Source organism: Meles meles, chromosome 4 (genome assembly GCF_922984935.1).
Source record: "Meles meles chromosome 4, mMelMel3.1 paternal haplotype, whole genome shotgun sequence".
Taxonomy (NCBI): Eukaryota; Metazoa; Chordata; class Mammalia; order Carnivora; family Mustelidae; genus Meles; species Meles meles.
In genome coordinates, this window is record NC_060069.1 from 77015068 (window position 1) to 77303425 (window position 288358).

Below are 288358 nucleotides of genomic sequence, written 5' to 3' on the forward strand. Positions count from 1 at the left end.
AGCAACAGCGTGAGAGAGCTAGAGAGCTCACACGAGAGAGCACGCGAGCACACAAGTAGGGGGAATGGAAGAGGGAGAAGCAGGCTTCCAGCTGAGCAGGGAGCCCCATGCAGTGCTCAATTCCAGAACCCCAGGATTAATCCCAGACCCCAGAATCATGACCTGAGCCAAAGGCAGATGCTTAACGCTTAACGACTGAGGCTCGCAGGGGCCCCCAAGGCTCAGTTTTATCTAGCACAGCGTTAATTGACTTTTCAGTATAGTTAAGAGATGGAAACTGTGGTTAAGAAATCTTGAAATACAGGGTCAGTGGGTTAAAGCCTCTGCCTTCGGCTGAGGTCATGATCCCAGAGTCCTGGGATCGAGCCCCACATCGGGCTCTCTGCTCGGCAGGGAGCCTGCTTCTCTTCCTCTCTCTGCCTGGCTCTCTGCCTGGTTGTGATCTCTCTGTGTGTCAAATAAGTAAATAAAATCTTAAAAAAAAAAAAAAGAAATCTTGAAATACAGCTAGATAAAGCTTCTCAAGAAAAAAGGGAACCCTGACTAGTAAACTGCATGTTTTCTGATTCTAGGGGTTTAAGAAGGTGAAATAGGGCGAAGAGATTGAATCAGAAATCAGGTATTCTGAGCAACAGTGGTCATCTCTCGGCGATAATTGCACGAGGTTGGGAAACGGAGGGGGTGGGGAAGAGGAGAGAGACAGTTATAAAGGAGTCCTAAGGTGCCACTGGCTGTCACACAGTAAGTTCTCTTTAAGATAACTGTAATCAGAGGCCCCCTCCCCCTACACTGAGTTAGGTATTCAGATAGGTCCAGATGTTCAGATTTCGTGAACCAAAGGAAACTCGGAGTCGGAGGAGGACGGAGCTTGCCCGCTGGGTCGCGTGTGCCCTCGGGCCGGTGATCTCCAGCTGCAGAAAACCTGTGAAGTAACAATGGGAGACGCCGCACTTTAAAGTCTAGAATCAGAACGTGCCAGATTGGCTCCAAATGAAAAACAGTGTTAGTCAGCTGCCGCCAGGCTCCACCTCTCCCGGGGCGGTGGACCACGTCCCACTTCCTCAGGAGGTGGGCCAGCCTACCACCGCGCTTCCAGAAGCACCCGCACACACTGAAGCGCCTCCTGCCGCGTGCCTCGGAAGCTTCCGAGAGGCGGGCCGGCGCCTAGTGCGCAGGTGCGGGGAGCTGGCCCGGGGCTTCGAGCCAGGCCCTAGCAGTTACGCGCCCGCCTCCGCAAGCGCTGCCGGCCGTTTACTTTTGAAAGGCTGCCCCGCGCTCTTTCCCATTGGCGGACGCTACGCAGTTGAACGTTGCGGGGAGACTGCGCTTGCGTTCTGAGGCTCCGCGAGGCCCCGCCCCGTCTGGGCACCTCAAATCCCTCAGGGCGGAGGAGGGCGGGGACGCCAAGCATCTCGGGGACGCGGAGCGTGGAGGCCGTGGAGCAGGTTGGTCTCAAACTTCCCGCGGTGAGTCTAAGAAGTGTCTTGGAGGGGTCCGTCTTCTTTGTCTGTAAGCACAGGCTGGTGTACTGGGTGTGTTTGGGGAAAGTCTAGGGGCTTGGTGATGGAGAGCGTCGGCACGGGTTCCTGCATTTACTCTCTCGCCCCAGAAGAGGAGGTTGCAGAGCCTCGTTTTCCTCCCTCGGGTGCGGAGCTGAGTTTCTGTGAGGGAGCAGGCCGCGTGTGGTGGTGGGGGTGAGAAGAGCGGGACTCCACAGACCTGGTCTGCCTCGCGTGGTTTCGGGCGGGGGGCGCGAAGGCGGTGGAAGTGCATTGGGAGGGAGGCTCGGGAAGATTTGCCCTAAACCTTGGAGAAAGGGAGGGTACGGTTATGTTGCGGCCCTTTGTGAGAGGTTCTCATGAGACTTAATAGTGGGTGTAATTATGCCCATTTTACAGGTGTGAAACCTCATTTCTGAGAGGCATTAGGAAAAACTGACCCAGGGCGCCACAACATTTAAATGGCAGAACTGAGACATGTACAGACAGACGTAATGATGGGGATAACCTAAATCAGTATTTATAATATTAGGCTGGCAAGATCTTTCGTTCCCATGGATCTTTCTTGTTTTCAAGTTGACTTGAAGAAGTCTCAAATGCGCATGAATGTTTGCTCCGTCATCATCATTGTTGGCTAACATTTTCAAGTGCTCATAAGATACTTGACGCTACAAAAAGAGGTCCTTTGTGACCATTTATTTGGTCACAGGATTGTTGAAATTTTCAGTGTACAAGTGATACCTCTCCTGCACCACCAACTGTTGATATTTCTCACATTTTTATAAAAACACAATGAGGCTTAGGGGAGATAAACTTCGAGGAGTGAAAGGAGTGAAATAACCTTTCCTGTTCTTTGAGAATGCAAACCTAAAATATTAAGGTAAAATTATTTTAATTTTAGAACACGAATAAAAGAAACTGAGTAAGTTGGAGAAGATAAAGTATATTCAGTCGCTAATCCAGAAGATCAGCAAAGTAGGTAAGCTCTGAAAGATTAAGTGAATACAAAATTCTCAGTAAATTTTTTTGCGTGTATGATTTAAAGTGGAAGTTGAGATTTTTAAATCTTCTGAAAAAGACATGTTGGTGTATAAAATTCAAGCCATCTAGGAGGAGCATAAAGTGAAAACAGCTCCCTCATCTGACCTGTACCTTAAAGTTAGTCACTTTTGTGTACCCTTTCAGAAGTTTTACAGGGATTTGTGTACATCTAAACAAACAAATGGTATCATTTTATACGTACAGATCTGCAGGTTGCATTTATTCCTTACCTGGATATAAAAGCTATGCATTAACATACTGATTTGTCTTTTTTTTTTTTTTTTTTTTTTTTTGATGACTACGTAGCTAACCTTTGAAGTAACGTACAATAATTTAGTTGGGGAAGGTGAAAATTTTGATTTTAGGTCATGTTAATTTTAACATTGCCTTTCAGCAAACATTGCTGAATATACTTTCACTGTGAAAAGTGCTGCGGAAAAAGCAATGAAAATCCGAATTTCTCATTTCAGTTCTTGGTTAAATCCCATAAGTAGTTTCTTTTTTAGTTTGGGAAAATAGGTTGATGTCAAATGCAAGAACAGTGCAAATGGGCAGAGTTAAAGTCATATCTGACCATAGGATTTTTTTTTTTTTTAAATTTGAAAGGGTTATGGTGACCCATTATTTTTGTATATTTAGATGTACAAATGTATTTTTAAAATTTTGCCCTATGTATATAGATGACACAAATGTAGTATTTCTGAAGTAATCGTGAATTGCATAAAATGTGCCTTGTATCAGTTAGGGCCACAAAGATGTGAGACCCAATCAGAATTTTCCCAGACTTATAGCTGACTCACACTATAAGTTCTGGAGCAAGTCACTTAAACTCTATAATGTGGTAAACATAATTTTCTTCAGAGGTTGTTAAATATAATGGAATTTTTATTACTATTCATGTTTAGAGATGAAAGAGGCATTGTTAGTGAATTAAAACTTAAAAAATCATTTACACATACTGTGTAAGAGAATGGATACTATTTTTTTGTACTGTTTAATTCTCCATAATCTCTTTCTACTGACCATTCACACATCATGGAGGCTCTGTAGGAAATCCACTTTTTGGAGAATGCATTAAAAGTTTAGAAATTCAGAAGTGTTTTTGACACTTAAACACAAGAATTTTGTGAAATAATTTATAAGTAGATGGTTTAGCCTCAATTTCTTTCTTTCTTTTTTTTTTTTCCAAAGATTTTATGTGTTTATTTGACAGGCAGAGATCAGAAGTAGGCAGAGAGGCAGGCAGAGAGAGGGGAAAGCAGGCTCCCTGCAGAGCAGAGAGCCCAGTGTGTGGCTCAATCCCAGGACCCTGGGATCATGACCTGAGCTGAAGGCAGAGGCTTTAACCTACTGAGCCACCCAGGTGCCCTAAGCCTCAATTTCTGAAAAGATTTATTTTTATATTCATTTCTTGGTGACTTTTATTTTTTAATTTTTTAGAAAAGATTTTATTTATTTGAGAGAGAGAGAAAAAATTTACCATTATAAGCAGTAAGTGTACAGTGGAGTGTCATTAAGTTCATTCACGTTGTGCAACTGTCAGCACCCATCTGTCTCCAGAACTTTTTCCATCTTCCCAGACTAGAACTAAACGATAACTCTCCATCTCCTCTTCCTTTAGCCCCATTTCACTTTGTCTTTGTGGAGTGCTTACTAGTTTTTATATTATGTGCACTTACCACATCTATTGCAATTAAAGTTTTTCCTCCATTGACCTGAGTAATTTTCAGTTATTAAATGAACTTACATTTCTGGGAAGAATCTCATTTTGATCATTGTACTCTGGATTTGGTTTTGCTAATAGTATGTTCAGGATTTTTATATCGGTATCCATTTTTGAAATTAGTCTATTTTAGTTTTTACTAGGTTTTGGAATCATGTTATACTATTTTCAAAATAATTTGCAAACTCTTTATCTTTGTATTCTAGAACAGTTGAACAAGAAATTGCCTCCTAAAAATTTGAAAGAACTCCCCCAGAGAAGCTTGTCCCTTCTTTTTTTCAGAATAGTGCTTTTCCAATTTGTGAATTTCTCTCATATTTTGCTTTATATATTCTCTGGTCGGTTTGGTATTTGAACTGATATAGAGAATAATTCATTTTTGAATGAATATAGTATATATTCCAAATATAGTAGCATAGAATTATGCAAGGTATTCTGATTTTGGATTTTTCTATATTTGGTTTATTTCCTTTTTCCAATGCTGACTTTGTATATTTGTTGTTTCTTCCTTTCGTCTCTTGATGGGTTAGGGTATTAATTGCTGCATAATAAATTATCCCAATATTTAGCAGCTTAAAAGAACAAATACTAAAATACAATTTCTGTGGGCCAGGAATTTAGAAGCAGCTTAGCTGAGTGCCTCCAGCCCAGCGTCTCTCTCATGAGGTTGCAGTCAAGTTGTTGACTGAGGCTGCAGTCATTGCAGGATTTCACTGGACCTCAAGTATCTTGCTAGTAAGCCCACTTATGTAGCCATCAGCAGACTTCCAGTTTTTAGGGGGCTATTAGACTGAGGGCTGTAGTCCTAGGTCATAATAAGTGGACCTTGGTCTGCTCACAACATGGCATCTCCCCTCCCTCAGTGACAGTGATCTAAGAGAGATGAAGAGAGCCAGGTCATTCCTGATGGAAACCATGGTCTTATTACAAAACCTTGAAAGTATTATCTTGTCGCTTCTGCTGTATTCTCTTAGAAGGGGGTCCCCTGGGTGGCTCAGTCCATTAAACATCTTCCCTCGGCTCAGGTCATGATCCCCGGGTCCTGGGATTGAGCCCCGCATTGGGACCCTGCTGAGTGGGGAGTCTCCTTCTCCCTCTCCTGGTCCCTTTGCTTGTGCTCTCTCCCTCTCTCAAATAAATAAATAAATAAATAAATCAGATCTTAAAAAGAAGAGAGTCACTAGGTCCAATCTACACTCAAGGGAAAGGGATTACAAAAGGACATGAGTACTAGAAGTGGAGGTCATTGGGGGGCCATCTTGGAGGCTGCCTATTCCAGATAGCTAGTGGCTTATTTATTTAAAGAGACAGCTCTTGGGTTTATCAATACCAGCAATTTTGTTAATTCATTGTTTTCTTCATTTATTTTATTTTTCTTCTGCTTTTCCTAGGTCGGTTTTCCTTTTTTTCTCTTTCCCTTTAGATGAATCCATTTTATATTCCTTTTGTTTGGTAATAAAAGTATATAGCTTCAGCTCTGCCCTGTACAATTCTTTTTTTAAACCCTATAGATTTTCCTAAGTATTTTTGTCTCACATGAATAAAGTACATCTTGGCTGGGTACAGAATTCCTGGGTCATATCCTTTTCCTTCTAGACCCTGTGGACCTTGCTATATGATCTCTTAGCTTTCCTTGTTGCTTTGGAGATGTTCTGGTTATGTGTTGCCCTGTAACAAATACCTGAAGGCTTGGCTGGCTGCGTGTTCATGATGACTTTTTCACTCACATGTCTGGTACTTCATTGCTTCTCTACTTTTCCTCTCTTGCCAGCCAAGTAGCCTGGACTTTGTTTTACATAGTGATTCATGGTTCTGGGACAGTAACTTGCTAGGCTAATTAAGGACTGTACCCAGAACGGTCATAGCATCACTTGTACTTTATATCCTGTTGATCAAAGCAGTCACGTGGCCTGCCCAGGTTTTTTGTGGGGAGAAGAGATTTCATCTTTTGTTGGGGGAGTACCACTGAAGCCACATTGTGGGGAGTGTGCGTGGGAGATAATGGTTGTGGCCATTTTTGGAAATTATAATTTACCAAAATTCTCTTCTTAACAACTGAGCCGCCAGCCTAGTGCCCCTAAGATTTCGTTCTTAAACACTGTTTCCTTCCTTTATTCCCTCCAGCCAGTATAATTGTAATTTTCTTAGTTTGGGCTGTTATAACAAAAATACCATGAACTTAAGTGGCTTAAACAACAGATTTCTCGTAGTTCTGGAGGCTGGGAAGTCCAAGATCAGGATGCCAGCATGGCTGGGTTCTGGTAAGAGTTCCCTTCCTGGGGCACCTGGGTGGCTCAGTTGTTAAGTGTCTGCCTTCAGCTCACGTCATGATTCCAGGGTCCTGGGACTGAGCCCTGAGCCCTGCATCGGGCTCCCTGCTCTGCAGGAAGCCTGCTTCTCCCTCTCCCACTTCCCCCAACCCTGGCTTGTGTTCCCTCTATTGCTATCTGTTAAATAAATCTTTAAAAACAAACAAATGCTCCCTTCCTGGGTTGCAGATGGCCCTCTTAATGCTGCATTCCTTATGTGGTGGAGAGGTGAAGAGAGGGAGCGAGCCATCCTGTCTCCTCTAAGGGCACTAATTGGTTCGTGAGGGCTCTGCCCTTATGACCTCATCTCCTAAAGGCTCTACTTACTAATACCATCTCATTAACAGCTAGGATCTCAACATGAATTTTAGGGGGACACAGGCATTCAGTCCATAAGTCATGTTTTTTGGTAAAGTCAATATTTAATATTACACTAATATGATAAGAGAGCCATATATTTCCTCTCATTTCATCGTTCTATCACTTTTCCCGAACTTTAGTTTTGTCATCATCTCTTAATATGTTCAGACACTTCTTGAAATATTGTCAGTTCTATTTCTCAAAGACATTCCTTTCAGATCTTCTTTTCCCAGACTACTTGTTCTCTAGGCTTGCTGCACAGTTGTCCTGGATTTAATTTCACCATTAACCCGGTGAGAATTCTTGCTTTTCTTTTCCAAAATTTATTCTTGGTATAGAATTTTAGGTTGGAAGTCATTTTTTCCTGGAACATTGAGGGCATTGCTTCAGTGCCTTCTGTTTTCTAGTGTTGTTATGTACATACAACATGGCTAAATCCAAGATACTCATCCTTGAAAATAAACATAGGTAAAGTTTTGCCCTTTTTTGTCCCCCTCAAATGTCTGACCTGGATGTAGAAAACTTCTGGGGCATGAAATTTCATGCTGGTTTCTGAAGAACTAGCTTCTAAGCATGATAGCGACCTATACTTTCTGATTCTCAGGCAATAACCAGAGTCAGAAAGTTGCTGGCCTTACAGAGTTTTCGGCTAGGCTTGCTTCTGTTAAACAGTTCTGACTGGTCATAAATGTATTGCCTAAAATCAGTCTTGAATAGCTCAGCAAGAAGAGGGTCGTCCAAGAGTAGGATTTTATTTCTGTATCTTTAGGTTATCTACAAATTTCTTTTTTAAAGATTTATTTATTTATTTGTCAGAGAGAGAGAAAGAGAGCATAAGCAGGCAGAGTGGCAGGCAGAGGCAGAAAGAGAAGCAGGCTTCCCGTTGAGCAAGGAGCCCAATGCGGGACTTGATCCCAACACCCTGGGATTATGACCTGAGCCAAAGGCAGCGACTTAACTGACTGAGCCACCCAGCCATCCCAGTTATCTGCAAACTTCTAATTACATTTTATTAAAAATGTTTATATACTTTGAAAGTTAACTTTTGAGACCATATTTGCTTTTTACTTTATATGAGCCCAAGAGATGGCATTTTCTTTCAATATTGTTGTAAATATCTTCGTTGTAAATATCTTCTTTGTAAACAAAGTTGAGCTCTTGGGGGGGTCCCTAAATGGATTCTCAGGGAAAAATGTTTTCTAGAGTTTTGTCAAATATGACTTTCTAGAGGGAAAGGTTTGATTCTGTTTTAGGCCAATTTTGGCACTTTTAAACATTAAATAGCTCTAATATTAAGTCTAAGTTGAATATATGTCCACTGCTCAAAGTTATTTTTTCACGGCAAAGTGCTGTGTTTTTTTTTTTTTTTTTTTTTTTTTTAAGATTTTATTTATTTGACAGAGGTCACAAGTAGGCAGAGAGGCAGGCAGAGAGAAAGGAGAAAGCAGGCTCCCTGCTGAGCAGAGAGCCTGATGCGGGGCTCGATCCCAGGACCCTGGGATCAGGACCTGAGCTGAAGGCAGAGGCTTAACCCACTGAGCCACCCAGGTGCCCCATAAAGTGCTGTTTTGTTTTTTCCTTCCTTATGAATTCTGACATCACTAAAATCCTCTGAGAAACATGTTTGTTTTTCATGGGTGGCTTTGTGTGATTATAGAGCTCTCTGTATAGGGGAAAGTCAAGAAATCTTCCCAGCATGCATTCTCTTGCACATATCTGCAGTGAATGTCATCATCTGAACTGTTGCCCAGTTACTTTAGTTTCCTGGAATGCTTCACAGTTCAAGCTTAGTATCTGTTTGATGTCTTGCCTCATTAGGGTTCTGAATATTGTCAATCTGGTGCTCGCTTTGGCAGCACATATACTGAATATTGTCAATCTGAATGGAATATTTTTTGATAGATTCTCCTGTTACAGCTTTTCTGAAACAAAAGTAGAGATTTTGCTGTTTAAAAAACAAAAAACTAAGATCTGATATTAATGTTGTTTTTTTTTTTTTTTTTTTAAGATTTTATTTATTCATTTGACAGAGATCACAGGTAGGCAGAGAGGTAGGTAGAGAGAGAGGAGGAAGCAGGCTCCCCACGGAGCAGAGAGCCCAGTGCAGGACTCGATCCCATGGTCCCGGGATCATGACCTGAGCCGAAGGCAGAGGCTTTAACCCACTGAGCCACCCAGGCACCTCTTAACATTGGTTTCTTAAGGGGTAGTGTTTATTCAATCAGTGAGTGAATCCCTACTGTGTGTTTAGTGAATACATGTAGTGAATGCTTAAAGTTCTGTTTAGACACAACTCCTGCCCTTACTATAGGCTTACATCCTCTAATATATAGGGAAATTTTACAAAATTCTCTTAACTTCAGTTAAGTGCTGTAAATTGGCAGTACAGCATTCAGTGAGATAAGAGACCTTATCTGGGGAGGAGGCAGAGCCCAATTTGAGACTTGAATAAGAGTTTGATTTTGAAAATGTGAAGGAGCATAGAGCCAGAAAGTCTAAAGAGGTTTTTAATAGTTAATAAAAGTACACAATTATTTGTAGATATCTTCTCAAACTTTTCATGTTAAAAGTTAGTTTTATAGAGGATGATTTGGTAACCTTTATATTTTACATGAATGGGACTTGGGTTTTTTGTTTTGTTCTCTGTTTCTCTAAGTGATGGTGTAATTTGATTTTTCTCTACCAGGGCTAAGTAATTCTTGAAGATTGTGGCTTGCATTGAGGATAGGTACAAACTAAGACCATAAGATGAGGTAGGGTACAAAACTGTCAGGTTTTTATTGTTGGAAATGTCAAAAATATTTGCCAAGAGGTCAAATTATTATTGCTGGGTTTCTTTCATTAAGGAAAAGAGGACTAATGATGTTCTTTACCACTAACGCTCTACTGGTCAGTAATTCATAGTTAAGCCCAATTAATAGTTCATCTTTAAAACTGGTTTTTATTGGAAGGACTAATTAAAAAATGTTTTTCCCTTCCAAATTAAAAGTATTGCTTTGCAGTAGTAAACTCTGCTGATTCTGGACTTTAAGCATACTAGTATTTCAATTAAAAAAGCTAAGAAATTTATAGTAACTGTTCGTAGAGAAATTTAATACCTTGCCTTAGGAACTATGGTTGAGCCAATTGGGAATATGAATTCTTTTTTTTTATTTTAAAGATTTTATTTATTTATTTGACAGACGGAGATCACAAGTAGGCAGAGAGGCAGGCAGAGAGAGAGAAGGAAGCAGGCTCCCTGCTGAGCAGAGAGCCCGATGTCGGGCTTAATCCCAGGGCCCCGGGATCATGACCTGAGCCGAAGGCAGAGGCTTTAACCTTCTGAGCCACCCAGGTGCCCTGGGAATATGAATTCTTTTGAATTAATAATATAACTTTGCTAATCACAGTTTGTTATTTAGTAGGAATGTTTGATCTTGCCTATTTTTGCATAATTAAAAAAAATTCATGGGACACCTGGGTGCTTCAGTCAGTTGAGCGTGTGTATTCAACTCAGGTCATGATCCTGAGGTCCTGGGATCGAGTCCCACATCGGGCTCCTTGACCAGTAGGGAGCCTGCTTCTCCCTCTGCCTGCCTTTCCTCCTGCTTGTGCATGTGCATGCTCTCTCTCTGGCGAGTAAATAAAATCTTAAAAAAAAAAAAAAATCCCAACTTATTTTTAACTACAAATGATGTATATTCATTAGTTACATGTGCACAGCAGTTTCAGCAACACTATTTATGTTATGCTCACAGAATTTTAGCTACCATGTCACTATACTGAGCTGTTAAAATACCACTGACTGTATTTCCCAATCGTTGTGCCTTATCCCATAACTGGAAGCCGGAACCTTCCTATCCCCTTTACCCGTTTCACCATCCCCACCCACCCTCTGCCCCACAACCACTTTTGTTCTCTGTATTTATGGTCTGTTTTGGTGTTTTTGTTTGCACATTTATTTTTTTAAAGACTTAATTTATTTAGAATGGGAGCGAGAGCACGAGCTGGGAGAGGGGCAAAAGAAGAGGGAGAGAATCTTAAGCAAACTCTGCACAGAGCAAGGAGCCCCATATGGGACTCAGTCCCACAACCCTGAGATCATGACCTGAGCTGAAACCAAGAGTTGGACACTCAACCAACCGAGACAGCTAGGTGCCTCTGCTCATTTGTTTAGATTCCACATATACGGTATTAGTCTTTCTTCTGCTTAGCATAGTACCCTCCAGGTCCATCCATGTTATTGGAGATGACAAGATCTCATTTTTCTATGGCTGATTACTCCATTGTGTCTGTATATTTATCATACACACACACATACACATACACACCAGATCTCATCTGTTCATTTTTGAAGGATACTTGTTACTGCCTCCATATCTTGGCTATTGCAGTGAACACAGGGTGCATACCTCTTTTGGAATTAGTGTTATCTTTATTGGATAAATATCTAGTAGTGCAATTACTGGGTTATATGGTATTTCGATTTTTAGTTTTTTTGAGGAACCTCCATACTGTTTTCCAGTGTTTGCACCAATTCACACTCCACCAACAGTGCAGGGTTCCCTTTTTTCCCACATCCTTGCCAACACTTATTTTTCTTGTCTGATACTATCCATTCTGACAAACCTAAGGTGGTGTCTCATGGTTTTGATGTGCATTTCCCTGATGATCAATGATGAGCATTGTGTCATGTCTGTTGGTCATCTGTATGTCTTTGGAAAACTGTTTATTCAGGTCCTCTGCCCATTTTTGGGTGTTAGGTTGTATAGGTTCCTTATATATTTTGGATATTAACCCCTTATCAGGTATCATTTACAAATAACCACTCATTGCCTTTTCATTTGCTGGGCAGAAACTTTCAATTTTGGTGTAGTTCTAATTTACTTTTGCTTGTTTTCCTTGCTTAAGGAGACATATCTAGAAAAATGTTGCTAAGGCCAATGCCCCAGAGATTATTTTCTATGTTTTCTTTATGGAGTTCTCAGGTTTTACATTTTGGACTTTAATCCAGTTTGAATTTATTTTTAAGTATGGTGTAAAGAAATTGGTCCAGCTTGTCTTTAACATAGAGCTGTTAATTTTTCCCAGCATCATTAAAGTGATTATCTTTTCCTCATTGTATATTCTTGTCTTTGTCAGAGATTGCCCATGTACATGAGTTTATTTCTGAGCTATCCTGTTCATTGATCTATGTTTTTGTACTAGTACCATACTGGTTTTTTTTTTTTTTTTTTTTTTTTTAAAGATTTTATTTATTTATTTGACAGAGAGAGAGATCACAAGTAGGCAGAGAGGCAGGCAGAGAGAGAGGAGGAAGTAGGCTCCCCGCCGAGCAGAGAGCCCCATGCGGGGCTCAATCCCAGGACCCTGAGATCATGACCTGAGCCGAAGGCAGAGGCTTAACCCACTGAGCCACCCAGGCGCCCCAGTACCATACTGTTTTGATGACTGCAGCTTTGTAGTGTAGTTTGAAATCTGGGATTGTGGTACCTCCCACTTTGTTGTTCTTTATCAAGATTTGTTTTGGCTATTCAGTGTCTTTTAGGCATATTCCAGTTCTATGAGAAATACTTCCTGGTATTTTGATAAGAGATTACTGTGAATCTATAGATTGCTTTAGGTAGTATAGACATTTTGACAGTGTTCTTCCAATCCAGACTATGGCATATTTTTCAACCTGTTTATGTTGTCTTCAGTTTCTTCCATCAGTGTTGAATAGTTTTCAGAGTACAGGTCTTTCACCTTCTTGATTTCTTCCTAGGTATTTTATTTTGGTAAATGTAGTTGTTAATTTCTCCCTGCTACTGTTGAATGTATAGAGATGCAACAGATTAATTTGTATACTGCAACTTGATTGACTCATTTACTCTAACAGTTTGTTGGTGGTTTTTAGGGTTTTCTGTATAAAGTTTCTTGTCATCTGCGAATAGTGACAGTTTTACCTTTTCTTTTTTTTAACCAACATAGATGCCTTTTCTTTTTTCTTGTCTGCTGTGGCTAGAACTTCCAGTTCTTGTGCATAGTTTAGATTTTAGTGCTTAGAATGTAAGAAGTTGCACAGGTTATCAGTGAGTAGACTTCAACAGAACACTGAATTTTACTTTTGCATAGAAGCAAACTTAAATAACTTTAATTTGAAATATTTACTACAAATTAGAATTGTTTAGCGTGATTTTAGTCCCAAAGTAAGATCTTAAAAATGACGTCTATATATTAGGAATTGTATTACTTAGAACACTGCATTTAAAAATCTTAAACATATTAATTTTTTTAAAAATGACAAGCACAGTATATTAATAGTTTTGAGGTTAACACCTAAAACTTTATATGGTATGTACAACTGTTTTGTTACATGGAGGCTTAAAATTTTTTTTTCTTGACAGGAAATGCACAATTTTGAGGACGAGTTAACTTGTCCCATTTGTTATAGTATTTTTGAAGATCCTCGTGTACTACCGTGCTCTCATACATTTTGTAGAAATTGCTTGGAAAACGTTCTTCAGGCATCTGGGAACTTTTATATATGGAGACCTTTACGAATTCCACTCAAGTGCCCCAATTGCAGAAGTATTATTGAAATTGCTCCAACTGGTATTGAATCTTTACCTGTTAATTTTGCATTAAGGGCTATTATTGAAAAGTATCAACAAGAAGACCATCCAGATATTGTCACCTGTCCTGAACATTACAGACAACCATTAAATGTTTACTGTCTCCTAGATAAAAAACTAGTGTGTGGTCATTGCCTTACCATAGGTCAACATCATGGTCATCCCATAGATGATCTTCAAAGTGCTTATCTGAAAGAAAAGGACACACCTCAAAAACTACTTGAACAGTTAACCGACACACACTGGACAGATCTTACTCATCTTATTGAAAAGCTGGAAGAACAGAAATCTCATTCAGAAAAAATGGTCCAAAGTGATAAGGAAGTTGTTCTCCAGTATTTTAAGGAGCTTAGTGATGTATTAGAACAGAAAAAAAAAATGTTCCTAGCTGCTCTCTGTGATGTTAGCAATCTGATTAATCAAGAATATACTCCACAAATTGAAAGAATGAAAGAAATAAGAGAGCAGCAACTTGAATTGATGACACTGACAACATCTTTACAGGAGGAGTCTCCACTTAAATTTCTTGAAAAAGTTGATGATATCCGCCAACATGTGCAGATTTTGAAACAAAGACCACTTCCTGAGGTCCAACCTGTTGAAATTTATCCTCGAGTAAGCCAAATACTGAAAGAAGATTGGAGCAGAACAGAAATTGGACAAATTAAGAAACTTCTCATTCCTGAAATGAAAATTTCTTCAAAGAGGATGCCATGTTCCTGGCCTGATAAAGATGAGAAAGAAGTTGAATTTTTTAAGATTTTAAACATTGTTATAGTTACTTTAATTTCAGTGATACTGATGTTGATCCTCTTTTTTAACCAACACATAATAACCTTCTTAAATGAAATCACTTCAATATGTTTTTCTGAAGTTTCTTTATCTCTTTACCAAAGTTTATCTAACAATCTGCATGATTTAAAGAATATGCTGTGTCACACTTTATATTTACTGAAGGAATTCATGTGGAAAATAGTTTCTCGTTGAAAATTCAAATCTGAATTGTTTAAATAGGCTTACTCTGTACAGCAGACTAATAGCCATTGCTAAAGGGAGATATAGGGTAGGATGGACAAATAGCAAAGTAAACTATCAGATTTACAGCAAATATCGAAATATGTTAAACCATCCATGCTGCTTAGATGGAAATTTGTCAGTTAGAAGTGATACATAAGGTGTCTTAACCAGAACATCTAGTTTACTTGATTTAATATATTATCCCATTTTATTTGCTTGAGGTTGACTTTATCGTTGTGGCATTGAAATACTCCTGTACCAATACTGTCTTTTAGCTTTTTTTTTTTGTCTCTTAGCATTCTATTACTGCAGTGGATAGTGTTGCAGTTATGTATAAATAGTTTTTAGATCAAAAGATAGCAAAATCCTTAAAGCGTATAGGCCTTTATTTTGATGTGGCTTAAAGCCTTTGGCCAAATAAGGATGTTGAGTAGAGGTATAAAATTCAAGTAGCAAAGTCTAAAAGTGATAAGGGATTGTTTACATTAAGGGTATTTTTGATCAAATATATCTGATTACCTGATAACATTAATGTATTTTAAGATAGACTTAAGAGCCCTAGAATGTTTATCAACACTCATTCCTGACAAAGCTATGGCTTTTGGAAATACATTGTTAGGGAACAAGCAGGGACCTTTTTCAAATAATGGTCTTATTTTATTCTGTGGTTTGTGTAAATTAACGTTTTGGTTAGTGCTTTAGTCTTGCCAGTCAAATCTGTTCTTGGATTAAAAACTCAAAACATGTTATTAGCATTGTATATTGTTGATAACTTCCATCATTAGATTTAGGTGGGATCATGTTAACTCTGTCTTAAAAAAATGGTCTTTTCTGCTATTTGCTAATGCTATTATTGAAGTACCAATAATTTAACTTTCTTAAATTTTGTTTAAATGGGAGCCCGTGTGGCTATTTAGTCAAATCCCTTTGATTTAGTTCCCTTGTTAACAGGGACTGGGAATTGTGGCGCTTGTGGTAGGACTTTTGGCTTGCCCCTTTTGTTCATGGAAACGTTAAGTAAAAGGTCATTTTCCAGAAATTCCAAATTGGCTGTTGCTCTTAGATCCATTCCCTAGGAGCCCTATCTAGTTCAGACTTTCAGGTCATTTTGGGGAATGCTCCTGGTCCTATACTACATATAAATTTTAATGAGTTAATATGGCTGTAGTTCTAAAATGTTCCTAATGTCTTATCTGCTGAGAATATCAACACAAAGATGGCTGGCTATATTAAGTCAAATATATGACCAGAATCAGAATATATATGTAGCACAATTAACAGTCATGTAGGCAAAGAACACTTGGAGGTTATTAATAGTGGTGGTGGTGGGGAGCTAAATATTAAGGTATTGAAATATAAATACAACATAGTAACTTAGATTGAAGTTGGTTGGTCACAATACAAAAATGCCTCACTTTTTGAATACACGTATTAGTAAGCACTGAAATTTCTAGCTGTTTGTGTCAAGCACTTCATGTCAGGTTTCTGAAGTGTAGGTATTATCTTCTGACTTTTTGTAGATAAGGAAACACAACCAGAAGTGATTTGCCTAAGGCCATAAAGCCAGCATAAGGGAGACAGTATATTTTTAGTTTCTGCTGTTATGCTACCAAAACCTTAAGCCAAGATTTTTATTCAGTTAGGACTAATTTATGTCTAAGAATCTATTTATATAGCTGAAGATTGGAACCATCGACTTATTAACACATTTTAGGTTTGACATTACGCTTTGTTAAGTTGCTGGTTCTTAAACAAAACTATGAATTTTATGTAGTGTGCGTGAATATAGTCAATACAAATAACTGATTAATACATGCTGTTCTGTTTTGTAATTCTTACCAGGAGGATGAAACTGTAAAAGTATATAATCTTGAAATATTTCTAAGTTTTATGTATAACAAAATATATTTTAATAAACTTATTTTGCTATTTTATGTGCATTGAGTGGCTTTATAAGGCGCTCAAACTCTGGGGTAGTAGCTTTGGAATTTTCATATGGGTAATGGGAATTATCTAAACTGTTTTTTTAAGACAAAATGTTGTAGAGCTTCATACTAGAGTATTACGTTCCATTAATCACTATTTTCACCAATGAAAACACTTGATTATATTCTTTTTACTTTTCCCTTATATCCAGATTTAAAACAAATGACCACATTAGAGTTTCACATCTTGCTTTATTTAAGTCCATGCTCATGTATTTACATTTTTAATGACACAAACCATCTTTGTTGGATCTTTTTAGTACCTAAACAATGGCTGATTATTGAGCTAATAACTTTTAAATTCCTTAGCATCAATATCCCAAAATCAAATAGCTAGGGCAAAGACTGGACTCAATACCAGAATTCCTCTTGAAAACCAAGTGGTTGCCAACTTCAGTTACAGTGTAACACCAAGCTAATGCAGAAAGAAAAAGCCCTGGCAGATGGATAGGCAAACAATTTCCATTTATACTAAGAAAGTTAATCCCTACATCATTTTTTTTTTAAAAAGATTTTATTTGACAGAGACAGATCACAGGTAGGCAGACAGAGAGAGGAGGAAGCAGGCTCTCCGAGGAGCAGAGAGCCAGATGTGGGGCTCGATCCCAGGACCCTGGGATCATGACCTGAGCCAAAGGCAGAGGCTTTAACCTACTGAGCCACCCAGGCACCCCCATCATTTTTTTTTTAAATGAAGCAATAATGGGTATTTATTTCTTTTTCACTGATGAGTAACTTATTCATGTTCAGATACTGCCTGTTTGCTGGCTGGCCCTCTTTCAAGTTTTAAACACACTGAGTTAGAAAAGCATATAAAATATTTAATTTTCATCTTGCAGAATTCAGAACTGTTTAAAAAAAATGTTCCCATTGTTCGAGTAATAAATACAGTGACTGTCTAAACTGTTATAGTAAATTAAATAGAATACCTTAAGAATTTATTCGTTAGTAGTTGGCAGGCTTTTCCACTGTAGATTAGAGATCCATGATGGTATGCTGCATCTTAACATGATGTAGTTTAGAACTTACTGTTCATGAACTAACATACTTTTAAACTCTGTTGGTAGTAACTTTGGACTAAGGGCAAATCATCTAGCACTCCCAAGCACCTCATTTTCTCCAAAGCCTGCTACTTACAAAACTGTCAGATTCTTAGTCTCCTAGAAGCAGGTATATAGAATATTTTTTTAAATATTTTATTTATTTGACAGAGAGAGAGGTCACAAGTAGGCAGAGAGGCAGGCAGAGAGAGAGGGAGAAACAGGCTCCCCACTGAGCAGAGAGCCTGATGCGGGGCTCGATCCCAGGACCCTGAGATCATGATCCGAGCCGAAGGCAGAGACTTAAAACCACCGAGCCACCCAGGCGCCCCAGGTATATAGAATATTTTTTAAAAGATTTTGAGAGACCGAGAACACAAGCAGGGGAGAGGCAGAGGGAGAAGCAGACTCCTTGCTGAGTGAGCAGAACCTGATACAGGGCTCAATCCTAGGGTCCTGGGATAATGATCCAAGCCAAAGGCAGATACTTAACCAAGTGAGCCACTCAGGTGTCCCTAGAATACTTTATTAGACTATTTAACCTATCTCTTAGTAGCATAAAATAGAAACCAGTTAGTTATATGATCCAGTTCAGGAATATGTATTTTACATAATTTATAGTCCTTTACAAATAGAAAATCAATACAATATGCTGAATCTACTGATTCAATTTAAGGAATCCTGGCTATAAATAAATTCAACAAAGTCCTTTAGATGCGATTTGTTTTGGGTTTACTGCAACACTTTTTGTTATATTGTATGTCTTGTAAATTCCAATAAGTCGGTCTGAAATCTCAAACATGTTATTTCGAAGAGAAATTATTATGAACTGAGCATTTTTTGTTTGTTCCTAAAGAGAGAAAAAAAAATAGAATTATTAGTAACAAGTAAATCATAACAAACATCTAACTTGAAATGCTTTTGCTGGGCAATAAATTCATTAGTTTGATAATTAAGATGAGCAGAAATGATAGCATGGGTAATTTATGACACAGCATTTGAGAGGAATTTGGGTATTTTGGGATGCATGGTTGCCTAGAAGCTTCTAGTGGAGGGGAAAAAAAAAATCTAAGGAAACCAGGGATTCTCGTTGGGTTTCTGCTACTAATTTACATTACTTGTCCAAATTAGAAATATTTAGTTCAAATAAAGGACTTGGTCTCTCAGATACCACAGGACACAGTGTTAAGAGTATAGGGGAGGGGCGCCTGCGTGGCTCAGTGGGTTAAGTCTCTGCCTTCAGATCAGGTCATGATCCCAGGGTCCTGGGATCGAGCCCCACATTGTGCTCTCTGCTCAGCAGGGAGCCTGTTTCCCTTCCTCTCTCTGCCTGCCTCTCTGCCTACTTGTGATCTCTCTCTCTGTCAAATAAATAAAAAAAATCTTAAAAAAAAAAAAAAGTACAGGGGAAAAGCTCAAAAGAAGTCAGTCAATAGAAAACCTCTAACTGATTACTTACATATATATAAAATGCGACAATGGACACATTTTTAAAATCAAGGGCCGCATCAATCTCATCCATGAAGTACAGAGGAGTAGGTTTGTAGTGGTGAAGAGCAAATACTAAAGCCAATGAACTAAGTGTTTTCTCTCCTCCTGAAAGATTGAAGATCTTCTTCCAACTTTTCTTAGGTGGTCGAACACTGTATTAAGAAAATCTCTTATTAGATAACTTGCAAAGCTAAAGAATTCATGATTTGTTTTAAAACTGGCTTCTACTATCTTTCTGGGGATCTCTAATTTGCTTTTCACAGACTTAAACTTTTTTGAGGTTATTTTGTAAAAACATTATTGGAGAACGAACACATAAGAATACCTACCAAAACTGTAAGATTTAAACAGCAAGACAGTAAACTAACTTCTTGCTGTTCTTCTGTTTCCAGTGCATTTTTTTGCTTTGCAATTTTAAATCCTAATGTTAAAGTGAAATGGCTCAAAAATTTAAAAGATGAACTAGACAAATATTGTGTAAAATTAAGTATTTGCTGCTTGCCCAGAATTTATGTTGTAAGTTGCCAATATGTAAACAAATTAGTGCTCACCATCTAACAAAACAAGCTGGAGATCTAAACGACACATCCCACCCTTAAAAAATACTGACAGTGTGGAGAATATGTAGAGATATGTAACAAGAGGATCCAAAACTCAGTATAATTACAAACCTGAACATGATTCCTTCAGAGAAAGGATCCAAGCTATCTACAAGCTCCAGTTCAGCATCACCTCCCAAAGTTAGCATTTGGTAATTTTCCTTTAATTTATTTGTTATTATATAAAAACCTGCCATGAATTCATTAAGTCTTTGTTTCCGAAGATCTTCATATGCCTGTCTAAACTGATCTCTTTCACAAGTAATTTTGTCCAATTCTGCTACCCGCTGTAAATATAATTCTTCCTATGAAAAAAATATCATGAGAAAAACATCTATTCAGTTACTCTTCTGAAATGAGAGTTAAAACTGCTAATTATACAAATTAAAATTCACAATTTAGGCTAAGGACTAAGGAATTTCTGACTAAGTCATTAACAGTTTATTTATACCTTCTTTTTATACTCTGCAATGGCACCAAGGTTTGGTTTCATTTCATGACACTGGGCTTCTAAAAGTGCAATTTGATTTGTTATAGAATCTGGGTTCTTGATTGCTTCAAGATCCTCTGGGGTTAAAACTGCAATCTCTTCAAGAGGACTGTCTTCTATGGGATGCAATGATATTTTTGAAATCTAAAAGTTCAATTTAGATGAGTGTTAGCGAAGGCACAGAACTGTAATTGTTTTAAAAAAAATCACTATATGACAAATTACTTATCTACTAAATATATACTAAGGATTTATGGCTAATTTCTGTAGCAATTATTTTTCAAAGGACAAGAAGAAAAATATTACAGTGTTCCAAAATGTTCATGTAGCCTTTTGTTAAATCTCTGAATCAGCCCCAGGGTGAAAATAATGACTAGTGGAACCATTACACAGATTTTTCTATATATAGAAATTACTATATATTGTTCATTACATGCCCTGTAAACCTAAGAAATTATCATCTCTGGGGATTAAGAATCACAACATCCCAAAAATACAAAATAGAAATAAGAAACACAACTCTTCCATAAAGGATCTTTTAAAGTGACATTTAACTAAATGGTAACCATCTTACCTCTTTTTGCCAATATTTTATTTTCGAATTATGTTCAGCAATGTGACCATCTATTTGTTCAAGTTTCAATTTAATACTAAGTGCATCTTTTTGAAGAGCATGTTCATTTTCTTGAATTATTTTTAGTTCTTGAAGTAGATTACGATGTTCTTTTTGGATCTCTGGTAAGGACCCCTAAAAAATAAGAATAACTACTATGGATAATGACCTTCCCAAATGGAAGGAAAGAACAGGTATTTTTACATTACAGAGATGAAGAAATTAGCATTAGCAATCTCTCCCTATACCCCTTCCATTTTAAAAGTTTATTTATGGAAAAGTTATAATACTCCTCTATTTTTTATTGTACAAATGTTAATTATAGCTACAGAAGTTTTAAGCTATTGAGTCTTTACTACGTCAAGGTACTGATGTCATATTGCCAAATCTTTAAATTGCTTCCAATACCATTCACTCCCATCTCCAAGTCTTACCTCTGCAGCATCTGTGTTCTTTACGACCTCTGCTGCTTTGTCCTCAAGACTTTTTAGTTCTGCTGTTAAATCATCTACTTCTTTCTCAGTGTCTTTTATTTCTTTCTCTGTGCGAAAGACGGAGTCTTGTGCTTTTTTAAGATTTCTAAACAAGCAAAATGATGCATTAAAAATGTGCTAACAGGGGATTTGTTATCCTGCTTTTGAGAGTTTACCAGAAAACTTCATGACACTGAGAGATTTTACTATCACAGATTTTAAAATTTATGATTTCTGGACCATCCTTGATATGGTTTTTATGTTATACATACACTTCTGGGATAGTGTATGTTTTATTAAACTGAGTATAAATTAATGAAACCTAAATGATGAAGCAAAGTTGTCCATTGTATTATTATATTCCTGTCATTTTCTTATCTGATTGGAGATCCTTAAATCTCTACACCCATGAAGTTATACCTTCAAATAGATAATACCTTCCAGTTAGGGCAACGTGTGTTTCCCAAGGAGGGGAACAGGACATTTTTCCCCCTTAATAAAAGTTACTTCTACTTTGACCAAGTTTAGACAAACTTCTGCTCCTAAGAAACAAATGGTTTATTAGTGCTTTATCTACCTTTGAGCCAAAGACACTGGAGTAATTTAACGAGGTAAAATTGTAACAAATTGATTATTAAGATAAAAAAGTTATTTACATTTTAACATTTTATAAACATATTTAAGCTTTAGTTATCTAGAAACACCAATACTCTAAAAATTGATTTAAAAACAAGACCTATGACTGGTTAAGACAGTGGAGTAATGCAATTAACTAAAAACTAAGTTACCAAGACAATTTTGCTAATTCTCCTAGATCTGGATCTATTTAATAACAACCTAGCTACTCCATGCCAGAGAAATAAAATAGATTTTTAGGTTCACACAAGTGGGGAGTTACAGAACTGTACTTTGCCAAGGCATATACCTGTTCACCACTTAAAAGACACACACACACCTCCAATGGTCATCATAAGTGTTTATAGGTTTCCCTTTACTAAAATCCTATTAGATAAAAACATGTTATATAGGGTTAATAAGTAATAGCATGCTTTCCATGCTTTTCCAACATGGAAGCAGGAAGAAGACTGGTTAGGGTTAACATACATACTCTACCTGTCAGCAGTCTTGATTGCTACTTGGGCTTTAGTAATAGCAGAAGCACATTCATCTAATTGCTTATTTATTTTATCAAGTTTGTCTTGTTGGGCCTTGAGTTTATGGTTATTGATTTCTACGATAATATTGTGTAATCTTTTAACCTCAGCTTCTACTTTTCCAGCTCTCTCAGCCACGTCGTCATATTCTGAAATAAAAAGAAGAGCTCAATTCATGTTTCTAGGTTCACACACTATCACTTACTAGATGTAAATTTCATCAGTCATATGACTTAACCTGATGCATGCAAAATAAATTTTAGACATTTGGGGAAAAGTGTATCTCAAATAAATCAGAACACACTATGTCAACAAATGGTATTGTAACCACACATGGTTAAATTCTCTGGCTTAGCCATAGCATAAGCCACTCATTTCTTTCTTACTTTTTATTTATTTATTTAATTTAACAGAGATCACAAGTAGGCAGGGAGGCGGGGGGGGGGGGGGGTGAGCAGGCTTTCCGCTGAGCAGAGAGCCGGACGCGGGGCTCGATCCCAGGACCCTGGGATTACGACCTGAGCCGAAGGCACAGGCTTTAACCCACTGAGCCACCCAGGCACCCCAAGCCACTCATTTCTTAATGGCTTCATGCACTCAGGCTCTTTTCAAAAATCTTTGCAAGTTTTTCTTAGGTACTTCCTTGATTATTGTTCTCAATGATTTCTACCCTCGGACTATGTGCCTATTAACTTGCCTGTGGTAAAACCACCACCACCACCACCACAAAAAACTATGGTTATTTTATTTTGTTAACTTAAAGTTCTCCCTCACATGTTACAACAAAGTAAAGGAGACAGGGTAACTGGCACTTTTCTCTGTGGCACAGAAAACTAAAAGTTACATTTCCCAGATTCCCTCCTATCTAGGTTTCAGACATAATTTGGAAGGCATACATGATGAACAGGACGTGTTTCTACTGGCAAGCAGGCATAGAGAAATTTGCATTTTCTCGGTGGCATTAGAAGTTCTGGTATGCAGTCGAAAGCTCTGTGAGTATTGTCAGGCAGTAGCACTAACGTGGACAGTGGAAATTACAGTAAGCACAACGGGCTTCTGTTGTTGGTAGTTGCAGGATCACCATAGTTTGAGAGCAGACTTTCTGTGTAAGAGGCAGTATAGATCATTTGATGGTTCTTTAGAATAGCTCTAGAAATGATTCTTCATTGTTCAACCTAAAATTTCCTTTAGTTATCCCAATGATTCTGTAAACAATCTAATGCTCTCTTAAACAAATGCATGCACTATATAAATTCCAATTACACTAGCCAAAGTTGATTCTATTCTCCATTTTTTTTTTCTAAGAGAGCATGCTCATATATATGGTGGGGTTGGAGGAAGGCCACAGGGCAACAGTAGAGCAGTGGCAGAGGGACAGAATCTCAAGCAGTTTCCACACCCAGCACAGAGCCTGACGCAGGGCTCAACCCTAACATCATGACTTGAGCCAAAATCAAGAGTTGGATGTTTAACTAACTGAGCCACTCCAGCGCCCATCATACATGAATTCTAATCACTATACAATATAAGAAGAATGAAAGGTGACAAAAAGGTGAAGAGTTCAAGCTACTAAGAATACTTACAGAGGCGCCTGGGTGGCTCAGTTGGTTGAGCTTCTACCTTCAGCTCAGGTCATGATCCCAGGGTGTGGGGATCCAGCCCAGTGTTGGGCTCCCTACTCAGCAGGGAGCTGGCTTCTCCCACTCCCTTTGCCCACAGCCCCCCTACTTGTGCTTGCTCTCTCGCAAATAAAATCTTAAAAAAAAACCCCCAAAAACTTGCATCTAGAAAGGCAAACAGTGAGCTAACTTATAGAAAGAGAGTCCCATAAAGCTTCTACAGGAGGTATATATGGGCATTTGGCAGAGGAGGAAGTAGGATTTACTGAGAACAGGATTGGATGAGGATTTAATGACTGCTTCTCCTTCACTGTCTCTTCTCTGCTCGATACGTTGGAATTCCAACAAGTCTCCAAATCTTACAATTTTACCATTTCCATGTTTTTGTTCTACATTGCCAGAGAATTCTTTCAATCTATTTTTTTAAGCTTGAAAGCAAGCAAGTGGGGGAGGGGCAAAGGGACAAGTAGAGAGAGAATCCTGAGCAGACTCCATGTCCAGCAGGGAGCTTGATCTCATGACCTGAGCCAAAATCAAGAGTTGGATGCTTAAGTGAGCCATCCAGGTACCCCTCAGCCCATCTATTGAATTTAATTCCAACACTCATTTTTTTACATTTCTGAAGTCACCAGTTGGCTCCTAAAACAGTAACTTCTGCCTTTTTTGGTCTTCTGTATCCCCCTTTTATCCTAAGGATATTAAATATACACATTTAAAAGTTCTATATTGCCAACACTAGTAATCCCCCTAGTACTCTATTGAATTATTTTGCTTACAGTGTCAATATTCTCTTAAGTCAAAATTCCATTAGGCTGTCAGTGTGCTCTGCTCACTAGCTTCAATGGGGGCTGGCACCATAATTTATACTTGGGGGATGGGTCAGTATGTCCCTGCAAAGGTTCCAAATTTTAAAACATTTTCTTCCTAGTTTTCAAGTTATCTACTATGCACTTCTTTCTTCTTCTTTTTTTTAAAAAAGAAGTGTGGTAGTAGTGGGGCACCTGGGTGGCTCAATGGGTTAAAGCCTCTGCCTTTGGCTCAGGTTGTGATCTCAGGGTCCTGGGATCAAGCCCCGCATTGGGCTCTCTGCTCAGCAGGGAGCCTGCTTCTCCCTCTCTCCGCTTGCCTCTCTGCCTACTTGGGATCTCTCTGTCAAATAAATAAATAAAATCTTAAAAAAAAAAAAAATCTACAGTAGCATGTCTATTAGAAGTAGGAGGAAAAAAACTGGCATATATAATCCATAATTTTGAAGTCATTATTCTATAACCACCTTGCTCTCTTTATTCTCTAGACATTACTTTTAAAATTTTAAATTAATGTAAAATGAAATATTTAATTTTAAAGATATGCTTGCAGAAATGGGTCCTTTAGAATAAACATTAACACAATCTATTGATAATATCCAGGATTTCCATGAGAAGAGCTATATATGTATATAAGGCCCTTAATAAAGTCAAGGCTTCCTTTTCAAATAAGAATGAAATACAGATTCTCTGTGAAAGTGTTGTTATAAATGACACATATACATTTTTGGTCTTTCAACTGACAATTACGTACCAAGAAAGCAATAAAAAAATACTGTGGTATTTGTGGGGAAAGAAGAGCGTGGGTTAAGTTAACGTGTCCACAATAAGAAAATATAGATCCAAAAGAAATGCAAGGAAAAAAACAAACCCTGGTCACATAATGCCACTTCCCTGTCCATCACTCTCCAGTGGCTATTTTTCTTGGAGACCTGGCCTATAATGCCCTATATTATCTGGATTCTTCCTTTACTTTAGCCACTCTGGCTTCCTTGTGTTCCAAGATACTCCCCATACTTTTGCCTCAGGACCATTGTACTTACTCCTCTATGATCTTAGAATGCTTTTTCCAAGTATCACATGGTTAGCACTCATACTTCTGTTCGGTCTCTGCTCAAGTATCTCTAATAGAGGTCCATCTAACCATTGTGTCTGATTCCCATCCCCTGTCCTGTTAACTCCTGTTTTTTTTTTAATATTTTATTTATTTATTTGACAGATCACAAGTAGGCAGAGAGGCAGGCAGAGAGAAAGGAGGAAGCAGACTCCCTGCAGAGCAGAGAGCCCGATGCGGGGCTCGATCCCAGGACCCTGAGATCATGACCTGAGCCGAAGGCAGCAGCTTAATCCACTGAGCCACCCAGGCGCCTTAACTCCTATTTTATTATCACTTAGCACCACCCAATATAAAATGTAGTATGTTTAGCTTCCTCTCTGATGTGTGAGGTTCTTAAATAGAAGGGCTTCATTTTGTTCAATGCTCAATCACCAGCACCTTAAACAAACCTGGCCATGTCCAGTACCAGATGCTGAGTGAATATCTTAATATTAAAAATTCACACAAAAATAAAAAAGTTAATATGAGTAACTGCTGAATATTCAATGTGCACGTGCATAGTGGACATGTCTACTTAACATATTTTACTTCTTTTTCTTTTGGAAGAAAATTGTCATATTTGGAAGAAAACTGTCACTATTTGTCCTCCTGGGCTCACAAACGGAACCATAACAGGGGTCTTTCTTGAAGATGTGACAAAAGGCTTACAGTGTTTGCTAGAGACGCTAGCTAAAATATTTTAAGTCAGGAAGGGGTCTGTCATCATAACCCATCATGCTTTCCTCCCATAAGATGCACATCTATGTTTGATTGAAGCAAATATGGAAAGGGAAGCAGGGCTGCTGAAGTACATAATCAGTGAATTTCAATTTCAAAGACAATTCTGGCTGTAAGCCCATGAATTCCCTTTCGTAATTTATGAGATTGGTGGTACACTTACAGGTACACAAGAAAAAAACATGTTTTCTAAGTTTTCAAAGACTATTTTTCTTCATGTGTGTACCACTTATTTCCTGCATGCTTTTGTTTAAATGATACCGTTTCCTAAATCTATAAAATAACTATCTTGGAGGGTAATTGTTAGAGATCATGAAAGATTATAAATAAAGAAGGGAGAGAGTACTTTAGGTCTGGTAATCAACTAGAATTTCTATGTGAGGCCTTTAGGGGAGACAATCCAATTGGAGGAGAGGATTGGAGGCTATTCTGAGGCTGCTTTTAGAAACCATATGAAGCCAAGAAAAAGGGGCATCTGGGTGGCTCAGTGGGTTAAAGCCTCTGCCTTCGGCTCAGGTCATGATCCCAGGGTTCTGGGATCGAGCCCCACATCGGGCTCTCTGCTTGGCAGGGAGCCTGCCTGCTTCCTTCCTCTTTCTCTGCCTGCCTCTATGCCTACTTGTGACCTCTGTCAAATAAATAAATAAAATCTTAAAAAAAAAAAAAAAAAAAAAAAAAGGGTATATCATCTCTATTAAAGAATGCCATGGGGCAGGGCACCTGGGTGAATGACCAGCTCTTGGTTTCCACTTAGGCCTCTGGCTCCAAACTCAGAGAGGAGTTTGCTTACAGATTCTCTCTCCATCTCCCTCCCGCCCTCAGCCCCTGCTCGCGCTCTCTCTAAAATAAATTAATCTTAAAAAAAAAAAAAAAAAAAAAAAAAAAAGAATGCCATGGGGTTTAGTAGGAACACAGAAGTCTCCCAAAGCCATCTCATTGTACTCCCTTGGAAATCTAGAAGAACTGCTTGCAGGAAAAGGCACTAGGAAAACGTAGAGGTGCTAAGCAGAGGGGCATCTTGATCCAAGATACAGAGACCATGAGAGGAGAGTAATAACCTGGAAATGGGAATGATAGGAAAGAGGCAGTTAAAAGTCAGCTTTGGGGACACCTGGGTGTCTCAGTGGGTTAAGCGTTTGCCTTCAGCTCAGGTCATGATCCCAGGGTTCTGGCTTTGAATCCCGCATGGGGCTCTTTGCTCAGCAGGGAGAGCCTGCTTCTCCCTACCCTCACCCCTCACCCTCCGGCTCATGCTCGCTCTCTTTCTCTCTCTGGGCCAAATATATTAAGATTAAGAGCATGGGTTCTGGAATCAGACTGCCTTGGTCCTCAATTCCTCTATCACCACATGCTGTATGACCTTAGGCAAATTATATAAATGATTCTGGGGTGCCTAGGTGGGTCACTTGGTTAAGTGACTGCCGTCAGCTCAGGTTATGATCCTGGAGTCCCACATCAGGCTCCCTGCTTGGCAGGGAGTCTGCTTCTCCCTCTGACCCTCCCTCTTCTCACGCTTGCGTGCTCTCTCAAATAAATAAACCAACCATAAGCCATTCTGTGCTTAAGTTTTCTTATCAAATGAAGTGCTTAATAGTACTTAGTTTATAACCTTTTAAGAACAAAATAACAGAAACCATGAAACAGAGATGTAACTTGCACAGAAGTATGTGACTGCTATTTTTAGTCTATAAACTGCTACATTAAACACTTCAAACATTAAAAGCTTATTTTTAACAATCTCAAAAAAAAAAAAAAAAAAAAAGCACGTATGAGCAAGCATATATCTTTAAACATACCTGTTTTGAAAACACTAACATTTTCTTCTAGTAATTTCTGCTTTTTTTTGTCAGGGGCTGTAGCAAGTACATTAGCTTCAAGTTCCTTAACTTGGACATTCAAATATTCTTCTTGCTCTGATAAACGCTACAGAAACGTTTTAACATTATGTCAATATTTTAACTAATAACATTTGCCTTAAACACTTTAAAAGAAATAAAGACACTTAAAATCTTTAAGAAAATACTATCAGTAAAAGGGCAGAAAACATGAACAATTAGTATAAAACATGAAAATGGCAAACAGAAAATTTGTAATTCATCGCAAAAATGAGTTAAAATGCCATTTTTTGGGGTGCAGATTAGCAAATTTAAAATATACTGAAGACTACACCTAGTGTTCAGACTTGGAAAAACAATTACCTGCACGTTACTAAAAGTAAAGGAATCAGAACCATCTTTTTGAGAACAATTTTACATTATACAATAATGCCTGAAACACTGTACCCATAGTGGGTAATAATTTTAGGAATCTAACCTAATAATTGGATGACTGTATAAAGATATACCTAAAAAGGGTTATTTATTTATTTTGAAGATTTTAAGTAATCTCTAGATCCAACCTGGGGCTTGAACTCACAACCCTGAGATCAAGAGTCGCAGGCTCCGGGGTGCCTGGGTGGCTCAGTGGGTTAAGCCGCTGCCTTCGGCTCAGGTCATGATCTCAGGGTCTTGAGATCGAGTCCCGCATCCGGCTCTCTGCTCAGTGGCGAGCCTGCTTCCCCCCCCCCCCCCCCCGCCTGCCTCTCTGTCTACTTGTGATCTCTGTCAAATAAAAAAATTAATTAAAAAAAATACCTAAAAAAAAAAAAAGAGTCTCAGGCTCCACTGACCAAACCAGCCAGGTGCACCTGACAAGGGCATTTTAACCAAAGCAATATTCATGACATGGAAAAGCATTTATCAAATTGTGATACAAACAAAAAGTTCAAATGCAGCTGTAAACAAAGTAAATTTACACTGGTTTGGAAAGAAAACCACAGTTTACTATGAAAAGTTAGTATGACTCATTAAAAATCTATGCATATATCCATATCTACCATAAACAAACACAAACACAAAGACTAAACATTTATATTAAAAAGTTGAAGGATATACATAAAAATTAAGGGTGATAATCTGGTTATTTTCTGCAAACCATTTTTTTTTTTTTTTTAAATAGTGGGTATGCACTGCTTTTCATAATTAAGAAGCACTCTTCTTTGAAAAGAGAATGAACATAAAGGCTCACATAGATGTTAAAGGAAGACTCCATTAAGTATAAATGGAAGTCAAGAATAGCTGTGGTTAGAGCAAAACTGCAACAGGGCATTTATCCATTAGTACTAAGGGAAATGAAATCAAGACACAAGATTTCCATCTAGAGACCCAATCTCCTCCCTTATATTCTAAAATTATAAGCAAACAACGAAATGCTTCTGCCAAATGTTACTGAATTCCAACAGTTTTAGCTAATACTGACAAAAGAGTACCTGGATGCTTGCAGTAAATTTTTCTAGTGTATTCCTCATTTCTTGTTCATTATGCCTTAACTTAACTACTGCTTCTTCCAGTTGCACTTTTTGCTCCTGGATTTGCACTGCTTTTTGAGAGTCTCTCTGCAACTGTGATTCCATCCTATTTACCTACAAAGAATACCAGAGAATAAGTTAACTCCAAGAGTCATTTCAGATTAGCAGCCAAATCAACCAACGAATGAAGAAAACTGAAACTTGTGATTTTTAAAGACGAGAATAAAACCAAAAATCCAGTTCCATTTCACAATCCTAAAGCTTAGGAGATGGTCAAACTGATTTCTGCATCACATTTTAAGTGCTATATAGTTACCTATTACACCAAGAAAATTTTTAAGTGGAAGCATAGCAACTATTTCAAAATATGAAAAAAAACAAAAACCAAACAAATAAAACACACAGAAAACCCAAGATACACATTTTTGGAAAAAGTTCGGTATCTAGGACATTGAAGTATATGTTTTTAAGGAATAGAAAGTATAGTGTTCCCAGGGGATGATGGAACATGGAAGTTTTTTCTAGACATTTTAACATTCTCATATACTTCTGGTCATGTTAAAATATTCTGAAATAAAATTTGAAAATATGTATCAGAAGTCTTTGCTATACTTAAATTTTTTTGAAATAGAAAAAACAATTACATACTGCAACAATAATTATATGTGGAAAAACATTAAATGTCAAATGATGAGTGGTTAAATTATGAAATATCCATATGATCCAAATGTAATACTAGGAAGATACATATGTGGAGCATATATTTTCTAATTAACATGTTTTATTTTTAGAGCTTTAGAGGGTTTTACATTTTAAAAAATTCCCACAGCTTATGTCATTTATACAAAATTCAATCTGTTAATTTAAAATTTGAGTACGCTTAGGCTGAATTTTTTATAGTATGTATACTACATATCAAGCTTAAAAGGTCTGACTATAATTTTATATATGCTGACCTCTTCTTCTGAGATTTCAACAACAACTGATGAACCCATCCTTCCTTTCATCACTTTGCTTCCACCACCAGTCATTGTACCTATAGAACAGAAGTCAGACTTAGTTGTCTCCCCCAATGAGATTAAATAAACTCAATGCCAGGAAAAAAATGATTATTACCTGACTGTTCTATGATTTGCCCCTGTAATGTCACCACTCTCCATCTTCTATCTTTTTGATATGCTACTCTTGTGGCTTGGTCTAAATTGTCAGCAACTAAGGTATCCCGTAAAGCAAAGTAAAAAGCCTGGCGAATTTTCTCATCTTTTACTTTTACTAAATCAAATAACCGAGGAGTATTTTCAGGAGTTTGAATTTTGGTCATTTTATTTGCCCACACTGTCATCTAAAAGTTAAAAAAAAAAAAAAAAAGTATTATTTCAGGTATCATTTCAGTAAATAATATACATACATGTGTATCAGGTAAGATCATGTACACAAGGTTCTGAATATCTGCATAACTGAGTATTATTCTACTATTATTGGAAAAGAGTTACTGTAAAATTCTATTCACAGATGATATATATAAAATCCTATGGAATACACATACATGAAACTATTAAACCTAGTACTTCAGCAAATCAATATACAAGTTAATTGTATTTCTATAACCAGTAATGAATAACCTAAAAATGAGATTAAAAAATTCCATTTATAAGGTCATATTAAACAAGAGAGAAAACCTCCAAAACAGGAATTTAACAAAAGAAACAAAGAAAAACTGTATAGTAAAGGCTATAAAGTATTATGGTGTAGATTCAGACCTAAAAAAATAGAAGACACCCCCAGTTTCTAGACTGTTAAGGTTTAAAATTAAGACGGCAATACTACACAAATTGATCTACAGATTCAATGCAACCTGCATCAAAATCCCAGTTACCTTCTCCTCCCCCACCCTGAAACTGACCAGCTGATCTTAAAATTCATATGGAAATTACAGGGACTCAGAATAGCCAAAATAATCTTGATATCAAAGAACAAAATTCGGGGTGCCTGGGAGGCTCAGTCGGTTAAGCATCCGACTCTTGATCTCAGGGTTGTGAATTCCAGCCTCGCACTGGGCTCCACGCTGGAGGTGGAGCCTACTTAAGAAAGAAACAAAGGAACAAAATTAGAGGACTCCTGATTTCAAACTTTTTTACAAAACTATAGTAATTAAGACACAGTGTGGTCCTAATGCAAGGACAGATATACAGATAAATGAAGAGTCCAAAAATAAACCCTTACATTTATGGTCAGTAGATTTTTGACAAGGATGTCAATGGGGAAAGAATAGTCTTTCCAGCAAATGGTGCTGGAACAACCGGACATCCACATACAAAAGTAGAGTTAGACCCTTGAACACGTATTATAAAATTAACATGGATTAAAAACCTAAATGTAAAAACTAAAGCTACAAAACTCACAGAAGAAAACAGAAGGTCAATCACCATGCCCTTGGATTATGACACACAAAACACAAGAAACCATATTAAAAATTTATCAAAATTTAAAAAAATTATGCTGCAGAGGAAACCATCAAGAAAGTAAAAACAACCTACAGAATGGGAGAAAACCTTTGCAAATCATACATCTGACAAGAGATTTGGACCCAAAATACAGAAAAAAGACTTACAACTTGGTAAGACAAATATACCAGTGAACAAATGAGCAAAGGATTTGAATAGTTCTCCAAAGACGATAAATAAGCAAATGAAAAAATATTCAACATTAAGCAATCAGGAAATGCAAATCAAAACCACAAAGAGAGGGGTGACTGGGTGGCGCAGTCAGTTAAGTGTTCAATTCTTGATCTTAGTTCAGGTTTTGATCTCTGAGTTGGGAGTTCAAGCCCCATGTTTGGGTTTCACACAGGGTATGGAGACTATTAAATAAACTGAAAGCTTTTTACATTATGGGTAGGACATGGTACAGCAGCAGTGGGAAAATTTGTCAGTTCCCCAAATAGTTAAAACAGTTAACAAATAACCCAGCAATTCTAATCCTAGGTATTAACCAAAGAGAGCTAAAAACATGGGTCTGCACAAAAATCTGCATATGAATGTTCATTGCAGCATTATCCATACAGCCAAAACATGAAAAAAAAACCACAAATGTTCATCACTGATGAATGGATAAACAAAAGGTGGCAAGTCACAGAACAGAACAGCTTGGCAATAAAAAGGAATGAATGTTGATGTATCCTACAACATGGATAAATTTTGAAAACCTAAACTAAACCACACACAAAAACCTATATATTGAATGATTCCATTTATACAAAACGCCCAGAACAGGTAAATAAAAAAGCAGATTGTAAGTTGTGGGGGGTAGGTAACTATGAATGAGTAGATTTTTTTTTGGAGAGAGGAAAATATTCTGGAATTAGTGGTCATGGTTTAACAACCTTATAAGTACACGAAAACCCACTGAACTCTATACTTTAAAATGGTAAATTTTATGATATGTGAATTTTATCTCCATAAAAAGTTTTTGGTTTTGTTTTTCTTTAAAGTAGTTATTGACAATGGAAGTTAAAAAGAGCTTCCAGTCACTCTAATATTGGAATATATATTCCTTTAGGGGAGGCATTACAAGGTTTTTTCCTATAACCATATGTCCCTAGGACCTAAAATAATCCTCAAAACACATCAGGTGTTCACTAAATAACTATAAAGAAGAAAACTAGGGTTCAAAAATCAAAAAGTAGTTTTCACTTTAAAATTATATTAAGGTAATTATAGGTAGCTTATTAGAATACCCACCTTATCCAAACCTATAAAGGTTGCAACTCCAATATTTTGTCTTTTAAGGAAGTTCACACAGTCCTGGGCTGTATCAATAGAATCAACAACAATGTAGTCTAATGCATGACAACAGGAGGAAATAGCAACATCGTATTTTTCATCAATTGCTCCTAAATCCCCCTAATAATTAAGAGGAAGAGAAAAAAAATCAATGCATAATCAGTAAGAAAGGCACAGGATCATTTCATTACAATTTCTACAGACCTTTCATTACTTTTACTTGAAAAACTACTTATGCATGGTATAAATAATATAAAAAGGGCATGCAATGAAAAATGTGTTCTTCTCAACCTTCTCCTTCTGCAAAACCAATTATGACTAGTTTTTAATATATCTTCAAAAAAATTTAGATATGCAGAATTTGAATTTTTAATGAACACAAATGCAAAAAACTTTGTTGCATGAAAATAATGTGAAGATTTAAAAATCTTTCAACCTTAAAAAAAGTACTACGGCATAAGCAAAATAAATTCTAAAATAACAAAATTTTTAATTATTGAAGGCCAGCTAAGGTTATTTAAGTCCTAATGAAACACATTTGCCTACATATCTATTAATCAGCCATTAAGCAGCATCCACAGACTAGATTTTTCCATGAGAGCAAAATAGAATCACATTATCTCCCAAGAAAATAAGGTGGAAGTCACCTGACATAAAGATATGGAAGTAACCATGCTGGGTAATTTTCATTTGCCCTTATGAATCATTCTTTTTCTGCTTCCTTCTCTGGAAGGTTGACTCAGAAACTGTACTAATTGGTACCCTTAGTTCTCCAGCTTTAGAGAATGTGAGGTATCAGCTCGAGATGGCATGGTAGAGATGAATGGGGCTGAAATATTTCCCCATTTCCCTCCTGCCAGCCTCTAGCTATGACTATAGTTCCCTTTCCTCTTCAAGTTCGGGGGCAGTAATGGTCTCCACTACTGCTAGTCTTGGGTTTCTATATTACCCCTCGTTGATTTCCCTACATTCTAGCCACCAACAACCTTCAGTATAATGGTATAAAACACAAAATTTATTAAATTCTTGTTTTTATAAAAAGAATGAAGTGTTTTTGTTAAATTTCCTTATCACAACCACCTAGTTTTTTTCTTGGTAAGAAAATGATAGTTATCTGAAACTAAAAAAGAAAACTTACTTTTAATCCATACCCATAACCCATACCACAAAGAATTTTATCAAGCCTGAAGAGCAAAGTGTTTGAAAATCAATGTCTTTTAAAACTAAAATAAATGTTATTTCATGTACAATAAGTTAGTATTACAGTTCTTTAAGTCAAAGGAAGAAAATTATTTACAATGTCTTTCTTAAGAAAAATGTATAGTCATTTCCAAAAAAATCTACTTTACCAATCTTCCATATATTCCTGGAATCCTGCCAGATTTTTTTTCTTGAATTATTGCGTCAAGGACTTTCCCCCTACTTCGATTCATTGCTAAGGAACTCTTTGCTTCTTCAACTTTTTGAAAAAGATCACGAACCAAACTTTTTAATTTTATTTCTTCTTGTGTAAGTTTTTGAAGTTCTTTTTCTTTCTAAAAGTGTAAAGTGAAGAAAATGAATTCTAGAAGCATATGCCTAACCATAACATAGAATCAGTTGCAATGCCTCATAAAAAAAAGGAAAAGACCAATAATAAACACTTGAACCAGAACTAAACTTCCATCTTGCAACCATTGAGTCTAGGTTTGAAAATATGGATCAGTTTTCTATTTTAAAGGAACATAAAATTATTTGAGTCAATAATAAGGAACGTAAGTGTAATATGGTTCTGGTAGTACACTGACTGATGAGTTGAGCTATGGCTGTGGAAATCCGTTTGGCACCACATAGTTATACAAAAGTGTGTCTTACTTCTTTAACATTTTAAAAATTATTTTATATATTTGAGAGTGAAACCATGAGAAAGGGGAGGGTCAGAGGGAGAGGTAGACTCCCCACTGAGCAGACAGCCCAATGTAGCACTCAGTCCTGGAATTCCAGGATCCATGACCTGAGCTGAAGGCATACACTTAACCGACTGAGCCACCCAGGTGCCCCAGTGTATCTTAATTCTTAATGTCCACACTAATTAAAAATGGACCTTGGTACAGGACCCAGAATACAGGTTACTGGACAGGATTATGGTTATACTGTGCTTTGCATTCTAAATAATGACAGATATTTATATTTATTATACATGTATTTTTTTTTTTTTTTTAAAAACCATAGCGCTTTAAAAAAAGATTATTTTAGAGAAGGAGAACATGTCGCCATGAATGGTTGGGGGGGGAGGACAGAGGGAGAGAATCTTCAAGCAGACTGCCTGCTGAGTGCGGATCTCCCCTCCCACTTGGGGTTCTATGCCATGATCCATGAGATCACAACTGAGCTGAAACCAAGAGCTGGATGCCCAACTGACTGAGCCCACCCAACTGCCCCCAAAATGCAGTTTTGAAAGGGAACATGGGAAATGAATAGTACTACTGCTATACAAAAATGTCAGGCTGCCAACAAGAGGAACCATACACATGGATACAAAACCCCAAACTCTCAGTTTTTCAATCTCTTAAGTTAGAGCAGCCACTTTTTTCCTGACATTCTCCCTATCTCCTGGCATTAAAATATTACCTCTATTATTAGTCATGGTATCAAGTAAAAGCTCAAGTTACAAATATAATTTATCCCCAAATAAAATGAACCACCAACAAGACAGAAGTGGTCACTAGATAAAATTTTACATTTAAATTCTAGTTGGCTATGAAATTCCCTGATGACCAAATGGTGTACATTTACTAAAATAAAAAGGTTTTCAGTATAATTTCTCTTCAAACAGCATTTTCTATTGCCATCTTACCCAATGAGGGTCTTCAAATTAAAGCTGTGAAATTCCTTAGAGACCTAATTCATTCAAGATAAGGACGGGAACCTAATAAAGAGCTAAGTTAGATATTTTAATTTGTTTAAAACAGTATGCAGTCCCAACAACAACAAAACTATATCCTTAAGTTAAAAATCAGAAAAAATATACTAAGATATATGTAAGAATGAATATAGAAACCATCTATTTAGGTTTTTCATTTATCCCTGCATAAGTTGCTTACATTTAGATTTAGGGAAACACAAACTTCCTTTTATTTCTATGGGAAATAATGGTGGCAGTGGCAGTGTTATCTACTGTTTGACACTTCTGGGGAGAATATAGTTCCTTGATAGACTCAATTCACAACAACTCCATTCTTTTGGGGAAAATTACAGTAAATGAAAAAAGTAAATCTAAATGTATCAGTCACTTCAGATGTTTAAATTAGAAAAAATATATATAATGTATGAATTGATAACAAGGGTTGATAAATAATATTTCAGATGAAATACAGAAGCGAAGATTTACCTCCTTTAATTCCAGTTCAGACTGAGGGAGTCTTGCTTCTATTTCTCTGATTGCAGCTTTCCTCTCTTTGAGAGTCTCAGAAGCTGTAATTAGAGCTTCCTTGGCCTTACTTAATTGAGACACTGCAGTATTATAACGACTAAGATAGATATCAAGTTCTGATTGGGCAACATCCATCTTTGAACGTGCTTCATTTACCAATTTGCTGAAACCCATAAGTTCTTTCTCTCGACTCTGTTAAAATATGATGGACTCCATTAAATCTGAAATACACTTTCAAAGTTAAGCTGAAATGGAAACCATACATGTTGACTTCACCTTTAGAGATTCTATAAACATAACACATAAAAATAATTTTTACAAAAAAAAAATAATAATTTTTACACTTGGAATTGGACTAGTAGTTTTTGCCTAGTGGCCAATGTTCACTATACATAAAGTCTCTTCCCAACTAATTTCACAAGGGCTTAATGGACTGACGTAAATATGCTCATTTTGGAGATTAAAACAAAAAAAGAGTGGTCCAAAGAAAAACCCGAGTCTAAACTCTAGATCCATGGTCTTTCTACACTACTTTATCTGAAATGGTAAGGTATAAGGACTATTGAGCAGAAAGTTTCCTCAAGTATATTTATATTAAGAATATTTGTAAATTTTAGAGCATAGGCCAGGTAACCCTCAATACCAGTTATTATTTGACAAGTGAGCAGAAATTATGGGCTACTATAATTGACTGTGTAGATAGGAGGGATCTATATATTAGAATAATGGCAAATGAAAGGCCCTTACAAAAGCTCAATCCTTCCCTTTCACACATAAGGAAATAGATCCAGGACCAGGGGTTATGCGCAAAGTCATCAGATCATCAGTTTAAATGTCTGATGGTAAAAATCATCAACAGTAACATATACACACACTGCTCACTAACATATACATACACTGCTCATGATATTCTGAATGTTACGTATGAATTCTTTAACATAACGATTTCATGAGGTACTATCAATGCTCATTTTGAGGAAAATGTCAGTTTAAATACTTTACTCCAAGTTGTACAATCAGTCTTAAATGGCAGACACTCTGTTTTCAGCTACTATATTATGTTGAGGAATGAAGACACTTGGATGTATATCCTGGCTTTATCATTAACCCAGGATGCCAAGACACAGAGAAATACTCAATATGCATTAGATGAGCAAATGTGAAAATTTGTATCTATAAAGTATTATATCATAAAAGCTACTGCATTATCTATTGCCATTTTAACACTTGGGCATCCTACTTGTAAAAAGTTTGTAGTGCAGCATTAGAAGAACACGCCTCTATTCCAAAACAGAATCTACTAAATCTGTAATTAAAAAAAACACAAAACCCAAGAAAACTTTACAGAGATATACAAAGTTTGTACAGAAGTCTATAACTTATGTATGTAAGCCTTACATATCTATATGAATTTACTTATATAACATAAACCAATTCAACTCAATTACTAATTTCTACTCAGTTTTGTCAAAGGCTGTGAATATAAACAAAGATAGCTAAACTCTGTGCTTTATACTCTTATTGGGCAGATAAGACATCAATATGACCACTTCACTCTCATTAATAAGGTGCAAAATAGCTAACGTTTATTATTTCTAGGTACTTTATGTGAGAATACGTAATTTTATTTTCATGAAGATTCACAAGATGGTTAATATTTTCTTCCATTCTGAGAAGAGCACTTGAAGACATTACCCATGCAAGATTAGAGATAATAAATGACTGAAGTAGGATTTCAACCAAGAACTGACTCAAGAGCCATGGTTTTAATTATGCAAGTGCTATAGGAAAAAAGAAAGGTAAGTATCAACCTGTGGTTAGTGTGTTTCCATGTTTTTATAGGTATTAACCAATTAAATTATTTTCTTGGTACCTTAAAAGAAGAAAAAGATGATTTGACGAAATTAACAAACTTAAAAGACACATATAACAAAGTATTTGACATGGCACATTTCTTGCCATCACCGTAAATTCTCAGTTAACTTTTTAAAAAATGGGAAAGTAGAAAACAAAAAGGGAAAAGAGTCTAGGCTGTTTTTAGAAACATTAGATATTAGAAGTCCAAAATTATTCCAGCAGTTCAGTTTTTATTATTATTATGCTAAAACATTAAGTTAAAAAAAAAGAAAGTCACTAAAATAAATACCAACTGATAAAGAATCTTACCTCTTTTTCCTTCTGAAGCCCCTGTGTTTCCTGTTTAAGGCTATCCATAACTTCTTTTAATTTGTCTTCTTCTTTCTCTTTTTCCTTCTCTAGAGCACTGTTTCGAGCTGTTGTTTCAGTTATGATCTTCTCACTCTTGGCAGGTATACTTTTAAATTCTTCAACCTAAGATGGTAAAATAAACTTATTGGAGCATATGCCTTTAGAATAATATCATCAATATTTGACTTATTTAAAACTACTTCTCAGGGTCCTCTAAGTCTTCGTGGTTTCCTCTGTAAATCAGACTTGAATTAGCTAGCTTTAGCAAATACTTTAACCATTTATTGCATTTCTGTGCTCTCAGTTTAATAGAAAAGCTAATTCTATGAATTCCTCATTTGTTAAGGAAAAAAATCCTCCCCAGCTGGCCATCAGGTCTTTCTTCCTTCTGCTCCATTTTTAGGCTGTAACCACCCCTTTTCACCAATTAATACACTCAGACTATATGAAATTCCCAGACTGTCCCTCACAGAATATTGCAATTTACCACAGATTACTTTTATACCCCCCTGGCCTCCCTGAAATCTTAAATCTTTCACGATACCCTTCCAAAGTTACCATGTAGGACTAATACCTTATTCCATTAATACCTTTTGATAATAACCATTTACTAACATATGATGACTAAAAGCTAATACTTCTCTAAGTTACAACTGGCTTAGTCTTTCCAATTTAAGGGTTACTCTCAAATCCATATTTTTGTTTATCCTGATTACCCAGTAGCAGTTCAGTATTTCCTAAAATGATGACCCTCAAACACTGATTCACACAAAAGTTATTCTCATGCTGAGCATAAAATATTTTGTAAACAAATGTATTTGGAAAAATACAATGAAAGACTCCCAACTGATTATTAGGGATTCCTAGGAAACTGCTTCAAACTTCATTGTTTTTAGTCTTGTAACAGCTACTCAGCTCCTTGTAGATTTTGAGCTTTCCCTTCTCTTCTTTTCAAGAGGGAACTCCTACTCTGATATTCTTAACTTGAATTTTGTTGGAGGCAGGTAATATTTTTAGAAGTCCAAAATATATAACAAAAACATCTCTTTAAACCATTACATTACCCTAAGAAAACTATTTTGTGATCAAATAGAATGCTATTTTGGTAACCATTTCCCTAATAGTGTATGCCACAGAAAAATAAGCTCTAAAACTCAAAGCCAATGAATGCTATGATTTACTTTTAGAGAAAAAAAATCCTGAAAGTTACTATTCAGAATGCCAACCCATTTTCTTAAAAATAAGGACTGGTACATCTATGAAAAATATTGAAAATTAGATCTGATATTCAGATTCTTTGAAAACCTACCTTTTCTTTGTCTTTCTGAAGTTGTTTCTCCAGTTTCTTGGCTTTACTTGAAGCATGTTTTAATTTTTCCTGAACTTGAACATCTTCCAAATCCAGCTGTGTAAATTTTTCTTTGTTCTCCTCAATAAATTTTGTTATTTTATTCAGTTTCCTAGCAAGGAAAGAGAATTATGTCACTATTTTTGATATTCATTTAAAGCCATGTTATATGCCCTGCTGGGACACTGCTACTGTAAACATGTCCAGACTCATACGATGTGGAAAATCCTACAGCAATCCATTTTCAAACTGCACCTCCCACTAAATTTGAAGGAGCCATTAAGATGTGATTATGAGAGCTGCTTTGCCCTTCTAAGCTAGATAGGAAATACATTTTCCAGTGACTATAATGTCAAGGTATAGAAAGAGTTAACCATAAACTTAGGTGAAGTTCATTTTAAAGGAAAAAAAAAATCACATGGGAAGAGATACTGGTGTTACCAAATACCGACAGAGAAAGATCATGATAAAATTAAAAAAAAAAAAAAAATCTATCTAGAGTAACCTAATTCTCCCTCAGCTAGATTAGTGGACGGTTTATTCTTCAGACAACTAACTTGTCAGATTAAATGCTTATTTTTGCTGTGATGGTTTGAGTTGTGTTCTGCCACTAGGGGGCAGCATCCTCTGCTATTTTAATACCAGTGTTGGACATTCAATTTGTAATAATCAACTGGATGCAGGGCAATTAAGTTTATTTTCTGTTTGGAAAAGGAATCCATTTTATATGCTGGCAAAAGCATTACACTTATGTGCTGGCAGGAAGATTATGTAAAAACACACACACAACAAGAACTCAACCTAAATACTTTTAACACTTTTCAAAAGATTATTACTTCTCTACATCTTTTACAGCTTTATTCTTAGCTTTCATTTCATTTGACAGTATACTGCTCTTCTCATTAATTTCTCTGGTATCTTCATGAATTTTTTCCTTTTGAGTTTCCATTTCAGCAATTCGTTTCTGCAGATCGTAACTAGAAAGAAAAAAGAAAAAAAATCAGAGAACCTAAAATGCCATTTCTAAAATTGTGTAACTACTTCTGGTAAAACTGTTGTTTTTAAAGTATTCTTTTTTTTAAAAGATTTTATTTGAAGGAGAGAGAGAGAGAAAAAAAAATGAGCAGGGGGGAGGGGCAGACTCCCTACTGTGCACGGAGCCTAACATGGGCCTCCATCCCAGGACCCTGGGATCAGGACATGAGCTGAAGGCAGACGCTTATTTATCTGACTGAGCCACTCAAGCACCCTGTGTCTAAAGTATTCTTAGCTGCAGTCAATTTATCATTACTTAGGGCTGAGGGAGGGGGAGAGACAGGGAGCAACTGGAACATAGACCTCAGGGTCCAAGCTAGAATTAAGGACAAAATAGGTTCCATATAGACACAATTAGGTTGGCTATTACATGAATTATAGAGAATACATATGTAGAATTATTAAGTATATTAACAAACACTGGTGAACCCACCTCCCAGCTAAAGGTAGGATTCTTAAAAGTCAACTTTGAGGACTTCAGGGAAAGGAAGGACAGTAGGAAGGCCCCAAGTTCACCTCATCCCAAGGATACAAAAGGTAACACCCACATCAGTTTAAACCCAGAAAATGATGAAGACTGGCAGAAAGAACACTCTCCAGAGCTACATGTAAAGAGGCCAGCCACACTGAAAATGGTAGGAAAGGTGGAGACAGGCTTGGGACTACAGAGACCCAGGGTACTGTTCTTGGGAGGGAGGGGTGCCATGAGCATAAAAAAAGGGAGGGAAACAGATACATCAAGAATCCCAGGCATGGGGAAGAAGAATCCCTTTAACATAGGCATTGGTTGTTATAGGCTTTGAAAACTAGGGGGGCCTAATTATGACAGTTCTGATAATTAATGGAGTGTCACATCTGAACTTCAAATATCATCAGGCAGAGAGGAGAGGGTGAGAGGATACAGAAATCTGACCCTTAAAAGAGACAGCACAAAAAGCCAGAATGAGACAGAGCATAGAAGCAGCAGTATGAAAAACTGGGGTTTATGTGAAAGAAATTTATTTACTAATCTCAGAGCAAGTGCTGGACTGAAAGGTCAGACACCTTTAGAAGACTCTTCCAGAAACAAAGGAGCTGGCAGGAGCCATTTCCTTCCTCTATCTCCCAGCCTAGATACAGGGATAGCTGCATGAACAAATGCAATGCCAATACTCTCCACTTATCTTGCTAAGAGCTTGCACCCTTCCCCAATTCTCCTGAAGTCCTCCCCCTCTAATAAAATGCCCTTGGCGAGAGCCCACCCAAAGTGGTGCCATAAGCCTGGCAATGTGCAAGCAGCACAGACAGGAACCAGGACTGCTCCAAAGTGACACCTGCCCTGGGGAGAGGGGGAGACTGACTAAACACCAGCAGTGGGCTGGGAGTAGACACCTGGTCTGGCTGCAGACCCTGCTTACCAATGGAAGCTTCTCAAGGGACAAAAGGGAAAGTGTCCTACAGTTCGGTGCTATTGTATCCCTGGCAAATGCCTAGTCTGATTAAACTCAAGCTCAAAGTGGCCCCAAACCAGCTCACTAACAGAGGGAACAAACTTGCCCAAAAGGCAGAGAGACTATTGCAGACAACACTGAAGGCAAATGCAGCTTAGCCACATCAGTGGGGCACATGCAACACACACATAACAGATATCCCTGCAGTGGCAAGTTCTGGTGAACAGGAAATACTGCAATGCAGGACACTACAGCACCTCTTCATGAAGCCACTACTTTCAAGAGCAAGAGACGGACTTTCCTAACACACAGAAAACCACTGGACAAAATGAGAAAACACAGGAATATGTACCAAATGAAAGAGCAGGACAAAAATCGTTAAGACACCTAACAAAATAGAGATGAGCAATATGCCTGATAGATAAAGTAATGGTCATAAAGATCCTAACTGGACTTAAGAGTGGAGGACCTCAACAAAGAAACAAAAAACATAGAAAAGCACCAACCAGAAATGAACTCAACAACTCATATTAAAATACACTAGAAGGAATAAAAAGAACAGAAGGAAACAGAAAAATGGATCAGTGACCTGGAGGACAGGGTAATGGAAAGCAATCAAGTTGAAAAGGAGAAAAAAAAATAAAATAAAAATGCAGAGTGGGAACTCAGCAACACCATCAAGTGTAATAACATTCGTATTACAGGGATCTCAGGAGAAGAAAGAAATGGGGGCAGAAATTTTATCTGAAGAAATAATGCTGAAAACTCCCCAAATATGGGGAAAGAAAGTGAAAAATATAATTACTACATGATTCAGTTATTCCATTACTTGAATTTATCCAAAGTATAGGAAAACACTAATTTGAAAAGAAATAGGCACCCCCATGTTTACTGCAGCATTTACAATAGCCAGACTATGAAAATAGCCCAAATGTCCATCAAAAGGTGAATGGATAAAGATGTGGTATGGGATGCCTGGGTGGTACAGCTGGTTAAACGTCTGCCTTGGGCTCAGGTCAAAATCCTAGGTCCTGGGATTGAGACTGTGCTGGGCTCCCTGAAGTGGAGGGGAAGGAAGGGGAAGTCTGCTTCTCCCTCTCCCTCTGCCCCCCTGCATATACTCTCTCTCAAACTCTTAAAAAAAAAAAGATGTGTCATATAAACACACAACCATAAGAAAAGAATGAAATCTTAACATTTGTAGCATGGATGGATATGGATGGATCTAGAGAGTATAATATTAAGTGAAATAAGTCAGAGAAAGACAAACACCATAGGATTTCACGAGTATGTGGAATTCAAAAAATAAAACAAAAGGAACAAAGAACGAAAGACAAACCAAGAAAAGAGATTCTTAACTACAGAGAACAAACTGATGGTTACCCAGAGGGAAGGTAGGGGACAGGATGAGCCAAAGAGGCTAAGGGGATTAAAAGTATACTTATGAGTACTAAATATAAAATTGTTGAATCACTACAGTGTATACCTGAAACTAATATATAACAGTATTAGAATTAAAATGAAATAATCAACTTTAATAATATGGCAAAAGACCCTAATTTAATGAATTACATGAAAGTTTTTAGAATTTTTTTTCTATATCAGTCTCTTTTTCTCTACTATAGGAAAGACAGAGCTTAATGTTAGAAATAAGAACTGATAAATTAATGTACTTACATGTAATACTGACAGACATGATTCTTTTTTCTAAATATTTCATTTTCCAAGGTAAGAAATTCAATGGCAATGTTTTTCTCTCCTTCTAAGGTATCCTTTTCCTTTTCCACCAGCTTAACTCTGTTTAACTATGAAAATTTAATGTGTACAGATTATTCAAGTATGCTTTATATGTATAGCTTGAGTTTCAAATATACCCACATTGGTCAAAAACATCAACTATATTAATAAAACACTGAATTCTGTATTTCTTATTGGCATTTAAATGAGCAACCTAAAACAGTAGATTTCTTCAATAATTCTAATTTTAGTATTTGACTCAACAAAATCTGTTCAATAAAGTCTGATTTGCAAGAAAAGTCTACAGAAGACTCACCTTCTCTCCTCTGTGTTCATTTAATATTTCAACTCGCCGACACAAGATTTTAATAGGCTCATTTAGCCGTACGCAACCAATGATATCTTCTAAGTATTCAAGCATACCCTCATCATGTTCAGTCTGGCCTTTTGGTTTCATCATAGCGATTTGTTCAACTTCACCCTTAAAAAAAAAAGTTGTATTACACACTTACTGTGTATGTTTAGCCACATCATCTTAAGCGAGGATAGGAAACAATCAAACCCAACAGTAACCAACAACTAAATGATGTCCATCAGTAGTTTAATGAGATTTAATAAGATATAAATAAAAAAATGTTTTCTCCACTGGTATTAGGAGTTTTTACTTTCATAGGTGGTAATATATATTTGTACTCCCTTATACACTCTTACAAAATTATAATATACAATCACATACACGTATTAGAGCCAAAGAAAGATTCCCAATCTAAACAGTTCATTCAATATAATAAATAAAAGTATTAACTTTTCTAAGAAGCAAAACTCAGCAAGAAATTCACATAACCTACAATTACTTTGGCAACATTATCAATTGTTAATAACATAATTAGAGCTCCTGTTCTCAATGAATTTTCAAAAAGATCCTTCATGGCTCAACTGTAGTAGGAATCCGTCCCAAGATGGTGTATTATTAAACTTTCTCTATAAATCTGGTGTTGAGTTCCTCAAGAAGCACTAAACTTTATAAGGACATTTCAAACTTAATGCCCTAACTTCTTAAAATCAAGACCATTAAAGAAAAAAGGAAATTACCTACTTATGACCGAAAACTAAAGGTCATGGTACATATGAATTTGGAAAAATTAATTGCAATCATTAATATAATCACTTTAAAGTATAATTAAAATTCTTAGATTAACATTATTTGTATTTATGTAATTTAATTACAAAGGAAAAAAGAAAAATGCACAATCAGTAACCTTCAAGGCTGATTGCCAGGCAGCGATTTAGTTTATGGTGGAGAAAATTTTGTCTAAACATGCTGAGGCAAATGCTGCTGCTTTACTTCACAGCACAAGCCTGCTTGTGCTATTACAACAGAAGATGAGGCAAGTAGAAAAAATATACACTACAACTTTATTTCAGCAAAATAACAAGGGTGAAAAAAATCAAAAAGATATACCCATAAAAAGCATATCACTTCCTCAGTTTAAATATTCTATAAGTATTTATGAATAAATCTCAAAAATCTGGGGTAAATTTTGCTAATGTAATGACAAAGTCATATTTACTAAAAGCTCCCACATAAATATAAAAAAAAAACAACGCAAAACAAAAACATAAAAAAACAAGTTGGGGCATTTGGCTGGCTTCATCAGTAGAGCATGCCACTCTTAATCTCAGGGCTGTGAGTTCAAGCCCCACATTGGGCATGGAGTCTACTTAAAAACAAAATAACAAACAACAAACACCAAAAAAACCCCCGACAAACTTAAAAAAAAAAAAGTTCATTTTAAATCTGATCATTGAAAAATGTAACTTTTAACATTTTGTACACTCTCACCTTTCTATAGTTTAACTCAACAGAACATAATTATCAAACACAAAGTAAAATGTTATCCAGAGAGCTCATTATTTTTCATTTCTCTGTAACCTTTAGTAATGTATAGTGTTTTAACTAACACTAAGTTTTAACTTAGTTTAACACTAAGTTTTAACTAACACTAAGTTTTAACTTAGTTTAACACTAAGTTTTAACTAAAACTAAGTTAAAACTTAGTTTTAACTAAGTTAGTGTTTAAAGTATGTAGATATTTATAAAAAAACCTTTTATTCTGCTTTCAATCATCAGGTCCTTCCATATGTTTGCAGTATTAGCTTTAAGTTTTAGGATTAAACCTGGAATAACATCCAAAGTTTGGGATTACAACAGGCAAACGTCAGCCCTTGAAGAAGCAGAGAGTCTTACTCAAAGTTTTTAAGGAGGCAGGGTTTATCAACAGCAACACTACTGACATTTTGGGCTGGATATTCTTTGTTATGGGGAGTTTTGCTGGGCATCACAGGATGCTTTGTAGTATCTCTGACCTCTACACACTAGATGCCAGTAGCATAGCCCCCCACCCTCAGCTGTAACAACCCACAGTGTCTCCAGACAATGCTCAATATCCCGGGGACAGGGATGTAAAACTACACCCAGCTAAGAATGACTAATTTGAGATAGTACTCTTTTGGGGTTTCTAATACAAACAAAAAATATCTGACATCTGATAATCTAATATACTGCCTAATTCAATTTGAGTATCTGAACACCTGTTTTAAATGACTGAAAAACTAGGCCAAGAGAACTTACATCTTAGTCAAAGGGGCATACTCGAGTAGCTATTTTTTGGATAGCCAGAAGTTAGGACTCAGTGTAGCAGTTTACACTGACAAAAATATTCCTAAAAGCATCACACTTTTCCTGGCCAAATTACTCAAGAGATGGAATAAAGCTATTAGGAGACTGACTAGCTTTGAGCAGAACATAGTGGTAGCTTCTTTTGGGTTACTTGTTCTTCCCTCCCCAGTTAAAATGATGGCTATACAGCTAGAATATTTTAATTCTAACAAGGTTGCAGTCTGGTGAAAATAAAAACACTAAAGTTAAGACAAGGACATTTATGAATCAAAATAGTTCCATTACAAGTGCCACATAACATTCAGTTTTAGATTGTTACATGGCACTCTTTTTTCCCCTAGCCAGTAATGCTACTATTCACTTTCTTCTTTTTCCATTTTGCATCATTTCATATATACTCTGTGAGTTCACAATCTGTGCCTGGAAAACCATTCCCCACCCCCACTGCTGAAAACATACCTATGCCATGTGAAATTATACAATAACTTTAACTTAGGGCATAAGTTATATGCCCATACATTTCAGAAATGATTTTAAAGCACCAACCTAAATTTAAAGTCACCCATCCATATCAAGGCCCTAAATCACAAATAATGATAGCATGAAAATATTAAAAAATTTCAAGTTGCTCTCATACTAGCATCTGAAGCCAGACAAGTCCTACAGGCCTCCAGGTATCTCTAGCTTCTATACCTTCAGTAGACGGAGTAAGATTTCAAGCTTTTTTTTTTTTTTTTTTTTTTTGCTGTTCTTTACTACAAACTTTATTTAAATTATATCAGAGACATTAAGCAACTATGTAAAATACCAACTATAGTTTTTCAGAGTAACACAGAAATTGCAAACATATTTCAAAAAAATACTTATAATAACCAAGGGCTTAAACCTTAACTCACTAAAGTAGGTGGCAAATCAGGGTATTGTGATTCAGCTGCACCATTCTTTGATAATCTATTTTATAGAAATACAGTTTAAAAATCAAAGAATTAGGTATGATGCTCTTTATTCTTAATTCATATAGAATCCAAATCTTAGCAAAGCATAAACCACAAGAAACACAAGTCCAGAGCTTTATTAAAACTTTTTTTCCTAAAAAGGCTTGAAGGATTCTTATGATAAATATGGGTGTTTGTGTCAAAACTAAATGACCCCGATTTACTGGGCTCTAGAATTTTTAAAGAAGATTTTATTTTTTATTTATTTGAGAGATTACAAGCGCCCACACACTGGCACACGGGGAAGGGACAAAGCGGGAGAGGGACAAGCACAATCCCTGCTGAGCACAGAGCTAGATGCAGGGCTGAAGTTCTCCATCTTGAGATCATGACCTGAGGAGAAACCAACAGTGAAATGCTCAACCAAATGAGCCACCCAGACACTCCTGGCTTTGAATTTTTATATTGTCTTGATAATCTTTTTATTTTCTCTACTTTCCCCTGTACCATAAATTATTGTCCTTTTTATTCTGCTAGTAAATTTTTATTCTAATTTGCTCTTTGTCAGCATCAGAGGACAACAGACTAAATCACCAAGGTTAGTATCAGCCTAAAATACATACATAAATAGAAAGGATAATGCTTTAGTAGGTAGACTGCGTGATGTCTATTCTGGTTGCTTAGGAGAAGCTTTCAGTCACAGCTGAGGCTGTTGAATCAGATACTTTTTGGGTAACTGATAAAGCTAAAAAACTCTTTTGAAATAGCACAGACTAATTTCTACAGCTAAGACTATAACCAAAATAGTTTGTATGACATGCCAGGCTTGGGAAAAGTAAACTGGAAAGAAAAAGGAACAAGAGAGAAACTGGATTAACAAAGGTCTGAGTTACCTAGTTTCCAAATTACTACACAATAAGAAAAAAATCTTGGTTCTTATTTTAAAGTTCTAACTCAGATTTTATAAAAATGAAGACAAGAAGTATAGGAAATTAAAAACTTTGACAAAACTAAAATTGCCTTAATAGTTGTAGCTTTTAGGAGTTTACAAAACTATTCCGGAGACAGCAATCATTAGTGTAATTTTGAACTATTATAAAAGCATTAAGGTTATCATTCCTTTAACTTTGGAACAAGGTTCCAAAACCAATTGAATCTCATTTATAAGTCAGTTACCACGAAATGCTATGGAGACCTAACAAAACCCTACTTATTTGCACCAACAGTTATTACAATGGGACAAAGGCTTTGAAATTAAGGTAAATATAAATGGGGACATGTACAAACATGAGAATTACAATGGCGAACTATAATCTAACACTTTTTGAAGGCATGTGATGTGCGCATCCCTCTAAGGACAAGAAACAGGGCTTAACCACTTCTGTATCTTTTATATCATTTTAGTACATAGCCTCATCATGTACTCATTTGAATCAACTGATGCAATTTTAAATGGATTCAAATACTAGAAATGCCAACTTCAAAAAACTACTAAATCAATATAAACACTGTAAAAGTTTTTTTTTTTTACTGTTATGGAATTCTAAAATTTAATGGTGTTTAATCTTAAAAATCAATATTCACTTTACCTAATTCAGATTACTTAGCACAATCACTGGCCAGTCTACATGTTTTATTCAAACTAAGCACTGATATTATGCTGTCTCAAGTTCCCAGCCTCCCAAATCGCATTAAAAGAAATCTTCAATGGGAGAGAAGATAATTAAAAAACCACATTTTTACTTACCTTCAACTGCTTTAAAGTTAGTGCAGGAGTCTAAACTTTTGAAAAGGAATTAAACATCCATAGAAACCACTATCACTCTCCCTCAAGCTTTTAAATAGGGCATCATTAGTTCTACCTAGTCCAATCTCTATTTCTTCTTCCTAACAAGTGCATTCCCAAGGTTCCTATCTGTCAATTTAATCAAATCTGTTTGGAAACAAATCTGTTTGGAAAATCTGTTACTTAAGAAGTTTACCTTGATATTAAAAATGTTTTAAATAATTTGTTATAAGGACACAAAAAGGTTGTGATTATAGGAGGACAAATGGCATAAGCTTAGGTACTTCATTAGTACATGTTTAACGAAATTGACAGTTAAAAAATTAGTTATTTACTTCTTTGGGAAGTTATGATTTATTTAGCTTCCTTTATTATGGAATTATATAGAGAGGATGCACCAAAGGAAAAAAAAATTACCCTTATAGGGGTTAAAATGAAGTCCACTTTATTTTGAGGAACCTTGGCACAGATGTAAAATTTTAACCAATTATCCCAGGATGACAGTAAACAGCAAATAATAAACAAAAAATAAACAGGAGAATAGGTTCCTGCAAAATGCTATTATATAGTATTATAGAGTAAAATAACATAATCCATAATTAACCAAACCAATCCTAGAATATAAAAGTCCATATAACAGTTAAATTTGATTAAAGACACACATACATACACAAATACACATAGCTTTTTTTTAATTTATGGAAATACGAATTCTGTTAAGAAATATATCTGCAGCTGATTTCCCCCAATATTCATTTTTAAATAAGTCTGGGTTACACAAGTATTACAAATGTACCATGCCTGGTAACAAAAGATAGTAATAGAAGTCATTCTAGAACTATGGGAACTGACTGAGAACACTCAGGCATCCTAATGAAACTTTCAGTACCAAATCAAAATCCCAACTTAGTTTAAAATCAGTAGCATAAGACATTAAAGAATACCCAGCAGCTATTTTACATCACAATATAGTTTTAGTAATTATGCTCTTGGGAGGGTCTGGATAGAACACAGGAAAAGAAAGGAGCTTCAAATCAAAAAGGAATTAATGTATCTGACAAAGCCATGTTTTACACTAATAACTTTTTGAAGGTAAGTCAAAAGAAATTAGGTATTTTTCTTACCAAACAAAGCTGGTAAAACATATCTTTACTCAGAGAACACAGGGTTTCTAATAAAATTCAACTTAACACCAGGTATTAGTTTTATACCCCTCTAAAAAAGACTTTTAAGAGTTGTGATACTTCAGAATGACATAGGAGTTATTTTCTTGTCTTCCAATATTTAGTAGTTCAAGTAGGCCATTCTAACCAAAACAAAAACCAGCTTGGTAAGCTTTTAGTTAACCATGCTAAGGTTTAAAAAAAAAAAAAAAAAAATTAGTAAGGCACTGAAGTAAAATCGTCAAACACCAAGTGTACAGAGTTCATTTTTGTGCTATTTAAAATTACTACAGATAAGAATAAGAATAAAAGTAAACGACTATTAAAAGATAATGAATCTCATTTAAAACATTGTCTTAAAGGAAAATACAAGCAATAACAATAAATAGCTGTTATAATCCCTGTCACGCTAAAGCAGCACAATAATATTGGTGTTTAATATTTATTTCACTACGCCAATATTTACGTGCTGCTAGAGCGGAACAAGTATGTCAGTCCATCCAACAAAACAAGCATCTTATGGTGAAAATAGTTTTGAATGAATTTCCTTAAATTTCTAGAGCAGCAAATAATGATTCGCATCTTGACTGTAGTATGTAAACCATGATGTGCTGCTACAGTACTTTAAGGCCTCAATAATACAGGATTCATTCAACAGGGGGACACCCCTCTAAACTTTATTGAGAAAAAAAAAAAGAAAGAAAGAAAGAAAAAGAAGAGAATCTCTTAAGTCTTTAACTTACCTGCAAGATTAAAAATCTGTTATGGTCCAGGTCAATTCCATGGCTTCGAAGAAGATTTCCAACATCCTTAAACGTTGTCTTTTTCCCACTTATGTGATAGACAGAAGTATTATCTCTATAGGCAGTTCTGGATACATAGAAGTTACTGTTAGGAATGACTTCATAATCATCCCCTTCCTGTTTTGCGTAAAAACAAAACCAGAAAACAATTGTTGGTATTAAGTCACAGGTCTGCACCAAATTTCACTCTCTTCATATTCAAACCAATTCTATGGATTAAAAACTTCAAAATGCATATAAACTGGCAATAGTTCTAAGACATAACCCTCTGAGCAAAGAATAGTTTTCAAGTTTTGATCTCTTACTCGATCACAAAAAGCAAAAAGCCAAACAGAAACAGAAAAAAAACCCCACCTCCAAACAAGTCAAAATATATTTGACTGAGAAAAAGAACATTTGAAGTGGGACAAGAATCTCACTATATCTGAAACAAACTCACCTAAATTATCAAGCCATGTTGACAGATTAAAATTACTAGTCCCATTTTTAAAAAGCTGCAAGAAATGATCCAAGGAAAGGAAGATAATAATGGCATAACATGGCTTAATCCCCCCCTTTTTGGTAAACAATATTCTATTAAAGGTATAAAGAACTGCAAAGAATTCACTACATTTCCCCAATTTCTAGAAAAATCAGATTTTTAAAAATGAAGTATAAATCTACTTTAGTATTAAAAAGTTGCTTTCCCTTAAAGGCTTTCCCATTTTGAAATTATGGCTTTTAAAATTTACACAAACAATTATAATACGCAAAGAAATCAAACCTGATTTACTGGCAATCATTTTCTAACCTAAGCTGTACAATAGAAAAGCACTAAGGAACAAAACAGATACCATCATGTAAATTTTATTAAAGTCCGTTATATTAAAAAAAAAAAAAAATCTAAAAAACAAAACTCAGAAGCCAAGCCACATCCTCGCTTCACTATAAAGTTTTCTATATTTTAAGGTTCCAACCGGTCATTTTTAAGCCATGAATTTCCAACGTTAGCTATTCAACATACAAGAAAAAAACAAAACAAACGAGTACTAGCAGAACCATGTAAATAAGCTAAATATTTTACCTAAAATTGTTTTTCTAGAAAACATATTAACTTTGCCTTTTCCCTGTTTTAAAAGGGTAGTTTTATTTAAAAAGGATAGTTTAAACTGAAGCAGTTTTTTTCATATTAGACAACTAATAACACTAATGTGAATTAAAATAATGGAGATGGTAAAATTAGGCATGTTACATTTTCAAATTTAAGAAATTTATCTGAAAGCAATAAAAACAACTGTAAAAACAAACCCAAAATTTATAGTGAAAGAATGCCTCGATGGCACTCGGGATTATACTCAATGTTTTATTCTAAAAAGGTAAGTACTACGATGTAAATTCATTCCCCTGGCTAAAAATTTTAATATTTTAAGTGTAACAGCTGCCACCACCACTATTCAAAAAGAAAATATGGTCTGGAGGTAATGAAATCAGTATTTAGGGGGTAAAAAAATAATTATCTGTTCTGCTTTAAACATACACTGATTTTTTAAAAGCCAATTTAAGCCAAAAATAATAAATGCACAATGTATGGAAATCTTATGTTCTGTACTTGAAATTGCAAATAACTAAATACTCCAAAGTCCCTTACCTTATCAATTATCTTCTGAAAATGAACCTCTACAGTACAACTCTGAATGTCCTTGTGTTCATCAGAATTGTGTATTAGTACTGAAAGTTTCTTAGATCTTATTTTTTGTGCTCGATAGCCAAACACAAAAAGCATAGAATCAATAACATTGGATTTGCCACTGCCATTTGGCCCAATAATACAGGAAAAGCGCTGCATAAAAAGAACAGAAAAAAAATTAAAGTTAAAAAAGTCAAATCATACAACTGCTTTTAATTTAAACTGCTTGCCTTTTTTACTTGCAGCAAAACTATTAAGTATTTAAAAGGTTTCATTTCAACTTACTTTCTTTCTTTCATCATGTTCTCCTTTACCACAAACTTCAACACTTTTAATAAGACCATATTCTCATTCTAACTTACTTTTTACAAAATTCATTCTATTACTTCCTTCAAACAAAAAAACTCACCAATTCTACTGTGAGGGGAGACTTAACAGCTAAAGTCGTACCAAAGATAACCAGTATAAACAAAAATTAATTTCAGTTGTTAAAAACACAGGAAACATACCATGTGTTATCAATCAGGATGAACATGATAAAATTGATTTATCTTGTAATAAAAACACATGACCCTAAAATAGTTACTTAAAACGGTCAAATACCTTATGAAAAGGTCCCAGAATTTTTTCCCCAGCATATGACTTGAAGTTCTGGTTTACAATATGAGTTATCATAAGCCGAGGAGCTCCAGCTTCATTGGCCATTGCTGGAGGTGGGGGAGGAGGGATGCTATTCAAAATTTCTTCTAAACTTCTATTATCAATTTCCTCACTCGGTGTCTCTAGGTCAGTCAAAGGAAAGGGAAAGCAAGGGGGGGGGGAAAGCCTATATTAGTGCAATTAGTTCGGAGAACTACTGCTTGCTAATCTTTGAACAAATGTTAATTATGAAACCTAGGAATCTGTATTTTCCACTAAATTCCACTAAATTCAGGAGAAATGAAAATCTTTCAGCTTGGTTTTATAAAGAAAGAAATTCTTAAAAGAAATAACCATCAGAAATAACCTACAAAAATACATCTCTTAGGAGTCAAAATGCTACAACATAAAGCAGGTCTGGGAAAACCAGAACAACATGATTTTCTGCTCCTCACCCAAACAGGTGGTTAAATCCTAAGGCTCTATTCCCCTTATCTCTGAGCACAGGGAACCTTAACTTTGCACACTCAAGAGCTCCAGCGACCCTGTCACAGGGGCTTTCTAATGTCACCCAATTCCTGTACTCACAAAATCTACAGTAGTTTCGAGTAAATTATTACCTCTTTAAACGCAATTTAAGACCAGGGAAGTTAAGTTATGGCCAAGCAACTTTTAAGATGCAATCATGTTAATTCTGTCCTAGAAAACTGTATACTAGCTATTGGCTTACCATGCTGACTTCCGTGGAAATACAAGGCCACAAATTCATAACTGTAGCCCCGTACTTGCCCCAATCCCCTCCAGTACCGTTACATCGAAATTGCACGAAGACTCTGATCTCTGAAAATTGCCAAATCGCTTTCTTGAGCTGCTCTATGGGACCGACACGCGACCTAAAGACATCAACTCCGCAGTCCCTCACCTCCGCGCCTCCAAACACCAGTCAGTACCGGGTTAGGCGCGGACCCACGCTGGTCTCCCAGCGCTTTTTCCGAAGGAGTCGCGGTGGGGTACTCACCTGCGGTAGCAGGGGCCGGACTGCCCGCGCGGCCGGGCGGGGGTTCCGGCTCCGCGTCGCTGCTGGCGCCGTCCGGGGACTGCGGCGGCTCTTCCCTTCTGCGCCGGGCGGTGGAAGGTTGGGTGCCTTTGCGGGGCATGGTCGCTGGGGCCGGGGGAGAGCCAGGGGCAAGTCAGCCCGCCGAGCCGCAGGACAGTACCGGTACATTCCCCGCTGGAGCCCGCGTCGGATGGGTTCAGCCCCCACCCCGTCCCACTCGGGGGAAAAACTGCCCGTTTCCGAGAGCCCAGTGTAAAACACGCCGCTCGACGACAGCGGGTGCTCGGCAAATAAGGCACGAAAAACCCAAGGGCCCAAAAGGCGGGATTCGTTTTAAGTCCGAAGCAAGTGGGAAAACCTAGACGTGCCTGGTTGTCAAGCAAGGATAGAACTACCTAAGTTCTTTTTATTTTCTTAATGCCCCCTACTCCCGTCCCCCCACAGTTGTAAGAATCTTATCCTTTAACTTCCTGACGAAATAATTCCTATACGTCGGCATTTCCTGACATTCCCACGCTGCGGGGGTTAGAGAAGCAAGCGCACAGACTCTGCGAGAAGAGTTGTATTAGCTTCAGGTTCGGGGGGACTATCAACTCTTCCTAGAGTAGCTAACAAGACTAACGGATGACCCGCCGCCTACTTTCCCCGCCATTTAGCTCTCGGCGCCGTTGACGGCCAGGGGCTTCCAGGTCTCCTCGACACCGTCCGACCCGGAAAGGCGTTAGGAGACAGAGGTCGACCACTCTCGACTTCCAAATCAGACATAAGCAGCGCCTGCTCCAGCTCAGTCACCTTGGGGTGGCGGGGTTTGTCCCTCCGGGGCCCGTTGCGGAATCTCGTTGGACAATAAGCTACAAAAGGTCACCACCAAGGGTTCAGACCCGGTGATTAGTCCCTTGAGAGAAGAGAGAAGGTCAGGGGGCCGGGGCAGGGGAGACGCCCTTTCCCCGACAGAGACCAGGATTTCTGAGAAAAGATCCGTGAGGCTTAGAGTCTGCGTCCCCCGCACCCCCGCCGAGAGACGCTTAAGTAGCTCAGAGAAGTGGCGCCCGCGAGAAGCGCGCGGGAGTCCCGACTGCCGGGAGGCGGCCGAGGGGGGAGGGGTGACAGCGAAAGAAATTTCCCGGCGGCAGCCTCAGCCCAGAGCGGACTTCGGCTGCTCCAGCTCAAGGCCTCTACTTTCCAGGCGCCGGCAGACGGGGCAGGAAGTAAGAGTGTGACAACCTGATCAGGAAAAGAAGTACTTTACCTGCGGGGTAGTCCACGCACACCGAAGCTGGAAACCGTTGTATAGCACCCCCGCTCCTACCGGTGTTTCGGCTCCGGGTCCTTCACTCGAAAATGGCGCCTAAAATACAAACTCGAACGGAAATTCGTTACAAATGCGCGCAATGCTTTCTGGGAACCACTAATTTGAAAAAAATGCGGCGATTACCACCGCCATCTTCTGGTCGCTTACACGCATGCGCGAACTCCTGGCGGGACCCTTGTGCCAGGGCACTTTTATAATAAGTTAAAAGGTAGAGCGAAACACTGTTTTGTCTGAGGCCTACGGCAACAGTATTTTTATAAAAACATTTTTCTAAAAACACCAATCTGGAGAGTGGTGAACGAGAGGAAAAAAACCAGCAGGGCTCCACCCACAGCTGGAAGAGGACTCAGTCGTCCACTAACGTCCCTTAAGAAGAGGGCGGGATCGGGTGACCCGCGATGGGGAAGTATCGCGAGAAGAAGGAATGTGCGTAGCTAGTAGAAGTCACTATGGTGACGGGGAGGTCGGGAGGCTTCTTGGTAACTGGTCCTAGCTCTGTGGGAGCAATCGCCACTGCTTTCCTGGAACTTAAGGTAAATCTCTTCACCTCTGGATGTGGTGAGGAAGGGGTTTGGAAATTGTGGCCATCAATGAACCCCACCTTACCTGCTTTAATAGTGTATGTGACATAGAGCATCAGTTATTTTTCCATCTCCGTGGAGGCAGTGGGGCTCTGGACGTAGCTTTTGGGACGCGAAGCAGGAAGCCCTGAGTTTGGAAGGAGTAGAAAGACAAAAAGAACAAAAATCCGGAATTGGTGAATGATTGTATGGTTTACATGTGATTAGCAAAATAATTTCGAATTCATTGGTGTTAGGTCGTTAGTGTCACTAGTGAAAGGGGATTTCGGGCTTTTGAAATCATTTGATTGAAAGATTCCGTAATGGAAGAAATGATTTGTTGATGTCATCTGGTTATCTTCATGAGAAAATTATCGATCGAAAATATTTCTTAAGTAACTTGAATACGTTGCACTGTGCAAGGCATAATCAGCATTATTAAGCAAGTATTCCTGTTCCAAGAGAATTTAGTTTTGTTAGTCGTTTTTTAACCTGTAGTCTGTGATCCTGGTAGTAAGGTGATTGAGATTCAGTGGAATTTTAATTAACCCTTCCTCTCCCTCCACCCCCCGTCCCCCCACCCCTTCCGCTGCTGAAACTGTAAACAGAATTCTGTGTGTTTGTGCTTTTTCCCTGGGGAGTTAGTTTTCCCGGAACTTTGATTACTTTCTCAAATGTGGTCCTAATCTCGTATTATGTTAACCACTGGTTGATTTGACTACCTCCAATAAGTATTTATTCACCGACACTTAGTTAATTGACTATGAAAACTGGGAGCCTTCTTTTCCCCCTTTAACCTTTGCTTACCTAGGGCCCGTCACAGTAAAGCTCCCATAAATCTGCTTTATAAATGACTTTATGTTACCATTCTAAGTAAGTAGTATGAGTCTTGCCGCAGGACCGTAAAGTCAGGTTCAGTGATTCTCAAGTGGGGTGTGGAGCACACCCCTTGCGAACTGTAAGAATTTGGTGAGGTTCAGAGACTGGTGTGGTTAGCAGGAACATTGACTCGGTACTAGAATACACATTTATTTATTTATTTTTATTTTTAATTTATTTTTTATCTTTTTTTAAAAAGATTTTTATTTATTTGTCAGAGAGAGCACAAGCAGGGGGAATGGCAGGTAGAGGGAGAAGCAGGTTTCCCGCTGAACCAGAAGCCGGATGCCAGAGTCAGTCTGAGGACTCTGAGATCACGACCTGGGCCTCAGCTCAGGCAGACACTTAACTGACCGAGCCACCCAGGTGTCCCTATTTATTTTTATATTTACTTAACATATAGTGTATTATTAGTTTCAGGGGCAGAATCTAGTGATTCATCTATTTCATATAACATCCAGTGCTCATTACAATCAAGTACCCTCCTTAATGCCCATCACCCAATAATATACCTTTATTTTTAAAGTTGAAAAAATTACTGTTTTCATAAGACAAATTACAGACAGTAAAACTCAATGAAAAAAATTTTTTGGCTGGTAGGCATATCAAGAAAATGTAGTGATTCTGTTTGAAAGCTTCTGGAGTCTTGAATTTTCAAAGTTTATAAAACACTACAAAACCTGAGTCAGAGAGATATCAATCGTGGAAAAAGCAAAGACTAGACCAAACTGAGTGGTGTAAAAGAGTCATGGAGATGATGTAGTAGAAAGATGTAACATAACAAAATCCCAAGTCCCATCATTTTTTTAGCTACGTGCCTAGACAGTTTACTCAATTTATCCATCTCTTTGAGAATATTTATTATAAGAATCAGTATATAATGTCTGCCTCATAGGATTGTTTATAGTTGTCTAGCACACATGTGAAGCATTTGATATTACTGTGTTTATGACATTGACCTTATTAGGGCATGTGCTAAGCATGAATAATGGGATGTCAAGTTAGAAAATCAGCTTATGAAGGGTCTTGAAAGCCAGATTGAGCATGTTAGATATGATACAGAGAAAACACTTATTAGAAAAATTTTGAGCTAAGGAATGATTTGGTTAAAAAAGAAAAAAAATAACAGTAGTTAAGTGGGATGTGTTAAAGAGGAGAAAGACTTACATTAGGCATAGCTGTATTGAATTATTAGTATACAGTCTTCAATGTGGAGGGAGAAGTGCCTACACAGTAGAATGGAAAAAAATCCAGGAACATTTGGGAGGAAAAATCTATAGCTTCTGAAGATTTTAAGGTTTAAGAGTCTAAACACCTAAAGTCAGTCAGATAATATTCTTTGTTGGTGAATCCTGAACTAGTGATGAGGAGAAAGAAAGAAAAGTTATGGATAATTCCTAGTTTTACTGCCTTTGATGATTGCTATAAACAGCAGTAGGTCTTAATGACAGATGAGAAAGAAATGCAATTTCAATAAATCACTTAAGTAACCTATTGATTTAGATTTAGTTCAACCTAACCATGCTCCACTCAGAACAAATATTTTCAAAATAGCTTAAACCAGGTTGTATAATGTGGAAAAGATATTTATAACAAACAGCTACAGAGTAGACCTAAATCTAAAGTGAAAGTAGGACGCTTAGAATAAGTGAAGTGATTTGAGAAGAGATTAGAATCATAAGAACAAGGCTTGATTGATCCCTTCCAATATTTTGGATACTTCTCATGAAAATAACAGAGTTTAATTTTAAAAAGAATCTGGTCAGATTGGGATGGACTAACTTAACAGTCATTTGGTAAAGTATAATCAAGTCTCATCTTTCTGATCCAAAATCATCTACTAACAACCGTTATGTGTAATTTCAGGCAGTCTGAGAAAAGAACCCTCATTTTTTACATTTTAAAAGTGAAATTGTACCACATAGGAAGAAATAAAAATAAATTTAAAGAGAATAATAGAGTTAGAATTCAAATCCACATTTGCAGTTCTTTAAGTGCATACTTAAGTTTTGTCATCATCATAATATATTTTTTTTGTCTGTCTTCTAATGAGTTTCAGCATTTCATAAAGTCCGATATTAGATTTGTGGATAAATGTTTAAAAATATGACTCAAATTTTTAGTTAATTGTGAGTATTTGGATTAATTGGATATTAACAAATAAATATGAATTTATGTAAGTAATGAATAAATACTTAGAGAATGTTCAAAATTAATAAATTGGTTGGGGTGCCAACCCTAGGAGTCATGACCTGAGACAATGGCAGCTGCTTAACCCACTGAGCCACTCAGGTGCTCCCATCTATTTTCTAGATCATTGCACAGCACTCTGGCATATTGTTGAATATGATTATTTTTTTATGCTAGTTGATGAATTAAAAGGATGAATTAAAGATGACTACGTATTTGAGATTTTCTGGTAGAATTTATTAGGCCATACTGTAAAAGGATTATAAATACAGCAATATAAACAATTATAAAAGGCTGGCTCGGTTGGTGGAACATGCAACTCTTGATTTCAGGTTGTGGGTTCGAGCCTCACACTGGGTGTAGAGATTACTTAAAAATAAAGTCTTACAAAAAAGATTAATAAATTGGTTATAGAACAGGACAGATAGTAATGACTGTTCCTCTTGATAATATAATATTATTATACATTTATATATTATACATTTTATTTGTTATACATACACATAATATATATGCATTTATGTAATATGTACATAAATACATTATACATTATATATTAGTACATGAATGTTATTGAAATTCTCACTTTTTTTTTTTTAAGATTTTATTTATCTGACACAGAGAGAAAGTATAAGCAGGGGGAGCAGCAGAGGGAGAGAGAGAGAAACAGGCTCCCTGCTGAGCAGGGAGTCTGAAGTGGGGCTCTGTCTCAGGACCCTGGGATCTGACCTGAGCTGAAGGCAGATGCTTAATCAACTGAGCTAGCCAGGCTCCCTGAAATTCTCACCTATCTTAACAGAAGAAATAGGAAGTGAGGAAGTGGAATAGTGTTTTGGGGGAAGGACTGTTTTGAAAAATAAGTTCGCTTTTATTCATGTCAGTCTGGATTAGGAAAGACATATCCAGTGGGAGCAGAGGCAGAGATATAGCATAGGAAAGAATATAGGATGAGGCAGTGCTATATGAATGCATGAAACATACAAATAAATTAGTTTTTTAAGGTCGTAAAGTGAGGATAGCACCAGAAAATGTCCATTCTTAGACTCTAGGAAGGAGAAATAATTATAGTAAGGCCTCAGGATGGATTCTAGATTATAGGTGATAGAAAACCTAATCTAAATTGTCTTGAGAAAAAGGGAAGTTTTTCTTCCCCATCATTTATATGAGTAAAAGTCATGGGCCACCTGTGAAACAGTCTCTGCAAAGGGAATGGAATGTTCTAATTGGCTTAAGTCTGTCTCCTGCTGGCTTCATTGAAGCCACATGGGCTAAAAGTGGGGAAGTGGGTGTTCCAAAGAGAAAAATTCTTTGTAGCTAGGAAGAGTGACAAAAAACACCAATTTTCAATTATGAATAGCTAACACTTATGTAATTTTTACTATGTTTCAGTCACTTCATTGGACATTTTACATACATTTAATTACCATAACCAACCTGTGAAGTAGATATTATTAGACACATTTTATACAAGGAAGAAAACGATACAGTATCTGGAAGATCAATAGGTGAAAAACTTTCAATAAAAGGGGGTGAAGTGCAGTAGAGAGAATGAGAATGGTGATCCTATGAGAAAAATAACGTTAGTTTTTTTTCAAATGCAGAAATGCATAAAGAAGACAACAAAACTGGGCCATAGTCTTATCACTCAGATAATCCTGTACTAAACATACAAATGTATAGATAAGCAAAATACTATGAACATAGTAAAAACTTCAGATGTACAGAAACCTAAAACGATAATTAAAACCTTCCCTTCTCATCCCAGTGCACCTATCCTCACAATGTCTCCATTGTCTTGCATATCTTCCCAGAAAAATGTTTTAGAATCTTCTAGCTTAAATATAGTCCTTTTTATTTACACAAAAAGGATTGTGTTATATTATACTGCCATGAACTTTGCTTTTGTCATTTAGCATTATATACCTCTTTCTATATGAGTACATACAGATTCAACATGCACAGATTCACCTCATTTTAAATTTTTATTTGTTTTAAAAAATATTTGTTTATTTGACAGAGCACAAGCAGGGTTAACGGCAAGCAGAGGGAAGCGAAGCAGGTACCCTGCTGAGCAGCGAGCCCAAGGCCAGACTTTATCCCAGGACCCTGGCAATCATGACCTGAGGCAAAGGCAGCTGCTTAACCCACTGACCCACCCAGGTACTCCCATCTCATTTTCTAGATAGTTGCACAGCACTCTGGCATATTGTTGAATGTGATTCTTTTATGATAGTTGATGAATTAAAAGGATGAATTAAACATGACTACGTATTTGAGATTTGAGAATCTCATGGTTTACTGGCTAGAATTTATTAGGCCATACTCTAAAATGTTTATAAATACAGCAAACAAGAATAATATTAAAAGTCTGGTTGGCAATATCTAGATATATTCATGGCTAGAACTGCAGGGAAATGTAAATACCACAGTATATACATATACTTTAGCAAATGCATAGAGGCATTGGAATGGGATGGGGGTTAATGATCTTCAGTAATTGAACTGTATGGCCATTTGCAACCCTGTTTTCTTTGCTTATTATGTCTCTGAATCCTCTGGAAATGGTGCGCCTGCCTCGCTCTTCTCTGACATGCAAGAGATCCTCCCTCTAGTCTGCAAGTGATTTTATGACAGGGCAACCTGAGTAAAAAGATCTGCCTTCCTCTCTCTCCCTCCGTGCTCTCCTGGGAAAGAATCAAAGGAATCTTATCAGAACTATCAGTTTAGAAAACTGTACATAAAATTTGTACTTTTAAAAATAGGGCCTTGGATAGTCATAAGCAAACCATTAATTTTAATATCAATATCCAAGGGCTAGCCTGTATGCAAATGACCCAGAACTTGGTATAAATGTACTTATGATTTAGCTCTTGTGATTTATCTATTCTTCACATTCTTGTTCACTCCTGAGGCTTATCTGCTATTTCTTATCTATTAATTGATGTTATGCCTTCCCTCTTTCCTGCCTAAAATTTTTCTCATCTTGTTAGTGCTTCTACCTCTTAATTTTAATTCTTTTTCTAAATAAGATTATTTTGGTTATGTATTTATTTATTTGAGAGAGAGAAAGAGTGCGAGCAGGGGGAGGAGCAAAAGGAGATGGAGAGGGAGATAATATCAAGCAGACACTGCTCTAATCCCAGAAACTAGCTCCGGCCCCCATTTCACGACCCTAAGATCATGACTTGAGTCGAAATCAAGAGTTAGATGCTCAACTGACTGAGCCAACTAGGTGTCCCTCTTAGTTTTAATTCTTAAATCTAATTCTTTTTTTTTCTTTTTTTGTAAACCATTTAACCATTTTTAAATGTATAGTTCAGTGACATTAAGTACATTTATATTGTTACACTATCATCTCCATCTATCCACAGAACTCTTTTCATCTTGTAGAACTGAAACTCTGTAGCCATTAGAGAATAACTCCCTCTTCTTCCTCCTCCCTGCCCCCAGCCCCTGCAACCACCACTCTACTTTCTGTCTCTATGAATTTGACTACTGTAGTACTTCATATAAGTTGAATATACAGTATTTGTCCTTTGGGATGCTAACTGGATTATTTCAGTTAGCATAATCGTAAGTTGAATTCTCAAAATTAGTTCTGAATTCCAGTTTCTTGGTTCTAATTCATTTCCACATTATAAACACACATATCCATAAGCTGAGTAATCATGTAATCTGTGATGAACATTTAAACTTAGTTTTTGATAGAAGTATACAGAGTTCTGTAATAAACAGGCATATGTAGTTGCATGTATATCTTGATGTACATTTATATGTATGTGATAAATTCCTATGACTAGCGATTCTTCCCAGGCTAGGTTTCTTATACAATACTTCCATTGAATCATAGCTTCTAACTCAAAGTTTAGCACAGATGTGTCAGATTGGCAGAGCCTAGGGTACTTAACCTCTGTCTAGCTATAAGGAAGGCTAGAGAGGAAATAATGTTTCTTATAATGAGAAAAGGACTCATAAGATAGGGGATTACCCAAGTATAGGAAAACCAGTCAGGTCTGGGGTGAAGAACAAGAATAAATGACCATTAGCAGTAATTTACCTGCTCTTCAGTAATGTATGCATTTCTGTTTCTCCATATGCCAGCATTGGGTTCTGAGTATTTTGCGTTTAACCACTCTGATAACAGAAAAATGGTATCTAGTTGTTTTAGTTTTCATTTCTTTAATTATAATTGAGGCTAAGCATTGTTTCATGTTTTTGATTGCCTACCTACCATTTGTACTTATGTTTCCGTGAACTGTTAATTTCTATGTTTAACAGTGCCCTTGATCAAGTGACTTCATGGATGACTATGTTGTCTTAGTTATTTTCTGCTTCTATAGTATGGCCAATCTATCCCTCTCCACTGATTCCTTCTCTTTTGTCCCCAAACATACTGGAGTTTACCTGAGTTAAAAAGGCCTTTATAGCTACTATTCTATTTCATCCTTTAACCTCTACACTTAAATAGCTTAATATGTACAGTTATATAACTTTAACTTCTACACTTATGACCTATGCTGCTGATTCCATTTTCGAGCATGTAAGGATGGTTCTAGATGCAGAGAATATAAGAATGAACAAAATAGACAAAAGTTCTTGCACTTAGGAAGCTTATATTTTAGAAAGGGAACAGTAAGTAAAATGCATAGTATGGCAGTTGGCCTTTAATAGGGTGTACAGGGAAGGCTTCACTGAGAAGGTGATTTGGGGGGAGAGATATAAAGGAGGGAAGAGGAATAAGCCATGCAGCTACCTGGGGGCAGGGACTTCAGTCAAAGAATACAAGTTCAAAGGCCCTGAGGCAGGAGCATTCTTAGTATGTTAGAAAAAGAAGAGGTTTGTGTGTTTGGAGCAGTTTGAGGAAGAGAGAGAGAGGAATCAGGTAGGGTCAGAGAATATTAGGATATATTAGGGCTCTCCAGAGAAAGAAGAATTGATGTTGTAGTCTTGAGTCCAAAAAATAGAAACTTGGGCAAATTTTCTGTGTTGCAGTCTGGAGGCAGAATTCCTACTTGAGGAAATAGTGGTCTTTCCTCATAAGGCCTTCAGCTGATTAGATGGAGGCCACTCAAATTATGCAAGGAAATCTGCTTTACTCTAAGTTAACTGATTATAAATGTTAATCACTTCTAAAAAATACATTTATAGCAACAGTTAGACTAGCCCAAATAACTGGGCACTGTTGTGTAGCCAGGTTGACACATAAAATTAACCATTATAGTAGAGGAGTCCAGATTAAGAAAAGCTTTGAACACTGTTGCAAGAATTTTGTTTTAACTCTGAGATAGGAAGTCACTGTAGTGTTTTGAGCAGAGAAGTGCCATGATCTATTTTATTTTTTTTTAAAGATTTTATTTATTTATTTGATCGATCACAAATAGGCAGAGAGGCAGGCAGAGAGAGAGGAAGAAGCAGGCTCCCCACTAAGCAGAGAGCCCGATGTGGGGCTTGATCCCAGAACCCTGGGATCATGACCTGAGCCGAAGGCAGAGACTTAACCCACTGAGCCACCCAGGTGCCCCTGCCATGATCTATTTTAAAACAGTCACTTTGGCTGCTGTGGTAAGTATAGATGATGAGAGGTTAGAGGCCAGTTAAGAGACTATTATATCCAAGTCAACAAATGATAGCACCTTAAACTGGGGTCATAACAGTGGGGGTGGCAAAAATCAGATATTCTGAAGATAGAGTGTAAAAGTTTTGATTTTTAAAAAGTTGGAGTTGGGATGTGAGAGAAGAGTGAGTGATAATTCTAATTCTAATTCTAGGCCTGTGCAACCACAAGAAGGGAATTGCCATTTACTGAGATTGGTAAGGCCGTAAGAGGAGCGAAGTTAGAGGAATGATCAGCGGTTTCATCTGGATCTCAAGTTTGAGATGTCTGTTAGACATTCAGATAAGTTGTCAAATAATCAGTTAGATATAAAATCAGGTTCAGTGGAGAGGTCTGAACTGGAGATATGAAATTGGAACTTGTCACTATGCAATCAATATGTTTGAATTTATATTAAGCCATGAAACTGGGTGATACCACCATGGCAGTAGTGTAAATATAGAGGAGGTACAGGAACGGAGCCCACAGTTTAAGGCTGGGAAAATTAGGACAAGAAGTTGGTGAAATTTATTCCCTCTATAACTCTGCAGTTCCTTTCCCTTCCTAAACTGCCCATTGAAGTAAAGCCTAACACCCCAGTAGATTGAAAAGGAATCCTGCAGAGTTCCATGTACTCTTAGGAAGATTGCCTCTTCCTCCCTTACAAAACTGCATCAACACTGCAAACTACCTTAGAGACCAGTTTCAGGAAGATGGCTGCAATTTAAATTGATTATCCACCCTCCCTTGTGAGATCACTGGGACTATTCCAGCATGTGTTATATCTATGTTTACCTCAATCTCCACATTCAAGACTCTTAATTCCCTATGTTAGTTTGTTACTGGGCTTAGCTGTTGATGATGGTAATTTACACATGATAAAACTTTATTTTCTGTCACAGAAAAGGTGGTTAAAAACTGGTATGTCTCTCCACAAGGTCAAGAATCTTGGCTCTTTCTATCTTGTTACTGTTGTATACATGGCATTGATGACAGAGCATGGAGAGTGTTACTCTTCTTTTTCAAGTTTTTATTTGTCAATTATGTTGTGATTTATAAAACTTTTGTAAGAGTTAATAAAATGGCTTCCTTAGGAAACTCATTTACTTTTCGTATTGCTGTTGTGGTTAACCACAGAATGTAAATCCCAGATTGGGCCACTAGGTTGATGATGTCGTACTGTCTCCACATGGGTTTCAGAATTTTTAACACCCTGTGTGGCCACATCTAGTTTTGAGGGCAGCTGGGAAACACAGTTTTATTCTAGGTGGCCAGGTGTACAGCAAAAATTCAGATTTTTCTATCACAGAAGGAGGGATGAATGAATATTGGAGGACAACCCGCCATTTCTACCATCTGTCCCAAACTCTTAACTCCTCCCCATAAATCCTACCATTCTACCTTTCGGAACTCACAATATGTTATTGGCCAAATCTGCATTCTCAGCCTTTACTCTGAATGATCCCTTTACCTTGGTAGTCTAACTTAATTCTTGTTGTTTCCTAAGGAAATTGCTTTCCCCCTGGCCCCTTCAAGTGGAGACCATTTGCCTCCCAGGATCCCATGTGTCAAAAGGCCTTATTTCTCACTGACGTATCTGGACAATGGATTCTTTTTCTCTTTCTCCTTATAATTCCCTAGTCCCTTTAAACAAGTCCTACCAGATTAAACCATTCTCTATTCTTTTTGTAGTCAGTTGCAGATCTCTGCAATTTGTCCTCATTCAATGAGTATTTGACCACCTAGCTAGCTATCTTTATCCTCTACTACTATTATTGTCATTATTCTCAGTGATTTAATATCCACAAATCATTCCACTCCATTCCCTGGCCTCTTAGCTCCTTGGCCTCATATACCCACTTTCACAGTCTTTTTTTTTTTTTCCCCCTTTTAATTAAAGATTTTATTTATTTATTTGACAGAGAGAGAGACTGAGACCTCAAGTAGGCAGAGAGGCAGGCAGAGAGAGACTGGGGGAAGCAGGCTCCCTGCTGAGCAGAGAGCCCAATGTGGGGCTTCATCCCAGGACCCTGAGATCATGACCTGAGCCGAAGGCAGATGCTTAACCCACTGAGCCACCCAGGTGCCCTGCACTTTCACAATCTTAACCTACCTTATCATTACCAATGTCTACATTCTTTCTCAAAATCTGATATAATTGACACATAGTAAAATAAATATTAAAAACTCCAATCTTTTTCTTCTTAAGCCCCACAAATGTTGACCTATACTGGACCAAAAACAATTTATCAGTGATTTTTAGGGGTAAAGGCATAGTTGCTCCCATCATTTTCTCATATAAAATTGCAGAATAGATCAAGTTAGCTATACTGTAGAGATTTTCTTACTATTATCTCCCCTACCCCAGCCACTCCTTCTCCCCAAATACTCCTGACTGGTCAGCCTTGGTGACCATGGCTTTGGGTGGAAAAAAAAACTCAATGAGTCCTCAGGAAGCTTTGTACTTCCTCAAATTGGCAATGCTCTAATACTTCTTTTCCCTTATTCTACTATCCAGTCTCATATTAGAATGCACATATCCTTCATGCAGATGATCTCAGCTAAATAGGATAGAAAATCTTTCTGAGCAAGGGAGAATCTTCCCAGTGTTGGAATGCCTTGCTCTGATTCCTTGGCACCAGGTTTCTGAATGGTTGCATTACCATTGGTTTTACATTGCATTACAATGGTTTCTTACCAAAACCATACTGCCTTTACTATTTACATGGGATTATAATTTCTTTGGTGAGGAATTATTCCTAATTGTCATGGTTTTCAGCAATTTGAGGTATTTTGGTGTAAGATACATCATGCCTTTGCCAAAGATCTTTTAAGTTTCTGATTGCAATTGTGTATTCAGATTTTACATGTATTTTCTTATCTATTGTGTTGTCATTTCCAGAAGCACCAATTTGTCTGCCTTTATTGTTTTAAAATCCTTATAAGCTTGGTGAATTTGAATCATTGTGGAAAAAAAGCAGGATTTTGTAAGTACTTTTGCTCTTTTTCCTCCCCTATAGTTAGGAGAAGTTCTGATGGAAAGGAGGAAGGAGTTTTGAGAAAGGTGCTGAAGGTGCTCCCAAAGACCAAAAAGTAAGCCCTGGAAGGTGTGCCTCAGAGAGAGCATATTCTTGCTCTGGCTACTATACATAGATTCATACTTTTGAAGAAGAACAGAAATCTCCCTAAGTGAACTAACTGGAAAAGAAGTGTTTCTGACCCTAGCTGTATGTTGGTTGACCATAAATCTTAAGATTTTTTCCTGTGGTTTTAACAGTCCCCACCTGGACCCAATCTAACAAATTAATGAGCAGAATAAGTGAAAAAGGCGCTTTGAAATACAGCTGTATTTAACACTTTGCTGTTCTAAAAGTCTTCTTGGAATTGGGAGAATAAGAAATTATCTAAGGGAGGTCCACTGAATACTTATCTGTACTCAGCAGCTCCTTTGATGTAGTTAGCAGTAATTTTCTACTGGGCAAAGAGGTATTTTTTCCTTTAATTACACTTTCATTTACTTTTTTTTGTTTGTTTGTTTTTTAAAGATTTTATATATTTGACAGAGAGAAATCACAAGAGAGGCAGGCAGAGAGAGAGGAAGGGAAGCAGGCTCTCCGCTGAGCAGAGAGCCCGATGCGGGACTCGATCCCAGGATCCTGAGATCATGACCTGAGCCGAAGGCAGCGGCTTAACCCACTGAGCCACCCAGGCGCCCCTACTTTTTTCTTTTTAAGTTAGTGATATTACTCAGAAAGAATTCTGTAACTATAAATTAGGTTTAGACAATTTAGCAATTTTCTTGTTTATATAAATAAATATGAGTTATAGATATATGAGTTATAAATATACATATGAATAACTTATTTTTAAAAAAACTTTTAAAAGATTTCTTTATTTACTTGCGAGAGAGTGAGCAGAGGGAGGGGAGACAAGCAGAATTCCACTGAGTGGGGAGCCTGACCCTGGGCTCAATCCCAGGACCCTGAGATCATGATCTGAACCAAAATCAAGAATCGGGTGCTAACCAACTGAACCCCCTGGTGCCTAAGAGTAATTTAAAAATTTTTATTTATTTATTTATTTGAGAGAGAGAGAGGGTGCATGCATGATTGGTGGGGGAGTTTCAGAGGGGGGAAGGGGCAGAGGACAAAGGAGAGACTCTCAAGCAGATTCCCCACTGAGCTTGGAGATCCACCTGGAGCTGGATCTCAGGACTCTGAGATCATTACCTGAGCTGAAATCAAGAGTCAGATTCTGGGGCACCTGGGTGGTTCAGTTGGTTAAGCAACAGCCTTAGGCTCAGGTCATGATCCTGGAGTCCTGGAATCAAGTCCCACATTGGGCTCCCTGCTCAGTGGAGAGTGCTTCTCTCTGACTCTTCCCCTTCTTGTGCTTTCTCTCGCTCTCAAATGCATAAAGTCTTTAAAAAAAAAAAAAAAGAGGTGCTTAACTGACTGAATCACCAGGTGTTCCAATTTATGTATATATTTTTAAGTTTCTTATTTTCATTCCAGTATAGTTAACATACAGGGTTATGTTAATTTCAGGTATACAATACAGTGATTCAACAATTCTGTACATTACTCATTGGTCATCACGGTAAGTGTACTCTTTAATCCTCATCACCTGTTTCACACACAACCCCGCCCCTCATAATCATCAGTTTGTTCTTTATAATTAAGAATCTGTTTCTTGGTTTGTCTCTCTGTCTCTTTTTCCCCCTTTGTTTGCTTCGTTTCTGAAGTTCCACATATGAATGAGATCATATGGTACTTGTCTTTCTCTGACTTACTTCACTTAGCATAATACTGTGTAGTTCCATCCATGTTTTTGCAAATGGCAAGTATTCATTCTTTTTTATGGATGATTAATACTTCATTATACACACACATATACACATACACCACCTCTTCTTTATCCATCTGCCAATTTACACTTGGGCTGCTTCCATAATTTGGCTATTGTAAATAAGTGTACAATGAACATAGTGGCACATATTTCCTTTTGAATTAGTGTTTTTGTATTCTTTGGGTAAATACCCAGTAGGGTGCTTCTGGATTATAGGGTAGTTCCATTTTTAATTTTTTGAGGAAACTCCATTTGATTTTTTTCTTGTGATAACAAGATTATTTGGGGGAGTATTAATCTTTTTCTATATTTTTATTTGGCAAATTATCATTGCGACTTTTATATAACTTTTATAAGAGATTTATTACCTCTTTCTTAAATAACTCACTTATTTTTCTCATTGCCACTGTGACAACCATAACTGTTGGTCAGTGTATCTGTCTCCAACAGAATGTAAACCTCAGATTGATGATGTCATAATAGTCACATGTGGGCTCCAGAATTGAAGCCATTAAAATTAAGGCCTTGATCGCTTGATTAGACCTTAGGAGTTTATTCTAATGTACCATTCAATAGGACCAATAATGATCTGCTATTAAGGGGTTCCCAGTTTACAGAGTCTTTTGATTTGGCCCTAGGACAGCCTTTGGAAATTATTTATCCACTAAGAATTAGTGGTGGTCTGTCCTTGTATACTGTTCAGGCAGGTTGTAGAGGACCATTGGAGTCCCACCCAAGGCTTCCAGTCACTCCTTGGCAGGATTAGCATACTGACTAGTTTTCTTCTTCTTTCCATGTATTTGATGCCAACAGTATTAAAGGTGTTTTGGTGTCCTTAGAGTGCTAAAATGTTTTGTTTGCTTTTATTTTTTGTGTACATGTGTTTGTTTTTAATACAGATTTTATATTTTCCCCCAACTTTTATTTTTACAGTGAATACAATCAAATTGCATTTTAAAATTTTGCTGAAAGTAGAGACATGAGACTGAAGATATCTCTTTTAAAAGAACCAAAACATATCCTTTTGATACTTATAAACCTTATTGTGATCATCTATTGTTAAAAGTTTCCTATTTTGTATTCTAGTTACAGAGTGGATTTTTTTTTCATTCTTTTAATGGTAATTTAGCTAAATTGTTTTTGAAATATTTGAGATCATGTGTTGCAGGTAATTTTCCAAAGCAAACTATTTGCTCTAAACCTTACTTTCAAATTCTTATTGACATTTTTCTTACTCTATTTAAGTACTGTGCTTAAGTACATAAAACACAGTTTTTGTTTAGTCTAGTAGGATCCTAAAGATCCAAGTTAACCAAGTAACTTCTTTGCTAGTGTGATTTAGTATGTTTTCACTGAGTTTTGCTGTATTTCTTCATACTCATGATAAAGTAGAGGATAAGCCTAGTAGGATCTAGTAGATAAGTCTAGTAGGATCCTAAAGATCCTAAAGTTAACCAAGTAACTTCTTTGCTAGTGTGATTTAGTATGTTTTCACTGAGTTTTGCTGTATTTCTTCATACTCATGATAAAGTAGAGGATAAGCCAGGGAAATCTGAGCAGTCAGACCTTTATTATTTCATGTGGGAAGGTAGTGATTATAAATATTTTCTCAAATGCATGACCCTATGTTGTGTTAGCAGGAATACCCAATTATGTATCAGGAGGATATGACAGGTCTCTCTACCTTCTTTCTTAGTTATTTAGATTAGTGCTTCCATAAGAATCAACTGTAGACTATTACAGGTCTGTGAAAGGATAAGTACAGAAATGAGAAAGTAAGAGGTAAATTCTTATAGCAATTTGACATTGTCATAACACCCAAATATAAGAATTTTTCTAATAATTTTTATTTTATCTTATAAGATATAGATTTGAAATAGAGAAAAATGTGGCCCTTCATCAGAGATAGCAAAGCACTGTTTAGATATTTGATCAAATTTTTAAAATTTATACTATCCTGCTTATTTAACCTGTTGAGTGAAAATAGAATTCCTTTGATTTCTCCTTAAATCCTTTTTACTGTCTTTTCAAAGTGTTCTCTCAAGAGTTCATGCCATATACAGTCTTACAGATTTTGACTGTGTCTGTTGTCTGCTTATACCTTTTCAAGTTCAAGTATAACAATTTTTTAAACTTTCTGAATCTGTCAGTCCCCTTATTTCTCCCATATTCTTAGTTGACCTGTTAGGCTGAAGATCTATCACACACATCTGATGTGCACTTATAGCAATTTATACAAGGATAAACTTAATGTTTTTGTTCTGGAATGGTGTGCTATTTTTGTGTATTTTCTTCCTTTCTTGGTTTTATATAACATTCTCCTTTCCTAATGTTACGTTTTACCTAACATTATTTAGACCATAGCAATTATATTGGAACAGTTTTTTCAGTAATGGTCTCGTAATATCCAGGTCCTTTTGTTTAGATTATATGTTGACTATTCCAATGCTACTTTGTTATCTATTTTTGAAGACTCTTAAGATCTTCCTATAATTTCTCTTTTACCTTTTTGGTTATTTGCTTAATCTATCATTTTGAAGTATTAAATCTTAGAACATTCCAGAGTAATTATAGCACATTGTTTCTTTTTCCTTGGAGTTTATTGATTGTTCAGATAAGCCAATAAAAAGCACTAGTGAGAAGAGGATTATACAAAAATAGCAAGAGAACAAACAACCCAACTACCAGAATGATCTGGTAGTACAGATACCCAGATATATAAAAGAGAAAGGTTTCTCTTAAATGACAAACTGAAATGCCTTCTCTATATACACAGTTCTGCTAGGGTAAGCAGCCTGTTCTGATGGAGGAACAGAGGGCTACTTGAACACTTCAATTTACAGAAATCCTGCTGATAAATCAGAGGCTGAAAAAAATGGGTTAAATAAAGTAGGAATTTTAGGGTTCATTATCTTATCCAGTGCTATGCATCGTGTAGGTGCAGTAAATTATAATTGAATTGTTTCCTGGGTTTAATGTCAAAAAGTTTGGTAAGATTTTATTTTGGCAGGTAGGCTGTAGGTTTTTTTCTAGGTAAATTGTTATTATAATATGTAATTTAAGCAGGTATTTTACTGTTAGATTTCAGTCTTTTAACACTTGATTTTTTTTAACTTATCAAAATAATACATATTTCTTCTAACATGATATAGATCTATATAGATTTAAAAATTATAGTTCATTATTCTTACCTATCCCCCAACAGTTTAGTGTATATCCTTTCATACCTTTTGATCTGTTAAATGTTTTTGTGTATCTTTTGGCCTTATTTATGGAATCTTTTGTAACACAATTCAAAATTTTTCATGTTGTCAGATCTTTCTTTTTTTCCTCTTTTGGCATGTGGATTCTTGCTTTCCATTCTTCTTGCAGTTGTCTTGATAGATGCTTATTTTCCTTTATATGGAAAAAATATGAAAGTCATGAAATGAAAATGGATTTAGAAACTTGAAACATTTGACTCTGTTTTATCTTTTTCCTGTAATCTGCATCTGCAAATTATTTTATTATGATTTAAGGTTTTTGTGTGTCTCTTTAACATGATGACACATCAAGAATTAGTAAGCTGTGTGGGCTGGACTACTGCTGAAGAACTGTATTCATGTAGTGATGATCACCAGATAGTGAAGTGGAACTTGTTAACCAGTGAAACAAGTCAAATAGTAAAGCTTCCTGATGATATTTACCCGATAGATCTTCACTGGTTTCCAAAAAGTTTAGGCATAAAGAAACAAACTCAAGCAGAAAGCTTTGTCCTCACAAGTTCCGATGGTAAGTTTTTAATAAATGTTATATGCTCATCTTTGTATTTAAAAGACATATTAGTGTGACTTATGCTTTTAGTTGTTTTACAGAGCTGATGTTTATAGATCTGCATACCTCTGTCTACACATTTAATCCATATTCTTTGTAGTCATTTGCTCTGTGTATAGGTTATAAAACTGTTATGGGAGAAAGTAAAGCTGGCATATCATGGGATTTGATCTGAACTTTCAGCTTTACTTTTTCTGTGATCTCGCTGAAAATAGTTGCTAAGCTGTTATCAGTTTTGGTTTTGAATTTAACTTTATAACATAACCACACTAAAAAAAATATGGACACACACAAAAAATATGGGCACAATGCAACATTTAATAAGCTATTTAATATTATCTTTCTTTTCTTTTTTTTAAAGATTTTATTTATTTATTTGAGAGAGAGAGTTAGAGATCATGAGCAGAGGGGGAAGGGCAGAGGGAGAAGCAGACTCCACGGTAAGCAGGGAGCCTGATGTGGGACTCAATCCCAGGACCCCAGGATCACGACCTAAGCCCAAGGCAAACGCTTAACCGACTGAGCCACCCAGGCGCCCCTAATATTGTCTTTATTTTCTGTTACATGTTAATTTCCACTCAACAGAGTTGGAGTTTTTTTTAATTTGACTGTAGCTTTATTACCGGTGAGTAAAAAGCATGATTTTTCTACTTTTTGAGGAAATGTTTTGATTTTCATTGAAATAACTTGAACTGCTTTTGTCGGTATTACACTTTACCTACTTTGTCAATTAAAAATACATTCATCAAAAGTAATGGAAACTTACTTGATTAACTTATGCACAGATGGAGCTTTTTGGTTCACCTGACTCTAGGGGTGGACCTTCAAGCACAGCTGCATTTTTAGGCCCCTGTTCTCAACATCTCTTAGATGGGTTCTCCCCACAAGGTGAGCATGATGGCAGCCAGTAGCTCAAGGCTCATCCTAGAGAAGAAATGTCAGCAGAAAGTGCTTCCTCAGTATCTCTTGCAGACAAGTTGCAGGAGAGTCCTGGGGAAACTTGTGTCCTGTGCATCAGCACAGGAATCACTTTAGTCATGGGAATAGGACACTGATTGAACACAACTGGCCTCAGGCCACCATGGAAAAGGAAAGAGAAAGAGGAGGGATTTTGTAATAAGAACAGGAAGGGATGTTATGGCAAAGTATCCAATCAGATTTCACTTTTTTTACAGACAGAACTTAGGATGGTTTTTTTTTTTTTTAAAGATTTTATTTATTTATTTGACAGACAGAGATCACAAGCAGGAGAGAGGCAGGCAGAGAGAGAGGAGGAAGCAAGCTCCCCGCTGAGCAGAGCGCCCAATGCGGGGCTCGATCCCAGAACCCTGGGATCATGACCTGAGCTGAAGGCAGAGGCTTTAACCCACTGGGCCACCCAGGCGCCCCAGGATGGGTTTTTTTTTTAAACCTTATTTTTCTGAATCTTGATTAAATGACATATTGTGTGAAAATAATTGGACTTAGAAGATTGACTCTGAACCACTGCTAGAATTTGGCTTTCCTCAGATATTAAAATGAAGGGTTGACTTAAAAAACAAACAAACAAACTTTTAATTTTGATATAATTTAACATTTGCAGAAAGGTTGTAAGAATTGTAGAAATAACTCCTGTGTATCCTTTATCCAAATTCATTTCCTGTTAACATTTTGTCCCATATACTTTATCATTGGCTTTCTCCCTCTCTCTCTCCCACTTCACTACACATATACACACACATACACACATACACATACTTTTTTCCCCCTAAGTATTTAAGGATCATTCATAGACATGCAACATGCCCCTTTATCATAAATACTTCAGTGCACTTCTCAAGAGTGAAGATTTTCTGTTATATAATCACAGTACATTGGTCAAAATCAGGAAATTTAACATTGATGTTGAATTGAATACACAGTTAATATTCAAATTTTAACAAGGGCCCTAATAACATCTTTTATAGATATTTGGTTTTTCTGGCATAGAATAATGTACTGCTTTTGTCATATCTCTCTAACCTCCTTTAATATAGTTTCCTTGGTCTTTCTTTTATGATCTTAATAGGTTTGAAGAATACAGATCTGTTTTTTCTTTATAGAATGTCCCTCAATTTGTGTTTGTATGATATTTTTTTTTTTTTTTTAAGATTTTATTTATTTATTTGACAGAGAGAGAGATCACAAGTAGGCAGAGAGGCAGGCAGAGAGAGAGGAAAGGAAGCAGGCTCCCTGCTGAGCAGAGAGCCCGATGCGGGGCTCGATCCCAGGACCCTGAGATCATGACCTGAGCCGAAGGCAGCGGCTTAATCCACTGAGCCACCAAGGCGCCCCTGTATGATATTTTCTTTTAATTAGATTCAGTGTACACAGTTTTTAGCAGCAGTAATTAGAGCATCAGATTGCGAGGTTCATGATGCTGGTTTGATCCATTATTGGTGATGTTAACTTTGATTACTTTGAAAGATTGTATTCACTAAAGTAATCCACTGTGAAGTTACTATTTTTACCTTTTAATAAATAATTTGTGAACAGATACTTTCAGGCTATGTAAAAATATTCTCTTCCTCCTTAAAATTCCACCTACTGTTTTAGCATCTATTGTTGATATTCAGCTGAATCATTTATTATTCACATGGTTGTCAAATGGTGATTTTTTTTTTTAAATTCCATAATTCCTTCCATATTGATTAGTTGGTATTCTGCTGCAAGGAAGAGCCTCTCTTTTCCTACCCATTTATTTGTTTACTTATGTTAGATTAGACTCATAGATTCTTTATTTTATTTCTGTAATTTTTTTATTTTGTTGTGAAAATTGTCCCAGATTTGTCTAGTGGAGCCCCATTAAACCAGCTCCTATGAATTTTTGGGGGTGGGTGGGAGGGATAATGTTTCCTCATCATTTTTTGAGCACTGCTTTGCTGGCACAAGATGTTTCAGTCTTATCTTGTACTTTCCCAATCTAGCCCCCCAAAATTATCCATTTCTCCAAGGAGACCTATTCTTTTCTTGGTGCTTTCTAGTATTTTAAAAACAATATGAGAATGCTAGCAAGCTCATTTCAATGAGGTATATTTGCTTCAAGGTCCTTTTAGAGAGCTAAGAAATGGAATATAAATGTGTATTAAAGAACATACATACCTACAGCTATTTCTTTTTCTCTTTCTCCTGTCCTTCCCTCTGTTTTCTTTCCTTCCCTTTTCTTTCTTCCACTTCTCCTTCCTTCCTTTCCATACTAAAAATCATGAGCTCATTCTGATGCCACCAATTCAATGTTATAGGGTTAATTCCAGTCTTTCTTTTTTCCATATTTGGAAACTGAGTGAGCCTGGCTCCCATTATTCTCAAATATATTTGCTCACTTGCTCAATTCTGCAATACAAAGTAGGTTGTTTCAGAATGGCTAATCTATACTACTGCAAAAAACTAGAGTTTAATATTTGTTTACTTTTGTTTTGATCTTTATACTGAATATATGAAGTTAAAGTCCTGTGTTCAAAAGTTACTTGCATTTCCCCTTCCTTAGCTGTTATGTTATTCACTTAGAATACCGTTAAATGTATTATTTGTGTTTTCTACTTAAGGTTTCCATTGTCCCCCATCCTTGTTGATTTGATTATCTTTTGAATATGTATAACAGTAACATGACAAAACTATATTAAAGACAAAAACTATATTAAAGACAAAACTATATTAAAAACTATAGACAAAATACAAAGACAAAACTATATTTAAAAAGCATACTCAGAGGCACCTGGCTGGCTCAGATGGTTAAGCTTCTGCCTTAGGCTTGGATCGTGATCCCAAGATTCTGGGATCAAGCCCCACACTGGGCTCCCAGCTCAGCAGGGAGTCTGCTTCTCCCTCAACCTCTGCCTGTCTCCACTGCTCATACTCTCTCTCTCAAATGAATAAATAAAATCTTAAAAAAAAAAAAGCATACTCAGAGCAATGTCACTATTCCTACCCACCCAATCCCATACACCTTTTCTGTTTACTCCCTGTAGATAAACAATCTCTTTGGTTCTGGTTTATCCTTCCTGTGTTTCTTTTGGCAAAGTAAACAGATACATGCATATTTTCTCATTTCACCTTTTGTATTACACAGGAGGTGATATACCATATATTTTATTTGCATTTTCCTTTTTAAACTCAGTAGTATATAAGAATTAATTTTCTATCTGATGAATATGGACAATAAATATAATTAGTCTTGATAATTTTTGTTGTCTGAGTGCTTCTCTGAAATAAGATCACTTAATTACACTCAACTAAAGAATAATTGCTTGAGTCTCTATTTCAAATTGGTTTTAGAGAAAACACTTTCTGTGAGGGAAAACATTTTAATATGAAAATGTAACTTAAAAGATAAATTTGTGAGATTTATATAAATCTATAAGTATAAATATATTATGACTCTTCAGAAACTATAATGTTCAATTTTATTTTTAGGTTCACTCTATAGTAAAACAAATAACATTACATGCCACACCTAGATGTGCGAAGATGTGAGAACCAAAGCAGAATAGTTAAGTATTTTCTTTTAAGCTAGGATGAGGAGTATTGGGGCTTGTAAAAGAGGAAAGTATGATAGATCGAAAAAAAGAAATGGAAGGATAAGATAGAAAAAAGCATCCAGAAATGAAAAAGAAATGTTCAAGAAAGAAGAAAGTAGCTGTCAATGGGAGGTGGTCAAGGGCTTTTCTGTCAGATAAACATTTGAAGTTATTTTATGTATCATCAGAGCTATACTATTTGTTAACCCAATACTTAATACTATTCTGGTTAAAAAAATACATGAGATCTGCCCTGTTAACAAGTTTTTAAATATACAGTGTGGTATTGTTAACTATAAGCACAATATTTGTACAGCAGATCTCTAGGACTTTCTCATTTTGTATGATGTTAACCCAATTAAAAAAATTTTTTTTTCTTCAAAATTTAATTTACTGCTTAGGAGTTTCTCTTTTCTAGTTGCCACCAACTTTCTCCTCTTGATTTTTCTCCCCCAGTGTTGGTAGAGAAGGGTTGCAGTTTTGGAGTTCTTCTTTCTCTTCCAGTATTTCTTCATCATACTCCCTCCCTCTCCTGTGTGGTGGTAACATTCCAAAAGAGATCCCTGAGATCTGGTGGCAGGTCCTTAAATATATAAGGCAGACTTTTGCCAAGTGTTTTGTCTTACCAATAATTCTCTCCAATACTACTACTATTTGAATATTTCATGCAGTTGTATACTACTTTTTAGAAGAGATATTTGACAATGTATTAAAATATTTACATTTAAAAAATAATTGAATTATGTAAAATGCATTAGGGCACTTCTGGTATAAAATCTTCTGTAAAACTGTTAAATACTATTTAAATTATATTTACTGAAAGATGATTTTTTAAATACATTGTATTAGATATCTTAAAATAATTCCCTTATTTTTTTAATATGTCTATTTTAAAATCCCACTTTAAAAAGAATTTGTGTGTTCATTTTTTAATCATAAGTTGGTGGTTGGTTATAGATCTCTGGCTTTTTGCAACCATCTGCCAAATCATTTCTGCTATTAAGCAGTCTGCAAAAGTGCTTGTGTGTCCTTTTTCCCAACACCCTATTCCAAGCCCTTTCATGTTTCCACGGACATCTGCTAAGGCATTTCTAACTTTAAGAAATGTGTTTTATATAATTTTAATGTTTCCTCTGTTCTTTTTCTCTTTTATAACATATCCGTCTTTTTTTTTTTTTTTTTTTAGATTTTTTTTATTTATTTGACAGAGAGAGAGATCACAAGTAGGCAGAGAGGCAGGCAGAGAGAGGGGAAGGAAGCAGGCTCCCTGCTGAGCAGAGAGCCCGATGCGGGGCTGGATCCCAGGACCCTGAGATCATGACCTGAGCCGAAGGCAGTGGCTTAACCACTGAGCCACCCAGGCGCCCCAACATATGCCTCTTTTTAAAAAGTTTTTTTTTAAAAGAACAAAAGGTTAATTTTCCACCTTAGGATTTAAATATCCAAATCCACTTTTTTGTTCAATAAATTAATAATTAATATAACCGTATTGATTATATTCTCTTCTCTACACCAGCCCTAGCAAATAATTAGAAATAAATTGATCTGTATTTGGTTTGCATTTTTAAAAGATTATAGAAAATTTGGAGAGAAGAAAGAAAATAGTTAAATGGATAATTATGGGCTTAAAAATATTTGTGATGTTGGGGGCACCTGGCTGGCTCAGTCAGTAGAGCTTGGGACTCTTGATCTCAGGGTCCTGGGTTCAAGCCCTGCATTGGGTGTGGATCCTACTTAAAAAAATTTTTTTTAAATAAAAAAATAAAAATATTTGATATATATATATAGTTTTATATTTTTGGTTTATTCTGGGTGTGCTATTCTTATAATCTGTAATCAGACAAAATACAAAGGCCAAAGATTTATTGAGTGACAAATCTATGCAAAGAGCTGACCCTAGTTGTCCCAGTATATATCTTCCTATGTGAGGTCATAGGAAGGGAATAATTTTAGCACTTGTCAGAAAATCAGCCTGCTTCCTCCTCTCTCTCTGTCTGCTGCCTACTTGTGATCTCTCTCTCTGTCAAATAAATAAATAAAATCTTAAAAAAAAAATATCAGTAATCTAAACATAAAATTTCTCAAATATGGAATAGATTAAAAGGAAATTTCTGGATCCTTCATTTCTGGTTTAAGAGATATTTGGTTAATCTCTTTGGTGATGGATTCATGCATTATATGCAACAGTTGTTTATTACGTGGATATTCTGTGTTAGGCAATGTGCTAACATTTAGTGAGAACAGACCTCAATAAAGTAAACAATGACCACAGGATTAGCTTTCCACTTACTGTGTGTCATCTTTACAGTTTCCTCTTTTGAGATTTTTCCCCCTTACATTTTCTCTGTAAAGCAACTGATTAAAAAAAGCATATCCCGGTTAATTTCAAGTTAGTTCAATGAAGAGAATAATAACAGTTGAATTTAAAGTAATTTTATTACATTCAAAAATGACCTAGCAATAAATATAAAGTTAAAAGGAAAGGTATGGGGGAAAGTAGTTGCTGCTAGTGGGTAGTTAGATGAAGGAAAAGGGTAGCTTATTTTAAGCCTAAAAAATGAATGGTGAGAAAAGAAAGCTATTAGATGGAATGAGAAAAAAAAAGAAAAAAGAATGTCAGCGTAGTCTTTTTTTTTTTTTTTTTAAGTTAGGAGATGGTTACCCAGTTGGTCAAATTTAACAAGTGCTGATTATGTAAAAGCACTACTGCAAATAAAAATATGACTAAGACATGGCCCTCTGCCCTGATACAGATCACAGCCCAGTAAAAAAAAAATGCTATAACAGAGCTGCAAATAATGCTCACAGTGTAAAAAAGACGGAATTACTTTGTTGGTAAGAATGGGTAGATGGTTAGTGAAGTAACCACAGGGTGCTAGGTGTTAAATGTTTCAAAGCCATCTGTATTAGAGTTTCCCAGAGAAATGTCTTAAAGCCATCTCAAGCATCTGACTTCGATATATAGATATATAGTTATTTATTTTAAGATTTTATTCATTTATTTGAGAGAGAGAGCAGGAGCAGAGGGAGGCAGAGCCAGAAGCATACGCCCCGACACTGAGCAGAGAGCCTGACACGGGCCTTGATCACAGGATCCTGGGATCATCCCCTGAGATGGAGGCAAACACTTAACCTACTGAGCTTAACCACCCAGGTGCCCCTGACTTAGATATATTTTTATGAATCGTTAATATTAAGACAGTTTGGAAAAGCCTTCAGTTAAAAGTGTATTCAAAGTAAATTCTCTGATGCCAAAATTTGATTAGCCACGTGATTTTTTTTTACTGCAAGATAGATAGATGATTGATGATAGATTGATTTGCAGGAAATTTCTAATTTTACTGTACTTAATTATTATGAGCTATGAGCTATGTATTACTAAATTTCATGATTATTCAAACCCACATTATTTCATGATCTTCTCTCAGCTTTTTTTAAAAAAAGATACTTTTTTTTTTTTATTTTTTTTTTATTTGTCAGCAAGAGAGAGCACAGGCAGGGGGAATGTCAGGCAGAGGGAGAAGCAGGCTCCCCCCACTGAGCAGGGAGCCCCATGCGGGGCTCAAGATCCTGAGATCATGACCCAAGTTGAAGGCACTGATGGAGCCACATAGGCACCCCTTTTTCTCAGCTTTCTGTAGCACTTTATTCTTTGCACAGTTGATTTGTCCCCTTGATATCTCTTAGGTCTTCAAAGTTGTAAGTTTAAAAAGTTGTGCTGTTTACCTATATATGTGTGAACTTTTTGAGAATAGCAATCAGGTAGCCTGCTCCTTTTTGTCTAGCTAGCGCCTGGCACAGTGTATGAGGCAAGTATTTTAAAATTTGGAATTATCAGTTGTTAAATTAAGTAAACAACAAGGCCATTAAACAGAGGTGGCCCTATGCCTTTGGCCAGCATGAGTAAACCAAAATCTGTCTGTAAACACATCAAGGTTTTGAAATTAAAACCTAAGGATAACCAGTCATAAACAGCCAGCTAAGCCATAGGCTATAGCCAATCAATAATTTTCTCACTTTGTTTTTACCTTTGCTCTGTAAAAGTCTCTGCCTCAGCTCCTGTTGGTGAAACATTCTTTACCACTTTTGGCTTAGTACAACCCATTTGGAAGATTTTTGCTCAAACTCTTAAAATTTTTTGTCAGGCCTCAGTTTATTTTTTTTATTTTTTATTTTTAGAGAGAGAAGAGGGGAGGGGCAGAGGGAAGGAGAAAAAAAATATTTTTTTAATGAGAGGTGGGAGGAGGGAAAGAGAGAGAAAATCTTAACAGACTCCATGCCCAACATGGAGCCCTATCTTATTGCCCTGAGATCATGACCTGAGCTGAAATCAAGAGTCAGATACTTAACAGACTGAGCCACACCAGTGCCCCTGCTTCAGTTTATTTTTTAACACCTTTGACTGTCCTGGTTCCTGTCTTCTATACCTTTTCCAGCTTTTCTATAGCCTGCAAAAAGGAAAAAAAAAAAGAAGCAAGACCACAAAACTCTGCTTAATTAGAAGGTTTTCTTGGCATTTCTCTTGTCCCCCTTTGACCATATCCCAGTGGAGTTCTATTATCCCTCTCATCTATCATAGCATCATATAATACTTCTATTACATCACTTGTTTCAGTGTTTTATAATTTCGTTTTTGTGCCTATTTTCTAATAGATTTGTTTTTTCTTTGGGAGCAGGAATAATTATTTGAGGAGAAATATTATTTGTCCTTATGTCTCCAGTGCCTAGCACTGTGCTAACTAGTCTAGGAGAAGGTACCTGTTTAAGAGATATTTATTGATTGAGTAAATTCAAATAGATTTCTCAAGTTTAATTTCTTTTAGGTAAATTTCATCTGATTTCTAAGTTAGGAAGAGTGGAAAAAAGTGTAGAAGCTCACTGTGGAGCAGTTCTTGCAGGAAGATGGAATTATGAAGGAACAGCATTAGTTACAGGTACGTTGTCTGCAAAAATGATGTTTTAAATGAACTGTTTAAAGAAAAATTTTCACAGAATCATAATATTTTCTTTAGTGATAGTGTCTTTCATTGTCCAAGAGCAAATAATTGGCATAACATTGAACTAGGCTGCTAGATAATGTTATAATTCAGAATGTCATATTATTAGATTTCATATATGACTTACAGACAATATTTTTGTCAAGGCTTTTGAAATGGTCACTTATGGGGTAAATAAAAGTTGTAATTCTTTAACATTTAAAAATTCAAAATATTTAATTGACCTTTACCCCCATTCCTTCACTCTCCCATCTCCTGCCCTATTCTCATAAGCATTCTCATCTTCATCTATGCTATTAGTCATCTAATGATGTCTAACAATTACCCCAAAAGGTAATGGCTTAAGATAATAAACATGTATTATCTTATAGTTTCTGTAGATCAGGGAACAATTTAATTTAGCTGGGTGGTTCTGTCTCATACTCAAATGTTGGATAGGGCTGCAGTCGTGTGAAGACTTGATTGGGGTTGGAGGTTCTGCTTCCAAGATGGCTCACTCTTGGAAAGAGATCTTAGTTCCTCTCTGACTGTTGGCAGGATCCTTGGTTCTTACAAGGGCTTCTCCATAGGGCTGCTTGAATGGCCTAACAACGTAATTGCAGGCTTCATAAGGGAGTGATCCAAGAGAGAAAAATGGTAGGTACAATATATTTTATGACCCACCCTTGAAAGTCATACTCTATCATTTTTACCATATCCTATTAGAAGCAAGTCACTAAATATAGCCCAAAGAAGAGAAATTAAGCTCCACCTATCAAAAGGAGGAATAACAAAAAGTTTACGGATATGTAATCAAACCACCAACCTATCCTCTGGACTTTCTTTAGGGTTTTGTTCAGTGAATGGATTCCTCTCCTGCCTATTTTTTTAACTTGTCCTTTTCCAGTGGTTTCTTTTTCAGCATATAAATATGTCCAGATGTCATCCATCTTGAAAATTGAGAAAAAAAGAAATAAAAATCCTGCCTTTAACAAATGATTCTCTCCAGAGAATTCTTTTCTTTTCTTTTCTTTTCTTTTCTTTTCTTTTCTTTCTTTCTTTCTTTCTTTCTTATTTTAAGCAAGTTGTTCAAAAGAAAAGTCTACTACTTTACTCCATTCAGTCCCCAACTCACTGGAATTTGCTTGCAACTCTTCTTATTGCAATGAAAGCACTTCTTTTAGAATTCTAGGATGGAGATTTCAGTGAAAATGAAAGCATTAGTTGAATAATATACTCACAAATCTCCTAAGATTAAAGGAAAAAATAAAAATTCTTGACATGGAAGTTAGGAATATCTGATAAAATTTTTTCAAAGTAACTTCAACAGTTATGAATCACTGTTATTTAATGAATAAATGGTGTCTGAATTTTAAATATGTATTAATATAGATATACTGATTTTTCTATGCAAATTTAATGTTTAAATTTATTTCCTATAGATAAAAATATCAAATATTTTTCTCTTTATAGTTGGAGAAGATGGACAAATAAAAATCTGGTCAAAGACTGGGATGCTGAGGTCAACTTTAGCTCAGCAAGGTACGTATATTAATCAATTAAGATATCTTAATAGTTCCCTTTGAAAAATATTATAGTTCCTAAGACTGATTTAGGTAAGGTTCAAAGCCTGAAATCTCTCTTTTTTTTTTTTTTAAGATTTTATTTATTTATTTGAGAGGGAGTGAGAGAATGAGTGGTGGCGGTGCGGGGGGAAGGGAGGTTCTCAAGCAGACTCCACTGAGTGGGGAACTCATTGTGGGACTTGATCTCACGTCCTGGAGATCATGACCTAAGCTGAAATCAAGAGTTGAATGCTTAACCAACTGAGGCACCCAGGCACCCTGAAGTCTCTTTATTTCTTTTTCTTTTTCTTTCTTTCTTTTTCTTTTTTTTTTTTTAAGATTTTATTTATTTATTTGACAGAAAGAGACATAGCGAAAGAGGGAACGCAAGCAGGGTAAGTGGGAGTGGGAGAGGGAGAAGCAGAGTTCCACCAAGCAGGGAGCCCAATGCGGGGCTGGAGCCCAGGACACTGGGATCATGACCTGACCCGAATGTAGACTCTTAACAACTGAGCCTGAGCCACTCAGGCGCACCTCTTATTTCTATTTATACTTTTCCCTCTTACTTTCCATGTTGCCTGATACACCATGGTAACTGTATTATTTGAGCCAAGAAATATAAGAAACACTCAAGGCCTTTTTCTATTTTAGTGAGTCTCTATAAGTGCAGTTAAAGGCTGATGATTCTTTTTAAAATAATTCTGAATCCTTTTGAGCATATACTATCTGGAATAGGATTGAGTGTCTAGTTAAGTAAATAATAGTAATAGAAACATTAGGAGTAACTCCCTACTTAAAAAGTCCTAATAACTTCATAATATTACCATCCTTTCTAAACTGTACTACACCAAAAACTAATGATGTACTGTATGGTGACTAACAAAATAAAAAAAATAAATTGTATTGTACGTTTGGTATCTAAACTACTGGAGGGGAGCAGATACCCTGATGGTCCAAAACATGGTAAACTGCAACTGCTTAGAGAAGCATCTCAGTTTTCCATGTTAATTGGAAAGAAGTGCCCATAAAGTCAATTCAGTGGTCATTCCTGTTGAGATTTAGGTTGCATACAATTTTTTTTGTGTGTATAGCAGATCTATTTTACTAATTAGATTTTTATGTAGGAATAGTAAAGCAGTTTTTAATGTTTAACTGAACATATACCAGCTGGTCTTCAAAGATGGCAGACTATTCTTGAGAATTATATAATTAAGTTATATTGTGAAGCATCTCTGGTAACTGACTTCCAAAAATTTCTAGATTTCATTTAAAAAAATTTTTTTAATGATTTTTAAAAAATTTATTTGACAGAGCGAGCACAAATAGGGGGAACTACATAAAAAGGGAGAGGGAGAAGCAGGCTCCCCACAGAGCAGGGAGCCCAGTATGGGGCTCCATCCCAGGACCCTGGGATCATGACCTGAGCTGAAGGCAGACACTAACCGACTGAACCACCTAGGCACCCCCAGATTTCATTTTTTAAGTCACGTTTACTCTTAAGATAGTGTTAAAATAGTTCCATTTCTTTAGCTACCCATTAACCAAATTTTAGCAAAGGGTAACCATAAATACTGGGTAGTACTTATCTAGGTAACCATAAATACCTGGTAGTAGCAAAAATGTTGACGAGATTCAGTTTATCCATTTTTTTCTCTGATTGCTTCTGCTTTTGGTGTCATATCTAAGAAATCATTGCCTAATCCAAAGTCACGAAGATTTAGACCTTTATTTTCTTCCAAGAGTTTTATAGTTTCAGTGTTTACATTTAGGTCTACAATCCATTTTGAGTTAGTTTTTGTGTATGATGTTTATTTTAGAAAGGGGTGGGTGGTACTCTTTTTTATTTTTTTCCCCTTCCTTCCAAATAGATGGGTAAATAAATTCCCTTAGAAAGCTAAAATACTGATTAGGTCATATGATAAATGTAATTTTATTATGTCTTCATCACATCATGTAATGATATTTTCCATTGACATTTCAAATAGTTGTAATCTTCTTAAATCAAATGACTGTGAAAGGGCTTATCATTTTTATCTCATTTAAATCTTATTTATTCTCCTCACTTGAGGTTTATATTAAGTATGAGATTAATGAGCAAAATTAAATTATATAGATTTTCATATTTTAGTTAACCTGTTGATATTTCAAGATAATCAGATATCTTTGGATTAAGAATTACAGATATACTATAGAACTGTGCATCTGATTTTTAGGTTTTTGATTGTTGGTGCCACCCACGCTTTCCTAATAAGGCATAGACTTTTCCTGTTTCATCTCTGGGGAAGAGCATTGGAAAAATTAAGTTATGATGATATTAACACTGAAGGAAAAATCTCTGGTTATTTATAAGGTTTATTTGATTTATTACAATTTTTGATGGTGATTATGAACTACTGAGAGCTGGATGCTAAAGGCTCAAATATGGAGGCCAAAATAGGTGGGGAAGGGGACTTCTGCCTCTTTTCGGGGGAAAAACTGTAAATTTTGGCAAAAAAATGAAATAACATAAGCCTGAGTTTTTTTAACACTTGGAATTCAGTAAACGATGTTGAGAGCATCCTGGTGATTTTTACTACATGTTTATATTAGTTGCATTTATTTTTGATGAATAAAAGAAATTTCCTGAATTTCTTTTTTTTTTTTTTTTTTTTTTTAAGAAATAGATGTTTTATTTATTTATTTTTAAAGATTTATTTATTTATTTTAGAGAGCGCACATTCACATGGCGGGGGGCAGAGGGAGAGAATCTTTAAGCTGACTCTGCTGAGGGTGGAGCCTGTCATAGAACTCTCTCTCACATCCCATGAGATCATGACCTCAGTTGAAACCAAGAGTTGGACACTTAGTTGACTGAACCACCCAGGCACACCCTTAATTCATTTCTTAGTGATTGGAGATGGATATATAGACAGAAGTCATGGTCATCACCTTCTCCTCTAATATAGAAAAAGCATTAATCCCAAGTTTTTAAATTTTTTTTTAATTTGACTTAGTTTAAAAACAATTCCTACTGGTACTTATGAGGAGGTATTTTTCCTTATTAGAGAAAAATAATGTCTGGGCCAGGGATAATTATAATTAAGCTTTGTGTATTTTAATTATAGGCTAAAATTGGAATAGAGTAATACTGCAAACCTATGAGGACATTTCCCCCACATTATATTCAAATGGAAGAATGGAATGACAAAAATGGAACCTGTCTAAATAACTAAATAATGAATTTAGTATAGGAGGTGAACTGGAAATATAAATAACTGTAGCATAGGCAGGGTGTTTTTGTTATTACAAGGTGCTGTGAGAGGATAGGAAAGCAGAGATTATCGCTTTGGAGGGAAAGGAAGTATCATAAAGGCTTCCTGGCAAATATTGGAATATCTTTTTTTTTTTTTTTTAAGAGAGGGGTATGGGAAAGGAGAGAATGAATCTTAAGTGAACTACATGTCTAGTGCAGAGCCTGATAATGGGGGACTTGATCTCACAACTCTGAGATCATGACCTGAGCTGAAACCAAGGAGTCAGATACTCAACTGACTGAGCCACCCAGGTGCTCTTGGAATATCTTTTGATTGACCTTTAAAAATAAAGAAAGTAGGGAAGGAAATGGGCTTGTTAGCAATGGAGTGGAGCTGTGGAGGAAGTTAGGTGGTCAAAGGCATAGAGGCAGAACAGCATAAGATAGGGAAATCAGGTGTATAGGAGCAGACTCCTTGGGCTAGAGGGCAGGCTGTATGAGGCTGTTTATCCAGAGGGACCAAGACATTGATGACACTGGATACTAAATGAGGGGTTTTGATTTTGTTCTATGAGCATACCAAACCTTAAAAAAATAAACAGAAGAATAAGAGATAAAAACTATCTCTTAGGAACATAAACTTAGCAGTAATATGTAGGATAAATCAGAAGAAATAGAGATTAAATGGGGTGGCCAGCAATAGACACATGAAAAGATCTGAACATCACTGACTATCAGGGAAATGCAATTCAAAACCACAATAGGATAGCACCTTGTATCTGTCAAAATGGCTAAAATAAAAAAAGACAAAAAACAACAAGTGTTGGTGAAGATGTAGTGAACAAGGAATCCTCATACACTGATGGTGGTCTAAGTTAATACAGCCACTGTAGAAAATAGTATGGAGGTTCCTCTTAAAAACAGAAACCCTGTATGATCCAGTAATTCTACTACTGGATATTTTCCCAAAGAAAATGAAAACACTAATTCAGAAAGATATATGCACCCCTGTTTACTGCAGCATTGTTTACAATAGTCAAGATACAGAAGCAACCTAAGTGTCCGTCAATAGATGAATGGATAAAGAAAATGTGGTAAAAATGTATAATGGAATATTACACAGCCATTAAAAAGGATGAGGCCATCTCACTTGAGACAACATGGATGGACCCAGAGGGTATTATGTTAAGTGAGGTAAGTCAGGCAGAAAAAGACAAATACCATATGATTTCACTTATATGTGGGATCTAAAAACAAAACAAATGAGTAAACAAAAAGCAGAATCTGACCTATAAATATACAGAAGAAACTGATGATTGGTAGACAAAAGAGGGTGGAGGGGTGAGCAGAATGGTTGAAGGGGAGTGGGAAATATAGACTTCCAGTTATGAATGAATAAGCACAAGAGTATAAGGCATAGCATAGGGAATATAGTTAATGATACTATAATAGTGTTGTATGATGATACATGGCAGCTACACTTGGGGTGAACATAGCATAATATATAGAGAAATTGAATTACTGTGTTGTACACCTGAAACTAATGTAATATTGTGTGTCAGCTACAGTCAAAAAATTAAAAATAATAACAACAAAAAATAAAATGAAAAAATGGGGATGACTAGTAAGGAGGTTATTGGAATGTTCTATGCTAGTGTGCATTGAGGCTTGAACAGAGACAGTAATGATGGTTGAAAAAAATGAATAGTTCTTAGTAGTTGACAGGAATGGATATCCTATAAGAGGTAAAGAATTCAGAAAGAAGAATTAGCTAGGGGTTCTGTGTAGAGGGATGATAGTTTTGAGTGTATAGAGTCTGAAGTCTTTGGTGCAAGTACTGTGTTAGGGCTCAGAAGTAAAGCTAAAATAATGTGAGAGTCAATTATAGAAAGGTGAAAGGTGAAGCTGTAGGGGAAGTTGTGATCACCAAGGGATAAGTGGCTGAGGATAGAAACTGGAGATACAAATGCATTCATTTAAGCCTTTTCTCTTTACTAATCCAGGAACATATATAACCCAAAAGTTGCTTTTTTGTGGAATAAATCCTACTTGATTGGTTACTGTTAATATATGTCCCTACAAATAGAATGAAAGGGAAATAATTCTTGGTTTTTAAATTCTTGATGATTTGGCAACCAAAAAAAAAGTTGAGTTCCTACTATCATGAGCAACACAATAAACAGCTAGTTGCTTATTGCATTACAAAGTGATTTCTAGTAGTGGTAGGTAATAGATAGTGCTTATATAGTATCAGATTCTGCTCTAGGTACTTTACCTATATTCCCCCAATATAGACTTATATTGCATTCAAGGCAAAGATCGCTTATGCTTCATTGTGATAGTGAAGAGTTTGTTTCAAAAGCATTCTTAAAAACATGCAAAAACATTTTTAGGGGCTACTTTTTAGTATGAGTGTGAAAAACATGGTATATTTGACCATGTACTTCCTTAAAACAATTGAAATACATTTTTGTCTCCTCTTCTGTGGTTTAAAATGCCTTCAACAGGTTGAAAGAATTTAGATAATTTGTTTTACAGAGAGATAAGGGTCTGACATTTAACACAACCCCAGGTGCATGTGGTTTCTTAAAAAATGTCAAAAAGGTCACATGATCTTAGTGTACAGAGTCAGAAAAACAAGATATTTTTGAGTGTCTTAACTGAAATGGAACATAAATAAAAATTCCCAATATAAAAAGCAAGAAATTCTTTAATTATTATGAAACTACTTTTGTTTTTTTGTCCATTTTTTTGGTAACTATTGGAATTAATAACATTACATAATTTGCTAAACTTTTTGTTGAAAACTTATTTAACCTGAAGGCTATAGTTGTGATTTTTATACTGAGTTTGCAAAATGAAGTGTAACACTGAGAGTAATTCAATGCTTTAATAAGCATGTTTTCAGAAAAAATATTTTAAATATTGCAGGTTTTTGAAATGCAAGTGGGATAGAAAATATTGCAGGTTTTTGAAATGCAAGTGGGATAGATTTCATTATAATAAAAATCATTATTTTCTTTATAAAGCTAATTTTTCCACTTTCGATAATGATGTTCATCAGAACTGCCCAAATTAGAAGTTGTATAGTATATCTCCTTTTGGAAAAGAGAGCATTTGTATATACAATGGTTTCACACTTAACATTTTATTATAAATATAAGAGATGAATATAATGAAAACTTCTCTTAGTTCTTGATATTATATCCACTTTAAATATTAGTGGTTAGGAAGATTGGACTAATGAGACTTAACTTATTAATCTTATCTCTCATAACCCCGTATTTGTTTTTTTGTTTGTTTTCTTGTTTGGTTGTTTTTTAAAGATTTTATTTATTTATTCGACAGAGAGAGAGAGCACAAGTAGGCAGAGCGGCAGATGGAGGCAGAGGGAGAAGCAGGCTCTCTGCTGAGCTGGGAGCCCAAAGCGGGGCTGGGTTCCAGGACCCTGGGACATGACCTGAGCTGAAGGCAGCCCCTTAACCAACTGAGCCACCCAGTCGTCCCCCGTATTTGTTTTTTGATAAACAAATGTGGTTAAAAGCCACATGTTATAACAAAGGAATTGCTTAACTTTTCCTCTCTAATCTTATTTTGTTTTATACTATAAGTTCTTATATCTGTTTTTTTAATATTATTATTATTTAAAAAATATTTTATAATCAGGATATGAATAAACTCCCAAGTCCCAACAGGGAAGATAAGTATTCTGAAGATTTATAAGGTTAATAAGCAAGGAAATGGTGACACAGCTGACTTAATGAGGCCACAAATTCAATGCTAAAGAGGACAAAAGCGTCCCTAGCTCCTCATCCTATACCCTAACTGTGCCTTTTACCACAACTAAAGGGCTAGAGTCACATCCTGTATAACTCAATGGGAGTTGTATTTACTGAATTATTTCCTTGGGGGTAGATGTTTGTCATCGTTTAATGTATACCCCAGAAAAGTGTAATTCTACTGATTGTATTCAGGATGATTTGATAGTCCTTAATTAAAATATATTAATTTACTTTTTGCACAATAATTACAACTATAATAATGGAAATAAAGAAGGTACCTATAACTCTACCACCCTATCAAATAAGCATTCAGCCTCTATGCCCTTCCAGTACTCATCAAGAACCACATTTGAAATATCTGGAATTTTGATTTACATGTTCTAAGGAGTTTATTAGAGTTGAATTCTATTTGGCAATTTACTTGTGAAATCCAGGTCAGCTTCTGGCTACTTCCAGAGAATATTCCAAGAGAATGTACTTACCAAGTGCAGAAGAAGTGCCTTCTGGCCATTTGTGGGTTCTTCAGATACGGAAAAATCCTAGATGTAATTGACTGAATAGGCATATTTAGACCCAATATACTATCTAACCTAAATCATGAAAGGCATGCTTCAGAGTTTTTTTTCTTTTTCTTTTTTTTGCACTAAGTCTGTTGTAAACTAGACTTTCTAAAGTCCTTAAACCACTGAGACTTGCTCACAACTGAATTATATTCTGATTGGGAATAAAATGGCATGAAAAAAGTAGGGTGCCATTTGAGCACAAGCCATTACTGAAATTTACTCCCTGTTGATTACTGATTAATCCCTGTTGATTAGCATCAGTTGGGTTTCCCATTTAAATGAACAATTAAATCTTATTGTTTACCCATAAATCCTCAGACTCAGATTTCATTTTACTAAGAATGTCTTATTCATTCACAGAAAGTCAACTGCTACAGTAGTCTGATTTACAAGCGGCTTTAGAAATATAAATGGATTAATATTTCATAGATTAATTGTATAAGCTTGATTCACTTTCCTAATGGATGATAACTGGGTCAGACAGTGGAATACAGCTTATTTAATGCTTTTGCCAGGTATAATACTCATTTTTTAAAAAACTAAGTTCAAATAAAGTACAGCCTTCCAGAAGATATTAATGTGAAAGTCATTGAGTTAAAAAAATACCTTCTCCAAATTCCTATCCTAAGAAATTGAAAACAGTAAGAAGTTTAAAGTAGTTTAAAGAATGGTACATTGAGGGCGCCTGGGTGGCTCAGTGGGTTAACCCTTTGCCTTCAGCTCAAGTCAGGATCTCAGGGTGCTGGGATTGAGCCCCTCATGGGGCTCTCTGGTCAGTGGGGAGCCTGCTTCCCCCTCTCTATCTCTCCCTCTGCCTACCTCACTGCCTACTTGTGATCTCTGTCTGTCACATAAATAAATAAAACCTTAAAAAAAATGATACATTGAGTCAAACATGTACTTTTCCCCTAAAAGTATAAGTCAGCTTCATCCTGGTTATGGGATATCTGAACCCTTCTTAGCCTAGCTTTCAGGCCAAAGCCCCGCTTGATAGATAGCAAAACTTTCTCCAATCTAATATTTAATTTGTCATTTATAAATTCATAGATAGGAGGGGGTAGATCATTTTAGGGTAGAATGGTTTCTGTCCATTAGAGAACTGCTTAAGCAGCAGATGAGTGGTAGGTCTATTTCCTGAAGTATCCTCAGGAATGGGAATCAATCAATAAAGTAAATATACCATTTATATTTTTGTATGGAAAATTTAAGTCAACTTAAGTATTGAGTCAATTTAAGCACTGATGGCTGTTGGTGGGAAATGATAAATCATGACTTTTCTGATATTTCTTTATATCTTAAAATAATGAAGTGTATTCATTTTATGTTCTATATTTCAGTAGCACACTGTATTGAATTCCTAAGAACTCCCATCCTATTTTTCTCAGCAAGATCAAAATTAGTTAAAAACATAGTTTTTCAGTTGCTTACAGTAGATCTTTAATGGTCAATATTAACTCAGTTTGTTTCAGTATCAGGCTATCCTTCAGTTTTAAAGGGCCATTGAATATGAGATGAAATGGCACCCCATATTGCTTTTTTGATGCTCTTAACTAGCTGTCTTATTATAAGGCATAATAATGAAAATCTCTCTCTCTTTTTTTTTTTTTTAATTTTCTTTTCCTTTTTACAGGAACACCAGTATATTCAGTAGCATGGGGCCCTGATTCAGAAAAAGTTCTTTACACAGCAGGCAAGCAGCTGATCATTAAACCTCTTCAACCAAATGCTAAAGTTTTACAGGTATTTCTCAGGCATTTGTAAGCTGTTATCAGGATCTGTTGGACTGCTAAGTGAGAGGTCACTTTCTTAGGAGTCCCTTTCTTCTGGGTGGTCTTTTGTCTGAAGCTTTTAAGTGTGTGTTTTTACTAGCCTTTATTACAGAATAGGGGATATCTAGTTATGTTTCTAACAAGGTTCACTTCCTCCTTATTCCAACTTACATTATACCAGTAAATCATAAATGTGTTTTGAGTTACTAAATTGTCACATGATTTGGCATGATAGGTATCTTTAAATATAGCAGAGTCAGCCTCACATTTATAGATTTGAAACAAAACAGGACAAAATCATAAAACTTTAAAAGCTTATTTAGACTGTGTTTCTTATCATTATAACTAGCATCCTCCTCCTCTTAAATATCATTTATTCAATACACTTAAGCTTTCTCTAAAACCATAGCATTCTTTTAGTATTTTTAGAAGGGTCATCATTGTAGTGTTTAGAACAAGTTAGGTGTATATACTTTTACTAAATATATAGAAGCAAAACTATGGTGACAGTTAAGACAGGTCAGAGGAGGACAAATTAATGAAAAATTTTAAGCCTATATTCAGGGTTTTGATGTTTGATTTCAATGTTAAAAGGCAGAATCATTTTCTTCATATTTTGATAATGACACAATGTAGTATGGATAATGAAAATACAGGCTTCAGACTTAGTCACCTGGTTTCAGATGTTCACTTACTTACCTAAATGTAACTTTAGGCAAGTTAAAAAATATCTTTGGGGGCGCCTGGGTGGCTCATGGGTTAAGCCGCTGCCTTCGGCTCAGGTCATGATCTCAGGGTCCTGGGATTGAGTCCCGCATCGGGCTCTCTGCTTGGCGGGGAGCCTGCTTCCCTCTCTCTCTCTCTCTGCCTGCCTCTCTGCCTACTTGTGATCTCTCTCTCGCGCGCGCTGTCAAATAAATAAATAAAATCTTAAAAAAAAAAAAAAATCTTTGATTCTCAGCTTTCTCATCTCTTAGTTGTGATGCTAGTACCTACTTATAGGACTATTGTGAGGATTAAATGAGTTAAATTACAAAGTGCATATGACAGTCTATACAATAAGCATATTGAGTACATACAGTAAGCACTCATATAGAGTAGTTGTTACTATAGATGTTACTGGTGAGTTATGTCATCTCTACCTTTTAGTCAACCCCTAATAAATTAGAGCCAGGGAGGCTGGAAAAAAGATGTAGAATGACTGGGTCCTGAGTAAGGGATTTGGTGCTGGAGAATGAGCAGCTACAATGGGTATAAAAGTGTTTTAAGAAGAACTGTCAGATTTAATAGTTCAGTACGTATAGATTTTGGGGAGTAAGGAAATAGAAATGACATTGAGTTTCTATAATTTTAACTTCTATGTAGATTATGCTATACATATTTCATAAAGTCAACATGCATTTACATTTCTACTATATGCAGAACACTTTGCTAAGAACTATGGTACAAACAAGAAATAGAAGATACAAGTCCTTGCTTGCTCTTAGGCAGCTAAGGTAAAGAATTTGGGCAAATGGAAGAAGCTGTGAAAGAACTAGTTCCGCCTGCCTTTAGTCAAAGTTCCTCCATACCACTTAAACTCCAAAAATCTGCTTTAAAATTATACAGCAAAAACAGGCAAGGTGAATCTTTTGGTTTATAGTTATGTGATTTATTGAGATACCTGTAATTAGGCTTATATTAACACAACTCAAACAGATACTATATATTACCATTGGTAAATTATAATTTAGTGGTTTAGTAGAATCTTTGGGCCAGCACGTAGTAGAGGGCAAGAAAAGCACCCACTGCCAAAATTCAGCTATTGTGGAAGAGGAGTTAAAGTATACTTCGTAACTTCATGCAAATTTTCTTTTTTTTTTTCTTTTGGGTAAACTAAAGCTGTGGTAGTTTTCCTTAGGTATAAACACGTATTCAAATTTGGGTTGTCCGCAAAAAGGAACACTTACTCTTGCTTGTAGAATATAGTTTAAAAGTATATACCTGATTTCCGTTAAAAGCTTTAGGGACTCTTCTTGAGACCCAGAGCTTGGTTTTATAGTGAGGAGACTTTTGTTTATTTATTCATTCAGTGAAAATGTAGTACATACATACTATATATCAGATACTGTGCCTTATGTGAGATAACTCAGAGTGAAACAGAACATAGTTTCTGCCCTCAAGAAGCTTGTTGTCACAGGAATTTCACAAAATGTCTGGCTAATTGAGAAATAATTGAAAACTGTCTATGCCTTATGTGTAGTATATAAATATGTATAATATAAACTGATAATTCTAAGTCATAGTATATGGAAGGTTTAAATCATATTTTGTTCCTAACTTTTGAATATATAAAAATTTATTTTTATAGCTTAGAAAGGAGACTCTTGAGAATCTGTGTATGTGTATCAATATATACCCAAATCTGTGTGTGTGCATTGTTTTGTTTTTTTTTTAAGGTTTTATTTATTTATTTATTTGACAGAGAGAGAGACACAGTGAGAGAGGGAACACAAGCAGGGGGAGCGGGAGAGGGAGAAGCAGGCTCCCACAGAGCAGGGAACCTGATGTGGGGCTCGATCCCAGGACCCTGGGATCATGACCTGATCCGAAGGCAGACACTTAATGACTGAGCCACCCAGGTGCCCCTGTGCATTGTTATTTTTATCCTTGTAGTCTGTTTCAGGACATTGTATTAATTTGATGGTAAATTGTGTGAATTAATTCTTTTTAAAGTATATTATCAAAACATTTGTTTTTGAAAGTAGCTATTTTTATATATCCTGAGTAAAGCAAGCTATGAATTACTATTTATTCTTAAAGCTTATTTGACTCTAATTTAATATTTTACTCTGTTTGCATTAAGAACAATAGGATGGTCTGTTGTTCAACTTAGTACTGGAAGTCCTAGCCTCAGATACTGACAACAAAAAGAAATAAAAGGCATCCAAATCAGCAAAGAAGTCAAACTTCTACTCTTTGTAGATGACATGATAGTCTGTGTAGAAAACCGAAAAGAACTCCACTAAAAAATGGCTAGAACTGCTACAGGAATTCAGAAAAGTCACAGGATATAAAATCAAAGCACAAAAGTGTGTTGCATTTCTATACACCAATAATGAAGCAGCAGAAAGAGAAATCAAGGAATCAATCCCATTTACAATTACACCAAAAACCATAAGATACCTAGGAATAAATCTAACTAAAGAGGTAAAAAAGTACAGAATACTTACGAAAGAAATTGAGGAAGACACAAGAAATAGAAAAACATTCCATGCTCATGGATTGCAATAATAAATATTGTTAAAATGTCTATACTACCCAAAGCAATCTACACATTCAGTGAAATTCCTATCAAAATAACACCAGCAACCCCCAGGGGGAGGTGGGATTGGGAGAGGGGGAGCGGGCTATGGACATTGGGGAGGGGAGGCGAACCATAAGAGACTATGGACTCTGAAAAACAACCTGAGGGTTTTGAAGGGTCAGGGGTGGGAGGTTGGGGGAACAGGTGGTGGGTGATGGGGAGGGCACGTTTTGCATGGAGCACTGGGTGTTGTGCAAAAAGAATGAATACTGTTACGCTGAAAAAATTAATAAAAAGGGAAAAAAAAAATAACACCAGCATTTTTCACAGAGCTAGAACAAACAATTCTAAAATTTGTAGGGAACCATAAAAAACCCTGAATAGCCAAAATAATGTTGAAAAAGAAAACCAAAGCTGGGGGCATTACAATCTCAGACTTCAAGCTGTATTATAAAGCTGTAGTCATCAAGAGAGTATAGTACTGGCACAAAAACAGACACATAGATCAATGGAACAGAATAGAGAACCCAGAAATGGACCCTCAACTCTGGTCAACTAATCTTCGACAAAGCAGGAAAGAATATCCAATGGAAAAAAGACAGTCTCTTCAAAAATAGTGTTGGGGAAATGGGCAGCAACCTCTTGACTTTGGCCACAACAGCTTCTTACTAGACTTGTCCCTGGATGCAAGGGAAACAAAAGCAAAAATGAACTATTGGGACTTCATCAAGATAAAAAGCTTTTGCACAGCAAAGGAAACGGTTGACAAAACCAAAAGACAACCAACAGAATGGGAGAATATATTTGCAAATGACATGTCAGATAAAGAGCTAGTAGCCAAAGTCTATAAAGAACTTAACAAACTCAACACCCAAAGAACAAATAATCCAATAAAGAAATGGGCAGAAGACATAAACAGACATTTCTCCAAAGAAGCTATCCGAATGGCGAACAGGCACATGAAAAGATGCTCAACATCACTAGGCATTAAGGAAATACGAATCAAAACCACAATACGATACCACCTCACACAGGTCAGAATGGCTAAAATAAATAACTCAGGAGACAACAGATATTGATGGGGATGTAGAGAAAGGAGAACCCTCTTACACTGTTGGTGGGAATGTAAACTGATGCAGCACTCTGGAAACCAGTATGGGGGTTTCAAAAAAAGTTTAAAATTGGGGCACCTGGTTGGCTCAGTGGGTTAAAGCCTCTGCCTTTGGCTCTGGTCATGATCCCAGGGTCCTGGGATCGAGGCCCACACCAGGCTCACTACTCAGTGGGGAGTCTGCTTCCCACCCCCTCTCTCTGCCTGCCTCTCTGCCTACTTGTGATATCTCTCTGCCAAATAAAAAAATAAAAAATAAATTAAAAAAATTTTTTTAAAAAGTTAAAAATGCAACTACCTTACATCCCAGCAATTATACTACTAGGTATTTATTCCAAAGGATACAAACATAGTGATTCAAAGGGGCACATGCACCCCAGTGTTTATAGCAGCAATGTCCACAATAGCCAAAATATGGGAAGAGCCCAAATGTTCACCAACTGATGAAAAAAAGATATATATATATATATATATGTACACACACACACACACACACACACTGGAATATTACTCACCATTGCAAATCTTGCCATTTGCAATGACATGGATGGAACTAGAAGGTATTATGCCAAGTGAAATAAGTCAGTCAGAAAAAGACAAATACCCTATGATTTCACTCATATGTGGTATTTGAGAAACAACATAGATGAACATAAAAGAAAGGAAGGAAAAATAAGATAAAAACAGAGAAGGAGGTAAACCATAAGAGACTCTTAACTACAGAGAACAAACTGAAGTTTGCTGGAGGGGTGGTGGGTGGGAAGATGGGGTAAATGGGTGATGGATATTAAGGAGGGCACTTGTTTTAATGAGCCCTGAGTGGTATATGCAACTGATGAATCACTAAATTCTACCCCTGAAACTAATACTACACTAAAAGTTAACTAACTTGAATTTAAATAAAATCTTGAAAGAAAAAAAGAAGAAAAAGTAGGTTGGGAATGGTCTATAGAAAGAGAGCCCTTAACATCAGTTACTCTTTGATGTGAAGATAATTGGCTCAGACATTAAAATGTACCTGTGATCTTCAAGGAAAATTAGTTCTTTTTCAGTTATATAATTCTGCCTAAACATGGAAAAATGCATGTGCTAAATGGGCACATGAATTTATTGTATTGAAGAGCAAGAGGGGATCCATGCTTACTTATTATTAGATTTACTATTATTAGATTATCAATTTCTGGGTGACATATATGTAATGCATTGTATATATATGTATAGAATATATACATATCTGTGGAAAACTCTTTTTGTTATGTGGTAACAAAGGTTATATACAGGTTTCTTATGTAGTTCAGTGACCAGAGACATGAAGGTAAAAAGAATGAGGCTTAGGAAAATATGCAGAAGAGAATGAACAAACTAGTAAAGAAGATGGTCATATAATAAGTTTTTTAAAAAGAAAAGAATTAGTAAATAAGAATGAAGACAAGGGGCGCCTGGATGGCTCAGTGGGTTAAAGCCTCTGCCTTCAGATCAGGTCATGATCCCAGGGTCCTGGATCGAGTCCCGCATGGGGCTCTCTGCTCAGCAGGGAACCTGGTCCCCCCCACCTGCCTCTCTGCCTACTTGTGATCTCTCTCTGTCAAATAAATAAATAAAATCTTTTAAAAAAAAATGAATGAAGACAAAAAAAAATTGAAGACATTATCTTTAACTGAATCAACTGTATAAAAAAGTAAGATTTGGATTCAGTCCAGTGTTACCACACACATGTCAAGCTTGGAATACTTTAATAGCAAGAGATTTTCCATCTGTAGTCCAGGCAATTGAGATTTATAAGGAAGTAAGCTGTATAGTGGATGTCATAATCCTAAGTGTTTTCATTACTTTAAATTAGAAATGAAGCAAGCAAATGAGGTTATGCGTAACAGCTATCAAAGAAAGATGGGAATCTCCAAAGACAGGATAGAGAATCATTAGAGAGGCAAACTGTCTTTTCTTAAAAAAAAAAAAAGCAAAACAAAACAAAACTTCCTAGTGTTCTTAAAGGTATAATTAAATCTTTTTTTTTTTTTTTCCTCATAGTGGAAAGCTCATGATGGCATTATTCTAAAAGTAGATTGGAACTCTGTCAATGATCTGATTTTGTCTGCTGGTGAGGACTGTAAATATAAGGTATATGATTTTTGAATTTATCATCTGGTTGAAAGAATTAAATGTAGGTGAAAAGTATTTAGCAAATAATATTCTTTTAGTCTTTTACTTTAGCTGTATCTTTTAACTCAAATGATTTGGCAAATGGTTATTTTATAATTTTAAGTGGTATTTTAAAGTGTTGACTTTCTCATTGACCTATCTTACTGACCTATAGAATTTGATTTAATGAGCAGGAACATAAATAAAACTCCTGGTTTTACTGGTTATTTAAATTAACTCAAGTGAAGTTTTAAAAATCAATCTTACTGGTTTATTAAACATTGTTCAGCTTCAGACCAAAATAATCTATACTATAAATAAGATTTAATGTAACTGGAGTTAGAGGAAATTTAACTGAAATAAATACTTTTAGGTAAAGTTGATAGAGCACTTACTGACCAAAAATTTTAAGCAAAAAATTGAATATTTTAAAACTTTGTTGTTAAATTTAAAAGGACTCAAAATGTATAGGTTGTATGATTAACCAAAGATTTAGTGAAATTGGAAAATTATTACAATGTTAAAAATTTTTTTTTGAGATATTTAGGTTTTAAAGAATACAGCTTCCCCCCTTATGTGATAGTAAAGACATTTAATTAGTACTATTATAAAGTGTTGATTTCTAAATCTCTAATTGATACCTACTGTTAGGACAAACTTTTTTGTAATAATATGGTGACTGTTATAAAAGATTTTTAAAACTTTGTTTTTTTAGGTATGGGATAGTTATGGCCGTCCTTTGTACAATTCACAACCTCACGAGCATCCTATTACCTCAGTTGCCTGGGCTCCAGATGGAGAGTTATTTGCTGTCGGATCGTTTCATACTTTACGCTTGTGTGATAAAACTGGGGTAAGTTATAATGGTGAACAATCACAGATGTACTGTCATAAATGTGATTATGCATAACACACCTGGTTCTCAATCTTTAAAAAAAAATTTCAGTGAATGTGTTTGACTGCATCTTTCTGATTTGCCTTCTGAATATGCTAGTTCAATCAATTCCAGATTTATGGGACCATATAAACTCTAAGTTGAATTTGAAGAATGAGTACATTCTCTATTATTTGTCTTTCTGGAAATACTGATTTTAAGCATGATTATAGAAGATGGTGAAGTAGCTAAAGTATTAAAATTTATACCCAATCAACATGGAGAGTTCAGTTTTTGAGCTTTTTTTTTTAAACTGTCAATATGTTTCATATAGAAATTTCAGTTGCATGTTTTGGCATGGAATTAATAGTAAGTTTTAAAAATGATTATTTTTAAACCAAAGGAGTTGGGTTTTTGTCAAGAATTCATGTTTGCATACATGGAGGACCTTTTCCTCACAAGAGAGTATACATACCCTTCTTTGTACAAATTCTATTTAGAACCTAAACAAACAGCCAAGCTCAACAACATTCACCCATTGAACTTGAATAATGAGAGAGTGTTCCAGAAGCAGCCGAGTGATGAGTGGGGTTATTCTGTACTATTCCTAACTAAGAGGAAATCACATAATTGTTCTGTGGCTTATTTTCCTTGAGTGTAAACCAGGACCATTAAGTTAGAATTATTGAAGTTTTATAAATGATCTGCTTTATAAGTTTTCTATCACATGAAATATGAAGTCTGGCTTCATATGGCTTCAAAATATGCCTGGCTTTAGAAGCTCTCTGAACTGTAATACCATAAAATCCATTCAGTCTTTCCCTTACAACTCCCTAATTTGTATCTGTGCTCAAATTAGGCTCATGAATCTTCTCTGACCATCCTTACTCATCTTTTCCTTTCTGTGGAATGCTCTCACCACTGTCTTATACTTGCTGAATTCTACCCATTCTTTAAGGCCCATCTTGTGTTTAATTTCATTTCTTCATACCTTCCACAGGTATTTATCTGCTTTTCTACTTTCCTCTCATATAAAGTCTCTCTTTTTTTAGTTATAAATTAGGATGTTGTATCAGATAATCTCATTTTCATCCAATATTTCAGTGGTGATTCTAAGTCTATAGAATATGTACTCATTCTCACAATGTATTATGCTTTTATATTTTCCATTTTCATTTTATGTATGTTATTGTTGGCTCCCTAGATAGTTTATAAGATTCCATAGGTCAATGGTTCTCTATTATCTATATAACACAGTAGATACTCAATAATTCACTTATAAGTCGATTTAAGCATGATAATTTTAAATTGCCATTTTGGGGTACTTGGGTGGTTTAGTTGGTTGAATATCTGACTGTTGGTTTCAGCTCAGGGCATGATCTCAGGGTCCTGAGATCCAGCCCTGTGTTAGGGTCTATGCTCAGTGGGGAGTCTGCTTGATGATTCTCCCTCTTCACCCTGCTTCTGCTTGCTCTCTCTCTCTCTTCTTTTAAAATAAATAGATAAGGGTGCCTGTGTGGCTCAGTCTGTTAAACATTTGCCTTCTGCTTAGGTCATGATTCCAGGGTCTTCGGATCCACTTCTATGTCAAACTCCCTGTTTAGTGGGAGTCTGTTGCTCCCTCTCTCTCTACCCCTTCCTTCTGCTCATGCTCTCTCTCTGTGTAGCTCTCTCTCTCTCAAATAAATAAATAAAATCTTGAAAAAATAGACAAATCTTTAAATTGCCATTTTGATGAAAATATTTAAAAATTTAAAAGTGTGGGGTGTTGAGTTGATTTGAATGACTGAATTAAAGATTTACTTTATTAAACACCAGGCCTGTTTTTAGAATGTTAACTATTCTGGAAAAGTAAACTTTCTAAAAGGATTTTTCTTTTACCTTATTCAGACTGAAGAATTGTAACAGTTTTTTAAGGATTTGAGATTAGCACTTATCTATATTTTCTTTTATTCAATAGACATCGCATGTATACTGCTCATCAGAGTATTTTAGAAACTGGTAATAGATGTAGAGATTTTCACTCAAGTTGTTGACAGTCTAGTATAGAATCAGGCTATAAGATTCATAGTACAATGTGACAAATGCTATATAGGAGGATTATTTTGTGCAAGCGCTATGAAGGTGTGGAAGAGCTTAGTTCTGCCTGTGAATATTGATTGGAGAGCTGAGGCTTGAAGAATTAGTAGTTCTTCAAGGAGACAAGTTGGGAGATGAGAGTTGCAGTCAGAAGGAGCCTTTGGGTATCCAAGTGTGGTGCCTTTTATGCAAGATTTTGCATGGGATAGTACCAGGAGATAATACCGAAAAGATATTCTTGGACCAGATCTATGTTTGCCATGTAAAAGAGTCTAGCGTTTAAAAATCAAGTTATTTTCTGTGAAGCACTCTTAGGAGTTGCTGTAGGGTAGAAAGGAGGTGAGGAGGCTGAGGTCCTGGTCATCCTTTCCAGCTGCAACCAGAAATGCTCTACATTAATCAGTTTTTCTATTTGAGCATCCAATATAAGACTTCCTTTGAACAGCTAAAATAATGAAGTTGAAAAACTGGTATGTGAGTTAGTAGAAAGCCACAGATGGTGGCTAGTGACATGATAATATTCAAATATTGGAAATATTGCTTTGGTATCAAAGGAACAGTGGTATAGGAGAGGAAACAACATACAAAGACAAGGAATTATAGTCTGTTAGAAAAATTAAAAGTAGATTGGATTTTATTTTCAGGCAGTAGTGAGCCACTGATACATTTTAAGTAGTAACCTTATTAGATTTAGCATTTTTAGGGAAATGTATTCTGAGATCAGCAGGGAGATTTCTAATTGGATAATTTTTGTTGACGTATCTTCAAGTTACTAATCCTTTCATTGGTTATCTTCAATCCTTTCATAAGCCTGTCTGGTGAATTTTAATTTCTGATACTGTATTTTGTACTTCTAGAACTTCAATTTGGTTATTCTTTCATAGTTCTTATTTCTCTGCTGAGATTTTCTCTGTTGTTACAATGTCCAAAATGATATTTTCTAGTAAGGTCTTGGTTATAATATCTTCTTTAAAATCATTATCTGCTAATTCTAGCATTTTGTCATCAATTGACTTTTTTCTTGTGTCATTTTTCTTGTGTGTTTATATAATTTTGAATTGTATTCTGAACATTGTGGACTATTGTTCACGTAGTAAAGATTCTAGATTCTGTTAGGTTTCTCTAAAGAGCACTGACTTCTGTGTGTGTGTTAACAGGTAGTTACCTTGACAAAACTCAAACTTTAGTCTCTGTCTTTCTTCTGGTGGAAAGATGAAGTCCCTGTGGCCTTTTTCTTTCTGGAGTTTTCCCGTCTGTTTCCATCTGCATGGTCACTGAGCTTTATCCTCTGATTTCTTGGCCAGTGACAGCAAGTTTCTATCTGAGATTTAGCCACAACTCCTGGCATCAATTAGGGTCTGTTCTTAGATAAAAGGATGTAAAAAAATGGAAATTTACTCAATACTGTTTCCTTTTGTCAACCATTGACTCCGCTCAAGTTTCTGCCTGCTTTTTTTTAAAGCAGCTTTATTGAGACATAATTTATATACTATAATTTTACCCATTTAAAGTATACAGTTCCGTGTTTTTAAGTGTATTCATAAGGCAGCCACCACACTCTAATTTTAGAACATGTTCGTCTCCTCTAAAAGGAGTCTCATGGGGCACCTTGGTGGCTCAGTGGGTTAAAGCCTCTGCCTTCGGCTCAGGTCATGATCCCAGCGTCCTGGGATCGAGCCCCGCATTGTGCTCTCTGCTCAGTGGAGAGCCTTCTTCCCTTCCTCTCTCTCTCTGCCTGCCTCTCTGCCTACTTGTGATCTCTGTCTGTCAAATAAATAAAATCTTAAAAAAAAAAAAAAAAAAAGGGAGTCTCATACTCATTTACTATCAATCCCTATTTCTCCCTATCCAACTCCCAGCCTCTGACAACTACTACTCACCTTTCTTTTTCTATGGATTTCCCTATTCAGGCCATTTCACATAAATGGATTAATATAGTATGTGGTTTTCTGTGACTGGCTTCTTTCACTTAGTATAATGTTTTCAAGGTTCATCCACATTGTTTCATTCATCAGTAATTTATTCCTTCTTTATGAACAAATAGTATTCCATTATATGAATATAACATTATGTTTATCCATTCCAAATGTATCAAATTTTGATTATTATGAATAATGCTGCTAAGAATGTATATAAGTCTGTACAAACATGTTTTCATTTCTTTGGGTTTACTTAGGAATGAAATTACTAGGTTAAATAGTAACTTTATAGCTTTGTGAGGAACTGCCAAACTGCTTTCCAGAGTAGCTGTCTGTCTGCTTTTGATTGCTCTCCAGTTTTCAAGTAGTTGTTTTATTTCTTGTCTGGAGTGACTAGGTGTTATTTGTGAGAAGGCTAATCTGATAGTAGCTGTTCTACCACTATCATTCCTTACATATCAAGTTTATTTAAAATAATTGATCACGAATTTTAAAACATTAGGTCTGCATACTTGAGGGTTATGCTGACTACTGCAATGATTCTCAAAGTAGAGGGGAGGAGGAGAGCTATCTGCTAGAGATTCTCTGTTCAAGAGATTGCGAAAATGACATGGAAAATAGTGAAATGACATGACCAGCCAGTTCACAAAACAAATGCCAAGTGACCAGTAAAAACGTGAAAGGAAGTTCAATTTAACTCATGGATAGTATAAAAAAATCATGTGTTTTATCTAATAGATTGAAAAGATTAATAATGACCTAAAACCTCCGATTCACTCAAGTAGAAGGAAATGAGCTATCTCATTTCTCACTGTTGGTGGGAATGTGGGCTGATTCAACCTTTTTAAAGGGTAGTTTTAAAATATATATCCAATGTCAGATGTATATATCCCTTGACCTAGTAATCTCACCTCTAGGAATTTTCTCTAAAGAGATCATTGTACAAGTACACAAAGATGTATGCGTAACAATTTAATCACATAATTGTTATAATAATAAAAATTAGAAATGAATGTCCATAGGACTGATTAGGTTATTATTTGATCATACCTAAACTGGAATACCCTTAATTCATTAAAAATGGGAAAAGGAGATTATGTTTAATAATCTGGAAAGATAGCCATTGGTTAAGTTATTTAATGAAAAGACCAGGTTATAGGAGAACATGTCGTTCTGTAATTCCACTTGTGTAAAATTGTATACTCATATCTTTAACTATGTGGATAAAGTTGTACCCAGAACTGTATTTGGGTCATCTTTTCCTTCTTCATGTGATTTTTTTTTTTAGTGTGAACTTTAACTTAATGACCATGTATCAATTGTACAGATGCAGTAAAGGTTTTTAAAAAGTTCTTCAGGGGGGCACTTGAGTGGCTCAGTCATTAAGTGTCTGCCTTTGGCTCAGGTCATGATCCTGGGGTCCTGAGATTGAGCCCCGCATCAGGCTCCCTGCTCAGCAGGGAGTCTGCTTCTCCCTCTCCCTCTGCTCCTTCCCTCCCTTATGTGCTCGCATACACTCTCTCTCTCTCTCTCTCTCTCTAAAATAAATAAATAAAATCTTTAAAAAACAAGACAAATGACTGTAGCCCAAAAAAAGCAACAATAGCAAACCCTGGGGAGGGAGGAGAATCTAATTTCCAGAATTACCACATTATAATATTCAAAATGTCCATTTTATTTCTTTTTTTTTTTTTAAGATTATTTATTTATTTATTTGACACAGAGAGATCACGAGTAGGCAGAGAGGCAGGCAGAGAGAGAGGGGGAAGCAGGCTCCCTGCTGAGCAAAAAGCCCGATGCGGGGCTTGATCCCAGCTTGATCCCTGAGACCATGACCTGAGCCGAAGGCAGAGGCTTTAACCCACTGAGCCACCCAGGTGCCTCCAAAATGTCAATTTTCAACAAAAAATTACAAGGCATACAAAAGAGGCAGGGAAGTTTGGTCCATTCACAAGAAAGAAAAAAAAAAAAATAGAAACCATCCCTGAGAAAGCCCAGCATTGGATTTATTAGACAAAGAATTTAAGTATACTTGAAGTGCTAAATAAAACCACAGATAAAGAATTACCGAAACCAGGGGCTCTGGCTGGTGCAGTCAGTTAAGCATCTGATTCTTGGTTTTGGTTCAGGTCATGAACCAAATGTTGTGAGATCAAGCCCCACATCCTGCTCTATGTTTAGTGGGGAGTCTAGTCTGCTTGGGATTCTCTCTCTCCCTCTCCTTTGTCCCTCTCAACCCCTCTCCGAGCGTACTTGCTCTCTAAAATAATAGAAATAAATTTTTTAAAGAAAAAAACCAGAAGAACAAAGTCTAAAAAGAAAATATCAATAGAGAAATTATAAAAAGGAATCAAATAGATTATCTTGAACTGAAAAAAATGAGCAAAGAATAAAAAGTATATTGTAAATGCCTGCAGAACCCAAAAATATGATCAGTCTCTTCATGATACAAATAAAAATCACAGTGTAATGCCACTTTCACTCTTCAGAAAATGGGAAAATGGGCCTCCTCACAAAGCGGTGAAGGGAGCATTAAGTGGTACAACTTTTCTCAAGTATAATTTGGCAAAATCTATCTAGATCCTTGAATCTTTGACACAGCTATTATCCTTTCAAGGAAGTTTAAAGATGCATTGCATATTCATTTGTTCAAATATTTTCATATTCATTTATTCCTTCATGAATATTTATTGTGTCTATTACATGCCAGGCACGTGCCCTAGGTGTTAAAGAAACAGCAATAAACAAAATAAATTCCCTGTTCTCTAGAGTTTTCATTCCAGCAGATGAAAAGTTATACACAAACAAATAAACAGAATCAATATATAATATGTTAAGTGATAATAAATGACATTAAAAAATAAGGCTGGGTAAGAAAGATGGCATTATTTTAGGTGAGGTGGTCAGGGAATTTAATAAACTATACAGTATTGAGTTGTTAGTAAAATAAATTATGGTACAAGTATATTACTTATGAAATAAAAATTAAAATCCATAGTACCATAATTTTTCTCTTCATTTGATAATAAAATTTTTTTACCTTTGATTTTTAATAAACACATGATTCAAATATGTGAAATAGAAACTTTCAAGTTAAATTAGTATTAATAAATATACAGAATATATTATTAAATGGAACAGAATTCAAGGTAAAAGATACCTTTGGCCAGATTTTTAAATTAACCTACGTTATTGCTTTTATTAATCAGCAGGTGGTGCTATTGCTTGTGTAAGACTTCTGCCATTTTTTTTTCAGTGTTCTTGAATATTCTGTTAGTTATTGTAATAAAAAGACTTCCCTCTGTTCATTCATTCTTCCATTCAATTAAAATAATTGCAGTGATTCCTCACCTGCAGTAACTGGTCTTACTGCTGTATGTAACTTTTCCTTGTCAGTTACGGATGTCAACACATGTATTTTAAGATAGCCTGCAATTTCCTAATTCCTGGGATATGAGAAAGAGTATTGATTTTAAAAATCATTAGTGTAACACAGAAATGAAAGAAACTTTGCATCTATCATCTCTTCCCCCTAAACTTAATCTGTAAACACACACTTTTATGAACTGAATTCATCCGACTTGGCTAAAGATATATGCTTTTTTGAGAATCCTTTTAATCTAGTATATTTATATAGCAGTAGTAAAGAGAAAGGTGAGATTGGCATTTGGGAGGTGCTTTTGTAAGTTTTTACAGTTAAATCTTGTTTTTTAGTATAAATATTTCTTGTTGTGTTGGTGGGGAACTCTGTGCCTAAGCAGTTTGACAGAATACAGGGTAAAAAGGGTCTCTTCTCTTTCAAGGATGTAAAATCCTTTAATGAATAAGTCAACACTTTATAAATGCATTCTCAATTGTTCTCTGTATTGGCTGTGCAGTATGATGGCATATTAAATTTATTTTTTTAAAGATTTTATTTATTTATTAGATAGAGAGTATGTGAGCAGTGGGAGGGGCAGAGGGAAAGAGAGACTGTCAAGGAGATTCTGTACTGAGTGCGAGGCCGGGCTGTGGGGCTCAATCCCACAACCCTCAGTTCGTGACCTAAGCCAAAATCAAGAGTCAGATGCTTAATCCACTAAACCACCCAGGCACCCCATCTTGTAATGTACTTTAATGTAGGAGTAGTAATGACATGGTTATAGAGCCCTGGAGTCAAGATCAAGACTCCAGTGGTTAATTTACAGAGTTAAATGGACTGAGCTAAGTGATTACTTTTTTCAACTCCACCATTCTGTAATACATCTTGCATGGCCATTGGAAATACCTGCTTGCTTCTTCTTGTAAGTAGTAGTAGGGTGTTGTTTCTTTGTTTTATAGGAAGATTGTTACAAGGAAGAGGCAGCACTGCACATGGTATACTAGAAATGGGAAAAACTCAAGCAGTGCAAGAGAATTGTGGCTGATCCTATAACTTCAGACTTATTCTATATTTTATTATACTTGGATATAAGTAGCAGAAACCATTAAGCAAAAAGAAGAACTGGCTACAGGGTTACAGGGATATCTTCCAGAGGCCAGGTCAAGGAACTGTGCTTTCTTTGCAGTATGAGACCCTACTATCCGAAATTGGGAAATTCACCAAGCATAACAAAATCAGAGTTCTATTACAGAATTAATTTTTAATCTTCTTAAAATCAGTACGTAACACATAGCAGGTGTTCCATAAATGTTGCATTTTAATGGATCATTGTACAGACAAAAGACATTGTTTTGGTTTCTGATGGCTTACATTTATTTAACAGTATAACTCAATGACTTACATTGCAGCATTTTGACTAGATTATTCCTAGAATTGATCCATTTAATCAGTTTGGTTGATGTTTTTGAGAAAGCTACTTTAAGATTTCTAAATCTCTGGCTTTTAATTTGTTCCTTGGATTTTTCTATTTTAAAAAGGTTGAAGTCATGGTTGAACTCTGGGAAAGAATTCTTTGCTAAGGACACAGGCATATTCATTCATTCATTCATTTAACAAATATTGATGTGTGCTAAGCTCTCTGTGATACTCTAGCTAGTCAAAGAATAATATTCATATATGTCCTCTAGGAGTAACACCCTCTATTGAGAGTACTGATATATAAACAGATAATTAAATAACATGATTATTTAATGGCAAAGATTATAATTGTGGGAGACTAGAAAAGGGACAGAGTATTGGCAAGTTTTTAGGTATGTCTGTACTTAGGATGAGACTAAATTTGGTTAAAGTAAGATTTCTCTCTGGTCAAATACCTTAAAAACATTAAAATGTGGGGTTTTTTTTTTTAATAACTAGAGATTCTTTTTTTAACCAATAAGCACAAATTTGATATTGCTTTTTTCTGATTTTGGTACCTAAAAATCTAAATTTAATTATCTATGTCTAGAAGCACAGAACTTCACTTCTGTTGACAAATGTTCTTTAAGTGTACATATGCTAAAATCATGCAAAAGCTTTTGTTGCACATGGACCAGTCCACTAACTCCTTCTACACAGTATGTCATTGTTCCTCCACTCTCCATTTGGAGAAGTGGTGTAATTTCCTCTTCTACAATCTCTCTCATAGTATCTTCTGCATAAAAAAATACCTCATAAACTAAACTCCAATATCCACATATTCTGATTAGTTAGTGCTAGAAATCAGTCATGTAAAAATTTTAAATCCTTTATTTTGATTTAAGGAAAGATGTTATTTCTTTTTATTTCATCATTTTAAGTTAAATTATCTTTCCCTTCTGAACCTCTTTCCTTTTTATTTTTTTTTTTTAAGATTTTATTTATTTGAGAGGGAGAGCATGAGGAGAGAGAGGGTCAGAAGGAGAAGCAGACTCCCTGCTGAGCAGGAAGTCCAATGAGGGGCTCCATCCCAGGACTCCAGGATCATGACCTGAGCCAAGGCAGCTGCTTAACCAACTGAGCCACCCAGGTGCCCCCCTCTTCCCTTTTTAAAGAAATTCTATAGATTTTTTTTTTCCCAGACCATTAGGCCATATCAGTATCATCTGTTTAAATTTTAATAATCTAAAATTGGTCCTTAAGGAATTTCCCCTCAGGATTCTAAGATGTTCATATTTTCTCTGAGGAATATTCTGTTTCAGAGTCTAATTTTTTCATACTATCAGGAAGTATTCATGAAAAAAATAGCTTGTTTTTTCTTAAAGATGTGCCTCAGAGATTTTGTAGGCTTGGTTCCAGACCACTGCAATAAAGCGAATATCAGAATACAGCAAGCAAAATGAAACTTTTTATTTCCCAATGCATGTAAAAGTTATGTTTGCACTACATTATAGTCTATTAAGTGTGCAATAGCATTATGCCTAAAAAAGATATTTATATACCTTAATTAAAAAATACTTCATGCTAAAAAAGGCTAACCATCATCTGAGCTTTCAGTGAGTCATAATCTTTGCTGGTGGAGGGTCTTGCTTTAGTGTGGATGGCTGCTGATTGATTAGGATTGTGGTTGCTGTCTTATATGGACTTGGTTCATGGTGCCCCAAAACAATTACAATGATAACATCACTGATCAAAGTTCACTATAACACATATAATAATATTGAGAAAGTTTGAAATATTGTAGAATTGCCAGATTGTTACACAGAGACACAAAGTGAGCAGATATGTTAGAAAAAACAGCGTCAATAGACTGGCTTGTTACAGGTTTCCACAAACCCTCAATTTATAAAAAATGCAGTATCTTCAAAAGCCAATAAAGTGTAATAAAATAAGGTGTGCCTGTATAATTTCAATGCTTTCTGTGTAACTTAATGGTAGACTATGAAATGCATATTTTGCTTGATGTTGTAAAGCCATTTTGATTTTTTTCTTTCTAAAAACAACTTGTTCAGTAATTTTTAAATCATTTCTTTTGGATATCCTTGAGAATTTGATACCATGTGAATAATACCAAGATTCTACTACCGCTTGGCGGCAACATGATCAAATTATTATTAAGTTTCTTTTTAACTGTGAATGAACCTTTTGAAAGCCAAAACCACAAACCCCAAACTACTTGAAAAAGTGGCAAAAGTACCGGTTAATATGTTTATGCTTATATTTGACTCTGAATCTTTAGAGAAAAAAAACTTAAAATCTCCAAATTGGGGCACCTGGGTGGCTCAGTCTATTAAGTGTCTGCCTTCTGCTCCCAGGACCCTGGCATGGAGCCCCAAGTTGGACTCCCTGCTCAGTGGGGAGTCTGGTTCTCCCTTTCTCTCTGCCCTTCCCCCCTCCTTCGTGCTCTCTCATGTGTGCTCTCTCAAATAAATAAAATCTTGAAAAAAAAGATAAATAATAAAATCCCTAAATTGACTGCTATAATTTCACAGTAGGTCAAATAATGGGCCCCCAAAGATATCCATGCCCTCATCCCCAGAACCTGTGATTATGTCACCTTAAAAGGTAGAAGGAACTTTGACGATATGATTAAAGGTATGGACCTTTAGATGGTAAGACTATCCTGGATTATTCAGATTGGCCCAGTCTAATTGTAAATCCTTAAAAGCAGAGACTCTTTCCCAGCTGGGTTAAAGGATGAAGGAGGAGGAGATTCAAAGTAAGAGCAACTCATTCTGCTGTTGCTGGCTTTAAAGATGGCGAAAAGGCTCCGCAGCAGACGAATGCAGGTGCCTCTAGAAGCTACCAGTGGCCTGCACAGAAATGAGTACTTCCATCCTACAGCTGTAAGAAACTGAATTCTGCTAAGACCCTGAATGAGCAAGGAAATGGATCCTCTCCTACAGCCTCTAAGAAGAAATGTAGACTTACCAACAACACCTTGTTTTAGCTCAGTGAAAACAGTGCTGGATTTATGATCTATGAACTTTTCTAAGTTTGTGGTAATTTGTTACAATAGTAATAGAAGATTGTGTCTTTGTAACTGAAGTTCAGGGCCATGAGTATGTGGCAATGAGTATGTGGGTGGAAATACCCTGGGGAAGGCTTTCACCACCTTATCGTTAACAAAATTTCTAATAATTTTATTGCTTTGACTTAAGAAATTATTCTTTTCAGGTCCTTTTCCAAGTATTTGGCTAGTTGAGAGCAGATTTCAAATGAGAGAGTAAGGAGAGAGCTATAAAATACTATTACACAGGGAGATGGCCCTTTATGGGGAGAATTTGGGTTGGCCATAGAATACCATCAACGTTCTGGGTATTTGGGGAGGTGCCAGAGTCAAAACCAAACTGGCCAGCCTTAAAATTTTTCAAGATAGCTTTAGAAAAAAATATTGCTAAATCTCTCAAAAGCATGCCCACCAACAACTGCTGTGCTCTTGCTCAGTGACATAGTGCTTCTTTATAGACAGCTCAAAGTAACATTGATGTTTTACTTGAATAACATATTGTAAATACAGATCACATTTGTGTTTTATAAACTTATCTTATAATTACTGCTTTTTCTATTGCTTTTTTTCTGTTCTTTGCTTATCTTGTTTTTAGAAATTATTTGTTCTTAACCAAGCCAAAATTAGTATTTGTTTACCTTTTCATACTCTGTATCCTAAGAAAACTGTGGTTGCTGCAATCAATTTATTGCTTTGAGTTAGGGGGGAAAGATGGACTACTTCACCAGTATTGTGAAGGCACAAATAGTGATTAATATTAAACAGTTTAATTAGATAAACAGAAAAGCTGATATTTTGAGGAAATTAGCAGCAAAAAATCAATATAACAAAAATAATGAAAACAAAAAACAAAATATAATGTGATAATCATAACATACCCCCAAATTAATATTTTCATATTTGTATGAACCTGTGTACCTTTCAAGTCTTCAGACACTTTTTTTTTTTTAACTTTTTTTCATTAGGTAATCTCTACACCCAACATGGGGCTTATACTTAAAACCCTGAGATCAAGAGTCACATGCTGTATTGACTAAGCCAGCCAGGTGCCTCTGAACAGACATATTTTTACATGGTTATGATTACTGCAAATATATTTGTATGTGTCTTTTTACTTTTTAGTATTGATGTTGTATATTTACTTTAGTTCAATATTATGTTATGTCTCAAAACACTCAAACTATGAAAGCAAAGCACAATTTCAATAAAAATAGGTTAAGGGGGAAAGATAATGGCAGAGGCAGCATTTTTTTAAAATTAAGATATAACATATACAGTATCTTATGTGTAAGCTCAGTAAATTTTTACATATGTAAATACCCAAGAAACCACCACTCACTGATATGAAAAATATTAAACACCCAGAAACTTTCACTGGGTTTCCTCCCAGCTAGTTACTCCTCTATTGTAACTGCTATTCTATGTCATCATAGTTTAGTTTTGCCTGCTTGTGACTTTTATATAAATGGAATCATACAGTATTTTTACTTTTGTCTATTTTTTTTCATTCAACCATATGTCTGTGAGATTTATCTATGTTTTTGGGTATAGTGTCATAATTTTGAGTCTTTTCAAATCTCCCCATAAAACAGAAAGTAAGAGTATAACCAACATTCCACAGACAGCCACTACAACAAAACTTAGATGATAACATATTCCTACAAACTCCCAAATCCAAGTAGTTTTCCAAAATACTGTTGACACGCAAACATAGTCTCAGCATCTGTGTGTGAAGAAGCAGAGGAAAGGCAGCTAGATTTCTCAGATCATGAGAAAAGAACTCCCAAATTGCCAATAAATGCCTGAAAGTGAGACAGGCCAATCAGTTCAAATAGAAGTTGAAACTAGACAGAAATCTGTAGGATCATAGTCGCAGAACAGGATCTTAGTCCAATTACATAATGTTGCCAAAGATAATGAAGGCATGCCATAAATAGACAAGTCCTGCCAAATAATTCAAAACAAGTTGAAGGATATTAAAAACATGCAAAAGCTATGAAATAACCATATAAATCAAAACTAGGAAAATTAAGAAATGATGTGACTAGAGAAAGGGAGGTTTTTAAGGAGAGATGGCAGAACTCAGAAGGGAATTATAAAAAAGGGAAAAATTATTACAGAAGTGAAGATGAAACTAGAAGGAATCTAAGGCAAATAAACAATGGATATTGCCCTAAGGGATAATAGGAAGTAAAATGGAAGCAAGGAAAGGGCAAAAGAGATACAAAGTTTTTAATAGAAAAGATACAGAAGGTAAAGATGCGAAGTATATGTAATAGTAGTCTTCAAAGGAGAAGCCCAAAGTTATGAACAAAACAAATACTAAAAGCTACCACTCAAGAAAGATTTCCTCAAACATAAGGGATTTAAAATTGATATTGAAAAGGCATACCAGATACCTAGGAGAATTGACCCAGATAGCCAACACTCAGATATATGCTAAAACAAAACAAAACAAAGCTATAGGAGTTTAAAGAAAAAGAAGAGAATTCTGTGGACATCCAAGGAGAAGACTAAGTCACTCATACAGGGGAGAAAATGAAAATGTCTCTAGACTTTGATAACAACACTTTATGCTAGACTATAGGTAAACATAGGATGCTCAAAGAATAGGTGAGCCAAACATTTTATATCTGGCCATTCTGAACTTTAAAGGTCAGAAGCAAACTGGTATAAACATACAAGGACTCAAGGAATGTGGTTCCCATTAGTATTTCAAGGAGTCTACTGGAGAATTAGCTTCAGATTAATAATATGACTGGGGTTATAGCAAAATAAGTACTGATTGTGAGCACAAGATACATATTTACTGAGAACTAAGACAAAATGTCTGTGAAGGATACAGTATAGTAGGTATCAGCTATAGGTACACATTGCAAAAATGAGAGTAGAATGGAAGTGTATGAGAAGTAGAATAAGGTTGCTTGCAGATATTAACTGGGTGTAAAAAGATACTACTTAAAATCAGATACAGGAAAAAGGGAAGGGGGAGGATATCTCTTAATTTTCATGTTGCTTATAGTGGACAACCACCTAAAACAATTAAAAATTCCTAATATTAGCAAATATTCAATCACTGTTCAAATTTTTCAACTCTTTTCTTTTTCAGTTTGTTGAAATTAAGATGCAAATAAGGTACAGTCATTGTGATTGATCTGTAAGTTCCCCTTCCAAATTTTTTTCCCTTTGTAATTTTCTGTAGTTAAAGAAACTGGGTCATGTCCTGTAGTTTCCCACAGTCTGGATCTTGCCATCTGCAGTCTCATGGTGTCATCTAACCCGTTTTGGCCGTACCCACCCTACATCTACTGTATCAGAGAAACTGGAGTGGGTCCAGTAATCTATTTTAACAATCTCTCTAGGTAATTCTAATGCACACTAAAGTTTGAAAACCAGTGCTTTCTATTACTCTTCCTACTTTAGTTTGTTGGAAGTCTAATAATAAAAAGTGAAAGAGGAAAAATTAGGTTGATGAATGTGTAACAAGGAGAAACTTAGCATGTCTGACTCCATATTGCCTTGATTTCCCTTGCTTAGAAAGTTCTACTTAGCTCTGCACTCAGGCATGTTACAGATAAGTTTTGCAAAAACTGCTTTTTACCCAAAATCTAACTCACTCGAGGAGATGAGGAAGGATATACAGAAACTACATTACTAGATTCCTGTACTCAAAGATCAACTGATCAAAGACAAAGAGGTTACATGGTCTTTCTTTCCAACCAAAGTCACTCTCCTTGCCCCAACATCTAGCCTATCAACTTAATTGCCCTGTCATGTGGTGAGCAGAGCAAGCTTGGACTTGGTAACAAATGTAAAAAAACAAGTTTACGCATAAATATGAGAAGCTGGATTAGAGGCCAAGACATGGGTCATGTAATTTTCTCAAGAGCTGGGAGATGAATTGGCAGGGTATTAACAGTGAGCCAGTTGTTAATGATAGTCTTAGACCAAATTACAGATTTTGCTTTTCTCGTAGAACAGTGGCTGTATGTTAAAATCACATAGAGAACTTGAAAAAATGTACCCAGATCCCATCCCAAGAATTTCCAGACTTAATTGATTGGGTCCCTGGGTTTTGTTATCTTTTTTATAAAAGCACCCCAGGTGATTCTAATGTGCCACCAGAGTTAAGAACCAGTGTCCTAACTTTGCTATGCTTAAGAATCCCCAAAAGAACTCTTATTAAAAGTTTCCTGGCCCTCAGAGGAGTTGGGTCCATTAATTTACATTTCTAACAAGATCACAGGGAATATAGATGCTCCTGGCCTGGGCATGTCCTAAAGTAAGGAATAGTTACGTTAAAGCAAAAGATAAGTGTTAAATGTTAAGTGAGAGGGATATTTAAAAATTCATCTTCACGGTTCTTACTACTACTATCACAAAATTACATCTAGGGAGGCTGCCTTATTTCTTTCTAGAGTTTGAAACAAAAACGTGAATATTCCATGGCATATTTGGGGAAGAGAAGAGGTTTAGAGTATTAAAAGTCTCTCTATTTACTTTTAAAAATTTACTTATTTATTTGAGAGAGTACAGCAGCAGGGTTGGGACAGAGGGAGAAGGAGAGAGAGAATCTCAAGCTGGACTCCCTGCTGAGTGTGGAGCCCGAATGGGGGCTCAATCCCATGATCCTGAGACCAGGACCCAAGCTGAAAGCAAGAGTAGGACACTTAACGACACTTAACTGACTGAGCCACTCAGGCGCCCCTAGAAGTCTGTTTAAAGCACAGATGATAAATAGATCCTTTTGACTTAACCAATAATTATTAAATTTACTGACTGGACAAAATCACCTTATCTCCCAACCCCACCCCCCAAATTTCATAACTATTAAAGACCCATTCTTTGATGATTTGCTTGTGCTTGTATTTTTTTTTTTTAGAAACTAATAGAGTCATCTAAAAGAAAACACTTCTTAATTTTAAATAAAAATATAAATATTTAATATAACTTTAATATCATGGTACTGTTATATTCTTTGAAGTTTGTTTTTAGGGAAAGTTGCGTGTTGCAGACATCATTGTTGATGAACCTTACAGACTGAAAGAAGTTAGAGAAATATAGGGTGATGATAGTATTATCTACACATTTCTTTCCAGTTTCTCCTTTTAGTTAGGATCAGTCATCCAAGGGTTCTTAGATAATTTTTCATGTTTAATTTTAGTAAAATGTATCTTTCTGGCTGATTTCGTTCTTTGGGTATCTTAAGACCATACTTTAGGGGGCGCCTGGGTGGCTCAGTGGGTTAAGCCGCTGCCTTCGGCTCAGGTCATGATCTCAGGGTCCTGGGATCGAGTCCCACATCCGGCTCTCTGCTCAGCGGCGAGCCTGCTTCCCTCTCTCTCTCTCTGCCTGCTTCTCTGTCTACTTGTGATCTCTCTCTGTCAAATAAATAAATTAAAAAAAAAAAAACAAAAAACAAACAAACAAACAAAAAAAGACCATACTTTAGAGTACATAGGTTTAAGGGGCACCTGGATGGCTCAGTCAGTTAAGCATCTGACTCTTGATTTTGGCTCAGGTCATGATCTCAGGATTGTGAGGTCGAGTCCTGTGTCAGGCACCACGCTGGGCATAGAGCCTGCTTAAGATTCTTTCTCTCCCTCTGCTCCTTTCTGCCACCCCCAGTCCCTGCTCTCACACGCTCTCTCTCAAAAAAAGTAATATTTTAAAATATGAATCTGTGGTTTTAAAATAAGATCTTTGTTGCATCTACACCATGAGAATAGACTAGTTTTAGAATGACAGATGTGCCATAAGCCTAGTCCAATCTGTTTTGTATGTTAACAATCAAGTCTCATTTGCCTATACCAACCACTTAATTTTTATGTAAAACAGTAATCATGCAGGATTTCATAATACTGTTTGTCAAACACAAATGAGTTGATTTCATTTTATTGCCAGAAGTATATTGTTGGTATCCTTAATGTTCTTTGTCTTATTTTTAAAAAGATGATTTCAACTATTATATATATTCTTTTCTTGAACTTGCTCTTCTTAATTTCAGAAAAGGAAGTTTCTAACATTTTCATACTGCTGATGAAGTGAGAGTTCGTTCATTATCTTCTCCTTGATAACTTTTTTTATAGGCATTTTATTATTATTTTTGTAAGATTTTATTTATTTGAGAGGGTGGGGTCAGAGGGAGAAACAACAGGAGAAGGATGGTAGAAGGGAGTTGAAAAAAAGTGTCAGTAGTGGAAAGAGTCATTCAGCATATTTATTGTATATATGAACATTATAGAGAATTTAAAGTCTTTTTTGATAATAGTGTGAATTAATGAATCTTTTTCTAGATCTTTCCCATTTTCTCCACATTTTTTGGTCAGTGAGCCCATAGCTAATATATGAATATATTTGAAGCAGCAATCAAAATAAATACCCACCTAAGAGCAACCAAAAAATCAACAACAAAGAAAATCAAGACTTAATTTGACTTTGGGCTGTAAGGTTGGAAGAATGGGAAGAGAATGTATATCAATTTAGTCAAATAAATCATCCTTTTAGCAAATATGTATGTTGCATCTGAAAAAATGAAAGAAAATGCTTGTAATAGCACTTTTAAAAGTCTTTTTCTTACTGTCTTATTCACACACACATGCACACACACACACAGTCTCTTTCATCCCAGTTGATTCTTATTAATTATATAACTTTCTCAGAAAGGTCGTAGACTCTAGAAGAGGTTATATTTGACTACATTATGAAAAAAAAAAACAAGAAGAAAAGATCCATTAACCTATCTTTCATGATTTAAAATGTATATCAGAGATGTCTTTGTTATATTGTGTGTTTAGTTTCAATTTTTTAGTGACACTATAGGAATATTAAAACCAATCTTTTAGAGATAAGGACTATAGAGATCCTTAAGAATTAATAGTAAGGAATCTTTTTTTTCTTCTGTAGAATCTTTGTATTTACCCGTTCAGTATTATTACTTAAAACTAATGATGTGTGAGAGAAATTGGAAGGGGAGGTGAACCATAAGAGACTATGGACTCTGAAAAACAACCTGAGGGTTTTGAAGGGGCAGGGGTGGGAGGTTGGGGGAACCAGGTGGTGGGTAATAGGGAGGGCACGTATTGCATGGAGCACTGGGTGTTGTGCAAAAACAATGAATACTGTTATGCTGAAAAAATATAAATAAATTTAAAAAAAATTAAAAAAAATAATGATGTGAATGGAAATGGTATGGGTGTTTTTCAGTGCTTGAGAGATTTTACATACTTATATTCTACTATGTACTTTAAAAATTACATCCATGTCTTCTGTTTAGTACACATTTTAGTATGAAAAATATTCTAGGATAAAGACAGTCTTTTAAAAATCATTTAAAATGTTAATGTATGCTCAATTTAAAACTTCTTTAAGATTTTTTTTTTTTAGTATATTGATTTTTCTCTCATTCTTTCTTCTCCAGTGGTCATATGCTTTAGAAAAGCCCAACACTGGCAGCATATTTAACATCGCATGGTCAATTGATGGCACTCAGATTGCTGGAGCCTGTGGAAATGGGCATGTTGTTTTTGCACACGTGGTGGAGCAACGTTGGGAGTGGAAAAATTTTCAAGTAACATTAACTAAACGAAGAACCATGCAGGTATGATTATGTTCCATGGCTGATTAACCCTGCTTCTTCTCTCATCAGCTCACTATACAGAATATGGAATTATCTTCACTAAGTATATTTAAATCAAGTTTATAAAAATTCAGGCATATCAGAAATATTTTAACTATGCCATTAATGACTTTTTCATGACCTAAGGTTAAGAACCTCTCACCATTATAGAACCCAAGTGCCCACAGCTACTGTGGTGGTAGGGTTGAGGCAGGGATGGTGAAACTCGAAGTGTTTAGGGAATGTATGGATTCAGTTGAGGAAGGGGGGAAGAAGCTGTGACAAGTTTGATCTAACCACTCCAGTTAGGGGCTGACCCCATGGCAGGCCTAACCTGCTAGTCACTGTCAGGGTTATATTATTTTATTTATAATTGTAGAAGCTTATTTAACCTGGTTTTTTAAAAAATTTTTTTCCTTCTAAGAATTACTTAAGGCAAGTCAAATTGGGAAAATGGTAAGAAGTTTTTACTGGGAATTAGGGAGAGGAAAAACAAGTACTTTTGGAGTAAAATAAGACAGGAAGGTTAGAATGTGGCAATGGGAGGTAGGTGGAAATGTTCAGGACTGAGAAGTCCAGTGGGAGGGGTTATCAATGCAATTGTAAGCTTCTTAAAGGCACAGTACTGTGTTTCATTCAAGCCCAGTGTCTTACGTATGATAAATGCTCAACAAATATTTTTTAAAAGTTGGTTGGCAAAAGGTAGGAGGAAGAGGCCAAAGACAATGTACCAATGGCAAACCCTCTGCCAGAGAAAGGTGAACCTGTACCTTCTAAGTTTTCTTCCTCCTCTCTGTAACAGTTGCCTCTGTCTTCATATTCAGAATTCAGAGTATTGTAATTATTTGGAAGCATATGTCTTGTAATTTCTAGGTCTACTCAAATATTCTTTAGTTTAAGTATCCAGATTTTTAAATTTGGATAATATCACTAGATTAATAATAATTAGCTCTACATTATAGTTTTTCTTTGTTCTGTTCACTTATTTTTAAATTTTTAAACTTTTTATTATGGAGAATTTAATACCTACAAAGAAGTAGACAGAACAGTGTAATGAATCTCTAGGTACTCATCACCCATCCTTAACAACCATCAACCCGTGATCAAGCCTGCGCCATCCATGTCCGTATCTTCCTCCTTCCCCATTATTTTGAAGCCAATTCAGATATGTTTTATCTGTAAAATTTTCAGTATATGACTAAAAGATAAGAACTCCTTTTTTTTTTTTTTAAGCTTTTATTTATTTATTTGATAGACAGATCACAAGAAGGCAGAGAGGCAGGCAGAGAGAGAGGAAGGAAGCAGGCTACCTGCTGAGCAGAGAGCCCAATGCGGGGCTCGATCCCAGGACTGGGATCATGACCCAAGCCGAAGGCAGAGGCTTTAACCCACTGAGCCACCCAGGTGCCCCAGGACTCTTTTAACATAACCAAAATACCATTATTGTACCTTAAAAATAATAATTCCTTAATATTATCAAATATCCAGGAAGTGTTCAAATTTTCGGTCGTTTCCTACATGTCACATTTTTAAAGTTAGTTTGTTTGAATCAAGATCCAAAGTGGTTTGCAAGTTGTAATTGGTTGACATGTCTTTAAGTCTCTTAATTTATAGATTCCCCTTCAATCTCTGTTTTTATTCCCTGCATTTTATTTGTTGAAGAAACCAAATTGTTTGTCCAACAGAGTTTCCCACAGTCTGGACTTTACTGATTGTATCACTATGGTGTCGTTTGACATACTCCTCTGTCTTCTGTGTTTCCTGTAAATTAGTTTTTGGATCCAGATGATGTTATGTATGAATAGATATTTCTGTTAATTAACCTGGAAACCAAAACATTATTTATAGTATTGTATCTGTGACAAAGAATGCATTGTGAGTTCTTTTTTTTTTAATAAGATTTTTTGTATTAATTTGAGAGAGAGAGAGTGCATGAGAGAGCACAAGCCAGGGAGAAGGGCAAAGGGGGAGGGAAGCAGACTCCCTGCTGAACAGGGAGCCTAATGCAGGGCTTATATTCAGGACCCCACGACCTGAGCTAAAGGCTGACGCTTAACCGACTGAGCTTCCCAGGTGTCCTGCATTGGGTGTTCTAATCAGTTGATTTGGGAACATGATTATTTTATTCACATATTGCATGGGGAGCTAGCTAATATAGTATTGCTAAAATAAATTCTAACCTTAATTTCAAAAATGTCCCAAGATGAGAATATATCTAGAAAGAGGAGTTTTTCTTACATAATAAAAAGGAGTCATCCTAGAGATTAGAGGATTTTTACATGAGATAAAATGAACAGTGGAGGTGCTAAAATGACTTTTGTAATCCAAATTCCCTTTATACTTAAAATAATGTTTCTAAATAATCTTTCAAAGTTTTGTAACTGGAGCACTATTTTAATTTTTTTAAAGGTGTTTTGTTTTACTCTTTCAGTGATTATAAAACATTTATGTTACACTTTTGCTAAGTTGGGCCTATTCAGTGTTTTTCTTAGAATACCTTCATTCACACATTCAACAGATATTTATGGAGTGATCCCTACTTGCCAGGCCTTGGGGTAGGCAATGGGAAATGAAGTTGTGATGAAAATAAATTTGGTCCCTGTTCTCACGGAACCTCCTAGATTAGTATGTTGAAAAATCTCTCTTTTTTTTCCCCCATAAATTCATGTCAAATTGATTTAAGGTAAACAGTGAAGAAAGAAGCTTATTTCTTCACATGAAGTTGAGAAATAGACAAGGCATTGTTGGATTCATAGGCTTAAATGTCAACAAGATGTCATCATTTTCTCTTTCTTGACTTTCCTTTTCTCTGTATTGGCTTTATTTTTTACAAAACCTCTCCCTTGTTTATGACCTTGATAGTTCCAGGCTTACCTCTCTCAACTTCAACAAGAAGAGTGCTTTACTCCCCACAGTGATTGCAACAGAAGTCTCAGCATCAGGTCTCATGTGTCAAGATTAGGTTGAGTGTATTTAGTTTGTGGGGGAAGATGAGTCAACCTCATCTAAACCTCTTGGTTACTGAGAATAATGGAGAGAATGGTCCCCAAAGGAGAACCAGGGTATGTTTACCAGAGATGAGGATTTGATTCTGAGGAGACAAAAACCAACACATATCCACTATGGTTTATCCTTTGGCTGTTTACTACCATACTGTACTAGTTATCTTTTTTTGTTGCATAATAAATCACCCTAAAACTTAATGGATTAAAATAGCAACATTTGTTATTTCTCAGTTTCTGTGGGTCAGGAATCCAGGCATGGTTTAGAGAGGTTTTCTGGCTTAGAGTCTTTCGTAAGGCTACAATCAAGGTGTTGGCTAGGGCTTTAGTCACATCTGAAGGCTCCACTAGGGGAAGATTTGCTTCTAAGCTCACTGACCATGGTTGTTGGCAGAATTCTGTTTACGATGATCTGTTGAACTGAAGGATTCAGTTTCTTGTTGACTGGAGGCCACTTTCAGTTCCTTATATGTAGCCTTTCCAAAGGGCAGCTGAAAACTTGGCAGCTTGCTTTATCAGAGCAAGCAAGTGAAAAGGGCCAGAGTGAGTGTAAGCAAGACATAAGTCACAGAGCCACAGTTTTTTATGCCCTGAACTGAGAAGTGACACCTCATCATTTTTACCATATTCTATTTACTGAAAGCAGACTGCTAGATCCAATCCACACACAAGTGGAGAGACATATCCACGGGCGTGAATAACAGAAGGTGAAGAGTACCGAGAGAAGCACCACTTCACCAGCCAGTTTCTATAACTAATGCAGCTATTCTGTATGCAGTTGAAACCAAGCCCATCCCTCCCTAAAAGAAAAAACTTAGACTCATCCACTTATTCCATCTAGTCTAAATCTCTGGTCTGGAAAACTATAACTAAATGTGAATTTTATTTATTCTTCTTCCTCTCCACCTCCCCTTCCCCCCATATTGCAAACCTGCAGTGATGGGAAAACAGGATGACTGTGATGAAAACAATTTGGAAAAGAGGAGAGGGAAAACAACACATTGTTATTACCAGGTCCATAGCTAAAATCCAGCTGGCCAGGAATATACTGAGAACTCTTTTTCTTTGCAGTAGAGTTAGTTGCTTGGTTAATTTGGCAACCCTGGTGAGCTTTTCTGGGAAGATTTCCCACTTGGGAGCATTCCCTTTCTGGGGACTGTACATTGAGCAGCACTTAGTTTTGTTGTAAGGTGGGAGGCGGGGGCATGGATTGTCATAGAGACTGAACAATCACATTTTTTTGTGTGTGTTTGCCTGGCTTGGAGTTTCACAATTTCCTTAGAAACTTAGTAGACTGTTGGTTGGTTTGTTTTTTATTAATACAGAAACCAGGGATCATGTTGAGTCCAAATTGTTAAATATAGAGCTGGACCTGGCAGTTGCTACCTGGCAATAGGCTTCATTTTTACCTGTCTCCCTGGACCTCGGCTTTTCTGTGTATGGTAACTTGGAGTGAGAAGTTTTCTTCCTCTGTCCTTTGCCTTCAGGCTGAATCTTGGTGGATGATGCTTTCTGAAAGAAATAGCTGATGTCTTTGTTAGAAGAAATGCCTAGAAGGGAGAGAGTACTGGTGAAGGAGATGAAGCATTTCTCAGGTCTCCTCTTTACCTTTTTTTTCTCTCCTTCTACTGTCAATTTAGCAAGGGGCACAGTTTTGGCTTTTCATAGTTGCCATAATTCAAGATTGAGTTTTAGTCACTCTGTCTTTTGTAAAGATAAGAATTAATAATAGAGCGATTTTGAGGATTAAATGAGATGGTATATGTAAAACAAAAATAAATGGTAAGTATTGCTATGATTATATCTATGTATAGGATTAAATGAATATTCTGGAAATGTAGAAACAGAATTTTGGGGTTTATGTCAATCTGAGTAATCTAAATATTGTGGTCAGGTAGAAGTATTAGGTGATACAAGTATCAAGAGGCTAATCTTGGAAATGCCCTAAATTGAACAGAGTAAATGGGTGCATTTAAAAAATCTCTCCCTCTTCCTCTGCCCCTCCCCCCCAATAAGTAAATATAAAGTAAGTAAATAAATCTTTAAAAATAAAAATAAGTAAGTAAATAAATCTTTAAATCTTTAAAATAAATATTCAGCACAGTACATTTCTGATGTGGGATTTAACATAGTTTTGAAATTATAACCACAATTGTCAGGATGTTTTGTTATTATGGCTGAGGTGTTGTATTCCTTTTTAGTTCTAGTGTTCTAGATTCACAAAAAAGCGAGTCCCCCCATTGGATGCTTTAGGCAAATATAAATTTTTTTTTTAAAGATTTTATTTATTTATTTGACAGAGCGAGATCACAAGTAGGCAGAGAGGCAGGCAGAGAGAGAGGTGTGGAGGCAGGCTCCCTGTAAAGCAGAGAGCCCGATGCGGGACTTGATCCCAGGACCCTGAGATCATGACCTGAGCCGAAGGCAGAGGCCCAACCCACTGAGCCACCCAGGCACCCTAGGCAAATATGAATTTTAAGAAACCTATTTGTAGTTGAATAATGGCAGAGGCTTATACAATTGTACTGTTAAATATTGAATTTCCGGGGCGCCTGGGTGGCTCAGTGGGTTAAGCCGCTGCCTTCAGCTCAGGTCATGATCTCAGGGTCCTGGGATCGAGTCCCGCATCGGGCTCTCCACTCAGTGGGGAGCCTGCTTCCCTCTCTCTCTCTCTCTCTCTGCCTGCCTCTCTGTCTACTTGTGATCTCTCTGTCAAATAAATAAATAAAATCTTAAAAAAAAAAAAAAAATATTGAATTTCCCCAAACTGGTATTGACAGATAGTTTGTTTTCACTGTGTATCATGTTGATACATGTTGAAACTACCATATAACTTCCTTTAAAAACTTTCATTCCATTCCGTTAGCTTTAAAATGTTTTTAAGAGAGGATGGTATTATGGGCTTTTAAAAAAGTTTGTAGATTTCTGTGAATATGGTATCATTAGGTTCACACTTGGGAGAGAGACTTACCTGTGATTCCAAAGAGATTAATAATATATGAAATACATGTATTTTTAAAAAGACTTATCTCAGGACACCTGGGTGGCTCAGTCGGTTAAGCCTTCTACTTTTGACTCAGGTCATGATCCTAGGGCCCTGGGATCAAGTCCCGCATTGGGCTCCTTTTGGTGGGGAGCTTGCCTTTCCCCCTGCTTGTGCTCTCGCTGTCTCTCTCTCTCTCTCTCTGGCAAATAAATAAATAAAATATTAAAAAATAAAATAAAAATAAAAAGACTTTTCTGGACTCAAAAACAAGGTAAACATCTCTGTGCAGCAGAAATGGAACAAAAATGGAGAGTGTGGAGTGAAGTCTCTGACCTGCTGCACTCCTGGTCCAGAAGCAGAGCAGGAAAGGCAGGGAGGAGAGTGGCTCTGCTAGGTAATGGAAATAAAAGGACTTGAAGTAACAAGTGGCCTGATTTAGGTCTCTTTAAAATCAGAGCATGGGGATCTGCAAGGTAGTTATCTTCTCCTCTTCATGAAAGACCTCAAAAAGCCTTGGATTTAAAGAGAGACTTGCAGAGATGCCTCCTGCAGTCGTGGCCTGCTTGGTTCTAGGGGACCCATTCTCTTAGCCCTGGAGTTATGTAGTATGCAACCTGCGGTATACATCCGTGGCTTTGCAGACACAACTCAGCCTTCTCACTGAAAGCCCTCTTTGCATTTTTGTTGCAAGTCAAAATTGGCTGATTCCTGTGAGCAATGTTTCTTCTATAGACTTCTCAAGTAGAAGTGTTTTTCCTCTTTATGCCAGGTATTACTGGGTCTAGAGAGTGAGTGGATGTCTTCCTTATCCTTCATTGCTGATTTCAGGCCACAATAATTTCTTCTTCCCTGAACAACACCAATCCTTTGAAGCACCTACTATCAGAGTACTCCCCCTTTTGCAGTCATTTCCCCTACTCACTGAAGAGTGAAGCAAATGTATCAGTGTCTTCTTCTTTAATATAGTCCAACATTGCTGTTTTGTATTAAGACTTTTATAAAAAATGTCCAAAAGATTAAACTGTTTATTTTATCACAACCATAGTAGCATTTCACATTTCTCTAGTTGTTTCCTCAATATATCTTTCTATGATAGCAGGTCCCACTTCTCCAGTTATTTTCTGAATACATACTTACATAGTTGGTTTGTTAATGTCAGGAAACAAAGTCTCACATTGCATTTAGTTGATTTGTGTCTTCAGTCTTTTTAAATCTGAAACAATTTCTTCTCTTTCTTATTTGCTTAAGAAGCCAGGTGGTTTATTCTGCTGAATTTTTCACATTTTCCCATTTGCATTCCTATGGTGTGATTCCATTTAACGTGTTCATCTAACCCCTATATTTCTGGTAGACTGGTTATTAGATTTAGAGCCTTGATAAGGATAAAGAACACTTTGTAATCAGTGCTGTGGACTTCCTGTTGCATCACATCAAGAGACAACATATGTCAGCTTCGCTCTCTTTTAGTGATGTTATGGTTAATATGTTCAGGTATTGTAAGTCTTGATTCATCAATCATTAAAAAAAAGTGTGAAGAGCTCGTTAGGCTTTTACTTTAATATTTTTAGCAGCCATTGATAATACTTGTCTAGAACCATATTTCACTGGGATTTGCAAAATGGTAATCTTGTAATTCTACCATTCCTAACACATTTATTAGCTAAAGTTCTTCCATGAGACACTGCCTTTTCAACCATTTGGTTACTCTGAGGTGAAATAGTTATGAAGTTATTTTCTGTATTTACCAATTTTCAAATAAGGAGTTGATTTTCCCATTAATGTTGTTGTTGATGATGTCATTATAAACTTGCAGATTTTAACATTTTAGAGAACCATTATTCTCTTTAATGCTCAAATGGTCCCATCTTTGGCCTATCTATCTTACATTATATATATATATACACACACATACATATATATTAAACTATATCCCAAAATACAGTTTAAAATAACATCAATTAATATGTTATGAATTGTGTTTTGTGTTTCTTGCTTTGTTTCTGTAAGATAAACAAATCCATATATCATAGACAGGGCCCATCCCCAGCTCTCAGGGTTCCTATTATTCCTGAGCCTCGCAAGCGCCCCAGAAGCAGCCCCATCGCAGGATGATGGACAGCAAGATGGCATCTGCTGGCAGGGTCATTCCAGTAGTCAAGCTACGTACTCCATTAATATGGTACTCTGACAGAAGAGACAATCGTAAACCCAGTATATCAGAAATTTCAGATCAGCAGGACTACCATCTCACTCTTCTTCAATTTCACAGCATTCTAAAGGGAGTAAATCACCAGGTTTGCATGCATCAGGGTCCACCAGACACTGCAGAAATAATGAAAATATTGCCTCAGAAATACAGAAAGAAACTTGTATCTCAAGAAGAAATTGAATTTATCCAATGTGGAGGCCCAGAATAATCACTAACAGTATGGCTGCTCTTTGTCATCAGACAAAAGAATGGTCTTTACAATAAAGGACTTCTAATGTGGCATGTAATACATGTAATGAAATACATGTAATGAAAATTTATACAATAAACAACTTGAATAAATAGTGTGTAAAAAAATGAAATATAGGAAATTTAGATACTTACATCTCCAAGTGTAGGTATCGTGGTCAGCTTCTCCATAAGCTTACCTAATTGTTTATATACTGATTAAAGTATTCATTTAAGAAAAATCCATATATCTTCATATCCTTCCCTTCATTAGATGAAAGGTTTTATACTGTACACATTGTTTTGCATCTTGCATTTTTCACCTTACACTATGTCCTAGAGATCACTCTATAGATCTTTCTTTTTGGAGCTGTGTAGTATTCCACTTTGCAAGTATGGCATAGTTTTTTTTCAGTCTATATCTTACTGATGGACATTTGGGCTGTTTCCAGTCTTTTGCTATTACCAATAGAGCTGTAGATAGTTACAGCATTTCATGCGTGTGTTATTTCATGATTTTGCTTATTTGTCTTTGCAATAGAATTCTAGAAGTAAGATTGCTGGGTCAGGGAATATATGTATATGTAATTTTGCTATCTATCATGGTGGTAGTTTTGTGGGGATGGGAGTTGAAGAGCAGATAATAAAAATATAATATGCCTTATAGGTATAGTGCTTTGAAGAAGTACTTAAAAGAAGTTTGACTTTATCTTTTTATCTTTTTTCCATACCCTTTCTATAGTTGTCACATTTTATTTAGAAAGATGGTAAAATTTTGAGGGGAATTTAAAAAAATTCTAACTTCTAGGTAAAATTAATCTCTTTTTCTCTACTTTCACCTTTTACTACAATGTCCGACCAGTTCTGGTATTGACAAGAGATAAGATAAATTTAGCTTGCTCGAAGTTTTTCTTAATTTGTTGCAGATTGTCCATCAACTTCAGGGTTGTAAGCAGATACTGCCAAAGGTTAAAATCCTTGCTAACTTTATTCTATTACTTTTATAATGGTTTGACTATCATAAGTAAAATTTTTATTTGTTTGTTGGTACTTAGCTTCCTTATATATTATCTCTATGTTTTAACATATGGAAATACTTGTGCCCCTCTGTGCAGCTTTACTAATACCTACCACTCCATTTTGATTTTTTAAAAATTATTATATCGCTTTTTATAAGAACTTAAATTTTAAAGTAAGACCTAGCCCTAAAAAGAGATATTCTTACTGTTTGGATAGAAATCATATAGTCTCTTTCCAACTCCATATGCCATATATATTATTCACTATATCTCAGTGTTACAGCATTTTTCACCATATTTCTCCATTGCTACATTGACATTCAGATTGGCTTTCAGGTTAGAAATCTACATTTCTAAAAAGTTTTTTTTATGTCTTTCTTTTGTTAGTTGACTTTTATACAAGCCAAGTATGTTGTCTTATGGCTAGTTCCTACTGAACTCTTTCTTATATGATTAGGTAATCTAGAGTGCATTGAATTTTATGCTTCAAAATCTTGCTAACTTACCTAATTAAAATGCTGATGTATTTTAATGTTGTTTGTTGGTATTTCATTTTTCCTTGTTTAGGTTCGCAATGTTCTTAATGATGCAGTGGATTTACTGGAATTCCGTGATAGAGTCATTAAAGCATCTTTGAACTATGCACACTTAGTTGTTTCAACGTCTCTTCAATGTTATGTGTTCTCGTAAGCATCTTGCATTTCTTAAAAATTCAGAGTTTTGTCTGTGATGAGGAAATTTATTTTCAGCCTTTCCTATCAACATGGTTTGGTTCTAAATTTAATTTTCTTAAAACCTCGCTTATCCTAACTTACTCCCAATCAAGAAGTGATTTTAAAATGAGCTATAACCAATGAAAATAAATCTAATAAAGTTGTGCATCAGAGGTTAATAATCATTTTTATAATAGAAAATACTTTCTCTGAGAGTGTTTACTCTTTCTTTACTCACAATCCTAAGAAATTTAGTATAACTTGATTTCAGAGTCCGGAGGAACAGCTGATAAAGGAGGAAAAGGACCCACCTAGCCACTGGAAGAGAGGGGATAGCTAGCAGCCCGACAATAGGCTGAAAGTTGTTCAGTAGACACACAAGGAGGTATTCATGCTTAGTGTTATAGCCTAGGGTAATCATGGATGTTCATACTGAAGATACAGAGTTGCCCAGAGATGATGAAAGAAAATATATTCAATCTGCTTTTTAGAAAGCAGGGAATAATTTCAGTACACCCAAGAAACTTGTGCCTAAAACAAATATACTTGGTATTTTTTTAACTGTAACTCAGTATGTGCTGATGAATGTTGAACTAGCTTTCTGGAAACAAACAAACCTGATTTTCAGTGTTTGCCTGTTCTGTAATGTAAATACTTCTACCAAGGCTCATTTCAAGATAGCAGTATGATGTCACTGAAAGCAGAATTGAAAAGGGATGCACAGTAGCAAGCCATTATATAGAATTGCCACCATATAGATACAACAGATGTAAATAATCTCAAGTGCATAGATAATAGTAAAATATAGTAAGATCATCTGGAAGTAATAAGTTTGGAGCACTTATCTTTGTTTTGAATATAATTTGCTTAATTATAAGTTTATGTAATTTATTCTTAAATAATAGCTCTGTTAAACAGTTGCCTTGCAGAATTCCTGAAAATATACCAGTTGGTACAAGCTGGCTCTAAGCATGCCCCCAACTGACTTCTCAATTATCCAGGAAACTCAAGTCACCACTATGTTACTATCCTAAGTTGTGAATAGTTAAGGATTGTTTTTTACATTCTGTGCTTATATTTATAACATCATGTGATTATAGTTTAATCATTGAATATAAAATTGAAGATAAGGACTATATGTGTCTTATTCACAACTGTATACCCAGTATCCTGCACTGTACTGTGTTCAACATGTATAGGTACTTAATAAAAAAAAGTCTTATATGAATAAATGAATCAAAAAACAAAGTATAGTGGTATCTTGGATTCCTAAGCCCAGTAATACACAACACAAAGGTATCCAATATGATTAACAGTAACACTTACTACAACTATATATTAAAAATTCTCACTCACTATATGTAAATCTGCTACTAATCAGAATCTGCAACTTAGGACAGCAGTCAAGAATTAAATGGAAGAAAGAGAGAAGAGAGGGGATAAAGAAACAGGTGGCTCAATTTAAGTTATAATATAACTTAAGCTAATATAATTTAAATTAATATAAGGAATTTTTTCCTCATATGAATGAGAAGGAGCAACAGTAAGACTTGGGAAAGTCAAGAAAGATACTAAGTTAAATAGTTGCTGTATAGGGGAGAGATTATAGAATGTGAAGAAATTTCACAATCACTTAGTGCACATAGTCATTAGAATAATTAATTTTCACGGAGTTGAGGAAAAATAGAGAAGACCTCTTCAATTTAGGGTTTCTTTGAAGGAAGGTAGGGCTTTTAACCACCCCAAATGATGGGTTTATTCTGCTAGTTTTAGTGGCAATGTTTGAATCCATAGGATTAGTATCATGTGTTACTTGTATTAGAAAAATTGCTTTTTAAAATACTTAAGAAAAGTTTGGCAGTTATGATTTATTTTTTTTGTCACTCTACTTTTCATATATTAGTTAATATGTGGCAAAATATAAGACTGCTTTTCTTCTTTTCTGACTTAGACATGCCTTCCCACTCTTGTCAAGACATTTACTAAGGTACAAAATTATTTATTAAAGTGAAATACCAGGTAGTGGGAATGAGGTAGTGCTGAGATCTATCATCACCAAAATATATTTCATTAAATTAAAAAAACCTACTAGTATTTTTATTTAATTTATTTATGTATTAAAGATTTTATTTTTAAGTAAACTCTAAACCCAATGTGGGGTTCAGCCTCACAACTCTGAGATCAAGAATCATATCCTCTACTGACTGAGCCAGCCAGGGGCCCCAGAACACCTACTAGTATTTTAGATAACAACTGTCGTTTATTGAGCACTATTATACTGCCTTTATGGTCATGGTCTAATTTACCCTGTGTGTTGAGTATTATTATTATTTCCGTTTTACAAGATGAAGAAACTAAAGGATATACAGAGTATTTAAGTAACTTACTCTAGGTCAAATTACTAAACTTCCTTACAAAAGGAAGAGCTGGGGTTTGACCCCTAGGTCTTGATAACTGTTACCCCTTTTTAGTAATAAAAATATAATTTTTAAAATAAGCATAAGCAATATAGTGTTTTATATGAAAAGAAGTTCCAGAAAAAGTAAATAATACATAAATGTTCTATGTTAAATTTTCATTTGATTTTTCAAATAATTTTTTAGAATTTAGAATTCAAATAATTTTTAGAAAATTGCTCTATTCATCAGTGTGGCTTAGGGCAGACATATATATCCCAGTTATCATAAATACCAGATATTTTGCAGGGGGACATTTGAAAAACCTCACAATCAGGCACCTGGGTGGCTCAGTCGGTTAAGCAGCTGCCTTTGGCGCAGGTCATTATCCCAGGGCCCTGGGATGGAGCCCTACATGGGGCTCCCTGCTCAATGGAGAGCCTTCATCTCCCTCTCCCTCTGCCTGCCACTCTGCCTTCTTGTGCTCTCTACCTCTCTGTCAAATAAATAAATAAAATCTTAAAAAAAAAACAACTCACAATCACTATTATCAAAGACTGAAGGTTAATTCTAATGGCTGCGTAAATGAAAGATGCTATGATATCTTTTCTAAAGTACAAAGCACATATCTTTATCATACCTGTGAACACCAGACTTACTAATTATTTGTAGTTTATTCATTGTTTTGCTTTGTGCATGCATTTACTTATTGAAATGCATTTACTTACTGGCATTAGCCAGTATTAATTTCCCATCAGTGTGCCCACTTACTGCAGCCTTCCCCTTCCCACACTTTCTGGATCTGAATATGAGGTTTAATCTGATTTTAAGAATTAGTTTCATGAAAATAATTGAGAGGAATTCAAAATATATAGGAGTAATAAAACATTTTAAACTGTGAAATTTTGATGACTTGGGGTGGGTTTTCAGTTTGTACATGTTCTCTCCCTCTTGCCTATCTTCGAATCATATTACACTATAGAAACCAAAGGAGTTATTTGTTCACTTATTTATCCATTCATTCAATAAGCATGGTCATATCTTACATTTATACAGTATTTATACAGTATTTTAGTTTACAGAATGCTTCACAGAAATCTTCATTCGGACCAACAGTAACATTGGGAGACCTGCAGGAAAAATGCTCATATTCATTATTGTTATTATAGTTTCTGTTCTGTTACTATATAACAGGCAGTTAGCTAGGCACTTTAGATGAGTCACCATTATCTTCATTTTACAAATAAGGAAACTGATTCTTAGAGATTAAGCTTATTAAGATCATATAGCTGACAGGTGGTGCAACCAGATCGCTAATTCTGAACTGGCTAGCCAAAAATGTGTCCTTTCTTCCTGGAGCCATACCATTACTGTTTATCAGATGAGAAACGTAAGATGACTCGCCCAAATCACAGAGCTAATAAATGACAGAGTATGTACTTAGGATTCCTCAATTCACCTATTGTGATACCTAGAATAAACATTTGTTGAACATTTACTATTGAATACTTATTACTTACCCAGAGTTTGATTTTTCTGGTCAGGGATACAGACATGTAAGTGAATGATTTCAGAACAGTGTGCCTAGTGCTACAATAGAAATATATACAGTTATGGTGAAACTGATTACACTTTTAAAGTGAATACTTACCTTTTTATTAAAGAGTATTTGGTTTTTTAAAAAGTTAATAGATATCCATTTTGTTTATCTTTTAGTACGAAGAACTGGAATACGCCACTTATATTTGATCTTAAAGAAGGAACTGTTAGTTTAATTCTGCAGGCAGAAAGGTATTTGTTTATCATGTTTGACTCTTGAATATGGGGTTAAAATATTTCAGATTGCTGTAAAGTACTCTTTAAAGCATGCACTTACAGAATGGTATGTTAGTCATTTGGGATCAATCTGTTTCTATTTATTTTAAAGAAAAAAAGTAAGAATAAGCTATTAGGTCAGTGGTTCTGAAACTTGTTGGTCTCAGAATTTCTCTACCTTTTCTTTTTTTTAAAGTGTAGAGCCCAGTATGGAGCTTGAACTCATGAGCTTTAGATCAAGACCTGAGCTGAGATCCAGAGTCGGATGTTTAACCGACTGAGCCACCCAGGCACCCCTCTCTACACTCTTAAAAAATGTTCTTGGAGGTTATATATAGGTTATATGTCTCATCATTTACTATACTAAAAATTTAAATTGAGAAATATAAAAGGAATTAATTTATTAAGAATGCTGAGACTAAATTTATTACAAGTAAATATCAAAATAGTGATGTGAGAGAATGAGAGGGAAATGGGTGAGTTGGGGCACCTGGGTGACTCAGTTGGTTAAACTTCTGACTTTAGCTCATGTCATGATCTCGGTCCTGGGACCAAGCTCCAAGTTGAGCTCTGCACTCAGTGGGGAGTCTGCTTTTCCCTCTCCTTCTGTCCCTTCCCCCTCTTATGTCCCCTTCTCTTTCTCAAATAAATAAATAACATCTTTTAAAAAATAAAGAAAGAAAGAAATGGAATTACTATAAGGTCGTTTTGACCTCAGGACCCTTATTTTTATAATGTTCAGTTCTTACTTTTGGTTTTAAATATTTGAAAGACATTGATTTTATTAGCCACTACATGACTGTGATCTGAAGTTTGAAAAATAATATTCTTTACCCACACCTTTGGTGTATGCAGGACCATGAAACTCCAGGCCAACAAACTGGAGTAAATTGGGAATAGCTATTCCACACTTTTCCATGAAAACTATCATCAATCAGTCTATCAAGTACAGTGATATCCAATTGAATCAAAGGTCAGTCTTAGGAAGCTACAACCCAACAAAACCAGAAATAAAGTTTGAAAATAGAATCAGCAATTGCCTAAAATAGCTATCCATGAAATCTTTGCACTAAAATCATATACTTTATTCCTCATTCCTTTACTCACACCTAGGCAATCTCTTAATAGTGTTGTTACCAGGTTTTCTAACCCCCAGCTTTTATAAATAGCAAACCAGAAGAGGAATGCTGGTGGACTGTGAGAGGCTGGCATAAGGATAAGAAGAAAAGTGACTGCCTGGTAAGGCAGCATAGAGAAAACAAAAAGCACAGAACTGTATTGCTGAATAGCTTAATTATTCTGATGCACCAAGAGATTCTCATGAGGGGTGCCTGGGTGGCTCAGCGGGTTAAAGCCTCTGCCTTCGGCTCAGGTCATGATCCCAGGGTCCTAGGATCGAGCCCCGCATCCGGCTCTCTGCTTGGCTGGGAGCCTGCTTCCTCCTCTCTCTCTCTCTGCCTGCCTCTCTGCCTACTTGTAATCTCTATCTGTCAAAAAAAAAAAATAAATCTTTAAAAAAAAAAAAAAAAAAAGAGATTCTCATGAGTACCAAAACTGTCAGTTAAACAGTTACTGAAGAAGATGATCATCATATTGATGACCTTGAGTGGTTGAAAAATTGTATCAAATTTTGTCTCATCTGTTTAGTGAAATTGAAATATATTTTCTTGTAATATCATACATTTTTAATACAAAAAGACATCTTTTCCACTTAAAAGATAAGGTGTCAGCTATCTAAAAAACCATATTTCTGAGATTCTTTTTACTTGAACAGTGCCAAATAAATTTTATTTATACATTACTTATTAGTGTATTGAATATGCTCTTAGTAAAGGCATATGTTAATGGCATAACTGATTAGGCAATTAAAGAATAATTTACTTACTGCCTAATGTTTGTCCTATTTCTACATTTAGAAATGTTTGCCCTTTGAAACACAGTGTTACTCACAAGAAGGTTAAAAGCTTACACAGTGTCTTGTTCAGGAGAGAAAAAGATTTTAGTATTGAAACAAAGAAAAAATATATACTAATATGATGTGTCACTTTGTCAACATTAGCAAATACTGTTTTCATACATTAATGTGTAAGGGCCAAACCCTTCAATTAAACTACATACCAATACTCAAGTATTAGTTTAATCAAAACGTATGTATTCATTTCCATGGCAAGAAAGAGCACTTAGCAATTCCTAAATCAAGAAATAGTTCTGAATCAAGGGTATTACAGTTTTGAACATAAGATTTTAAAAAGTAATACTGCGTTCAGCATCGAGGAATCAGGCACTCCAGTATGGCAGTAATATAAGTGTAAATTATTAAAACCTTTTAAAGGGCAGTTTAAAAATACATATTAAAATTTTATAAGTATATGCCCTTTGAGCCAATTATTATATTTCTAGAAGTTATACTAAGGAAATAAGTAAGGTAGACATACAGAGATATGTATATACATTCTTTAAAACATGTGTATAGACATTCTTTAAAACAATGTTTATAGACATTCTTTAAAACAATGAATAATTTGAAATAAATGTCCATCAGGAATGAGTTTAATGAAATAAAATTATAATATGTACTTTGTCCTAAATTATCTCTATGGAGAGAGGATTTCTAGAGATCTTTTGCTTTTGCTTTATTGTTTGAATTGTTTTTTGCAATGCCATAAATTTTCAAAGGAAAAAAAATTAGATTTTTCCAAAGAATAAGCTTTTCTCCAGTATAAAAATGAAAATATAGTAAGCTTCTATTTGAGAATGTTTTTTTTTTTAAGATTATTTATTTATTTATTTGACAGACAGAGATCAGAAGCAGGCAGAGAGGCAGGCAGAGAGAGAGAGAGAGGAGGGAGCAGGCTCCCTGCTGAGCAGAGAGCCTGATTCAGGGCTCGATCCCAGGACCCTGGGATCATGACCTGAGCCAAAGGCAGAGGCCTTAACTCACTGAGCCACCCAGGCGCCCCTGAGAATGTATTTTTATTCTTTTTTTTTTTTTTTAGACATTTTCTTCTTGTAGATGGTGGTGGTATCTATTTATATTCTTATGAAGGCCGCTTCATTTCTTCTCCAAAATTTCCTGGAATGAGAACAGATATTCTGAATGCACAGACTGTGTCTCTGAGTAATGATACCATTGCAATAAAAGACAAAGCTGATGAAAAAAGTAAGTGCATTTTTATAATTTTCCATGAAATTTGTTAACAGTGTAAAATTTCCTCAAATTAGCTTTCATTTTCTCATCTACTAATATGTTAACTTTGTATGAAAGAATTATGAGCTTCCTAATTTGCCCTAAGTGTGAACTAATTAAAGAACTAGAGTCATATTATACCCAGTTGATTGATAGACATTGTGACGACATCAAAGCTTACTGGTAAGGAATAAATCTTTATATATTTAGTAGCTGTTTGTAGAGAGATTGAGTTCAAATTTTTGAGTCCTAAAAATGTTTGTTAATTTTTAAATTTAGTGATTTTTAAAAAATGTTCCCTTTTTCTTCATTAGGTATTATAGTAAATACCGTGCTTCATTGTACTGTGTATTTTACTTAAGTATACTTATATTTTTAGAAATATTTTTATATTTATTTTAAATTAATGAATTAGAAGATAGTTATGAATAATTTAAAATTTTCATATAAAAATAAAGACTACATATTTGTAAATTGATATAAGTATGTAAGGTGTTTTGGAATTCCATCATACAGAGACACATTTTATTGGGACATTGCTATATCAGAGCAACAATCATCCAATACTGAGTACTTGCCACATACCAAGTATTTTCCTAGAGGTTGAGGATATAACAGTGAATAAGACACACAAATAAACATACAAATATATAATAGGTTGTCAGCTAATGATATGTGTTGTGGAGAAAATGCAGGATGAGGGAATAGAGTATGCTGGAACTGGGACAGGACGGGGGAATGACTATAGGACAAGTAAGTGCAAGGGTTCTGAGATGGGAATAACTGACATGTAAAAGGAACTGCTAGAAGTCCATGAGGCTAGGTCAAGGTAGAGTGTGGGAGGAGAGGACAAAGAGAAATAAGCAGAAGCCAGATCATGTAAAAATCTGGCCGTGGTAAGGATGTTGGCATGAGAGAGAGAGAAAGAGGAGGAAAGCATAGTATCCTACATTTTTATCCTGGATGAATAAGATGGAAGATGGGGAAGGAGGAAGGTTAAAGGAAGTCCACATACGGAGTTCTATTTTGGTCACAGTAAGTTTAAATGCTGCTTGCACATTCAAGCAGGAATGGAGAGTAAACAATAGGATAGACAAGGCCAGGGCTCAGGAGAGAGTTGGGGACTAGAAATAAAAATTGGGAGTCACAGGTGTATAGATGCTGCCATGGCACTGAATGAAATCGCCTAGGAAATGAATATAGGCAGAGAAAAGGAAAGCCCGAGCACATCAATATTTAGAGATGGGTGAGAGGAAGTAGAGCCAATGAGATAAAAGAGTGAGTGAGTTATCCCTAAATCTTAGTGGAAAAATATTAAATAATTATTTTTCCCTGTTGATACATATTGCTAAACATTTGTTTGTCACTGTGATGTGTTATTAAAAGAAAAAAAACTGACCTGAAGTTTAATTTTGTTAGTCCATTCTATGAAAGACCTAATTCAGGAGCTACTGTCCCACTTTTTAATTTTCAGTATTTTCATGTAACGTCATGTCTCATGCTGGTAGAAATAAATCCTCCTAAATAGAGCTTTTATCTCTTCATGCCTTAGACCTTCTCTGACAGGACATTTGGTGATTGCTTTGTTTTCTGAAGGACTTCCTTTCTGGCTAAAAAAGAGAATCAAATAAGTATCTGGTTAGCAGACACATTTAAGATGGCTAACTAATTGTTGATAATAATAATTTGGAAGTCAGAGTTTTGTCTTCAGTAAACTTAAATTTAAAAATCCTAGTGATCATTATGAGTTAGTTGTCTTTACTTCTCTTGTTCAATACCACAGATTTCAAATAGAAGCTATAATAAAGTGTATGTTTCCTACTGAATATCCCTTATTCTGAATTTTTCTATATTTAATTCACATCTGAAACATTATTTTTTAATTCTTTGATAATTCCTAGAATTTTAGAGCTAGAAAGAATTATCAACATTTTCAGAAAGATGGGTTTATCTGCCAGTAAATTATGTTTACTTAAATTTTGATTGTTGAGCAAGATGATCATGCAATTCTGTTTTGCTGTAAACAGAAAATCAAAAAGACCTGAATAAAATTATTGTTGTCAACTGATATAAAATGAGCAGGAACATATTTTTCATATGTTCCTTTTAAAAGAAACTAGTATTCATTGATGGCTAAATAGAGGTTTATGCTAACAGTAGAAAACAAATTGAAGTACACAGAATCATTAACCTATGAAATTTTCCTTCAAGGGGCGGGGGGACCATTCCATATGAAACCAGTGGTTCCTTCCTAATTTGGGAGCTCCTTTATAAGTAGGATTCTTGCACTGAGTACAGTATTCTACCACATGGGTGACCAGTTAAGTATAGAGGTAATAGTGCTTTTGGCTTCCTTCTCCTTAAACACTTGCACAGATACGCTAAGATATTAGTGTGGGTGGCTATTTGAAACAAATATCTGGGTATGGGGAGAGAAGTTAGCAGTTTCTTGTGTTTAGAAGCAGCTCTTTTAGGCCGGCAGCTCCTTGGTTGTTCTTTCTACCAGTTTTTGCTACATACTAACACTAAAATACAGATCCAGCCTCCCATAGTTCATGGCCACTTACAGTTAGTTATAGAAAGAAGTAGACAAATCAGTCCCTATACCTCCATCTCTTTATAATATGTGCAACCAGCAACAGGATGGAATGCTTTTATCTTTAAAAAAGCTTCTGGTTTGGGGGCTCCTGTGACTCAGTTGCTTAAGCGACTGACTCTTGATTTCAGCTCAGGTCATGATCTCAGGGTTGTCAGATTGAGCCCTGCCTCAGGCTCTGTGCTCAGCACGAAGTCGGCTTGAGATTCTCTCTCACTCCCTCTGCCCCTGCACACTCAGCATGCTCTCTCTCTAAAATAAGTAATGTTAGCCAGGGTTTTTTTCCTATGTGGCCTTTATTATGTTGAGTTATTTTCCTTCTAAACTCACTTCATTGAGAGCTTATTATGAATGGATGTTGTAGTTTGTCAAATGCTTTTTCTGCATCTATTGAAATGATCATAGGGTTTTTATTCTCTCTCTTGTTAATGTGGTTTACATTGATTGATTTTGCAAATATTGAGCCACCCTGACATCTCTGGAATACATCCCACTTGATTGTGGTGAATAATTTTTTTAATGTATTGTTGGATTCAGTTTGCCAATATTTTGTTGAGGAATTTTGCATCTATGTTCATCAGAGATATTGGCCTGTACTCGTTTTTTGGTAGTGTCTTTGTCTGGTTTTGGTATCCAGATAATGCTGAACTCATAGACTCAATTTGGAATCTTTTCTTCCTCTTCTATTTTTTATTAATTGTTCGAGAAGAATGGTATTAACAACCTTTAAATGTTTGGTAGAATTTACCTGTGAAGCCATCTGGTCCTGGACTTTTGGTTTGGGGGAGTTTTTTGATTACTGATTCAAGTTCATGGCTATTAATCAGTTTATTCAAGTTTTCTCTTTCTTCCAGCTTTAGTTTTGGGAGGTTATATGTTTCTAGGAATTAATCCATTTCTTCTAGGTTGTCCAATCTTTGACATATATTTTTTCATAATGTTCTCTAATAATCTTTGTATTACTGTAGTGTCACTTGTTATTTCTCTTTCATTTCTGATTTATTTCAATCTTCTCTCTCTCTCTTTCTTTTTTTTTTTTTTTTTAATGAGTCTGGCTAAAGGTTTATCAATTTTGTTGATCTTTTTAAAGAACCAGTTTCTGGTTTCATTGGTCTGTTCTATTGTTTTGGTTTTTGGTTTTGGTTTTTTTTTTTTTTAAGACTCTATTTCATATATTTATTCTCTAATCTTTATTATTTCTTTCCTTCTACAGTCTTTGGGCTTTGCTCATTTATTTTTTTCATAGCTCCTTTCCAAGTCAGGTTAGGTTGTTTGAGATTTTTCTTGCTTCTTGAGGTAGGCCTATATTGTTATAATCTTACCCCTTAGGACAGTTTTTCTTGCATCCCAAAGATTTTGACCATTGTATTTTCATTTGCCTCTATGTATTTTTTTATTTTCTCTTTGACTTCTTGGTTGACTCATTCATTATTTAGTCACATACTATTTAACCTCCATTTCTTTGTGTTCTTTCCAGATTTTTTTCTTCTGATTAATTTTGAGTTTTATATCATTGTCATTGGAAAAGATGCATGATGTGATTTCAGTCCTGTTTAATTTGTTGAGACTTGTTTTGTGGCTTAACATATGATCTCTTCTGGAGAATGTTCCATGAGCACTTGAAAAGAATGTGTATTCTGCTGTTTTTTGGATGGAATCTTCTGAATATATCTGTTATATTCATTAGGTTCAATATGCTGTTCAAAGCTACTGTTAACTTGTTGATTTTCTGTCTGGATGATCTATCCATTAATATAAGTGGGGTTTTAAAGTCCCCCACTATTATTGTATTACTATCAGTTTTTTCCTTTGTGTCTGTTAATGACTGCTTTATGTATTTGGGTGCTCCCAGGTTGGGTGCATAAATATTTACAATTTTTTAAAATATTTACAATTGTTATATCTTCTTGTTGGATTGTTCCCTTTATCATTATGTAATAATGTAGCATATGTAGTAATGTATGTAGTAATGTCTGTCTCTTGTTACAGTCTTTTTTTAGAAAAGTCTATTTTGTTTGATATAAGTGTTGCTACCCCAGCTTTCTTTTCACTTCCTTTTTCATCATAAATGTTTTTCCATCTCTTCACTTTCAATGTGCATGTGTCTTTAGGTCTGAAGTGAGTGTCTTGTTGGCTTCGCCTTTCTATTTATTTCATTTAAAAAAAATTTTTAAAGGTTTATTGATTTTTTTTTTTTTTAAGAGAGAGAGAGAGAGCACATTTTGGAGGGGCAGAGGGAGAAGGAGAGAGAATCCCAAGCAGACCCTACACTGAGTGCAGAGACCAAAGCAGGGCTCAGTCTCATGAACCATGAGAGCAGAACCTGTGCCATATGCTTTACCACCTGCACCGCCCAGGTGCTCCTTGACTTCTTCACCTTTTTAGGTATCTCTATAGCACTGTATGCTAACTATACTTGATAAACAAATAATATCAGCTTTTGCTTGGAGACTCTTTTGAAGCATTAATGAAATATTGGTTTTCCTCCATTGCATACCCATTTAGTCATTCTTTTATTCTCAGATACTATTTCTCCTCTCCATTTGTAAAGAAGTAGCAGACTGTGTCTATTACTGGGCAGGATAGCTGCATTCACATTTAACCTCATATTTACCAGCTGGAATGGAAGCACAACCTATTTCATCAGGTCCTTAGAAATTCTGACCTCGAAAGTATAGATAGCTTCTTGCCTAGGAATCATCTCTGCTCCTGATAATTGTAGTTGTAATCTTGGTACTGAGACCATTGTATCTAGTAAAAAGAAGAAATTTGAGGTGATATGGGAAAGAAAGGAAAAAGTACAGCCATCATACCAGCATTCTCTTTTTGTGGGAATAACTGCATAGTCATGCTAGCATCTTCCTCACCCCCTATTCCTTATTTCCACTGAAACTGCAGAGGAATTTATCTAGTGTGAACACACCCTTTGCTCCCTTCATGTTGAGTGTCAGTACCCACTCATGAAGTCTTGTAAGCTAGTTCTTCATGCCTATATTACCTTTCTCCCCATTTTAAATAACAGTTGTTTTCATTGCCCATTCTAATTCTTTACCAGACTATTACTCTCAAAAAGAATCTCTCTGCCCATTGTTGAACATGATGGGCTGTAGAGTATGTTCCTTGGTCTGAAGAAATGTGACCCAGTGGTCCGGATCAGTGCAATACCTTCTACTCCAGTTCTTCCTTAGTACTCTGAACCTTTGCTTCCACCACCGGGTAAGCAAAGAAAGCCCAGAGTCAGTGTCCATTTCTGTCAGGACCCACTTGTAGCCCCCAGTGCTCCAGGCATCAGTCGGACTTGCCACTGTGCACAAGACTCCCTGCAGAGCATCTTCCCCATAGCCATCTGCAGTCCCTAAATCTCTCTTGTTGGCAGACAGAACAGTTCCTGTTGGCATTTTGTGCCACCACGGATGCAAAAGGAATATGTCTAGAGTCAACCCCTCTCTGCATTGTTTCAGTCCCCTCACTTCATTAACCCAGTGGCTACCTCAAGTGAGCACACTTGGGTGTCTGCTCATGATTTGTAAAACATCTTCTGATGCTGGAAGAGGGTTCTTCTGATGGGCATTGACATGGCCTGTTTGAATGCACCCTTCAGATTTCCACGGTGATTTCCATATGGCCATGCCCCGGAAGAGCACCCCGTTTGTAGTCCAGTCTTCCACTGCCCATCCGCCTCACCATATGGCCAGGCCATTCCAGTGCCTGTGAGTAGGTCAAAATCCAGACATAAGGGTAAACAGCATGCAGTGCAGCTCGCTGAGCCAATTTGTTTTTACCTTTTTCGATCCGAGTGGTGGCCTTCCAAACCCAGTGTCTTGTGTTCATGTTGAAACTGCCGTCCATAAGCCAAGCAGCTGTTTGTTGGTCTGTTGAGAGCCGTTAAAAGGCTCTCTGTGTAAGTGATGCTAGAATCCTGCAGGTCCTCACATGGTTCCAGAGTCAATCCTGGGGAAGACAGGCTACCTGCTCATGAACATGCTGTGGAACTCCGTGCATTGCCCTGATGGTGTATTCCTGCTCAGACCATTTCTGTTCTATGACAGAATCTCCTGGGCACTGCCTTCCTCTTAGAGCATTTCTCTGACATCACCCAAGATACCCTTATTTTATGTGTTTCAGTCAGAGGCAGTTTCAATTAGTGTCTGGTAGCAAGCTAGTCATTGTCCCTCCAAATGGAAATTGTCTTGTATAGATTTCCAGTAGTTGTCCCTGGGAGGTGCTCCCACACCCCCCAGTCTACGCTCCACACAAGACTGCTGAACAGAGAATGTATCTTTATTAGCCCTACAGCTTCTGTTTGGTACCATTTGGTATAAGGCCTCTATGTTCAGGCAGTCTCATTGGTTCCCATTTTATATGTCTAGTTAATATTGTTGGAGAGGTGGATTTTTCATGCCTTTTGTTTTGCAATATTTGATAGGGGAAACATTCCCCAGCTAGGCACAATATCCACCCTTATAGTACATACAGGTAAAAGAGACACAACTGCTTCATATGAAGCTTCTTCAAGTGTACTTTCATTTAAATGTTCATCTTAATCCAGTTAGTTCTTGTATTCTCTTATCTCTCAATCTAATTGACCTCCAGTAGGACTTTGCCAACAGGTTTTAGTTTTAAAGCACTAGGTAGTGGAAGGATTCCTCAGTCAGACATAATATCCAATCCCATTAAACATTCAAGTAACGGAGACACAGCCTCTTCACGTGAAGCCCATTTAAACACTCCAATTTTCATCCAAGCTTCACTTTCCTCATATTAACCCTTGCTTTTCTCTGTTCTCTCAATTTAATTTTAGTCCTCACTAGAACTTCACCAATGGGTTTTGGTACCACAGTGCATGGGACTCTCATCATATCAAGAGGTCCTAGAAACTTCTCTATTCTGCTCCCTGACCATTTTACCATACTCCTGTGCATAAGGCCTTGTGTCCCTAGTAGAGTGTTGAGCCAAGAAACCCTTTCATCAATCCGTCTCTTAATTAAGTTGGGGAACCATAGCCCCAGGCAATTGGAGGTGACGTTTCTTTTTGCTCTCTGCCATATAGCTTTCCAAATTCCTCCAAACTAGGATGAATAGAGCAGATTTGTTTAAAGGCCTTCAATGTTAGGTGACCAGCAGAGATTTCCCATTGGTTCATCCAACATCTGGGTTTTTTTGTTTGTTTGTTTGTTTGTTTGTTTGTTTTAAACCCCATCAATGTTTGCTTTATTCATCCCGTTTCTTAGATTTTCACCTAGCTGGGATGAGGCTCTTGATGCTCCTCTCTGTCTATCTCTAATTGTTTTAGCCTTTTTCATGATTTTTTTTAGCATAACTTTTTCCTTGGGAAGTCTTAAGGATAGTAACTATACCTTAGGCTAACCAGAATCAGGATTTTCTCCAACATACTCTTTCAGTGGGAGCCTTGGGACCAGAGGCTGTAATTGAGACTGTCCAGAATCTATATTAGGCCCATCTCTTACTTTCATTTTATCTATTACAGATTATAATAACCATGGGATTGTATATTTTCTCTTTTTCATATTATTTTGCATTTTCTTATGCATCTAGTGAGCCAGCTTCCCAGGAGATGGATCGATCATCTCAAAATTCCATAGGTAACTTTTACCTCTCACAGCTGATTGCAGCTTAGCTGCTATTTCACACCGTGGGTGATCCTGCTGCCTTTAAGAGTCAGAGGTTCCTCATCCCCTGTTCTTTCATCCTTTCTCTTCCCAGACCGCATGTTTCAATGAGTTAGGGTTGTTGCTGTGATTCTCACCCTTCCTGACACCTACTATTCCATTTTTACCTTAACTGGTATATTGCAGTCATTTCTAATACTAACAACCTGGAGTTAGGACAGACCCCAGGGCTTAAAGGCAAAGTTCTCAAGACTTCCGTCATTTCAGCCACTAGCCACAAGCTTCAGGGAGCCCCAGACTAACCCACTTTTGCTTGCTGACTGGCTACAAATTTGGGGACTCCGGTGGCCCCCTCCAGTTGGATAATTTGCTAAAATTGACTCACAGATCTCAGGAAGATGCTATACTTAGAATTATAGTTTTATTATAAAGGATACAGATAAGGCGAGGCCTGGGAAGGAACACAGAACTTCTATGCCTTCTCATGAAATCAGGGCACACCACCCTCCCAGTATATCAGTATGTTCACCAATGAGGAAGCAATCCTGAGTTTTTATGGGATTTTTATTACATGGGCATGATTAATTAAATTATTGGCCACATGATTGAACTCAATTTCCAACCCCCTAATCTCCAGATTCCCCAGAACCAATCTCCAGAAGCCCCCTTCCCAGAGGTCGGGGAACTGACTATGCTTGGGTTTTCTGATGACCATCTCCTATTCTGAAGCTATGTAGGGGCTCACCAAGAGTCTCCCCACCAGTATAACTAAGACATTCCTAATCATTCAGGAAATTCCAAGGGTTGTTGAAGGTCCCTGTAAGGAACCCAGGACAAAAACCAGACAAACTACTAATTATACCATAGGGAACAGTGCACTGACCCCAGGGAATTAAACAGTACATGGCACATTGCCTGGTATTATAGTAGACACTTGGCACATTTTTCTTTCGTGAAATATGATTGTCTGATGTTATATTCATCCAAATCAGAGTTCTGAAAATTATAAATTACATCTAGATTTGGACTTGCCATTGTAGATCTTATGGAGGAGTGAAGCCATACCATTACATTAATTACTATTAATAACATATTCTAATATGTTTTAGGAAAAAGTATTCAGTTCCACTGGTTTTTTAAGAAATATAACGCCATTGATATGTAGGAATTTCATGCTGCTGCTCTTCTGTGCTGATAGATACTCTGTGGTCCAAAGGGTTAAATAATTTCTCATCAGGATATAATAATCCAATGAAGTTTACCAATAAAAATTCTAATTTAATACTTAACTAATGCTTAATTTTGTTTTCAAGTAATCTTCCTTTTTGAGGCATCAACTGGAAAACCATTAGGCGATGGGAAGCTTCTTTCTCATAAGGTAATGGACATTAGCTACTTCTAATATAAATAGCCGTGTTTATTTACTTCCTTTTTAAAATTAATGTTTTCATTTTAAGTCAAAAACATAGAAATTAATTTTTTAAGAGTTATCTGTAATAATTGCTTCATCCTCCATTTTACTTTTATTTTTTAAGTTTTAATTTATTTATTCATTTTTAAGTAATCTTTATAACCCTACATGGGGCTTGAATTCATGACCCCAAGATCAAGAGTTGCAAGCTCTTCTGAATGAACCAGCAAGGCACCCCTAGAAATTAGTTTTATATTTAAACCCAGTTGCTTTCTACTAGAGTATTTTGCCTAAAAATGTCACAAAGACTGAACACTAGTAAACTCTGTAATGGAAAGCTATATATACAAATTAAATGGATAAAATAATCTGATTTATATGTCTTATTAAGGCTGTTTACTGCTTTTTAGTAAAATGTTCTATTTTGATTAAACTTTTAGTACTTATCAGTAAATAAAAATGTTTTGTTTTTCTAAACAACTTGCAGTTTTCTCACTGACCAGTCCTTAGCCAAAATTTGCTTTTAGGTTTTAACACTGTAGTTAAACTGAAAAAAAAAAAAAAAAAATTCTATAGAAGGACAAAAAGATCTTGAAGTTGCTTGTTGGTTTTTGATTTTTAGCATTAAAATAAAGAAGCACATTTTATTTATTCTAATAAGAGATATATTCAGGTTTAGATATGTTTTTAACTATTATTCAATGCCACTAGTGAAGCATTAGTCTATATTTTATTTTCCTCTTTTTGTAATTGTTAGTTTGAGTTTGAATAACAAGTAAATTCATAAGGTTCAGAAATGAAAAAGCATAAAAAATATACAGGGAAAAAGTCTCCCTACTACACCTTTTTCTTATCAGTACAATTCTATTCCACCAAATAAGTAACAAGCATTATTTTTTTTGGTAAGATTTTATTTATTTATTTGACAGAGAGATATCACATGTAGGCAGAGAGGCGGGCAGAGAGAGAGGAGGAAGCAGGCTCCCTGCCAAGCAGAGAGCCCAGTGTAGGACTCGATCCCAGGACCCTGAGATCATGACCTGAGCTGAAGGCAGGGGCTTAACCCATTGAGCCACCCAGGCACACAGTTTAACAACCATTATTAAACTCCATTTTCCTTCCAGAGATTTTTTTAGTGCATATATATAAACAAAACTGATATATGTTCTTTTCCCCCTCTTTTACAAAAATGTGACATACAACTCTGTACGTTGCTTTTCTCACATAAACTGTTCCTGAAGATCTTTCTGTATCAGAACATAAAGTACTTTCCCAATCCTTTTCCCTTCACCATATGGTTTAACATTTTATGGGTGTATCAATTTATTTGACCTGTGTCCAAATGATGCGACATTTAATATACTATTATACCTTCAAAAAAAACCAAAACAAATCCTAGCAAGTCTAAAAAAATTAAAAAGTCTTAGCAAGTCTCAAGACAGTAAGCAGTAAATAAATCCCTCTTGGATTCAGTTGAAACGAATCCACACTGAACCATATAAGGAAAGTACTTTCACTAGCTAGTGTAATAGTGTAAGATAATGCAGTATGCCAGAAATACTTTGTTATATGGACAGAACACTAATCTTAAAGTCAGAAATCTGAATTTTAAATTCTGGATATGGGGGGCACCTGAGTGGCTCAGTGGGTTAAGCCTCTGCCTTCAGCTCAGGTCAATATCTCAGGATCCTGGGATCGAGCCCCACATCGGACTCTCTGCTTAGCAGGGAGCCTGCTTCCCCCTCTCTCTGCCTGCTTCTCTGCCTACTTGTTAACTCTCTCTGTCAAATAAATAAATAAAATATTAAATTCTGGATATGCTTGTCACTAGTTTTTCTGAGCAAAATCACTTCATGGCTATATATCTCAGTCTTCTCGTCTATAGAGTAAGTATAGGAATACTTACTTTACAAGGTAAAGTACCTTGTACCTTGTATAGTATAGTTCCTTGTATCTACAATACAAGGTAGTTTCCTGTTTCACAGGAAATAGGAAAGAATGTATAAAATCTAAAACCCTAAAAACATAAGATATTTTCATAAATTTACTCTTAAAAATCTCTTAAAATATAGGCTTTTTATTTAGAGTAAATTTTGTTATGGAATGTATTAATTAAAGTAGATCTCTCTTGTGATATTCAGACTTGCCTCACCCTTTCACTCCATCTACTAAAGGTAGAACAGGAGGAGAGATAGAAATGCTTCTCAGCATGGGGCATCTGGGTGGCTAGTTGGTTGAGCTGAGCATCTGACTGGGTTTTGGCTCAGGTCATTATCTCTTGGGTCATAGGATTGAGCCCCAGCTCCTCACTGAATGAAGTTGGGCTCCAGGCTCAACGGGGAATCTGCCTGATGATTCCTTCCCTTTCCCCCTTCCCCCACTGGTGCACACACTCTTTCTCTCAAATAAATAAACAAATCTTAAAGAAGCTTATGAAGTTTCAAAAAAATACACATTATTTATAGTGTTTTAAGGGGCATCTTTCCCTTGTAAATTAAAAAAAAAAAAGTAACTGTGCTTTAGCTTTTGAGTTATATCAGTAGTTTAAAATTACTTAACAGGGATGTTTTATCATTCCAAGTAGGGAGTGATATTTAATTGATCTTTAAATAACAGATGTTCTTGTAATTAAATAATTTAAATGATCTGATGTCAAGCACTAAAACTAATCCAGTATTTTCATTTTTCTAAATTTTAGAATGAAATTTTGGAAATTGCTCTGGATCAAAAGGGACTTACCAATGATAGAAAAATTGCCTTCATTGATAAAAATAGAGATCTCTATATCACTTCAGTGAAACGTTTTGGGAAGGAAGAACAAATTATCAAACTTGGTAAAATAATTATAATACACTTAAAATTTGATTACTTTGAATTTTCTTGGATCTACTCTGTCATATTTATACTAAGTAGCATACTTGCTTGAATTAATCTGTGAATAATGCTTTAGTATAACCTTTCTTAACTATTTAACACCACTTAAATAGTAAGTCTTTAGCTGCTACAGCCACATTAGCATTGAAAGAAATACTTACAAATTGAAACATAATGGTTCTAAATAAAATACTCAAATATTTCCATACATTTTTAAATGAGTTTTTTTGCACATTTTCACTATTAAATGATCGGAAAATATAGTCATATCTACCGAAATTAGAAGGGGTCCTGTATGTCAGTTTATTTTTAAAGTATTTTTAATACTTACTGTAGTGGAACTAATAGTACCTTAACATTCTTTTTAAAATAAGGAACAATGGTGCATACTTTGGCCTGGAGTGATACATGTAATATCCTTTGTGGACTTCAAGATACTCGATTTACAGTGTGGTATTACCCCAATACAGTTTATGTGGACAGAGACATTTTGCCTAAAACATTATTTGAAAGGGATGCAAGGTAACATTTTACTGCTGGAATTGTTTATTGTGATAAATAACTCTTAAGTGTCATGTTTTTGCCCCTAATTTCAATCCCACAAGCTACCTTTCAATCTACTCAGTCAATGAAATTGCTTAGCTAATGCTAGTTTAATAAGTTTTTAAGTATTGGGGTCAATTTGAAAGTATTGTATAATACTATTATATTTATTTGTTCCTTCTATAGATATAGTTTTCCTTATATAATTTTCAAGCTTGAGGTTGTTTAATGTAACTCAGGTAGTTTCTATCAATGTGTTTGTGGTTTTAATATGGACATTGTTAAGATTTTTCAGTGATATAAAACATGTGTCAACCTTTATTCTTTCTCAGGTTATCATAAATTATAAATTATTATCATACTTACAGGACTGTATGTGTTTCTAGAATTGAATTTTTAAATTAATATTAAAGATAGAAAAACTATATAAGGCTACTGAAGAGTTTTTTTCAATTTTACAGGCTTCAGAAAATACATGTATATTCCTAAATTCTCTAAGAAATAACAAGATCTCTCACTCTTGACAAAATAAGAATACAAAGCTTCTTAGCTCCAAACCTTAGCTTAACTTTCAAATCTATTCTGAGTTCATTTTAATATTCAGTTCATAACTTTAGCAAAACCAGAGAGGATCATTTTAAAAGTATTTAAACTAATGAAGAAAAGTTAGTCTCTTAAAGTTCATCTCTTTTTGTTAAGAGAAATAACCTTGGAATCATCTTAATTTTTTATTGGTTTATACTTTCAAAAGTGAATGCCGAGAGTTTTAGACATTTGTGTAATTTACCTTAAGACTTAGGCGGGGAAAAGGTTATTTCAAATACTTTTAGGCATAGCTCTCAAATACGTAATAATTTTTTTTTAACGAATTCTTCGCGTTTCACCAGTATTACATTGTATTACATCATATTACATCACATTACAATCTGTGAAAATGAGGATAGAAATAAGAAAACAAAACAAAAATTAGGAAGGATTTTGAAACTCTTCATTTTCCGTGACCAACAAATGAGGGGAAAATGATGTACTAATGAGTTTGAGAGGGATTCCTGAGATTTTTTTCCCCCAATCTACCTCCACTTTCAATGATAATTCACAGTAATCTTTTACTGTTTATCAGGTTGACGCAGGTTGACATTAAAACACTTCTGGGGATAGAGGTTCCAGAACTCCCTAGATAAACCATTGGCTATTTTATCCCTGTTAGTTAGTAGTCATGACGCACTGCTTAAAAATTCCTCCTAACTCATTTGCAAATTGCCATTTATTTTTATTTTTTTAATTTAATTTTATTTTTTCAGTGTTCCAAGATTCATTGTTTACGCACCACACCCAGTGCTCCATGCAATACGTGCCCTCCTTATTACCCACCACCAGGCTCACCCAACCCCCCACCGACTCCCCTCCAAAACCCTCAGTTTGTTTCTCAGAGTCCACAGTCTCTCATGGTTCGTCTCCCCCTCCGATTTCCCCCAGCTCACTTGTCCTCTCCATGTCCCAATATCCTCCGTGTTATTCCTTATGCTCCACAAGTAAGTGAAACCACAAGTAAGTGACTCATCTGCTTGACTTATTTCACTCAGCATAATCTCCTCCAGTCCCGTCCTTGTTGATACAAAAGTTGGGTATTCGTCCTTTCTGATGGAGGCATAATACTCCATTATATATATGGATCATATCTTTTCTATCCATTCGTCTGTTGAAGGGCATCTTGGTGCTTTCCACAGTTTGGCAACTGTGGCCATTGCCACTATGAACATTGGGGTACAGATGGCCCTTCTTTTCACTACATCTGTATCTTTGGGGTAAATACCCAGTAGTGCAATTGTAGGATCATAGGGTAGCTCTGTTTTTTGATTTTTTAAGAAACCTCCACACTGTTCTCCAAAGTGGCTGCACCAACTCGCATTCCCACCAACAGTGTAAGAGTATTCCCCTTTATCCATATTTTCTCCAACACTTGTTTACTGTCTTGTTAATTTTGGCAATTCTAACTGGTATAAGGTCGTATCAATGTGGTTTTGACGCATCTCCCTGATGGCTAATAATGATGAACATTTTTTCATGTGTCTATTAGCCATTTGTATGTGTTCTTTGGAGAAGTGTTTGTTCATGTCTTCTGCCCATTTTTTGATGTAATTATCTATTTTTTGGGTGTTGAGTTTGAGGAGTTCTTTATAGATCTTGGATATAAGCCCTTTGTCTGTAGTGTCATTTGCAAATATTTTCTCCCATTCTGTGGGTTACCTCTTTGTTTTGTTGACTGTTTCCTTTGCTGTGCAGAAGCTTTTGATCTTGATGAAGTCCCAAAGGTTCATTTTTGCTTTTGTTTCCTTTTGCCTTTGGAGAAATGTCTTGAAAGAAGTTGCTGTGGCTGATGTCGAAGAGGTTACTACCTATGTTCTCCTCTAGCATTTTGATAGATTTCTGCCTCACATTGAGGTCTTTTATCCACTTTGAGTTCATCTTTGTATATAGTGTAAGAAAATGGTCGAGTTTCCATCTTCTATACATAGCTGTCCAATTTCCCAGCACCATTTATTGAAGAGACTGTCTTTTTTCCACTGGATATTTTGTTCTGCTTTGTTAAAGATTATTTGACCATAGAGTTGCGGGTCTATATTGGGCTTTCTACTCTGTTCCACTAATCTGCGTGTCTTATTTTTGTGCCAGTATCTCAAATATGTAATAATTTTTGCCAAATTAAACTTCTATATTTTACTCCAAGTGTATGGCAAGTTAGATTCGAATGTTTATTTAAATATATACATTCTACCTACAGTTAACATTTTTGGGGGTGAATTTTGGAGATTTGGAGACTTTATATCTGTATCAAGGGTTAACTCCCCAAATTTAGTGTATATGAAAGATTTGCTCAGAACATAAATTTTACTTTGCTTTTTTCCAACAGTGAATTTAGTAAAAATCCCCATATTGTGAGTTTTGTTGGAAATCAAGTAACTATAAGAAGAGCTGATGGCTCACTGGTTCACATCAGCATATCACCATATCCTGCTATTCTCCATGAATATGTAAGCAGTTCAAAATGGGAAGATGCTGTAAGACTTTGTCGCTTCGTTAAGGTACTTTACATTTTAGATCCCTAATTGTGTATATGTTGCATATTTACATATGTCTTTGTGCAAGATAAGAAATGATAACAGCTAAGGGCTGGAAAAATTGCAAATGAGATCATGGGTCTTTTAATAAGTAAAAACTTAAGCAATACAAGGGGATAGATACTGCTGAGTTATTTTGGAAGAAGCTGTAATTTAAATGAGTAGTTTCTCTGTACTGGCACATATAAAAATCTTCTCTGGAACTCTTTCTAAAAAGTCAGATTCCCAAGTTTTACCCCCACAGAGATTTTTAATTTATTCGATCTGGGATGAATCCTAGGCATATTTTTTAACTCCTCAGATGTTTTGTACACCTAAGGTTAAGAACCTCTACTTTAGATCAGCAGTTCCCAGCTTGGTTGAATCCAGTTTTTTCAAGCATATTTGACCACAGAACTTTTTAATTTTACACAGCTTAGGAGCCCTTAGAATATGCTTTTAAAATGACTTTTAGATGCTTTCCCTTACAATGAGTTGTTGATGGCAATCTGCGATAATAGCATCGTCTGAGAACCTATTTCTCTGGTTCCTTGTAAGTTAAATTCTTTGACCTCATCAAAAAGACTGGAGGCTTTATAACCCTTAATTATCTTAAAAGTATGTCAGAAGTTCAAAAATAAATCTTTGATAATTAGAAATGAAAATTTGCAGAAATTTTATTCAAAAGAAGTTCTTTATGTATTATTAACATATTTCAACAAAGTAGTCAGATGAAATTTCCACATCATTAATTAAATTAGTAGTTTTTTCGTGCCATGCTCAGCAAAGTTTAATTTTTTAATTAAAAACCAACTTTAATGTATTTTAAATCATTGCTTATTTTAAGGCAGTTCTGCTCATCGTTGAAATAATTGTTCTCCTATTTCACTTTAGGAGCAAACCATGTGGGCTTGCCTAGCTGCTATGGCAGTTGCTAACAGAGATATGACCACTGCAGAAATAGCCTACGCAGCAATTGGTGAAGTAAATAATGTTTACTTATCTGTATGTTTGTGGTTTTTCTTACCATAATTTGTTATATTGCTGTCACTACCCACTTTGTATATTGTTTTCTTTTTTTAGATTGATAAGGTTCAGTACATTAATTCTATAAAAGAGCTTCCATCTAAAGAATCAAAAATGGCTCACATATTAATGCTTAGTGGGAACATACAGGAGGCTGAAATGGTACTTCTTCAGGCTGGCCTTGTTTATCAAGCAATCCAGATCAATATCAATCTCTATAACTGGGAAAGGTAATAAAAATGTTTTTCATCAATTCTAAAACCCAACTGATCTTAATATATTCTTCTATCTACCACTTGGAAAAATTACATTTTCCACTGTACTTAATAGTTTTCTAACATCACAAAAGAATTTATTCACATTTCTATTTGTGAGGAGTTTGCCATTGAAGATTTATGCCTTCTCTAAACTTGTGATTGATTAGAAGTTAAAGTGTGAAGAAGAAAAGAGAGGCTAGGATGTCTCCCGAATTTCTGATTGCAATAACTGGATAGATGATGGTATTATTAGTGGATTTGGAAGGGAATATAGTGAATTCAGTGTTAGGCATGTTGGATTTGAAATATTTGTGAGGAGATAGAGATGTGATAATCGTTGATTAATGAACCCGGAGCTCAGGAGATAGATTTGAACTGGGGATGTAGATTTAGGAGTCATCAGCAAATGGATAGCAATTAAAGGTAGAAGAATGGACGCAATTGCTTGGGAAATGTGTGGAGTGAGAAGACATCAACTACGTTTATGGGATGGGCGAAAGAGGAGAAATCTGCTGAAAAACTGGGATGAAGCAGTCATACTGGCAGGGAGAAGTACAGCCATGAGAGATTTGTGATGCTAAGGAAGAAATGCAGTAGGATTTGAAATGAGGAGTGCACAGTGGTAGCCTTCTCTGTGTTAGGCTTCAACACAGATTGCTTTCAAAACAAAGTGGCATGCTTCTTCTCTCTGACATATTAGGTCATTCTCCCAGGTATGTGTCTCTCAGTAAAAAAAAACAAACAAAACTGTAGGGCTTATATACACCTGAAATTACATTATAAAATTGGCATGCTGATTTTTCCAGGTTTGAAATGTCTTTCATCATCTTTGTCTTTCTCAACCCCTACCCTACTATTTTTTTAAAAGCAGATCCCAGTCATCAGATCACTTTATCTGTAAATATTTCAGGAAGTATCTCAAGGTTTTCAAATATCTAGCCACAGTACCATGGTCACATTTTAAAGAATTAACAATAATTCTATTCAGTGTTCTTATTTCTTTGATTGTCTTGTGAATGTTTTGATTTATTTTATGGTTTGTTTTGTTCAGGATCCAGAAAAGGTCCATACCTTATGATTGATTGATGTGTTCTCAGGTTTCTTTTCATCTTAATAGGTTTTTCTCGTAATTTTCCCACTACAGAAACTGGGCCAATAGAGTTTTCCCATAGTCTGGATTCTGTTGATTACATCTTTGTGGTGTCATTTGACATGTTCCTTTGCTCCTTCAATTAGCCATATTGGTGTTGAATCTAGAAACTCGATTAGATTCGAGTTTAACTTTTTTTTTTCCTTTTGGTAAGGCTCAGTCAGAGGTGGTATTCAATATATTTTCACAGTGACTGGTTGCTTGTCTTTTTCTGTTGATCATTACCTAGATCCATTAATTAATTAGAATGAATTAATTAATGATGATCATTACCCAGATCCATTAATTAATTAGAATTCTAGAAGGATAGAATTTAAGTATTGGATGAAAAATATATTACATTGCTCTTGCGATCCCTGAATTTCTATATTTTTATTTAAGTCCTTTAGAAGGGAACAGATTTCATTTTGTTAATATATGTTATTCCATTTGAGAAGTACAGTACTGCTGGTTTGTACTTCTGTTATTCCCATTTGAATTTGAAAATTACCTGCAACCAGGATGGCTCAGATGGTTAAGCATCTGCCTTTTGGCTCAGGTCATGATCCTGGGGTCCTGGGATCAAGCCCCACATCAGGTTCCCGGCTCAGTGGGGATTCTGCCTCTCCCTTTCCCTCTGCCTCTCCCCTGCTCATGCTCTTTCACTCTCTGTATCTCTCTGTCTCAAAATAATAAATAAAATCTTAAAAAAAAAAAAAGGAAAAAGAAAATTACCTGCAACCTAATAGGTTACAGCCCTTAATGAGTTGTAGGTAAGCAAGTCATCTATTTGATGTTCACTTTGGACATTTAATGGTAGTCTGTTCTCAAAAATTGAAGTTAAGAGAGGTAGAAATTTATGTAAGTATTAGTAAAAAATAATTTTTCTACTTCTACCAGTTATATAAAGTGATTTTGCTTCATTCAAGTTATGTAAAAGATCATATTTTGAAGTTATAAAATCTTTTTATATAACTTCCTTCTATTTAAAATCAGAGAGGATACATGGATTTATTCCAGCCCCATAATCTAATGTCACATTTGTTTGGTTGCCAAATAACCATTTTAAAACTAGGGACAGGCTGTTCCCATAACCCTTATATAATTTGGAGTGAATTCCTTCCTCTGTGTGATAAAGAAACACTTTTTTACCCAGTGTATGCTTTTAGAGAACATTTAAAATAGCACGTATAATTTGAATGTTTACCATTAGCTCTTGCTCTTCAATCAGATAATACATATTTTATACTAATGACTATCATATAGATAATACTTAACATCTAGTATCTAAATGCAGTATTAGACCTCATATTCTATCTTTTCTACATAATTAAATGTACTGATGTTCCATAACAAATTACCTCTTCGGAGATAATTTTCTTTCTGAAAAGCCCCAACCCAGAATAGATGCTTACGTATTCCCCACTTGGAATACTTCCGGTTTGGCACAACAAAAATTCCTTCCCCAGTTGTGTTCAGTCATAAAAAAGGAGCAGGAAATGGCAATATTTCAGGTGCCAAAGGGCTGGTTCACCAGAGTCTCCACTCACACATCCACACTGGAGACAGAGCCTTAGGGATATATAGAGGGTGATGGGGACAGGATTAGAAGGATTAAAACATCTTTACTTCTACTGCTCATTTTTTGAGACTTTGTGAATTGGTTTTTGCCTTCTTGCATTTCACTTCCGTTCCTCTATGTTGCAGTACTTCTACATTCTTTTCTGTGCATTCTCTTTTTCTCTGAAAGACTTAAAAGTCACCGAGGAATGAGGGAACTTTGTGAGGAGTTTGTGATGGGTAGGTAGCAAATACTGATCCTTGGAGTTAGTCACATGGTTTATGGAAATATATTTTTTAAGAAATCATTGTGCTGAATATTAGCATTATTGTTTGTATTACAGTGCTCGCTTCGGCAGCACATATACTAAAATTGGAACGATATTGTTTGTATTACATATTACTTATATTTGTAATTTTTATGTTAAGTCTTAAATGTTTCTCTCAGTTGTCTACCAATTGTCAATTAATGCACAGGGCATATCTAAAATACTTCTACGAACCATAAGAGACTATGGACTCTGAAAAACAATCTGAGGGTTTTGAAGGGTCAGGGGTGGGAGGTTGGGGGAACAGGTGGTGGGTAATGGGGAGGGCACGTTTTGCATGGAGCACTGGGTGTTGTGCAAAAAGAATGAATACTGTTACGCTGAAAAAATAAATAAAATGGTAAAATACTTCTAAAGTGACTATTTAGGCCAAACCAAAGCATGCTAAAAATGAAACACGTTTTCCTACTGAAGGGTCACATGTTGCAAAAAATCTAGTCAGTAGTTACTATTGTCTAAAAGAACAGATTTATAATATTTGCGTCTGATAAATAAATCATGACTGGCTTATTCAGAAGTAATATGTCATATTAAGAGACAAGAGAACTTGAAAAAGAAGGTGCTTTAACATCATACTTAGAAACAAGATTACAGGTTACCTGGGTGGCTCAGTTGGTTGAGATCGGCTTTCAGCTCAGGTCATGATCCTGGAACCCAAGGATCGAGCCCTACATCGGGCTCCCTGCTCCATGGGAGTCTGCTTCTCCCTCTGACCCTCCTCCCTTTCATGCTCTCACTCACTTGCTCTCTCTCTAATAAATAAAATCCTTAAAAAAACACACACACACAAGAAGATTACAGTGAGCAGTATAGTATTGATACATATTAATTGGATTATAAATTTTAAATGGCTATTAACTTTCTCTAAGAACCAAATGGCAAAAGGCATTTGTCAGATTTTTATTATCCACAAATTTTAGTTTTATATTTTAAATTTGCTGTATTATAACATAAAGGATATCAGTATTTAATTGAATATTGAGCAGAATAAATTCTAGACTTTAGGTAAATTCTAGAACAGAATAAATTACAGAATTAAAAAATGGTTAAGAGAGTTAAGCCACTTACATTGGGGGGACGTTCATTCACTTGAATTTTATTATGATTTCAATGAATTTTTCAGTGAACATTGATCATACATATACTCTGGAGTACTCACCAAAGAGAAATAAAACTCAGATTTCCCTTCAATAAATGTATAGGTTATGGAAAAGACAAACTCATAAATAATAATAATATACTGTAAGCAGTGCTGTAGAAATAATAGTATGTGTAAAATGTTATGGAACACAGATAAGAAAATGGTCATTTATTTCTGCAAAAGAAGTTGGTCAGGGAGAAAAGATCATGTTTGATCTGAACCTGGAAGTATAAGTAGTGTAAGTAGGAATTTGAAGTATAAGTAGGAATTTGCAAGATGGGTGAGATAGGGAATGGTGTGTTCCATATTGAGGAATGAGTGGGGAGGGACCAACATAGACCATTTGTCCCATTGTCTTGTTCCAAAACTCTACTGTGTACTGATGCTAATACAGGCAATGCTGGTAATCTGTTTTGTTTCTCATTATAGGGCACTTGAATTGGCTGTAAAATACAAAACCCATGTTGATACAGTTCTTGCTTACCGTCAAAAGTTTTTGGAGACATTTGGTAAACAGGAAACTAATAAACGATATTTGCAGTATGCAGAAGGTGTAAGTATTATACAGTATTTTATGATAATGTATATGCTTTATAAATATATATACTATATATCTCAATAAGACAAAATTAGAATAATTCATACCAAATCTCTAAAAAATAGCTTTGCCTTATGATATTATAGTCTTATTTTAACTCTGTAATTTTAGTACTGATTTTTTTCCGGAATCCTAAAGCCATATGTTTTGTTTTGTTTTTCAAGATTTTATTTATTTGAGAGTGAGAGAGACAAAGCACAAGCAGGGGGAGGGGCAGAGGGAGAAGCAGACTCCCTGCTGAGCAGGGAGCCAGCTACAGGGCTTGATCCTGGGACTCCAGGATTAGGACCTGAGCTGAAGGCAGGTGCTTAACCAACTGAGCCACCCAGGCGCATTGTAAAGCCATGTTTTGATTAACTCAGGTCTGTTTTCATTTTATTTAATTTGTGTTAAAGTTGGGTGCTAATTGATATTTTTATATAAACAATATAAATGGCTGGGATAAAGGTTTCTGACTCCTGAATTTTGTCTTCCACTAGCTGCCCCTCTGCTCCAGGGGAAATACATAAACACACAGGGCATTGGCCAGAAAATGGATACTTTGTCACTTTGCAAAATTCTAGGGAGCTGGTTCATACCTGGAGAAGGGCCTAGCCCAGGGAGACCTCACTGCCTAGAACTAAAGAAGGCTAAATTTTTGCCTTTTGAATCCCTGCCAGAATCTGAGGTTTCATTGCTATAACTAGAAGAAAGTCAGTCCAGTATATATCAGCCCACAAGGAGAGGTGGAGCAGTTTGCCCAGGTAACTGGAGCAGGACTGTTGTTCGCCACCGGCTTAGATCCACCTAGGCTCAGACTACAGAATAAATGGTTCACCTCTAGCTATACAGACCCAGGAGCCTTGTAATCCCAAGACAGGGGCAGCCTTGCTCCCAGCTCTGTGAACAGGTTGATTTTCTTAGCCTTTTATTCATTCGTTTATTCAAAAAATCTGTATGAGTGTTCACTCTGGCCAGGTACTATGCTGGATGCTGAGTCAGATAGGACTTCTGTTTTTGTGGAGCTTGTAGATGATGTGGGAGTGCTGCTCCTTGGAGACAGAATAAAATGGAATGTTCTGACCTGTCCTAAAGGGCAGGGTAAATTAGATGGATCCTGGGAAGAGCCAAGAAGGTAGGGAGAAGGTACCTATGATGTCCACTAAAGCCAACATCATCTATTTGCCATATGACTTGAGAAACTATCTTTCTCCTCTTGTATAGATTAAAACACATTTCTTTCGTACTGTGAGTCTTTCACATGTGAGTCTCCTTTACTATTTATTCACACAGAACACTTCACTTCTGGTCACCTGATGTGCGGCTTTGTCCCCCATGCCAACAAACAATTCTCCAACACCAGCTGGGTGTCCTATAATTTAACTCAACTCTGACACTGTCTACCTGGAGATAGCATCAGATTCCACAGGTAAAGGGTTCAGTCCCACAGGATTGCACCCTACCCCCATCAGATGCTGGTTGCAAGCCCAGGTTATCACCTGTGCTTCTAAGACTAACCAGTTATAGGTCAGAGATTCCAGTAACCCCTGCTTTAGGTTTCAGATGCCAGTCACAAGTCCAGGTCGCTAGCTGCACTTCCAGCTCACAGCCTATAAATCAGAGGTCCCATGTCTCTTTTGTTTGATTAATGTGCTCACAGAACTAAGGGAAACATTTACTTATGTTTATTTAAAACATAAGTTTAAGGATGCCTGGTGGTTCATTTGTTAAGCATCTGCGTTTGGCTCAGGTCCTGATCCCAGGGTCCTGAGATCAAGCCCCACGTGGGGCTCCCTGCTGGCACTGCTTCTCTCTCTCCCAGTCCCCCTGCCTGTGTTCCCTCTCTTGCTGTGTTTCTGTCAAATCAATAAGTAAAAAATCTTGAAAAAGAAAAAAAAGTTTATTAAAGGATATGATAAAGGCTATGGATGACAACCAGATGAAAAGAGACTCAGGACAAGGCTTGGGAAGGCCCTAACTTCAGAAGCTTCTGTCTCTTCGAAGTTGAGGTGTGTCGTCCTCCCAGTGTAGATGTGTTCACCAACCCAGAAGCCCTTTGAACCCTGTACTTTGGAATTTTATGGCAGCTTCATCCCATAGATGTGATAGATCATTAACTCTATTTTTAGCACTTCTCTCTGCTCAAGAGGATGGGGATCAGGATAGAAAATTCCTAGCTTCTAATCATGGCTTGGTCTTTCTGGTGACCAGCCCTCATGTAGGAGCCATCCAAGAACTCATCTGGAGTTGTCTCTCCTTTTTTTTTTTTTTTTTAAATTTTATTCATTTATTTGAGGGAAAGAGAGAGTACAAGCAGGGAGTGGGGGGGGGGGAAGGCAGTGGGAGAAGCAGACTCTCAAGGATCAGGGAGCCCAATGTGGGGCTCCATCCCAGGATTCCGGAATCATGACCCAAGCTGAAGAGAGGCATTTAACTGACTGAGCCACCCGGTCACCCTGGAGTTGTCTCTTTAAAAGAAAAAAATGCTCCTTGGGGCACCTGGGTGGCTCAGTGGGTTAAAGCCTCTGCCTTCAGCTCAGGTCATGATCTCAGGGTCCTGGGATCAAGCGCTGCATCGGGCTCTCTGCTCAGTGGGGAGCCTGCTTCTCCCTCTCTCTCTGCCTGCCTCTCTGCCTACTTGTTATCTCTCTCTCTCAAATAAGTAAAATCTTTAAAAAAAAAAAAAATGCTCCTTTAACTCAGGAAATTGCAAAGGTTTCAGGAGCCCTGCGTCAGGACCAAGGTCAAAGACCAAATATTAGAACAAAAGATGCTCCTAGTGTTCTTATCACTTAGGAAATTAAGAGTTTCAGGAGTTCTCTGCCTGGAACTGGGAGCCGAAACCAATATACATATTTTCTGTTATCTCACACCATATTTAACACACTGAGTGTTGTGATCTACATTTTTGTACTTCAGAGCAGTTCACAAGGTAGTAAAGCCTTTGGGGCCATTCTTAGAGTTTCTGCAGTGCAGTTTCAACATCTGGATCTGGGATAGACACCAGTTGTCTATTTCTTGGTAGGAAGGAGTGTATTTTTTTGTTTGTTTGTTTGTTTGAGAGACACGCGTGGGCCAAGCAGGGAGCCCAATGATTGGATGCAGGGCTCAATCCCAGGACTCCCAGATCCTAACCTGAGCCAAAGACAGACACTTAGCAGACTGAGTCTCCCAGGTACTCAGAAAGGGGTGTATTTTACAGATGTTCCACAGACTTTTTGTTTCATTCAGAACTTCAGTACTGAAAATGAATCCTCTGAGAGTTTGGGCTATGAGAGCTTACTATACTGTTGGGACAAACTCAGGGCCCCTGGGATCCCTGAGGACGACACTCTTAATTCACAGAATATAACAGCCGCCACTACCACTACAGGGCTAAGCAGCCCAGAGAATCACCATCACTTGATCTTTTTGTCACAGTTTTGAAAAAAAGGATGAAATGTTAAAACTGAGCGCTCAGGGCACCTGGGCGGCTCAGTGGGTTAAGCCTTTGCCTTCAGCTCAGGTCTTGGTCTCAGGGTCCTGGGATTGAGCCCCGCATCAGGATCTCTGCTCAGCAGGGATCCTGCTTCCCCCCGTCTCTGCCTGCTTCTCTTATGATCTCTCTGTCAAATAAATAAATAAAATAAAATAAAAAAAAACAAAAACTGAGCACTCACATTAAATCCACTTGATTGCAAAATTTTTAAACAGATTCATACTACTCTGTTTCTTCATCATCCTTGCCATCAATATTTTTTTCAGTATTTTCACAGTAGGTGCTTTAGAGGATGTAGAAAATATAATTCTTACCTTCAAATTTATAATTATCATAATTTATATTATAAATATTGCATTATTATAATCAAATATTATAGATAACAAAAATTTAACATTGTTACCTTTTTTATTATTATCTATGTATGCAGCTGTTACCAAAATATAATAATTTCAATCACAAGAGTGGCAGAAATCTTCAAAATGGGATAACTAGAACAACATGACTTTGTGGTATTTTGAGGGTTTTTTTTTAAACCCTGAAACTATTTACCTTGACTCCCCATTGTCCTGTGTTCTAGTATCCTCCTTTTTTTTCTTCATTAATATAATTTGGAAGCTAACTAGAAATTACAAAGCAGTATTTTAAGATGAAAATTACTTTTTACTTAGAAATTCCCACTGTTTATCTAAGCCAGAATTTTGATTATATAAACTTGAGAACTATAAGTTAAATAGAAAGAGATAATTAAAAACTGAGAAATTAGGGGAGCCTGGGTGGCTCAGTCAGTTAAGCATCTGACTCTTGGTTTCAGCTCAGGTCCTGATCTCAGGGTCATAAGATCCAGCCCCACAACGGGTTCTGTGCTGAACGTGGAGCCTGCTGGAGGTTCTTTCTCTCCCTCTCGCCCTCCCCATTCTCACTTTCTCTCTCCCTCTCTCTCTCACACACACACACACACGCACACCCAAAGGAAATAAATCTTTTAAAAACTGAGAAATTTATTCTGGATATGTGGTGAATTCTGCTGGGCTCCCAGTGCATGGTGTAAAATCTTGTAAGTGAAAAGTTTCATATACAATTGTACTTACGAGCTCTGAAATGTTATTTGGACATTTCTTGTTTAAAATATGGAAACCTGAGATTCATACAAAATGGACTTTCTTCTAAGAACCCCAACTAGAGTCATTTTACCTGGTCTACAATAGTGTTCAATAAATATTTGTAAAATAATCTGCAATTCTGGCAAACAAAATTCACTCTATCGAATATATTCTGTACAAGAAGAAAAGTAGAAAAACCAGGAAATGTTTAAAACATTATTCCAGGAGAAAGAAAACAGTGGAAATATAAACAAACCAATAGCTTGGGGGAAGAATTTCAGAAGGTATAGAATTTTGAAAAAGATCGAGAAGTTCAGACAAACCACTTTAGGCATAACTATTTCCTAAGCTCTTTGGCAGGTTTTAAAGCCTTATAATTTTATGAGCTCCTGAGACACAAAACCCAAGAGAAATTGTTAGGTGATAGCTCATCTGCTTTATTCAATATTTATTGAGCACTTTGGGCAGAAAATGTACTCCCCTTGCTACTTTGAATATAAAAGTAAACATGGCAAACACTGACCAGGTAGGAGATTACTATAATAGGTCCACCAGAAGATGGAAAGGGTAAGATTAATGTTAAAAAAAAAAAAAAAAAATCGGTTGTAAAATCAAGAGAACACTGTGGCTTGTGGTGGTAGGAGAGGTGGTCAAGTTGGCCAGCAAGACATTTGAGAGCAACTTCAACATTTCTAATATGGGTGACTGGTAGATGGGGAGAGATACCATTAATCTAGATAAGGAACATGAAAATATACGTGTTTTAGACCTTTTGAGTTTGAATACATGAAAATACACATTTTTTGTTTGAAGTCCCAGTGGGGTATCCAGATGGAGATATCTAATGGGCAATTGGAAATATAATTGTGAACACTGAAGATACTGACAAAGGAGCAATCAGGACGTGATAAATAGATTTATGGTCATGACCATGTAGGCATAGTTGATGTGAGCTCCTAGGGAAAGTATAAAAAGGTTGTGGTTGGAACCCTGATGAATACTAACAGTTAGGAGGTTGTCTAGGGAAAAGATACAGGAGGGAAAAAGAACATTTAGAAAACTGGAAAGAACATTTAGAAAGGAGAGCACAAACCAGGAGTGAGTGATATACAGTCAGAGATTTTTCAAAGCGCTGTGGTCAACAAGGTCCCAGGAATGCTTCTACACCAGGGCCGTTTTCTTCCTTTTGTCATCGTGCTCTTCCCCAGATATATGCATGGACTCATTCAGCTCTTGTAGGTCTTCAAATCAGCTTCTCAGGGAGGCCTTTTCTTACCACTCTGTTTGAAATGTAACATCCATTCCCCCCAACGCCACCCCTGGCACTCACTCTTTCCCTTCCCTGTTTTCAAAACTCTTACCACTTCTCACATTTTGCATATTTTTATAGACTCCATTGTTACCTTTGCTATTCTTTCTATGAAGACTGATTTTTATCTTTTTGTTCACTGCTGAATTGTTGCACCTAGAACAGTCTTTGGCATATAGTAAGCACCAAATATTTTTTGACTGCATAGTTGAATCATATATAGGATGAAGAATAAAAATACTTAATGGAGGCATTAGTGAAAAGTTTATGAAGTATAGTAGGAACATGGTCACATTACAGTGCTCTGGGGAGAAAATGAGAGTCAGGAATGAGAAGAATGAGAGTGGTAGTTTGCAGGGAGACAGTATTGAGGGGGAAGGATGGTAAGGAGCAGCCAGTGAAGAGAAGGAAATTGAATATGTAAGTGATAACTGAAGGCAGATGTCCCAGTGGAGTGGAAGAAGATGGGATCGGGGACATATGTGAAGAGGTTAGCCTAAGACAGAAGGGAAAGAGCTAGAGATGGATACAGATGTAGGTACGTTTGTATGAAGAAGGAAATTAAGTGAATTCATGTCTGATGGCCACTGTATTCTCTGTAAAAAGGAAGCTGGTTTTCAGCAGAGAGTAAGAGAGCAGATGGAAAGCCATTGGTATGATTTTGAAATTACTTCCATGTGAATAAGAAGAATTTACCAGGGATTAGAATAAGAAATGCCAAATAGTACTGACCCTCCCTATAGTATAAAAAGATGTATCTTCTTGTAGAAGTCAGTCACTTGAAAGTTGTCATGAGTACATCCTTATCTAATACCCACTAGTAAAAATACTCTTAAGAACTAAATTATCTGTAGAACACTATTCTAAAACTGGATTAATGCCAGAGTGAAAATGAAACATTTATTTTCAGTCGGATAGCTATCAACTGACACCCTCATCTGTACTATGACAAGTGACTAATACAGGTGTCATCAGTTTGCTTGATGGACTTCTGGTGCAACAGAGCGACAGTTGTGTAGTGCACGATTAATTGTGATGGATTTGAGAAACGTGTGTAAGTCAATTCAAAGCTGGAAGAAGGCCAAGACATTAATCAAGTTTTGTCTTTCTCTTTGTGAATGTTTTGTTAGACATAGAAACGAATGTTTTGCCATTTAAAAATATCAAGCTCTGGCCTGATTGAAAAATCAGTCTTTCAAATAATTTAACATTTGTTCTACCTTTCATGAGCTGTCACTTGCGTCTTACCACAAACATTCATCTTCTATGAGTAAGCGGGATTCTTTTCATCTATTTTCTATATTATAGACAAGTATATGGAATTATCTTCTTAAAAAATTGACCCAAATATCCACAAATTACAGAAATTTATTTGAAGGATATTAGAATAAAAAAGAACTACATACTTAGTTCCATCAACTTCCAGCACAAAATAAAAGAGGCGTGGGGGCACCTGGGTGGCTCAGTTAAGCTCTGACTCTTTATTTCTGCTCATGTCATGATCTCAAAGTTGTAGGATGGGCCTGCTTCTGGCTCCATGCTCAGCAGAGTCTGCTTGAGATTTTCTCTCTCTTTCTCTCTCCCTTTGCCCCTCCTCCCTGTGTACGTGTTCTCTCTCTCCCATCCTCCCTCTTCTCATATAAAGCTTTAAAAAAAAAAAAAAAAAAAGAGGCATGAGGTCCTGATAAGGTTAAATTAATCTCCCAGGTACTTGAAAGAAATCCACTCAGGCAGCATGTAGTACCCCAGTCTGGTTTAATGCTACTTATTTCACACAACTCTGCTATTTGGAGGTGGAAAACCTATTTGCTTTTGGCTCAGTCTCAAAGTTTGGTTTTATTTCATTGTAAATCAGAGTTAGTTTAATCTAGGCCCCAATTTTTCTGTGTCTTTCCTGAGAGAATACACATTCCTAAAGTAATGATCTCCAAACTTTTATACAATAGAATGCTTTTTCCTAAAGAAATTGTTCATAGAACTCACAGAGTCCATTGCTAACATCCAGTGTAATGAGCTTAGGGGAAAGGTAGGGCAGAGGGCACTGCATCATGGATCAAAGGGAAGAACAGGGGTGCCTGGCTGACTCTTGATCTCCCATTTGTGAGTTTGAGCCCCAGGTTGGGCCTAGAGATCTAAAAAAAAAAAAAAAAAAAGGAAACAAGAATGGTACCACTTGTGATTGTTTGTGTCCCCAGCCTTGCTTACCCACTGTGCTTCCTTTAATATCTTTTTTGCCATTGTCTAAACCATCACCATGTCTATATTACTTAAAAAGTTGTTGCCAAGCAGTCACTTTTTCAGAGTATGCTCAGGAGAAGCAAGTGCTCCTCTATCCTTCCTTATAGCTAGGCTTCTAATGGAAACCTCAGTATTTAAGAGGTGAAGTGCTAACCCATGGCTTCATGGCGAGGAACCCTGTCCATTTTTCTCCTTTTTCACCTTCTCCCCTTGTCCCTGAGACACCAGTGCTGAATCCCAAGACTCCATGGGACTCTTTAGATGTACCTTTTATAAATGGCTACAACTAGATTTTGGTCTTTACAATCATAATAAGTCTTTGCTTTTTGTTGTGGTAGTTCTCTTTGATCTTATTCTTAAAGGTATTTTTTTAGCTTTTTTTTTTTAAAGATTTTATTTATTTATTTGACAGATAGAGATCACAAGTAGGGAGAGAGGCAGGCAGAGAGAGAGAGAGGAGGAAGCAGGCTCCCTGCTGAGCAGAGAGCCCGATGCGGGGCTCTATCCCAGGACCCTGGGATCATGACCTGAGCGAAAGGCAGAGGCTTTAACCCACTGAGCCACCCAGGCGCCCCTTTTTAGCATACTTGTCTTTCATGCTCTCTTTTTTTGCTAGTGATTTAGAGGCTATTCTATTTTTGTTTGCTCTTGGTTACCTTGAATTAAGCAAAAATATGTTATACTATATCAGTATGTTTCTTCTTTTCTTCTTTTGCAGCTCCAAATAGATTGGGAGAAAGTCAGAGCCAAAATTGAGATGGAAATTACTAAAGAACGAGAGCGATCATCAAGCAGCCAGTCCAGCAAGAATATAGGTCTAAGGCACTAAATTTCTTGCTTACCTCGAAGAAGTTTTACCTTTTGAAACTAATTCTGATTAATCAAGGATTATCATATTTTCAGTGCTAAAAAAAGGCAGTATCTTTAAGTATCAGCACTTGCTATGCAATACTAAAAGTGCATTCAAAAAGACTAATCACAAAGTAATTGACATAATTTTATCTTTTATATATTTTAGTCCAATAATTAGCAAAATATTCCTATATGTTTATGTAGTGTTGCTTACATTCCAGTTTTTGTCCATTATTTTATCCCTGAATCTTCAGCATGAACAAATATTAATTCTGATAATAAAACATTGGACTCTTAAAAATGTACATTATCATTAATTTTTATTCAACCTCTAAATTATAAGATGTTCCAAAAGTTTATTTATACAAGAAAAATACATGAGGATGGATTTATGAAAATGTATGTATATTTGTATATCAATGTTCATAGTAGGATTATTCACAGTAGCAAAAACATGGAGAAAAGAGATGTCTATCACCAGATGAACGGATAAACAAAATGTGATAGAGAAATTCAGTGGAATATTATTCAACCTTTAAAAGGAAGGAAATTCTGACACATGCTACAACATGGATGAACCTTGAAAATACTGTGCGAAGTGAAATAAACCAGACTATTATATGACCCCACTTATATGAGGTGCCTACAGTAGGGAAGCTCCTTGAGACAGAAGAAATAGTGGTTGCCAGGCTATGGGGGGAGGTAGAAATGCGGCGTTATTGTTTAATGAGTACAGAATTCCGGTTTGGGATGAATGAGGTCTGGAAATGGTGATGATGGTTGCACAGCATCATGGATATACTTAATGCCACTGAATCGTACACTAAAAAATGGTTAAAATGGTAAATTTTGTTCTTACCATTATTTTAGAAATATATCTAGAATGGGCAAAAATTTTTTTCCTCATTCTTTTCCTGACTTGAGAATGTTCAGGCACTAGGTCCTGGAGTCTGAATTTGTGAAAATCTTAAATGATAAACCTTTTTGTCTACCTTAATTCAGTATGTCCTAAAATTATTGCCACAAAAGCTTTTGATCACTAATACAAATACTCTTTAGAAAAAGTCCTGCATGAAGTAAATTTTGGAAAGGTAGATTATAGACCGGGTATATGCATATGCGTTAGAAAGTGATTACCTCGGGATGCGTGGATGGCTCAGTTGGTTGAGTGGCTGCCTTCAGCTCAGGTCATGATCCCGGGGTCCTAGGATTGAGTCCCGCATCGGGCTCCTTGCTTGGTGGGGAGCCTGCTTCTCTCTCTCCCTCTGCCTACTTGTGCCCTCTCTCTGTCTCTGTCAAATAAATAAATAAAAATCTTTAAAAAAAAAAGAAAGTGATTACCTCTCTCACCCCCATTTTAATGAATATATTTAGATTTTTTTTATGAAAATATTTCTGACTTTTCAGCGTATTTCTTTTCTTTTCTGGAACATTGAAATGTTCTGTTCATCCAGCTGCTGGGTCTAAGAGTGAGTTTAGTTTGTGAGTTATGATTGAGCAGTTTTCTTATAAGTTGTACTTATTTATATGTTTTATATTTTATATTGTTATATTCCAATAAAAAGTTTAAAAAGGAAAATGGTTAAAAGGATAAATTTTGTATTCATTTTACTATAATTTAAAAGGTTAAAAAAATATAATGAAATACGTCTGCATGCTAACAATTCTGATACCAACAAGGTGTTCTACAATTCAATTCTGACACTACCCAGAGTTAGTGTCAGGTCCCACAAACTAGAGGACAGGATCCCCAACCAGACTGCTCTTATTTCAGTTGCCAGCCATATGCGGGGACCCCAGGATAGCCACACTTGACTTGGCTGCAAATCTGAGAATTCCTACCATACCCACTTTAGGTTTGATAGTTCACTATAATGACTCACTGAGCTCACTAAAATGCTTTACATTCAACTACAGTTTTATTATAAAAGACAACAACCCAGGAGCAGCCAAGTAAAAGAGATGCATAGAGCAAGGTTCAAGAGAAAGGAGAAATCTGGGGGGAAAGCAGGGCAGCATAGGGCTTCCATGCCCTCTCTTCATGTGATCCAGGACCGTCATGCTCCCTGTACATTGATGTGCTCACCAACCAGGAAGCTCTCATAGGCCTTGTTGTCCTGAACTTTTTATCAGGGTTTTATTACATAGGTATAATTGAGTAAATCACTGGCCACGTGATCGAACTCTTTGTCTCCTTGGAGGCCAGGTGGCTGAAAGTTTTAGCCCTCCAACCAAGTGGTTTTTCTGCAGGCCAGTCCTCATGCTGAAGCTGTCTAGCCCCCATCACTCACTCACTCACATCACACCACACCACACATATGCCTCATTACCATAACAAAGATACGCCTATCATTAAGGAAATTCAAAGGGTTTTTAAAGTTCTGTACCAGCTACCCCCTACACAGTTCACCTCAGACCAGATATATTCTTTATTATATCACAAGTCATCCCCTGGTCTTTGAGTATGGGATCTTTTAAGGCAAGGTACATACCTGACTGAGCATAAAAGATTGATCAACATTTAGAAGAGTCAATGTGGGGTAAGGATAGGAAGCTATTAATCAATTTCCGAAAGCATTTGTTTATCAATAGCAGTATTATCTTTTCAACAATGCCAGTGTGTAATAACGTATCACATTATCATAGATATAGCCTGAAAAATAAGAGTCAAAAGATATATTGGCACATTACTAGAGTCCCATCCAGTCTCTAATAATTAGCCCAATCGTCATCATATCCTAGGACCAGAATGTCTCTCAGGGCACTTAGGGTTGCAAGTTTCCTTCCATTTGTCAGGTTTCAAAAGCAGGAGTGGTCTCAGCTTCACACTTCCAGGCATCTGGTATAATTGAGCTAAAAGACAATCTCATCTCTTGCTCTAAGCTTCTTTCCAAGCATTAATATTGGTATTTTCTCATTGCAAAACAAATTTATTTATTCTTAGCCCGTCTTCCTCCCCTCCATCTATACCCAAACCTTTTCACTTTTGTAAGGTACCTTAGGTTCAGCCACTGTGCTGGTCTAGATTGCAAGCAACAACACAAGCCTAGCAAGTGCCTCCCCCTTAGTCCGCTCCCATTCGTGTAGGATAGGGTTTATACAGGCACAGACCTAGTGGGGTATTTCTATCCATAGGCTATATGGTTTACTCATTGTTAGCTCCTAAAATTGCCAGATAGAGTGAAAGCACAACCCACCCATCAGGCCCTTAGGAATTCTGACAAATATTTTAAAACAGTTTGTTGCAGTTTGTTGCTCGGCCCACCCGGAGATACGGCTGCATAGTTCGGTAAGCGGTGCATGTGGCCCTGGAGATCCTGGTGGCCTGGCTCTGTGTCCCCGTGGTCATCAACCTGCTGAGTCTCATGGGGGTCATGAACACCCTCCCAGGATCGTCAACACACACGGCACCTTCGGAAGCATCACCAAGGAGAGCACGGAGGTCATCCTGTAGGGCGCAGTCAGCCCCAACGCCAGCACGCCTGCCACCCTGTGGGAGGACTCTGAGTTCAAGTGCAAGACGGGTGACCCAGGGCGGCAGCCAAGCTTCACCTCCCCCTACCATCACCACCTGGACTGGCTCATGTGGTTCCCGGCCTTCCAGACCACATGGTCTACAAAGCACAATAAGTGGACCATCCACCTGGCAGCCAAGCTCCTGGCCAGCTACGCCACAGCTCTGTCCCTACTGGCCCTCAGCTCTCTGGAAGACCGGGCGACCCCCAGGTGGGTCCGGGGAGAGAACTCCAGGTACAGCTTCAGCCTCCCTGGGGGCGCGCACGCTGCCGCAGGGAATTGGTGTGTCGGCCAGGAGCATCTAGCCCCACCTCCCCCTCCCAGCCTCCGAAACCGAGTACTTCCGGTTAGGGGCGTGGCCACACCCGGAAGTGCGGTGGAAGCAGCTCCAGGTCCGTACGCGACCAATACAACGCGAAGGCCTGGAAAAAAAAAATTCCTTCTTCTAGCGCTGTAGTTGCAGCCTTGGCCCAGGGACGACGGCACCAGGTAGGAAAAAGAAAATGGAGGTGATGTGGCAAAGGAAAAAAAAGTATAGTTGTTGTACCAGGATCCTCCCCCACCCGTTGAATCCAGATCCAGAATCGTGGGAACACTCCCCTAGCCCCTCATGTTGAACGTGAGCACACACTCGTGAAGTCATGTAAACCAGCCTTTTCTGACTCTCTCCACCCACCCCCACCCCCATTTAGATAACCAATGTTTGATTGGTTCAAATCAATGAATTGATTGTTCTAATTCTTTACCAAAACACTACCCTGTGGAAAGTACAGGAAGGAGTCCCTCTTTATCTGTGGTGTTCGTTTCCACCGTTTTAGATACTGGTGGTCAGCCATGGTCCAGACGCAGGTGTTCCTCCTTCTGACCTATTGTCAGATGGTCAGTAGTCGCCAAACACCATACCCCAATGCCTACATCATTCTCCTCACTTTATCTCATCACAAGAAGGGTGAGTACAGCGCAATGAGATATTTTGAGAGAGGGAGAGATGACATTCCCATAACTTTTATTGTAGTATATTGTTATAATTGTTCTATTAGTAGTTATTCTCTTATTGTGCTTAATTTATAAATTATACTTTATCGTCGGTATGTATGTATAGGAAAGAATATAGTGTACTTCGGGTTTGGTACTACCTGCAGTTTCAGGTATGCATTGGGGAATCTCAGAACATATCCCCCTGTGGACGAAGAGGGCTACTGCTTTTCTCTGCCCGCTATTGGACATGATGGGCTGTAGAGTGTGTTCCTTGGTCTGAAGAAATGTGACTCAGTGGTCCGGATCAGTGCAATACCTTCTACTCCGGTTCTTCCTTAGTACTCTGAACCTTTGCCTCTACCACCAGGTAAGCAAAGAAAGCCCAGAGTCAGTGTCCATTTCTGTCAGGACCCACTTGTAGCCCCCAGTGCTCCAGGCATCAGTCGGACTTGCCACTGTGCACAAGACTCCCTGCAGAGCATCTTCCCCATAGCCATCTGCAGTCCCTAAATCTCTCTTGTTGGCAGACAGAACAGTTCCTGTTGGCATTTTGTGCCACCACGGATGCAAAAGGAATATGTCTAGAGTCAACCCCTCTCTGCATTGTTTCAGTCCCCTCACTTCATTAACCCAGTGGCTACCTCAAGTGAGCACACTTGGGTGTCTGCTCATGATTTGTAAAACATCTTCTGATGCTGGAAGAGGGTTCTTCTGATGGGCATTGACATGGCCTGTTTGAATGCACCCTTCAGATTTCCACGGTGATTTCCATATGGCCATGCCCCGGAAGAGCACCCGTTTGTAGTCCAGTCTTCCACTGCCCATCCGCCTCACCATATGGCCAGGCCATTCCAGTGCCTGTGAGTAGGTCAAAATCCAGACATAAGGGTAAACAGCATGCAGTGCAGCTCGCTGAGCCAATTTGTTTTTACCTTTTTCGATCCGAGTGGTGGCCTTCCAAACCCAGTGTCTTGTGTTCATGTTGAAACTGCCGTCCATAAGCCAAGCAGCTGTTTGTTGGTCTGTTGAGAGCTGTTAACAGGCTCTGTGCAAGTGATGCTAGAATCCTGCAGGTCCTCACATGGTTCCAGAGTCAATCCTGGGGAAGACAGGCTACCTGCTCATGAACATGCTGTGGAACTCTGTGCGTTGCCCTGATGGTATGTATGTTCCAGCACAGACCATTTCTGTTCTATGACAGAATCTCCTGGGCACTGCCTTCCTCTTAGAGCATTTCTTTGACATCACCCAAGATATCCTTATTTTATGTTTTTCAGTCAGAGGCAGTTTCAATTAGGGTCTGGTAGCAAGCTAGTCATTGCGCCTCCAAATGGAAATTGTCTTGTCCAGAGTTCCAGTAGCTGTCACTGGGAGGTGCTCCCATACTTTTGTCATACGCCCCTGTCTACGCTCCACATGAGGCTCTTTTTTTTTTTTTTAATATTTATTTATTTGACAGAGAGAGATCACAAGTAAATAGAGAGGCAGGCAGAGAGAGAGAGAGAGAGGGAAGCAGGCTCCCTGCCGAGCAGAGAGCCCGATGCGGGGCTCGATCCCCAGACCCTGAGATCATGACCTGAGCCGAAGGCAGCGGCTTAACCCACTGAGCCACCCAGGCGCCCCCACATGACGCTCTTGAGCAGAGGATCTGTCCCTACCAGCACTCTAGCCTCTGTTCTATATTGCATGGGCTTGAGCAATCTTACTCATTCCCATTTGATGTGTCTAATGACTATGACTTGAAGCAAGCGTTTACATGACTTCTGTTTACAATGCTAGGTTTATGTTCCCCGGTCAGACACAATATCCATCCCATAATTCATTCCAATAAGAGTCATAACCACCTCACATAAAGCTCGTTGAAATAGATCAGTTTTTGTCCAGACTGTTACCTTAATTCCATCACCTCTTGGATTTCTCTGCCCTCTCCTCTCCATTATTCTTCCAGCATATTAATGTGTTTACCAGCTATGAAGGTTCTCCCAGTCTCAGTGTCCCAAGTTTTGTTGTTGTAGTTGTTGTGCACTCTTGATAAAATCACTGGCCTTGTGATTCATCTCTAGCCTTTGTCGTCTCCCTGGAGGCCAGGTGGCTTAAGAGTGTAGCCCTCTAATCACCTTGCTGCTTTTTCTAGTAACTAGCACCCACCCTGGAGCTACTAAGGGCTCCTAGAGTCACTTTATTAGTATAAGGCACTTCCCTCTCTCAAGAAATTCCAAAGGCTGTGGAAGCTCTGTGCCAAAAACCAGGGACAAAGACTAGAGATATTCTTTATTATATCACAATACCACTTTCACAGTCATAATGTGTATTTATGTTCTTTTGTCTTACACTTGAAAAAATATCTTACAGAAACTTCTTGGTTGGTTTAAACTAATAATTTCATACATTTTAGGGGATTTGATCTAATTTGGTGCTTTTTAAATGTACATATAAATATTTTTATGTATTTCATAACCATAAAGTAAAGAAGATTGTTCATCAGAATGCCTGGGGTCTGGCCCTGTTACAGATGAGTGAGATTTGGGGAGGCATGATGATCCCTCCAAAAATGCTTTGGCACAAAGACTGTGGTACATGGAACATTAAGTTATAATAAATGGAATATAAAACATAAGTTATGATTCAATTAGAAAATGGGCAAAAGGCATGAACAGACATTTTACCAAAGAGGATATACAGATGGCAGATAATGCGCATGAAAAGGTGTTCAACATCTTAGTCACTATGGAAATGCAAACTGCAACTTCAGCAATCAGAATGGCTAAAATAAAAACTGGTGATAGCACGAAACGATGGTAAGGATATCGAGAAACTGGATCACTCATATATTGCCGGTAGGAACATAAAATGTTCCAGCCACTAACAGAAGGAGTATGGCAGTGTCTTGCAGACTAACCATGCACATACCACATAACCCAGCAATTACAGTCTTAGGCATTTATCCCAGAGAAATGAAAACTTATGTTCATGCAAAAAGCTGTACACAAATGTTCTGGTAGCTCAATTCATAATAGCTAAGAGCTGAAAACAATGCAGAGAAGATGTTTTGGTGGGTCAATGGTTTAACAAATTGTGGTGCATCCATATCATGAAATACTATTCAACAGTTAAAACTATTGCTATACACAACAACTTGGGTAGATCTCTAGGGGATTATGCTGACCAATCTCAAAAGGTTATTTACCGTATGATTCCATTTGTATGATGTTCTTAAAATAACAAAATACGGAGATAGAAAACAAATTAGTGGATGTCAGGAGTTAAGGATTAACTGGAGGGGGTGCCTGTAGTTATAAGGCTATAAGGCTATAAAGGGTGGCATGAGGAGCTCTATAAAAATGGAACTGTTCTTTGTCTTGATTGTGGTGGTGGTTACATGAAGTTACACATGTGATAAGATTGCACAGAAACAAAAACCTTCGGTGCAAAATAGTATTATATATATTTACCATGAATACATCTCTATGAAGTAAAAAGATACAGAGAATATTTTGGAAGGATATTCACCACACAGTGGTTAAAGCTCAAGTTGAAGAAGTAGGCAGGGATTGAGGGTGGGTATGTTAGCAGGAATTTTGTTGTAACATTTTCTTTTTTAAAGGAAGAAGTACTTGCTATTACCTCGGTAACTAAAAATTTAATCAAAAAAGGACTGGAAGATTTATACATTTGTTGGAATATCTCAGTGTAGTGGCATAAACTATGGGTTTTAAAACAGGATTTTCTTTATGTGTCTGTGCGCATTTATTTGTAATAGGATTTTATTGCTGTTTTTTTTTTCATTTAATGACATTATATCATGGACGTTTTCCCATATTAATAGATATCTTAGCACATCATTTTAAAAGCTGCAGAACTGGGGCGCCTGGGTGGTGCACGCATTCGAGGGTCAGACTCTTGGTTTCAGCTCAGGTCTGATCTCAGGGTCATGAGATGGAGTCCACATCAGGCTCCACACTCAGTGTGGAGTCTGCTTGAGTTTTTTTCTTACTCTTCCTCTGCCTCTCCCTACTGTGCTGTCTCCATTTCTCACTGGCTACAGAATGTCTCTTTGTATGATGGAGCAGAATTTATTTAATCAGTGTCCTACTATTGGACAATTAGGGAGTGTTCAATACTTCACCATTAGCAGTGCTTCAAAGGTTATCTCTTGCAATCAGATCTTTGCACGGGACCTTGATTGATTATTTCCATGAAATAGATTGTCTGCAGGGGAACTGCTGAAGCAAGGCTGGATATATTTTAAGGCTTTTGGTAAGTATTAAAGGACTGCTTTGGATAAATTCTGGAATTCAGGGCCTCCTCAAAGCTCAGTGTAGAAAACTCCTTCAGGGCCTCAAAGTCAGACTTGACCTTTACTTTTTCACCTCATATATAGATTGTACTCTGTGCGAGGCTGTGAGAGTTTTACCCTCTGATGTACTATGTCTAGACTTCTTTTCAGAAGAAGAAATTGAGGCATGAAGAAGTTAAACAATTCAGCTGAAATCACAGCCCTAATAAGCAATGGATCTGAGGTCATGAGCCTCAACAACCTGGTCCACTGCTGCTTTGGATTTTCAAAATTGATGGCATATAATTGACATATAATGCTGTATTAGTTTCAGGTATACAACATAATGATTTGGTATTTGTATATATTGTGAAATGATCACCACAATAGGTCTGGTTAACATCCATCACCATACATAGTTATAAAAATTTTTTCTTGTAATGAGAATTTTAAGATCTGCTCTCGTAGCAACTTTCAAATAATACAAAGCACTATAATGAACTATAGTCACCATCCTGTACCTTAGATTCCCAGGACTTATTTATCTTGTAACTGGAAGTTTGTATCATTTGATCACCTTCACCCATTTCATCCCCTCTCCCCAACTCTGGCCACTACCAATTTTTTCTCCGTGTTTATGAGTTTGTCTTTTTTAGATTTGCATATAAGTGAGGTCACTCAGTATTCATTTTTGTCTTATCTACTTCATTTAGCACAATGCCCTAAATGTCCATCCATATTATCATAAATGGCAGGATTCCCTTCTTTATGGCTGAATAATATTCCATCTTATAAGTTACACACCCCAATTTCCTTATCCATTCATCTGTTGTTTCTGTCTTGGCTATTATAAATAATGCTATAATGAACATAAAAGGGCAGATATTTTTTCAAGATAATAATATCATTTCTTTTGGATAAATACCCTCTAGTGGAATTCCTTGATCTTATGAGAGTTCTGCTTTTAATTTTTTGAGGAGACTCCATACTGTTTTCTATAGTGGCTGCACTGATTTATATTCCCATCAGTGCACAAGGGTTCCCTTTTCTCCGTATCCTTACCAACTCTTGTTATTTCTTGTCATTCTGATAATTGCTATTATAATAGGTATAAGGTCAGATCTCATTGTGGTTTTGATTTGCATTTCCCTCATGATAAGATTGCTTATCTTTTCATGTACCTTTTCATGTACCTGTTGGCTATTTGTAAGCCTTCTTTGGAAAAATGTCTATTCAGGTCCTCTGCCAATTCTTAAAATAGGTTTTGTCTTGTTTTGGGTTTGTTTTTTTTTTTTTTTTTCTATTGACTAGTAGTAGTTCTTTTTACATTTTGGATATTAACTCCTTAGCAGATATATTATTTGCCAATATTTTTTCCCATTCCATAGGCTGCCTTTTCATTTTGTTGATGACTTTCTTTCCTCTACAGAAAGAAGCTTTTTAGTTTGATGTAGTCGTACTTAACGGATTTTTGCTTTTGTTGACTTTGCTTTTGATGTCAAATCTAAAAAATCATTGCCTAAACCTGTGTCTGGGTGCATAACTCCTGTGTTTTCTCCCAAGAGTTTTATGGTTTCAGGTCTTATGTTCAAATCTTTAATCCTTTTGAGTTATATTTGTGTATGGTCTAAGACAGCGGTCTGGTTTCATCTTTTGCATGTAGCATGTGTTCAGTTTTCCCAGGACCCTTTACTGAAGAGGCTGCCCTTTCTCCATTGCACATTTTGGCTCCTTTGTCATAAATTAATTGACCACATATGTGTGGCTTTATTTCTGGGCTCTCTATTCTGTTGCATTGACCTTTGTGTCTGTTTTTATGTCAATACCATGCTGTTTTGATTATTATAGCTTTATAATATAGTTTGAAATCAGGAAGTGTGATACCTCCAGCTTTGTTCTTCTTTCTCAAGATTCCTTCTGCTACTTAAGTCTTTTTGGGATTCCATATAAATTTTAGGATTTTTTGTTCTATTTCTGTAAAAAATGACATTGAAATTTTATAGGGATTGCATTGAATCACTGTTTTGGATAAAATTAACACTTTAACAGTACCAGTTCTTCCAATCCATGAGCACAGAATACCATTTCACTTATTTGTGTCTTTGTCAGTTTCTTTCATACAAGTCTTATAGTTTTCATTGTAAAGATCTTTCACTTCTTTGGTTAGATTTATTCCTATTTTTTTTATGCAATTATGAGATTGTTGTCTTAATTTCTCTTTCTGATAGTTGATTATTAGTATAATAATTTTTGTATATTGATTTTATTTCCTTCAACATTATTGTTTATTAATTCTAACAGCTTTTTTTTTTTTGCAGAGTCTTTAGGGTTGCTGTGCGTGTTTAAATATAATTTTTGTAATTTAAAAAAGCAACAAAATGGCTTTTAAAGCACTTGAGGGAAATAACATTCATAGTAAAATACTGGAGAGTTATATAGTCATCACTTCCTCTAGAATATAACCTATTTGGGGATTGAACCAAAGCATTAGGAGTTAAGAGTTACTGCACTACATTATTTAGACTTCTTGAAAAATTGTACTGAGCTATAATATTATACCTATAGTGAGTAATGAGGATCTAATGTTTATAAGCCTTATGGAACTTATTTAATGTAAAAATGGTTGAAAGTTATTCTTGACATTGCAGTGTCTTTTTTTTCTTTTTGTAAGCTCTATGCACAATGGGAACTCAAAACCCCCAAGATCAAGAGTCACATATTCTGATTGAGCAGCGCCCCTATAGTGTCTTCTTTACGAGAAGTCAGAGGAGAAACTTCTGCCAATTGTCAGTTCCAGAAAGATCTGTACTTCTCTCAAGCACCTGGTCTGGTCTTTACTTACAAACATTGAATCCTTTTTCTTTGTATTTCCTGCCAAAAAGTTCAGAACCAAGGTATGACCTTATTTTTGCAGTTTTGCCTTTCCCCAATGCCTTTGTTCCTTCATTTACTTTTGGAGGATCTTGTTTTGTGTGTCCTTTTTGCAAATGACCTCAGGTATGTTTTTTGGTGGGTGGCTGAATGAATAGCGCATGGATGAGTGGACGGACAGATGGAAATATTGATGTATTTACAGTTTGATTTTTTTTTTTACCTTTAAGTTCCACCTTTTGGAGCCCTATAAAGAAAGATTAATTCCACTTCTATAGTTTGCCTTTTAAATATTTCATGACAGTTATATTCCCTTGGCTTTCTCTTCTTCAGATTAAAAATTAGAAATTAGAAATGTCTATATAAATACTTTTTAAAAAAATTTTCTTTAAAGATTTTATTTATTTGTCAGAGAGAGAGAGCGTGCACAAGCAGGCAGAGGCAGAGAGAGAAGCAGACTCCCTGCTGAGCAAGGAGCCCAATGCGAGACTCGATCCCAAGACCCTGGGATCATGACCTGAGACGAAAGCAGCAGCTTAACCGATTGAGCCACCCAGGCATCCTTATATAAATACTTTTCTATCAGACTCAGTTCTGTCATACCTGAGGTGGGTTTCAATGTCCCATCGGGCCATCCATTTGGTCTCATTGACCTGCTCTTCTCCACCTGTCCTTTTATCCCCCCAGAAACCTGTACCCTCCTCTACACTTAAAGCCCTCATGTCCACTCTCCAGGACCTACTTCCAAGACCACTGTTTCCACTTTGTCCTTGCCCACAGCTTCTCTGTGGGTGAAGTCTCAAGATCCAGTATCCCAATCTCCTACTCCACTGGCCTAGCTTTCTAGTGCTTCTTACATATCTCCCACTCCACTGCTCCTTGACATCAAGCTCTCCACACTCTCAACCCTTTGATTTAGTCTGCCACTCCTGGTCCTTCCTTGCCTGCCCAAACCCCATTTCTTTTTTCCTACACAGGCTTTCACCCACAGTGTAGTTGAGGCTTTCACCTCAACCAAAACCAGTTGACAATTTTTTAAGTAAAGTTAATATGAGACCTATAACATACCTTATTGTGACACCTAGCTGAGGTAGGTGCTCTCCCCATTTTGCAGAAGAGAAAATAGCCTTAGAGAAATTAAGCAACTGGCTACAGCGGTCATATAACTAGTAAATCCAGTGTCTACACAATCACTGGGTAGTCTAAATCATTATGTTATTCCATATAAAGTCTTAACAAACACTCATATTCTACCACAGGAATATAAATAGAATCTTAATCTGGGAAGCTCTTTTGTTCTTGTTTACATATTAGCTGGCACTAAGGATTTAGTGATATGTTAGACTCTATAGTTCTTGTTTTTTATGCTGAGCATATAAAAAACAATCTGGCTTTTTTTTTTTTTAAGACATTGGACAAGATTTACCAGCTATTTTAAAGAAATGTTTTTAAAGTTAACAAAATCAGACCAGGAAGGAGGCACACTTGGTGTTGAAGGACTTGGCTGAATGAAATGCAAAAAATAATATCTCTGTTGTCTTCGTTGACCATTTCAGGTTTTATCCATAAAAGTTTTCTGCCATTTCCACAGTTTTGAGCCATTAAAGATTTCTGGCCTAGATTCTATTATTTTTTTAATAATAGTTCCTTTAAGCAGCAAATGGCAAATAATAGCTACCCTATTTCACTTGTGAAAAAACAAAAAGTGATTCTAATGAGATGCTATGCAGCTCTAGCTACAGCTCCAATGATAAGATATTCTGTGAGGTTAAATTAATTGCATGGCAAAAGTTTAGTGGTTCAGAGTAACAGCTCCGGAGTCTAACAGGCTGAATCTGCTTCCTGGATCTTCTGCTTATCATCCATGTGACTTTGGGCACACTACTCTGCTTCTCTGTCTGCACTTTTCTCATCTGTAAAATGGGGTTAATAATCCTTGTTATTAACCTCTGGGATCACCTGGGTGACTTAGTCGGTTGAGCATCTGACTCTTGATTCTGGCTCTGGTCATGATTTCAGGGTCATTATATCGAGCTCCAGGTCGGGCTCTGCACTGAGTGGAACCTGCTTAAGATTCTCTCTCTCCGGGGCGCCTGGGTGGCTCAGTGGTTTGAATCACTGCCTTGGGCTCAGGTCATGATCTCAGGGTCCTGGGATCGAGTCCCGCATCGGGCTCTCTGCTCAGTGGGGAGCCTGCTTCCCTCTCACTCTCTCTGCCTGCCTCTCTGCCTACTTGTGATCTCTCTCTGTCAAATAAATAAAATCTTTAAAAAAAAAAAAAGATTCTCTCTCTCCCTCTGTCCCTCCCTTCCACTTGTGTTCACACTCAATAAAGAAAATCTTAAAGAAAAAAAAAAACAAACACCTTAGTTCCTCCTGTTATGAATTTTAAATGACATAATATATGTAAGATGCCTAGCCCAGTGCCTGACATATGTAAGCATTCAACAAATTACAGTTATCATTGTTATAATTATCTTGGTAGCAAGTGAAGAGTGCTACCACCCACAGCAAATGACAAGCTTATGTCTAAAAATGTGCACATTTATATTTTACTCTTTGGAAAAATGGCTACAATGTAAGCTGCTACCAAATTTTAAATCAGAGCTAGAAATGCTAGAAATGATATTTAAGTTATCAAAGTAAATTTCGAGAACTCACACACAGTACCATAAGTTTCAGGAATTAACTTATGAAATTATTAATTTTAAACAGATTAAAATTAGGTGTCCACAGAAAGCTTCGGAGCACCCCAAAACAGAATCCGGGACCTGTAGAAACTCTCGGGCTCCTCAAGAGAGTGCTGCAAACACCTGAAGAAAAGCCAGAACTTGTGGAAGACTTGACAGGTATCAGGGAGCTCCCACAAACAAACACCAAAAGGAACGGGATCAAATAAATGGCAATCAGTTCCTCAGAAAGCTTAGGAGTGTGCCAAAGCACAAGCCAGACTCAGTAAAAACTAAGAATTCTCACAGGGATGCTGAGGGCACTAAAATAAAACCAGAACCCATGGAAGACCTGGCAGCCATCAGAGAGCTCCTACAAACCTAAAGGAACAAACCAGTGATGGTAAGGTTCACAGAAAGCTTAGGAACACTTGGAAGCAGACCCAGAACCAGTAGAAATTCTAACAGGCATCATCAGGAGGCTGCTGAAGACACTCAAGATAAAACCTTAGCACTCCGAAGACCTGGCAGGTATCAAAGAATTCAGGGAAACACCAGCAGAACCAGAGAAATACATAAATGGTTGTGATGTCCACAAAAAGCTTAGAACAGTCCAAAGCACAAACCAGAATGATGAGGAAATCTAAGAATATTCAGGATACAGCTGGGGAAGAACGAGGAAAGTGCAGACTCTGTGGAAGATCTGAGGGCATCAGAGAGCTTCTAAAACCACCAAGGCAGGCAGCTACCACCAGAGAGCAAAAGCAACAAGAACCCCTCATCTCCCAAGCGGAAATGTGGAAAAGGTGAAAACCTCACTCTGGGTGTCAAGAGACCCAGTGGAAAACTCAACAGGAGCCAAGGGCCTTAGGAAAACTACACAGTAAATGGTGGACCCCAGAATATAAGACAATCAAGAAGAAGCTTGGGACACCTCCCAGGGAGAAATGTGAATCCACTGAACTGACAACACTCAGGAAACTTCCAAAAACTTCTGTGGGAAACTTCTGTGTGAACCCAGAAAAGACCCAACAGGCACCAATGGTCAAAACTCCTAAAGAACCAAGTAGAAGACTTGACAGGTGTCAAAAACCTGCAAAACAGAGTTAGTCAAAGAACAAGGTACACCCTAAAAAAAAAAAAAGAGTTTCAAGAATCTGAACATTTGCCTAGCCCAAGAGATAATGTGCTGAGATGAATGGAAGAAATAGGAACTTAATTTTCAAGCAGAGCTGAGTCAACATTGTCTGCTATCACAGATACAGGTATGGAACTAATATAGAACTCAGGAGTCTCATTGCTTCCAGCAACAGAAAAAATTTCAAATAAAGGAAAATGAAAGAATACTGTGAAGAGCTTCTAAGAGAAAAACTCAGAGACTAACATAAGAGGAAGACGTAAGTTGGTATAAATCAGAGAAAAGAGCAACTTGGAGTTCTGTGAGATGTGTTTTAGTGAAAACAAGTACTGAAAATTCAAAGCAAGATAACAACATACAAAGAAAGAAAAATAAGAACTGGGAGAGATCAAGACAGCGAAGGTGCTTAGTAAGAAGTTGAAGAGGAAAATGATAAACTTTAGTTGGATGGCATAAATGTCCAACATTGTAAAATTTTTGTTGTAAAGTTAAAAGTGAATTCTGAAAGTAAAAGACAATAAATAAAATTAGGTTCTATATGTATTTAAATATAATCAAAGTATTGGTTTTATTTGACATTTGATTATTTTATAAGGAAAATTTTTTTTAAAAAGAAGACATTCTTTCCATCTCTATGGAAGGAAGGATGTCTTAATTCCTTACAATTAGCTGGTTGCTGATTCATTCTTTGTTGATAAAATACCTTCCCTTAGCCTACTATCTTTTCCCAATGGATAACAGGTGAATGAAAAAGTAAATTGTAAACTTGTGATACAAACCTGCCAAATATTCTATTACTGATTGGTTGTCTGCAACGTACAGTTTTGGAGAGATGATTAATGCTGGGCTACTCAAAACAACTCGTCATTGTTTCTTTCACTCTGGAAATCCAAATTAATTATGTTCATGACATTTTTACAGAAATCAGTGCAGAACATTGTTTAAATCTGAACACCATATTCATGTTTATAACATAGTAAGTTCCAGCTGAAAACTGTTTTCTTTATTAATTCCACTTTAGAGAAACTGTATGCATAAAGTACAACATTGAGGTACTTAGCATATTGCCTTTTAAACTGTTGGAGGCCATTTCCTTAATATTCCCTTCAGCCTCTACAGTTCAGTCTTGTTTTCCTTATATAGTACACCTCATGCCCTTTGGCATAATTGCTAAAGCTGTTTTCCATGGTTGAATTAATGGCCTCTTGAAACTATCATTCTATTTCAAGAAGACATTTCCCCCTTGTTTATGATATTGAACACCAACAACAAATTGCTTTTAAGCAACAGATTTCGTGTGCGTGTGTGTATACATAATTAAATAATACACATAACTGAAAATTTTGAAGTCATGCTTTTAAGCAACTGATTTTATATATACATAAATATGTGCATATATATACATATATATCTGTGGCCTCACCTATATAAAAAAATATTGAAAACAAGTAAAATCACATCACAAATTATTTTGAGTTGAGAGAATAACTTTTCTACATTAATGCTCTCTACATTACTATTTTCTACTAGTTCTAGGTAATAAATAACTTCCAGGTGAAATCTATAAAATTGATACACCTAGATACTGCTCTTAGTGCTTTAATAATGTTTCTATCCAGGCATTCTAGCACTGTGAATACACAGGTTCTGTGTGTTTTAACAGGGTATGTTTGTGTGTGTGTGTGTGTAACCATGAAACATGTTCATTTATCACTAAAAAATTAGTTTTTAAGAACTCCCTCTCCCCAAAATTGTGCTTGGTAAACAATGAAGTGCAAGAAAAAAAACAGAGTCAAACTCATTTTTATTAACTGAGAGATGTGCATAAAAGCTTGTATGCTGTGTAGGAAAAAAAACAAGTGTAAAATTTGTGGTAACTTTAAAATTCAGTGCATGACTAGTATTACATTATAGACATTCTGAATTTTAGGGAGAGAAATGTTCCTTAGTTGATACAAGGGAAATACACTTGATTCGCATTATAAGTGTTTTTACAAGATTTTGTTGCAAAGCTCCAAATGCTAGTAACAGCAACATGTAGGATATACTACATATATTGGTACTTGGATATTCATGTTGCTGTTTTGAATATGGGTGAATTTTAAGATGTATCTAAAACAGAATACCCTTAAAGGACAAATAATTTAAGATTATGGTAACTTTCCTGTTTGAATGGTGGGTGTTACTGATAGCCACATGTAACTAAAATTTACAGTGTTTGAATAACATTAACGTGCAGTTACTCAATATGATGTGATTTCATTAAATCTTGTACCATTCTCAATTTAAATAAATTGTCTCAACTCCTTATTGTTTTGCCAAACACAGCTTAAAATTGCTTTTAAGTAACAAAGATACACATATTTTATTACATTGCCATATAGTCACACATCTGATACAATTTGCACAGAGAAAGATTTTAATGTTTTTCTGTGTTTTAATAATACTTCAATTGATTTTAATGACAGGATCATTAGCTTTTAGCAGTTTAGAGTAAACCATTCTCTTCTGTTACAATTCAGACTTCTTAGAACTGTCAGACTTTTTCTATTAGCATTTAAAAGTTTAAGTCATTTTCTCAAATTAATTTCACAAATCACTTCTCAAATTAATCAAATCAGTTTCCTCTAATACAATCTCAGGATTGTCAACCTTTTTTCAATCCTAAGAACAATGTTTCTAGATACATATGTAAGGTTCACACATATAAAATCTTTCTTAATATAACATTCATCCTTCTCCAAGCAGAGAAACATTTGTTTTCCTTTTCCTTTCATGGTGGTCATAAACTATAGTAATTATATGGTATACAATATGTATATTGTACATAGACTGTGCATATGTACATTATACATAATGCATTTTAATATATTATTTTATATTACCATTTGCTTAAAGGACATTTCATAGACTGGTAGAACTGATACAATGACTTTTTTTCTTGGGATATGTTGACTAAATCCTTCTGTAGTACATTACTTGCACAATTATGGCTTTAAAGAGAAGTCACAAGTTCTTATGTTTTGTGTCATGTGGAATGTACTTCAAAATAAAGGGAAAAGCATATGACATCATGCTTCATGCCATGGTATGGCATATTATGTATCAATCATTTCTACATACAACTATGTGGTGAGTGATACAATTAAGACCTAGACTACACAACCTATGCTTATTACAAAAAGTTGTATATTATACCACAGTACTAAAAATAAAATATATTCTTCTCAAATAGTGAAAATAAGATATCCTTCATGTGTTTTAGGTCACATCTATTTTCTCCTTTGACCATGCCTCTTTTTTCCCCCATTGTAAATGAAATCATGTCCAATATTTCATAAAACAATAATGACAGACAATTCCCAGATCATTAAGGGGAAGAGGGCCATAAAGCAGAAAAGACGATTATCTTGTCATTAATTGCACAAATACACTCCTGATACGTTCAATACATGGCAAAAATACAAAAATAAAAGAAATAAATATAAATATCTTCTCAGTTATTGAGAAATCAAAAGTCCAACTGTACCTGATTAAGAATACGATCTTCGATACACCTAATTCCTGTGTGTCTTCAATAGGTACAGCACCTAATTGGATATCACGGGTATCCCTCCCCATATTGTGAGCCATCAGCAGTGACTATGCTTGGCCAGAAGATACCAAGGGGGGGATTTTTGGGTTCTCCGCAAGGGAGGGAGGGATTCAATCATACCTAGGCGCTGCTCTCCCCCACCGCGCGCAGCAGTCTCCAGTCGCCGCTCGCTCTACGGCTCCTCGCCCTCCGCCCATCTTGGGAGACCGTGACCTGTCCAGGCGAGAGGCAGAGGTATGGAACTGCGTCCCTTTCCCCGCATCCCCAAAGGTGACAGCCTTTCTCCCGACGCACTAAAGGCTCACGTGTTCTCTTCGATTCGGAAAGCAGGCACTTACGAGTGAACACAGGTCTGAGGAGAGGCTGAGGGCGGGGACGTCCTTCGAAGTTGCGCTCCAGCCTCGTCCGCTTCTGTCGCCCCCGCCGTGCGAGCCTAACGTTTCCTTGAACCGAATGAAACGCAGGGAAACTTAAGATACCGGGGCAAGCGGGAGTGGGGGTGACTCCAACCCAGGCGCTTGGCGACAGGCGATTCGGCCCGGGTGCCAGGAGGGGTCTGAGGCAGTCGGCGGTGGCAGCGGCCACCTCGGTCGTCGTGTCCCACCCGCAGCCCCCTAGCCCCGTTCTGTCCGCGCGGTCCTCGAGCGGCCACAGACGCTCAGATGAGCGGGAAGCGGCCCTCGCCGCCGTCGGACTCCCCGGCGCTGCCGCCTCGCGGGCGGCCAAGCACCGACACGGGCAGCACGACCTCCCCGGGGCTGAGCTGCTGCAGCCGCATGGACTCCTCGTAGGTGGGCAGGTACTTGACCTCCTCGTAGCTGGGCAGCTGCAGGAAGACCGGCGAGACTACGCGAAGCTCGTGCTCCGAGGCGCAGGAGGGGGCCGAGCGCCCGCCGCCTCCACGGCCTCGGCCCCCGCCGCCACTGTCCAGCAACGAGTCCTGAGAGCCGGCGGCCGCCTCGTCGCGCAGTAGCCCGGGCGAGTCGTCGTCGTCGGGCGGCCCCGCGGTCCCCGGCGGCCCTGCGCCCCCCGGCGGCCCGGGCCGTGCCTGCCCTGGCCGCGCCTGGCCGCGCGGGTACCTGCGTGGGCTGGGGCAGATGATGCGCTGCAGGAAGTAGCCGATGGCGAAGAGCACTAGCAGGATAAGCAGCCCAGAGAGCTTGCGGACGAACCAGCCCACGTTGTCTAGGAAGGCGTGCAGCGGCAGCTTGCAGCAGCGCACCGCTGTGGCGTTGGCCGCGTCGCAGCAGCGCTCCCGCTCACCACACGCCAGCTCCGCGCAGTCCCCGCCGCCCCGCGAGGGCGCCACCAGCGCCAGCGCCAGCAGTAGCAGTAGCGGCAGCAGCGGCGGCGGTGCCGGCGCCACCGACAGGCCCTCCGCTGTGACCCCGGGTCCCCACATGGCCGGCGCAGACCGTCGCTAATGTCCGGGGAGGGGGTTGGGGGATCCGTCTGTCCGCGTGTCCGTTGGCCCCTCCCCGGGCGCTGCGCTGGGTCCCGCGCGCCGCCTCCCGCGCCTCCGCTACCTGCGGCCGGAGCAGTCCTCACTTGGCCACGCTTGGGCGGAAGGAGGAGCCCGAGGCGCGCCCAGGCTGCGGGAGGCGGCAGCTCCTCGCAGCGGGAGCTGCCTCCTGAGCTTCTGACCTTAACCCGGCGCACCCAGCCGCCCCGGCCCGCCTCAGGGCTCTCGGAGCGGCCCAAGATGGCAGAGGCAGCCTGTCCGTGGCTGCCGTGGGCATTTTCGCCCCGCCGGCCGCACTCTTCCAAGCCCCCCTTGTCGCCCTCCGGGGCTGGAAGGGTTAACGCTCCGCTCCGAGCCCGGGAGCCCCCTGATCTCGATTAATTCTGCCGTCGCACTCTTCCCCGCTGCTCGGGCGGGGGGCTCTTGCTGGCGTAGGTGTCTCAGTTTTAAGTGATTGGATTTCCCCAGGAATGTTATTTAAATTGACTTGCGACTGGGATTCGCTTACCATCTTTCTTGTGATCTTTCTGATTAAAAATGGATGATGGCCACTAATGGCTAGCGCAGCCCCGCAGCCGTCCCAGAGCTTGGGGGATGGGGACCGCCGGATGGTTCCGGGCAGATGTTTGGGGCTGAGAAGTTGGAACTCCAGAACTCCAGAACAGATAGAGAATTCCCCAGAGAGACTCAAGTCGAGGCACCACAGAAGTATCCCCAGGGAGGCAGGGGAGCCCTCTGGCAAGGTGACTCTAGTTGACCAAGGAGAGGACAGGGGGCCCCTATTTCCCCAGCGGCTCATCCTATAAGACCCCACTGCACCCGAGGCACAAAACAGGGATTTGGGTTTGGGGGTAGAAAGAGGCCTCTTCTCCAGCCTGAAAACACATCTGTGAAATGTCAAAGGGGAGTTGTAAGTGGTTGGCACTGTTCCTGAGCATTGATCTGCATAGAAAGGGTCTTTCTCAAGGTTATTCTTCTTGGCAAAGTTTGCCTTTAAAGGGAGTCTGTGTTCTCTCAGCACAGGGGACAGAGTACGGGTCCTGGAAGTCACTACTCCTTGGGGATTGCCCTGAGGGCACTTGGGAGGGAAGGCAGTCACCCGGTTTCTGACACAGTCTGCTGCGGGGTGGCCTTCAGCCACCCCTTGGAGCCACACCGTGGAGAAGCCAGGAGCTTGTGTTTTTATGAAAGAAGACTGAAACATATCTTTTTAGGATTAGGATTTATTCCTTCCTTCACCCCTTAACCAATAGGACCCCTATAAAGAAATCAAACAGGAAACTCTATAGTCATTGAGAGAATAAAGTAAAAGCAAAGGAAAAGTGTAAAGAAAAGCAGGATTCAAATGTAGGCCAGATAAAAGCAGACTTCTCTCAGAATAAGTGACTGCTGTATCTCCCTAATAGCCGTATGGACCAAGGTTAAGGGTGGTGGTTTGATTTAAACAGGCCATTGCCCTGTCTAAATGAAATCATTTAAAATATTTCCACTCCTGGGAACACTTTACTTTGCCTCATACTCCAAAACAATCCTTTCTCCCTCTGGAGAATCTTGGAAGTGTTGCTCAGACAAGTTACTTCACGTAAAACTTGGTTGAGCACCGGTCCTTCTTTCTAAGCTCTCCTGAAGCCACAACATTTCTCCGTGCCATGGTCTATTTCTCTGTAGGGAGATGTTAAACCAATTTTGTAAAGTTTGATTATCAAAGGGTTTCAAATTGAAGCCAGATAAAGGAGTGGAAATGATTCATTTTTAAACAATGAACATTGCATTATTCTTTTACTCACCCATTCTTTTGTCAAATTTACATCAAAGATCTTCTATAATCGAAGAACTCTATTAGATATTCACCATTATGGGGAGAGAAAAAAAAAAAGAGATTCTTCCCCTAGCATGAAATAAACTAAGGTCTGCATTCCCAGCTACCACTAAATGGAGTAAAGAAGAGACTCATCAAAGGGCAACAAGTGGCAGTTTTCTCTTTGGTCCTGATTCATTCTTACTTTCCCAAAGAAAAAATAAATTAACAAGTTTCAAACAATCTTGAGGATGAAGGCAATTCATAGCTTGAGATGGGCATTGATTATGAAGCTGAAGAAAATATCAAGACCTCTTTGGGTTTTTTATTATCTGATCTCTTAGGATTTCTGCTAGTAGTAGTAGGAGCAATGCAAAAGTAAAGGAGGAATGGCATGGCTGGTGATACACAGTTTAAAGTGCGGGGCACCTGCGTGGCTCAGTCAGTTAAGCAGCTGCCTTCTGCTCAGGTCATGATCCCGGTGTCCTAGGACTGAGCCCAGCATCAGGCTCCTTGCTCAGCGAGAAACCTGCTTCTCCCTGCTTCTCCCTCTCCCTCTGTCTGCCACTCTCACTGCTTGTGTTCTCTTTCTTTCTCTGTCAAATAAATAAACTCAAATTAAAAAAAATAGGTGAAAGCACCTTCCTTATTGTTATTTTGAAATTACTAAACAAACAGCATTGAATGGTTTAATTTCTGTCTGCCTTTAAGGCGTTAGGATTCATTTGCATAATATTAGAACAGTAGAAGAACAACATAGATCTTACATAAAACAAGACAGTGTCAGAGTTACTTATATGAAAACAAAGAAAAGGATGAGGTCTGCAAAATGAGTATGAAATGGATTTTTATTTGATTTTTTTTTCTTTCCGAATAGATAGCCTCAAAGTATCATCTATTAAAGACCCTTTACAGAAACTGGCTCCTCTGTTTTTTCTTCTCTAACCTCTCAGTCTCACTTAATTCATTTTTATTTGTAATATAATTTATAGTGTACAACCTTTCAAAGGAAAGAAAAGAAACACTATAGCTTTAAAAGCTCCAGAAAAGACCTGATCTTTATAACTCAGCGTCCTTTTTCTTTATATATTTTTTTAACACACAAATGAATGGAGTAGACTTTAGCTCACAGAAAGTCATAAATTCAACTTAGTGAGGAAGTTAGAACATAATTACATGTTCTATAGAATAATTGAAAGATAAAGGAAGATGACAATGTAAAAATGGAAAAGAAACCTCATTTTGTTGAAAATTGGCACTAAATTGTGTGTAAGTAAGTGTGTGCAAGAGATAAAAACAGATGGAAGGGGGATGGAGACTGTTTTTTATCCAAAAAACATGGTGTCTTGGGAGTATAGCTTGATAGACATTAAGAATATTAATTGCAGGGTGCCTGCGTGGCTCAGTCAGTTAAGTATCTGCCTTCCACTAGGGTCATGATCTCAGGAACCTAGGACTAAACCCCATGTAGGGCTCCCTGCTCAGCAGGAAGCCTGCTTCTGTTTCTCTCTCTCCCTCTGCCTCTCCCTGCATGCCCCCCAACCCTGAGCTCTCTCTCAAATAAATAAATAAGATCTTTTAAAAAAAGAATATTAATTGCTTTATCTTGCCATAGTGCTTGAATATTTTTTGAAAAATTTACCTTCCTCATTTATTTACGCTCATATGAATAAATGCCAAATTAGCCACACTTTTTCACTTTTCAAAACAGAAGAAAGTAAACAAAATGCAACAAAACTGGCTGCTGTTTTATTTATGCTTCTTGGAGCCATCCTGATAACTTGAGTGAGACTGGGTGGCCTTATCATGCAACTTTTTGTTCTATCACATGACACCTGTTCCAGAAGGGAATTTTTCTCTGAGGTCCACTGATTGTGAGCTGTGCCTTCAAGCCTGTGAAGCAATAGTTCTGCACTTTCCACATCCCTTCCTCAAAATGTGTAAACATGGGCATTGGGACCTTGTAAACCATCCAGTCTATAGGAACTCTTTATTCAGGGTGTGTAACATATTTCCTTACTACTATCTTGTTATTAAAATTGATTTATTAACCTTCTCATTTTATGGTTTCCCTCCCTGAGTGACAATAACTTAAGGGTTTTTTTGGTAAATAGCATATATTTACATAAATGTGTCTATATAGAAATAATTTGTGATCTGAAATAATCCGCTTTGAAGTTCTTTTCAGATCGTATTTCTTTCATCACTTATTTAATAAATACTTAATGAGGACTCACTTTGAGCTAGGGGATACTATATTCTGTTTGGGGGATTCTATAAAAATCAAATTCTTCCCTTTCCCCAGGGAGCTTACTGAGGAGAGGAGAGAGAACAACAGACACAAATCAGTTAAACTAGTGAATTCCTAATTCCAGCAATGAGCAGCAATTATAAAGGAGAAGTTTAGCTTACTAACATTTTTTTTTACACTAGATATGATCTGGAAGGGGGGTGTGATGGGGGTATCAGCCAGAGAGTCTTCCCTAAGAAATAGTTCCTTAAGAAAAGACACGGTGAAGAGAAGAGATGTGTTTCAGGCAGAGGAAACTGCATGGGGACAAGTTCCCAAAGTGGGAAGACCCTTCCCTCATCATCTCTTATGCTTGGGGCAAAGCCTATGTCGTTTCTACTTCAACAGTTGAGATTCTCTCCTAGATAAGCTTTAAGTAGAGTCAAGCTATCTCCCCCTGTTGTGCAATTTTTTTTTAAGATTTTATTTATTTATTTGACAGAGAGGGAGAGATCACAAGTACGCAGGCAGGAGAGAGTTAGCAGGCTCCCCCCTGAGCAGAGAGCCGGATGCAGGGCTCGATCCCAGGACCCCAGGATCCCATGACCTGAGCTGAAGGCAGAGGCTTAACCCACTGAGCTACCCAGGTACCCCTGTTGTGCAATTTTTAAACAAATCTGGTTCTCTGCAGGTTGTAACAGGTTGTGTGATGATAGTTACCTCTGCAGTCCTATTCAGTTTCTTCTTGGAGACCAGGAAAGTTCCAGCAATGTGTCCGTTCTCTCCACCTCCACACCCCTGACTTGGAGTGGAGTTTGGATTTCCTTTCAACTCTATTAGTTGGCAGCTTGCTGACAAAAGGCTTCTTTAAGCCAAATGCTTGAAGTAGGGGAAAAGTCAACGTGGGATGTTTGTATCTTTTGTTCAAATTAGGTGCAAAAGGAAATGGCAATCTTTCTTGCCCCCTTGAAATAAAAAACAAAAGGATGAGTACACTCAGGACCTTATGAACAAAATAATATCTATATTTGTATTTGATCTTTCAGCTTTTCAGAGCACTTCTGCATGCATTGTTTGGTTTTCTCCTCACTACATTCCCGTGAGATGGGCTGAACTTATTCTTACCCCTTTTTCCAGGTGAAGAGAGGTTAAAAAGCACCTGAATTCCAGAGCAAATCGGTGGCAGTCCTGAAACTGGAATCCAAGCCTACCTCAAAATTGTGAGTAGGCATCTTACTCCCTCACGGACTTGGACTTGGCTCAAGGGGCCCCTGTGGGGAAGGCACTTGTCTTCTCTCTGACAATTTCCGATGTCTTGAGAGACCAGCCAAATTATAAGGAAAATGAGAGTCGAGCTGGACTGTGTTCTAGACGAGGAATACGAGATTGTTCTGAGGAAATAATTTCTATCACTTTTGTGGCCATTTTCAGTAACACATTAATAATGGTTTAGATAATAATACGACAGGCCAGCTATTTTTGTATGCATTTCTGTAAACAAAAAACAAATCCCCCTCCTTCATTGTGTTCCATTCTTTATCCATGAACTAAGCTATCAGTATGCTAAGTTATACGCTGGAGAAAACAAGGATATATTGGGCTCTGAAACACAGTATCTATGAGTGACTTAACCTTCCCTGTTTAACTTTTGCTTTATACCAATTTATCAGTTAATTCCTCATGGCAAACTTTCTCTTTTTTGCTAGAGATATAAAAACTAAACCATAAATATTATGAGATATATTTAGTGAAGCCAAGAAGATCTGAAATTAGAATTCCAGTTATGTCCGCTGAATGAATTCATTCTCACTCATTCTTTTTTTAAATGGTCAGATTGTTGAAGTTAGAATATATTTGTCAGTAGGCTGATGTACCAGTCAAATGCTCACACTGGCAGAAAAATCATATAGTATGAAATGAATAAGATGAAACATTTTTACGCTCCATTATTTTAACTTGAAACTAGTAATATACCCTTTGCCTCCCTTTCATTACAAGGAAAAATTGGTTGTTAATACCGTCTTCTCAATATTCTCTGTACACCTGGATGGAGTGTGAAGTGATTGTTCTTGCTCTGTACTCTACCCACAACTTTAGATTTACGGGGCAGCTGGACGAGTAGCCCTGACTCTGAGCCGGCCATTCATCCCAGGAAGGGCTTCCTGCTTCTAACATTAATTGACATGGATAATCATCTTCCAAGTCACTTGTGAAAATAGACCAAATATCCAAATTTGGGGTTAACAAATCTTCAACTGTAGATTTATCCAACTGTGAATTTTTAAAAGGGCCTTTTGAGTATAATCCTAATCTTCTTTTTTTAAAAAGATTTTTTACATATTTATTTTTGAGAGAGAGAGAGCAAGTGCGTGTGCATGAGCATAAATGGGGGGAGGGGCAGAGGAGGAAGCAGGCTCCCTGCTGAGTAAGGAGCCCCATGCGGGACTCAATCCCCAGACCCTAGAATCATGACCTGAACCCAAAGCAGATGCTTAGGTGACTGAGCCACCCAGGCACCCTTAATCTCCTTTTCATTTTTATTTCCACTTCTTCCCTTCCTGCACCCTTTGCTTCAATAAATGACTATCTGACATAGATCTTCAACTCCCTGCTTAAGAGATGTTGTACCTTCCCGTTGGCTGTGCCCTCTATCAGGGCACAATTCTCCTTTCCCATCTCCGCAGGTCAAAACCATAGAAGATGTAGCTCCAAGGTCACCTACCCTCCATAATTTATACTACTCACCCCCAAAGCCACTGTCCTCATTCAGAACTTACCTCTTTCTTCTAGGAATCTCCTTAATACCATCTTCTATTTGTGGCAATTCTCATTTTCTATCTTACTTCAGGAGGTTGTGTACCTATCTTAACCTTCAGGCTTCTAGAAATCAGTTCACGGCAGTAAGCTTTGTATCTGTGCCTCTGTAGAACAGTGGTTTTCCATTTTTCTGTGAACTGACCCCCTTTGGACAACTTTGGGAGGCTCACCTGAAGGTTTCCCCTGCATCCACATTACCTCCTCACCCATCGCTATGCTATTGTTGGAAGGCAACTCCTCCCTGCCTGCCTGTGCTCTCCTAGAAATTCGTGAGGCAAATTTCTCAAAAGACAGCACGCCATCTTTCTATGGTCCTGATTTGCTGTTAGGTCACTCAGCCAGGTTTATACTGCTGCACACAAGTCACAGAACCCATTCCGTTCATCCTCCCATGGGACAGGCATCCCCATATGTGTTGGGCTCACATGGGAGCTGAGTGTTGAGGAACACATCCATGAAGAGCTTCCAAAGCTCCAGAAAGCCATGGCCGCACCATGCAGGAAACTCCACCTTGGCAACTTATTCACAATAGATGCTGAATGCATTTTTACAGAATTAGTTTACCTAAGTTTATGAATCTGCTTATATTTTCAGCATGTACCCTTCTCCTGAGTAACTATTGCATGCTTTTACTACCTGCAGAATAAAGTATTTTACCTTACAAAATAAGCCATTATTTACTGGCAACCTGCCTACTGTTAGCACCTGGGCCAGTCTGGGGTGATTTTGCCTTTAGATCCACTTCTAACCTTCACAGCTCTGTCCTGTATCATAGAAGGCCTGATCCCTTGAGGGGATCAGGATTCTGGCAGCATTCAGCCAGGGAGAGACTGGAGGCGGGTAGAGGGAGAAGCGGGGGTAGGAGGCCTGGAACTCTGGGCACTTCCATGGCTCCCATGGACAGGTTTGCTGCGAGTAACCCCAGTCCCCGGGCTCTTGTAAAACCATTTCTTCCCTCCCATTGTTGCTAATCTCTGGGCTGCTTCAAACTCTACTGGGGGTTTCTTAGCTCTTTCTCTGTAACCACTTTCTTGTACTTAATCTAAGTCCTTCTGTTTTAAATACTGAGAATGATTTCTTCTTCTGGTTGGGCCTTGACTGATACAGTGGCCCTAAACCCCCTTCTACAGCTCTAGGGATGTAGGCATAACAAATGATACGATTCCTCTGATTCTACAGATTGAAGGGAGTGGTATTTTCTCCTCTGTTGCCTAAGTCTAGTCCCATTTCTCCCACGCATCTGCATGGAAAATTTGACATCCATTGCTAGATAGTGTTAGTACAGCTCTGTGACCTTGACCACAGAATCTCTGAGTCTGTCTTTCCTCATCTGTAAAGTAAAGGATATAGTACCTACCTTATGGAGTGGTTATGAAGATTTAAATGAATGGATACATATGAAGTGTTTACAACACTGCTTGGCACATAGCAAGATCTATGTAAGTGTCAGCTATCATTATTTAACCAAAAAGAGTGCATTATCTTTTCTTGCCTGTTATTTTGATTCTGAAAATGGTGAAGTACAAAGCTAATTTGTCTTAGGGCTATCATGATTTTATTAGATTTGTAACTTGTCTTCCTGAATCAGCCAAAGACAAATGGAGCCCATTAACTTTGTAGAATTTAATATTTGGCCCTGAGCTTTATCATTGGCAATGCTATAAGAATTAGCCACATAAATTTGTTACTGCATTTGGAAAGTGGCTGGAGGCATTATGTCTCCTATGAAATTCTCCCTTTGAATGATTACTTCTAGAATTCTGTCCAAAAAAGCCTTGTTTTCCTTATGGACTGGACCTGTTAAAACTTTATTCATTTTCATCATGGTAATTATGTAAATGGCCACAAATCCCTTTTTGCTTTGGTTGCTGGGGAGCTCCCTCCTTTTTTCCCTCCATATTTATGTTTCTTCTTTAATATAGACTTGATTTTTAAATTCAATTTATTTTTTAAGTCTTATTCATATTTTGCCATTTCTACTTATGTAATAAATTAAAGCAAGTCTTTCTGGAATAAGTATGTGATGTAAATAAGTAATGCTAAATTTGTAGGGTTTTTAGAGCATGTTGTGAGTTTCCAGTGTTATTCTGCATCACCGAGTTCCTTTAGAGTATAATCTGTAAAAAATTACACTCTTAACTACAGTATGTCTTGGGAAGTTCAAGCAGTTTGGTCACATGTCTCAGACATTTTTATCTCAGAACCAATTATAATAGCCTTTACCAAAGTCTCACAGAGGAGGAGTTCTTTGTGATGCTACTGCTATTTGGAAAAATAGTTTGATGACCAAGTAAGTTTGGAAAATGTCCAGTTACAGAAAATTATTTCAGCTTCATTAATTCAGGATTTTTCAGAGCCTTTAACTTGTTAAGGTACATTGTGATTCTCTAACTGGGAACAATGTAAGTTAACATTTTTCTAATGTATGTGACCAAGGAACTTCCTCCACACTGTACTGCCACTTTTTTTCTTAACTGAAACTCCAGTTAATATTTTAAGAAGTGAGGGCTCTTTAAGATAGGCCAATGTCCCATAGAGTGGGTTTTGCCAGGCCAACAAAGCAAGTACCATTTTTTCAGTAAGTCCACAAGAAAATCTGAAAGGACTGTCCATCATCAATTAAGAGCACTCCTTAGAATCATGAATCTTGAAGATTTTATTTTTAAAAAGTTCATCTTACTTTAATCATAAAATCAGATTATTTGGAAGGAAATGAGTATTTTTAGTGCTTGGTCCTCACTGTTTTCTGCTTCACGTCTACTAGTCTGGACAGAAATATAAAATCAATGACTATGTCACTGACGTGACTTTTAAGTTGTTCCGTATCATGGGGCCGTGATTTAGTTTTAGACAGAGTCAGATTCAAAATGAGTCTAAAAATAGCATTAAGGGGATCAAGCTGTGAATATGAGAATTTTTTAAATGACACATTTGGGAAATAAAAGTAATTGCTTTTGAGAACTTTTCCATATATAAACCTCAAACATGAAGCACAATTTTATTAAGATTGACAAGGCTAATCTATAATTAAAGCAGTTTGGAAAGACATTTACAGTGATTTACTTTTTCTTAAAGCTGCACAAAAATGGATCCTGCTAAGTGGAACTGTCTAATAATACAGCATTCTGGCTGCTGGTCTGTGTTTGGTTCCAGAGAGAACTGGCTCCAGAATTCCAGATTTCTCTGTTAATGTGGACATTTATTCCCTCTTACAGCATAGTTTTCCTATCATAACTGGAACACTAACACTTCTTTCATACTTACCATTTACGAAATGCCTGCACATGTGTTATCATGCTTGTTACAACATGATGGATGAGGAAAGTGTTAGTAGGAACAATTATGCTGGGTGGTTGGGAGTTCGAGCCATGGAGTCAGATGGACCTGGGCTTACCTGGCTCTACCATTAGTTCCACAGTCTCGGGGAGGCTACCTAACCACCCCAAACCTCGATTTCCTCCTCTGTAAATGGGAGTAATAATAGAATCTAACTTATAAGCTAATGTGAGGATTAAATGAGATAATTCAAAGTGCTGGATGTATAGTAAATGTCCAATAAATAAATTATTTTAAAGGATGTAGAAGAAAAATGAGACCCAAGGGTGATTTGTTCAAGGTTGCAGAAAAAAAGAAGAGCTAAGATTTGAACTCTGATCTTATTCTTTCTTTCCAGGAGGGCTTGGGGATCCCTTCCCACCTGGTGATCTCACTGCTGACCCCACCTGACAAAGCTCCAGCATGTAACCTACCATAGCATCAGTAGAGATGCGGGTAGTCTAAAGTACAGAGCTTTAGAATTAGGCAGACTTGCTTTTATAGCCAAGTGGTGCCATTTATTAGCTCTGTGAAACTAGGGTCATGGTACCTTTTCAAGATCATTGTCAGGATTCAGTGAGATGATGTACTTAACGTGGCTGGTACATGATAAGTTCTAGATAGATGCTGGTCATTGTTGAGAAGTGATGTGGGGTTAGTGGGCCTCCGTCTCCATCTGGAGAGAACAGGAATTGCCCTAGTTCTTGTCCAGTGGGGTGGAGAGTTAGACTTGTATTTTATTCCCTCTACCCAGATATGAAGAAAGAGATAGAAAGGCTTTCTCATCCCCATTATTTTTTAACAACCTTGTTTATAAACTTTATCTGCATAATCCAAAATAAAATATTAAAGTCCCTTAATAGGCTCTTAAAAGTAACATTTTGGCAAGCTCTTCTGAGCATGTTTACTGCATCTTAGATTTGTAGTTACAGTAAGTCAATATATGCTTCTAGATGTAATTGGAAATTTACACTTAAGTATCAGATGCTTAAAAGAACACGAGAGAATGGAATAGTCAGATAATGCCCCACCAAGGTTTGACATTAACTACTGTTGAGTGAGAGTCATATAAGCATTTAGGTGTTACAAAAATGATATCTTGAATTCTGTGGGCCTGGCGAGGAGGGCGAGGAGCAGAAGCAGGAGGTGCTCCCCTGGGAAGTGCGGGACAGCTCTACGGAAGAAGGGAAATGTGAGCCAGAGCTTGAAGGAGGAGCTGGGACAGGAAAAGACACTGAGAACTGTGGGTCACAATAATGTAAATTGTGTACAACAGTTCGTACAGTCTAAAGAATGCAGCAAATGTACGTGAAATGGATTAAATGTGTCACCCCAAAATTAATATTTTGAACTCCTAACCCCAAATGTGAAAATATTAGCAGATGGGGCCTTTGGGAGGAGATTAGTTTGTGAGGGTGGAACCCCCATAAATAGGATAACTGCTTTCATAAAAGGGACCCCAGAGAGCTCACTTACTCCTTTCATCATGAATAAAGAATAAAATGAGAAGTTGGCAGACTGCAACCCCACAGAGGGTCCTCATCAAAGCCCAACTGTTCTGGCACCCTGATCTTGGATTTTCCAGCCTCTCGAACTATGAGAAATAAGTTACTGTTGTTTATAGGTGACCCAGTCTATGGTACTCTGTTTTAACAGCCTGAGCTGACTAACATAGCAAGGGCCTGAGAATACATGTAACTCTAAAATTGAATCAGGAATTCAGTTCTCCCCGGTCTATGCCAGTAACCATATATCCCTGCCTCTTGCCACTCATCTCCAACCCTCAACCCCCAGGGTAAAAGTAGGACATCCAAATTCCTTCAACATTGTGGCAGATTGTATTTTCCAAAGATAACTGGACTGGTGTGTGTGTGTGTGTGTGTGTGTGTGTGTATTCCATCTCATGTGTTTTTTTTTTTTTTAAAGATTTTATTTATTTATTTGACAGAGAGATCACAACTAGGCAGAGAGGCAGGCAGAGAGAGAGGGGGAAGCAGGCTCTCTGCTGAGCAGAGAGCCCAATGCGGGGCTCAGTCCCAGGACCCAGAGATCATGACCTGAGCCAAAGGCAGTGGCTTAACCCACTGAGCCACCCAGGTGCCCCCATATCATGTGTTCTTACAATGTGATATTAACATGCCTCCCTCAAGAGCTGGAGTTTATGGTCCCTTCCTTTGAACCAATAGAATGCAGCAGAAATGGCTCTGGATGACTTCCAAGACTAGGTCCTGAAAGGTAACATGGCGCTTTCTCTTGGGACACTTGCCCTTAGAACTGTGTCATGAGGAAACTCAGGCCACAGAGAGAGGCCTCATGTGTATACTCCAGCTGACAGCCTAATCTAGACCCCCAGCCAACAGCCAGCGTCAACCACCAGACATGTGAATGAATGAGTCTTCTAAGGATTCTAGCTTCCTGCCAGCCGAGGCCACGGACATTGAGGACCAGAGCCAAAACAGCCTTCTGTGCCCCACTTGAATTCCTAGATCTGAATTCTTATTGTTGTCCTAAGCCTCTAAGTTTTTGGGTGACTTTCTTCACAGCCATAGTAATCAGAGCAAATATCTCTCCCCAGTTATTTCTGTGAATCCTGGGGGCGTTTCAAAGGTGTCTCATGAACAGTCCTCTCATACTCTTCCTCTTCCTGTGCAATGGTTGCTGCTGAAGGAGCTATGCAAAGCACAATGGCTCGCTGCTGTCACCATTGCAGGGGCCCTGGTGTGATTAGAACCAGGTTAGGCTCCTGTGGGACCCTTCCTGTGTTGCTGGGGAATCTTGACAGTTGTTTGAAACAAGCTGGAAAAGCTGAAAGACCATTATGTGTGCCATGATTTAGTGGTTTGGGCATGTGCACGTAAGTGCTGTTCTGTGTCCTTTTGAATACAGCCTTGGGGTGGGCTTCGATGCTTGAGGTGGGGCTGGGGGCATTCGGTCACGGTGGGTTCAGGAAGATCCTTGAGAAGTACAAACCACAGATGACATTGCCCATTCGTCTGGTGCCTCTTCAGTGCTGGGATACAGCCTGCATACTCCACAGTCCCATCGTTAGGGATACTCCAGAGAAACTCGGGGGGATGTGGTTTGGGAAATAGGAGCAGCCAGAAGACCTGGTATGTATTTTAGCAAGACGAGCCAGGAAAGCTACTCTCATTTCTGTAGCAGATGGCTTCGAAGGGGAAGCTCTTAGAATCTTGTCTGGCTGCCGGCAACAGAAAACCTGATGAAATGGTGGCTTAAACAAATGTGTGTTTTTATTTTTTCTCAAGTAAAAGAAATCCAGAGGGAGGCAGCACAGAGCTGGGATGCTGTTCTGGGAGGTCGTTTTCATGCCTTATGGTTCTAGTACATCACCTCCGCCTCCAGATGTGATGACATCTGAGTTTCAGGCAGAAAAGAGGAAGAAGGACAAAATATTTTTTTTAAATGCAAATAAAGAAAAAAATTATACTCTAGCTTTCTGCTATTGCCTTAAGGAGCTTTCCCAGAAGCTCTACATAAACAATTCTATTGACACCATATTGGCTAGGATGAGTTATGTACCCACCTCCTAGTTGCAAGGCATCTGGGATAGGGAGTTTAGTAGCGGACACATTCTAAACCTAACTAAATTGCACTGGGGATCTGCTGGTAAAAAGTGGTGTCTGTCACAGGGGGTGTGAAGTCTCCCTAATGTGGCATATTCCTGGGCAGATTTAGAGAGGCTACATACTATGCTAGAAAAAAAACACTAGCTTTGGAGTTAGAAGGACTCAGGTGAAGCACTGTTATGTGATGTGGGTAAAAGACTCCCTTTTTCTGTGCCTCATTATCCCCAACTATAAGAATTATATTATTCTAATTAAAAATGCACATAAAATGTCCAGTACAACCCCTGGACATTTGCAAAAAAAAGTAGATCCTCTTCCTTACAAGGATCTCCAAGGGATCTCAGCTAGGACTTTCAGATTCGGGACCAATTAGTCTCTGCCAAGTTCCTGGACTCTTTTGCACAAGCAGGGAGTAAACCTTCCAACCATGTTCTCAGTGAGAATGAGGGCCCCAAGGGATCTGAACCCCTGAATGCCTGGGGAGACAAAAAAAAACCTCATGCAGCAGGTTTGCAGACCTCAGGACACCGAGGTCCTCTGTAACTTCTCTCCTGAAGAAGTCCAGGGCTGTGTAGGCATATTAGGGATGCCTAATGAACAGTTCTGTGTTCAAAGAGGTGCTTATCTTAGATGGTTAGCATCTCTCCTTAGCCATAGGGTGTGAACTACATGGAATACAGGGTAAGAGTGTCAACCGGTGGCAGGCTTAAAGGCCTTGATGAATTTCTTGTCATGACAATGGAAACCATTTGCATTAAGAGACAATGAGATGGATGCTTATGGAGGAGAAGGGTGAGAGTCAGAAACAAGAAGACCCCCACAGATGCCATTTCCACAGTCTAGGCTTTCACATCTGTGAAATAAGAGCCGAGGTTCTGAAATTATTTAAGGCTAGGATGGACAGACGTGTACAATAGAAGTTTACCTCTAGCCCTTAGAAAGTTCGAAGCAGGTCCTAACTGGAGCAAATCTCTTCAAGTGTGATGTGTGAACCCAGACGGGGTTCACCTTAAGGTCCTTTATCATCAGTTTATCTGCTAAGCTGCCTAGAGCTAGTTGAGGGGGGAAGAGCATGGAGAATCTGGTGTGGGTGGTTCTTGTGGGTCAGTCCTGGAAGTGATGCACACTCCATTGACTGGAAATCAGTCACATGGCTATGTCTTATTGAGGAGAGTCTGGAAAGTGCAGTCCAGCTATGTTCACTAGATTGATAGGGGGAAATGGAGTTAGTGGACTGCTAGCTGGTGGAATTGAGCACAGATACCAGGTTGCAGAGGTAACTTTTGAATAATTAAACCTTGGAGCTAGAATGGATTTTTTTAAAGTTTTTTATTTATTTCTTATATTTTTATAAACATACAATGTATTTTTATCCCCAGGGGTACAGGTCTGTGAATCCCTAGGTTTACACACTTCACAGCACTCTCCATAGCACATACCCTCCCCAATGTCCATAACCCCCTCCCCCTCTCCCAACCCCACATCCCCCCAGCAACCCTCAGTTTGTTTTGTGAGATTAAGAGTCACTTATGGTTTATCTCCCTCACAATCCCATCTTGTTTCATTTATTCTTCTCCTATCCCCCTAACCCCCCATGTTGCATCTCCACGTCCTCATATCAGGGAGATCATATGATAGTTGTCTTTCTCCGATTGACTTATTTCACTAAGCGTGATACCCTCTAGTTCCATCCATGTCGTCGCAAATGGCAAGATTTCATTTCTTTTGATGGCTGCATAGTATTCCATTGTGTATATATACCACCTCTTCTTTATCCATTCATCTGTTGATGGACATCTAGGTTCTTTCCATAGTATGGCTATTGTAGACATTGCTGCTATAAACATTCGGGTGCACGTGCCCCTTCGGATCACTACGTTTGTATCTTTAGGGTAAATACCCAGTAGTGCAATTCCTGGGTCATAGGGTAGATCTATTTTCAACTTTTTGAGGAACCTCCATGCTGTTTTCCAGAGTGGTTGCACCAGCTTGCATTCCCACCAACAGTGGAGGAGGGTTCCCCTTTCTCCGCATCCTCGCCAGCATCTGTCATTTCCTGACTTGTTAATTTTAGCCATTCTGACTGGTGTGAGATGATATCTCATTGTGGTTTTGATTTGTATTTCCCTGATGCCGAGTGACGTGGAGCACTTTTTCATGTGTCTGTTGGCCATCTGGATGTCTTCTTTGCAGAAATGTCTGTTCATGTCCTCTGCCCATTTCTTGATTGGATTGTTTGTTCTTTGGGTGTTGAGTTTGCTAAGTTCCTTATAGATTTTGGACACTAGCCCTTTATCTGATATGTCATTTGCAAATATCTTCTCCCATTCTGTCAGTTGTCTTTTGGTTTTGTTAACTGTTTCGTTTGCTGTGCTAAAGCTCTTGATCTTGATGAAATCCCAATAGTTCATTTTTGCCCTTGCCTCCCTTGCCTTTGCTGATGTTCCTAGGAGGATGTTGCTGCAGCTGAGGTCAAAGAGGTTGCTGCCTGTGTTCTTCTCAAGGATTTTGATGGATTCCTTTCTCACATTGAGGTCCTTCATCCATTTTGAGTTTATTTTCATGTGTGGTGTAAGGAAGTGGTCCAATTCCATTTTTCTGCATGTGGCTGTCCAATTTTCCCAGCACCATTTATTGAAGAGGCTGTCTTTTTTCCATTGGACATTCTTTCCTGCTTTGTCGAAGATTAGTTGACCATAGAGTTGAGGGTCTATTTCTGGGCTCTCTATTCTGTTCCATTGATCTATGTGTCTGTTTTTGTGCCAGTACCATGCTGTCTTGATGATCACAGCTTTGTAATAGAGCTTGAAGTCTGGAATTGTGATGCCACCAACGTTGGCTTGCTTTTCAATATTCCTTTGGCTATTTGAGGTCTTTTCTGGTTCCATATAAATTTTAGGATTATTTGTTCCATTTCTTTGAAAAAAATGGATGGTATTTTGAGAGGGATTGCATTAAATGTGTAGATTGCTTTAGGTAGCATAGACATTTTCACAATATTTATTCTTCCAATCCAGGAGCATGGAACATTTTTCCATTTCTTTGTGTTTTCCTCAATTTCTTTCATGAGTACTTTATAGTTTTCTGCATATAGATTCTTAGCCTCTTTGGTTAGGTTTATTCCTAGGTATCTTATAGTTTTGGGTGCAATTGTAAATGGGATTGACTCCTTAATTTCTCTTTCTTCAGTCTTGTTGTTGGTGTAGAGAAATTCAACTGATTTCTGTGCATTGATTTTATATCCTGACACTTTACTGAATTCCTGTACAAGTTCTAGCAGTTTTGGAGTGGAGTCTTTTGGGTTTTCCACATATAGTATCATATCATCTGCAAAGAGTGATAGTTTGACTTCTTCTTTGCTGATTTGGATGCCTTTAATTTCTTTTTGTTGTCTGATTGCTGAGGCTAAGACTTCTAGTACTATGTTGAATAGCAGTGGTGATAATGGACATCCCTGCCGTGTTCCTGACCTTAACAGAAAAGTTTTCAGTTTTTCTCCATTGAGAATGATATTTGTGGTGGGTTTTTCATAGATGGCTTTGATAATATTGAGGTATGTGCCCTCTATCCCTACACTTTGAAGAGTTTTGATCAGGAAGGGATGCTGTACTTTGTCAAATGCTTTTTCAGCATCTATTGAGAGTATCATATGGTTCTTGTTCTTTCTTTTATTAATGTGTTCTATCACATTGATTGATTTGCAGATGCTGAACCAACCCTGCAGCCCTGGAACAAATCCCACTTGGTCGTGGTGAATAATCCTTTTAATGTACTGTTGAATCCTATTGGCTAGTATTTTGGCGAGAATTTTTGCATCTGTGTTCATCAAGGATATTGGTCTGTAGTTCTCATTTTTGGTGGGATCCTTGTCTGGTTTTGGGATCAAGGTGATGCTGGCCTCATAAAATGAGTTTGGAAGTTTTCCTTCCCTTTCTATTTTTTGGAACAGTTTCAGGAGAATAGGAATTAGTTCTTTAAATGTTTGGTAGAATTCCCCTGGGAAGCCGTCTGGCCCTGGGCTTTTGTTTGTTTGGAGATTTTTGATGACTGTTTCAATCTCCTTACTGGTTATGGGCCTGTTCAGGTTTTCTATTTCTTCCTGGTTCAGTTGTGGTAGTTTATATGTCTCTAGGAATGCATCCATTTCTTCCAGATTGTCAAATTTGTTGGCGTAGAGTTGCTCATAGTATGTTCTTATAATTGTCTGTATTTCTTTGGTGTTAGTTGTGATCTCTCCTCTTTCATTCATGATTTTATTTATTTGGGTCCTTTCTCTTTTCTTTTTGATAAGTCAGGCCAGGGGTTTATCAATCTTATTAATTCTTTCAAAGAACCAGCTCCTAGTTTTGTTGATTTGTTCTATTGGTTTTTTGGTTTCTATTTCATTGATTTCTGCTCTGATCTTTATGATTTCTCTTCTGCTGGGTTTAGGGTTTCTTTCTTGTTCTTTCTGCAGCTCCTTTAGATGTAGGGTTAGGTTGTGTACTTGAGACCTTTCTTGTTTCTTGAGAAAGGCTTGTACCACTATATATTTTCCTCTCAGGACTGCCTTTGTTGCATCCCACAGATTTTGAATTGTTGTGTTTTCATTATCATTTGTTTCCATGAATTTTTTCAATTCTTCTTTATTTCCTGGTTGACCCATTCGTTCTTTAGAAGGATGCTGTTTAGTCTCCATGTATTTGGGTTCTTTCCAAATTTCCTCTTGTGATTGAGTTCTAGCTTAGAGCATTGTGGTCTGAAAATATGCAGGGAATGATCCTAATCTTTTGATACTGGTTGAGACCTGATTTGTGACCCAGGATGTGATCTATTCTGGAGAATGTTCCATGTACACTTGAGAAGAATGTGTATTCTGTTGCTTTGGGATGAAATGTTCTGAATGTATCTGTGATGTCCATCTGGTCCAGTGTGTCATTTAAGGCCTTTATTTCCTTGTTGATCTTTTGCTTGGATGATCTGTCCATTTCAGTGAGGGGAGTGTTAAAGTCCCGTACTATTATTGTGTTATTCTTGATGTGTTTCTTTGATTTTGTAATTAATTGGTTTATATAGTTGGCTGCTCCCATGTTAGGGGCATAGATATTTAAAATTGTTACATCTTCTTGTTGGACCGACCCTTTGAGTATGATATAGTGTCCTTCCTCATCTCTTATTATAGTCTTTGGCTTAAAATCTAATTGATCTGATATAAGGATTGCCACCCCAGCTTTTTTCTGATGCCCATTAGCATGGTAAATTGTTTTCCACCCCCTCACTTTAAATCTGGAGGTGTCTTCGCGTCTAAGATGAGTTTCTTGTAGGCAACATACTGATGGGTTTTGTTTTTTTATCCATTCTGATACCCTGTGTCTTTTGATTGGGGCATTTAGCCCATTAACATTCAAGGTAACTATTGAGAGATATGAATTTAGTTCCATTATATTGCCTGTAAGGTGACTGTTACTGTATATTGTCTCTGTACCTTTCTGATCTACTACTTTTAGGGTCTCTCTTTGCTTAGAGGACCCCTTTCAATATTTCCTGTAGAGCTGGTTTGGTGTTTGCAAATCTTTCAGTTTTTGTTTGTCCTGGAAGCTTTTTATCTCTCTTTCTATTTTCAATGATAGCCTAGCTGGATATAGTATTCTTGGCTGCATGTTTTTCTTGTTTAGTGCTCTGAATATATCATGCCAGCTCTTTCTGGCCTGCCAGGCCTCTGTGGATAAGTCTGCTGCCAATCTAATATTTTTACCATTGTATGTTACAGACTTCTTTTCCCGGGCTGCTTTTAGGATTTTCTCTTTGTCACTAAGACTTGTAAATTTTACTATTAGGTGACGGGGTGTGGACCTATTCTTGTTGATTTTGAGGGGGGTTCTCTGCACCTCCTGGATTTTGATGCTTGTTCCCTTTGGCATATTAGGGAAATTCTCTCCAATATACCTTCTGCTCCCCTCTCTGTTTCTTCTTCTTCTGGAATCCCAATTATCCTAATGTTGTTTCATTTTATGGTGTCACTTATCTCTCGAATTCTCCCCTCGTGGTCAAGTAGCTGTTTGTCCCTCTTTTGCTCAGCTTCTTTATTCTCTGTCATTTGGTCTTCTGTATCACTAATTCTTTTTTCTGCCTCATTTATCCTAGCAGTGAGAGCCTCCATTTTTTATTGCACCTCATTAATAGCTTTTTTGATTTCAACTTGGTTAGATTTTAGTTCTTTTATTTCTCCAGAAAGGGCTTTTATCTCTCCAGAGAGGGTTTCTCTAATATCTTCCATGCCTTTCTCGAGCCCGGCTAGAACCTTCAGAATTGTCATTCTGAACTCTAGATCTGACATATTACCAATGTCTGTATTGATTAGGTCCCTAGCCTTCGGTACTGCCTCTTGTTCTTTTGTTTGTGGTGAATTTTTCCGCCTTGTCATTTTGTCCAGATAAGAGTATATGAAAGAGCAAGTAAAATACTAAAAGGGTGGCAAAGACCAGAAAAAAATGCGGGTTTTTTTGTTTGTTTTTTTGTTTTTTTTTTTTAAAATGTGTTTTAACCAAATCAGAAGAGACCCCAAATCGTGGGGGGGGGGGGGGGGGATAAAAAGAGGTTCAGAAAAAAAAAAGAAAAAAATTTAAAAAGAAAACAAATAAAGAAAAAATATAAAAAAGAAAGAAAAAAATATATATAAGATAAACTAGTTAAAAAATGTTAAAAAAGAAAAGGGTAAGAGTTTTAAAAAATTTAGCAGAAGAAGAAAAAAGAAGGGAAAAAAATTGAAAAAGAAAAAAAAATTAAATTAACCGCAAGACTAAAGAATCATGGGGAGAAAGCCATGAGTTCCGTGCTTTGCTTTCTCCTCCTCTGGAATTCCACTGCTGGCCTAGGTATTGAACCTGCTTTCCTTGGTATATGAACTTCGTCCTGCCTGGATTTTTTGTTGATCTTCTGGGGGAGGGGCCTGTTGTAGTGACTCTCAAGTGTCTTTGCCCGAGGCATTATTGCACCACCCTTACCGGGGCTGGACTAAGTAATCCGCTCAGGTTCGCTTTTGGGAGCTTTTGTTCCCTGAACACTTTCTGTAGAGTTCCGGAGGACGGGAATGAAAATGGTGGCCTCCCAGTCTCCAGCCCAGAGGAGCCAAGAGCCCGGGGCCCTACTCCTCAGTGCGCCCCCAGAGAACAGTACCCAATCACTCCTGTATCCCTGGCCTCCAGCCGCGCTCCGAGCTCACCCAGCCTGCGACCAGTTCAAGGTAACCCTGAGCTGAGAGCTCAGTCCTCGGCTCTGTCTCTGTAGCCAGCTTCCCTGTTCTAATACCTGCGAGCTCTGCGACACTCTGACACCCCCGATCCTTCTGTGACCCTGCGGGACCTGGGGCCACACTGACCCCGCGTGGGCTTCACCCCAGTTTAGCCTCTGGAGCAATGTCCCTCAGTGGAACAGACTTTTAAAAGTCCTGATTTTGTGCTCCGTTGCTCCGCTGCTTGCCGGGAGCCGGCCCCTCCCCCCACGGTCTATCTTCCTGTCGTTTTAGATGCACTTCTCTGCCAGTCCTACCTTTCAGAAAGTGGTTGATTTTCTGTTTCTAGAATTGCTGTTCTTCTTCTCTTCGATCTCCTGTTGGATTTGTAGGTGTTTGCAATGTTTAGATAAGCTATCTAGCTGATCTCCTGCTACCTGATGTAGTCTCAGCCTGCTACTTCTCCACCATCTTGACTCCTCCCATCTAGAATGGATATTTAAAGTGATTTAGTCTATCTCCCTTATCTTGAATTTAGTTCCATTGCAAATCAAGACAACATGTTTATAGACACTAGGCTAGACTTTGTGAGAGATCCCAGAAAAAGAATTCAATCTTCTTTGCCCTTGTCCTTGCCCCTGTCCTGAAGGAATACACAGTGTGTGGGGGACAGGGGTGGGGAGGGAGCAAGAAGAAGGGGCAGATGTGTGTATAATGGAAGATAAGGCAGACAGACATATGATTGCTAAGCAATGGGCATTTCAGAGGCATTTAATTCAAATGTTAGTGGTATATATAAGTGAGAAGATGGTACTGCAAAGCCTGTAGCAGCTGATAATCATTAACTTTCAGACATATAGTTCTTGAAGTGTGGTCCCTGGATCAGCAGCAGAAGGCTCATTGGGAAACGTGGTAGAGCTGCAAATTCTCAGGCAATATATGAGATCTACTGAATGAGAACCGGCAGGGAAGGGCTCAGCAAACTGTGTTTTATCAAACCCTCCAGACGATTCTAACAAAGAAAGTTGGAGAACTGTTGTTCTCAAGTATGTCAGTTCTTCACATTTTTTCTTTGTTTGTTTGTTCTTTGTTTGTTTGTTCTGATGTTCAGACAGTAAGATATCCTACATCATGGGGCACTTGGCTGGTTCAGTTGGTAGAGCATTTAACTCTTGATCTTGGGGTTGTAAATTTGAGCCCTACATTGTGTGTAGAGATTACTTAAAATCTTTGTTAAAAAAAAAAAAGATAGTTTAGACCTATTCTCTTCATGTTTGTTCCGATGTTGTAAGGTTATTTCATAATCAAATATCAATAACATCTGAAACCTAATGAAATTATCTGAAGTTATATGGATTGTATTTTCAACAGTTTCCAAACTATTATTTGTTAATGATCTGCTATTCGTTGGGATCACGAAAGCACTGAAAATCTAAAGACCAGTCCTTATTGCACAGTTGGTCTTTGATGGTGTGGTAAACCTGCTATTTCATTTTGGAACTTTAATTTTTCTAAGCCATGGCTCATAGATTCCTCACTATACTTAAAATCAGTGGTACCAGGGAAACAACCAACCATCCATCATTGTCAGTCACTGTTTGAGGTCAGAAGGTTTCATTTGTCCAGTGGCTCTCACGGCAATCACACCCTCATCCAAATATCTTGTCAGAGCAGAGGTCAGAGGGCAGTGCCGTGAGGGGACGCTGACTGAGCCTTCAGGAGGAGGTGCTAACAGTGATGCTGGGTTAAAGAAAGCGGTGGCTTTTCTGAGATACAGGAGGTTCAGGACACCTGAGAATCTTGCTTCTCAATTCTACTTTTGCCACCACTGACTCTGAGACCCTCTTGATTTCTAGTTTTGTAAAATGAAAGAGCTGGGTTTGTTCTGTAACAACATCTTTGGAGCCATGGTCCCCTTGGAAATCTCTGGAAGCCCTCTGGGGTACATCCACTCCCAGGTCCACAAGCAAGCCCTGGATAGGATGGTCTCTCTGAGCCATTGCAGCCCCTGGTATTGTTCAAAGTTCATTGCAGCCCCTGGTATTGTTCAAAGTTCTGATGCTTCTGTGAAAGCTACAGAAAGGGAAAGTTCATTTCTTAAATTCTGGAGAAGGACTTAAGAAATTTTGCCGTCTCTCACAACTCTGTGGCTGCTTAAGGCACCTTAAGCAGGTCTTTACAGATCCTTAAGCAGGATCTGTAAAGATCACCTTTAATCTAGTTTAACTAATCTAGTTAACAAAATAACCACAGTCTGGTAAAAGTGGTTGGTCTCAGGACAGAGAAATGAGAAACTCGTTGTTGGCCTCTAGATGGGAAAAAAAGGCCAAGAATTCATACTTTATTTATAAAGTAAAAATAAAAATTTTACATTTTCTTTAGGTTTGTTCTCATTTTTTTACTTTCAACAATGTTAGACAGGAGGTAGCCAATCAGAACTGTGGAGCTCTTTGATAGTAATTATCCTTCATCTGCTAATTTCTAAGCAGGAAAAATATGATTAAAATGAGTTTCCGCACAGCTGTTGATTAGGCATAATGGCAAAGTAATCATCATAAAGCTAATAATCAGAGAGGAGCTAACATTTGGAAAGTTATTGTTGCATAACCAGAAGGCTCAAAAAGCCAAAAACAACAACCAACTAACTAGAAAATGACACCCCCCCACACACTTTTTTGCCTGCAATTCAACATCAATTAAACACAGCAAATGAAAACCAGTTAATTACATCAATTTTGAGGTCAACTTTCAACAGCTCAAACCTCCATGATAAACAAACCACAATATTGAAAGCTCTTTTGAAAAATCAATAAATAAACAGCCATCATACTAGGAAAAGCTGCAACACATTTAACAGCACGTCAATAAATTCTAAACAAGTCTTGTACTTTGATTAGCTCAAACCCCCTGTTGCCTGCCCTCCCTGCCCCTGATATGCATTCCTGGTCCACTCAGGCAAGTGTGTCTGTGGCCTGGCGGTACCGCAGTTGGACAGCTGTTACTGACCTCCAATGAGCTGTTCTCTGTGAATGTACAGCTTCCCCTGGAAAGTGGGGATTAATGAGCTCACAAGTGGGACAACACATAACTTCAGATCTTGGTAATGATAACAAGGAGCTATTTAAGATGCTTGATAACAGAACCACTTTTTTAAATTAATTAATTAATTAATTTATTTATTTGACAGCACAAGTAGGCAGAGAGGCAGGCAGAGAGAGAGAGAGGAGGAAGCAGGCTCCCTGCTGAGCAGAGAGCCCAATGTGGGGCTCGATCCCAGAACCCTGGGATCATGACCTGAGCCGAAGGCAGAGGCTTTAACCCACTGAGCCACCCAGGTGCCCCCAAAACCACTTTCTTATATTCATTATCCGGAAGTCCACAGTCAGTGGCTTTAATGGAAAGTTGAGCTAATGTAGAGACATTCTATTTTTTTAAAGTTTTTATTTATTATTTATTTGACAGACAGAGATCACAAGTAGGCAGAGAGGCAGGCGGGGGGCGGGGGGGTGGGAAGCAGGCTCCCTGATGAGCAGAAAGCCCGATGCAGGACTTGATCCCAGGACCCTGGGATCATGACCTGAGCCGAAGGCAGAGGCTTTAACCCACTGAGCCACCCAGGTGCCCCTAATGTAGAGACATTCTAAACAGAGTAAGAGCAAATGGGGTTCTTGGGTTGTCTTTCATTACGATCCTGATTGAAGACCATTGGACAAGGTCTGTTAGGGTTCTAACCACAATCCATTGGAAATCACTGGAGAGTCAAGGGTGAATGAAGGTGAATATATATGAAAGAGGGGTGGATACCCAGTGGCAGAGAAAATTGTGATCCAAGGGTATATATATTTGGGGTCTCAACATCCTTTGTTGTTTTCTACTTTTGGCTTCTCTTACTTTTTCTGTTTATACATTTAAATTCCTCAGAATTATCTCCTTCCAGTGGATGGAAGCACTGGATTTCCTCTGTTAAATGAACTGGGCTATTTCCCATGATGTCTAGTCATTCTAGGCAGATTTTCTCAATGTAACCAATCCCACACTCCAACATTCTTCTTTTTAACTCTTCCTTTAAAAATAAATGTGCACTTCCAGAAGCCACTGAGTCCCAGACTCTGGCCAACCACTGCTTTGAAACCATCCTGATGCTCTGCCACGTGATTTTATATTTTAATAGAAGGCTGAATATGGACTTCAAAATTATCTAACTCCTTTCCCATCATAAAAGCATGTCAACTCATTAATCTTAATTCCTCTAATAGCAGTCTTTTCAAGTGGATAAAATTCCGCAATGTTGAAGTCAGTGCTTTACAAGGCACTCACCACAAGACTCTACTTCCGCAGAAACTCCAAATTTTTTAGCGTTATGAGTGTTGGTCACTTTGACAACAAAAGATGTATGGTCAAATATTTGAAACTTAGAAATACAAATCAAACCACACTGAGATACCACCTCACACTGGTCAGAATGGCTGAAATGAAAAACTGAGGAAACAACAGATATTGGCAAGGGTGTGGAGAAAGGGGAACCCTCTTACACTGTTGGTAGGAAGGCAAACTGACGCAGTCATTCTGAAAAACCATGAGGAGGTTCCTCAAAAAGTTAAAAATAGAACTGCCCTATGACACAGTGATTGCACTACTAGGAATTTATCCAAAGGATACAAAATAGTGATTTGAAGGGGCATATGCACCCCAGTGCTTATAGCAGCAATGTCCACAGTAGCCAGACTATGGAAACAGACCAAGTGTCCACTGAAAGATGAGTGGATAAGAAGATGTGGGATATATATATATATCCCACATCTTTCCAACCATTAAAAAGAATTAAGTCTTGCCATTTGCAAAGACATGGATGGAGCTAGAGTCTATTATGCTAAGAGAAATAAGTCAGTCAGAGAAAGACAAGTACCAGATTACTTCACTCATATGTGGAATTTAAGAAACAAAACGGATGAACATAGGGGAGGGGAAGGGAAAATAAAATAAGATAAAAACAGAGAGGGAGGAAAACCATAAGAGACTCTTAACTATAAGGAACAAACTGAGTTTGGTGGAGGAGAGGTGGGTGAGGGAATGGGGTGAATGGGTGATGGGCATGAAGGAGGGCATGTGATGGAATGAATGAGCACTGGGTGTTCTATGCAACTGATGAATCACTAATTCTACCCCTGAAACTAGTAATACACTATATGTTAACTAACTTGAATTTAAATAAAATCTTTTAAAAAATATTTAAACTTTTGTTGAGATTAAGGAGTTTTCTAGGTCCCCCCCACCCACTCACCGGGATCACTTTGAGAAAAAGGAGGAAGATATAGAAGTTCTGACTGGGAGAACTGAAGATGGGAGTTACAGTGGCTGCTGAATTAGTAGGAGACAGGCATGGGACTCTGTTGAATAATATTGGTCAGTATTTTTCCTTAAGTCGTGGGCCTGATACCCATCTCTCTGTGTACAAGTGAGGCTAAGAATCATGTTTCCCCAGGACCAGATGTGAGTTCAGGTCCCTCCCCATTCTTGGTTCTGGGCCAGAACCAATTCCTACCTACCCCCTTTTTGGAGGGGGCTCTTCTTCCCTGTCTGGTGAGGGATTCCTAGCAGTGTGCCAGGAAGTTCCTAGAGGATATTGTAGGGTCTAAACAAGGGAAAACTACCCCATAGTTTCTTCCCTACCTCCTATGGTCCTACTCCTGTGTTTCAGGACATCTCTATTAATGTCATTGTGTAGAATGGCTGGAGGTTGACTAAGGTAAAGTTACTATAATCTTGAGATGTTAAGATCATTGTTTCTGCTATAAGTCTTATTTCTGTAAGCATTGGAAGTTTTGCCAAAGGATGTCTAGGGCCCTCAGAACTACCTATTAAATCTTTGCTTCTCTCAGTCACCATGTTTTAGATTCTAGGTGGCCTCATTTTAGCTTGACTGAATTTCTCAAATTTCACCTGCTGTAGTGCAGATTAGACTTTCTGTCTCTCCTTCCTTTGCCATTATCAGGAAAGGGTCGGAATGGGTGATGCTGAAGTATAGGGGAGAGATTGCAGAAACTTACTTTGATCCAGTGTGAGAAAATAACTTCATGCTGATTCTCTGCTTGAGCTGATTATTAGACAATTAAGACAGTTTGATGGGCTGATTGGATTGATTGGATCCCCCAAACTAGCTCTTCTTTCTCAATCTTCTATACCCTATTGCTACTGGTATTCTCAGCCAAGAGAGAGAGAGAGCGAGCATGAGCAAGGGAGGGGAGGGGGGTTGCAGAAGGAGAGGAGGAGTATCTCAAGAAGGCTCCATGCCCAGCATGGAGCCTGATGCAGGGCTTGATCCCGTGACCCTGAGATCATGACCTGAGCCAGATGTTCTATCATAAAATTTTTCTATTTTAATAGGAAAATAGAAGCCAAACCTACAAGTCTACTGCCATAAGCCTGCCTTCTCTCCTGTTTCAATAGAGGAATTGCCTCCCACTTATGACTCAAGTCCCCTTTCACCTTCTCAAGGACCTTGGCCCTTTGTTTCTCCTCTCTGTCTCCTGAATCTTCAACCAGTCCTGCTCTACTGGATTACTACTGTCAGCAGACACTCATCTCCTTAAAAACAAAAAATCACCTCCTTCAACCTGTAAGTCTCTCCCATTGTTTTCTTAATGCCAGCATCAAAGGCAGGAATGGCAGTAGGGTCACCTAGACAAGGTAGTAAGAGAAGAAAACAAGTTAGTAACTAGAACAAATTAGATTTCTCACTACACAGGAAGGGGGAGTAGTGGTGGGTACATGTAGATGAGTGTGAGCCAAGTGTGAGGATAAGTGTGTGTTTATTCATTTAATGAACATTTAGTGAGTACCTACCAGATTCTCTGCTAGGTGCAGGGGATGTAAGGATGGCTGACACTTAGTCTCTTCCCTGTAAGGAGGGGGAGTGTAGGTGTAGAAAGGAGGCTTAGAGGACAAATGAGGAAGTCAAGGCTTCAAGAAAAGTAACTGCCTCACCCCACTCCAGTCACATAGATTCACATAGATACTGGGCTAGCTATTAATGATCACTAGAATTATGGCTTCTCTTTTAAGAGAGCTCCTGAGGTTTATTGAACCTCTGTTCTATACAATTGCGCTCTCAGCTTTTGCCCCTGGTACCCTAGAGCACACTAGGCCTTATACCTAGCCAGCTTTGGTGAGGCAGGTTGGGATCTTATTGGTAGTTACATATTAGCACAGGTTTCCAAGATCCATAACCTGAAGCAAGTAGTTAGGCTCCAGATGATTCTATCAAAGTGTAAGCCCTGTGGGGAGTCTTCTATAGCAAACAACAACATGACTTCTTGCTTAAGAGTATAAGTGGTTTAGGTATAATGGCCATTTTTAAACAAAGGAAATTGTCTCTCGTTCTGTGTCCGTGCTGTAAGATTGAGACCTTGAGAAGATGGAGCACTTTTTGTCAAGACCTTTCATGTTCTGTATCATTTAAGGATGGTGTTGGGCTGCAGGCAAGAGGAGACATGATTGGCAGTGGCTGAAAGAAGTCAGGGGATTAATTTATTGCCTGCATCAAGCAGTTCTGGGGTAGGAGGACAGACACCACAGGTCATGAAGACCCCAAGGATCCAGGCCCCTTTTCTTTTCCTTCTCTGCCATCTTTACATTTACATCTGGCTCTTGACTAGTTGGTTACAATATGGCTGCCACAAGTCTAGGCATGACGTCCAGATGATAGGAAAGAAGAAAGAGAAAGCAATGGGCAAGATGCCAAAGTATATGCCAGCAAAGTCAGGGTCCTTTAAAGGAATTCCTGGGATCTCCACCCAGGAATTACATTTATATCTCATCGTGTGGGCCTCTTAGCTACAAGAGAGTCTAGGGGGAAGAGCATTTTAGTTTTCTGGCCTTTTTATGAGAAGAAGACAAGGGAAAATGATCTATGAATGACTTTTGTGTAGCTAACAGTGTCTGCCACACACCCCATGTGGTTTTCTCTCTGAAGCAGGGGCTCTCAGCCTAGATGTACATGCGTATCCCTGGGGAGTTTTTAAAATTAAAGCCCAGGCTACCCTTGGGCCAGATAAATTAGAATCTCTGGGTGGGACCCAACATCAGTGATTGTCAAAGCTCCTCAGGTGATTTCAACGTGCAGCCAATGTCTGGAATCACTGCTACATTTTTACCTTCACAACTTGAAAGGGTGTCCGAAGCATCAGTTGTGACGTGATTCTCATTAGAAACAGCGATAGATCGTAAACTGTTAGAAGTGGGCAGGACCTTAGTGACCACAGGACAGAATTCTCTCAAGGTCAAATATGTAGTCAGTGAACAGTTTGGGCAGGTTCATCCCCATCCCCTACTCCTGCAACTGATAATATCCCCTCCACCACCCCAAGTTTCTCACTACATCCAAACAAATGCAGTGTAAACATGTGGCAGTTTGGGAAAATTTAACCTTTTTTTTTTTTTTTAAAGATTTTTATTTATTTATTTGTCATAGAGAAAGAGCACAAGCAGGGGGGTATCAGGCAGAGAGAGAAGCAGGCTCCCTACCGAGCAGGGAGCCCAATACAGGACTCAATCTCAGGATGCCAGGATTACAACCTGAGCCGGAGGCCGATGCCCAACCGACTGAGCCACCCAGATGTCCCAAGGGAAAATATAACCTTGATCCAATTAGCACTGAAGGTTGAGGAGAACAGGTGACCTTGGACTGCAGCTGTCTCTTCCCGACTTCAGTAATGACACTCAGCCTGAAATCTAATTTGGAACGAGTGTGTAATTTCAATGTGTGTTTAATCCAAAGCCACTTTACTGAGAGCCACATCTCTCAGTAAAGAGGCTGCTTAGGGGCTTGAATTATTAAGGTTTTCTCTGTGAAAGCCGCCCTCACTCATCTACTCTCGGCACTGTTCACTGGGCATACAACAGCCAAAAAGCCCAAAGTAAACGTCCCTCATTCATCTGGAGGTTCTATCTTCCAAAGCCCAACAGCTGATCTGTCTGAACTTCTGGCAGTGTTGATTGACACAGGGTTTTCTAGACTGTTAGTGTGGAGACTGCCTCACAGATCATCTATCCATGCTGAAGCTTGGGGAGGTGAAATGACACACATTGGGACAATAGCTTCAGCCTTTAGGCTAAATTGATCTGATGTTTGTATCCAGCAGAAACCTAATAAATGTTACCAAAGATACATTGACATCTATATATTGCCTTCCAACTTTTTGGCATAAATCTTTAAAGAATTCTGGACCCCAAGCAAGCCCATCTTGTGGGAATAACTCAGCTAGTGGAGGGAAAAGCAAACCCATATTTCTATATGCGTTTTCCAGATTGATTGTTGGTACTGTCCAGCAACACGGGCAGCCCCTGCCAGAACCTAGCACGTGCCTGACCCATGTAGATTTTCTCTACCTGTTTGTTGGTTTGCACTGATCCTGGCAAGCCCTTCACTTTGCTACCCATTACTTAGAACTCCTGTGCAGAGTTACTTATTACCAGCTATTACATTTAAAGCAAAGCAACAAGAAATCAACTATCTTTGGGATTTATGTGAAAAAGACTTCTAGTAGCTGGAAGTCATACATAGACTGATGAGTGTTTTACGGTAATGTGCTCTGGAGTTCAAGTTCTTAAGTTCTCTAGGTGACGCAAAATGATTGATTCTGAAAATGAACACCGAAGAAATAAATTGATTCCTTTGAAGTAAGCGGACCATTAATTCTTGACCTTAAAAATCTCTAAAATGTTTTAAAAGGAGTTGACTTAGCAAGTTACTGCATTTTATGGAATTAACTCTTTTCTCTTCTTTTGTTAATATATTATCTTACTGGGGGTTATCCACAAGCTTCAGGGTTTCTAGAAAAATAGGATGGAGCTGGCTATATGCCACAGATGCAGTCAGAGGATGAAGGAAGGCACAGTGGGGGAATTAAATCCACAGAGAAGCTCAACGCTGCCTTCTAGACCACCTTAGAAAATGGCCGGTTATTTTGGCCACGGTTCTTATTTGATCTTATTAGTGAGGCTGACTCTGTCCTACAGCAATCCCCAAGGCAGACTGACTTGACCCACCATGCACAAGCTCCTTGCTTGGGTTGTGCATATCCAGATAGACTTAGAGGGTCAGTTTTATTCTTTCTGGAAACTTCTTCCAGCTGCCACTGTAGAAACTCTGGTGTAGGGGCCTAAACTTTATTCACTCACTTGGTTGTTCATTTTTATATTTAGTTAGCTAATGTTTAATGCTTGTCTGCTGTATGTTAGCAGGCCTGCCCCTAACATCTGTCAGGCTCTGGGTGACAGAATAATTGGAGGGCTCCATACCACATGTCTAAATTTTAAGTCAAAATAATGCACTGTTGTATAGCATACCCTTGTAGAGACCAGGAAGACCAGGCTCAAATGTATAGTTCTAGGGCTTCTTGGAGTTGTGCATTGAAAATTGGTGGCACGTGTGGAGTGCACGTGTGGAGTGCCACCGATTTTCAATGCACAATGGATAAGGAAGATGTGGTCCATATACACGATGGAGTATTATGCCTCCATCAGAAAGGATGAATACCCAACTTTTGTAGAAACATGGATGGGACTGGAAGAGATTATGCTGAGCGAAATAAGTCAAGCAGAGAGAGTCAAGTATCATATGGTTTCACTTATTTGTGGAGCATAACAAAGAACATGGAGGACATGGGGAGATGGAGAGGAGAAGGGAGTTGAGGGAAATTGGAAGGAGAGATGAACCATGAGAGACTATGGACTCTGAAAAACAACCTGAGGGTTTTGAAGGGGCGGGGGGTGGGAGGTTGGGGAACCAGGTGGTGGGTAATAGGGAGGGCACGTACTGCATGGAGCACTGGGTGTGATGCAAAAACAATGAATACTGTTACACTGAAAATAAATAAAAAAAAAAGAAGAAAAAAAAAAAAAGAAAATTGGTGGCACGGAGAGCTTCCTCACCATCTCCAGACCTCTAGCTCTCAGCTGGAAATCCCTCCTTTCCCCACCACCCTGCCCCTTTGCCTAGGGGCCTGAGGAGCCTCGGCTGCACAGGCTTCCCCTTGTCCACTCCTCAGGCTCCAAGGTCTCATACCAGCGGTGTGATCTGCCCTTGGGAAGATGAGGCTCACACAAGCCCTGACGTGGTTTAGGGCCACATGGCCAGGGATTCCCGCTCTGGAGTACCCACACTGGAGTACTTCCCACTAGAGGGGAAGCCAGTAGCTCTGGGTGGGCCAGGCCCTGTGGACTCCTTACCCCACTGCGGGGACACAGCTTCAAGAGCCCGAGGCAGGTCCTCTGGGGCCCAGGGCAAGGGTCTTAGCTGCAGAGTCTGAGACTGATGCTCTGTGCCAAGCGCTGGGAGCCAGTAGCAAACACAATTCCTGAGGCTCTTGCTTAAACCAGGGAAACAAAAATAAACAAAATGACTGAGGTAAGGAATGTGAAGGCATTGAGCTGGATGAAGAGAGAGACAGTGGCTGGTGAATGCTTCCTTAGAGTAACCAGGGAAGCTTTCCTAGAGGCAGAGGTATATACCCTGAAGGAACATCTTTCTCAGCCAAGGGAGCACAAGGAGCACAAAGGCCCTGAGCCAGGAAAGGGCTAGTTTGTCTGAAGCCCAGGGTGGTGGCCAGGCCTGGCAGCAGTGGGAGGTGAGCTGTGTCTGTCAAGGTCAGCAGTGGCCATGCCATGCCTAATGGGAGAGAAACACGGGCTAAGACTTAGATAAACAGGTGGAGGCTTGGGTTCTCTGCTCAACCATCAGTGGTCCTGGAGCAAAGCCTGTCCCCGGCCTCCATCACCTTACCCATAAACACAAGATGGCTTATAACTTTCCCGTCTCCCTCAGAGCATTGCAGGAGGACTGGAAGGAACACTGCTGCTCCAGATACTAGACTCTAACTAAGCAGTGATGAGCAGAGATGAGCTTGCCTGAGCTGTTTCAGGGGCTGCTGCTGGGAAAGGTTTGATAGTCACAGGGAGTATCTTGCTGTGGCTTCAGTAGGGGACTGCTTTTCAGGCAGACTCAAGGTCACCCCCCTACCTCCACTCGGATGGACTTTGAAGCCCACCTCATGTAATGTGTATCCTAGCAGAGAGCAGAGGCTGCCTGGCCAGCCCGGAGCTGACACCATTGGACAAAGTGGCTCTTCTCAGTCCTTCCTTTCGTGTCAACAAGTAAAACCCAATCTCCCTCAGAACGTTCGCCGGCCAGGAGCCTAGGCAATGTGTGAGACTCAGATCTGGATGTTGGCACAAGGGTGGCGTGGGCCCACCAATCACTGGCCCACCAGGACCGGCCAGGACCTGCCCTGAGACTGTCAGTCCAGCTGCTTCTGGCTAGGGAAGCTGCTTAATAAGAGGAACCAGAAGTCGACATTAAATCCTCATGTTTCTTTTGTAGGTTATCAGTCTATACTTTGCCTCGCAAGTTACCTATTATTAGCACAGACTGTGAGCTCAGACATTTCCAAAAGGTCCTTCTGCCCTCTCTCTACAAGGCCTCAAGTTAAAGACTCCCTCGAGGTGCTGTGTCATAGGAATGATTTCAGGGGTCACAGCTACTGTCTGGTGACCACTTACTATGTGCCAGGATCTGTGCTGAACCCGAATCTCACAATCACCCTCCCAGGGAGGCACTCATTATTATCCCACTTTCCAGATTTATCATCCCATTTTACAGAGGAAATGGGAACTTAAAGAGATCGAGGCCCCCGAAGTATCCCTCAGAGGCCAAGGATGAGCAAAGAAAGGATAGCCCAGGAGCCAAGTGATCAACAAACTGGATAATCAGACTAATTCGGAGTGATCACTACTTGGGAACCACCTTGCAAGAGCCTCCTGCCGATGCCAATATCAGAACTGACAGTTGAACATGAAGGTTAAATGGCTAATTTTAACTCAGTTCTAGTGCTTGGGCAAAATAATCTTAAAAAATACTTGTTAATAAACCTAACCAAAGAGGCTAAGAATCTATATGCAGAAAACTATAAAGTACTCATGAAAGAAATTGAGGAAGACTCAAAGAAATGGAAAAATGTTCCATGCTCCTGGATTGGAAGAATAAATATTGTGAAAATGTCTATGCTACCTAAAGCAATCTACACATTTAATGCAATCCCTATCAAAATACCATCCATTTTTTTCAAAGAAATGGAACAAATAATCCTAAAATTTATATGGAACCAGAAAAGACCTCAAATAGCCAAAGGAATATTGAAAAACAAGCCAACGTTGGTGGCATCACAATTCCAGACTTCAAGCTCTATTACAAAGCTGTGATCATCAAGACAGCATGGTACTGGCACAAAAACAGACACATAGATCAATGGAACAGAATAGAGAGCCCAGAAATAGACCCTCAACTCTATGGTCAACTAATCTTCGACAAAGCAAGAAAGAATGTCCAGTGGAAAAAAGACAGCCTCTTCAATAAATGGTGTTGGGAAAATTGGATGGCCACATGCAGAAAAATGAAATTGGACCACTTCCTTACACCACACACGAAAATAAAATCAAAATGGATGAAGGACCTCAATGTGAGAAAGGAATCCATTAAAATCCTTGAGGAGAACACAGGCAGCAACCTCTTCGACCTCAGCCGTAGCAACATCTTCCTAGGAACATCGGCAAAGGCAAGGGAAGCAAGGGCAAAAATGAACTATTGGGATTTCACCAAAATCAAAAGCTTTTGCACAGCAAAGGGAACAGTTAACAAAACCAAAAGACAACTGACAGAATGGGAGAAGATATTTGCAAACGACATATCAGATAAAGGGTTAGTATCCAAAATCAATAAGGAACTTAGCAAACTCAACATCCAAAGAACAAACAATCCAATCAGGAAATGGGCAGAGGACATGAACAGACATTTCTGCAAAGAAGACATCCAGATGGCCAACAGACACATGAAAAAGTGCTCCACGTCACTCAGCATCAGGGAAATACAAATCAAAACCACAATGAGATATCACCTCACACCAGTCAGAATGGCTAAAATTAACAAGTCAGGAAATGACATGCTGGCGAGGATGCGGAGAAAGGGGAACCCTCCTCCACTGTTGGTGGGAATGCAAGCTGGTGCAACCACTCTGGAAAACAGCATGGAGGTTCCTCAAAAAGTTGAAAATAGAACTACCCTATGACCCAGGAATTGCACTACTGGGTATTTACCCTAAAGATATAAACATAGTGATCCGAAGGGGCACGTGCACCCGAATGTTTATAGCAGCAATGTCTACAATAGCCAAACTATGGGAAGAACCTAGATGTCCATCAACAGATGAATGGATAAAGAAGAGGTGGTATATATACACAATGGAATACTACGCAGCCATCAAAGAAATGAAATCTTGCCATTTGCGACGACGTGAATGGAACTAGAGGGTATCATGCTCAGTGAAATAAGTCAATCGGAGAAAGACAACTATCATATGATCTCCCTGATATGAGGACGTGGAGATGCAACATGGGGGGTTAGGGGGATAGGAGAAGAATAAATGAAACAAGATGGGATTGGGAGGGAGACAAACCATAAATGACTCTTAATCTCACAAAACAAGCTGAGGGTTGCTGGGGGGATGTGGGGTTGGGAGAGGGGGAGGGGGTTATGGACATTGGGGAGGGTATGTGCTGTCGTGAGTGCTGTGAAGTGTGTAAACCTGGTGATTCACAGACCTGTACCCCTGGGGATAAAAATACATTATATGTTTATTTAAAAAAAAAATACTTGTTTTCCAATGCGAGGAGACAAACCTAGCATTTTTGTTCCCTGGCACATTCGTGCAATTGAAACCACATAACTGAAGATTTTCATCCATTAATGATAGTAATGCTAATGATGGTCCAATTTACCTTAAGGTTATAGTTATCGTGGAAGGCATGGGGGTGAACAAAGACCGTTTGTTCCCTTGCTTAATGCCTTAGGTTTAGATTAATTGTGTATGATGCGCCAACCCTTGAGTTAGGCCGTGAAAACCCATGTCCAAATGTGGTTTATGTTCCTGCTGTGGGAGGTGGGGGGGTGGTGTAAATGTCACCACGTAACACACAAGTAATTTTCAAAAGTTTGAGAGTTGGGATATCTGGGTGGCTCAGTCAGTTAAGTGGCTACCTTCAACTCAGGTCATGATCCCAGGGTGCTGGGATGGAGCCTCACATCAGGGAGTCTGCTTCTCCCTCTCCCACTCCCCATGCTTGTGCTCCCTCTCTCTCTCTCTCTCTCTCTCTCTCTCTCTCACACACACACACACACACACACACTCTGTCTCTCTCAAATAAATAAAATATTTAAAAAAAAATTTCAAGAGTCGTAAGAGCTAGGCAGGACACCTGCGTCCCTGAGGGGTCTTTCAGTCTCTGAGGGGGACCTTCCATAGAATGGAGGTGTAGAGAGAGGGCAGAGAGAAGGCTGGAGTGGCCAGGATGAAGGAATCGGGGGGCAGAAGACTGGCGATAAGTAAGACCCACCTAAGGCAGGTTAAGGATCTTTAATATGAGCCTCAAAATAAAGCCAGAAGTGCAGAGAAATATTACCAGCAGGACCAATTACATGGCAAGGCAAACCAGGTGAGATTTTGGGAGACAGGGATGTCTCCGTTGCTCTTTCCTCAACTCCCCTGCCTCCCAGTGTCTGAAATTTCACCATTAATTGCAGTCATTTTACTCTCCCATAATCCTCTGTTGAGGTGCAGGAAGCACTCCAGTACTCCTGGGAGCAGAGGAAGGCTGCCAGTTCTAAAGAGGTCGCCGCAGCAAAGGCTGAGTGAAGCTCCAAAAGCAGACCCCACAGTGTTTGGAGATAGCAGGTGGCACAGGAGGTCTTATTGCGGAGGGGAAGCTGGAACAGCAAGGAAAGGGCAGGGCTCTGGGCCTCCTGTTTTCCCCAGAGCAGCCTTAACTGACAGCTGCACTAATTGTGGATTCCATTGCTGATACATTATCGAATGGCTGAATTGATAATGCTTTGGCAGCTAAGTGTTTTATGACTAAAGACTCCCAGGGTGAAGGCAACCAGTTAGGGACCACAACCAAGAATCCGTGGAAGCGTACTTTTCCACTCTCCCTGTGGGCCCGGCTGAGCGTGGGTCCTGCTCTCCACACGGAGGGGAAGCCCCTGCCAGCCTCCATCTCACCCCAGCTCTGACCTGCCTCTTCCAAGAGGTCTTTCACGCAGTCCCTCTCCCTTCTTGCTTTCCAAAGCCTCATGCTCCTTCCTGAAATCATTGTCAGCCCAAAGGACTTTATTTACAAGAGACCCCTCTAACCCCAAATTCATACATTCCTACATTAGTACCTGGGAGCCGTGGCACTGAAGTGTCATGTACTCATTCCCTCGTTTCTTCTAAGAGATCGAATTCGTTAAATGCCCTCTCTATCTGGTTAAGCTCCACATACACCTACCCCTACTCAGCATGTCACTCCTAGGGTTTTACTCCAGAGAAGGGAGGGTGTAGGTTCACGAAACATGTTTCGTGCTATGGAAGCTTTATTCGTAATTGCCCCAGACTGAAAACAAACTCAAATATATGACCATCAAGGTGAACAGATACGCAAACTGTAGTATCTTCGTACAATGGAATATCACTCAGCAATCAAAAGGAACAGACCACGGATACATGAAGCAGCATGGATGAATCGGAAAGACATGCTGAGCAAAACAAGTCAGAGAGTAGAGCCTACACACAGTACGATTATACATAGAGGTCCAACCCCAGATGGAACAAATGTGTGGCTTAAAGGTCAGATGCTGGTTGTCTCTGGCAGAGGAGGGGATTGACTGCGAAGGGGCAGGGGAAGCCTTCTGGGGTGATCTACTTTTTAAAAACCTTAACCCAGGGAGCACCTTCATGGGCATATCCATCTGTAAGAATTCATCAAGCTGTACATTAAGATCTGTACACTTTACCATAGATAAGCTACACCTTGATTTTTTAAAAAAATGTTCATCAGCAGAGCACTGTGCCATGAGCTGGACCCTGCTCTTCCAGGCTGACATTGCTGAGAAGAGTCAGTGGCTCGGAAGGGGGTCGGAGCGGCTCCTCTCAGTGGGAAGCAGGCATCCCTGGGGGAAGCACTAGCCTGGGCCCCAGGTCCTCAAAGGGTCACAAGATAGTTGTTGAGGCCAAAAGAAGATGCGTTTGGTGGTCACTGCTGCGGGCCTGCAAGGCACAGCTCTCTGGCATGAACGGAGTGGGAGCTGAGAAGACCTCTGGGCAGGAAAGATCCTTACTTCACCAGCGGTCAGTGACATGGGAGCCGGAAAAGCTGCTCAGCCATGGACAGGTGAGGAGCAGTGACCCACAGAGCTGAGAGGAAGGAGGTCACCTTACCAGAAAGATGACACATGGAGGAGCAACCAGAGAGCAAAAGCAATTGCTTTTTATTTTTGGATGTGTACAGACATTATTGCACTTAGATCTCCTGACTCTGGAATGTAGGATTTGTTAGCTCTTCACAAACGGGAAACCGAGAGCTCAGGGACTTTTCTTGACATGCTGGAGGGCACCCAGCTGGTAAGTGCTGCATTCACACCAGGCTTCGGGACCCCAGCCTCGTGCCTCACCTACTGCAGTCCCTGCCCGCGAGTCAGTTAAGTGCGTAACCAGTTTGATTGCTGATTACACAACCCGTGGGGGTGCATAGATAAAATAGCTTTGTTTTTCTGGATTTCTGTCCCCAACTGTGCTCTGCGGCTGGGTGGAGGGCTCTCTTTAACGTCATCGCAGTCTACTTCTGGAACTCTGCATTATTTCAGTTATTAAAATAGTGAGACCCAGTTGTTAAAATTCAGTTCTGTTTTAGAACTTCAACCTCATATTTGATTTCAAATCTTTCCTCCTTTCCTAAAATTCAGGCTAAGTTTGTGACTCCAGGGCCCTGAAGTGTGGGAGGGGGACTGGTCTGCTCCCTTCACTGCCCACCTCTCTCACCATGCTTCTGCACAGAAGGAAGGCCCTGTGTCCTTAAGCAAGAGCCTGCCTTGAAGTTTGGTCCCCTTCCTGGCTGTTGTCACATGGATCCAGTTTCACTGCTGGCAGCCTCTCACCCCTGTGGCACTTGATCTGTGGCTCTGGTGGCCCCTCCAAGACATGCCTTTCCCTGAGCTTCTCAGCTCTGTAGGCCTCTTTATTCCAAACTCAGCCATCTGGTAACCTTGTAGCCCCAATCTCCTCTTCCCTGCCTAGACTCCAAAGCTGCATCTGAAGGCTGATCAGAGGCCTCTTATATCTCTCTGAGACCTGGGAATGTGAGAAGTATCCTTGCACCCCTCCCACCAGACCGTCTACCATGCCAGCTCCCCCCAGGGCACCTTGCCCAATTTGTAAGCACTTGGGTAGGAGCTCAGTGGCCAAGCAAATAGCCAAGCAAAGGACAAGACATCAGTCTTCCTTTCTGGACTAAAACCCAAACTTTACGAGCAAGTCTTTTGGGGACCTTATTTCTAAACTTCAGTTTTTAATTAGGAATCCCTAAGGAACAAAACACCCACTCTTTCTCCCCTCTAGGGTGGAGAGAAAAGTGACTTACCCTCGTGAATACTGTTCTCCCTCCAAAGTCTTCAACCTCCTCCTCGCTCCCAGTCCTCCTCTCCATGATGAAAACTCAAGCCAGCTCAGCTATGGGGCTTTCTTGCCTGAAAGGGAGGCTTCTTCGAGCTAAGCCCTGGAGAATTTACTAATTTTATCCATGAGGCCTCTACCCAAGGGGTTATTTCTGAAGTACTCAGTACTTCAGATCCAGGGGTAGGAAAAAAATTCAGTCTTAAATTCTCACTAGCTCATAGCCATAGGTTTGCCACTGAAAGCCCTCTCCATGGGAGCCTATGTTCCTGAGGTGGTAAAGTGGTTTTCTTCCTTGTATACACTGCCTATCATGCTGCATGACTTAAGAAATGTCAACCCTCCAGGAGATTTGTCCTGTCAGAAATGTCCTTCCAGACCCACCCTACCTTGCCCGGGGCAGTGGCTGACAGAGTTAGTCATAGTGAAGAGTGCTTTCTGTTCAGGAGCTGCTTGGTGGGGAGGTAGGGATTGCTGGTTTGTTATTCATTTCTTGGGACTTATGGAACCATTGTGGGTATTATTGCCCCAGATTTAGTGGCATAAAACAATGACCATTTTGTTATGCTCACAGATTCTGTGGGCCAAGAATATGAAATGGGCGCAACACTGATGAATTTTTTTTTCTGCTCCACATGTCTGGGGCCTCAGCTGGGAAGACTGGAAGGCTAGGGTGATCTGAATCTCCCACTCACATGTCTGGTGCCTGGGTGGGGGGACTTGAAGACTAACTGCCAATGGGGCATCTGCAGGCCTCTTCTCCACCGGCCCGTGGGTCCTCCTGGCATGACAGCCTCACAAAAACTGGAATTCTTACGTGGTGGATTAGAGCTCCAAGGGTCAGTCTCTTGTCTTCCTAAGTGACAAGCCTTCCCAGATTCAAGGGGAGATGGCTATGAGAAGAGAGCTATTGTGGTCATCTTTGGGAAGTACAACCTGTCTTAGGAGCCCACATGTTCTTTTTAAAGATTTATTTGTTTTGGGGGCGCCTGGGTGGCTCAGTGGGTTAAGCCGCTGCCTTCGGCTCAGGTCATGATCTCAGGGTCCTGGGATCGAGTCCCGCATCGGGCTCTCTGCTCAGCAGGGAGCCTGCTTCCCTCTCTCTCTCTCTGCTTGCCTCTCTATCTACTTGTGATCTCTCTCTGTCAAATAAATTAAAAAAAAAAAAGATTTATTTGTTTTGAGAAAGAGTGAAGGTGGGTGAGTGTGGGGGGAGGATAGAGGGAGAAGGAGGCCAGAAGCATACTCTGCACCGAGCACAGGGCCCGATGCGGGGCTCCATCCCACGAGTCTGAGATCATGACCTGAGCCAAAAACAAGAGTCAGAGGCTTAACAGACTGTGCCACTCAGGAGCCCTTTATCTCCAGGCTTTGTCATTTCACATTCCGACAGTGGCAGGTCAAAGAACCTTCATCTCCAGACAAATGCATATCCACTAAAAGCACCAACGATGGGATCACTATACCATGGAAATACTGTATTCTAGTGAATGACTGATTTTGAAGTGCTGAGTGTGAAGAAAAAGAATTATTGTCCAGCGTGTTTCCCAGATATTCCCTGCTCACAGAAAGGAAGACTTCCCACAGACTACTTGTTGAAATGCCTCTAAGCTTTACCTCAAGGTCAAAAGCACCCAGGGGCAAATATCTAATTTTGTGACTCTTCTTTGCCAACAGGGCAAAGATCCCTCAGAACATTATTTTGAATGTCTCCAGTGGGACCACAAATGCCTGAATCTCCTGGCTCTCTTGCACGTGATGATCAGGACAGGGGCATCCGGGAGGGTCTGCGAAGCTAGGGCTAAAGCAGAGCTTATCCCTCTGAATTGCCAAAACCAGGAAGCGATATGGAGCCAGAGAAGAGATGATGTTCAGGCAACCACGTGGGGTTCCAGAGAAGAGGGAAGAAGTATTCATCAAAGTTTTGATTGAGCCTGCTATCTGAGAGATAAAGAGGAATGAGTTGGGAAGGAAATGGAGGAAGGGTCTAGACTTGTGCTGTCCAATGTGGTAGCTGTTAGCCACATGTGGTTTTTTATTTTATTTTTTATTTTTTAAGATTTATATTTATTTATTTTGAGAGAGAGAGAGAGAGAGAGAGCGTGAGAGCATAAGCAGGGGGGAGAGCAGAGGGAGAAGGAGAGGCAGAGGCAGGCTCTCCGCTGATCAGGGAGCCTGATGCAGGACTCCATTCCAGGACCCTGGGATCATGACCTGAGCTGAGTTCAGACCCCTAACTGAGCCACCCAGGCACCCCACAGGTGGCTATTTAAATTTAAATTAGTTGGGATGTCTGGGTGGCTCAATGGCTCAAGAGAGCATCAGGCTCTTTTCTCAGCAGGGAGCCTGCTTCCTCCTCTCTTCCTCCTCTCTTTCTGCCTGCCTCTCTGCCTACTTGTGATCTCTGTCTGTCAAATAAATAAAATCTTAAAAATTTTTTTTTAAATTAGTTAATTAAAATGTTTAAAAATTCAGCTTCTCAGTCACACTGGCCACATTGTAAGTGCTAAGTAGTCACAGGTGGCTAGTGACTTCTGTTGTGCGTGGTACAGATTATAGAATATTTACATTATTACAGAAAGTTCTGTTGAACCGTGGTGACTCTAGAACAACAACCTGTAATAGGCAGCTCGTTTCATAAACCAACGTTAACGGAGTTGAAGGAGAGGGGGATGGTCCTCAGAATGTAAGGGGCCAAGAGTATATTGAATTTTCCAACATAACACAGAGTTATTGGAGCCAAGTCATACGCTAGATCTGTGGGGTACTCATGCTCAACGAATTTTTGTTGAATTAATGAGTGAGTGAGACGGGCAGTGCTGTTTGGTGGGGGCAGAGTATAGGGAGGGAGACAGAAGGCATCTATAAAATAGAGAAACTGAACTTTCTTGTTTTAGCAGCCCACTTACCAACACAAGAGAAATTCTGAGGAGTTTCAGAGATGTTTTGAGTAGTGTCAGCAGTATTAGAATAAGTATAAAGCCTCTCAAAGTAACTGATTACAAAGGGACCACATTCAACCGGCTTGTTGTGTAACCATGAGTAAGACTCCTCAGCACTCTAGGCTTTGGCTTCTTTCGCTGTAAAATAGAGTCAGGACTAAAGACCATCTCAGCTCTTTCTGTGGGTCTACAATTTGGATGTTTAAGCTCTGTCTTTATCTTTATTAAAAGAGCTTTCCTGTCATAACTTGGAGTTGCCATGAAAGCAGAAAATAATCAGGGAGAGCAAATGGGTTTCATCTCAAGAGACAGGTCCAATTAATTGGGAGAACTTGCTTGGAAAACTCCACCGGGAAGAGTGTTAAGGCCCTATCCAAGTTTGGGTGATTAGCAACATCTGCCACAAGGAAGGAGCGGTGGAACACATGCCAACCCAGGCATCCTAGGTTTATAAACTGCCTGGCCCAACCCCCATTCTAAACACTTTCTCCATTGTTTACCTCTCTCACAAGTACTGGAAAACCCGGATATTGGCTTTCCTAGCTTTCTGCATCAAGGGGTGGCCTGTAATTGAGTTCCTATCTGGACATGTGTTGGTGACTGTTTTGTGACAGAGAACCACGGAGGTGCTGCTTCTGACTTTGCAGAGCTGCTAACCCACTGCCCCCAACTGCCTACCTCCAGACATCTTGTTGGGTGAGAAAAATGTGCCCTGCCCCCCTTCATTTCAGCCCTCAAAGCTTGGGATTTCTATTATTGCCAGCTGAATGAATGCTTTCCTAATACATCCCAGATCCTACATCTGCTTTTCCAGGACAAATATAAACTGTCCTTGCTAAACTTTTCAGGGCTCTTCTTTCTCACTGAACTTCCTACTTTTGGTGGGGGTGGGGAGGTGTTCCACTTCCTCTTTTCTGTGGGAGTTTGAATTTATGATACAAATGGTTGCTAATGTTCCAGAGACGTAGCCCTTCATCCACAATATTCTGTGAATATTAAAAACCTGGCTATGGAAAGAACACGGACCAGAACATGAGAACAGGAGGGGCAAATTCCAGTCCTATCACTGTCGCGCACTGTGTGTGCTCAGGCAAGTCACTCGGCCACACGGAACCTCAGCTGCACATCTGCCAACTGGAGGACTGGATTAGGACATCTCCAAGGCCTCTTTTAGCTCTGACTCCTATGGATGCTGATGGAAATGGACGCAAACAGGGTTGCTTTTTCTTTTGTTTCAAGCTGATTCCGGGGTATCTGGCATATTTTGACATCCAGAGACTCCAATAAGTACGCATTGTCAGAATCCATTCTTGCTGGTGAAGTCTAGCTCTTTCTTCATGCTGGGGTGATAGTTTCTTGGCGAGGAATAACCAAGGAGTCTTGGGATGAGACAATCCTTGGATTAGACACAGGGCTCCATCTCAGAACTGCTGTCCCGACATATCTGTTTGTTCTGTTATGCCCTTTGCCTGCCTGATATTTGATATTTAAGCTATCCTACAACCTGGGTTTGGGAAGTTGCCCCATGTTTTGGATTTCTGCTCCCTGGATTTGTCCTGCTCAGCCCCCCTGACTCCCTCTTCATTATTTTTCCACCTATGATAACCCCTCCCCTTTCCTTAGTGCTCAACATTTCTCAACCTGAAATCTGTAGGGGAGCCCTGCTCTCACTACAATCCCTGGTGATGGATGGAAACAACGGCATTGCCCATACAGAGAGGCCGAGATCTGTGTCCGCAAGTGCTCCCTCAGACTCCCCTAATCTTCACCACTAGAAGCTCCGGTTGCCTCCTTGTTAATGAGCAAGCATGAGGGTGCAGATAATGTTATCCCTACCCCGGTTCTCAGAGATGGCCAGCCACATGCAGTCTGATCTACTAAGTAACTGCCTTGTAAACATATGGCAGCCAAGGAGAGTCCTCTCTGATTATGCTTCCTGTGGACTTTGAAACTCAAGTTTTGTTAGGTACACAGCAGATCCCAGCAATTTGATAACATTTCTATAGCAACCTCTTCAGCATTCACGTGAGCCAAGCGCGCAGGCACCTTGGTTTCGCCTCTGAGGTGTGGGATGGCGTGCTTATCTCCTGACTTTGAAACAACTATCAGCTGTACCCACCCGTGTTTCAGTTTTCCCACCTGTTACTTGCCAAGGAAGAGGACTGAGCTGAGGAAGCCACAGACGAACAGCCATAATGCATAATTCAGTCTATCTTGTTAACAAAATTCACTTAGGTGATCATTAAGTCTACTTGGCAATCAAAGGTTCACAGACTTTGAGTGTGAGATTTTACATCTTCCTGGGAAGTGTGAGGAGACTTGCCTCAGAATCAGATCTGTGGTCCTCGCTGCATTCTCATGGACCTTGGCTCATCCTTATCTGCCTGGGTTCTCAGACCTTCTTCAGTGCCTGACTTCCCTTTAAGCTGTGAATGAACTGCCTAGATTTCTGATCTCTTCTGTTACTTGGCCTTTACTAACAGCATGCTCTTTGAAGCTTGTGTACTTTTATCTCTGATCTCTTGCATGTTGTGGCTCTGATGATTTATATTTTCATACTATTGCCTATTTTTTTTCATTGCTAACATGTCTCTGGAGTAGTCCTGCTCACTATAACCCTTACCCAGGATAAAAGCCATATATGATGATATGTGTGTGTGCATCTACATGTAAATGTTTAATAACAGGCTAACAAATGGTTATCTCAGAGACTGGTTAATATTTCAGAATACAGTATAAACTCTCGCATTAACTCAAACACAAGGTAATCAGCTTTCCTTTAGCTTAGATTAGCTAAATCAGTCTTGAAGAATAAAAAAGCAGAACCAGAGTCCATTCGAATGTTAATGGGCCCACCTCAGCTGTCCCTCCCCTGCAGCCTTCTCGGAACATCTGTGTGGAAGAGATAGAAGTTATTTATTTATACCGCACATGATTATTGGAATAACTCCTGTCAAGTCTTCAAATGGATGCTTAAGTCTTGCTAAATATATCTGATGGAAACTTAAAAAAATTTAGATCTCAGTTACAGGCCCTTGAGATTCACATTTCATAAAGGCACATATTCGAAGATGAGGGGAGTTTCTTTCTGGCTTGGAAACCTCCCATCTCTGGCTATGAAGCCATTTTAGAAGCAAGATGACTCTGCAAGTTGGAACTGAACAAAAAGGATGTGAAACATTCTGCTACAACCAAGTATTTCCTTCTAAGCTATGAAGAAAGGCAGATTCAGCACCTCCAAAAGATGGTGATACTTTCCTTCTTAGATTAGGTGATTTCTTCCATGAGTTAGATAATGTCCCAAAGCAAGCTAAATTACTTAACTTCATTAAATCTTGAAAAATACTGCAACAAAATCCCATCAATGCCATGGATATGGTCAGTTTCCCGATTCTGGACTTGGGTGTACTATTCAATGTCTTTACTATTCAGTGTCTTTACAGTGTGCATGTGTGTAAGAATAATAATGATTATTCGAACCTAATACTATTTTCTTTGTCATAAAGTAACTGACTAATGTTTAAAACAATAAACATGTCTTCACACCTTGCTGCAAAAAATAGTGAAAATCTACCTCAAGCCAGAGCAATAACCCAATGATAGCCCAAGTTGCTCTTTGTAATACATGATACATATTAAGAACCATAACACTTTGGATCACTGAAATGTATAAAACCAATTATTACATTTGTAAGCCTGGAAAAAACTCAGAACAATGACCTGATGTAATAATAGCAATAAAAAAGCATTTATTTTATAACGAATAGGTTTTCCAAACCAGAGTTTTAAGCAGTCACATTTCTCAGGGAGCAGTAATACTATTGCCATGGATTTTCCGGAGAACATTTCACTTCGTCGTTATTTATAACCCAGCTCAGCCTCTTTCTATTATTTATATTTAAATATAGAAAGAAATTTTTCCCACTCTTCTTTCTTTGGATTTGTCTTTTCAACACCCACACAAATCCATGAGTCATAAATGAGACTATGAAAATGAATGGTCCCTGTCGCATAAGAACACTCTTTGGTGACCCATGTGAATTTAGATGATGTAATTATCAAGGTAAGTTCAAACTGCAAGAGAAACGACGTCTATGTGAATTCCATTCACAAAAGCCAGGAACTATGAAGTTGAAAGATTGTCTATATGTTCTGATACAAAGAACAGATTTTATACACAAACACACTCATTTCTGAACTCTCACACACATACTGTAAAATGCATCTAGCTAAATAGAATGGGAGAGTGGGAGCCCAGCTTCTAATCTTAGCTCTCTGCTTCCTGATTGATTAGGTAATCTATGGCCATCTGTGAAACAGACATATTAATGTCTGTCTTGCCTCCCCCATAGGGTTGTTAAGACGGTCGAATGCAATAAAATATGTAAAAGTGTTTTGCAAACTATAACGTGCCATCATAATTTTGAGATATGTTTATTACTGTTTCTCCACTGAAATTTATTATATAGGCAGAAGAATGACTAGGCAGTGGAGTGAATTGACAGGCAGATTATGAATTTGTCTGCTACTGCAAACATATTTAATGCTAAACTTAGTCCCCAAGGATCTGATAATGAATTTGGTCCTGTAATACAAAAAGCCATAATTGATCACCATATGTCAAGTCCAATTCAACCTGAATGATGACGATGAATAAGATGATGAATAAGAATAAGATGAATAAGAAACAAATGTCCAGTACAGAGAGATCTATTGCTTCTACAGATGAACACAATTTACTTATATCTAAGCATGAGCTGCTCCTGCAAAACTCCATCTCAATGACTCTGCATCTTATAAACTCTTACAAGTGTTAGTCCATCAACTTCATAATAATATCTTTGTTTTAGAGATGGAGGAATTGAAGTCTTCAAATAATTTTCTTATTAAACTATGTATTAAAATTTGGCCAGAGTTCTTATTACATGTCATTTTTATTGCATTGGACAGAAGTTGTTAAGTATTTGAATTGCCTCTTGTTATGTTTTATCAAATGTATGGTTTATCAGATGAAAAATAATTTTGTGTGTGAAAAAATTTTCAGTGAATGCTAACATACGCGGCGAATATTCCAACAACATTAAAGAATATGTACTGAAAAGTTAGTGGCCCTATCAGGGCAAACCCCCAAATATTCAATTACCTTTCTTAAAAGAATGTACTCTTACCAGTCTGGTGTATCTATACATAAGTATATTACTTTAAAAAAATTCAAAGGGTAGCATAATAAGCATATTATTCCATATCTTTTTGACTTAACAATACATCTTGGTGGAGCACCTGGGTGACTCAGTTGTTAAACCTCGGCCTTTGGCTCAGGACCTGATCCCAGGGTCCTGGGATCGAGCCCTACGTCAGGCTCCCTGCTCTGCAGAAAGCCTGCTTCTCCCTCTCCCACTCCCCTTGCTGTGTTTCCTCTCTCAGTCAAATAAATGAATAAAATCTTAAAAAAAAAATACATCTTGGAGGTAGTTCCACGCCAATTCCTGTAGATTTTGCTCCATATTTTTAATAGTATATAGTAATTTGTTCCATGTTTGGATGTGTAATATTTTACATACTTCCCTATTTATGAACAATATTTTGCTGCTACCAACAAGACAGAAACCCTGTACTTACATCCATTTGCATAATATTTTAAAAGGAAAGAATGAATTGATATTCTCAGATTTCGTGAAATACAAATATAAGCAAAATAAAAATAAAGAATTATCCATAAATTTTTTAAGACTGGAAAAACTGGGGTGCCTGGGTGGCTCAGTCATTAAGCGTCTGCCTTCAGCTCAGGTCATGATCCCAGGGTGCTGGGAGCGAGCCCTGCATCAGGCTCCCTGTTTGATGTGGAGCCTGCTTCTCCCTCTCCACCCCTCCTGCTTGTGTTCCCTCTCTCGCTGTGTCTCTCTCTCTGTCAAATAAATAAATAAAATCTTAAAAAAAAAAAAAGACTGGAAAAACCTCTGGGTTGCTTTTTAACCAATGAGAAAAACAGGATTAAATGCCATAATTTAAATAAATTTGATCCCATGCTGACTGACGTTCGGATGTCACATCTGATCACCCAAAATTCAATTATTCTGCAGCCAAGTTCAAGTGAAACTAGTGTTTCAACAACAGCAATCTTCTCATAAAAAGTGAGCAAACCAAGGTTATCTCTAGCAGGCAGAGGGAAAGCATGAAGAAGGTAATTGTCAACTTTGTTAAATGAAAAAAACTTTGGGATTTTGTTATTTGGGCTTGTTTCTGTGGCAAGTCTCAGGACATAGTACAATTTTACAAAAATGATATGTGTCATTTTATGGTTCAAACACTAAGAGGAATGTGAAGTTAAATCTGGCAACCTGAGACTTGCATGGGACTCTTGGATTATTATAGCAACTTTATTGAGATGTAATTTACATGCTGTAACACCCATTTAAAATGTGCATTTTAATGACTGTTAGTATGTGGTCATCACCATAGTCCAGTTTTAGACCATTTTCATCACCTCAGCAAGATTCCTTGTGCCTGCTTACCATTCACTTCCATCCTACCCTAGACACAGGGCGCCATTAATCTGCCTCCTGTCTCTAGAGCTCTGTTTATTTTAGGCATTTAATATAAATGGAATCATAGCATGCTATGGTCTTTTGCGACTGTCTTCTTTCACCTAACATAATGCTTTTGAGGTTCGTGTTGTAGCATTACTAGTACTTGGGTTCCTTTTTACTGCTGAATAATATTCCATTGTATAAATGTACATACCCACTTTGTTGATCCATGGTTCTTGCATAATTAAGGGAAGAATAATGGATTTTGCCTGTTGTAGAATCTGGTCCTCATTTGTAAAGATAGCATGCCTCTGTATGTCTGTTTTCAGGCTGTGTCATTTGCTAGTGGGAAGAAAGCATTAAGAAAACCCATGTTCACTTTGGAGAAGTAGACTCAGTATATTTTTTATTCTTGTTTCCAAACTGCCTGTCCCTTAAGGCCTTACTTGGGAATGTAGACAAGGGAGAGGCTTTCCTTGATAGAGGGGCCACTAAAGAGAGAAGAAAGCATATTCTTCTAGGTTTTCTTTTATTCTTTAAATTTTTAGAGACTAGTTTTGTATCTATAATGCAACATCAAAACTATTAGAATGAGCAGTCTTAAAACATGATACCTAACCATTTTAGAAACTATTTATTTGAGAGTGAGACTGTGAACACATTGGGAAGGGATGGAGGGAATGGGAGAGAGAGAGAGAGTCCCAAGCAGACTTCATGCTGAGTGTGGAGCCCAGCACAGGACTTGATCTCATGATCCTGAGATCACAGCCTGAGCCGAAACCAAGAGGTGGATGCTTAACTGACTGAGCCACCCAGACGCCAAGTAGAAACTATTTAAATCATCTCCTTATCTACCTTCCTTTATCAATCTATTCCCTCTCTTGTCTTTGGCTTAATAGAGTTATGAACTCAGCTCAGGGTGAGAGCACGAAGGAAGCAAGAACGGCCAATAAGAAAAAGAACAATGGCAAGGTCTGTGCTCATATAGACAATGAGAATTAAAATGATGTGTGGCTGTCCAATTTTCCCAGCACCATTTATTGAAGAGGCTGTCTTTTTTCCATCGGACATTCTTTCCTGCTTTGTCAAAGATTAGTTCAGAAAAATGAAATTGGACCACTTCCTTACACCACACATGAAAATAGACTCCAAATGGATGAAGGACCTCAATGTGAGAAAGGAATCCATCAAAATTCTTGAGGAGAATGCAGGCAGCAACCTCTTCGACCTCAGCTGTAGCAACATCTTCCTAGGAACAACGGCAAAGGCAAGGGAGGCAAGGGCAAAAATGAACTATTGGGATTTCATCAAGATCAAAAGCTTTTGCACAGCAAAGGGAACAGTTAACAAAACCAAAAGACAACTGACAGAATGGGAGAAGATATTTGCAAACAACATATCAGATAAAGGGCTAGTATCCAAAATCTATAAGGAACTTAGCAAACTCAACACCCAAAGAACAAACAATCCAATCAAGAAATGGGCAGAGGACATGAACAGACATTTCTGCAAAGAAGACATCCAGATGGCCAACAGACACATGAAAAAGTGCTCCACGTCACTCGGCATCAGGGAAATACAAATCAAAACCACAATGAGATATCACCTCACACCAGTCAGAATGGCTAAAATTAACAAGTCAGGAAATGACAGATGCTGGCGAGGATGCAGAGAAAGGGGAACCCTCCTCCACTGTTGGTGGGAATGCAAGCTGGTGCAACCACTCTGGAAAACAGCATGGAGGTTCCTCAAAATGTTGAAAATAGAGCTACCCTGTGACCCAGCAATTGCACTACTGGGTATTTACCCTAAAGATACAGACGTAGTGATCCGAAGGGGCATGTGTACCCGAATGTTTATAGCAGCAATGTCTACAATAGCCATACTATGGAAAGAACCTAGATGTCCATCAACAGATGAATGGATCAAGAAGAGGTGGTATATATACACAATGGAATACTATGCAGCCATCAAAAGAAATGAAATCTTGCCATTTGCGACGACGTGGATGGAACTAGAGCGTATCATGCTTAGTGAAATAAGTCAATCGGAGAAAGACAACTATCATATGATCTCCCTGATATGAGGACATGGAGAAGCAACATGGGGGGTTAGGGGGATAGGAGAAGAATAAATGAAACAAGATGGGATTGGGAGGGAGACAAACCATAAATGACTCTTAATCTCACAAAACAAACTGGGGGTTGCTGGGGGGGAGGTGGGATTGGGAGAGGGGGAGGGGGCTATGGACATTGGGGAGGGGAGGCAAACCATAAGAGACTATGGACTCTGAAAAACAACCTGAGGGTTTTGAAGGGTCAGGGGTGGGAGGTTGGGGGAACAGGTGGTGGGTAATAGGGAGGGCACGTTTTGCATGGAGCACTGGGTGTTGTGCAAAAACAATGAATACTGTTATGCTGAAAAAAATAAATAAAATGGGAAAAAAGTGTAAAAAAAATAAAATTCATTGTAAGTACAAAAAAAAAATGATGTGTGGGCTGGACTCAAGTCCTCATATCTCTCCATTCTGAGGTCTGGCACTGAAGTTGGAGTTGAGAAAAGGTCAATGTTATTCTTGTTTTTGTCACTTGGTCGCCTTGAGGAATTTACACTCAGTTTTTGCCTTTGTGAAACAACACTGGCAATCCCAGAGGCCCCAGGGAGGGAGGATGCAGCCCTCAGATGAGGCAGTGGAGGGTCTGCTTTCCCTGGGTCCCCATTTCGTTCACTGCATATTGGGACCACTTTGGTGGTGACAGAATGGAGAGGGGACCATACCATGTGCCCGAAGGCCCGAGACCCTCTTGAGCATTGTCACCACACCCAAATGGACTCTACACCCCTCTCTAAGGTCTGGGGAAAGCCAGACTGACCAGTGATTCTCCCCATCTATGTCTTCATTCAGAGGCTCAGTTTTCCTTACGTTTTCTGCATTGTTCACCTGCTATCAATCTTCCTTCTTTGATGGATGCATTGTTTTTCAGGCTGTTTGGGAAGGATGTATTTACCTAAAAATGAATTGTACTCATTATTATGCCAGTTCATTCTAAGATGACCCTTTTTGCTAGCAGGCATGAGACATTCTGGGGTCTGGTCCTGCTGTGTCTCTTACTAAGCTCCTCCTCTCCTGAACAACCTGCTTCCCAAAGTTTCTACATGGGGCAGACACACAATGGGGCATAAAATGGAAGTGAAAGGCTAAAATTTGTGGCTCACTGTAAAAATGCCAGCTATTTTAGTGATTATTTATCTTTGTTGCTTTTATGGCTATATAGGTCCCAAGGCCTGATGGGCAGGATGGAGTTCTCTAAAGATGAATTGCACTTAACGTTTCTCATTTTCTCCACAGCCAACGCTGTGTGATTTCATCCTGATCCTAATTCCTTTCATTGGCTTAATGGCCACATTTCCTACCATGGATAGAGACTCTGGGCGATGGATGTTTTTTATGGATTTTTTCCCTTTGGCCATATTTCCAAGTTGTAATGCCTCTTATGCTTGTGTTAGAGTTCTCTCAAAGGAGATTTCTAATGATCCTGCTCGCCAGTGTCCTGTTGGCCAAAGGACGTGCTGAGAGCCAGCCAGTCATAAAACTCTGCTGCCAGGAAATGAGGCAGCAGTTAGCGGACTGAGAGATTAGAGCCCTGCTTCAGGCTCTGTTCTTCCCAGCTCCATTCCTGACAGGCTTTGCCTCTTCTGCCTACTTAAACATATATTGTTTTCTTCTGATACCAGAAGTGAATAGGTGCTTGTAAATAATTCAAACAATCCAGAAACATATAACGTAGGAAGTCAAAAGTCATCTATAATCCCTTCCTCATAACTACGGTTAAGGGTGTGTGAACTATTTCTCTAGATTTTTAAAATGGCATATACCAACATATGCATTAGTTTTCCAAAGTAGGATCAAATTAGATACACAGTTCTGTACCTTGCGTTTTCACATCACATCGCATAGGAGAATTTTTTATCTTCAAATTTATTTTAGTCTTGTTAAAAGCTGTGGATATGGGGTGCCTGGGTGGCTCAGTTGGCTAAGTGTCTGCCTTCGGTCCTGGGATCAAGCCCCATGGTGGGCTCGTGGCTCAGCAGGGAGTCTGCTTCTCCCCCTTTCCCTCCTCCTCTCCCTCCTCCTCTGCTCTGTCTCTCAACTTTATCTTTCTCTCAAATAAATAAATAATTTTTTTTAAAAAAAGCTGTGGGTGTGCCACATTTTAATTAGACCCCTGTGAAGGATATTTGGGTGGCTTCTAATATTTCAGTATTATAAAATGTATGACTATGAATATTTTTGTTTATATATATTTTTTACTGGCTTGTGTGTTTTAGCTGGATAAGTCCCTAGATATTTCAGCCTATTCTTGAACAATGTTAAATTTTTAACCACAAAATAAAACAAAATATGTTGCATTTTACTATTGGAGTAATAACTGTTGAGTGAAGGCAGCTGGCAGAATGAAAGCATGTGAATAAAATCTGTGGATCATTTTTTTTTAATTTTTAAAAATTTTATTTATTTTTTTTGACAGAGAGAGACCCAGTGAGGGAGAGAACACAAGCAGGGGGAGTGGAAAAGGAAGAAGCAGGCTTCCTGCTGAGCAGGGAGCCTGATGCGGGGCTCTATCCAAGACCCTGAGATTATGACCTGAGCCGAAGGCAGACACTTAACCGACTGAGCCACCCAGGTGCCCCTGTGGATCATTTTCTATGCTTCTTGCCAGCTCTCATGGTTGTGGAGAACATAACAATTCCTAAGCCCACTGGCTTTACTTCTTGGATTCCTTGTTAAAAAGGGAAATACATCTGGGATAACAGATTGATCTGGTTCTGGAACTGGTATGATTCCATTAATTATTAGAGAGTCAGTGTGGCCCAGAAGAGGAGAGACAGGGCTCTGAGGCCAGCCTGCCTCATCTCATGTCCCCACCCTACTGCTTGCTTACCTTGTGGAACTAGAGACAATGATAATGTCTACCTCGTAAGACACAATGGGGATCCAGTGAATTAATATCCACTGAGCACTTAGAGCTATACTGGATGTATCATAAGTGCTCAGTAGTGGTAATTATCTCTACATTTAATACCAAAAATAGCTAACCATTTATTGAGCACATATTCTGTTCTGCACAGGGAGTAGGCACTTCACATAGATTGTCTACTTTAATCCTCACAAAACTCTGCAAACGAGGTATTACCATCCCTACTTTTCAGATGAGGACACTGAGAGTGAAAAGTTTAACTAATCTGCTAGTTTCTGTCCACCCGTCAATGGAGGAGTTGCCTCTCTGGTGGATGAGAACACTCCCTGCATGCTGTGTGCCCAAGAATTCCAGGGCTCATGTATACAAGTGCAGTGAGAAAGGATTCCGCGCTGAATTCTTCAGGGCCGACCAATGACATTCACAGATAGGATCAGAAACCATGGTCTGCGTGCAGTAGCTGTGGATTAAGAGTTCCATCAATAAAGTTTAGCCACAAGTATTTACAAGAAAACCCCATTTGTGTCTGATGTTGGCTGTATTAAAAACAATGTTTATGAAGTGAAAGCACAAGCCATATACTTCACGTTGTTTCTCCAGGCTGAACTGATATCCTTTCTCTCTCCCAGAATCCTTTGCTTCACTTTCTTATCTTTGAGGGTCAGCAGATGCTCCCTCCTCTGAGAAGCCTCATCACTGAGAAGGTGCTGGTCCTGCCTCAAAGTTCTTGCTTCTCATGAAGCAACAGTCCATGCGGTGGTGTTTGTGTGTGTGCTTCACTCATCTGTCTTCTATCTCTTGACTTGATCAGCTTGAGGAAAGGGTCTATTACTTACCATTTCTTTCTCATCCAACACATTTTTATTAAGCTTCTACTAAGTGCTAGTTCATTGTGCACTAGATCTTATCCCCATCCTGTACATTCAAGACTTTGCTCTTGCAATTGTCTTTTTCCTCCCTCACACTCTAATCTTCCAACTCAATCTCCCTCTCTGTGCTAGAGCACTCCCATCAGTACCCAAGCATGTAGTAGATAATATCTCTCATGTTTAAAAAAAAAAAAAGAAGCTTGCATCAAGTCTGCCTCTAGCTATAGCCCCATTTCTCTCTTCTGCTTTACTGAAGTGCCCCTTAGAAAACTTGCCTATACTGATGTCTTACTACCTCACCTCCAAGTCCCTCTTTAGTCCACTCCAGTTCAGTTACTCTTTCATTGCCATCATTCCCTGCAAACACTCTAATGAAGCCACCAATGGCTGCCTCTTGGACAATTTTTTTTTAAGATTTTTTTTTTTTTTTGACAGAGAGAGAGATCACAAGTAGGCAGAGAGGGAGGCAGAGAGAGAGAAGGGAGGAGGAAGCAGGCTCCCCACTGAGCAGAGAGCCCGATGCGGGGCTCTATCCCAGGACCCTGGGATCATGACCTGAGCTGAAGGCAGAGGCTTTAACCCTCTGAGCCACCCAGGCACCCCTCTTGGTCAATTCTTGGCACTCCTCTTCTGTGACCTCTCAGCCTCACTGGAAATGGCTTACCACTTTTTCCTTGGTGAAGTTCTTCTCTGAAGTTTTACAAGCTCATCTGCTTTCTTATCAGAAAGTTTTGACTTTGGGGGTGCCTAGTGGCTCAGTTCAATGACCAATGCTTGATTTCGGCTGAAGTCATGATCTCAGGGTTGTGAGATTGAGCCCTACATTGAGCTTCATGCTTAGCAGGGAATCTACTTGAGATTTTTCTCTTTCTCTTTCCTCTGCTCCTCCCCCCTGCTCATGCACTTTCTCTCTAAAGTAAATAAGTAAATATTTTTTAAAAAAGTAAAAGTTTTAATTTTTATAAAAGTTATATATGACACATGTTTTCATTATAGTTCCCTGCTCTCGCAGAGTTCATATCTCATTCATCTTTATTCTCTAGTATATATATACTATATAGTATATTTATACACACACATATATGTGTATATATATACACACACATACACACTAGCACAATGTCTAGTATAAGGAACATCTTATAAATTTATATGAAGTTACTTCATATATACATTAAAAATGCAGATGTATTTTTAAAAACAGATGAATTGGTCAGAAATGTTTTAGAATTATTCCATCTAAGGTGTAGGAGCAAATAGAGTAGAGGGGAAAGGGATGAGGAACGATTTCTCTAAGCATACCTTTTTATAGTTTGAACTTTTGAACTTCCTAAATGTTTTACATATTCAAAAAATAAACTTCCGTGTATGATAAACCCTAAGATCAGATTAAAAACAGAAACAAATCAATAGAAGTGTATAACAAATCGATAACCTGGGAAAGAAAAAATAAATTCAATTAACTTTTGAACACAGCACTCTTCATATTTTTAGTAGAGTATATTCTGAGAACACAAAGAATGGCAAAGAAATTTTGGACTTATAGTAGGTTTGTGTAAGCAGTGGTATTGGTGATGCAATTTTAAAATAATTTTGTGCATATTATGGGTTAGATCAAATTAATAAACAGGAGTGTCTGGCTGGTTCACTCAGTAGGGCAATGCTGTTCTTGATCTGAAGATGGTGAGTTCAAGCCCCATGCTGGGCATAAAAGCTTACTTAAAAAAATAATGAATATATTAATGCTTTTATGAACCAGAGTTTTCACCATGGGTAAAGAGAGAGATACAAACATGGAATGTGGGAAGGCTAAGGGAAAACCCTGTGCTATTGGATTTGAATGGAAGATATTGAATAAATGTGAGTGTGTGTGTTCTAGTATGTACACTGAAAAAAACCTAGAAACAAGGACACGCCCTTATAGAAATGAGCACACCTAGAGCTCAGATCATGATTTCTGAATACCATTCCTTTCTAAAAAGAAACAGGATACCTTGGGGAAATGAGTGATTCCATGTCAAGGACAGAAAAAATACAACATAAGCCTAGAAAATTCTGTTGTGTCCGAAATGGGGTCATGTCAAAAAGCACAGCATGAAGGCGGTCCCGCAACTCAAATCTAACAATATGAACATCAAAAAGAATAATGGCAGGAGGGGCGCCTGGGTGGCTCAGTTGGTTAAGTGTCTGCCTATGGCTTAGGTCATGATCCCAAGGTCCTGGAATTGAGCCCTGCTTGGTCTTCTTGCTCAGCAGGGAGCCTGCTTCTCCCTCTCCTTCTGTTCTGCAGGTCCCCCTGCTTGTGCTCTCTCTCCCTCTGTCTCTCTCTGTCATATAAATAAATAAAATCTTAAACAAACAAACAAAAATAATGGCAGTAGTGGATGGTAATTACTGAATACAGAAATTTATGAGGGCATCGTGATAATAAACAAGAAAGAGAAAGGGGAAAAAGAAGAGAAAGCTTTTCTTTAGAGTTGAATGCCAGATAATAAATTTAAAACCAATTATAAAATCATTTTCAACCTCTGATTTAATAATTGTGTGAAAGGGTGTTGGGAAACAATACTCACATGGTTTCACGGTATCACCAAGGATTACTTATTAATTCCAAAGGGGAAAGTATCTTTATGAGAGATCTGGCCAACAACCTTAACCAAATGATCAAACTTAGTACTGTGAATAGTGAAGAATCCAGCACAAACCCGGCATTATGTTCTGCCTGATATGATGCAAGAAGAAGTACACAATGTTACCTACTGAGTGTTCTTGCCAAAAATGTTTAGTCTGGATGTAATCATAAGGAAACAATCAGGATAATCTGGAACATGAGACCTTCCACAAGAAAACTGGACTCTTGAAGAAAATCATTATCTTAAACAGCAAAAACAAGGCAGGGAGACTGTTTTAAATAAAGGAGTCTAAAGAGACATGGCAGTTAAAGAGACTGCTGTAAAAAATTTTTTCAAAGACGTTGGGGAAATTTGAATATGGACTACATATTAGAAATATTATTGAATTAGAATTAATTTTCTCTGAGGAAGGGGAGATTAAGAAATGGTTTCATTTTGCAAGATGAAAAGGTTTTGGAGATCTGTTGTACAACAGTGTACATATAGCGAACATGACTGAACTGTACACTTAGAAATGATTAAGAGGGTAACTTTTATTTTTATTATTATTATCTTTTAAAGATTTTATTTATTTATTTGAGAGAAAGAGAGAGAGAGAAAGGGCGAGAGAGAGCACGAACGGGGAGAGACAGAGAGGGGGAGAAGGAGGCTCCGTGCTGAGCGGGGAGCCCAATGTGAGACTCGATCCCAGGACCCTGGGATCAGGACCCACGCCAAAGGCAGAACACTTAATTGACTGAGCCATCCAGGCTTCCCTAAGATGGTAAATTTTATGTTATGTGTTTTTTACTACAATTCTTTAAAAAATTTAAATCCTTAAATGGCCTATAAGTATAAGGACACTTATAAGGAAATACATGTTGAAATATTTAGGGATCAAATGTCAAGCTGTCTGTAACTTCCTTTCAAGTGGATTAGTGGGGAAAAAATGTGTGTGTGCTGTGGGTATGAGTGTTGAAAGAAAGATGAGTAAGCAGCAAAATGTGAACAAATGTTAAATCTAAATGATGCCTGTGCAGATGTTTATCATTCTCTTCTGTCCACTTTTCTGTAAATCTGAAAACTGTCCAACTAAATATTGGGAAAAAAGTAAGGCAATTACTCAAAACTGTATCCTGTTTTAATTTTCATTTCTTTCATAAGTCAGGTTGAATATTTTTCCACATGTTGAATTACTAATTCTCATTTTAATTTTGTGACAGGTCTATATGACTCTTTATTTTTCAATGAGGTCTTAATTATTTCCCACCTACGTACATAAGCACTTTGTGGATATAAACATTAAAACCCTGAGCCATATTACTACAAATATCTTTTTCTCAAACTACTTTCCTTTAATGTTGGAGATCCTGGGTCTAGTCTGCATCCTCTTCTCTCTGCACTTTTCCCTGAGTAATCTTACCTAGTCCCACAACTATATAGATCATCTATATGCTAACAATGTCTAATTTCAGATCTATAACCATGACGTCTCTGGTATTTTCCAGCAGCACCCCAGGGACAATACCAGACATTGGCTTCTAAATACCATTTCCAACTAAAAGAAACCAAGCTTCCTTGGAGAAATGGCTGATTCTATAGGAAAAGTAGGGAAAATGTAGAAAATCTTGTATCAGAAAGCAAAGAAGGGTTCAAAGAACAATGGAAGCCTGTCGAAGAACACAGGAGTCAGTTTGAAAGGGCTTCCAAAGGCCGATTCTAGGACAATTAGAACATCAAATAAATAATGATAGTAAAGAATACATGAGTCTACATGATATAAATCAGAACTTGGCTTTTCCGATAAAGGGCCTGAGAGTAAATATTTTAGGTTTGATGAGTCATGCAGTCTCTAACACAACTGTTCAATTCTGCCACTGTAGCACAAAAGGAGCCATAGACAGTACATAAATGAATGGCTGTGTTCCAATAAAACTTTATTTACAGAAACAGACAGCAGGTACTATATGGCCCATGGGTCACAGTTTGCCCACCTCTACATCTAAATAAACAAATGAATAAGTAAACAGCGAGAAGAGAAATCTCTTCTTCACAATGGAATGCCAACTAATAAACATAGAAGGAATAATAGAGTTAAAAATCTCAGTGTGGCAACCATCATAGTAATTATTAATTCAGGCAAGAAACAACAATAGATGCTAAAGATAGTGCCTGAAAGAAAGATAAGGAATAGATTATTTATATAGTTGCAAAGTAGTTCTGTATAAAATTAATTAGAGAGGTGAGCGAAGTATCTTTACAGTGAGAAATCTGCAGACCAAGTAACGGGACACACGGATGTCATTTGCCAGCTGACGGGATGCGCTGAGGACAACATAGCATGGCTCCTGTGATATTCCTGCCAGAGATTTATAACTGGGGGCTAAACATGAGGAAACATTAGGCAAACCCAAGAGGAGAACCCTAAGAGTGAGTTTGAGTGACTTGGGGCAAGGAGAAAGATAGGCTCGCAAGGTGATGTTGCACACCAAGATTCACTCAATAACACTTTGACAGATTTTCATGTGGGGAAGTCCGTCACAGAACAATGATGTCCACAGGCTACCCTGTGGACAGGCGAGGAGGACAAGGGATTTCCCAGGAAGAGGGGCTTTGGAGAGGGGCTTAGTGTCTGAGTGACATTGCATGATTGGGTGACTCTGGGTCACAGCGCTCTGAAGAAAAACAGTGCGCTGGGGGCTTTTATATCTACAGTTTATATTATTTATGGCTGGCAGATGTTGGGTGTAATTTCCCAGAGTAGGCAAAGTAGGCAGTCTAACTAGCTAAAACTCTGCTTATCTGGGGCAATGTTGAAAACAACTGGAAGTGTAAAAATTTGAGTTTGGCATCAGTGGGCTTTTGAAGTTCCAGGCTGCTACGTCCTTGAAATATAGGACATACCGTGGAAGGTTTTGGGAATTGTGCCAGGACCAGTCTTGGAGATGGACGCTGCTTTTCGAGTGTAGTAAGATTAGAGTGGTGGAAACATTCTGGTCAGAAAAAAAACAAACTTCCTTACAGAGAGCATGGATACAAAAGATTCTTGTGTGACAAAGTATTTTTTAATATAGAGAACATGTATATTCTTGCTTCTCTTCAAGTGCTAACTTTTAGTCATGAAAATACTTATGAATTAGTGTGGGTTGCAGCCGTTGCTCATAGTAACTGAAGACTATTTTTCAATTTAATATAATTCATATTACTCTTAAATTTGTATGCATATATGCATATTTGTATGTGTTTATGTGTATTTCTATGTATGTAAAACTTTAGATCTAAATTCATGAAACATGATTTTGATTCCCTACACTGGCAGCTGGATATATTTGAATGCTAGCATGGCAAATTATGATTTAAAAAATACTAAATAATATTTCATTGGTTCCTCAAGAAATTAAATAAAATTTAGTTCCACTTAAATCTGATAATTTAAAAATTGGCATATATGTTAACTATAATTTGTCTGTAGCCTTCTAATTTAAGAGGTAATAAGAATAACTTATTTGCATTAATATGAAAAACAATTTTGATTTTTTTGCATTTTACACTTATTTTATATTTTGATGAAAATATACTCTAATTTTGACTACTTGAATATGTTTATATTTTATTTTTTAATCCATTAAATCTTTACTATTGGTGGAACATGAATTATGGGAATACTTAGTTATTAAACATAATTAGTGATTTTGCTAAAATAAAGGCACAGATAAACTTTATGGAATAAACATATCATACCTTATGAATTAGTTAGCTCTTTAATTTTATTCGTCCAAATATTTCTGGCACATCCACAGAACATCCAGACTTATACAATAATAAGTAAATTCAGTTATCTTTGATACTTCAATTTTCAGTCATATTAAAAACATAGCTTTACATATGTAATTTTTTATTCTGTCATGGCATTTTATTTGTCAAGTTCAGTAGACAGGATATATTTTATTTTACAGTTTGTCATCTTGAATTATAAATTCTAATTATTTAGACAGTGATATATATGAGATGCCATTTGTAATATTGATCCATGCTCCACCACTGCTAGGGTCTGGCCTGGACTGAGGAACACTTTGTATTCCACTGACTTCAGGAAAACAAAGAAGAAAGAGCATTAGCCCAGTGGGGCAATGATTTACTTAAGTTTATATCTGTGTATGATCTATCTCTTATTATAATAAATTATAATTTTGTCTCTAATATCTTCTGAGAAGGTTAAGACAATCTTTGAATTATTCAACCACTACAAAAGGTTGTTATGAATCTTCTAGCGCTATAACATTTAACCATGAGCCTATAGTATCCACAAAGCTTGTAAAATATGCTGGTTATAGTAGATGGTATTTATTAGAGTATATCTCAACACTGAGTTGCTCACGTGAGCTGTACACAAACTCACTACTGGGGTGTCATTACCTGGAAAAGAAAACAGAAGAGGCAGCATTGGTCTGGGGTTAAGGTGAAGTAAATTCATTTTGTACTTTTTGAGTTTTAGGATATATGAAAGCTCAATAGGTGGTTGCTCATCTTAAGCTTATGAAGGAAGTCTGAGCTGGAGGTTTAGATTTAGGACTCAACTGCATTCAAGAGGTGAAAACTAGCGGTTTGTGCAGGGCGAGACCATGAAGTGAAAAGAGGAGAGCTCCAAGGCTCCAGCTCCAAGGGCGACTCTAAGGGGTAAAGGAATGGGTAGGGAAAGAGGAACTGACAAGCTAGGCCAAGAAAACACCGTCAGAGAAGAAAGAAACCCAGGGAAACAGGGTGTTGCAGAAGCCAAAGAAGAGAGTTTCATGAGAGAGTGACCAATCATTTTGGCTGTGAATATGTGCCAAGGGGAGTGCAGCTGGAGCTGAAAATAAGCCACTGCATGTGGTCAGTGGAAGGGAATGAGAGGGGTTGGGAAATGGTAGTTTCAAAGGGTTGGTGGAAACAGAAGCAAGATTGCAATGAGTTGTAGGGTGAAGGTGTTAATAAGTGGGTCTTTTCTCTGTTTAAGAGGGTGATAGTGACATGGAGGAAGACTGAGTGGGGAGCATGACACAGGAGGGAGGAGATGCCTTCTTTCCTTCTTAGACAAGTTTGTAGACCACAGAGTGGAGAAGAAAAGGACTAAAGGTAAAAGAGGGAATATAATCTATGCCTTGAAGCTCTGAAAGAGGCAGGAAGGATGAGATTCAGAAAGATAGAGGAGTTATTTATCTGACAAAGAAACTGAGCAATGTCTTCTTCTGGGCAGAAAGCAGAAGCAGAAAAGATGATTAAAGATATGTTTGGAGATGGAGAGGAGGAAAGCAGAAGCTCATTCCCAAGGGGTGATTTCCACTTCATGAGAGATGTTTGAAATGGAAAATACCAGATGCCTATTTCCTAGCCCCCCCTTGCAGCCAAGATATTGGGGGCATGCTGTGGGTGCTGACCAAGAAGACTTTACTCCTCTTGCCACTTCCCTTAGACCAGGCACTGCCTACCCCCCAGACTTGTGCCTCAGAGCACCCACATTTTGGAGTGCCTTACTCAAAATTTTCTAAGTCCCTGTGACTAGTCAATGCCGGCAGTGCTGTTCAGGAGAGGTGTCCTGAGCCTGGACTTGAACCTGCATGGGTTCTGTCTCTGTTTCTTTCCCTCAGAGGGAAACTGATCTCTATCCTTTCCCTTCATGGTCATAGTTGATGAGATTCTGAGAGGTGCCATTAGCAGTAGGAGCAGTGGTTCTACTGCAGTGTCCCTGAAGAATGGACATAGGGTCAGTGGCAGAGTGTGCAGAGTTGTTCTCAGTACTGAAGGCGGTGGGGTCTTTGGACTTAGCCTGGCTTTGGCTGTTGCAGGACTGGCTTCATGGGCATGTGGGCTATAAAGTCAACAAGTGCCCTGCACTTAAAAGGACCCCATGCTTGGTTTGAGGAATGCTTGGCCATTGCTGTCTTAAAATTCTTACTAATTTTGAACCAGGACCTGCAAATTATTTAACTGGTCCTGCAACATTGATCTCACTGAAGATTTGCCTATTGATCCTGACTGAGTAATCTAAACCTACTCTTTTAACGATATCTGGAAGTTTGGCTTATACTAATGGTGTGTGCCAGTAAACATTTAACAACCAGTCCTTTGAGTAGAAACAGACAAATCACCTGCCTTGTAGTGTTTGCCCATTCCCATGTACTCACCATTGCTGAGTTCAATCTACCAACATGACATCCCTTAACATGGAGTTGGGAAGAGATATACAAAAGCACTATGTGATATTTCTCTCATACAGATGTAATTCATATAATGACTTCAAGAGTATAGATGTTAATAAGACATAAAATAATTAGGAGGTGTTGTGTTTTGAGTTGAGTTTTGTTCTCAAAACTTTTGTTCTTGATACAATTTATTGAATTTTAAGTTTCTATAATCTAATTTTAAATAATGGTCATGTTTAGTAACTAGCCCACAAAATTCTTGAAATTCTCTTTTTATTGAATTACCTTTCAGTTTAAGTCAACTAGAGTTGGTTTCTGCTGCTTTGCAACTAAGATCCGTGAGTGACAGGAGCAAGAATCATTAAATTCTTGTGCAGGGGACAGGAGGGCATCACCTCGCTTGAAACAGGAAGTAGGTGGCAAAGCAGGAGGCTGACATTGTGATCCACGAGATCACATAGTTCTTGGCCTGCTTGTGATCCCATGGAGATAGAAGTGGCCAAAGGAGAGTGGGAAGGAGTTATCAGCACATGAGGGCAGTCCCAATGCCATGAATTATGTGCTTATATGTTAATTTCCAGGGTTCACACTGTAACTGCTTCAGAACCTTGGAGATGGTTGAGGCCAGTTCTTGGTAGGACAGTTAAGAAAAGTTTAAGAGAAGAAATTGGATTTGAGCTGGTGTTGAAAGAGAAGCAAGGTTTGATCAATCTTGGCTCCCAATCAGAAATGTGGGAATATCTTGAAACCCAGCTGCCCTTAAAAAGCATACTCTTGTTAACTAATAAGCAAGGGGTTTTTTTGTTGTTGTTTTTTGTTTTGTTTTTGGGTTTGTTTGTTTGTTGGCATAGAAACCTCAGGAATATAAAATTATGTATGAGGAAAGTTGGAGAAATCCAAATGTATTCTTTCCCATCAAGTCCCTGTTATGTCAGCCAAATAATCTCAGTTAAGAATTTCTAATCCCAAATGATGAATTCTCCTCATGCAGCCATACTATGAGGCAGGGTCTGTGTTATTCAGATGAGTTAGGGTATATGAAAGTGCTTTAGAAGGCCATGAACAGACAAAAGACCATAGTCACAGCCATCAGTGTTAAATTCTAATGACTATGGACTGATTGTGTGCCCCTCCCCCACCTGCCTGCCCCATTCATATATTGAAGCTTTAAGTCCCAAGGTGACTGTATTTGAAGATAGGGCTTTTAGAAGGTAATTAAGGTTAAATGAGGTCATAAGGTCATAAGGATGGGGTCCTAATCCAATAATAGTGGTGGCCTTACAAGAAGATGGAGAGAAGGGTATCTCCCTCCCACTGTATACACACACACCAAGGAAAGGCCATATGAGCCCGCAGAGAGGAGGCAGCAGTCTGCAAGCCAGGAAGAGAGCCCTTACCAGAACCCAACCATGCTGGCTTCAGAGGTCCAGGCTCCAGAACTGTGAGAAAATTCATTTCTGTTGTTTCAACCACCCAATCTGTGGTATGTTGTTATGATACCCCAGGTCGACCACGGCACTAAGAGAAGGAAAACAAAAGCCATTTTGTAATTCTGTTTATAACTTTCATTCTGCTGTTATATTTGACCAAATACCTGAACAATGTGCTTCCTGCAAGTTTATATTTCTTCTCTGCTGGGGCACAGAACATGTTTTCACACACTACAACTCAACTTAAATTTTAACTTGTTGATTAAGAAATTTGTGGTCTCTCCCACTTAAAGGAATCTCCTTTAGAAGACCCTGTCTCCTTCAGTTATAAGTACATGATTTTCCTAATTACCTCCTGTTTTAAAATATACCTGGGGTTTATTTTAATCAGGTATAGTAAGGTGATAGACACAGAGACAACTTCCTTGATGGAAGAGTTTATCTTCTTACAACTCCCAAGAAGAGGAGGCACACCACAGCACTCAGACCAGATGGTAGAAGCACCAGGGCTGGTCAGGAGGCAGGAAGAGTGAGAGAAATGCACAGGCCAGAGGATTTACTTTGGTTTTCATGGGAAGGAATGGACAAGTTAAGGTAGATTCGCTGAGCAGGATTAGGATTGGGTAGTTTGAATAATTATGGCAAATCCTGGGCTATAGATGTTGTCCCTAGTTGTCTCGTACATGGCCTGGGGTGGTAGGTCAGGGTAGGATTTGGTTGGGGTATGAAAATTAGACAAAAGAGATGCTTCGGGATATGGGCTCTGGGTAGTTTGGTTTGTATATGAAAGGTCACTGGGAGACAAGTTGTTTACTATCTCTAGGAATTCACTAGTCTTGGGAGAGGCAGTTTCTCCAAGATTAGCGAGACCCTGGCAAGAGGTCAAAGCATTAAAAAAATAAAACAAAACAAAAAATATAAATGTGATGGTTAGTTTTATGTGATAACTTGATTGGGCCATAAGATCCCAGATATTTGGCCACACATTATTTTGCGTATGTCTGTGGAGATATTTCCAGATGAGATGAACATTTGACTAAGCAGATTGAGTAGAGCAGATTGCCCTTCCTAACATGTGTGGGCCTCATTCAAGCAGTTGAAGGCCTAACAAGAACAAAAAGCTCAACTCTGCTACAAGTTAAAGGGAATTTCTCCTGTGTGGCTGCCTTTGGACTGGGATATTGCTTTCTTCCTGCCGTCAGAATCAGATGGAAACATTAGCTCTCCATGGGTCTCAAGCCTGCTGGCTTTGGGACTGGAACTAAACCACCAGTTCTTCAGTGTCTCCACCTTGTGGACTGCAGATCTTGGAACTTGTTAGCTTCCATCGTCATGTGACACAATTCCTTTTTTTTTTTTTTTAATATTTTATTTATTTGACAGAGAGAAATCACAACTAGGCAGAGAGAGAGAGGAGGAAGCAGGCTCCCTGCGGAGCAGAGAGCCTGATGCAGGGCTCGATCCCAGGACCCTGAGATCATGACCTGAGCCGAAGGCAGAGGCTTTAACCCACTGAGCCACCCAGGCGCCCCGTGACACAATTCTTTTCTTTCCTCTTCATCTTTGGTTGTCTCTGTTGCTTGTTGTCTGCTTGGGACAAGCCCTAAGCTGATGCATGCAGAGAGGTGACTGGTCCCATTGAGTCTTCTGGACATCATGCTGGCACATGCTTGAAGCCTCTGGATTAGCCATTTGCTCTGGTTCTGCAGTCCCAAAACACTGTGGCTTTTGCCCCAAAAACAGCTTCTTCCAGGGATTATGGAAAATCTCAGTGCTCCGATTCCATCAGATGTATTATGTAGATATGAGCAAAAATAAGAATGTATTGGCTTAATATCCTAGAATAGTGTTTGTCTTCTGGGTCCTTTCTCCTTCAGCTAAGGGTATGTTGAAGGGTAGGCACACAGTCAAAAGGGTAAACGGTTCTAAATGACTTGTTGCTTCAGTTTGCAAAAAGCAGGTACTTACATGGATATTAACTGTGAAAAAGCATTGTCTGAAGTCTCTGGAGGGAAAAATGTCTAAAAGAATGAACAGATACATTACCTGAGACTGTTCTTAATGGAGCAAGGTATTTATTTGGTCCAATTGGAGTGCTTAAAGTCAAAATAAAATTATGGCCAGACCACACTGATTGACTCCTTGCCAAATCACACCTCAGGCAGAGATCCTGCCTTTCCGGAAGATGCCAATTTTCTAAGGTCACCTGTTTCAGTAGAAAGCAGGAAAAGGATGTGGTAGCAGCACACAAGAACCTTAACTTATGAGGTTCAGCTTTAAATCCCTGATGGGGAAGGAAAAACATGTATTGTTCCTACAGCTGTCTCTGATTTTCAAAAAGAAGTAAGTGGAAAAGGAATGATTTATTTTCTGTCTATAGTTTGTGTAATGAACATCTGTTTTTATTTACTCACTCAGGTTCCATTCCCTCCCATTCACCTTCATTTCTCCTTGGAGTTTCCATTGACTGCCTCCTTAGAGAGATGGCTAACGATGTCCCCTGTTCTCCCCACCCAAGGATGGGGGGTGGGGAGCAGTCAGTTAGACAGACTCTCCTCTATCCATGCTGTGAAAAATGCAGCAGGATGGGGGATGGATAGTCCTGGGGTGGGAGTACAGCCTAAAATAGGTTGGTCAAGAATGGCTCCCAGAGTGGGAGGGATGGGGTGGCTGGGTGATGAACATTGGGGAGGGTATGTGCTATGGGGAGCACTGTGAATGGTGTAAGACTGATGATTCACAGATTGTACCCCTAAAACAAATATTACATTATATGTTAAAAAAAAAATGGACTTTCTGAGAGTTAAGATTTGCCTGATGCTCTCTCCCAAAATAAACCCTGTTCCACCCATCCAGTCTTTCCCATCTCAGTTGATGGCATTTCCATCCTTTCAGCTGTGCAGGCAAAAAACAAACAAACAAATAAAAATGAACAATAGCTTGGAATAATCCCATTTGCTCATACCCCGCATCTAATCAGTTACCATATCCTGTTTACCTTTGAAATATATCTAGAATCAGACCGTTCTTCAGCACCAGCACAGTCACCAGACTGACCCAAGCCACCAGTGTCTCTTGCCCGTATGATTATAATAGCTTCTCCCTGCTCCTACCCTTGGTCCCTGTAGTCTGTTCTCAACACCACAGCCAGAGTATCGTCTACATAGAAGTCAGTTGATGTCACTCCTTTTTCAGACTCTTCTGTGATTTCCCATCATTCGGAGAAAGGGCACTCTTTACCACCATGGCCTACAAAACCCTAAATGACTTGGTTGTGTTCACGTGCTTACCTTTGGTCATGTTCTCCTTTATTCACTCTGCTCAGAGCTGCCTGGTCTTCTCTTATTCCTCAGGTCTTCATGTATTTTTACATGCTGTTCCTAACTTTTGAATTATTCTTCTCCCGCATATCATATGGCTCATCTGCTCAACCCCTTGAGGTCTTATGTTTTTTTCTCTAGACTCGTCCAGCTATGCAGGCATAGGCAGAGTAGACAGAGTTGAGTTGCGACTGACCATGGAATTTAAACAGGGTAAAGAAACAAATGAGGGGAAGAGGGGACTATGGGACAAGTAAGAGGTAATAGGGCAGATGGATTATTAGTCCAGCTGAGGTACCAGGAAGAGTGAAATGGAAAGACAGGGGGAGGTGTCGGAGAGTAGACTAGGGAGGTTGTGGCTGTTGCTAATGATGTGACTAGAATATGTCTCTGGATGTGAGCAGCCAAGGTTGGGGGGGTGGTAGGGCAGGAGCAGTGAATGAGAAGAAAGAAACTGAGAGGGCAGCTTTGGGAGGTTCATCTGAGCGGATGTTGAAATCATCAAGAATTAAGGTAGGAGCAGAGTTGGAGAAAGCGACATTGAGCCAGGAGCTATCATCTTCAAGGTCTCAGGGGCGAGTCCCAGAGCTAGTAGGTGACACAAGAAGACGTATGGCTGTTCCTACCTGGTGACCTGAGACTTAAGATGCTGGGGGTGTAGACAGTGAGGAGGGAAGGAGGTGAGGGGGGCCACCTCCCCAGATTCAGGGGCATGAGGCCTCTGAGAAGGGGTGTAGCTGCCAGGAGAGAGCGTGGCAGGGGAGCAGCGTCCTCAGGGACAGCAGGGTTCCCTGAGAGCAAGGTGAAGACTGCCTCTAGAGAGGGGGCTGGGAGAGTGAGAGATCTTTCTAGTGGCTCTGAGTTTCCTAAAGACCCAGGGGAAGGCTTCAAGAGTTTGGGAATAGTGGGTCAGGACAGGAAAGGGAGGTGACCTGGAGTCCTGGGTTCTTGTGAGGCCACATAAACGGGGATAAAGGACATAATGAGATGAGTAATGGTGGTAAAATCTAAGCTCCTTCCACTAGTTGAAACTTGAGAAAAAGTATTTTTTAAGTTTGCAGCTGGAATGACTCAGCAAATCAACTTAGTAGACTACTATTTTGAACAAAAGTAGTTTTTTAAAGGTTTGTTTTTTTAAAAATATAAAAGTAATATATGCTCATGAGAAAAAATAATTCAAATAATTTAGAAGAGCATAAATCAAAAAAGAAGAACTCCCTCTCCCCCTCCCCATTCTACTCTCAGTAGTAATTACAATGAACAGTTTCCCAGCATACTTTCGGGCATTTTCTACGCACATGAAAGCATCTGCTTCATGTAACTTTTAAGCAAATAGATGGGAGCATTACTGCTACATACCTTGGTTTCACCCCTTAGCAATACACTTGCTAACATTTTTCATACATATGTAAATTATATAATTCAGCTGCATACTATTTTATTATACACAACCTGTGTAACCAGCTCCCTATTGCTGGACATGTTTCTGGGTTTGTTTGTTTCCAGTTTCTGGTGTTTTTCGTTTTTTGCCTTATGAACATGCCTTTTGTTTTTTGCTTCCATGACCATCCTTGAACATAAATCTTTGTTTTACTTCCAGTTCTATTTGCAAGTACAGACAGTTATAATACCTAACTATGTGCACACTAGTGAGATTAAATCCATGTTAATCTTTTACCATAATTGCTTTAAATCAACTTTACTAGGTACCCCCACCTTGTTCTTCAAGGAAGCCGTGCCTATTTATACTCTCACCAGCAATTATAGGCATTCTCATTTTCCCACATCTTTAACAATACACGGTATTTTCAGACTTCTGTCTTGCCCATCTGCTCGGTAGGAAATAGTATCGTGTTGTTTTATTTTCATTTTCCTGAGTTTCAAAACCTTCTAATGTTTCTTGGCCATATGGGTTTCCTTCGTTATGAAAAACCCACCCTTCAAATTTGTCTTGATTCTGCTTGGTTACCTGCTCTTCCCAAAAGAAGTGGGATTAATTTGCCAAGTTCTATGAGAAATCTTTGTTGAGCTTCGTAGCTATAGTTCTTTGCATTCTTTTTTTTTTTTCCTCTGTGATTGCTGTAGAAATCACACTATATAGCATTAACTTTGCATAGCCTTTCTAGAGTTTACTCGGAAGCAGGATCTCAGGGAATGGGTGAGTGAAGTCTGTAGCCGCAGAGACTGGGATGAAATCTCAGCTCTAGTACACACCAGCCCAGTGGCCTAGGACCACTTAAGCTGGTATATCACCGATTTATGGGGCTGTTGTAAGGATACAAATACTTAATGCAGAGCCTGGTACATAGTACCCAATAAATATTTGAGAATTGGATTTGGGAAATGGATTTGGGAATGATACTTCTTCAATAGGGGAATGATAATTCATATCTTCATCCTTTTGACGTTATCTGAAGAATATACAGACCTAACCATTCTAAACTGATTTCTCTTTTTAATTCATCCTAATAAGTAACAAAAGTTATGTGTGATAGTTATCTACCAATAAAGAACTACCCCCACCTGCTGGCCATACTCACAAATGAAAAATAAAAGGCTCTCCAAATGTGGCTGTTGAGGAAATCTTTCATTTTGCAGTTAACCGTGACTTGTAGCGATCTTGGCAGCAGGGCGCACCCCACTTTTCTCTTATCCCCGCCCCCCCCCACACACACACTCTCAAACAAACTAGCATCTCATCACACAGTGCTGGCTAGTTGTTGACACATTCATTTAGTTGAGGTAAACATTTCTTTTCAGTTTGGAATTCAGATTTGTTTTAGATGCAGACTGGACATGTTTTCCTTCTTGCTGGCTTGGTTGTTCCGTAGAGTTGGGCTTCCAAGTCTTGAATCTTGGTCCCAAGAAGGGGGCTGCACCTAATGTTTTTTTTTTTTTCCCTTAAGACTCGCTCAAGTCACCCTCAGAACCAACAGGCATGGTATATAACTAATGCACATCATGTTACTGACTACCATTGATGTGAAACAGGAAAGAAAATACCTCTTAATTGGCCATTCTATTTTTTTAATTGCTTGAAGATGTTATAAGAAGAGCTAATAAATGGGCTGTTGGGGAGAGCTCTAGTTAAGTTCTGCTTGGAACAAAACCATTTCAGACTGAATCACAAAGGCCATGCTGGGAATTGGCCTTTGAGTCTGGAACCTTCTGAGATCAATACATTTCATGAGAACTTTCTTTGAGGTACAGGAAAGTGGCCATTCAGACTCTGCTCTAGGTGGGGGAACCCCCACTATTGTGGGTCACAGGGACCTGGCTTAGTACAGTGACTCAGGTCAGGATGGCAGGAGGGAGAGCCAAGAGTAGCACCAGCGGTCGACGCTGAGAAAGACCTGAGATCTTGCCTTTGGGGTTTCTGGGTAATTGGTGTCAGCTGGTCTGCCCTCTTCTGCTTTCTCACTCCAAGACAATGCAGACTCAATCTGAACAGGTTGGAAGGGCGCAAGCTTCCTCAGCCATCCAAGTAAATCCATTTCCCAGTTCCCATGCTCACATTCAGTGTGGCCTTGCTGCGTGCCTACTCCCATAGGACTCTTCTCTGAGGAGCCCTCTCATGTCCTCATTGTCACTCTCACCCTTAATCACAGGTTTCTCCTGCCACCTACCAACCCTCTCACCATCTCTTCTCTAACTTCTCCCAAATCCCTCCCTATTTCCCCTGTGTCTCTTTCTGCTCTGTCTTGCCCTCTGCACCTCCACAGTAGATGGTTGCCTGTTCACTCCTTCTTTCCCTCCTCAGGGTTTCTTTCCCATGCTTTTGTAATGTCTTCAGGCACCCTTTTGGCCACTAATGACACATCCTAAGTTTTTATGGCTTCCTTTCCCCCGTGATACTGTAATACTTCGTTCAAGTTTCTAACATAGCCCCCACCACAGCACTGATGTGTCTGGATCCTTCTAGTCCAGACCCAGGTGTCCTAGATAGCAAGACACCTCATTGTATGCCCAGCTCCTGGCACAGCCCCCAGCATAGAGTAGGTGCTCAGTTTGCTGAACAAATGAGTAGTTCTGTTATTTCAAATCTTACTTGTTGCACAAGTTTGCTCTGACATTTATTTTCCCCTGATTTCATCCGTGTCTAAAGACTCTTTTAATGCTTTCATTTCAAAGTACTTTTAGACTTTCAAAAAAGTTGTGAAACCAGTACCAAAAAATTCCCATCCACTCTTCCATTACATTCCCCAAACATTACACAACCCCAGTTCATCTCCCATAACCATAGTAGGATGTTCAACAGGAGGAAGTAAACGTCGATAGAATACAATTAATCTACAGACCTTATTCAAATGTTGTCAATTGTCCCATTAATGCTTTTTTTATGAACCAGGGTCCAGATCCAGGATCACACATGACATCAGGTAGCCACATCTCCTTAATCTCCTGTAGTCTGGGACAATTCCTCAGTTTTTCTTTGTCTCTCATGACTTTAAAATGTTTGAAGGGCACTGGTCAGTTTTTGGTACAATGGTCTCCCAACTGGGTTTGCACAGTTGTTTCCTCTTACTCATCTTTAGGCTTTACATTTTTGCCAAGAATACCCTTCTCAGCACATCATCTCAGAGGGTGTGTGATGCACATGGGCCATTGCTGACCATGTAAACCTTCATCACATGGCTCAGGTGGTTCTGGTGGGTTTCTGCACTCTAAGGTTATTGTTTTTCCTTTGTAATTAGTTTGTATGATGTAGGAATAAATAAATATGCTGGTGCTCATTAAAATGCCCACGATTTTAGGATCCGTTGATGATTCTGGACTGCTATGATTATTATTGTGGTATTTTCCAAATGGTGATCTCTATTTCCAAAGTTTTAAGTAAGGCCAGGTAAAATGCCTTGCCCATGGTGAATCATCCAGGACCTAACCCCAGAAATGCTCTAAAGCATTCTCCCAGTGAGCCTGAGCATTTGACGGAGCCACTCGGGACCACAGATCTCTCTACACAGCTTGAGTCCATGGACTGTTCCTTTCCCTTTTCTCCCCCCAACCCCCTATCTCCTATTTGTAGATACAAATAGGCTCTTCTGATGGGTGGTGGTGTTCCTGATGAGACACCAAGAAGGGCTATCACAAGTAAATTGATCACAACTTAATTATTAATTCATGCCCCTAAAGTACATACTGTGGAGATTAATGCTCAAAGCCAAAAGATCCTTGGCTCATTTTTAGAACCACTGTCTTAAAGGAGAGCTGCATAGACTAATATCAAGGTAGCATACAATAAGCCAAGACGTACTGTCTTTGGGAGAAATGCTTCCCAATCCATTTGGAACTGTGTCATGATGACCTTGGGGATATTTTTTTAAAGCACCCGGGTAGAATTACTGAGTCTGAGGAAGGAGCGGAGGTTCTATGAAATTAAGGAAACCTGACGCCATGGATCCTTCATGGTATGCCTGTTGGGTTCCCTTAGTCCCTTCAGTATAGCATGTTTATTATCTAGAAAAATTTTCAGATCCATAGGCAGTGTGTCTGAAGAGAGAAAATTTTTCTTTTGCAAGTGGGACCCAATTTAGGTTACTAATTCTCTGGTTAGAGAGGTAAATAAAGGTGGTGCAAAACTCCAGGATTTTATGGGACTGCAAAGCAGACCACCAAATATTCTTGGTTGCAAGAGGACTCCTTGGGATAAATGAGTACATGGTCCCTGGGGTTTATAGACAGGATTTAAATGAAGACCAAAAAATGGCTATCTCTGGACCTGGGGTCCTTAGGCCACTGAAGAGAGCGGGGAAGTCCATGGAGGCAAGAGACAATCAAAGATATGACCCTGTTTCTAGATGTTGTTTCAGGACCAGTGAAGGAGTCTCTTGATTAATGCCCCCCCCACCCCTCAAACCCCCTCAAAAAAGGGGAGTAAACAAGACTAAAAAGCCAGAGTTTGGATGAAAGACATGTACACTTGGGGGATCAGTTGTTCCCCTGGCTTTCTCCTGTGTGGGAGCGCTGTTGGCAGCCGCTAAGGATGGCGTGTGTCATCTGGAACCCGTGGGCGACGTGGCAGGGGCTGGCGGCAGCCCCAGGGTGACATTTATAGAATCAGGAAGAGTTAGATTCCAGCAACAAATGGGGTAGGGACTGGAAATTAATTCCTGCTGTAATTAGAACCCATGTCTGAGATTTTCCCCCACAGCCCAGGGAAACAAAGGTTACATTCATAAATAAGTTAAAAGCAAGAGCTATTTCTTCTTTTTTGGAATTCCTTCATACCAATCCTAGTATCTTTTGAAATCTGTAAGGGAAAAAATAATCTTCCCTAGGGTGGGAACAGGAAAAGCTTTATGTGCAAGTGGCTGTCCCGAGTGAATTTTTCAGAACCGCTTAAGAATGAACTGCTGAAACACTCTGCCATAGCACAAAAGTTGTTTGTCATGAGAATCATATTCTAAACAGAGGCCTCCTTTGGAGCCATAGGACTGAGTTTAGTGTTTGGTAACTCATATATCCCTCTGGTTAGGAGCTGAAGATGCCCTTTTATGAAAATAGTTCTGCCCAAAGGCGCGGCACTGTGTAGGAATGAAGCCGCCTTTCTCCTGTTTCTTAGTCGGGTCTCTGGGACAAATGCCTTATGTCACAGCTCTGAGTTGGAAGCTGACAAAGTCCCTTTAAGGCCTGGCTTCACCCAGCTGGGTTCTCTGAGAGACTGGCCACAGGGGATGCTTGGACATACATACCACTGCTGGGCACAGCGAGCTTGAAATAGGCAGGGCGCAGGTGGGATACTTGGCTGGGCACTTGTAGTCGGGGAGGAGGATGAAGTCCGATCCTCATCCATCACTGAGCACGGATGCTTGGGGGCCCGGTTCTACACAAAGGCCATAGCCCAGAGAACTGATTGGTGGGGATGCGCACAGGGCTGCAGGCAAATGTTTTGCTCAGGACCTGTGTGAATTCAATCAGTCAGAGCTGTCTACAGTCCTGGCCTGACCTTGGGACTTGATCTGGAAAGGCACACTTGAAGACGACTCAGAGACCGGGGCTGTAAGAAGGGGTAGTGACTGAGCCCCTGTCGAGGCCGTTTTTATTAGTTATATTAATAGTATTGTTTCCTGTGTAGCAACCATTAGTTACACAATCCCAGAGGATCCATCCTCTTCTGGAATGCCCTGGGAACACATCAGGAGGAGAATATAGGGCTAAATAGCCTTTCACTGAGTGTTATGCATTCATCCATTCAGCTACTCATGCTGTTGTTCAATGAACATTCATCAAGTGCCTGGTAAGTGGCAAGCTCCGCTAGGTGCCAGGAATGGCAGCAGTGAACAAGAGAGGGGAGGCCTCTGCCCTTGGGGAACATTTCAATGAGATACATTCTAGATATTAAGTGTTACAAAGGAAATAAGAAATGTTAGGCCAGTAGAAAGTGCTTGGAGTTTGGGGAAGGCTGCCTTCGCTAGGGAAGGTCTCCCTGATCGGAAGGGTAGGCTGGGGCTCCTTATGTAAAAGCCTGAGGGCTGAGAATTCCAGGTCATGGGACAGTCTCCTGCAAAACCCCCATGGCAGGCCTGGGTTTGACAAACAGGAAGGGGGCAGAGCTCAGAGAGTGAAAGTGGGGTAGGCTGAGATGATGAATCTACATAAGGTCAGAGAGGCGGGCGGAGGCAGGGTCCTCAAGGGTCCTGCTCTCCTGATGTCATCCAGGTCAGTCTTTCCAAGGTCTCTTCCCTAGACGCCTTGGTTTCATCTAAAGTCCAAGAGAGCAGCAGAGTGGACAAGGCTCTGCACCCTCCCCTTACGTCTCCAATTCAAACCAGTATGTCTCCCTCCCTCTTTCAGTTTTGCACTTTCAGATTCTGTATATGATTTAGCCTCTCACCGGTTTCAAATTTGTGGCAGATGAAAGATGGCCAGAAGTTCTTTCACTTCCCCATCAAGAGGTGGACTTTATTTACCCTGCTCTTAATCGAGGCTGCTCTCGTGACTGCTTTGCCCTAAGAGTCTGGCAGAGGTGATGCTGCGCCAGACTTTAAGATGACTGGCAGCTTCCACTTCTTCTTTGACAAGTGGGCTCCTGGGGCCTCCACTGCCCTCGAAGAAGCCCTACCCTGCTGAAGAGACCATGTGGGAGCGAGCCAAGGAATCAGCCAAAGGGTAGACTGGAGGCATGGACATAGGCGTCCACGTGAGTGGCTGCAGCCAGCCTCCAGCCTGGTGAGCCATCCTAGGGGACATGGAGACACTGTCTCAGACATTCTGTCTCCAGCAGATGTCACGTGGAGCAGAGACCAGTCAATGCTGCTTGTCTTGTTGTGGACATCAGAACTGTGTTCAAAATAAAACACTCTTTTCTTCTGTATTCATGAAGTTTGTTACACAGCAGTAGACAACTGAAGCAAAGGTTTAAACAAGAGTTTGAAAACCCTCCGCCAAGCAAAATCAATGGTCTTACAAGGAACGCAGAGAGCTTACATCTCACAACTAGGGAGGTAGTGGATATGGTGGATAGGACAAGAACTTTGGAGGAAGATAGTCTCGGGATTGAATCATGGCTTAACTTTGATTCTTTGCTTCTTCATTCCCTTTTTAGTAAAAAGATTTCTTTATATTAGAGAGAGTGAGTGAGTAGGGGGGCAGAGGAAGAGAGAGTCTTTTTTTTTTTAATTTATTTATTTTCACTGTAACAGTACTCATTGTTTTTGCACCACACCCAGTGCTCCATGCAATACGTGCCCTCTCTATTACCCTCCACCTGGTTCCCCAACCTCCCACCCCCCGCCCCTTCAAAACCCTCAGGTTGTTTTTCAGAGTCCATAGTCTCCCATGGTTCATCTCCCCTTCCAATTTTCCACAACTCCCTTCTCTCCATCTCCCCATGTCCTCCATGTTCTTTGTTATGCTCCACAAATAAGTGAAACCATATGATACTTGACTCTCTCTGCTTGACTTATTTCGCTCAGCATAATCTCTTCCAGTCCCGTCCATGTTGCTACAAAAGTTGGGTATTCATCCTTTCTGACGGAGGCATAATACTCTATCGTGTATGTGGACCACATGGAAGAGAGAGTCTTAAGCGGACTTCACACTGAGCGCAGTCTGACGCGGGGCTTGATCTCAAGACCCTCAGATCACAACCAGAGCTGGAACCGAGTCAGACACTTAACCAGCTGTGCCACCTGGGCACCCAGCCCCAGCTTCTTCATTTCTAAAATGCAAAGAACAATACATGTCTTAGAGACTTAAAATCTGTGTTAAGATCTTGGCACATAATAAGAGCTCAAAAATTATAACTATTCCATGGTCATTGGGGCCCTTCCAGTGGGGGCTTGTAACAGGCTGCTGGCTTGGGAAGCCTACTTGGTGTGGCCAGTGCCCTGTCCCAGCCAAAGTCGGTGAGAACTCACAGCGTACACAGCAGCAGGAACAGGAGGGGTAACCCAAGCTCACCGGCTGATTCCCTTCTATATTAAGGCTTTTGGTGGACACAGAATTTCAACACTGAATTGGTACTGAGGACCCTTTTTCCTTTTCAGTTCTCCTTTGATCCTTCTGAAAAGTCAAGGCATAATTGCTAGTACGACTTTAACATCTAACACTTGCTAACCTACCTTCCTGCCTTTTTGCTTTCATTTTTGCAGAGACAGCTTCATGAAATGTATTTGGAAGGCTGCAGTATCTAAGACTAACATAGTTTGATAGCATTGTTTAGTTTTCATTGTACTTAGCTTGGGGCCCATTACTAGCTTCCTCTCCCCCCCCCCCGCCCCCCCCCCCACACTTTGACAGAAAGATTTCCCCGGAGATAAGGAGAGAGAAGTAAATCAGCTTAAAGCAGAGCGCGATAAGAAATGGTGCAAGATGTGGCATGAAGGTCACAGAGAGTGGCCGCAAAGGCCACCGCAGCAAACGTCCCCACACTCCGTGGGCCCTACTTTGGGTTATCACCATCAAGAAAAGCTGACAAACCTATCACGCGGGTGTGCTTTCCCGCTCTGGCCCCTGCGGCCAGTGCACACCACAGCCCCACTGAACCCAGAGGGGTCAGCCTGGGATGGCAGAAGGGGATGCCAGCTTCACGCTCTAACACAGGGCTCCTGGCGTGCAGGTGACAGCCTCTTGTTTTCTGAGCCCTGGTGAAAGCCATGCTGGCCCACGAGCCACTGCGGCTGCCCCAGGACTCCTGCCCGGGCCGTTCTGTCGGCTCAGCTCTCTCTGACCTTCCTCCTGTCTGCGGCTCTCGCCTCCCTAATGTGCTCAGCACTTTTTGCTGTTCTGTGATAGTCTCAAAGGGCATGGAGATGAGAGCTTTGCTGAAAATGTGCATCTTCTGCAGAAAAGGGCCACGGAACACTTAGAGAGGAAAAGGACAAAAGGATCAAAGTGGTTTTGGAACAGAAGAGGGAAGGAGGGACTATAAAATTTGAATGAAGTGCCTGGAGAAAAGAAGCAGGAGAAAGGAGATGGCTTTGTTTGGTATTTAGAGCTAAGAGGGGAGACAGGACAAGAACAGGGTCGGAGATCTTTCAATTAAGGGCTGCTTAAAAATGAGAAATGTTAATGTCACTCTAATCAAGCCTCAAAACCTACCACCATGATAATCTCGAAGCCAATGTGATCATAGCATTTTTGTCAGTGACACAGTATTTCTCCATGGCTCCTTTGTTCTCCTAGATATCTGTTCTCTGGTACTTCCTTACGGAGGCTTCGGGGAGCACAGGGTCTATAACAGTGCTCTCCTGTCTCACTAGCTCTGATCCACTGTGTTTTTCTTTGACACATTTACCACTACATGCAATGTTACTGGGTCATTTATTCACTATCATTCTCTGCCTGTTAGATCGTAACTCTACACATGCAGGGACTGGGCCTGTCACTTTGTATCCCCTGTTCTCCTGGCATGGAGGAAGCACCTGATAAATATATTTTGGGAGAACGAATTTGACTGGTTAAGGTTTATGAAGCTCCTAATATGTACAAGACAATACTAGGAATCAAAGATGAATCAGGTATGAGTTCTGCCCTTGAGAAACTAGTAATAACCACTGTCAGTTTTAGAGGACTTCATCCATGCTGGGCGCCTATACATACAGTGTGATTTTATCTTCGATAACTAGGGGTGATATTTAATGTAAACATGTTTAACAACAGGTGTTGTAGACATGGACCTATCTAAGTACCATGAACTAGAACTCAGAGGTATTAAATAATGTTGCAAAGGTCTGAGACCCAGGAAATGGCAGCGCCAGAATTTGAATGAAGGTGTGGCTGATTTCAGTGCTCAGTCTCCTAATCCCACTATAGGGGTACCTATTGTCCTACTTTTAAACGTGTATTGGGCAACTACTGTGTGCACAAAAAATAAAATGATCTCCACCATCCGAGAGTTATGGGTCTCATGGGACAGTTGAAGACTCTGGGTCCAGATAGTCCCTGGACTGGCCAGCCAACCACTTCTGTCTCTACCATTTTGCCTCTAACAGGTGGTGGGGCAAAGTCTGAACAAACAGAAAGAAGGGAGAAGGGCAGGGGGTTGGGGGAGTGCTGGGCAATTAGGCAGCTCGGAGGACATTTACAGAAGCCCAGAGAACAAGTAGAGAGAGGCTGGGTCCTTGGACAGCTGCTGTGTTCCGTAGGGCCACCTCCCTGCTCACCTTTCTAGGTGACCTCCACCCCAAGGGTGCCTAGCCTGCAGTGGCAGTGGGCAGATTTCTCCCTGAGGATGATCTCTCGGGCCCAGCAGCAAAATCTGAATTTCATCTCAGATGATGGCCGACACAAACAATACCACCTCACTCCAGGGGAAACTGGGACCTGAGCTGTGGGTTGACTGAGCGCTTGTACCGTGTGCCGGGGTAGGGGGTGCCAGCCTGATGTGCAGGTGCCTCCTTCCTTGTGGTTCACAGGAGAGGAAATGAGCCACTTCCCATCTGAATTCCTCTCTGCTGCTGCAGTGGTCTGGTGTCACATCTTCAAGTTCACAGCTGCAAGATGGAGGACAATCTCCTGACTCCCGTCCAACTTGACGGGAGCAGCAGCAGCAGCAACAGCAACGAACGTTTAATAAGTCAAACCGCTGAGAGTTCAGGTTGGTTTTGTGGCTGCAGCCCCTGTTAATTATTATCCTAATAGGTCTCCCTAAGGCACTCCGCATTTCTCAACTGTAACAGTCACAGGGGGTCCTATCTGTCATATACTTCCGGTCTTAGCAGGGTTTGACTTCAGCTGCCATGGGCTTGGCTTAAGGCATAATTTTACCCTGGAGCTGCTTTTGAGAAAGTAATGATAGAATCAAGTCTGTGCTTCTGTGCCCTCAGTAGCTTCTACTAATGTATGCCTGGAAATTCTAAATATCATCTGTGTAAGCAGGTAGTCAATTTTGTATCTTTGTATACGTTACAAAGAAGAGAATATTACAAGAAGAGAATGAGGTTCAGGACAGCCAAGGAAGTTGGCCACAGTCCCATGGCTACTGAGCAGCGGGACTGGGGTTCTAACCCATGGAATTCTGATTCCAAAGTTCATTCTACAGTACCTTGTTGCCCTGACTGACAAGCTGCCCCTATTTATTTATTTTTATATGTTATTTAATAGTTAAGCTTTTTAAAAAAGATTTATTTATTTAAGAGAGAGAGAGAGAACATGAGCTGGGGGAAGGGCCAAGAGAGAGGGAGAGAGAAAATCCCCAAGCTGACTCCCCACTGAGCACAGAGCCCCATGTGAGGCTGGATCCCAGGACCCTGAGATCATGACATGAGCCAAAATCGAGTCAGCCTCCTAACCAACTAAGCTCCCCAGGTGCCCCAAGTTGCCCCTATGGGAGATAGTCCATAAAAGGAGAATATTCAGTTATTTTTTCAAATTTTATTTTTCATTTTTAGGGAGCGAGAGAGAGCATGAGCAGGGGGAGGGGCAGAAGGAGAGGGAGAAGCAGCCTCCCAGCTGAGCAGGGAGCCTAATGCCATTCCGGGCTTGAATCCATAACCCCGGGATCATGGCCTGACTTGAAGGCAGACACTTAACTGACTGAGCACCCAGGGGCCCCAGAATACTGTTACTAACCTTAAGGAAAGTAGAGACCAGATGAGATCACTAGGTGAACCAAGGTAAGATAGTTAAAAGGCAGTATTAAAAAAGCACCAGTGTGAATGAAACACATTTGAAATACTGCAGGCATTCAGATAAAGGAAGAGATAGAGGCATGTGTATCTGGAAATACCAGGCCTCCCAAAGCTTAGAGAATTGAAGGAGGCCAAGAAGGATAGATAAATTGTGGAGCAAGAAGGAAAGTTCTATACAAGAGAGAACCCCCTTGCAGGGCCTGAAAGGGGAACCAGCCTGGGGCATTCAGGGATCACAGGGGAAACCAGTGAGGCTCTGTGGAGATGAGTGGGATGGAGGTTATGGGACAGGAGGCCATAAAAGGCCTGGCTGAGGAGTTTGGACTAGACCTTGAGTCGAGGCAGAGCCATGGAAAAGGAAGGAATCAGTTGTTTGCAGAAGCAGGTAAATGGAGGAAGGTTTTGGAATGCTGATGTTTTTTAAAAGATGGAATTGGTCGCAAGCAGTTAGTCGTCCAGGGATTTGACTCAAGAAAGGCGAAGATCTAGAATATCCATTTAGTAGATATCCCATGGTTGCAGTTGGTCCTCCTTCTTGACTAGCAGGCCCTATAATAACTTTCCCGACTCTAACTCTGATTGAGAAACGTATTCATGTACTGTTTCAGTTCTGTGGACTGAAGATCAAAAGGAATGTCCTTCGGCCCTTAGGTCTAAGTCACTTTCTCTGGCCTCAGTTATCTCATCTGCAAAATGACAGTGTTGGACAAGTCTCTGGAAGTCATCTGTGGTGATCATTAGCTCTTAATTTATGTCCTACTTTTCATAAAGCCATTCTGTCCCCTCCTCCTTTTTTTCCTTGGAGATTTTTTTGGAATATGTGAGCAGTTTTCCTTTCTGGGGTCTTTGGTCAGAGGGAACATAAGCCATCTGACCTACTTTTTACAGGGCCTGACTGCCTGTTCTTGAGTTTTGACCAAAGCCTCACGTCTCAAGGAACACAGTTCTCTTCAGCTGCCGTATGTGAGGACCCTAGTAGACCCAGTGTTCAAAAATCACCTCTTTGAATACACACTGAAGTATTTATGGATAAAATGATAGGACATCTGGAAAGTGGGTACGGTCTAGATGAAACCAGATTGGCCAGAACCCGATCATTACTGAAGCCGGGTGATGGTATGTGGGGTTTCATTATACTATCCTGGCTATTTTGGTAAATCTTTTAAATGTTTCCATTAATTAAAAGTTAAAAAAAAAAAAGAAACACATGCTCTTCTTTGTTTCATGCTGCAGCATCCAGAAAGCCAAACTGTTGAGTATCCACAAAGCAGTATCCCAAAGCGATCTTGAGATATGGGAAACAGTGAAATTGATACAACAAAATAATTTGCTGTAGCGTGTCTGAGGACACTGGCCTTGGATGACTTGTTGACAAGAACATCTCCATTTATTGCGAGCTGTTATTTTCCTGCCCGCAGTAAGACTCTGCCTTCCACTTGTCTTTTCCTTCCCATTTCTTTGTTTGTGAGTTAACTTTCTCCCATGGGCAGAGAGAACTGCTCTTTCAGGAACCGTAAAGAAAGGATGACAGGGCCCTCCAAAGCAGTGGTTTTCTTTTCTATTTTTTTTTTCCTAAACCACAACTCAGAGTAAGAAATACACTTTTTATCATCACATACAAACACAGCTGGACATGTAAATTTCACAGGATAACACCCTCTCCTCAGTGCAGTACATTCTGATATTTTCTGTTCTGTTCTAGTCTAGTCTATTCTGTTCCAATATTTTAAAAGGTTGCTGTGATCCACTAAATTGATTTCAGAATCACTAATGGGTTGCAGCCTGTGGTTAAAAAATTTTTGGTTAACGAAAAGATACATTGGGCAGGAAACTTAACATTTAAAACATCTGGCCTGGGGTTGAAGTCTGAGGCAGCTGGATCTCATTTGTATCTGACAGTGGAAAAGATCTCCACACTTTCTTTAAGTGGGTGGAAGGTCAGATCTACAATGCTAGGCAAGGATTGACTAAAGTATTAAATTTCAGGAAATGTGTTAATTGATGGGCCCCATCACCAGGGAGAAATCACGAGTTGTGGACTTATGATGGGACTTTGGTTGAACTGGGCTCAGCCACACGCCATCTTGTAGTTTTACGGTGGTGAAAATGGGAGTAGCCCCATTATTCACACTCCACCATGGCTGTGGCTCAGCAGAAGCACCAGGTGATGGCATGAAGCCATACATGTCCTTTGGAACCAGACAGACCTGAACTGACACCCCATGAACTCCTAACCACGTGATTTTAGACAGCTCACTCATGCTCTCCGAATCTCAGCTTTTTTTCCCCTCAGGATGGGGGTAATGATGCTACTGTATAAAATGAGATAAAATAGAGCATCTAACCAGAGTCGGACATAAGGGCAGACCTTCAACAGATGTTGCAGACCTCTTCTTCTACTAGCACGAGCACAGAGGTTGTGGAACTTTTCCTTCAAAGACTGCTCCATCTTGTGCCATGTGTGATGGATCTATTACCTCTGCTTTGCCCAGAGGTTTGCTGGGAGGGGAAAGAAAGACAGATCACCCGTGTAGAAGTAAGCATGAAGTGCCAGCTCTCCAAGAGAAAAGCCAGACTGAGTGACCAAGTCACCATCATTCACTGGCTTTTAGGTCTCCAGTTCTTCAGGGAAATGCTCCGTTCTAAAACTCTTGGCTTGTGTTCCTTAAAGATATTTCATTTCCTGGGCACCAACTCAGACCCACTGAATCCTAATCATCCCAACCCAGTGTCTAGTAATTCACCAAGTCCTTTCAAATTCACTTAAATATCTCCCCAGGCCATCTCACTGTTTGCTGCCCCACCTGTGCACCTGTCAGTGGCATTCCTGGCTTCCAGTCTTGCTTGCTCTCCATCTGGTCTCTACTCAGCAGCCAGAGAGATGGTTTTACAATGCAAAAGTGATGCGGAGAATGTTGTGCAAAACATTCACTGATTTCTCTACGCTTTTGGAACAAAGTCCAAACCCCTGATATGTCTGCCCCAAGGCTCATCTTGACCTGGTCAACATTTTTTTTAAACCTAGTCAACCTTTGCATCTTCTCTTTTGCTCACCTGCCCCAGCCTCTAGATCTCCAATTCAGGGATAGTGTCTCTCCTGCTATCCATGTTGCTGACACCCAACACATGGCCTAGCGCGAACTAGGCACAAAATGAAAGAGCGGTTGATGAGCGCCAACTAAAACTTTCCCATAAAGTTACGCAAGTGACCTATTTCTGGACAAAATAACTTCCATGTCCTATGGCAAATTGTCTCTTAAAGTCCCTGTTACATTGTCTGCTGGTTGGTTAGAGAATAAATCAAGTGTACTATAATTTCCAACGTTTTATATTTTGGTACAAGAATAATTTCAAGGTTTTTAATTTTTATTTACTTTTTATTTTGGAGAATAAATGTAGTTTGGGTGCCTTTCCTATACTCCTCAAAATACTCTAAGTGATCGCTGGTAGTTTCTCATTGTTTCTAAAGCCTGGTCTTGCGCAGACATAATGGCTGAAGATTTCCCCTACTAGGGAGAATGTCATGCATTACAGTTTTCACTTCTGTTTAACCAGATTAAATATTTAAGTGCTTTGTGCTCTGATTAGAGGTGTCCATATATGAAGTGCTCCTTGAACAAAAGTTATGGGTAGTCAAATGTAATGTAATTGACTAATGTTCCATATTAAGGCAAAACCATGCACTTAAATAATTAGCTCAAAGTGGTTACAGTAGCAGAGTTAACAGATTTACTTTCATTTCATCTATGCCACTGGCGTTAGCTAACAACAGAACTCTGCCAACATGCTGTTTCACAGAACACTGGGGTCCAGGAATCTCAGGTTCCAGGCCATGCTAGCACCGCCCAGCCACCTCCCTAAGAAGGCATCAAAGAGCCGTCATCACAGGATCAAGTTTTCCCCTATGGTTTGTTCCAAAGATTGAATAAGCATTCAAAATGGTGCATCCTGGAGAGAATATGGGCAGTTTCCCTAAACTTTGGGGTGCCTACTGGAATAGTCATTCACAGAATTTTCTAAATAGTGATTCCCAAATTACTACGGATTTAGGATGCTGCAGAATCATTGGGGCAGCTGCTACACGTTAGAACAGCAAGCTTAGGCTTTGGGGCAGGCATAAAACAGTTACTAGTTAGTGAAGCAGGTCATAGGAAACCTAATTTATAATGTCTTAAATAATAGTTTTCCCCACGTAACTAATATCCAGAAGCAGAAGTTTCTTTCAGTAAGTCAAAGATGGGCATGGGGGCACTCGGATGCTTCCTCTTTCCAATCTGCCATCCTTAGTAGGTTGGCTTTCTGCTCCAATCCGCCGTCCCAAGCTGCAGTTCCAGCCACGTGTCAGCATTCTACGTAACAAAAAGGGAGAGGAGGCAGGCAAGCCACTGTGTCTCCCTTTATCAAGAGAACATAAAGCTTTTCTGACCCTTTTACGCAGTGGACATCTGCTTGGATCTCACTGACTAGAACTGGGTCACATGAGCCCCACCCCCCACCCGGCTCCAGAGAGACTGGGACAGTGGGAAAGAGGACTTTTGCCCTTGCCCTAGACTCAATCCTATCAGAAAAATGTCCCCTTTTACTCCCTCCTTTCAGTAAACAAATATTTTGTAATATTCCTTTATCCAGAGAGGCAATGAAGAGATCATGGCCTAGAGCCATGATTTTAGAAAAATGCCCTAAATGTAACATAAAATTAAGAATTAAGAGGAAAGTAATTTAAATAATAGGAAAATAATTTATTTTAAGAAAATGTGTGCATTTCAATGTATAATTGCCTCTGTAGGACTCCGTTAGAAGACATAATGTCACAGTCATACATCTGCACCTATTTTTAAGGAATAGTTGCGAAGAAAAAAGAAAAAAAGATCAGAAAATATTCCGTACAAGAAGTACAGGAATATGAAAGAGCAGAGGTTCAAGTGTGCACTAGAATAAAAACCAGAGTAAGTATAAGTAGGAAAAAACCAGACTTGCTTGCATAGGATAATAGAAAGGGAGAAAAATCTTAATTGTCCAGGCAAATTACAGGCTATGGAAGTGGAAACAAAGAAAACTATGATGTTCTCTCAAGTAAGCCAACCCCTATTGCTAAGAGCAATGTCAAAAATAATTGTTATGACATGGGACAGGGAACTGGGGAAGTACCACAGAAAACCCATCTCCTGTCTTGAAGACTTAATGCATGTCATGATAAACACTTAGCCTTGAGGGCCTAAAAACAACACAAAACAAAGCAAAACAAACCCTTGGAGCCCTTGTGCTTCAATAAGCAATGAAACTAGAAGATGTTCAAGGAAAAAAAATCATAATCAAAGAGGTTCTGGAGAAGGTTTTTGGTACTATCCTGGCAAGAGGATCAACATAAAGCTGAAACACAAGAGGCAGACCCCAAATGAAAAAATGTCATTATTCTCGTACCACAGATGTGTTATCATTATGCTAAACCAAAAAAAAAAAAACCCAAACTGTAATATGGGATGACAAACATGAAATTATTTTGAAAACTTGTAAGAATGCATTTAACTCAGATTTCTGTGTGTCATGCATCTCCCCTTATTTAATAATATTTGATTTGGTTAGCAGGGACTCAAGCCCTCTTGCTCACAGAATTCCATGTGACAGCTGCAAAGTTGGGGTGTGGTGGCCCTGTCAACTCACAGAGAAGCAGTGATGCCCAGCGATGATGTCATTGTCTGTAATCGGGACTAGCTCCTGGTAAATTTCAAAACATCACGAACATAACACAGCTAGCACAATCTTTCCTCAATTTATGCAATCACTGTACTTCTGGAAAATTTCAGTGTTGATGAAAGCTATGAAACATGTATTTGTCTTTCCTTGTAAAATGGAGTTTGATTGGGAGGCACAGACGATAGTTTTCTCACCTGCATGAATTTCCAGGGGGCATTAGAAGGATGTGCCATCTTTGTGCCACACCAGACAGCGGGGTCCCTCAGTCACTGTGACATTTACAGCCCCTTCCACCCTCTCCTCCCCCTCCCCGCCCCCTGCCATTTCCAAAGTCCTCTCTGGCATGGTTAACCACCTTCCTGGAGAACCACTGGCTCAGGTGAGTCCCTCGTGGCCCACATTGGGTTGCACACAATGTCTAGATGAACAAAATCAGGGTTCTGTAGGCAAAGGGCCAGGGGGACAGACACTGGGCAGGCAAATAGGGATGTCATAGGTGCCACAGGGAGTGGAAGGGAGCCGAAGCAGGTCCTCTCTAAAAGCCCTTATTGTGAAAGAGGAGGAGCTGGGGGGTGCCCCGTCCAGAGGAAGTCGGAGGCAAGACAAGGGGACCTGGGTAAAGTGTGAAATCTCAACCCCACCAGGGCCAGAGTCCCACACAGCGAGAGAGGCCAGAGGCGGACACTGGCACTGAGGCCTGGCTCCCCGTGGGAGCAGACGGCATCTCCAAATATGGAGCGCGTCCTGCTGAAGGCGGTGGTGGCTGAGGAAGGCTAAGATGCACCCCCAACCCCAACCTTTGGCCGCACAGCAAACCCAGAGAAGGAACTTCTGCTCCTGGGGAACATGTGGCAAATCGGGCTGCAGCTGTCAGCCCCGCCTACTCCCCATGTGCAAGCAGACCTCTAATCTAAAAAAGCAGAACTACAGAAAATCTGCAGTTGGTTTCCTTCCTCAGTCTGTGGGATTTTAACAAGGGACCCACATGGTTGCTGCTAGAATCTGTCTCCTTTCCCAATACTGGACACATAGAGACAGCTGCTCTCTATGGAGAAACACCACTAGACCCAGTAAAAGATTTTTTTTTTTTTTTTAATGACAAGAGGGTCAACCTGAGAAGTCAAAGTAAAAATGTTCTCTTCCGGAAGTATCATGTCAAGTCCAGTAGTAGGAAATCTTAAAGCATTTCTAATTTGTGTCCTCAGGGAGTTTAGGGGCATACCACACCCAAGACGCAGGAGCAGGTGGACACAGCAAAAGGGAGCGAGGGGTGCAGGAAAAGTATTTAAGACACAGCAGTCACATCTGGAAAGGCACGGAGGCCAGTGGACACAGCTGGTACTACATTAAGGCAAGAAGACCAAGGAGACATTTCCTCACAGTTGAACAGAGACAAAAATGACACAGAGAAGAGAGAAAGCATGTGGCACAAATCCAGTAAATCCAAATATATAGAGACTTCCACAATGAGAAAAGAGAGCAGATGCAGTGATTAAATCTGAGTGGATTAAATCTGAGTTACTGTTCTTTTCTTCATCATACTTTTTGCTTTGCTTTCGTTTCCTTCAAATGTTCATGGAACGTGCTACTAAACCCAGAAAACCATATACTACAAGCACACAATTCAGACAAGAAAATCTGTTTAGGGGCGCCTGAGTGGCTTAGTGGGTTAAAGCCTCTGCCTTCTGCTCGGGTCATGATCCCAGGGTCCTGGGATCGAGCCCCGCATCGGGCTCTCTGCTCAGCGGGGAGCTTGCTTCCCCCTTGCTCTCTCTCTCTCTCTCTCTCTCTCTGCCTGCCTCTCTACCTGCTTGTGATCTCTGTCAAATAAATAAATAAAATCTTTAGGAAAAAAAAAGAAAATCTATTTAGAGGTCTTGTTTTCTTCATCTCTCAGTAGAGAAAAATCTTCTGGGGCTAGAAGAGATCTCCGGTGAACAGACAGAAATAAACAAGTATGATTATCATTTTCAACCAAAGGTGAGCATTATTAGCTGGAGGAGAAGATCATCCATTTGCTTGTTTCCTTCCAGCTTCCTGTCAAATGTGGGGAAGGCAGAGCCAGATCTGCTGCCTGTGGTCTTCCTCGAAAGCAAGCTCAATCCATGCATGATCTCCCGCATCTCACCGAGGGAGGTTCCTGGCAAGAGGGGATCCAACCTTGTCATGTTTAATTCCAGACTCGCCTTGCATAAACAGCAGCTAAAGCCTGGAGGGCTGGGAGCTCATGTGGCTATGAGGGAAAGGTTGGATGTGTGATGCCAGGATGAGACTGGGACTGTTGTGCAGTGGAAGCCCCAGACCTTCTGTCCCAGGGCAGCCCTGGCTTCAGCGGCTGGTCATCAAGTCCTCTGGCCACAAGACGAGGGCTCAATGCGACTCTCACAACTGAGAAAACAGCTCAAATCACTTGCTCTGCTAATGGCATGTAAGGGAGGGAAAGAGTGTCTTACTGCAAGGACTTTCTAGTAGTTCACAGTTTTCTTCTAAGTGGATTTAATGGGACATTTAATTTTCTCATGGCTCTCAATGAGAATGGCATTACACACTCAAGTACTCCCAGCACTTCCCAAACAATCATTTATGCTATGGAAGGCTGCCCCTCCGAGGACGTGGAGGCATTGATATTTTTAAGTGAATGACATGGACTGTTTTTTTCATCCTTGGATATGACTCCAATCAGTAACAATGTCAGTCTTTTTCTTCAGCATAAGCTTTTCAGGCATATCCTAACAGGATTGAAAATACTGGCATTTGCAAAGCCTAACAGTCTTCATGATGCCCTCCCCCTTAGTGATAGTTAGTCTGGGTAAAGAATTCTGCCCATCACTGATGACTGGATAGTGAAAGTGTGGCACATCTATAAAATGGAATATTATTTGGCAGTTAAAAGAAATGAAGTACTTCTATCGGCTACAAGATTGGTTGAAATCTTTGAAAACACGCTAAGTGAAAGAGGACAGTAACAAAGGACCACATTGTGTATGATGCTGTTCATATGAAATGTCAGGAGAGGCTAATCTATAGAGACAGAAAGTAGGCTGCCCAGGGATGGCGGCAGGGTGAGGAGCCTGGGGAGTTACCGCTGAGGGCGTGGGTTCTTTTCTCAGGCTAATGAAGTGTTCCAAAATCGATTGTGGTGCTGGGTGCCTAACCGTGCAAATACATTAAAAGTCATGGAATTGTACCTTTTGATGGTTGAATTGTGTGGTACAAGAATTGTATCTCAATAAAGCTGTAAAAATTTTTAAAAAATAGGAAACCACAGGCAGTCCCTCTTTTCTGAGCATGTGCTTCTACTTAGGGCCACCGTTTATCTCCTCTCTATGGCTCTCAGATTCCTAGCTTCATACTTCTGTCTTTGATGCCTCACCCTTGTTGTCTTGTTTGGAATCTCCTTTTTTATTTTTTTTCCCCCCACTTGGACCCAGCTTTTCATTTGGCTCTCAGCTCTGCTTGCTCTCTTAATTTTGGCAAATCTGCCGACCTTGGGTGAGAAACCCCACTTCCTTCTCCAGCCCCATGAAACCTCATCAGCAGGCTGTCCGTGATCTTGCACAATGGACAGGGAATTCAACAGAGGTAGGCCCACAACCCTCTTCCTCAGTGGTTTCCCCTCCCCCGCACAGCTGAAGGAGATGGTTCTTTCTCATCACTGCCGCCACGTTCTGGGAGCACTGTGCTTTCTAAAGTAGCTCCCCAGCTCACCACTGTACTTTCCCACTCTCCATTGTCCTGAGCAATCCTGTGAAGTGGATACAGTATTACCATCCTTCTTGTACAGAGGAGACTGAGCCCCAAGAGGCTAACTGCCTTGTTCCAAGTCCCATATTGGATCACACATCTCAGATCTTCTGATTCTAGCTCCAGTGTTCTTTCCATTGATTTGGGACTCCCCAACACGAAATCCCGCTTCAGGAGGAATCTTTTCACTCCAAATAAATTGGTTTCTTTGCTCTCTGGCCTGCCACTGCATTCGCCGAGGAACTACTCTGTGTCAGGCGCTGCTAAGCGCTAGAGATACACTTGAGAAAAAGATAAGGCCCCACCCCCACAGACTATCAGAAAAGGTGGACCTGCCTACCTCCTTATCTTCGCTCAAACAGTATCTCCACGTAGCCTGGGCTCCTGTCCATCCCCTGGCCCCCACGACTGCCCACACCATCAGGCATGACTTCCTTGTCCTCTCCGCCAGGTCAATGACTACCTAACCTTGAAGACTCCCTCCCTAGAATAACACACTTTCCTGATAATACATAACCTCTTGGGGGCTTTTTCTGCTTTCCTTTGGTGTTACATATAGGTTTTAAATAAAGGCAACCATGGCCTGAGTGTCCCTCCCCACAGAGAGGAAAATAAATGATCCTCTGAGCCCAAAGGGGCTCAGAGCAGAGCTGTACAAGTCACCTTAAAGATCAGAGTGGCTCCCTACTGCTGAAAACTTGATCAAGTGCACTAAATTATCTAAAGAAAGAAGCATCAGTAAGAGACAGTAGGTAAGTTACAAAAGTAGAGAAAGGATAATCCCTGAAACAAATGTTACTGGTACCTATTCGAACACTATTCTGGAAAAGGAGCGCCCAGCCAGACTGTGGTACAGGTATGACTATGTCGAAGTGGTCTAATGGGCTGTCCATATTTGCTGGGGCCAAGCCCTTGACTCATGGACCTCCCGCCCCACTCTGAGGTCATGCTGCTAGAGAACTACCAGCGAACCTGACCTTCCTGGCCTCTGGAGAGGAAGGGACTACTCGAGATGGCCTGTACCTCTGGCCCACCTGACAGTTCTATTTCTCAGTAGAAATTAGCAAATGAGCACGTGATTTTGTACATCAGCCTCCTGTGGCCATGGGTCTGCCTTCGGGCAGATCTGGGACCCCCCAAGTCTGAGTATCTGACCCACCAAGGCCTAGGACAAGCCCCTGGCACCACTGTAAATAGCCAGGGAAAATGGCCACGTGCGGCTGAGTGAACGACAAACCCACAACTAACCCCTCAAACTAACGACGAAAGCTGGTTGGCTGATGCACTCCCCTGGGAGGAAGGCTTGGAGAAAAATCAAGCTTTGCCATTGCTCTCCGGAGGCCTAAGCACCTCTATGATTTTAGTTGTTACTGATGTTGCCATTGTTTCAGTAAAACAAAAAAGATCGAGACCATGACACTTGATGGGGAAAACCTGGGAAGGACAAGCATTTGAACAAACCCGCATTTTCAGATGTATTTAGTCACAACCATATTTTGGTGGGCAGTGTCTTCACTTGTCGTTATTTGATGTGATTTTCAAAAACTGACCTCCCTGCGTCCATGCTAAAGCTCTAACTTCTAGAACTTCAAGAAAAGGCCACCTGCAGAGAGGGACTGTGGGCAGAAGTCCCCGTTTTTATTTTTTGCCAGAGGGCTTACTTACACAGGGATAGGATAAGGTTGTTTTGTTTTTAAATGGGGGCTTTTATGGTTCTTTAGCTACATTTTATTACTTATTTGACCTTGAATGTTTTGTACGTGTTCATTTAAACTGCAAAGCCTCCATTATTAGATGAAAAAATACCTATTTCAGTCATGGTCACCTTGAACAATAATTTGGCCTTTTGATGAGAGAGCTCTGTGCAGAGGCAGAAAGGCATACTGTTGTGGCTGAGGGCTAATGATAAATAATGAGTTACTTACATTAAGGTCTCTTCCAAATAAAGAAAGAAGAATCACATTTGGTAACACAATCATACAAGGGGCATCTATGTTTTCAGGCACCGACAAAATTGGAAAGAACCGTGAAGATTAAAGGAAACTTGAGAATTTTCTATACTTTATCCTGTGTTCTAGGAGGAAAACAATAGTATCAGGTTCAAATAAATTAGCTTAATTCTGTTGTCTGGAATGTGTTCACTGGTAGACTCTTTCTTCTATTTGTAGACTAATTGAATATAGATCCCATTAAAAGGCACTGGATTCATTTTTCATTGGAATGAAAGGAGGTCAGTTTCCTACCAGAGCTGGCCTGATGAGAATATCTAACACACAGCTCAACGTGCTCAAAATCTGCCATTGAAACCCCAAGGAATGCCAAGTCTTCTGTGACAGATGAGGGCACACCCCCCCCCACAGTGTTACATTTAAAAGTATTTATATTATGGGGGTGCCTGAGTGACTCAGTTGTTAAACGTCTGCCTTCCGCTCAAGTCATGATCCCCAAGTCCTGGGATCAAACCCCTCATTGGGCTCTCTGCTCAGCGGGGAGCCTGCTTCTCCTTCTCCCACTCCACCTGCTTGTGTTCCCTCTCTCAGTGAGTGTCTCTGTCAAAGTAAATAAATAAATAAATCTTTAAAAAAATGTACATTAAAAAATGTACATTATTAAATAAATTACTTGTTAGGCTCTTGCAATTATCTCATTGTAAATTAGAAACCCTCTGAATAGAAAGTCTAATTTCAGAGCTTCCTTTTTACTTCCTAACAAGTGTCTTACGTTTATGAAGAACATGCTAAGGTTAATAAACAGTCCAAGGGATGATTGTTAGATTTCAAACAGGTGGAAATTTTGGGGAAAAAAAAAAGTAAAAAGCAGGTCATAACAACAAAGCTGAAAAGTTAAGATTTTCATTGAGAGTATATTATCTTAGTTTAAACATGGGTAAACTTGAATTTGAATCTGAAATCAAACCCGTAGGGATTACACTATCACTTGCCACTCCATGTGATTTAATCTTCTCTTTTTGTATAATATGTATGTCTTTTTTTTTTTTTTAAGATTTTATTTATTTATTTAACAGAGAGATCACAAGTAGGCAGAGAGGCAGGCAGAGGCAGGGGGGAAGCAGGGTCCCTGCTGAGCAGAGCGCCCGATGCGGGGCTCGATGCCAAGACCCTGGGATCATGACCAGAGCCGAAGGCAGAGGCTTAACCCACTGAACCACCCAGGCGCCTCATAATATGTATGTCTTAGTAACAGAAAAAAAATCAATATAGTTCCTCCATTCTCCCATGAAGGCTAAATGTATGTCTTTTTTTAAGATTTTGTTTATGTATTTGTCAGAGAGCTAGGATCAAGCACAAGCAGGGGGAGAAGCAGGCTCCCTGGCTGAATAGGGAGCCCAAAGCCAGACTCGATCCAGGGACCCCTGGGATCATGACCCTAGCTGAAGGCAGACACCCAACGGACTGAGCCACCCAGGTACCCCTATGTCTTTTTTTTTTTTTCCTCAAACATCTGTCACAAAAAGGCCTGAGATGGACACACAATTATCAAAGGCTGTTTCTCATGTAAAGTCCTCCTGGTTCCCCTTTCAACCAAACAAATCAAAGAGTTTCTACTCCACAGTGCTTGCTGGTATCTCATGTGATCTCACAGTCCTATTCTTTGCTTTGCTTCTGACTGAGTCATCCAAATCAACATACTCGGGGTGCAGAATCTCTGGGTGTCATATACAGCAACTCGGTAGAGTCATAGAATTCAACCAGGCAGGATAATACACCAGTCTGAAATGTTTCACCCATTGTCCTGGCTCTCATCTGTCGGGGAAGCCAGATCTTTTAACCTGAGGGTTGAATGACAACTTCTGGTTCCATTCCAAAGTACTTCTCTGCAACCTCCTGAAACCTATGCCCATGGCCCATTCCTGCCTTGAACTTCCACGTCTTCAGAGTTTTCCCAGCCCGAACCTTCACTTCCATTAGTTCCTGGCTGAGTTTTGTTTCTCTGAAGTCTTTGTTACCCTTTATCTCCACCTTCACAAATAAGAGCTTGGGAAACATGCTATATGTTAAGATGGGAGGGAGAAAGAATAACCCCTTTGGGCTTAGAGGACTGGCAGTTTTAACCTTCCTTCCTCTCCCCTCCCCAGAAAATTTCTGGAGGAAAAGAGGGTTTGGTGGGTGGATAGAAATTTTGCAAAATGATGATATTATGAAAGCTAGTGAGGCTTTGTTGGTCAACCCTTTGGAGTCTTCTTGGCAAAGGACCAAGTGAGATGGTTATTGCATGGGGAGTTTTGGAGTGGTATCTCTGATGCGAAGGAGGCGGGAAGAGGCTCCTTAGGTCCTGGGCATCAGGTATAAAGAGAGCCTCCTGGTTTCCTTCTTCATGGTCTCACCCTCTTCCTGAGCCTAGAGGGTGGGCAAGGATCCTAGGAAAAGCCAGGCCCTTGATCTTCCTAGAAGTTTTATTTTTCAGGATCCTACACTACATGTAGTTCTAGAGAGAAAGAAATCCTAAGCAGCGTGAAGGAGGAAAAAGTTTTCCCCAACCCTCTGGGGGTTCCTGGCTGGGTCTGAAAATTAAACTTACACAAGCAGATGAACAGGAGAAAAGCATACACATTTATTTAATATAAGTTTTATGGGATACAAGAGCTTTCATAAAGAAATGAAGATTCAAAGAAACAGTTAGATCAGAGTATTTTTATGCTAGGTTTGATGAAGAGCAAACAGTCATATAGAAATAGGATAGGAGTATAAGGTCATTGTAACGAACTTGAGGAAACTTAGCAAGGCATGTTTGCCAGGATTCTTCTCAGTGTCCCTTTATCTTTGAAGAGAAGGATGCTCCTTTTCTCCCACCTCTCATGTGAGGGTTTTATGACATGTTTCAGAGAAGAGGGGCAATAAGAGTGAGGTGTTGTGGGGGTGGGGTGTCGGAGTGGCCTTCCTGCTTCTGCCACTTTCTCAACCTCCTTCAGCTTAAAATATTTAATATGCCAAGGTGTTATTTCTTGGGGTAGCATGTTCTGAACCCCAATTGCAGTAATGGCTTGCATTGCCCAGCAATCTTCAGAACTATCCATTCTGTTATTAAAGCCAGCCCCAGCTGTCTACGACTTCCCTTAACCCCCTGACCTCCTGAAGGGAGCTTATTTTTGACTTTTCAGCTCCATTCAATATGGGTATTAATCACTACCATTCCCACAGGGGCTGTCGGAAAACACTCTCAGCAGACCCCATGTTCTCAGTGGCCTCGACCATGGGGGCTGTGGGGTGGGTGGGGCTCATCACTTCCTTCCAGCCGTTCTCGTCGGGCCATGGCCACTCGACACGCGCCTAGGAGGAAACTTCTGATTTTCCATCTACGAAAAGCTTGACCTCACGTTCATGGGGCCCCTTCTGCACCCCTAAAGCGCCCAGGGCACACAAGTGAGTCATCTGGGGGCATTGAGCCATGACAGCTCTTCAACCACTTTTCTCCTCGCTGAGCAGGCAAATTAATTTTACGTGAAGCTTAATAGCATTTATGCTTCAGTTCCTTCAGATGAACGTGTAACTGCTGAGGCACCAGAGGTAACATAGATACTGCATTCCAGAGGGCAGACTTCCAAAGGACTGAGCAGAAAAGTGTGGCAGACTCTTGAACTCTTCACCCACATCAAGGACATATAAAGGGCTGAAGGGAGTAAGGACAAGAGAGATATGGGAAAGAAGACTTTTGCAAAAAATATTATGGGTTCACTGGGAGTCTGATCCTAGGCAATGGTCAAGGAATGTCCTCCTCTCAAACCCAATGTAAGGGGTCCCAGGAGAGCCAGATGGGGGTCTAGACAGTTGGGTCACAGTGATCCAGGCTCAACTCTGGCCTGGGAAGTGAGCCTCAGTGGCCAACAGCTCTGGTGGTGAGCACAGGAGGGGCGTTAGGCTGGGACCGGATATTACTTGCAGACTTTGTCAGGTTAAGAACACATGTTTCCTGTGCACCAAATGTAGGTCATAACACAAGAGAGAGCTGGCTTAGGTTTATCTTAGGTTCTTCCCTGGAGATCCATGCCAGGGCAAACAGAGCTGATAGGAGGTAGAGTTCTGACTGGGTTCCTGGGGGCTGGAATCCTAGACCAGGTACCAGGGGAATAAAATGGAGCTCACCTAGGGCAACATAGCTGCCAATTGGATAATCCATGT

At 38.8% G+C, this 288358-nt stretch overlaps 4 protein-coding genes, 1 long non-coding RNA gene and 1 pseudogene across 16 annotated transcripts; 4 read left to right on the forward strand and 2 right to left on the reverse strand.

Annotated features, from left to right (window-relative positions):
* Nucleotides 1-1228: 1228 nt before the first annotated feature.
* Nucleotides 1229-16460, forward strand: TRIM59 (tripartite motif containing 59). Of its 6 annotated transcripts, none has more exons than XM_046001290.1 (4): nt 1229-1466; nt 1899-1978; nt 2401-2474; nt 13298-16460. In XM_046001290.1, exon 4 carries the CDS (start codon nt 13301-13303, stop codon nt 14510-14512), a length of 1212 nt encoding a protein of 403 aa, XP_045857246.1. In that variant the 5' UTR covers nt 1229-1466; nt 1899-1978; nt 2401-2474; nt 13298-13300; the 3' UTR covers nt 14513-16460. The 6 variants fall into 6 exon arrangements, with proteins under 6 accessions (XP_045857246.1, XP_045857248.1, XP_045857242.1 ...); XM_046001292.1 differs by lacking the exon at nt 1899-1978 and adding an exon at nt 9619-9685 and having other exon boundaries at nt 2401-2478; XM_046001288.1 differs by having other exon boundaries at nt 1230-1466; nt 2401-2478.
* Nucleotides 16461-18055: 1595 nt separating this feature from the next.
* Nucleotides 18056-57044, reverse strand: SMC4 (structural maintenance of chromosomes 4). Its single transcript, XM_046003158.1, has 24 exons — nt 56923-57044; nt 55635-55778; nt 54581-54759; nt 53939-54130; nt 52252-52428; nt 45261-45425; nt 44885-45012; nt 41579-41719; nt 40704-40854; nt 39353-39517; nt 37145-37378; nt 35124-35309; nt 33733-33894; nt 31109-31334; nt 30949-31028; nt 29954-30106; nt 28443-28569; nt 22347-22536; nt 21195-21339; nt 20722-20895; nt 20109-20291; nt 19730-19962; nt 19027-19210; nt 18056-18417 (listed from the first exon to the last, which is right to left on the reverse strand). Exons 2-24 carry the CDS (start codon nt 55771-55773, stop codon nt 18265-18267), a joined length of 3867 nt encoding a protein of 1288 aa, XP_045859114.1. The 5' UTR covers nt 55774-55778; nt 56923-57044; the 3' UTR covers nt 18056-18264.
* Nucleotides 57045-57403: 359 nt separating this feature from the next.
* Nucleotides 57404-172113, forward strand: IFT80 (intraflagellar transport 80). 7 transcript variants are annotated; one of them, XM_046003131.1, is made up of 24 exons: nt 57404-57518; nt 62632-62774; nt 69110-69194; nt 70755-70806; nt 71989-72071; nt 74605-74826; nt 79860-79979; nt 84227-84337; nt 85853-85921; nt 95152-95261; nt 101716-101805; nt 102542-102679; nt 121948-122127; nt 132157-132275; nt 136415-136489; nt 139510-139673; nt 149240-149304; nt 152036-152171; nt 152586-152733; nt 155666-155837; nt 156747-156836; nt 156936-157108; nt 161724-161847; nt 170718-172113. In XM_046003131.1, exons 5-24 carry the CDS (start codon nt 72035-72037, stop codon nt 170826-170828), a joined length of 2454 nt encoding a protein of 817 aa, XP_045859087.1. In that variant the 5' UTR covers nt 57404-57518; nt 62632-62774; nt 69110-69194; nt 70755-70806; nt 71989-72034; the 3' UTR covers nt 170829-172113. The 7 variants fall into 7 exon arrangements, with proteins under 7 accessions (XP_045859087.1, XP_045859081.1, XP_045859084.1 ...); XM_046003125.1 differs by lacking the exon at nt 79860-79979 and having other exon boundaries at nt 57405-57518; XM_046003127.1 differs by lacking the exons at nt 62632-62774; nt 79860-79979 and adding an exon at nt 66383-66425 and having other exon boundaries at nt 57420-57518.
* LOC123940363 lies at nt 130242-130550 on the forward strand (annotated as a pseudogene).
* Nucleotides 172114-174758: 2645 nt separating the features above from the next.
* Nucleotides 174759-186858, forward strand: LOC123940843. Its single transcript, XR_006818100.1, has 3 exons — nt 174759-174856; nt 182293-182515; nt 185208-186858. It is a non-coding gene; the product is annotated as an uncharacterized LOC123940843 (long non-coding RNA).
* A 125-nt stretch (nt 186859-186983) lies between these two features.
* C4H3orf80 (chromosome 4 C3orf80 homolog) lies at nt 186984-191706 on the reverse strand. The gene is made up of 2 exons (XM_046003755.1): nt 190233-191706; nt 186984-190107 (listed from the first exon to the last, which is right to left on the reverse strand). Exon 1 carries the CDS (start codon nt 191294-191296, stop codon nt 190553-190555), a length of 744 nt encoding a protein of 247 aa, XP_045859711.1. The 5' UTR covers nt 191297-191706; the 3' UTR covers nt 186984-190107; nt 190233-190552.
* Between the last annotated feature and the right edge of the window lie 96652 nt (nt 191707-288358).

What these genes read in the sequence shown, in the direction of transcription:
- SMC4 (XM_046003158.1), bottom strand. Translation starts at nt 55,773, where the DNA reads ATGCCCCGCAAAGGCACCCAACCTTCCACCGCCCGGCGCAGAAGGGAA. An exon ending in TTCAGAAGATAATTGATAAG is followed by an intron (nt 52,429 to 53,938) that starts GTAAGGGACTTT and finishes TACGCAAAACAG; the next exon opens with GAAGGGGATGATTATGAAGT. An exon ending in ATGAACACAGAGGAGAGAAG is followed by an intron (nt 45,013 to 45,260) that starts GTGAGTCTTCTG and finishes AAATTTTCATAG; the next exon opens with TTAAACAGAGTTAAGCTGGT.
- C4H3orf80 (XM_046003755.1), bottom strand. Translation starts at nt 191,296, where the DNA reads ATGTGGGGACCCGGGGTCACAGCGGAGGGCCTGTCGGTGGCGCCGGCA.
- IFT80 (XM_046003131.1), top strand. Translation starts at nt 72,035, where the DNA reads ATGAGACTGAAGATATCTCTTTTAAAAGAACCAAAAC. An exon ending in GTGAGGACTGTAAATATAAG is followed by an intron (nt 101,806 to 102,541) that starts GTATATGATTTT and finishes TTGTTTTTTTAG; the next exon opens with GTATGGGATAGTTATGGCCG. An exon ending in CCTACGCAGCAATTGGTGAA is followed by an intron (nt 156,837 to 156,935) that starts GTAAATAATGTT and finishes TTCTTTTTTTAG; the next exon opens with ATTGATAAGGTTCAGTACAT.